Raw genomic sequence first — 288358 nt, 5'->3', positions numbered from 1 at the left:
ATTCAGTTTAGTATCAAAGACAACTACGATAATCAGAAAATATTCACAAATGAGGATCTGGAATTACGTGAATAATGGGTGTGTAGTCTTTCTAATTACGTGTTTTCACAGTCTGATACTTCAACAGTTTTATGACAAACTGAGACCTTCTTGACTTGTACAATTATGTTTTAAATTGACAAACATCATATGTGTGATTCATGGCGCAATTTAAACGGGATCAAAAAAATATTTGTCTCTCGCCGTTGACTACTGTTCATATTTTTTCGATTATGGTGGACCCCATGGGAACTTATTTCGGAAGAAAAATTAAAGGTAGTCAACGGAGAGAGATACATTTTTTTTCATCCCGTTTGCATATGATGTTTAATCAATTTAAAACATGCAATATGCCCTTAACCAGGTGATATAACCCATGAACATTTTTACTCAGTCTGCACCTGACTAGCTTGTAGCTTCACCCGGCGGTGTTACCTCTAGAAATTTGGAAACGAAATTGCGTTGCTAGGCAACAGCTTGGGTCCATTTTAACTTCCTGTTAGATATAGCCTAGATATACATGTTTTAGCCTATATATTCCTTGCAATGCAACAGGAAATAAACTGGGACACGTTTGGAATGTGTGTGGTCTAAACAATAAAAGAAATGTCTGTTATATTTAGCTTTTTAAGTGCATAGATAGAGAACAAACTATTCGAATTTCAATTGACTTCATTAAAACAAGAGTAAACATTTATCCTACTGTCTATGTTTTTAACAGTTTCTTGTTTTAAATCCACTACAAGTCATTTAAATTACCAAAATTAACTGGTTGTAATAAAACATTTTAAATGTGGAAGTTGTAAACCAAAGCATATGACAAATTAAGATGTAGATCTGATGATATAGCTAGTTTAAATTCATCCTCTGGGCACCATAAATAGGCTTATCTGCACAAAATGTTATGGCAATCCATCTAATAGTTGTCCTTGAGCCACACTGCTGGCATCAGTACAAATTATTGAAATGATTAATCAATTATCAATATTGTTGCAGATTACTATCCTGTCAATCGACTAATCAATAAGTCCACTAATAGTTTAAGCTTTAGGGCACAATACGTTTTGCCTAAGGCCATAGGATACTCTATCAAAAAGTAAGCACAACTACAAGCCAAGTATACCTTTCTGTAGGCCTATAGGGCAAGAATACTTAATTATACTTTTCTTAAGTATATCTCGATCAAAAGATTAAGTAGGCCTATAAGTCAAGTATACTTAGATTTTTCTGTATACTTGTCAGTGTGAGCCAAGTATACTTAGACTTCTCTTTATACGTGTCAGTGTGAGCCAAGTATACTTAGACTTCTCTGTATACTAGTCAGTGTGGGCCAAGTATACTTAGACTTCTCCGTATACTTGTCAGTATGAGCCAAGTATACTTAGACTTCTCTGTATACTTGTCAGTGTGAGCCAAGTATACTTAGACTTCTCTGTATACTTGTCAGTGTGAGCCAAGTATACTTAGACTTCTCTGTATACTTGTCAGTGTGAGCCAAGTATACTTAGATTTTTCTGTATACTTGTCAGTGTGGGCCAAGTATACTTAGACTTCTCTGTATACTTGTCAGTGTGAGCCAAGTATACTTAGACTTTTCTGTATACTTGTCAGTATGAGCCAAGTATACTTAGACTTCTCTGTATACTTGTCAGTGTGAGCCAAGTATACTTAGACTTCTCTGTATACTTGTCAGTGTGAGCCAAGTATACTTAGACTTCTCTGTATACTTGTCAGTGTGAGCCAAGTATACTTAGACTTCTCTGTATACTTGTCAGTGTGAGCCAAGTATACTTAGACTTCTCTGTATACTTGTCAGTGTGAGCCAAGTATACTTAGATTTTTCTGTATACTTGTCAGTGTGGGCCAAGTATACTTAGACTTCGCTGTATACTTGTCAGTGTGAGCCAAGTATACTTAGACTTTTCTGTATACTTGTCAGTATGAGCCAAGTATACTTAGACTTCTCTGTATACTTGTCAGTATGAGCCAAGTATACTTAGACTTCTCTGTATACTTGTCAGTGTGAGCCAAGTATACTTAGACTTCTCTGTATACTTGTCAGTGTGAGCCAAGTATACTTAGACTTCTCTGTATACTTGTCAGTATGAGCCAAGTACCCTTATGTATACTTTTGTTAAGTATATCTCTGATAAGTACATGAAAAGTAAACTGAAAGTATACATTCTTATTTTAAGTTTTAAAGAAGTATACTAAGAGTACACTTGAATCAACTTGTTTTTGGTAAAGGCTCGCTGAGATCTGTTGTATGGTCCCCTCCGTGCAGCACATCACATCACAATGAAAAGCTTCCCTGAATTTGTCAAGCTGTTGGCCTCCTCAATGAGTCCTCATGAGTGATGGTTTTATTAAGCTTCTACGCTGGCACATGGATAAGGAAAGGAATGGCAAGATGGAGAGAGAGGTAAGGAAAGGGAAAAGAGAGAGTGAGAGGGATCCCAATTTTCCTCATGAACAGCCGGAATGTGACACATTATTAAGGGCTATTAAAAGAGGTAAATCTGTCAAAGTCAAAACACACTTTTAGGGCAAGAGAACATGTTTTAAGCAGTGTAGCTATAAGCAAAGTATTTAAGAAGCCCATTCATACCCTGACCTTTTCTCCTCTCTTGTCATTCCCTCCCTCCTGTCGTTAACACAGAAAACAAATCCAAAATTATTCAGAGTGGGAAAACATAAATGGAGGCGTATGGAACTTTACTGCTGAATGGAGCACACAAAAGACAAAGTGTTGGCTTCTGCGCTCTCAGAGAAATCCTTGTTTTATAGGCAAGACTGAGTTTGTATTCATTTGGGTTTATTTAAAACTTTCCAATCTGCCCTGGTAAATGTTTTAGGAAAAATTAAATCTTGCTGTGAAGCTGCTAACTATTGAGGGTGGGAGTGGTGCAAAGGCCAGGAAGACCCAGCGTGAATGCTGCCTCTCTCTTTTGCACACAATGTTGACAGACAAATGGAAAGAGAGAAACAGACAGTACAGTACTCATGCATTTGCACTCATTCACAGGCAACATCTTTACTTCACACTGGTGCAGAGGTGATGGAGGAGTATCTGTTATCGCAACAGAGAGTTATTGGAAAGAAATGGACATCGATTGTGACAGACTTTAGTCTCTGGATGGATTAAAAATGTCTGAGAGTATTCTCAATCAGAATCAGGTTTTTTTGCCAAGTATATACATACTTGGAAAGAATGTGCATTAAAGACTGTAAATTAAAATCTAAAAATGTGCATTAAAAACTGTAAATTATAATCTAAAAAATGTGCAAAAATGTGCATTAAAAGCTGTAAATATAATCTAAAAATGTGCATTAAAGACTGTAAATTATAATCTAAAAATGTGCAATTATGTGCATTAAAGACTGTACATTTTTATCTAAAAATGTGCATTATAGATTGCAAATTATAATCTAAAAATGTGCAAAAATGTGCATTAAGACTGTTAATTATAATCTAAAAATGTGCGAAAATGTGCATAAAAGATTGTAAATTATAATCTGCAAATTTGCATTAAGACTGTAAATATAATCTAAAAATATGCATAAAAGATTGTAAATTATAATCTAAAAAAGTGCATTAAAGACTGTAAATTATAATCTAAAAATTTGCAAAAATTTGCATTAAAGACTGCAAATTAAAATCTAAAAATGTGCATACAAGATTGCAAATTATAATATAAAAATGTGCATAAAAGATTGTAAATTATAATATAAAAATGTGTGAAATTGTTTATTAATGACTGAAAATTATAATCTAAAAATGTGCAAAAATATGCATAAAAGATTGTAAATTATAATCTAAAGAATACATCAAAGACTGTAAAGTATAATCTAAAAATGTGCAAAAATGTGCATTAGAGACTGTAAGAATTATAATCTATAATAGCAGCAGTGGATATTTGGTGTTACAGGGTTATTGAGCACATGTATTCAGGAACTAACCCTCTCTGACCTACAGATGGCGCAAGATAACCAGCCATAAAGTGATGTCCCTGCTCTGATCCATGTGATTCTGTGTCTAACTGAGACTGAATGTGTGATTCCTGAGTGTGCGTGTGTGTGTGTGTGTGTGTGTGTGTGTGAGGAAGTGTGTTGCTCCCATTACAGCGTCTGTGAAGGAAGTTGACTCACACACAGAAGAACATTGACCCTATTTCTCCTGCCATATAAAATAGCCTTTCATACACTTTCATGCACATAGGCTTATTGATCCCAAGCACACATCCCTATTGTGTGGTAGAAAAAAAATTAACCACTTTTTTTAGTGGGTCCGTAGGGAAGAGTACCCAAAAAGTTGAGCTCAAACGATTAGTCAATGGACTGAAAATTGATTGGTAATTATTTTGTTGATCAATACATTTTTTGAGTCATTTTATCAACAAAAAATGCGAAAAAATTCCATCCCAAATATGAGTATTTGCTGGTTTTCTTAGTCTTCTGTAAACTGAATAGCTTCTAAGTCGGACAAAACATTTAAAGATGTCACCTCGGGCTCTGGAAAATTGCGTTTTGTAGACCAAACCATCAATTAATCAAGAAAACAATCAGCCGAATAATTGATAATGAAAAGAGTTGCAGCCCTACTGAAACGGTGATGAACTGAAAAGGTAAAGTGCAACGTGTTTCCATTATTTTGTCTACACCCTGAATATAATTATACGCTGATCTAACAGTAAACTAGACTGCACACATCTCTCTATACTGTGTCCATACAGCCTTCGGTGACTGCCAAATGATTTGTATCTACCCTGTGTAAACATATAAAAGCTATATCTGACTGTGGGACCTCTTCTCTGACTATTAGACTATACAGCAGCAGTGTTAGTGGAGGCCTGACTGGCTTCGCCGGGATCCACCTCCCGGTTCCTCCACAAACAAGAAGGAAACCTCGAGGAAGAGCAGCTGATTGATTCAGTTTCCACTCTTCCTTTTACTGGAGGGAGTCGGGGGGGGGAAATCGGGAGGTTCACGGGGAGCTGACTGGAAAACTAAACATGACAGCGCCAGAGGAAGGTATGGCACAATTAAAGGGTGGAGGGTTGGGAGTTGGCGAGCATTTTCAGACTCCTTAACGGTTGTACCCATGTAGAAATCCCTCACCCTCCCTGTCTCAAATCTCACCACTCAATGTCCTGAAAACACACCAGAACGCCCACAGGTCAGTATCAATATTTGCTGTACCAGTGCAGGCCTCCCTGCCTGTTATTGTGAACTGCCTTCCCTGTACCTGCCTGCCCTGCTATCTTTAAAACATGATGGATATTGGCTACCATGTGAGGTATGAGGCGACAGGTGAGCATGCCGCACGGGAATACTGAGCCGCACAATGTCAAAGCTCTTGGGAGGAAGATTTTTCTCCATTCTCCCATCATTTCTTTACTACTTTGAAGGTTTCCATGTGCATTGTGATGGGAAAGGGCTAGTTTAATGCATATAGACCATATATGGAGGGCGCTGGCTGCCCTCTAAAAAAATAAAATAAAAATAATAATAATAAAAATAGAAGAAGAAAGACGATAAAGAAAGAAAGAAACAAACAAAGAATGAAATACACTTTTCACCCCTGTAAGTCTCTTTCTCACACTTTTTCATCTGCCCGGCCACACTTATTTGTTAATAAAAGTGTAAATTGTAGTGAAACTGACTAAACACTTTTAAGCCAACAATATCAGGAACCAATTGTTTATTTATATTATAATAAATAAAAGTTATTTATGAAAGTAAAAATCTTATGTGTGTTGTGGTTTACGGGGCTAGGGTTAGGGTTCAGGGGGTTGAACGGGGCAAATCCGTTCTTTTGCGTCAAATACCGACCTTCTGTCACGGCCATCAGCGTTCGATACCAAGGTGGTAGGAGACAGTAGGATTAACTACAATGTCAACCCATTCGCGTCAACAGTAAACACTCAGGGAAAGTGCTGTGGTGGACGGGTCCAACAAACACAAGGCTTTCATCCAGAAGACCGCTGTGTCCCGTGCGTTACATTTCACTTTCACTTCACAATCAGCTGTTCGTTCATGCATGTGTTCACTGCAACCTAAAGGTGACGCTGAGGGGTCTGACAAAGCATCAGTATGTGACAAGTTGGGATGAGAACGTGTTGGAGAGCTAGAGAGGGATAACGTGCAATAAAGATCACCAGCCGGAGTCGAAGGCGGAAGTCTTAACAGGCCTCCCACCCAGGCTGGCCAAAGCCACGGGCTCTCGTCGGGTGTGTTTGTAGGTGGGATGCACCTGAGTCATAAAGCTTTGCTCTGTAACTAACAGCTCTTCAGCTGATGGCCCATTAGATCGGCTAGCTGACCCAACTGCACTGCCCAAGGGATCAGAAATAACAGGGCTGAAAGGAGCAATTGTAGACGAAAGAGAAAGAGGGAGGGCGGGTAGTCACAGCAGGGCATGCTTCAAAGTATTTATTCAGTATACCCTACCCTAGTGCCACCACCACCACATAGCCTCAGGGGGCTGCACATCGCACATGATGTCAGCTAAACACGGGAATTTTCCATGTATTAACAGTTAAAAAAAGACTATGTGGGCCAGCAGTTTCCTAGTTTATCATGAGAGTGCCACAGCTCTTGTAATCCAAACATGATCATGTGCCTGTTGGACAGATAACATCTGAATGAAAAGCTCTCCTGTAGAGGGGGTTAAATGCCAACACTAGATGAGCCCCGTGGCTTCGCGCCAAAATCCCAAGCCTATTGAAGTTTATTCAAGCTCTAATTCAACCCTGCCAACAAATATTTCTTTGAGAAAAAAAACAAACCGAGACGAAAAAGCCAGAGCAGCGAGGGCTTGCAAGCGGAGAGGCACTATGTACACAGAGGTGTAGTGCAGCCAGTAAGAGCAGAAGCATCAAAATGCCTCAATATTGGACGGTTCCCAAGAGGGAAATGCACACAGATATGTTTCTTCTTGTAGTTTGTTACGCAAGTGCCTGAAGTCGTCTTTAGCTGCTCTTCCCTCCTCTGTATGAAATTTGTTAAGGTTCAAAGAGGTCAGTGTTGAGAAGAACAAAACACACCTCCAGTGTAAGCCTCACGGACTGTAAAATGAATTTGTGTGCAAGAGTGTGCTGTCTCTGTTTCAGGTTTTTTTCAGGGTAAAAACAACTTTTCTTCAGACACAGTTCTGAAGGAACCAGAGCAGCAATGAGCTGAAGTAAGGGTTTCGTTTTCCCGCTGCCCGTTGATGTTCTCGTCTGTGCCTCATCTTTCATGTCAGACATGTCACTGGCGTCCCGCAGGGTCGAGTGTTGGGTCACGTCAGTGTGGTGCCAAGTGTCCTGGTGTCTCCATCGCTGTAAAGCCACACTAACACACACATGGATGTACAAGGAATTTACAGGCAGGCACATACACAAATGCCGGTGGTACACACACACACACACCCACATGTATGTGACATGCATACTGCACATGCATGCACAAATGTATGCATGCTCGCACAGACTGTGGACCTATAATGACTCTAGTCTCTTTGCCACCTGATCAATCATCCCAACTGCCATTAGATCTACAGGAGAGGCATTCCTTCCTAACAACTGGAGAAGGGGGTAGTGTGTGGGGGGAGAAAGAGGGGAGGTTGAGACATGGGGGGGGGAATGTCATGTCTTAAGTCCAGTAAATTTGCTATATATTCACTCTAAGCAAATGAGCAACATTGAGAATAACTAACATAATGAAAACGGTTTGTCTGTTGATTTTTCTGCAACAGTGGACAAGATTTTCCTCCTTTTTGTCTGTTCTCTCCCTCCTTGTCCCATCTCACTTCTCCCAGGCTCCATGAAACAGAGCTGGCACATGTAAGAAGGTGGAAAAGCTAAAGAGAGAGTACAAAAAAAAAGCTGCCTCCAGCTCAGGTCGTGTTGATGCATGTTTTGCATCACACTGGTGTAAAAGTAGTAGAGGAGGAGTGAAGAGTAAAGCCTCTGTGGATAAGGTACTTTATCTCCCCTGCTGTCTATATCTTTCACCCCGTCCCTCCTTCTCCTCGCCTCTCAGCTCTTTGATTTTTCTCTTTCTTCTGTTTCGCTGAAAGAGCTGACTGTGCTGCTCCCAGTGAGTGTGTGTGTGTGTGTGCTGCGCATTGTTCCCCCTTCTTCCTCGATATGATGAGAAAAGCTTGAAATAACAATGTCCGGGGGTGGAGCGGTGCGACCCCTCTGTTCTCTGTTTCATCTCCTCTCCCTCTCTGTTCTCGCTTCTCCAGATGACAGCGATGCTCTCTGCAGATCTCCTGCAGGTGTGGAGCCTTTTGACCCCCTCTGGGACAAATCGCACACTCGATTCCTGCGCGTGCGCACGCACATTCACACGCAAGATGTGAGTGTAAATGCATGCGCAGACATGTATTTACATAAAAGGCTCTTTGGCACGTGCACATACCGCACAAGCGTGGAGGTGAGATAGGAAGCCGTCTGCCAAATAAAGCATGCAGTGTGTTTTCCTCCAAGTGACCATCCATAACAGCACAAAAAAATAAAAAACTCAACGTACAAACACGCATGCAACTTGAACCTCTCCAGTTTGAGGAGAGGACAAACTTGTGCACGCCATGCTGCTATGCGGACAGGATTATCACGGGATCTGACCTGCTGACCTTGAGGAGGTCATGTGTGAGGCGCAGGCCGCAGCCGCTGGCCCCTCCAACACCAGAATGTCTGACGTCTCAGGAATCTGAGCAGCGCCGCTCTGCCTGACCACGCAGCACAACACAGAGCTCTACACAGCAGTTGGGTCCTCTGTGAGGCGAGCAGGAGCCCAGGGGACAAAAGCAAAAAAATGTCCGAAGATGACTCACTAACAACAGCTCATACAGTAATCCCACTGTTATCAGGCCATTAAAGGTGCTATTGATAACACTGATGAATATTTTTACCTGCCTTATTTTTTTTACATATTCATAACCTCATGTCATACTGTATATCAAAGCTATTAAAGATAGCCGGAGGGGCAGAGCTTACACACAGCTGGCCGGGTGGCAGGAACAACAGAAGCATGATTTATTGAAAGAATCTCCCGAAGAACATGGACAGCAGCTCCGCAACCATACCGAGCTATTTAGATCCTTCAATGAACAGCTCTGCATGGGCCTCTCCTTATGTTCTCTCATGTTCCACATAATTCGGCTGCAAGTGTAATGTGTGTAGCACATGCGTGCGATACATAGCGGCCACATGTGAGATCTGATGTGCAGATCGGGAGGAATGAGGAGAGTCGAACAGAAAAGGAGTGAAGGATTCACTCGGGAATCACTGCTCTCCTGACCCTCAAACACACACTTTATCCCGCATGGATCAGACTGTATTCTGCTTCTTTTTTTTGGCAGGATTGGTTAGAGAGATCTCAGGCTCTTTTTTCTAAATTACATCATCTGTCGGATCAATTCTATCTATTTGTGTCACTCCGCTCCGCGCCCGCGGTTTCTACAGGTGCTCGGCTTCTCAATTAGTCGCTTGCGCTCGTGAAAAAAAGGCAGTGTTTATATTGTCAGGTGACCTCACAAGCTGCAATTTAAAAGGCTCATGAAGGCTCTGCAGCGGTTCCGCACGGATCCCCCAGCCTCACTGTCTCCCCTTCGGACAACATCCCTTCACTGCCTTACCGTCAACGCCACAAAAAAAACTCTGCTCCGTGTGTGTGTGTGTGTGTGTGCGGGTGCATGCACGGGTATTAGTATGTGTTGCTATGTGTGCGAGATGTGTACATGGACATAATTGTGTGTATATATCTAACTGTGTTTTTGCAGGAGCTCGCACCAGCCGCAATCACTTTTGATGGATATCTACTCTGGCTTTGGAGAGCTGCACGTTTTCCAGTGTGACTCATGGGGCTTCTGACGGATGTCTGTACCAATTTACTGCTACTGCCACTGCCGCTGCTCTTGTTCCCCACCCCGAGTGTGTGTGTGTGTGTGTGTGTGTGTGTGTGTCGGTCTATGAATAAGTGTCCTGTGCATTGGCTGGTTGTGGTTGTAGTTTCCAACTTCTGCTTATGGACTTTCCACTCTTTTCTTGAACAGCAGAAGAGGAGAGTAAATGGAGAATCGGGCAGCTAGAGCTCTTTAATGACGCTGAATACAGACCTGAAGTCAGTCAGGTTATCCTGGTGACTCACTCCCATCTACTCCTGCTGTCAGACTCAGACACGACGATCACTTAAATGATTAATCTAATCAAACATAGCTGCATGCCATCATGTTACACGCCCTACAGACAAAAGTGCACCCCATTCTTTCGTAAAGGTCTGAACAGACCAATCTATGGCGTTAGATAGCAAGACATTTGCTGGTGAATCACCAAACAAAGCCGTGGCTCTGCGGGTCACCCAGTTCAGGGTGTCATGTGGTACTTGAACTTTTGAACTTGCAGAGCCCTGGAGTGATAGATTCTTTACCTGCAACGCCTTACCTGGAAAAGCTTGCTTCATTCATTTATTAGCTTGACAAACGGAGCGCCTCACGAGCTATTTCAACTCTTTGATATTCTCAGCCAAGACTTCAAAGGATCAGACAGATACCAATAATCTGTGTTACGTATACTTCCAGGATAATCATGAATAAATGATGTGTGGTATATCTTCACGTTCTCATCCCAACCCGTCATACACTGACGCTTTGTCAGACCCCTCTGTTACATCCCAGTCTCCTGATTAAGGTCATGTTTACATTGTTTCCAGTTTTGTTAGTATTTCCTGTTTTATTTTGGTATACTCTCCTTGTCTCTCGTTTCAGATCCTTCACTTCCTGCCCCTGTGTGTTTCCCGCCTTTTTGATTAACCTGCACCACCCCAATTAGTTCCACCTGGCCCTGATTAGCCCTCCTCCCGTTGTCTGTTGCCAGTTCGTCTGCTTTCCCAGTCAGTGTTCCAGCTCTTTGTTCCTCGTGTGTTCCTCTTGTGCTTAAAACCCTGCTTGTTTGTACCACGATTTTGCCCAGCGTTTTTGGATACCTTTGCCTGTTTTGGACTGATTACCTGTGTACCAAACCTTTTTGCAAGTAAAAAGGTTTTATTATACTTGCCTTGTGTTGGAGTTCTGCTTTCGAGTCCTTGATCGTTGGCCCAGTGTGATACCCGCGACGTCATTTTACCGTCGGAGTAAACACGTGGTTATCCTTGTGATTTCAAACAAAAACCCTTGCTTAGGTTTAGTCAACACAACCACTATAGTTAGGTTTAGGCAAAAAATACATAGTTGGACTTAAAACTACTATGTTTGTACAGTGAAAATGACACTGAACGATGTGAACACGGGACACGAACGAACAGCCGAATGTAACGTGACGCACGGGACTCAAACGCTGGTCTACTAGGTGAAAGCCTTGTGTTTGTTGGACCCATCCACCTTCTCTCCCACCCGCCTGTTGTGTCTCTTTCAGTCTTAAAACTACGTCACCTCACTCCCAGCGCACTTTATCAGAGCGTTTACTGTTACCGTTGAAAGAATGAGCTAAAATGGTTAAAAGGCAAGACAAACATGATGGATAAACAGTTACAAATTAAAAGTGATGGATAAATCGTTAAAATAGATAGGTAAAAAGAATGGATGAATAATAGATTTAACCTTGTAAGATGGAGGGGAAATCCCCTTCACTGCAGGTAAAACAGTATTTCTTTAGAAACTACAGGAACTCTGAAGGGATTGCATATCTTTGAGCTGAAGTAGTTCTTTGGCTAAAGGGACTTATTTCAGCCTTAATTACTTTGGTAGGCCCCAGTCTAATCTAACCCAACCCAGCCTGGCTGAGGTAGGAGTGAATAGCCTCATCTAGTCTAGAAGATTTCAGATCCCCGAAGACGACTTGGCTGTAATGCATCAAGCATATTTAGTAAGAACTGTGTGACTAATCGCTGACTGCGATTGAAACTCTTCTGGCCTGCCAGGAGGACATCCCACCTGGGAATCGTTCAGAGATCATGGAAATACAGCTCATCCTTTTAAACACAGCATATGTCTTCATGCTATTAAATAGCATGAAGAGAATCAGTAAAATCTTTTAGCTTTGACGCAGGTGTGAGTGACCCGACCACCCAGTCGGCTCCCAGGTTTCCCAGTTCGTTCTCCCCAGAAAAGAGACGCAGACGTGAAGCCTTTTATCGAGGATCATCCCCGGGGTTGGAAGGACTTACTTCTATTCATCCCTCCCATCCTCATCTGTGAGCAAAGGAGCCTAACACACCACTGTGATTCCTGTCTTCATCGCAGGCTATTCTGGGCTGAGGTTACCCAGGACACCATGTGGCTTCACCCAAATTTAGCTGCCCACAGCATGCCTGAGTTAAATCATCCGTGTTCGTAACGCAAATAATAAATATTCATTAATGGCTCTTCCACAGTTCCTCGGATCCTTCCTCATTATTTTGTGTCAGCTCTGTAATCTCTAAAAGGACTTCACCCTTCTGGACTTCTAGAAATAATCCTGAACTAATATTGACACGTGCTAAAGAAGTGCGCCTGCGGTGGTGGAGTTGGACCAGAGGGCTGTGAAGAGGGGTCGTGGAGCCAAGGCCAAACCGCGGGGCTACACAGAGAGGAGAGGGCGGCCAGCGGAACAACGGCGCATCAAAGACACCGAGCTGAACCACCGGCCTTGTCTCCGCTCCTCTCCGCCTCTCACACTCGCACCCTATTTTCAGAAAGACCAACATGAGGGCAAACAGCAAAGCCTCCATTATTGTTGTTATCATTTCCAAACAGCAATTTTCCAGAACAAATTTAGGGACGCCGGTGTGTGAAGTGCATGCATGGACATGCACGGGCACTTGCGTGTGTGTTATGTCGAGCACCTTTTCATAGATCTCCATGTGTTTACCCATGCTGGTCTGTCAGCTTTACTGTATCCAGCGGGCCCAGAGCCCCCTAGCTGCTCTGCCCAGTGCTGTGGCTCAGCTACAGGGATGGACTTGGCTGGGAACCGGCCACTCTGGGCTCTGGTCCCATCCTCACATTGAGGTGATGAAGGAGGACTCTGTCCCCCAACCCACCCCCCCCCAACCCCCACCCATGGCCACAGAGGTGAGGAGGCACCCAGGGGACACGCTGGCTGGCGTCTGAGGCCACATTCACACAGCTGACAAAATCGGGCTTGGCTCGCTCTCAAGGTGATGGTGCCAGGGTGTCTTGCCCGCTGCTGCCCACGGCTACCCTGCTCAGCTGAGAAGTGCTCCACAACCACTACAGTTTAGTCAGGTCAGCATTTCCCATCTTCATCTGTTCATGTTAGAACCATAGACTGTATTTAAGAAGTGGACGTAGTCACCGTGACGTCACCCGTTGGTTTGTGGACTGCTGTTTTGAAGCCTTGAGTTCGGCATTTTGTCCGTCGCCATCTTGGTTATTTGCAACCAGAAATGACACGAGAGGGTGGAGCTAAGTACAACCGAACGCTGAATAACGCTTTTTTTAGGTGACCAAAAAGGTTATAATTAACTTTCATGAACTGAAAACACACTGTGAAAAGTTGTAAGATGAAAAGACCTACATTGACCAGACGTCGGTTCGTCCGCGATTGTCCCGGTTTTAAGCTGGGTGTCCCGAGTAGAATATCTGTAAAACAGTCAAATATCCCGGTTTTCAACAGTCACTACCAAAGTGTCACGGTTTTCACCACAATTAAAATAAAAACAACAATATTATACTTACATAAACGTTTATCATGATCTGTCCCACTCATTATTACGGAGCACAGCGCACCCTGCTGCAGTCTAACTAGAGTGATGCTGTCAAGCCCCAATTACGTACAGGCACGGCAGATCTGCTGGTTACAGTCAGTGCCTCACACCGTGCTTATGTGCACATCAAACGTTAGACTGGTTATCCTACACAATTCATTCTGCGAATCAACAGGCATGTAGCTGAATAATTGTGAATCACTTAAAAACTTCTCACTTCACTTATAACTCCGTCAGGACCGTCCGTCCTGCCCGTCTTTCACCCGGTGTCTCCATCCTGGCCAAAATGTCGTCTGAGCTTCACATTTTTTTATTTTAATAGCCTATGGGTAGATGTGTGGCTGTGGTGAACAACATGATGAAATAGAGATTGTTCGATTTCGAAACTTACGTTTAAAAATAATTTCTGTCAAGAGCGTCATGATGGGGATACCCTGTGATTAAAGGGGGTGAAATAAGCCATGATTGTCTCAGTCTCTAATGCACACTCCTATAATAATGCCTTCTTTCTGATGCCACCATGTGCCCAAGTGTGCTACAGGTGTGCCAAATTAGCCATCCTGATGAAAACGCCAATGGTGTGTGCATATTAGCGCATACATGTGCGCGTGCATGAAAGTGCGGTACTTATGTGTCCTAGTTTGGGGGTTTAAAATATGGTCACCCTACCCCTAAAGCATCCCCTGCTTTATGGTCTATTTGACTCTAAATGGGACCATAATTTGCTAAATGAACATCATGCTGTATTGAAGAAGACTTGAAACTAGCGATTGAGACCATAAACTCATGTTTACAATGTTTACTGAGGTAATAAATTAAGTGAGAAGTAGGGTCATTTTCTCATAGACTTCTATACAATCAGACTTCTTTTTGCAACCAGAGGAGTCGCCCCCTGCTGGCTGTTAGAAAGAATGCAAGTTTAAGGCACTTTAGCTTCTCAGACCTCGGAGTTAGACCTGACTGGTCTCTGCAAATCTGGGTCCAACTTTGTAACATTGCTGTAGGAAAAGGGATTAAAACGTGATGACAGAGGTTACTCTGTGGTTTAGATGAGATTTAGTAAAATGTTATGCTGTCTGTCCTTGTGCAATTGCACATTTATTAGGAAATTGGCCTCCCCCGTCGTAACCCGATAATAGTTTGAGGATTTGACTCTGCACTCGCCCCCATCTTGTTGAGAGAGAGGGCATCTCTGTTCACGTTACTGCTCTCTGAAACACAGTCTCTCAACTCCAATCTCCAATCCAATCCTCTGAATAGGGTCACTCGTTTGTTTTGATAACACAGCAGAAAGGCTTAACCGTGCCAGCCTGCCCAGGTGCTGGTGAATAGGGAGCTGCGACAATGGGCCATCAACTGAACGGGGCATCAAAGCCGCCACCGATGATTTGATGATGATGGAGGGCCCCTGCATGAGGGTAGGGCCTCCTGCTTCAGAAAGCACCATCATACAGGTTCACCCAGCTCTTTGATTTGAGTCTTTCGTTAAGTGCCATAGTGGCGCCGACGTCAGCTGCATCTCACTGATCACTGGGCAGCGTGGGACAAAGGGTTGCGTTAACCAGGTGTATTGTCCAGATCTTAATGGCAAACACAGGCAAGAGCTGACTGGGGATTTTGGTTGAATTTTTACCGGAGAACAGAAGAGCTGTAGATAAAAGCAAAAATCTTCTTTTTTTTTTTTTTCCCCTTTCAGTCAGCGGGAACTAAACACTCAATCCAGGCACGACCCACATGACTAGCCTATACCGTAGCTCGCCACCTGTTTCGTGGGAAAGCAATGTTCAAGACAAGGGTTCTCAAATCCGAGGGGGGATAAAGAGAGAAAAGAAATAAAAAAAAAAAAAAAAGAATGGAAAAGCATTTAGTTTGAGCACGCCGGGCGCATACCGAGGCTCAGCTCGCAGATTCCAAAGACAAGCTGATGGAAGCGAGCCAGGCCGCCTCACACGGGAGGGGAGGAGATATGAAAGAGAGGACAGAAGAAGATGGAGTAAGAGGGGGAAGGAGGGGTTGCGAGGTGGAGGCATTAAAGAGATATTCTCTTTAATCAGGAACCTGCAGGACGCTGATGGACAAGGGACGGTGAGTGATGGAGGGAGATGGTGAGAGGGGAGGCAGGGGGTGACAAAGATAAAGAGCTCGAGGAACACTACAGCTGGAGTACCTCAACACCCCCCACCCCAATAACCCCTACCTGCCTTCTGTTTGCCCCCAGAAAAAAAAAAGAAATGACACCGTCTCCTGGCTAACACCCCAAAATGTACTGACGGAAAGAAAAAGATGAATGCAGCGGGGACGCTCGGTGAATTGTTGACCTCGGCCGTTCACTGCCAGAGAGGCTTTGAGAGAGAGGACGGCGGCCAAGCAGGGCCCTGCGAGGATTAATAGTTCAGGGAGATGCAATGAGACAACCATGCCACAAGTGGTTTGTCATGTTCTCTCTACAGTTTCTCCCACCATATCTTTATCCCACACACACATCACAGACCCGACTCCAGGATCCCAGACTCCGAGCTCTTAGAGACCAGACTCAAGTGAACAAGTGAGCCTCTTTGTTCGACATCCTTCACTGACAGGCTGTTCAGTCGCTAGAAGAGAGATGGATGAAGACACTTTGTACCTTGAAGAGAGACAGGGAAGGGGAAATGGATTGATATGACCGAGAGGTAGCAGATAGCAGAAGAGGATCAGTGCAAACGAACAAAGATAAGGGACGACACCCAGAGAGCAGAAAAAGACCCCGACACACATTTCTTTAAGTTCAGGCCAGAGCAACAGGAGCTGCATCCTCCTGAGACACGGCGGCATCACGGGCCAGATTACTGTCTCCACTGTCTCTCAGCTGGACCTCCGTGACAACCAATCCCCATCCGGGAAGCTTTGTAACCCAGGCCATGAGAGGGTGGGGCAGGGTCAGGGGTTGGGAGTTATAGGGCTGACAGACAAGAGAGATTGATGCCCGTTGACAAAACTTGAGCCCTACTCGGTCTCAGCAGCAGCCCTGCCTGCTCCCCAGGGGCCAGAGGTGGGGGGGGGGGATCAGAGATACAGATACAATCCCCCCATCCCCTTTTCATCCCCAGGGACACACACTCTGACTGCCCCCAACTCGCATACACTTAAATGCTATCCCGCTTTCCTGTTCTGTCTTGTTTGATCACGTCCTAAACTGTAAGAGGAAGCAGCGAAAGGCCTCAGTAAAAGGAGAGCCCTGACATATATTTTGTTTCATCCAGCCGTGAATTCCTGCAGGGGTTGCATGCGGCATTACTGTACTGTATGTATGCGAAGCTGGAGGAGAGCATGGTGTTACTGGGCAAGCTGGACTCACCGTGTGTAGCACTGTAATTCGTATATATCCCACGACCCCAACACAGTTTCACGGCAGTTTGTGAAATAGTCACAAAATTTAATTTATTTGATTCGAGTACATTGACACAAATTTCCCTTTTCTTTCGTGACTTTCAACAACATATTTTTTCGTACTACGAATGTCCACCAACACGTCAATTTCGGCTCCAGTCTTTTCAAAATAAAACTGCTTCGTTAGGTTTAGGAAAAGATTGCGGTTTGGGTTAATATAACACCGGATTTGGCATAAGTTAAGTATGGAAGTTACGCTTTCACACGGGGTACAAACACAGGCCTCCTGGCGGAAAATCCTGTATTTTTTCGACCCAAAATCCACCCCGACCTCATCCATATTCGGCGTTCGCCGCTTTTTATACTTCTCTGTTCACAATTATGTGGATTACATACAAATTGATTTCGTGCTGACCATCACAAATTTTGTTTTAATTTGTGTCTATGTACATGAATCAATACATTCAACTTCGTGACTATTTCACGAACTGCTGTGCGACTGGGCTGGTAATCCACCTGACCGTGAACCAGGAAGTATACAGAGCAACAAACGCTGCATAGGGAGGAGGTCGGGGTGGATGTGTAGGTCAAAATATACCAGACTTCCGCCCAGGAGACCGCTGTTTTGTCCCGTGTGAAACCAGAAGTCAGCGTTGATTTATTTGTCACGTAATTTACGTACTTAAGTAACGACACTTCCAGAGTTATTACAAGCCAATCCATGATCTTTTCCTAAACTTAACTAAGTAGTTTTGTTGTCTAAACCTAACCAAGTTGTTTCCTGTGTAGATGGAAGTTTATTTTGAAAAGACTATGTTATAAGTTGAAATTGACCCGTGTTGCTGGACATTCGTAGGAAAAAACAAACGAAAAAGGAGGAAGAACTTTTTTCATACGAACCGTTGTATGAGAATGTTCTGAGAGAAGGTGAAGAAGATGGAGCGAGTCTAGTGGGTGGAGGTACTGTAGAGGTAATGCAGCATTAACTGTCACAGATAGAGTTACATGGGGGACCGATTCCTTTCGACCAAAACAGGCTGTTAAACTCACAAATGGCCTTTCGCAGGTATTGTTACGCACAGCCAACTGGCTCAGTGAGGGAAGAGCGTTCCGTTGGAAATTGTTTTTTAAAAAAAGGAAGTAGATAGGTTAAGCTTTATTGATTGTTGTGACGTTAGATTGTTGTAGCACTTCCTCTTGTAGAAAACAAGAAGAGCAGAAATGAAACATGGACCCCGGCTGTGTGAGCGCAGATCATTTACTCTCCCGTCTCTCGTTACATGAAGTCATTCATGAGGAACGTGGGAGCGCTCTCCGACCCTCTATATGCTCTCATCTGCGGGGAGAATGTGAGATGCTGGATATATACTGTTTGCAGATTATGTACAAAGTTGTTAAATTTCATCTGCAGGGGTGACCAAATAAACAACGCTCTGACACATGGTGAAGATCTGACTGGAAGCTAGTCTTCAGGTCTGGCTATGCAGTCATAAAGGAAACCGGTATTATGTAACACCCATACTTTATTTACACAAACTGACAATCAGTGTCTGTGCAAGAGGGAATTTACCTTGCTTAATTTCCTCATCATACATTTATCACTGTCATAATTTAACAACAAATTAAGCTGTCATCAAATTTATTGCTTGGTGAAGCAAATTAGCTCAATAGCGCCCCCTAACAGTTTTCAAAGTCGAAGCCCCCTGCTTTAAATTTCACGTAAATGTATGAAATTCAGTAGGCATGTGTATCATGTGCAGACGTACAAAAAACCCTCTTGGAGCTATACCCTAAACCCCACAGGAAGTCAGCCATTTGTAATTAATATTATCAATTTATCTCATCCAACTGGCAGATTGTTTTGAGAGAAAGCTTCAATAAGATGGATGCTTTTGGTTGCAGCGTTGTCAGGGTTGAACTAGCTGACCTCCCTCCATCTCTGGCTGCGCTTCCCCGTTCAGAAGTACAAGGTGAGGATTAGGTGTAAACAGAGAATCGCTGGCCGTTTGAAGCCAACCAGGAGGTCATGTTCACGGCCCCGTCCACTTCCACCCTGTTTCCTCCATTGATTGGGAATGTTTATCACATTAGGGAGAGGTCAAGGAGGGGGTCAAGTCAGAGAGGGGCTAGTGCGCTTCCACCCAGCCGTCTGGCTGATGATACTGTCCAGAGCCTGACCACAGACACGGAAACCTGTTGAGTAGGATTTAGGTGATTTCACGGGTTGACGTTGAAGAAAGATGGAAGGAACGAGCAGATGAAGAAAAGCAACAAGAAGCTTCTTGAATTTCCAAGTTTACTCCTATTTACCTGTTAACATCCTGTGTCCATCTTTAAACCTACCCATGTTCAACTCCCTCGCTGTAATTTTGCATCACCAGCCTGGTCTCAGATCAGCCGGACACTCACATGAAGCTTTCATCTCCAGACAGAGGCCTAGTTCAGGGCCTTTCCCTGTGACCCGGGCCGTGCCTTGGCTTACCCTGGGGCACAAAGGCATCCCTCTCATGAATGACAGGGCTGGGACCTCCCCTGCCTCCCCATTTGACCCCCTTGTTGGCCTAATTGTGTGTAATGCCAGGGCCGTGCCCCACCCAACCCTAGCAGGCCCACGGGCTACAGAGGCCAATTATTTCCTTATTGTTGACACAGACAACCTGACAGTCTCCCTCCCACATAACTTCTGTCCTCCCATGTACCGCTGTGTCTCTCCGTCTCCCTCTCTTCCCATCTTTTCCAGGACCACCTAGGTGTCTGCAGGGCCTAATGCACACGAGGGCCCAGGTTTTTTTTTTTCACGCTGTGTTGGCAGGATCCTCTCTGTTCTGCTCACGCTCTCTGCATACCAGCGGAGAGAGCCATTAACAATGCCGCCTCGAGGCACGACCGTGACGGGAGGGTGTGAGGGGGTTAAAGGTCAGCTGCTGTAGAGCCAAAGTCATTTGTTTACTTCTTGACCCAAAAGTGTTTCACAGAAAAAAGCTGTTATTATCATTATTAGTATTATTATTATTATTATAATTATTATGATATATCCTAAATTAAACTTTTACCAGCAGTAGACAGATAAAACCCTGTCTACATTTAGAGAATGAAAGCTTTGCTATGTTATAATTTTTATCTTGTCTTCCATTATCCGTAAATGAGCAGAGAAATTCACCAACCACAAAGATACACACAACAACCACAAAGAGACTTTAAACGACCACAAGGAGACACAAAACAACCACAAAGAGACTTTAAACGACCACAAGGAGACACAAAACAACCACAAAGAGACGTTAAACGACCACAAGGAGACACAAAACGACCACAAAAGGACAGTAAATGACCACAAGAAGACATAAAACGACGACGAGGACACATTAAATGACCACAAGGAGACACAAAACAACCACAAAGAGACGTAAAACAACCACAAGGAGACACTAAATGACCACAAGGAGACACAAAACGACCACAAAAGGACAGTAAATGACCACAAGAAGACATAAAACGACCACGAGGAGACATTAAATGACCACAAGGAGACACAAAACAACCACAAAGAGACGTAAAACAACCACAAGGAGACACTAAACGACCACAAGGAGACACTAAATGACCACAAAAAGACGTAAAATGACAACAAGGAGACACTAAACGACCAAAAAGAGACATACAATGACCACAAGGACACATTAAACGACCACAAGGAGACACTAAATGACCACAGAGAGACACTAAATGACAAGGAGACACTAAATGACCACAGAGAGACACTAAATGACAAGGAGACACTAAACAACTACAAAGAGACATAAAATGACCACAAGAAGACACTAAACGACCACAAAAATACATAAAACGACCACAAGGAGACACTAAACAACTACAAAGACACGTAAAATGACCAGAAGGGGACGTAAAACAACCACAAAGAGACATAAAACAACCACAAAGAGACATAAAACGATTACAAAAAATGCTTCTGTCATTTGTAGTAAGTTTGTGTAGGAGGGATGTCTGTGTCCAGGGGTCTGTTGTCTCATGATCTGTCCATGGCTATCTGGAGTTACAAATAACAGCTACTGTATGTATTGATATTACTTCATATTAGAATATTTAAAGTTGTCTGATAATGTAAGTATTAATGTTGTAGAGTTTATTATTGCCAAGAATCAGGGCTTTATATGTGTTTTACTCCCCTCCGCCCCCATTCAAAAGATCTGTTTATGAAGACAATAGGAGTGAAAAAACAAGTCCTGCTGTGACAAAACACCATCGTGCGTTAAATAAACAGTGTGGAGTCAAGGACAGCAAACTGTAAATTGTAGCCCTTCTTCATCCTGAGCCCTGCAGGGACGCCGGCCAACGTGTAGGGAGAAGACAAGACTGTGAGTGACTGTATTTGTGTGTGTGAGAGTTATGACCTGCACCCTTCTGCTAGTTGCCAGGTATGGGCCGGCACTGGCGGACGGACAGAAACCGAAGAGAACTTGACGATCCCACTGTGATGAGAACGAGGAGGCTTGCCAAGCACCGAAGGCCCAGAGGGAGTGTTTCACTGTGTGTGTTTGCATGAGTGTGTACACAGAATGTGTAAATGTGAGTGCACGGCTCTTTAAATACCTGTTATAAACTTCCCTCCCAGGTAAGCAGCAGCTATGGCAAGCCCTTTTAACATTTAATAGCTACGCTTGACTAACCGGAATTAACATTAGAGATATCCACGACTGCGTTTTGACTCGTCAGAATTCTTATTCAAGATATCTATAACGTCATTCTGACGAGTCAAAACGATAGTTAGAGAAATCTGTAATTGAGTTTTGACTATCCTTAATAACAGTTACAGATATCTCAAACGTCATTCTGACTAGTCAGAATTATTGTGCATGAGAGACACTAAACGACCACAAGGAGACACAAAAAAACTCCAAAGAGATAAAATGACTACAAGGAGAAACTAAATGACCCCAAAGAGACGTAGAACGACCCCAAGGTGACAGTAAACCACCACAAGGAGACACTAAACGACCACAAGGAGACACTAAACGACCACAAAGAGACGTAAAACGACCACACGGAGACACTAAACAACCACAAAGAGACGTAAAACGACCACAAGGTGACAGTAAACCACCACAAGGAGACACTAAATGACCCGAAAGAGACGTAAAACGACCACAAAGAGACATAAAACGACCACAAGGTGACACTAAACCACCACAAGGAGACACAAAACGACCACAAGGAGACATAAAACGACCACAAAGAGACGTAAAACGACCACAAAGAGATGTAAAACGACCACACAAAGACATAAAACGATTACAAATAATGTGTCATTTGTAGTCACATGTAATAACAGTTACAGATATCTCTTAATATCTAAATAGAATGAGGGATATCTTGAATTAGAGTTTTGACTAGGCCAAATGACGTTGCAGATTTCTCTAATGAACATCCTGTCTAGCTATTAAATGTTAAATCGGCCATACAGCAGCAAGGTCCCACCATACAGTTAACAGCTGATCATACCTCCGTCCTCTCCCTCCTCGCCGTGTCGCTGGATGCTATTCGGTGCACAGTGCGTCTTAACAAAGCGGCCTTTATGTGGACCCACTCACTGTGGCTTTGACCCGTAACTACCTCTTGCTGTCAGACCAAGATGTGTGTGTGTGTGTGTGTGTGTGTGTGTGTGTGTGTGTCTGATTTGATCTCTCTCTGTTCTCCAGTCTAAAATGTTCACTCCACTTCTCAGTGTCCACACAATATCCCGTATGTGACAGTTATTGTTCTACCGGGATACAAGTCCCACCAGGTGTGTATGATGTGTGTGTGACAGACTGATGATTTAGCACCGCAGGTCTGTGCTGCTTTTTAACGAGTTAGAGGAGCCTGCGCAGACGGATGGATAAGTTGGACCCATGGGAGCCATACAGGGCTCCTATAGAGGGGGGGGGGGCCTGCCGCCTGACTCCGCCACCAGAGACAGCGCCGCCTGGACCGGGGTGTCGGTCCAGGCCGGTGCGAGCTGGGGCCGGTCTGTGGTGTGACGAATGGGACACCTGAGCCAAACTGTAACACCACCAGCGTGGTGGGTCCCCCTAATCACTCTGGCTGCCCAACTTCCAGCATCAGGTTTCAGATTCCACTGGAGGGAGGTGGGGGGGGGGGTGTGACGGTGGAGCTCCGGCCCGGTGGGAATGAGGTGTCTGGTTTGCTTTAACAACAAACATTTACTGACACTCCTGCACATACCACTCAGTGCCCCTTCAATGCTCATATACCCCCCAAAAAACACACAGATGAGCAAATTAACACATGCTTTAACACAACACATGCACCTCGCACCCAACGCCCCTGAGCCTTGTAACGTGTGATGAAGTTACAGGAACAACCAACCTGGGTCTCAGATCGGATCGGGATCACAGTTTACAAGTCCCACCCAGCAGATGCCAGACAACTGGAATTTTGTGAAATATGATCACTTATATGCCAGATAATGCCCCTCTAATAAAGTGGAATATATTGGAGAGAATATACCAGCTGTTCCTCTCCATTCAAATCTCTTTGCCAGGCCACTTTAAAGCCCCCCCACTCCCTCATGCAATAACAACTTTTAGGAAGTAGTATTATTAGTCCCTTACATATACAGCATTCTCATGATCAAATAAACCTTGGCAGAAAATTAAATGAGCCAGTGAATAAACACTTCTCTAAATTTGTCATTGACAGGCCTATTTTGTGGTTTCGGATACGGGGGGGACTTGATGCTTGGCGATACAGCACTCTGTTGACATGGCAAACTATCAGTTTACCATGTTAATTGAACATCTAATAGCTTGCACGGAGCAGATGGCCTGAGGTGAAACATGTCCTCCTGCCCCCTCCTCCTCCTCCTCTCTTTGGGTTTTATTTCTGGATCAGCTGGAGGAGGTGGGGTGAGAAGGAGGCAGAGGACGGTCTCTGTGCCCAGGACTAAAGCCTCCCTGTTTGGGCACATGAGACCCACTCCTCCCCTCATCTTCGCCGACATCCACCACGTCCAAATTTAGGTGAAGGGGGGGAACTATGCAGGGAGATATTTCAGTAAACTGTGTGTCAATAGCGATCGGTGCCAAACCAAACTCCATTTGCACTTGTTTCTCTCCTTAATCGCTCATCTAAACAAGCTTGAGGGTTGGTGGGAAAGGAGGAAGAAGAAGGGCAAAGGGGGGGTTGGAAAGGTGAGGAGGCAAGAAAGAGGGGGGGGGAGTGGACGGGGGTTTGCCAAAATAAATGCATGAATGCCGTCTTTGACTGACTGGCATCTTTGAAGTGAGCTATAATTGCAGGCCTCTTGTCCAGCAGTGGAGCCTGTGGCAAGCCAGGCCCTGGCCAAGCTGAGATGTCTGGCTGCAGCGCCGAGGAAACGTCATGGCTTAACAATAAACAAAGTCAAGAGGGCCTCGGTTCGGCGTGATACATGCTTTGGTGGCACCGCACAAAAGAAAATCAGTTATTGCTTCATTCATTTATAACCTTCCACTGCAGAACGGTTGCACCGACCGGCGGGTGCACCGCGCAGAAATCCCCCCTGACTCAGAGATGACGGCATGCGTAACGAGGTAAGCACTGCGAGAGCTGAAGAGGATCCTCACAAAGCTCCTTTCACATGCAGCAGCACATATCCAGCCATTAGGTAACACTTCAGCCCCCCCACCCCACCTCAGAACAGCACTACCTGTGTGTGTACTGTACGCTGCTGCTGCTCTCCAAGAACACACTAAATGTGTAAGCATGTGTTTATGTGTTCATGCATGTATGTGGGTATATATGCATCAGAGGGGTGGGGGGGCAAAGCGGGGGTCCTGAGACATGAGAGCCGGACGTGGCGGGGTAAAACTCTTTCTGACCACACTCTGATGTTTTTTCCACCGGGGGGGACAGGGTTACATGAGCCGTGATTAATACACGGCTCCTTGAAGTCTTATTTAGAAAATAAACCCACCAACCCTGTGATTATTAGACTCGAGTCCCTGAAGAATACCTTACACAATGCACCTTTCAGCTGCTCTTTTTAAACTGATTTTTTTTTTTTTTTTGCCAAGGGTGTGTTGTCTGGGCTTTTTTTTTTATAATGTTCCACTGCAGCACTTGTGAAAAGGGGAAAACCCAGCTTGCTATTGCCTTACAATACCTCTCGGTGTATGCATATGAAAATACTTTTTTTTTTTTTTTTTTAAACTGGAAAAGTAAACGGAGGAGGGATCAGTTAGGTGTCGCGGGGAGCAGAACTGTACTTGTCGGGGCAGGGCTCAAAATGGCTGTTAGGCTTTTCTTGTCCTTTGTTTCATTTAGTAATGATGAGGATCCTCGACAGCTTAGCTAGTGTGATGAGAAGATGGAGAGGCTGATCACCTTGAAGCAGCTATTTGATGTTTTCCTGAATTCAGGCACCGTGCCAGACGCACATTCCACGTCCTGCAGATGCAGTGGTCCCCTTTAACTAGCGGCTCTTTTCACAGCCCTAATCAGTTCCTATCAAACCTGCTTTATTGTTAGATTTTCTCCATGCAAACCACACAATTCCCTGATTTATGAAGCACATCTTCCACAGCACAAAAGTTTGTCATTCCCTAACCCTCAACTTAAAATACCACTGATGGTCATTGAATCAAACCTGGCCACCCATATCACCTGGTCTATTCTGCAACATGCATCTTCCCTCCTTGCATGCAAACCCTGCTGCTGCCTGGAGGAATCCAGGCCCAGGTGGGTGGGTTGGCGAGTGAACCTGGCAACCATCCAAAGGCTAACCACCACCACCACCACCAGTCACACACACACAGCCCCTTTCCTCAGAGTACACACACCTGTGCCTGGGTCTGGGCTTCTCTCAGCCGCCAGTCTGAACCCCAGGAACGCCAGAGCTGTTCTGCTGTTTGATCCGACGAAATCTGAGGTTTTTCTCTCATATTCAGGTGCTGCACTCAAAGCACACACCTGCAGTAATGGTTAAACACATGATGCACACATGCACCTTCGTGAAACTACTGTGCATTCATGTTGGGAATTCACTTACACCACAGACAGCAACTTGACTAAAGTTGCCTAAACGATGACGTTGACCTTGATTTGGACTCTGACAAAATGGCAGGGATGAACCCTCACCTCCGTAAGGACATCAAAACGATACATGATATGAAGTCATCGGCTACTAAAGCATTTAAAAGAAGTTGATCAAACATTCCTAGTGCAGCCCCTCCAATCGGGCTACCTCATTGTGCGTCACCGGAGTCTTCCACAAGCTGCTAGTTTGACAGCTGTGAGTACTAACAATAGCCAGGTTTGTTTTTACGTTCATTATGATAATTTTGGGGGAGTGGCTTTGGAGGGAGGCCTGAAGGGACGGACTGTCGGTGTTGCCAAATTGATGCACTATCTCAATAGATTGAGGGACTTTTGGAGCTAGTGCTGCGAGCTACATTCATCGGAAAAGTGTTGGCAACGCTGGGCTCTCGTTTGGATAATTTTTTAAGGCTGCAGTGGGTAGGTGTGGAGCAAATATGATTAAAAAAAGTATTTTTTTATAAAATGGTCATCCTGACAGTAGTGCACGAGACAGGTAATCTGAAAAAAATAATGGGCCTCTGTGTCCTCCGGTGTCCTCCGATGCTCCTAACGGCATCTGCAAGATTTCAAAGACTGGAGGAAAACAACCAATCAGAGCCAGAGCCTTGCCGTCTCCGAGCAGCTCTCAATCACTCGCCAACTCCGTTCAAACAGTCAAACTAGGCAGCGCTGATCAAATATGAATCAATATTATGTTACTGTAATGTCTATTTCTCTCCTCACATGTTTTCAGAAACATCTTGTAGTTTACTGTTTAGCGGTAAAATTAGAAAGTTTGTGACCCGGCAGCCATGTTGAGATCAAGTTGAGGAAATACCAAGCACCGCCTACCAGCCGGAGCACAGCCAATAGGAACGCTCGATAGGAACGCTCTCCGTGAAATGACCTGTGATTGGCCAATGTCTCCCGTCACGAGCTAGATTTTTGAAAAGCCTGAAAACAGAGCCATGAGGAGTTGCAGAAGACTAGTTTTCTCTCAGAACACTTGAATTACAATATGCTGAAAGGTTATCATGGAATTTTTGCCCAATGATGCCAAAAATATACTGCTTACTACCGCATTAAATCTGGCGTAGGCCTACTCTAGTTAGTTTCCCAAGATTACCAACCCAAGCTTTAAGTGGGGCTGTTGATTTTGGCTACACGCATCTGACATTATCTTTTGAAAAGTCTGGATTCAAGACCATCAGACATTAAAATATTAGTGGAAATCCTCTGCAAATTGCAGCGCATGCAGAGCAATATGAAAAACACTGGATCACTGCTTTAAAACTTTATTAAAAAAGTTAGAGTTAGAAACATGAACATGCAAGCATGGACAGAAACATGGACTCACACATGCTGCAGACATAAATATACCTGATGTGCTCTGCACTCTCAGCACCCATTATTCACGCCTTCGTCTGGCCAAATCACAGTCAGTGGGTGTCGGTTAGCGAGGTGGTCTGTAAGCAGAACAAAACGTTGTGAATGCCCCTTTTCACCTCTATCCCTCCCCTTATCATAGAACCAGGCTCACCTTCCCTCTCCCGCCGGCCGACTCAGATGGAAGGGCTGAAATTACAGCAGCGCCGGCTCCAAATCTCCATTCTCCACACATGCCAGACAGAGGGGAGGAAAGAATAACAGGCTTTACCGCCTCTACCCTGCCTTATTCTCTATCCAGGCCTATGGCAACAGATAATCATTATAGCAAAAGACATGGTGGAAAGGAGGCAAATATAGAGGAAGGAGGACAAAGACAGGAGGGAGAGAGAAAGAGAGAAGTGATAATACACTGAGTTGAAGGTGGGAGGACAGAAACAAGGAACTGTAAGCAGAAAAAAATGATGCAGGGCAGAAGTGGGAGTCTGAAAATCAAAACATGTCGAGGAGGAAATCAGAAGAAATTGGAGCATAAGTGTAGTTTATTTAAGGGAAAAGAAGAACACCCACGACTGATTGTGACCAGGAAAAAAGAGAAGAGTTAGAGAAGAAGGATGAGGAGAGACAGCCGCAGAGAGGAGAAAGAGATGGACCAATAAAAATAAGATATGAGAGACTAGCAGAGGAGATATGGGATAGAAATACAGGCTGACTAACATATCAAACACAGGAGGGAGAAAAAACACAGAAAATGATGACAGAAGACAGACCTGGATCATATCCAAGTCAAATGAAAAACACACACTTAAGCTGCATGCTGATCCCACACACCTCGTGGATCTCTTTCATCTGCAGCTCTGAAGCAACAGCCAGCACACATGAAAATTGTTCAGGTAATAAAAGTGTGGAGGGGTAGTTCCCCCAAGTCATCCTCAGCCCACAGACAACGTGCAGACAGATATAGAGCCTGCGTGTGCCGAGCGAGAAGATGTCATACCTGGATGGAAAGCGAGTGGAGACAGGATGAGGAGAAAAAAAAGTGAAGCAAAGGACCCGTGACAGCAGAACATATTGGGTTAGGAAAGCCTGTGGTTTATTCAAGATTAATGAGCGCATCAATCTGTCCTGATGTAGAAGAAAACAAATGGTTTAAAGTTGAAGATGAAAATGAGGGGCTCTAACGCAAAATGTGCAGAATATAACTCATAATAATGCATATAAACATTTAACTGTCAAATCACTCATCTTTTTGAAGTGTAGCTTTTCAGTTTTTGAAATTTTCACAACTAAATAATGATGTCCTCTGAAATACTTTGTAGTGGTATTCAGATCCTTCAGATCCAATACTGCAATATAAAAAATACTTCATTACTGTGAGGGGAACTTGCTTCTCACCAGGCGGGTTGGGTTAATTATCTCTGAGGAGGAGCAGCTGTGGATCCCTGATGAGTCCCTGATGAGGATCAGGTGTGTGAAGCCTCTATCTACCCCTGGTTCCCAGAGTTCAGATGCTCACTGTCTCATTGTGAGAGGTAGTGAGCGCTTCACTCTGTTGCTTGTAGAGGTGTGTGTATCGGCAGAAGTTACCACGTGAACCTATCTGCCGGTTTGCTCTTCAAGCTGAGTCTGTTAGAGGTGGAGTAGGTCTGTGAGGCCCGACTTCTCAGTTTTGACTTGGTATTGCTGCCAGTGTGCACCAATCTAAATATCTTAGTGAGGGATTTTTTAGTCTCATTTTTATTTGGCGTTTCCCCTCTCCCCTTCTGGGGCTAACTTTAACATTCCCCTGGTCTGCAATTGTGTCGCACTCCCTGTCCGAATGAGTCCGCCTCTGTTGGACGCAGTGGCCCCGCCAACCATCAATCATCAAGCTTCAGAGCTTAACACACAACTAGCCGCGCACGGGCAGGTTATCACTGTGCAGGGAGCCCTGTTAGACTCCCATGAGCGCATGCTCCAGAACAACAGGCTTCTCATGATAACATGCTAAAAGAAATACTTACCTGTTTACAGAAACCCGTACCGACGCCCCCTAAAGTCCAAGCACCAAACCTTGTAGTCCACCACGCATCCCCAGTTCCAACCCCACGGCCCTATTTCAACCCATGAACCAAAAATGCTGACATCTGCACGCTATGATGGGCATCTGGATTTATCACCCAGTGTAGTTTGGTGTTTGAGTTACAACCCTTCATGTTTAGCACAGAACGAGCCCGGGTAGCATATATATCTCTTCTCTAAGACAAGGCTCTTTCATGGGCTGGGGCATTGTGGGAGAAGCAGACTCCTGTCTGTTCTGATGCCGCTCTCTTTGTGGCCGAAATAAGGATTTTTTTAATCGTGACATATGTGGCCAGGAAGCGGATAAACGTCTTATTGGGTTACGTCAGGGCTCCACCAATTTAGCCAAGTTTTCCACTGAGTTTACCTTAGCTGCCAAATTGGGGTGGAACAGGGAAGCCCTGACGGTAACCTTTATCCATGCCTTATGAGAGAAGGTTAAAGACAAGTTTCCCTTCCGTGATGTTCCCGACTCACGATTACCAAATCTGTGAACACAACAGAGAGAGAAAGCAGTCCTGCCCCAAGTTGGGGGTGGAGTTTAGCATCTCTCAGGAAACGCCCAAACCGCTCCGTGGGCTGTCAAACAGTGATGAACCCAAGCAAATAGGGCGCACGTGGTTCTCTCTCGTAGAGAGGGAGTTAGCTTATGGGCAATGGGTCCTGTCTGTATTGTGGGAAGGCGGGCCACTTCATTCATACGTACCCAGTAATGCAGAAAGGACAAGTGCAGGGACACAAGTAGACTTGTCAGAACATGTAATGTACCTCTCAGTCTGGGACACCCATGGCTCTAGAAAAGGGTTCAGGGTGATGTTAAGTTGGGTGTGTAAGAATGCAAACATATTGGGTTAGGAAAGCCTGTGGTTTATTCAAGATTAATGAGCACATCAATCTGTCCTGATGTAGAAGAAAACAAATGGTTTAACGTTGAAGATGAAAAGAAGAAATCTGAAAAACAAAATGTAAATGAGGGGTTCTAACATAACCTTAATGCAGAATATACCTCATAATAATAAACATTTAACCATGAGCTCTCTCAAATGCCTCATCTTTTTTAAGTATAGCTGCACCTTTTTTTTGTCAGTTTTTTTAATTTTCACAACTAAATAATGATGTCCTCTGAAATACTTTGTAGAGGCATTCAGATCCTTTCCTTTAGTAAAAAAAAAAAAAAAATCACAATACTGCAATATAAAAAATCCTGCATTACTGTGAGGGGAACTTTGCCTCTCAGCAGGCGGGTTGGGTTAATTATCTCTGAGGAGGAGCAGCTGTGGATCCCTGATGAGTCCCTGATGAGGATCAGGTGTGTGAAGTCTATATCTAACCCTGGTTTCAGTGCTCAGATGCTGACTCACTGTGAGAGGTAGTGAGAGCTTCATTCTGTTGCTTGTAGAGGTGTGTATATCGGCAGAAGTTACCACGTGAAGCTATCTGCTGTTTTCTGTTTGCTCTTCAATCTTAGTCTGTTAGAGGTGGAGTAGGTCTTTGAGGCCCGGCTTCTCAGTTTTGACCTGGCATTGTGCATCAATCTAAATATCTTAGTGAGGGGAGCCTTTATTTTTTAGGCTAATTTTTATTCCCCTCTCCCCTTCAATCACTTTTTTTTATTATTTTTGTGGTTACCCTTCTGGGGCTAACTTTAAGATTACCCTGGTCTGCAATTTGCGTTCGACTCCCTGTTACCCTGACAGAATGAGTCCGCCTCTGTTGGACGCAGTGGCCCCGCCCACCATCGACCCCCAAGCTTCAGAACAACAGGCATGTCATGATAGCATGTTGAGAGAAATACTTACCCATTTATAGAAACCTGTACCGAAATAAATATATAATAAAATATAAATAAAAATTAATAAAATATATCCCCTCTTGATTTGTATGGGAGTAGAAGTATAAAGTAGCATAAAATGGAAATACTCAAGTATAAGTACCTCAAATTTGTGCTTAAGTATAGTACTTGCGTAGATGTACTTGGTTACATTCCAGGAGTGGAAATTCTTGATCATGTTTCAAAATATTTTTCCATCAACTCACACCAGAGACCTTTAGGCCTCCCATGTGCTGTCATCACAAAACAACATCAATCTCATATTTGAAGTATGATGCACTACCTGCAGTCATCTCCAACTGGCTTATGTAATGTCTACAGCAGCACTTTTGTACTTGTGTGATGACAGAGAGGCTGTAGCGTGAGTCCAGAGATGTGTTTTGCTGATGTTATCTCGACAGCTGTAAACAATTCTTACAATTCTCGGAACAGACTGGCCGAGACACTGCGACACGCTGATTGTGAACTAAAACGTAAAGTACTACAACCCTGAAAAAAACTGGCATGTGTTCTCTCCCTGCCTTTCATACTTGCATTTGTTTTGTTGATTTTGCCACTATGTTGTTATTATTTTTCATCTGCCCTCTATTCTCACTCTTCTTGCCTTCATCCCTTGTTCTCAATTTGTTACACACTGTCTGTTGTTGTGATGTTATCACACCTATCACATTCCCACTACTTCTTGTCTTTCTCCCTTTTTTCAGCTTGTCTTTCTGTGTTGGTCACAGCTCACTGCCACTCCGTCACACGCACTCCCATCATGCCTCTGTCCCTGCCGTCTTTTTGGTGAAAAGATACCAGCTTTTGCCCAATCTCATCCATTCCTAAATGTCAGCAAAAAACTTCAGTACAGAAACACAATGCACACGCTCTCATTCTCACATACCAAGGCTTGCATCCGCGGCAACAGTAAATGCTCCAAGAAAGTGCACCGGGAGTGTGGGGATGTAGTTTAAAGAGCGAAAGGGGAGGTGGACAGGTCCAACAAACACAGGGCTTTAAACGACCAGCAGTTTGTTTCCCATGCATCACATTACAATCAGATGTTCGTTCGTGTCCTGTGTTCACAACGTTTCATTTTCACTGTACAAACGTAGTAGTTTTAAGTCCAATCATGTAGTTATTTCCTAAACCTAACTATAGTGGTTTTGTTGCCTAATCCTAAAGTGACGTCAAAAAAGGGGCGGTATGAGACGAGTTGGGGATGAAAACATGTTGGTTTGTTTCATGTGTCTGTTTACTTTGAGTGCAGGGATAGTTCTGTAGGTGCATCGGAAACCATCAAAACCTTGTCATACACTATAGAGTGCTACAGGACTAAAACCCGGAGATGAGTTGGCATTTGAGCACTTCTGGTTCCCTCCTCTGGAAGTCAATGGGTTTTTTGAATGGGTTTTTAGTTAGATGCCTGAAATAAGGTCTGTGGTTAACACAAGCTTAAGAGATTTTAACGTTTTGTTCTGTGACATAAAATACATATATAAATACCCCACTCATAAATTTTGAAGTCTTTGTGTCTTAAAAACGGCGGTTGCTAACAAGCGGGTGAATGAGACGTCGTCACGCCGACTCATCCGCCTTCACTTCCTCGTTGTGTAAACTCGTGCTCATGCGACCGTAGTGTAGTTCGTTTATAGCCGTAACGTTAGCTTGCATTCACGCTTCAAAAAACAAGAAGTTGTGTTAATTTGTGAAGATTATCTTGTTGAACAAAACGTGTAAGCATCATAAACGTGTGTTTGCCACAGAGCTTATGTTCTGCAATGATCTAAAACCCAATAGAAAAATCCCATTGGCTTTTTGTCGAGGGAACCAGAGCAATGCTAACTTCCTGGTTGGCCTATAAAAAGAGCATCCACAGCAGTCACCAAACCCCAAAGTTTGGTTGCGTGAGCCTTGTGTTTCTTAGACTTCTGTTTCGAAAAGTCACAAAACTCACTTTTCTACTTATTATGAGACTATAATGATCTATAAAGTTTGTTAGATGATCTTCCAAACACTCTCACACACACACACACACACACACACACACACACACACACACACATAGGGGACAAACACGTTTCTTCTATTAGCTGAGCCCTCGGCATGCAAGTCACCATGTTTATGTCTGTTAGCAGACGGCTTAACCAACAACACGTCTGCCATCTGAACTCAATCAGTGATTCAGACACAACCGATATTTCCTCCGCAGAAGTTTCTAACGAGTAATTTATGGAAATGTCCTCTTCAACCTTCCCATCTGTACAGTATCTGTGTGCTCGCAAGGTGTTGACTAATATCTTGGAGCGGATTAGGATACGTTAGCAGGTTTCTGCACAGTAATGACATTCCTCACTGTGTCTGTTTTCCTCCTGTGTCTTTATAGCTTTGTTCGGAGCAGGTCAACGTGTTTGCCTCGCTGTAGGCCTCAGCTTTTTCCACTTCCTTTCCTTTCAAACTGGAGCGTAGGACGGGAGAGACTCCTGAATATCACATGCATTCCAAAAAGAAGGAAGAAAACACTTATTTGGGAACTTGGATAACAACGTCTGCAGTGTGGTGGATATATTATATTCACAAGAGTGCAAATTAAACCGACATTGGGTTTTGTTACAGAACAGTAGTTCCTGACTGGGAACATTTTCAATAATCATAACACATAGAAATGAATGGAGAAAAGTTGTATGAAAGTATCATAAGGCAAAGCAACAAAGAGCAAGCGAGGGAGGGAGAGAATATCATGTAATGGTGACTGGTAAAGTGATAAAAGGAGGGAGTGTGGGAGGAAGCCGGGGCATGAGAAGAGAAGAGAGGAGGGTGTGTGTGTGTGTGTGTGTATGGTTGTTCTGCTTGCGGATGTTGTAGATGGTAATGTTATACCTCCTCTGTGTTTTGACATTTGAAGACTAATGGAAGAGTTTCATACCAACAAAAAGCCAGACGATTATTAGGCCTCTCTTCTAGACATAAATAAACGCCGCAGAGGCATCGTTTTCCCATGATGACACTGGTGCCTTTGTACCCGATATCCCACGTCTATTTATTCAGATTATTACCACAAATATCTTTATAATTGGTTCATTTAAACTTTTGTTCCACTGTTGTATCCTTGTGGGGTATGAAAGTAAGAAAAACAATTCCGTTGTGCAGCAAAATGAGAGACAGACAGAAGTCGTTCCTTAGAGGAAACGCTGTCTGCATAATTTGGATGAGTAAACTAAAAGGGGGAAAGGGGGAGTTTGTGGGATGGGAATGAGAAAAACATATCCAACCATCCACATCATCAACAATGTGTTCTGCTGCGAGTGTGACCTTCATTGACCCTGAGATGGATCAAGTAATAACCCAGTTGTTTAAACTTATATAACGTCGGCATCTCTATCGTAAAACAGGTTCTCAGGGCCTTTAATCAAAGGTGATTGTCAATTTTTAACAAATCCTCCAAACTAAACAATATTATACATTGTTTTACATCCAAAATGAGTCATATGAGAATTTTCTGATCTGCCACCTCTTTGGTTACGGTTTGGTTAGACTTACGCATAAATATTACTTGATTTGAGGTTAGGGGGAGATCATGGTTTGTGTTACAAACTCTTTGATGGGAAAACAACCCCAAAAGGACATGTGTTTCTGTTCAAGCAGTGGGCAACCTCCGGGTCTGAAAACTGAAGCCAATGCTGAAGTGCCTTAAACTTGCATTCTCTCTAATATCCAGCAGGGGGCGACTCCTCTGGTTGCAAGAAGAAGTCTTATTGTACAAAATGAGCCTACTTCTCACTTGATTTATTACCTCAGTAAACATTGTAAACATGAATTTATGGTCTCAATCGCTAGTTTCAAGTCTTCTTCAATACAGCATGATGTTCATTCAGTAAGTTATGGTCCCATTTAGAGTCAAATAGACCATAAAGCAGGGGATGCTCTAGGGCGTGGCTACCTTGTGATTGACAGGTCACTACCACGGCGTTGTCCATTCTGGGAGTTGTCCGTGTTTTCGTCTTACAACTTTAACCCTTTCACAGTGTGTTTTCCGTTCATGAACTTTAATTATAACCTTTTTGGTCACCTAAAAATTTCTTATTCAGCGTTCGGTTGTACTTAGCTCCACCCTCTGGTGTCACTTCTGGTTGCAAAGAACCAAGATGGCGACGACCAAAATCCTGAACTCAAGGCTTCCAAACGGCAGTCCACAAACCAATGTGTGACATCATGGTAACTACATCCTCTTCTTATATACAATCTATGTGTTCAAGTGACAAAACCCTCTGTAGTAATTATAACGGGAGCAAAGGAGGAAGTCAGGTGACATTATTACTGAGCAACAAAGTCTGCACAGGGATGAGGTCAGGTCACGAAGCTCCCCTAACCCTACTGAAGTAGTCATTTAAACCCAAACCATGATGTTTCCCTAAACCTAACAAAGTTGTTTTGTGCCTACACTAAACCAAACCTTAACCATAGTGTTTTCACATCATAAAACTGATTTACTTTTCAACTGCGATTTGTTTTGAAAGGCACAGATCAGAAAAACGCTCCTATGTGTTGTTTTAGAGGGCAAACAATGTATTTAGTCTTTTACTTTGAGGGGAAAGAATGTGTTCACGGTCTTAAGGAACTAACGTTGATGGTTGTTAGGAAATGGGATGAGAAAAAGCAGTCTTCCGTTGGAAAAGTCACATGCTTTGTTGATCCATCCTCTACGTTTTGCTGCGTTATGACAATGTCACGCTTCTTCTTCTTCTTAATTGTCATGCTTCTTCCATTAATGCTTTTTGGCAGACAAGAGTCACAATTCACATGGCTGCTAGAGATCTTTGTCACGTAAATCTCTGTCAAGGCCACTGGCGTTTTGGTCGATCCAAGTTTGAACCCTAAAACAACTTTCCTAGTTTTGTGGCATTCATCTTTCCAAAATATTTTGCAGGGTTATTAAAGGTTGAGGAACTTTGTCTCGTCCTTAAAGCTTTTGTTATTGGACAGCATCATGTTCCCAATCTCTCCCAACTTTGTAGCACACAAAGATACCTTTTGTGCTCCTCCTTAAATGGGCTGTAACACCTTAACACTATCCACAAACCAGGCGGCTACAATCTCTCCTTCAAGTGTGATATCATTCATCTAGAGCTGATAATGTCTCCGAGTCCAGAGCCATCTCTCAGATACCGCTGCTGTGGTCGTTGCCTGACGACGTCTGTGTTGTGGCCATGTTTAGGAGATAAACCAGGTAGTATCTTGTTTGTATAGTCTTTGGGATAGGTGATGGAGTGTGACTTCATGGCTGAGCTGTCTTGTTATTTCGGGGTCTCGTTACAACTCACCCATCGCGCCGCCGCTTCTACGTAAGAGTAATGTGAAGAATGGTTTAGTTTCATGAAATTACATTTAACAGTTTGTTTATTTCATTCAGTCCCATCACCATAGTAGCGTCTACTCTTCCTGGCTGAACTCTAAACGCCAGAGTAGAAAGGTCTATCCTCAGATTTACCTCTCAATTAACCTCCACACTTTTCCAACCTCTTTTTTCCCCCGTCTCTCCGTGTGACCTTCTCACCCCTTCCTCTGTTTTTATATCCCCCCCCCCCCCCTCCCCCCCTCTTCCAAACACAGGAAACCTGTGCTGGAAAACCCAGCTTGTGTGTCACTCCACTTTAAAGTGAGAGTATCAAGCAGGAAAATAAATACGGGGATGGAGAAAGTAGCTGCAGAACAAAGTGAAATAAAATTGGCGTGGCCGCACAGCCGGGTTCTGGCTGATGTCCATGTTGATAGAGAGGCTTAGGCCCGGGCTGGCGTTTCATGAAAAAAGCCGCCTCTGATGCTATCACATGCTATCGCTCTGCTATTAGACTGCAAGGGTTATGATTGTTGCTTTGATTACGCTGCACAGGGTGTAAGGCAGCACTCTTGTGTTTCCTATCCCTCACTGAGTAATCGCTTGGAAAGCCCAAAAAGATTAGCGTGTGGCCACCGAGGCGACGATTGTGTGTTTGACTCCTGCTCTTGTTCATTCTCTGTGCTCTTTGATTTGCCTCCAACCGACCCAAGCATCCCAACATTAAGACATCAAAAATAGGGAGGAGGTTTTTAGATACTTTATTTCCTGTTTTCTGGTGACTTTAAAAGAAGGAAAATAACAAAATAATAAGTGCACTGCAACAGAGTTTTTATGTTAAATAAGCCAACTTTCAATTTGACTTAGTCTCCGGAAAAAAAAGAAGAATACTTTGCCACTCTTGCGTGAACTTTTGTGACTCTTTGGCATAAACTTACTACTATTCATCAGTTTTCATTGCTTCATTCATGTTTTGGCAACCTTCAGACCTTAAAAAAAGGACGATTTCAAAACCCAAGTGGGGGTCTGTTCAGAGTTTCAGAGACTTTGTTTCCTGCATTCTGGTGACTTGAAAACATTGAAAATAACAAAATGAGTACACTGCATCAGCATTTTTATGTTAAACTTTTAATTTTACCTTTAATTCTCAAGAAAGAAAACTGAATAATCCGCCTCTCTGGTGTGGCATAAACTGATATTCATCAGTTTTAATACAGTTTTTGCTCAATGAGCTCAAACTGCACTGTGTCGCGAGCATAGACTGCTCTCTTCTGCCGGGAAACAACTTTTGGTGTAGCTCTATTGTCGTCCGGGTGGAAACTGTAGGGATTATACGTGCTGTGCAGTGCCAGAAACAGGTTAAGATAACGAAAAGGAAAAAAATAAGTATGAAATTTTGCTATAAATCAGGAGAACCACAGGAGAATTGTGACCCCGGGAGGAAACCGAGAGAGGGCAATGAAAAACGGGTAACCGAGGAAAATCGGGAGGGTTGGGAAGTATGTTTTGCTCCTGCTTGAGTATTTCTTTCTCTTAGTACTCTCCATTTCTCTCTCCGTCTGTCACTCACTAAAAGCCCTTTCAGATGAAACGCGACAACGGGCACCACCGCGTCAAGCAAAGCGCAACTTGGGCGCTGCACGCTGTGATGTGCGGCAAGCGCAGCTCAAACCGTGTTGTGTCAGGCGAGGAAAAAAAGTTGTGAAAAACGTGAGAATTGTAAACCTGGAAGGGCAATGAGAAACGGGAAAATCAGGAGGAATGCTCTGTGTACGCTGGTCGCTGATCTCCCTCCTGACCAATCCTGCAAAGCTGACACAATAATTTGTCCGACAGAGATGCTCTCATCTGCCGAGCTCTGTAACAGTGTACAGTATCTTCATCGCCGGCCTACAAGGAGGGCACAAACGGATGATCAAAAAGCACAGGCAGGATAATAACAATGTTTTAAAATCCTCTCTCACAAGTGGTGCATTGTGGGATGCAGGCTGTCAAATGTTGGAGCTGATTACATAAAGGTGTACATCACTCCTTTAATCACACATCAAAGACTCGTCATTGTCACGGCGACAGGCCGGCCCGTCCCATCTTGTACACTTCAAAGCGGCGGAAAAAAATCTCACACACTGTCACACAACAAGTACCTCTCACTTTGTCTCTGCACATAAACCAACACAACGCAGACAAGTTAAGTGGCTCGCATCAACGGCGCAGATCTCCTCCAGTGGGTAAACTGATATCACTACGAACAACTTATAGGTGGGCATGCGTCGAGATGAAAGTGGGAGATTTCCCCAACAAGTCTTAACGTCTTTGTTCTAGAAAGATCCTGAGTTGTCTGCAGGAATGTGGGGGGAAATCGCAGCCTGCATATTAAGCAGCCTGGCAAGGGGAAAATACGATACAGAGGACAGATATGTTAAGGTGGTGGAGGTGGTGTGGGGGGGGGTGTTAAACATTCCTATAAAGTTGCTGTGGGGACAGGCGAGGCTGTGTTCCACGACCGTGTCCACACGTTGACAGCTTTACGCCTGTGGTCCTGTACTTTAACTGCTGCCTTGGATAAACCCAAAAGCCGTCGACGCTCACCGCTTTCTGTCTAAACTGAGAGAAAATCTGGCCCGGACTGACGCTCAGTTACAGGGCGAACACTGTAATAAGAAGATATACGTTTGTTTGAATAAAGTCAATACACGTCTCCACCCTCAACAGGTGCTCTGTCTGAAATCCAAACAACAACCCCCTAGAAGCAGACTTCAGATGGTCACGCTGGTGGAGTTCGTCGACCTATGAACCTCCCTCCTCACCCCTGTTAAAAAAGCACACAGCTTGTGTTTCCTCAGTCCACCTCTCAGCTCTCAATCACAGAGGAGGAAACACTGTTGGTTTGGGGTTCACAGAAAAACATCTCATGGAGTTTATAAGGTTAAAGGGTCAATTCACACAAATTACAATGAAACATATTTTCTCACTTACCCATAGAGGTATGAAGCCATGCATGTAGTTTGGTTTGGAGATATTGCTCTTTAATCTATTGAAAGTACTCTCTATCAAAATGAGAAACAGGGCTCTGTTCCTGGAGAGAAAGTTGCTGATTTTTCCCCATAGCAGCATGGCTCTACAGATGGGAATGTCAGTCCGTCTGTCCAACCCCTGACTGAAATATCTCAACTATTGGATCGATTGGCATTCAATTTTGTACAGCTACTAATTTTCTCCAAAGAATGAAGCTTAATGATTCTTGATTCCCTCATTTCTCCATTAATGCCACCTTGAACATTTTTGGTTTTAAGTCTTGACAACTATTGGATGGATTTCCATGAACCTTTCTACAGCGTATCCATGATGCCCAGAGGTAGTGGCTAGAAGGGAACCAGCAAACTGGGGAAACTCTCAAAAGATTAAGGTGAGGCATTGACCTTGAATGTTTAAGGTTAGGATAGGTCGTCGGGCAGCGAGTCTCGCAATTTTTAAAAAGTTTTTGCAGATCACACATCAGATTTTGCAATCTGCGGGCTCCCTTCTAGACACGACCGTGCTCAGGGATCAATCCTGATGACTGACCTGATCACTTTGGTGGTCCCTAATTTTTTCATCCTGCGCCATCGTCGAGTCAAAATTTTGCTACCACGGGGCTGTCCACGTTTTCGTCTTTGAACTTTAACCCTTTCACAGTGTTTTTTTTTAGTTCATGAAAGTTAATTATAACATTTTGGTCGCCTAAAAATGGTTTTATTCATCGTTCGGTTGTTCTTAGCTCCACCCTCTCTTGTGTCACTTCTGGCTGCAAATAATCAAGATGGCGACGGACAAAATGCCGAACTCGAGGCTTCAAAACGGCAGTCCACGAACCAATGGGTGACGTCACGGTGACTACATCCACTTCTTATATACAGTCTATGCTTAAAACCCGTAGGGGGTCACATGACGCATGGAATACATGGCGACATAATTGGTTCAGTTCCAGATGAAGACCTTCGTTGCATGTCGTCACACTGGTTCTCTCTCCCGATGTTTCCTATCACTCGTTACTGTCAACTAAAGGCAAAAATACCCCCAAAAATATATAGTATACAGCACGTACTGTATAGGATGTGCCTTTAGGAGGATCACTGTGTTGTAATGCAAATAAAGTCTACTATTATCCATGCAAGATAGGACTGTTGAAGATGACGGTAGTTGTTGCGTAAACGTGCAAATACACCGTGGACAGGCGTGCACAGGAGGCCGACCATCAAAACGCATGTTTGCTCACTTAAGAGGGGGTGGGGGGGAATGTTTCCCAACATGTGCTGAGCTTTCTGGTCCACAAAGTCCTCAACCAACCTCTCCACACCACTCCCTCTGTCCATTACCACCTCTCGTCCCACTCACACAGCGTCACGGTGAGACCATCCGACCCCAGCGCCGGCTTTGATGACAGTATTAAGTGTTTCCAAGTGTAGCTCCTTGTTTGCCTCCATCCTGTTGATACGCAGCAATAGTGGCGGCATTCTGCACCCCACAGGTGTTAATTTTATACATGTGAAGTAGTCGCTTTCAAACCCGATCATGGCCGTGAGGTATGGATTGAAAAGCAAGCATGCACAAACCAAAGACAAATATACAAGTGCGCTGAGTCTATGTTTTTCCAAAGGGCCAGCTGACGAACTAATATACATTTGGTTGGTGTGTATGAGCGCGCTACTTTTAGGCTGAGGAGAAAAACATTCTCGAGGTCCTCCTATATGGTGTGAATGATATTTAGTGAACACTTCATGAGGCCTGACTTAGCTCAAACCAGGCAAACAAATTGTCTTTCAGTCAGTTTGAACACAGTCTTCCCTCCCTCCCTTCCTCCCTCCCTTCCTCCCTCCGATCTTTTCACGAGTGCTTCTCGAAGCAGGAGAGCTGCACGGTTAGTGGATTTCAAAAGCGTCGGTCTGATGGGGCTCTTTTATATGAAAGAAATAGCTCCAGTGTTCCCTTAATGGATGCTTTTTTTCTTTCCTCAATGAGCACTTCTCAGAATAGCCTCCCTTGACTTTCCTCTCCATTTTGTGATAACGGTACATTGTGTCCTCACTACCCAGACGTGGTTCATTCCTCTTCTGTGGGAAGAATGTAGAGGTGTGTCTCGTCAACAAAATAATCAATAAAGTTAAACAAAGGATGATAAAGAAAATTCAGCGAGATTCTGTGTGCTTTTATCTGAATAAACCTAAATATTAAATGCACTAATGCATCGTGCAGAGAGCTTTCTATCATTCACTGACTTCCCGTAATGTGAGAAAAGTGTGTTTCCTTTTTATTTTCCCAATGGTTTTCTGGTTGCTTGATGTACGACTATCAGTGCAGGACTCAGATATTTCAGTATAAATAGCGTGAAAAAAGGAGTTGTGCCAGACAAGAATGTCCTCCTCAAGGGCATCCGTTGGACGATGCCCAGCATGCCATGATGGGTGTTAACGTTTGCTGGAGAGCAGCCAAAAGCAGGAGGGAGAAAAAAAAGAAAAGAAAAGAAGAGGGACTGAAAGAGAGAAATGGAGTGAGAGAAATTCCTCCGAGGAGACTCTGCTCGTTTCTTCTCCCTGCTCTATTTGCGAGCAAAAGAAAACAAGACAAAGAGAGGAAGGAATGATTGACAGATCTGTGAGGCAACAGGTTGATACAGAAAAACTCAAAAGAGCGGGAATGAAATGCGGAGATTGTGCGAGGAGGCCCTCGGAGGATATGAGGGAGGAAACTAGCAGAGAGGATATCTGATTGGCCGGAGGCGGAAGAGGACAGGAGAGGCGAGAGAAACAGAAGATGGAGAAGTTATTTCACACTTCTCGTTAGTGTGATACTCTTCCTTCACTGCGACCCATTAGTCCTCGGCGAGATACGATGACTATAACAGTATGCACAAAGCGGCGCTCACTTCCCTTTTCTCTCTCTCATTACCTCATCCTGAATGTTCCCTTTACTCTTTCTCTTCTTGAAAACACTTTTGTTTCACCCGATGAAACGCCAGGGCAACTGGCAAGCTATTCTGAGCGGCCATCACCTGGATATCGGAGACATAAAAACGCACCGCTCAGGAATGGAATCTGAGCGAAATGACCTTATAAAATAACATGCCAGACGAGCTTTCAGCAGCTCCTTCTCACTTCTCAAAGAGAAACCCCTGCGATGTCACGGCAGAGCATAAAGCGATTAAGAAGGTATGTCGGTTATTGTGGAGTGATTCCGTGTGTCAGTGAGGAAACCCCTGCACAGCTGTGTATCTGTATGAATGATAGCGAGCTGTACGCGGCCGCGGTCGCCTTGTTTGTAACAACAGGAGCTGCTGTCAGTCGCACAGTGACCCCTGCTATTTTGCAGGGGTCGGAGGTGAGAGGTCAATGAGGTGACACTAGGATTGTCGGGAGGCGTGGAGTGGACCGGCCCGGCTCCACGTCACAGCCCTGACATGACAACAAAAGGCTGCGACCTCGTACCCCCCCTGGGGAGTTTTCCGATGCGAGTAAAGTTGCTGATTTGGATTTTTTTACACCAAAAAAACACTTGAGCTCTAACTCATTAAGCTCCCGGGGAGATGAGAGAAACACCGAAGACATGCGGTCATTTCGCCACCTCGGTGAAAAAAGCCAGACCACAAAGCCGAGTCATCGGTGCATTCCCGTGCGACGGGATGTGAATCACACTGCTGACACGGCGGAGACACCCTGCAAGTACTGGCAATGATATCACAATGAAGAACAAGGCAGTTAATGGGGAAATTTTCACATTTTGTGACACCGGAGAGGTCACGGGCTGGTCGACAGCGGCGGTGCCGTCCGTGGCGCTTGAGATTTCACAGCAGCAGGGAATTCCTGGGCTTGTGACAGCGAGATTTGTTTCATATGGCAACACAAAGGCTGCACTGGCTGCACGCGGCCCCCCCTCCGGCACCAAACAGCCAGTCTCGCTGGAAGGGCACTCGCACAATGGCACCTCTGTGACTCTAGTGAGCCTGCACAAGTTTGCTTTTGATCTCTCATCACGCAAAGTCACACTCCAGAATAGAAATAAGAAAAAACTAACATCTTCATCGGACTATCTGGCGTCTGCTTCCTCTCTTGTTGTTGTTTTTGGTCTTGTTGTCAAGATCTATTTTAAGAAGGGGGGAAGCTTCAATTTTGATCTCCCCCCACTGAAAGCATCTCTTGACACTGGTGACTGAGTAAAGACAGACGGAGAGAGACAACGATCTGTTGCCCTCCCATGCTATTAGCGACAGAGCAGGTCAGGGAGGCCGTAATTTATAAAGCAGCATTCAACAGTGCTGCGACCTGCAACACAAACAGGTGTTCAACAACAGTACTTGACTCTCTGAATGTCTCTGCACCCAAAATTGTTGACCTTCTCTCCTTCAAGCCCCCCCCCCATCTGTTACCTCCTTAATCCTCCAGGCTCTTTTCACCACGCCGGTTATCCCTCTTTAGATGCACGTGAATCTTCATGAGGCAACATGATGTCTAACAAAGCCTCAGTAGTACTTCTTATTTGCATTTTGCATGAGAAAAGCTGTATGCAAACGGCACGATTCGATAAAACTTCCTCAATCGAGCAAAAAAAAAAACGTTTTTACGCTCGCTTGAGGTGGTTTTTGCCTTAATCGAAAGAGTTGATGCGCTAAATGAATTATGGAAACGCCTTTGCCAAATAAATTCTGAGGTATTGAACATTTAACTCACATGACTGATCAGCTATTCGGATGTTCTCGTAACGTGTGAATGCTCGTCTTCGTCTCCGGACAGCATGAAACATGTCCAATACTTGCTGACATGACAGAACCATTCAAACTTGCCCAATTGAAACACATGCCTGAAGTCCTCTCTCCATTTCTCTCATAGATGATTCGATGGCCAAATTAGGCGACTTGTTTTGTTTCCTGGCGGATACGGCCATGCGTAGCCTATAGCGCCAACTTCTGACCAAACTACGCTGTATTCTTTCTAACAGCCAGCAGGGGGCGACTCCTCTGGTTGCAAAAAGAAGTCTGATTGTATAAGTCTATGAGAAAATGAGCCTACTTCTAACTTGATTTATTACCTCAGTAAACATTGTAAACATGAGTTTATGGTCTCAATCGCTAGTTTCAAGTCTTCTTCAATACAGCATGATGTTCATTTAGTAAATTATGGTCCCATTTAGAGTCAAATAGACCATAAAGCAGGGGATGCTTTAGGGCGGGGCTACCTTGTGATTGAAAGGTCGCTACCACGGCGTTGTCCGGTCTGGGAGTTGTCTTTGTGTTCGTCTTAGAACTTTTCACTGTCTGTTCATGAAAGTTAATTATAACCTTTTTGGTGAAAATGTCTTATTCAGCGTTCTGTTGTACTTAGCTCCACCCTCTTGTGTCACTTCAAACCAAGATGATGACGGCCAAAATCTTTCAGTCTCAGTAAGTAATCAGTGCAGTGACCCCTGTGTGTAGAAACTGTGGGATTAACCAGAAGACTTGACGTGACTCCTCTGCACATTAGACCACACGATGCCACCTTGTAGCACCAACCGCAGTGTTAACACGGCAGCATGCCACCCGCACTTAAGCCTGGCAACCCACAACCAAGAGACTTGTGTCCTCACCAGAGCCTGATGAGACCGTTTGTTCTCAGTCTGGGAACAAGAGATGAAAAGAGACCGAAGAGCGGGGAAGAAAGGAAGAACAGAATGCCGCCGCTGCTGCTGCCAGTAATTCAAGGATTTGATTTCTCATCTTTGTGGTGTGTTATCGCGGGGCGGAGATCGACATGGAGAGAGAGAAGAAAAAAGAGTAAAGAGAGAAAGAGAGAGAGCAGTGTGGACATGCCCGCTGTTTGCTCGTCTATCTTTCTTCTCCATCAACTCTGCAGCAACTCACCCAACAACAGCTTCCCACTGAACCAAGGATAGGAACATCACACAACACATACATGCAGAAGGATCACCTTCCTCCCAGTTCTTTAACCCTCTGAGACCCACAATAGACCCGTTTTTGTCTTTTTTAGGGCGGTACAGGGGGTCTTTAGGGGGAGATAACAGGTCAACAGTAGATGTCACATAGAAGTGGTGTACATCATCTGAAAGCTGGGAACCTGAAGATTCATTTGAGCAGCAGCTCAGCGCTGTGTGTCAAGTTGTTCTAGTCATAAATCAGAAATAAACTTTAATTAATTAATTATTTAAAATGAATTGTGAAAGAGTATAAGGGTTTAGAACATTATGATCAAAGTATATGATGGTCATCCTCATGCTCTATTATGTTTCATATGTTGTTGCAGCAATTTTTGGGTTGATACACAGATTTGGTGCTAAATTTAACCTTATTTTACCACTCAAGAATTGATAAAAATGATCAATAATCCCTCCAAAATACCACATTAAGACACCAAGACCTTGAAGAACACCATAAAAAAGCCATGCTCTGATTTGGTTTCAAAACCTTTTGACATTTGGAGATTTCTGCAAGAATTGCATTTCTCGGCGATTGGATGGCGAGCACTTCTGTTCTGGAAACGGCTCAGAAACCCCCTTATTGTCAATCTACCTAGGAAAGCCATCCATCCTCTGAATGCTCTAGGTCTCTAGTTTGTGGTTGTAAAGTTTCATGAGGCTGTGATTATCCTAGAGGTCACCACAGGTCATTTTATACAGTAAGGTCAAGTTTAAAAAATGGTCTCACTACAATGAAAGAGTAAAGAGTCTCGATGATACCCAATTTATGTAATTCAAGACTGTTTAGGGATGTTTAGGGACCCCAGTATGCAGACAAATAACTGATTGTTTTTTGCCCCAAACTGCACGTGATTATCATAAAGTGGGCATGTCTGTAAAGGGGAGACTCGTGGGTACCCATAGAACCCATTTTCATCCACATATCTTGAGGTCAGAGGTCAAAGGACCCCTTTGAAAATGGCCATGCCAGTTTTTCCTCGCTAAAATATAGCCCAACTTTGGAGCGTTAGAGGTAAAAAAATCCTGCAAAAGCAAAATGCCTGATTTCTGATTGATCTGATTAAGTCTTATTAAATTGCATACCTGAAATACAGGGCATGCCAGTCGCCTGTATCTCAACGCCGAATCTCCTCCTGCTGCCCTCTTTTCTCTATCACCCTCTCCTCCACTTTCTCTCTCTCACGCTCTCTCACTTAACCTCCATCTCATCCTGCTCTCCTCTCTTCTTACATATCACTACACATTTACATAGGAGGCTCAGTGACATTAAAAAAGAAAAAAAAGAGCCATTGTCCCAGTTTGCTCTAAGACGAATGTCTCAAACCTGTAATGTCATCAAATTATCAGACACATTAGCATTTTCCTGTTGCGGTGTTGGTTTCCCCGGTGCAAACATACTATATCATTGTCATTCTCTGACTCTCATATACACACACACACACACACACACACGAGCCCTTCAGCAGTCAGTGTCTCGGATGAACGTAGAGCTGAAATGCACACTTGCGCCACTGGCATAAGAGCAACAAAGGTCCACACAGGCCCTGTTGTCCTGGGACAGTAAGGTAGTTATCCGTGCCACAGTGGGAACATAAAGCAGTCAATAGATGAATGCTATCTTTATATCTACTGCACCAGAGGTGATTTGAAACACTGCCACTGGACGTCATGGAGCCCCCTCTCTGAAACACGGCCTTTGAAGCACTGACAGCGCCGACAGAATTAGGCCAGCTCTTTGATAAGGGTGGCGGGGGGGAAAGGAAAACTTGAGCGTATTGAGCGTAAAGGGAGTATTATTTAGTTACAGCTCCATTAAAAATGTTGAGATTGATAGGAGGGATAAAACCACACGGTTTTTGGACTCACCTGGATATAATGTTCACTTAAAGAGGACTGAGTAACGCCTCGTTTCCACATCGCTCTGTGTACGTACGCGAGTCAATCGGAAGTTCATTCACTCCTCCTCCGGGAACCTCCGTGAAATCTGATGTGTTTGCGAAACCCTTCCTTCCGTTTTGTTTGTTTTTTTGGTTTGTAATTTGCTTCGAGTACGTTTAACTTTTGTGGCAGATAACGGACAGACCGTATGCACTGTATGCCACAGGAAGTTAGCAAATTAATAACTTAAAAATGCCATAAATTGATGAATGTAATGCAGCTCTAAGTGGAAAGTTCAGCGACATATTTAACAATTTGGTGAACCATTTTGTTAAAAGACGTATGAACCATTCTCTAAACGGACAGTAACTCATACATATAAAAACACTGCTTTGTATCTATGTAGTAACTTCTCTCCCATATCTGCGGTGGTGTTTCTATCCAATCCGTAAAGAGATCCTTGCGTTGAACACTAGGGGGCGTAATCCGAATACTATACTGTCTATACTATACTTTACGCCTCGCTAACACCGGGGTTTATTTGGTGTCTGTAAATCCGTATAGTAAAGTCCCATGTTTAAAAATAAATACTAGATGTCGCATTCTCCCTCCCCCGTTCCATCCCATTCACTTCACAACAAGTCGTTGCCAGACACTGACCGTCAATCTCAGACATTTATTAGTTTTTTCCGCACTAACTGACGACCCAGAGATGCCAACATTGTTTTACTATCGGCTCACTAATTGGCTCAGCCTTGTTAGAAGAGGGAACCAAACATCAGATATCCTCCACAGAGATAAACAAAACATTAATTCTGGACCCACCAACATTTTTTAAATGATTAATTCACAATCATAATATTTTTTTTTCAGGAAAAGCCATACTTTTATTCTGCACCTTTCTAAAAGATCTGTGTATTTTTTTTATTTTTTTTTATATTCATCTACATAATAATGTTCTCAATAAGACCTTTAAGTTCTTTTCAGGTATGTAAACATGTGTAATATATAATTACTTTGGTTCTGTTTCACATCCTACATTCACTTTTTGAGGTAATGGAGGTTAAATCTGTTAAATAAACACAATGACTGTATACCACACAGGCTCAGTAATCACTACAGTAATCCTAAATAGGGAACTTGCGGTGTTATTCTTTGTTTAATCAAAAGGCCTCGGCTACAAAGAGGTCCCTTGTTGGATCTGTTTGGGCTTGAGGGAATTTAGCTATCTACCCCAAAATTCTGTTTATTTGACTTCCAACTTCCTGTTTTCCTATCACACATCATCTAAATGCTCCTTCTCACTTCCTGCCCGCGGGACTGCAAGGTAAACCAAAACATTACGTCAGCGGGGAACTCGCGTCTCGCCGCTTTGAGCCCTGGAGGGCTTTTTTTTTTCTTTTTTTTTTAAAGGAGAACGATAAGCACAATGGCTGGCAGTGGGAGAGAGAGTTAATTACTAAAGCCGATTCACTCACTAATGACTGTTTTACTTCTGTGGGGTGTTTTTAATGGGATTCAGGAGTCAGGCTGAGCAACAGCACAATCTGTTTTTAATGGGACTTTGAGCGGGTATAGAGTTGACGCTGCCGCGCACACAGACACAAAGCCACTGCTCTTACTTGTGGTGCCGAGTGATCTCATTAGAGGCTTGGTAATAAACGAATACTGGAGAGATTAGATCAGGAGGAAAAAAAAAACTGAATCACACTATACTCAGAGCACACCCCGAGGCATGTCTTTCACCACAATCACACTTAATCCCTGTTGTTGTTGTCGTGTTATTCCAACATACACTTTCCCCGCTGCTCTGACTCAGTCTGATGAAACGGGGCACAAGAAAATATGTTGCTTGAGTCTGCAGATGCATCACATATATAAAGTAGAAAGCTTTTATAAGGATGCTTACTTCCTAATGTTTGCTGCTACATGATGGCTTGTGGAGGCCAGTGAGGGGGTGTTAAGGGTCCAGGTGAGGTCTTCTACATTGTGCATAAACTCCCAGAGACCACATTCATTTATTCAGCTTTTTTTTACACATTTATAAACAATACTCCACAAACTTTAGGATGCAGGAGCTTTATTTCAGTATGAAATAGCTATTATAATCAAGCTTTTTCAAACTTTATTGATAAATGTATGACATTTGAATATCTTGACCAAAGAGCACATTTATGTATTTATTTATTTATTTATTTATTCATTCATTTATTTATTTTAATGTCTGAGCACTCCAGATAATTTTCTTCTCAACATACAGTATGTGACAAGAGCAATATAGCATATAAATATACAAATACATTGCTAATACTAAGGCTATTAAACAACCAGCAATCAGTTGAGAAGAAGTATAGAGAGGTGATTATTGGTGTAACACAATAGAGAATGAAGACAAAGCATTGTGTGTGTGAGTGTCCACGGTTACGATGAGAGAATGGCCGAGAAAAGGATGAGTTATCTCCTCAGCCCCCTGCTGCACAGCCTGGGATTACTGAGCTCTTTATGGAGACCACTTCCCTCCTCCGCCGCTCACCACTTGTTCACATAATAACACATTCACGCAAATTCGTTTTAATGGCACTAATTTCTTTAACGCATTAACACAACCTTTTAGGGTGGAGCGGACTCAAATTTTAAGCTAGAGTGTAGATACTGACATCATATGAAACTACAAAACCTAAAGAACCCATTGTTATCAACCGTGTCATACTAGCTTGTCGTGAAGGAGGTTAAGTAACGCTTCAAACTTATGCTAAATTTTGGCAAGGAAAAACTGGCATGTCCATTTTCCAAGGGGTCCCTTGACCTCTGACCTCCAGATATGTGAATGTAAATGGGTTCTATGGGTACCCACGAGTCTCCCCTTTACAGACATGCCCACTTTATGATAATCACATGCAGTTTGAGGCAAGTCATAGTCAAGTCAGCACACTGACAGCTGTTGTTGCCTGTTGGGCTGCAGTTTGTCATGTTATGATTTGGGCACATTTTTTATGCTAAATGCAGTACCTCTGAGGGTTTCTGGACAATATCTATCATTGTTTTGTGTTGTTAATTGATTTCCAATAATAAATATATACATACATTTGCATAAAGCAGCAGATTTGTCTACTCCCATGTTGATGAGAGTATTTAAATACTTGACAAATCTCCTTTAAGGTTCATTTTGAAGAGATAGAAAATGTGCGATTAATTTGAGATCAATCACATTTAAATACATCAATCAATTGACAGCTCTAGACCAAATACCTGCAAAACTATTGACATTCCAGTGTACTTTGTGTTCAGTGCTTGGTGATCATGGTAGACATTACCTGGTGAACATCAACACGTTAGCATGCCGGCATTAGCTTTTCGCTCAAGGCTGCAGGCTCAACCCCGCTAACAGATCCAACAGCAGGACTCACACTTCAGCACCACAGCAAAGACACCGCGGAGCAGCTACCGAACAATCCACAAAGACTTTGATAGCTGCGTGTCTGCTGTTGTGCGGCGCTTAAATAAAGGAAGGGGGGGAGTGAAAGATGAATTCCTGGCCGCTGAGCACATGTTCTGTTTTGCCCTCCTCTCTCTCTCCGTTAGCGGGCTGGGGGTGTCAGTCATTCATGTTTCGGCTGCCTCGTGCTGTGGCCCTCAATGATTTACACCTCCGGCTCTGCACGACAATGAGTATGTCATTTAAAATAGCAGGTGTTCACATGCTGCTTAGCTCATGGAAAGCGAGTTAAAGAGAGAGAGAGAGGGGGAAAGACAGAGGGGTGTGTGTGAGGGGAAGGAGAAGAGGGGACGACCGAACCTGAATTAAACTCATAAACGGTGCAGTCAAACTGGCATGCAGGTCACTGAGTTTCCCGACCGCTGCCGGGCCTGTTTCTCATCCCGCGACAATAACTTTGCCAGGCGACTTCCAGCAGCACTGGTAGCAGTTATCCCGTTGCTGTTATTAGCTTTGGTGAAAGTCACGTCAGAGATATTCAGGTCAGGTCTAAAACCACCGAATATAAAGCATTGGGGTTGGTGGGGAACTGCTGCGCTCTCTGCAATGACATCATCTTATACCGAGCAGAGAGAAATGTGTGCAGATGAAAACTGTGAAGACGATAAAATGCGACAAAAGCAGGAGAATAAAAGGAGCGGGAGGAGGTTGAGAACAAGAGAGCAACATGAAGTCAGCTCAGAGAGAAAGAAAGATAAAAGGAACAGAGGATGGATGAGAGGGTTTATAGAGAAACTTCTTATTTATAGAGGACAAACGGGGCGCTGTGAACCCTGAGATGTTAACGGGCTGTCAGAGATCTCTCCGCAGTCTTTCCTCCTCTCCCCCGCCGTCCCTCCATCTTTCACTCCCTCCTCCGCCACCGCTGTCGTGACCTTCCCTCGGAAAGCCACTCCGTCAAACCGGCTTCCTCTCAGACTCCGGCCTCACCTCGCATCAAAGACGGTCGCGTGTGTGGGGGTGTTTCGTCAGTAAATACCTCACACACACACACACAGCCTTTAAGTGGATGAAACAGGAAGTCTGCAGCCAGCAGCCAGCAGCCAGCAGCAGTTCAAGAAGGGTTTTCACACCAAAATACAGATGCTGAGGTTGTCAGAGGGTTGACTCACTGATACAGTAGCCAGAGGAGGTCCTAGACCAGGGGTGTCAAACATACGGCCCGAGGGCCAGAACCGGCCCCCTGGATGACTTTGCAAAGTGTGCAGAGAAGTCATTAATTCCAATTTTTAATAAAATGCACTGTTATTCCTATCTATACACTGGGGGTGTCGCTGTCCTAATAAGAGTAGCATGCCCTATGCTGGATACGCTATAACAGATCCCCCACGTGCTTACGTATACAGGCACACTATCAAGCGTAAGCTACTGTTCGGTGGAAAATGTCTTTGTCAAAAAGGAGAAAAGTGGACACACAGAGTGTCGGGTTTTCCAAGAAAATGGACCAGTTCCTCTTTGTTCACAGAGGTAAATGGGAAGCCAGTGTGCTTGGTGTGTTCACAGCACCTTTTCAGTGCTCAAGAAATATAATATTTGGCGCCTCTCTTGGACTCATCATGGTGAAAAATACAAAAACATGCAAGGAGAACTGAGAACAGAGAAGATAAATTACTTTTTAAGTCGTAGCCGACCGTTCATCTCTTTTGTAAATGGATTTTGTTCTTTAATTGTGAACATTTCAGGAATTTACACTAAAAGAAAGCGAAAATTTTGGAGTTGTTGTTATTTTTTATGCAATGGTTTTACTGGTCCGGCCCACTTGAGATCAAATTGGGTTGTATGTGGCCCATGAACTAAAATGAGTTTGACACCCCTGTCCTAGACCATTTCAAATGTAAGGCTGGTATGGGTACTTTCACTTTACAATAAGCTGTTCGTTTGTGTCCTGTGTTCACTTCAAGTCACATTTGCACTGTAAAAACGTAGTCATTTTAAGCCCAACTTAAAGAAAACAAGAAATCGCGTGTGCATGTGCAGCTACACTTCAGAACCAGGTGTGTCTGCCACCTGCGAACAGGTGTCAACAGTGTGAAGCCTTTCCTGTGATGCTCTCATCGTGCCCCCATCACACAGATAGGTGTGTGGCTGCTTCCTCAGTCTTTCCCACACACTCAATGTAAACTGCATGAACACACACACACACACAGCGAGGTCCAGAGTCCTGTGTTAACGTAGCTCAAGTTTTTTTCTTTCTGTCAGCACAAGAAAGTCTTTGTGTGTGTGTGTGTGTGTGTGCCCTGTCTATTGACAATAGTTTTGCTTTAAAGATAAGAGTGCAGTGCATGTGTGTGTGTGTGTGTGTTTCCTCACAAATGTTACAGAAAGGTTGTAAAACTAGGTGGTCTTGTTGCACCGTTGAATTATGGGACGTGGGAGAGCCCTCTGTGTTTGGCTCACTTCAGAGAAAGTTCAACAGCTTTCATCCAAAAGAATCAGATGGTCTGTGTTGGACGCACACACACACACACACACACACACACACGCACACACGCACACACACACGGCTTAGTCAGCATGTTAATGAAGCCTCCTCTTAGCTCACCAGTCCTCCTCGCGCTGATAATAACGAGGTAAAGAACATCCTGAACATCATCACGATAAAGAGGAGAACCGCTGAAAGGGGCCGGGTTCAGCTGAGTCCATTACTCGTCTGATGGTGGTTGGATCAAAGTAAACACTGATAATGGCTCCACCACAGTTAATAATGCTGCTGCCCAAGAATGTTGGCTTGGCCCGGCTACTCCCGACCTCACACGTATAAACGCACACACAAACGTGAACACACACACACACACACACACTCCTCATTCCTCAATAGCAGTGACACATTCCTAGTTGCTTTCTTCCTCTCTTCCCACAAACCAAACACTGCTCACTCCTTCTTTCTCTAATTGTAGACTTTTGATTTATTTCGTGTGCAAAGGGAAACCGGCTTCCCATCGGAAAACATGCATGATCACACACACACACACACACACACACACACACACACACACACACACATACAGTGGAGGCATCTCCCTTTGTAATTACAACACATACAAACTTCAGCGCCCATTACAACCTGACTTATCTCCCTCCAGAGACCTCTACGCTCTCAGTAGTTCCTCCGCCGCACCCTCCTTTACTCCCTGCTTCTTCCCTCCCTCTGTTTGACAAGACCTGACAGAGGCCCCCGCCAGGATCACTCCAGTCACATAGTACAAGTTGAGTACAAGTTGGATCAGTCAGTGAGGATTTCCAGGTTCTTTCAAACCTCAACAGACACTGGCACAGTCAATTAAAGGAGATACAGACGGATTTGTCTAAGAGGAAGTGAAAACTAATTCCTACCAGTAAATGGTTGGGTGGATTAGTGCGGTTTGCTGTGTGTTTTTTGCCAACCTGCGGTGAATGAAGTTTTGCCACATGGGAGAATGTGATTCCTCGTCTTTTTGCTGAACTCAAAGGGTATTATCTACAGTAGATTACGGTCGGCACGCCTCCAGCTTGATGAAACAGACAGGAGTACTGACACAGGAGCAAAGCAATGTACTGCTGTGGACGGGGCCGGCAGCAAAACGTATTTTAGCCACCTAAAAAAATCAACATCAGTTAAGGTGTACGCTATATTAAAATATTTTCACGGCTTTACCTTGCCATGAGACAGCTATACATTCTATGTCTCTGTCGTTAAGTACGCTGTCGCCAAAGCAACCAGACTCCATCGAAAAAAACTGTAATTTTACCTCGCAGAACACGGGAGTTACTGGTCTACCGCTTCAGTGGTTAGTTCAGATTCACCACAGTCACACAATAGCACAAACAAACTAACTGATCGAGGCGGCGGTAGACCAGCAACCATAATTGCCAACCTTGAGACATCATAAATAGGGAGGATTTCAAAACCAAATCGGGGGTTTTAGGGTCATCCCTCAGGAAAATCTGAGTATCAGAGACTTTGTTTCCTGCATTCCTGTGACCTTTAAAGAATGAAAATAACAAAGTAATAAGTACACTGCAAAAGCATTTTTATGTTGGGCCTAAATACTTTCAGTTTTACTTTTTATTCTCTGGAAAGAATACAGAATAATATGCCCCGCGTGAACTTGCATGGATCTCTGGCATAAACTAATATTCATCAAGCAAAAGTCCAACTTCAGGTGCCGCCGCACTGAACCCAGTGGCGAACGCAACTCAAACCTCCTTGTGTCGCGAGCAGCTCTCCTCCGCCAGGAAACGACATTTGGTGTAGCTGTATTGTTGTCCAGGTGGAAACAGTAGGGCTTATACATGCTGCACAGAGCCAGAAACAGGTTGTGATCAGGAGAAATCGGGAGAAATATGGGAGAATTGTGACCCCGGGAAGATACCGGGAGATGGCAATGAAAAGTGGGAGTCTCCTGGGAAAATCAGGAGGGTTGGCAAGTAAGTCAGCAACTCCTGTGTTCTGCAAGGCAGTTTTTTTCAATGGAGACTGGTTGCTTTGGCGTAGATAATGTCCTCAGTTCCCCGTTGGAAACATCGCTGTCTGACGGCAAGATAAACTGGAGAAAATATTCTAAATATAGCGTACACTTAAAGGGATACAGATATAAAGATATAAAGGTTTGCCTTTCTTTTATGTGGCTAAAATACGTTTTGCTGCTGAACCCGTCCCCCGTTCCTTGCTGTAACTCCAGTCTGTTTCTCCAAACTGGAGACGTGCCGACCGTCATCTACTGTAGGTAATACGCTAACCATGGATGAGTACCTCATACAACCCCACTTCAAAACACCCGAACTATCCCTTTAAGTAAAATAATATCATATGTTATACAGTAATGCAGAAACAGAGTGCTGGTGCTGAAGTGGAGAGAGGGGTCCTGTGTCAGCATGAGAACCTGCTGAGAGGCCGAGCAGGCTGCTGTCCATCTCGGGTTTATCAAAAGCATCAGTCAGCCCCCTTCCCATGGGGGATCCAAAACGAAACGATCGGGTTTCAGAGCTGTTTCTTTTTTTTGGTGGTGCTCACGACGGGATGGCCCCATCCTTCTTTGTGGACCTGACACGTGACAGGACAGGTGACATTTTAACAAAGAGAGCGAAGAGGTGGCAGAAAGGAGGGATGGAAATCAGGGATGAATGAGCTCAGACTTTGAGCCACATCACATGGTGTCCAGTAGTTGGGGACTGCAGGTATGATGGTTACCAATGAGGAAGTAAAGGTTTCAAATTGAACCCAGAAAGTTTGGAAACAGGCGTTCACACTTGGGATTCATTTTCTAAGGAGAAAAGAACATCATAAAGAGAGGTGAATTTTTATGTGCTGTATCATCTCTCCTGTGTTGCTAATAAACCATTATCTGAGTGAGGTGAGATGTGTGTGCACATGAGAGAAAAGTTTCCGAGGGACTGCCACCCAGGGGTGAAACCAGAGACCAGAACTCCGAAGCGCAGGCGACCCGCTTACCTACCCCTTTGCCAAACCCCACCACCACCACCTCCTCCACGTCCACCTCCACCCCTCTCCTCAATCAACCCTCGCTGCCCTAATCCAGTGTTTACATTAAACGCTGGGCAGTAATGATAGCCATGAGAGCATGGACCACCCCACGTCCCTGCACAACCTCCCCCCCAGCCCCCAACCGCCTTCCACCGCTAACCCAAAGCTGTTTTCACAGGAGCCAAATACCTTAAATACATAATTAGCGGGGTCATTTGTGCAACGGGGGCCCCGGCGAGGGCACGAGCGTGTCCGTGTGAGTTTGTGGGGGGCAGAGGGAGGATGAGGTGAGTGTATCGGGGGCAGGATATGAAGACGTGAGAGAGAGAGAGAGAGAGAGAGAGAGGCGGACAAAGGCGTGCATTCATGGCTGTGGCCCCGGACAAACTTGGCTGTCGCCATCTTCAAAGGCGTCCTCTGCCTTTCCTCAAAACCCAGAGGCCACAGGTTGGGGCAGAGCGGAGAAACATAACAGGGCGACATGGAGGGAAAGAGGAAAAGGGGAGGATGGGAGAGGGGTGTAAGTAATGAAGCAAAGGTTACGAGATCTGTGATCTGGGAAGGAAGTAGTCGAAGGCTGCTTCTGAGGGGGTTGAAGCTGTAAACTAACAGCCGATCAGATCAAGATTTATATCCAATAATGTAGAAATTCACCAAAAAGTATTTGATTTGATGATTTATTTACAGTAAACACGGAAATGGAGGGAGATGATTAAAGCTTTGCACCAACAGCAACATCCCCCCATACGACCCCTGAACCCTGAACTCTGACCCTGTGCATTGTGGGTAGTCAAATCACAGTTTGCCCTCCGCAAGAGCCTAAAATTCCAGTGGTCCATGTTTCACACTGGGAGACCTCCTTTGTATTGTTCAACTGCACACACACACACACACACACACACACACACACACACACACACACACACACAGAGTCATGCACTTCTATCTTTGTGAGGACATTCATTGACATAATGCATTCCTTAGCCCCTTACCCTAAAGCCTAGAGCTGGGCATACACTGTACAATTTTAGCCCGTTTCTGGCCCGAATTTTGAGCCGCATGACTCATTTTACAGTCAAATTTCAGCTTTATCGGGCATAGTTTGCCGTGCAGCGTACAGGGGGGGACCGAGGACCGATTATCTCCTCCCGACCGGCCGTTGGACAGTTGGATGAATTTCTGACATGTCAGAAATTTTGCTCGTCCGTCCACAGGCTCTCGCACAGTTGGAGCAGAGCCACGAGCCGATTCTATTTTACTCATACAGTGTGAGCACATAAATCATGAGCTTTGGCTTTACATCGCAAACGATCTACTCGTACAGTAAGAGTAGGAAGTACACAACAACAATTCTAAAATTGTACAGTGTATGCCGGGCTTAACCCGTAAACATCACAACTAAATGCCTGACTCCAACCTAAACCTAATTCTAACCTGAACCTTAAAACCAAGTCTGACCGGCCAAAATGTCCTCACTCTGAAGATCTACAACTCATCTTGGTCCTCACAAAGATAGCTGTACGGACACACACACACACACACACACACACACACACACACACACACACACACACACACATACACACACACACAGAGCCCATTCAGCAGCCCTCTTCACACCTTGTCTGCCCCTTCATCCCCCTCTGGCATTGTTTATGAAAGCATGTCCACTTAGTGCTGCCCTGTCTGCCCCCTCTCGCTGTGGTGCCGATTACCCACATCCTGAGTCCACTTCATTCCCTCTTTTCTTCGTTTTCTCCCCCCTCTCTATACATCCCCTTGCACTCTCACTCCTCAGGGTATCCTCCTCTCTCCTGCGCTCCATCCTCCTCCTCCTCCTCCTCCTCCTCCCTCTTTCCCCACCGTGACATATTGCTCTCTCTTTTTTTCCTGAACACACTGCACACGCTATCCTCAATCCACACTTCAGCCCTCCCTCCCCGTCCTTTATGAATGAAGCTGTGAACGTCAGATAAAAACAATAAAATCAATCAAGCCTCTGCTCTTCCTTTTATCTTCACTTTATTCGCTTTATCCCCTGTTCCAGAGCTGTCTCTCTGATCCCGTCTCTCTTTCATGTTTCGCCTTTCTTCAGAGGAGGGAGACTTTCATGTCCCTCAGCCCCCGGGATTAGGGTGAGCTGCTCAGGGGAAAGTAATAAAGCCCCCAGCACCTACCGTCTGCTGCTGGAGTAAAGCCCAGCTCCTGCTCAGCCCTCAAGCCTGGAAAAGCTCACATTTCCTGTATACACCACCCTCACATCCAGCTTCTGTCCTGCCTCCTGCGGCAGCACCGACACATGTGGACTCTCTTAAACTCACATAATCTATGTATCTTTCACATTTTTTGCATATTATACAGTTATTTGGATAAAGTTTACTAGAGAAAGTAATGAGGGAGAAGGGTTTTTCTGGTGCAGGGTGGTCCCTCTAATATCTAGGTTTCGTTTCCTCTGCTATACTGTTCATTTTAAAGAGGACCTATTATGCTGATTTTCAGGTTAACACTTGTATTTTGGGTTTCTACTAGAACATGTTTACATGCTTTAATGTTAAAAAGAAACGCTTTATTTTTCTCATAGCGGCTGTACTGAAGCACCTCTTTTCACCCTCCGTCTGAAACGCTCTGGTTGACCTCCTGAAAAGCCCAGTCTGCTCTGATTTGTCAGCTGGCCCACTCTGTTGTGACTGGTCAACCGAACAAGCACTTCGGACTCCGCTCCAGCTCCACTCTAACTACATTTGTGTGAGGGCGTGCCAAACTAGCCGCCAGGCAGGTATTATGCAAATGTGTTACTCGGTGACATCACTATGTTACGGAAGAAAAGGCGGGACTTCAAGCGAGGTGTTTCAGACAGTTCAGGAGCAGTGTTACTGTGGGGAAGAGTAACTCCCTTTTGGCGTGGACATTGGGCTTTTGCAGACCTTTTACATGCATAACCAAATATATATCTGGACCATGTACGGTCAGTCTGTGAATCTGTGGCAAAATTGTTATACAAATAGTCAGTGATCATTTCTATAATGTTAAATCTAGCGGTACATGTCTACCAGGTCCAGCGAGGACACTAGTCGTTCAAGCGGTGACGTACACAATCATTGAATGCACCTGACTGGTCCCTGGTTTTCTGCTAGCCATTTCAAACAGGAAACAACATGGCGGACTGCTCATAAACTTTCTGTTATAACGTCTAAACAATCCACAAAAATGTACTTTTTTAAGTGAGAAATATTCTATGATTTTAGAACTAAATCACCTAGTTTTACGGGTTTGTCCAAGTTTTGTCAGCCGGATGCGTCGCGCCGGACGGGCTCATTTGCATAAAGGACTGTTCCCGCCTTTTTCATTTTGAAAGAGCAACGGCCATTGAGGAAATTCCAACCCTAGGCCGACCAATCGCGGAACTCAGTCAGTCAGTCACTCAGTGACAGACAGACAACTATAAAACACACTAAAGGAAAAGGGAAAAATCACTTAAGCATAATAAGTCCTCTTTAATATTGCTCATTTACTTAATTCTTACTTCACTGGCGCTGCTTGACGTCTCGTAATTCATCCTCAAATACCATCCTTCAGACACAACGCAAACAAATTATGGGACTCAACAATTCAGTGAACAATTTCATAAGCAGAAATATATTTATTGTTGAAAACATAAATATATAAATTATGATTATTGCTGTCTTTATCCAAATGGAAGCCCAAGAGAAAAAGTAATAAAGGCTTGGTGATAGCAGGTAATGGCATTTCCTTTAATCAGATAGCTCTAAGCGTGGTCCCTGGTTTACTGAGAACACTATCTTGACATTGAATGTGTGAACAGTGATGAAACATCAGCCTTATAAATATAGCACCAGTCAACCGATGGTTATTTAATTCACAGGTGGGCTGTGTGTGATATCTGCCATCAAACTTCTCTCACTTGACTTTCACTTCACAGTGCACGGTGACTCACTCTCTCGCCTTTGACTTCCTCATTGGGTGGAAGACGGACGTTGTTTTTGTACTGCGTTGGCCTGGTTACACATTCATCACTGTTTACAGGAACCGGTAAGGAAGTAGTTGTTTGTTCCGTCGGGGGCCGCACGGGTTCAGGCCAACGCTGCGTTGTTTTCAGGGCCACCTCCATCATCATCTGTCCTAAAGGCATGTGGCATGCATGAGGTGTGAGTACCTTCACAGGGTGGAGCGATCGGAGATTTATTCGGAGTAAAGCCTAACCAAACAAGGAGTCCATTCATGCACTTGTCGATTTGCTTTCATTCACTCTTTAAGGTGGACTTTGCTCGTTGCAGGCACACAACGTGTGTGCTTGTGAAGCGGAGAGCGGGCGGGCATCTTCCTTATCAATGTCAAGAGTGATATGGGTGGAAAAATAGCCTCATGTAGGAGAGAAATTAGAAACCCTGTCTATACCACCTCACTAGAGTTGTGTGATTGGCATGAACACACTTTAATGTGCATGTTTGTGTGACATAAAGGACTGGGCAGTGCTTATCATGGCTGACGTTGCCATGTTTGAGCCACTCCATCCCCCCGCACCTCCTGCCCCACATTATTTTTTTTGCATCTTCTCCAACGGATTAAATACCGGCATTCAACCACAAAACAAAAAGAAATAAACATAATTCCTGCTCGGATATAAGTAAGCTTAATATATTTCATAACAAAAATAAAGCATCTTCCTGTACTGACTCTCACATCTCCTCCTTGCACACATATATCCACACCATATACAAGACTTGACATCATTCAGATATACTGTAATATAATAAGAAACATGGATGACAACAATAACATCGACTAAAAAAAAAAAAAAATGAGATTGTGACGCTGATGGTTACAAAGAACCGGACCACACTTGCATGTTTCCAAAATCATTGTTTTTTTTTTGTTCTTTGTTTTGTACTGGAAGAGACTGGAAACAAACGTCCACACATATAAATAGTTTGTAAGTAGCGGCGCATCTTGCTTTCAGATTTAACAGTACATAGCGAGTGGGCAAAGTCACGGACCACCACGGGGTCTCGGAGAAGATTTCCTCAGAGCAAACATCCAAACACTCAAAATGTTTGATACTCCATAGAGTCTTTTGAAGAAGAGAAAAACACCTCCATTTGTCTCTCTCTTTCCATTGTTTTTCTCTCTTTCTTTCTTCCTGTGTATGTCTTTGAAACAGGGCAGGGCGCTTTTATGTCGCCCAGCTGGAGGTCATCCACTGCTGTTTTGGAGTCTGAGCACCACATTTCCACGAAAATCTCGATCCAACCGTTTCTGTTGTGCGTCTTATTCAAACAAAGTCTCCAAATGTTCAACACAAATCCCTTTCATCATCTCCCTTCGGCCTCTCTCTCCGCCGTGCCCGAGCTACAGCATCTTTCTCTTCTCAATCAGCGGCAGTTGTCTGGGTAGGTGGCGTACCAACACAGGAAGTCACTGTTTTTTTTTTGTTTTAAAAAAAAAACACCTTTGGCATCTTATTTATTTTTGTCTGTTGTCCATTTTCTCGTCTTAACGGAAAAGTTTGTCTTTTTAAAAACGAAGGTTGCATGGCAGTGGGGAAGAAGACAGAGCAGGTCTCCTGTTGGTGGCGTCCTCTATTTAGGTCCCTCCCACGCTGAAGTCCCTTGTTCTGATTGGTCTCACCTCACGTCCACTGTGGGACAGAGAGAGAGAAGAGATTAGTATCACCTTTTTACAAACACAACACGTGGGTTTCATCTAGGGCTGTCAAAGTTAACGCAATAATGACGCATTAACAACATTCGATCTTTCGTAGGTTGTAGCAAAAGTTGGTACCAACCGTGTCATACTAGCTTGTCGCAAAGGAGGTTAAATAACGCTCCAAACTTACGCTAAATTTTGGCAAGGGAAAACTGGCATAGCCATTTTCAAAGGGGTCCCTTGACCTCTGACCTCAAGATATGTGAATGAAAAAGGGTTCTATGGGTACCCACGAGTCTCCCCTTTACAGACATGCCCACTTTATGATAATCACATGCAGTTCGGTGCAAGTCATAGTCAAGTCAGCACACTGACACACTGACAGCTGTTGTTGCCTGTTGGGCTGCAGTTTGCCATGTTGTGATTTGAGCATATTTTTTATGCTAAATGCAGTACCTGTGAGGGTTTCTGGATCAATATCTGTCATTGTTTTGTGTTAATTGATTTCCAATAATAAATATATACATACATTTGCATAAAGCAGCATATTTGTCCACTCTCATGTTGATAAGAGTATTAAATACTTGGCAAATCTCCCTTTAAGGTACATGTTGAACAGATAAAAAATGTGCAATTAATTTGCAAATAAATATTTGAATGGATTGACAGCCCTAGGTTCATCACAACAAGAAAAAAGATAAAAAGATATTTTGCTTTTTGTGCACAATTGCATAATTTCTTCATGCATTTCAAACAAGCTGACACAACACACACACATGACCCACAATGTTCTGAATCACGTTTCTCCAGATTTCAAAAGACAGTGAGCAGACCAGACGTCATTATGTACGTTCAGTCAAAATATATGTGTCATTTTGTGTGCACTACAAAGAAAAAAACCCTCTCTCTTTTGGTTAGAGATGAGAGAGAATAAATACTGGTGATGACAAGATGATAAGGTGATGGAGAAAAGGGTGGCTTTTAAGCAGTGAAACAAACAGTGACTGTATAACACAACAACACAAAGCATGACACAAAGCATGACACAAAGCAGACGTGTGCGGTGGGCATGCTCAGCAGGCCACAAAATCAGCATGCAGCATTCGGGCACAGAGCGTGGTGCTCCTTGGCCCTCCCTCTCCTCACACTGATTGGCTGTGATGTGATTGGTGATGGTGATTGGCGAGAACTCCCCCTTTGTGCTCTGATTGGACCATTGCAGTGCCAAAAGGTGGGAGGTGGGAGGTGAGAGGACACCGCGGTGCTAAAGTCCTACCTGTTCCCTTCACAGCTCTCCAGTGGACTTTGGGTAATGAGTGCGACTTTATTATGTCGCCAATAAATCCTTGCTGGGCCTTAGCTTTTTAGGTTTCCTTTTTTTACCTTTAGCCCTACGGTGGCCTGAAAACACAAAGTCAGGGAAGGGTTGGATAGGAAGGAGGGTTAAAAAGCGAGAAGCAGGGGTTTATGATACAAAGAGAGAGAGAGAGAGAGAGAGAGAGACAACGGCCCTGGGACAGAAGCAGAGAGCGTGAAGATATGACACACTATAAATACTTCAGATGCCTTATCAGCGCACTTATCTGCTCCCATGGGAGAGAAAGGCTTCAGATCAAGGCACTGGCGGAGTTACCTGCTGTCATGCCAAGCAGCCTTTGGACACACTCCCTTAACACACATACACTTTCACACACATCCTCATCTACCGAGGCACAAACACACAAGCGTTACGGTTTTGCAATAAGCAAGCCACCTCGCAGGTGTGTCTGTCTGTTTGGAGGCAATCACAGGGAAGGGTCATGAAGTGCAAAGAGCCAGACAGACAGACCGAGAGAGAGAGAGCGAGAGACCATGAGACAGACATGAGGAGAAGCGTGGTGATGACGTAGGGATGAGGGTGGACCATCAAACTCAACCTCGGCGTGATTTTTCTGCAATTACGCAATGGGCTCGTTCGAGATGAGCCAGATCTGTATGGAATCGATCGCCTCACTATGCATGCCGGTTAGATTTGTGATCCCAACTTGCTCTGACGTCATGCAAACGTGGGCAACGATAACCCCACGAGATCGAGGCGGCCGCAGTTTTTAGAGCCAGTCGCCGTAGTTGCTCTCCACCGACTACAAACCCAGGGCATGATGGGAAACACCTGGTTGTCGCCTGATCAAAGAGCTGATTGGCTCTTTGTTTTGACAGCAAACTGAGTACCTTCTGTGTAATTGTAATATTTAACGCTAGATTATCAATTATACAATGCCAGATACACGCACATTTCCACATATATCTACAAAAAAATATAAATAAATCCCAACGTGGTTTGCAAACTACAAGCAGCCTACAGATCCGATCTAACAGGAAGTAACTTTTCCTGTAAATTCTTTACTGGAAACGGCTGGAAACTGTCCGACTTGACCGCAGCTTTTTGCTCTGCTGCTGCCGCCTGATATCGTCTACTTTCCAGGTGAGGCGCAGTTCATCTTGAACGAGCCTAACGCTGGGACACTGTTTGTGATTATGCAACAATTCTTGTGTAATAACTTCTCATTTACCTGTTTCTGCATCTGAGTGCTCCACCACATGATGCTGTGACGTGCACACGCACTCCAGGTGGTCTTCTAACCGCACAAAGACCTCTTTCAGCTTGGGTCTCCTCCTCACGTACTCCACCTTTGCTACCTGAAGAGAGAGGAAGAGATAAAGAGAGAAGGTTAGCCGTCATTATTCTTGTGTGTCGTCAATGAATGCACGCGCTCTTTGCCCGACCCGCTAACGTCGAGAAGGCGTAGCGCCGTGACTGATGACTCTTTCACAAACCGATTCATAAAAACAAGTTTGCTTCGACCTCGCCGCGTTTGAAGTGTAACGGCAGCATTCCTCAGAGGCTGATGCATCGGGATCCGGTCGCTGTGTACGCTGTATGGGCTGTTGATCAGGTGTGTAAATACTGAATGGAGTGTATGACCCTGTCCAAGCAAGCTCAAACAATGGGAGGGGAGAGATGGAGGGTACGTGGTGTACGCCCTAAGGCCCAGGGAAGGTTTACACTGGCAGGAGAAGAGAGGCTGATAGATCCCCCCCTCCTTCTCCAGGCCTGGAGCATCCACATCCAGACAGACACACACCTAAACTCCCTCGCCTTGTTCCGACACGTAGGCTGTTTTAAACCACATTAATTCTTCTTCATGGGTTAGCGGAAAGTGTTGCTTAACATGTGCATGCAAGAAACACAGCTGGTCTAATCCAAGCAGTAGACAGCAGCACTTCCAATCTAACAAACAAGAGCAATGCAGGAATTCCTCTCCTTCGGTCCGGCTAACACCCGCTCGGTTTAACACAACAGGGCTGACCTCCACTTCCCACCCAACAGCTCGTAATGAAAAAAGGGCCAATCCTCGGAGGGTTATGAATAGGCTATGTTGATTAAAGCTTAGATGAAAGCTGAATCGGGAAGGTTGCGTGGAGGTTATGATGATCTTGTTGTGTAACTCAGGGGAGGTGGCTACATGCTCTTTTCCCTCTCTGATGTGAGTGCCAAGGGCAGGTAACCTTCCCATCCACCATCGAGGACCCCGGGGGCCACATGGAAACAATATCCCCTGCTTCGCCCCATCTTCCTGGTCGGTGCACGAGAGAGGATATTGGCCGACAATCTCCCCAGCGCTCTCCGGTGTTATGAGCAACACCGGTCGCCATGAGTCTCGCAACAAACTGATGAGAGGCTTTCTTCTTCCCTCTATCCATGCTACGATGGCACACCGCCAAGGCATGGCTGAATTAGTCACGCAGACAAACGAACATACCAATCCCTGTCTGATAAAACAAAAAGTATGATGTTGACATTCGCACAGCCGGAGCTGCCTCATGTCAGTGCCGTTAACAATGGCTCGGAGGGTTCATCTGGGGAGGCTAGAAACTGAAATCGGGGGGTTTCGCCAGCCGCTCCTTTGAAACAGTTTCTTTCCACGGAGGGAAGAGAAAGAAGAGAGGGAGTGAGGAGAGGGTGAGCAAGCAGAGGAGGTATGCAGTGAGCAAACAGAGGACAATGGTGTCTGGGTTGCTGTTATCGGGACAGAGAGAGAGAGAGAGAGAGAGAGGGTGAAAGGGCCAGAGCAGGAAGGTGGACCATCACTCTCATTAGGGAACTGTGTGTGTGTGCAAACAGAGGGGTTATTTAAGGAAGAAGGGGGAGGAGGGACCGACCATGATCATGACTAGCATTAGATGACATTCATGTGTTACCTATTAACATTTAGTTTCTGGGTCACTTGCCGGGGAGCTTTATTACACTAAAGCTGACAGGACAGATAGAGAAGTTATCCAAGGTTTACTGTTATCTACCGGAAAAAAGCGGCGACAGTAACGACGAATTTCCCAGAAAACCGCTGCTGCCACTGCTAATATTTAATGAAACGATCCGAATGAGAGATGTGCAGCTGTCTCTGCGGATGGCTCGGTTACGGGAATCATTCAGGAGCACCTAGCGGGAAGCCAAAAGAGTCAGCAATGTCTGACACTTACTACTGGGGCTGATCTTAATGACTAACACACACACACACACACACACACACACACAACTTCTTCCTCTTCTTCTGGCCAAACAAACAGCTATTGACAGACAGATAAAGCGATGGGCTCCCTTGATGAGAGGCCCAGCGGTAGGCTGGTCTCCTTGCCCCCTCACTCAGCAGGGTTAAAAACACTCCCTGAATGGCACACACACACACAAAAGCACACACTTTCATATTTGTCTGTATAACTGTGCTATAATACTGCTCGGCCCACTTTGTCAACAGTCTCTCTTTCTGTTTTTTGTTTCTTGGGAAATCGTTGACACGTCTACAATTTTTCCATCCATATTTAATTCCTCCATTTTTAGCCACACAAAGGACACCGGCTTCCTATCCGGCGCAGAGTCAATGACTTCCCACATAAAACACACACATCAGAAAGAGGACCCCCATGCTACGACGAGGGGGCCCCCTCGTGCTCTCTTTGTATAAATCAAAACCGATCTAAACTCCCTAGAAATCCGGGGCCCTGAGAAAAAGAGTCCCCTGAGCGTCTGTGGAGTGATATCCGATCCAGAGGGGTTGGGGTGATGCAGGGGGGGGGGGGGGGGGGGGGGGCTCTCTGGGAAGTGCACCCCCTTTCGGGTTTGTCTCCGCTGCCCCTCCGTGTGGAGCCGATTGTCCCGGTCGGGCCTAATTGGGAATTCCCTGAGCACGGAGCGCTGATGAGAGCATGATGGAGGGGGGAAAGTTTTACTCCGGCTTTCCAAGGAAAACACAACAGGGTTGTGGATGTGCACCGCGGGCCATCGAGAGCTGGAACGGTGACAGAATGGAGCGAAAATAAACAAGAACGTTTGTGTGTGTGTGTTTGGAGAATGGAGGAGGCGGAAAGAGGCAGGGTGGCGATTCATTTATCAGGAGGCGGGAGACGCTCTGAGCTTGTTTCCCCCCCGGAAACAGAGAGCTCTTGTTGGGATGCTGCAACTGTGAGCAAGTGGAGGAAAAGGTGGGGAGGAGGAACGTTAAGAAACTTTCTGTATCTCTGCCTGTCTGAAATGACACCCAGAGGAAAGGCAAGACGATCTACAGAGGGAGAGAGAGCAAACCACAGAAGACCTCAGGACAACCTGCTGCTGCCCTCTGCTTCAACCCCCACAACACAACCACACACACTGGGCTGGAAAGGGTTATCACAGGCGGTGTGTGGAGAAGAGAGGAAGCAAGGAGAGCGTTAATCACATCACATCACAGGCCTCCAGTGCCAAAAAGACACTTCATGGCACACCACTCTCTCCCCACCTCCCCCTCTTTCACACACATTAATGTATCACCGGATGTGAGTATCTATCTGCCCCTGAACTCATCGTGGGCTTAAGGCCGCAGCCTTACACAAATGGCCAACACCGTTATGAGAATTTATGCTTGTGTGCTAGTGTGCCAAAACGCTCGTTGCCAGTGGGGTTTCTATGCCACGGTGTTGAGTTTCTTCCGGTTTCTTTGTGTAATGTTACTTTAAACAATAGAGTGGTGCAGGAATGAGTCCTAAAACCCGGAAATGAGTTAGCAGGAAGTTAGGGAACCAGGGCGATGCGAACTTCCTGGTTGGCCTACAAAAACACGTCATCCCTGCAGCACTCTATGGCGACTGAAAGTGAGCGACTCATGTCGGAGTTTGAGCTGATAAATGTTGCTACTTTTAGTAAAATCACTGCAACGCAGAAAAGAGCGTCGGAGGAGATGGTGGTGTGTACAACCGTGGAACCAATTGAGGCAGAAGGATGGAGAATTTTCTGTGCTTGTCCGGTCATTGAGAGACATGGACGAGGAAATGCATTTCAAATATTTTAGGATGTCGGCAGGTAAGCATCCCCTTCTCCTCAGAGACCGAAAGAACCGTCGAGCAATATCAAATATCAAAGAGTCCAGAGATGTGTAATCTTTCCATTCCCTCCTGTCGTTATAAAACAATTGCAGAGCAAATAAGATTTTAATGAAAGAGAGCATAAAACGATGCAGTAAATGGCAAAGACGCCGAGAGGGGTGAAATTAGAGAGTGGGAGATGTTGCAGCAGCGAGACAGAAAGAAGTGAGCAGGGAGTGAACAACTATTTCACATAACAGACAATCAGACTCCGAGTCTGAGCGGAGGAGAGAGGTGGTGGAGGAGGGGGGATGAAGTCAGAGGGGAAGAGCGAAAGGGAGGACAGGAGAGGAGGAGTGAAGGAAAATACAGAAACGAAGTAAAATATGATTAAAGTACGGCCGCTAACTTTTCCTGCTCGAGCTGATGCATTCCAGCCGGTGCGGCGGTAGCCAAACTCTCCGGCTTCTGGCTTAGTTGGGACGCTCCCATGGTCTCTGACCCGCCCCGCAACCCCCGCCACGCACACACAAACTCCCTCACCCTTCTTCATCTAGTAGAAGAGCTGAGTGAATCAAAGGGAAAATAATTCACAGCTGCAAGGGGACTTCAAACAGGGGGGCCCCTCATTCCCATCTAACCCCCCCCTTCACGTAATCCACAAGACCCCTCAGACGATCATAAATCATGCTCACTGTATCACCGTCACACTGTCTTTTATTTATGAAACACCCCGTAAGTCAGGGTCCCACACAACCGCAGGGCTACAGCTACCGCTTCCCCCAACACCCGGATCTGACCCACTGCCGCTGAGGTAACTGTCAGCGTGTGTGTGTGTGTGTGATGGGGTCGGGGCCGGGGCCAGCGCAGGGAGATGTGTGGACCCCCACACTCGGCACTGTGGTGGCTACATCCGCCTGGCCTCTGTCAGCCTCCGCTTTGATCCGGCAGCCATCAACACTTCATTACTCTGCGGCCCGTCTTCCTCTCGCTGCCGCTTCACACAAATGGCCTTGTCCCCTGCGCTGCGGTGGGCGGGTTCACGTATAGCGTAGAATAGAGCGCTCTCTCTCTCTCTCACACACACACACAAACAATCTCCTTCTTGGGTTTACACAGATGTGCACTGACGTCGACCTCTGACCTCCAAGGACCATCTAAAAAGTTTCCAGCTACTAAACCGAACCAAATGAGAGAAACTGTGAGTTTCATTGTTGGCAAATGATGCCGTACTGATTAGATTAAGGCAATGAAAAGGGTTAGCTCTCATGTTCGGCTTCTATTTTTGTTTAATAGTGATGGAGGGGTGGGGTGTAGCACAATGAACAATCCATTAGATGTTGGTGGCGATCCGGATTCAGGAATTTTTTTAAGAATTCCGATCAGCCAGAGCAATAAAACCACAGGGTATAACACATATAACAACCCGCCTCCTTCTGAGAGCAGAGAGATACGTGTGTGGATGTGTGGCGAAACATCGAGGTGCGGGAGCTGCTTGCCGTCCACGGTGAGAAAGAAAAAAGCGGTAGATGACGGGATGAGAGACAACGCAGTGTAACGTTACACAGTCATAACGAGGCTGCTGAATGAGAGGGGCATCCGCCGATACGTTACACGGAAACACACCGTGTTAATAATAAGCCGACCACCTCACGGTACCGCCAGCTGTGAGCTGTGATCTGTGATCTGTTTTTAAAGTCACGCACCTTGGCGGAGGTATGTGCTCTCCGAGTGCAATTCTAGTTTAACCTTATTTTATGGGAATCAAGGGTACAATTAGCAGCTCATTTATGCTTCCTCCCTATTTTTCTTTTCACTTTCCATAAGCACTCGGCGCTGTCCTTGACACAAGAAGACGACCTCACTTACTGTCAACTGTGTATTCGTGCAGAAAGGAAAACTTCAGGATTTCCTGGATTACCTCACTTGTAGGTAATTTCTGTATCTGCTCATGTGAATGAGGAAGAGGGCGATATAATGAACTTGAGACCAAATGTACTGCAGAGGCCTTAAGAGTTAATGAGTGAGCGGATGAGTGACACCTCCATTCTTTGCCTGTTGTCATGGGCTGTTTAATCAGCCCCACAGGAAGAGCAAACAGAGAGACTCGCACGCATTCATACACACAAAGACTAACGTGCACGTTGAGATCACTGCCAATAACTCTCTTTCTATCCCACACGCGCACACCTTGTATACTAGTCTCTCCTGTCCAAAACCACAAGTTGTTTTACGAGCGAGTTCGTCTAGCGAGCCCCGGAGCCAGAAGCACTGAGAAAACTATCAGAAGCTCTGGACGCAGCTGTCAGAGAGGAAGACGTGAGGAGGAAGAACAGAGGGAATACAGGAGAGAGCATGAGAGACTGGAGGTGAAAGATTAACAACCAGAGGAGACCGATAATATACTAATTCTGCTATTTATTTTCACGTCATATCTAGATCGTAACAACTCAGAGAACACTAAGAACCAAAAACACTGGCCAAAATGTACTGCCAGGCTTCAAAACACCAAAAGGAAAAGAGAAATCATAAGAGGAGGAATCACTCAGATGGAAATAAAGGGGGAGAGCCAAGATGCTGGGATAGGGGGAGTGAATGTGGTGTCATTGAAAGTGCAAAAGGAGGTGGGATGGGGGTGAAGGAGGAGTTAGAGGAATGCTGGGATGATGATAGTCTGAATACACAAAAACTCATTAAGAATTCTGTTTGCCCAACTCTCTTTCCATCTCTTGCCTCCCTCACTGAACCTGCTCTCATCTTTACACTACTGTGTCCTTCCTATACCAACGCACAACGACAAAAACCTCTTAATTCAACCAGTGATGGACCAAAAGAAGTTCAAGTGAAATGCAAAAGAGCTGAAAGAGGATGGAAGTCAGACAGAGAAAAAGAGTGACTTTAAGATGTGCCCCTTCTCCTCCCCTCGGGCCAGTCCTATTTAAAGTTTCCTTTTTTATTGCCCGCGCCACTGAACAGAACAGGCTTGTACAGTACGAGGCCTGCACAGACCCGTTCTCTTTTTTTAGAGGGAGAGAAACATAAGAGAGAGAGGGGGAATAAATAAATAAAGGTGCATTTGGACAAATGCATAGTGGCATGAGATGGAAAGAAACACAGCAGCGAATGTGTTCTTTTCCCATCCTTGGCCAGCAGAAGGAAAACAAGACCTGGGGGGTAGACGGGCGACATTTTTAGCTTTCTAATAAACGGAGCAAGAAGCACAAACTGAACTATTCAGGCTGACTGCTGAGAGGACAGACGGACGGAGAGAAAAAAAAAATACTTGGCATGAGACAATGTTTCTCACACACAATGCGGTGAATGTCTCCTGACTGGAGCGAGCCCTGACGGATGACCCTTCCAGGGATACGACGCCCCGCGGCTGGATCTGCACGGAAAAGAACCGCCCCGCGTGAATCCCTGACCGTCACGTCCATCTCCGGCTTCATTTTGTCCGCAGTGTCATGAAGGGGACACGGACAAAGTCGCATGGATCACTGCATTCCAGGAATAGCTGAATCTAGCCTTATAGTGTCTCGTCCGCCGTCGTCAGTGTCTCTCCATGTGTCCTCGTCGCTGTTATCACAGACAGAGCTCCTATTGAGGCACCTACTGTCTGGTAGACAGAGAGACAAGCTTGCATGCAGACACACAGGGTTGTGCTGTATATCAGAGCTCTTGCTGCTCTGTGAGTCAGCATCTCTGACCATAAACCCTTTGCCCTACAATGGCCGACTTGTCGGTGCAGGCTTACGTGTCCACAGGGGCGTTTATTATCGCGAGGGATCGCTTCGCTTCCCAGCGTTGGACGCTTGATGGGCTGCCACTAAACACAAGGCACCTGATTGGATGCACGCTCTCACTCGTGGGCTGCTGCTCCCAGCTTTCAAACCGGAACCAAACATGTCGGCTCGTTTGGAAACTTTATTCTCTTATATCATGAAATTAGTTCACCGAACTGTGTTTCTGAAAACATTTTATGCGAGAAATAAGCCATGCAGTGACTGAATCTGTCTTTATTTTGGATCAACGATGTTTAATCATTCTTCGGGTGTTTCCAGAGGTGGCAAGTTACGCCAGATGCACCTGGTTTGCATAAAGTAGCCAAGACCTCAACTTAATGCAAATGAGAAGCGACCAACGTGATGTGACGTCTCTCGGCTGTGGACATGTACCATAAGAGGAGAATGTCCTCGCATCCATATGGAAATCTCCCTGACCTGTACCAGTGTGCCAAAGGGGAAGGAGGCAGTCAGGGGTTGGCATTTGTTTTTCTGCTCTATTGAGGCGGTGTCTTTAAATCCCTGCATGATGTCCCAGTGCCCATGGTTGGGCAAGATCACAATGATTAAAGAGACAACAGAGATTCAACTCAAAGAGAGACACAAGTCAGAGTGTTCCAGAATATCCTGTTTATCCCCTGCTTGTCTCTTACTCTTAGAGAACAGAGCACATAACTCCCATACCTCCAAACAGAGCCGCGCACCGGCTAACAGTCTGTAGTGTAAATACGGCAGAAATACGACTCAGCTCCAGCCACGGTGTCTCCTCTGATCCTGAACAGAAGGACGTGTTTTCAAGCTCACCGATGCCAAAGAGCCTCTGACAACCCCCCACCCCCCTTCAATCCCTCTCTCTTTCTCCGTGTCGCCTCGTCTCCTCCGGGCTTCCAGAAAAGACCAAACAAACAGAGAGTGGAGGAATGGCTGTGCAGTAGCCGATGACACTCGGACATTCTCAAGGTACAGGAAGCTGTTTCTCTCCCCCCGCCCCCCCCCCCCTCTCTCTCTCTCTCTCTCTCTCTCTCTCTCTCTCTCTCTGTCTCTCTCTCTCTCTCTCTCTCTCTCTCTCTCTGTCTGTCTTATATCTGGCAGGAGCATCCCTCCCTGGTCAACCCTTCAACAGATGTCCTGACTGAAGGTGCCAACAACCCTCCCTCCCTGTCCTCTCCTTCTCTTCTTCCTCACTCCTGCTGTCCTGGCACAGCCTCCCCTGGCCTCCCGCCAAACATGGGATAGAGTGATGAGGAGAGAGGGTGGTGATCGACTGTAATGGAAGGAGAGAGGGGGGGATAGCGGAGGTAAGGTGGCCACTATTTGGGCACTGGCCAAGGAGGCTCAGAGGAGACTGGTAGATTGAAATGAAGAGTAGCCGTGGAGGAAAGACGGTGGACAGGAAGCACGAAGGAATGAGGGTTAAGCTTACATCTCCTTATCCATATGATTTATCAACCCGGTCTCACTCCCAACTCGTCAAATACCGCCGATTGGGCAGCGCCCCTCGGCATCGGAAACTGACGCACAGAGGTACACTTTAGCGACAGTATGTGACAAACCGGACTTTCAACTCCAATGTAAACCCACCAGCTCTGTTATTTGATGGTCGAAGCAGGTGACGTATTATTAATAGCGTGAGAGATGGGTCAAACAAACACAAGACTTTCAACCAGAAGACCGCAGGTCGTGTCCCCGTGTGAAACTAAAAGTAATGTTGACTTATTTTATCACGTCCAGTTGTTAGTCACGTGACTCGTCGGTATCGTGAGTCATTAGTCAGGGAAGTTAACGTCAACCACGACCGTTTCCTGAACCTTATCAAGGAGGTTGGAAAGGGGAGAGGTCACGCGTCATCAACGCGTCATATCTTTGGGGTACAACACATGCGCAGTAAATTCTGGTCGGCACGACCGCATCTCCAATTACACTGCGCATGTGTTATACCCCATACTCCAAGACCCGTGTCCCAGCATCTATCAATAGGCCTTGAACCTAACTAAGTTGTTGTGTTGCCTAAACCTTACTTCCTGTGAAAACGGAAGTTTATTTTGAAAGGACACTATGCATGTAACGAGCGTATATTGACAAGCCGTCCAGGTCAATCCTTTGGTAACGCAAGAGGGGTACCCCGTGCATCAGTCTCCGAAGAATGTGTTGGATTTGTTTGTGGAATAAATGAGGTGATATTGTGTGTTTAACCTTGCACTAATAGTGATCGTAAGGGTGCAGGCATGACTTTTCAACAAGCTGGCACACAATCTTGCCTCCTGTAGGCATGTGTGTGTGTGTGTGTGTGTGTGTGTGTGTGTCTTACCTTAACGGTGCGGTGGTGCTTGCGGGAGGGATGACAGCGCATGTTGCTGGTGTTGCAGCAGCCCGTGCAGCGCTTCACCTCCACACAGGGCGGCCATATCAGGAAGTTGGCCGACGTGGGATCCACCTGGCTCCTGGGGATCTCGTAGATCACCGTCCGCGTCTTACACACCGCCGGGACCGCCTCCTCCGCTGGAAGAAAAGAAGAAGAAGAAAAAGTAGGAGGAGTCCCGAGTTAATGGCCTGCTTAGTCAGAGTGCTCGGTGACACATTTTCCCGAATGCACGCTCGTGCTGATGTATTGTTGTAATCCGTCCCTTTTGCTTCCAGCTGCTTGCATGCATTCCTTCACTGCTCATTATGCGATGACTCACTCGACGTGGGAGCTGTTCGTCTTACCTCAGATCACACCCAGCTTCCTTTAAGACCGTTAAGGAGACGAGCTCTCCAAAAAAGCTGATCTCATATCAGCTAAGGAGCTTTGGGATCAAGACAGAAAGAGACGGCTCCTTTTGTTCAGAGGCCTCACTGGGGTTAATGCAGCGTGACTGGGCCAGAAAACCTTTATGTCCGCCGGTGGGAAATCTAATAATGGCCTTTGACCCTGTTGGTCATAGTGAAAAGAAGAAGGCAGTAAGCATTCATTTCAGATTTAATGCTCTGACAGGCACTCAAACCTAAAGACGTGACAGAGAGTGTACAGTAAGACGTCGTAAAGATGATATGTGCGTGTACAGAACGTGAGGGACAGCTGCCAAAACGGTATCATACACTTATGATGTGCCGCAACATACATGAAATGCAGCCAGCCGCTGCATAACTTCAAATGCTGCCCTCCTTGGAGGGACGCGAAGAAAAAAAGGAGTCTTAACACACACACATGGGTACACTACATGGTATTCTCCACGCCTCGATCAGATATCGTACCGCGTGGTGTTTTATGAAGAAATCTGACTGGGAGCCCAGGCGAGCTGCAACTTGAGCTCCTGAATGCCTGGAATTTCCACGCTGGAGGATATATTTCTCTCTTGACGCGTGTGTCTCAGATCTGCGAGCCTCTGGCCAATTAAAAGGCTTCATGTCAGACGTCCTCGTCAACCTCAGTCTCGTTTCTCATGATTCCTCGTTCGCCATAAACACTGGGTAGACGTCTTCATTAGGGTTCCTTTTATCCACAAAAGAGCCATATAAAAGCCACTAACTATTAGCTTTGTTTGAAATGAGTGTAAAGTGATCGGTTTCATCTCCTGGGAACATGTCAGGGAACTCGTATGTTAAAGTAGAGGTTATTTTTAGGGCATTATTGTGTAATTAGTTGTGCCAAGTTGTGATGCGCAGCATATAGTGCCAGACGTAACCAATGATGCAACCTCTGAGCGCATAACATTCATTCAGTCTTACCGATGCTCCTCTTGCGTCGGCTGTGGAGCTGGGAGTTCTTCAGGTCGTTGTAGTAACCATGGTGACGGGAGTAGTTCTTATGGTTGTTGTGGTGCTTGTGGTGTTTGGGCTCCTCGATAACATTGTTTCCCGTACCTCGTCAAAAACAGAAGGCAGCCACGTTAATGATGTCACACAGAGAGGAAGCACACACACAAATGAGTCTGCACGTTAATCAGCTTGTTGACTGTGGCGGGCGGCTCGCTACAGGCCTCGCCATGCAGCAGGCTGGGATGCGATCATACTATTGATGTTTTATATAGCCCCTTCCACAACTAACAATGTGTCGGTTAGTCACACGACCATAATGAGACGGTAACTTCCTGCTGGCTTCTGTAACACTTTGATTCCCTGAAGGGATTAGGGTTCCCTTCAATGTGCTGCTGGCTGGCTGGCTGGCTGGCTGGCTGGCAGTGCGACTGCTGATGACGTCACAAATTGAGGTCCAGAGTGCACACATGGTGCAGGCGCATATTACGCCGACCTCCGTGTAATTGCTCTATGTGTCAGCCTCATTTGGCTGAACTTTCCCAGCAGGAATCTAGACGCAGGTGAGTCAGCATGCTCCCTTCAACAACAACTACAGACACACATAGCGGACTAAAGCGATCATTTGACAGGTGGTGCCCAGCCGCCATTATCCCCGAGCCTAATTAGTGGTTTCGTGCCTCTCATTTACCTGAAAATGTTTGCTTTTTCAATCATTCAGCAGCTTGGAAAAGTACATGTTTTGTTGGTAGCTCCTCAAGGCTCCACTAACTCCAGTCTAATTTCGCCAGCTCAGCTTATTCGCAGTCACGGTCATCTGATAAAAGCCTGCTTGTTTTGGTCCCCACCCAGAATATGAGGTGGATTACAGAAGAGTGCCAGAGCAGCTATAAAGCGATAAAGCTTTCCCCAAAGAGCAGAGTCTGAGAGTGTTTGCTAAGTGGGTGGGTCCACCTGTCTGTAGGTACAGTACGGCCTATACCCAACCACCTGGCTTACACAACACTCAACATAAAGACACACTTACAACTACACAAGCTCCTCTCATTATCCTCCATAACATGCTAAAACCCAATGTACACCGGCACAACAAAGCTTAGCCACGGGCAAACACATTCCTCTCATGCAGCGCCTTTGTGCTCCGACCAGAGTCATCTGAAGGGATTTCCTCCACCTATACATGATCCACCTCTGGGGATTGGTTGTTTATTTGCTTTTGGATGCCTTCTTTTGCCCCCTCAGTGAGAGTGGAGGGAATTTCCTCCTGGCCCGTCGTGCCGTCAGTCAGACGGCCGGCGACCCAGAACCAAAGGTCTGCGGAAAGGAAGTGCTGGCTGCAGCTGAGGCCTGGTGTTAAAGAGGACCTGTTGTGCTTATTTTCAGGTGCAAACTTGTAGTTTGGGTTTCTACAAGAACATGTTTGCATGCTTTAATGTTCAAAAAACTGATCTGATTGGTCAGCTGACCGACTCTGTTGTCATTGGACAACCAAACCAAACTCTAAAGAAACGCTAAGACGCAAACGCTAAGAACAAAATTACACTATCCAGAATTACAAACGTGGCCAGTAAAATTTTTGGGAAAGAGCAAAAACAACTGGGATGTATAAATAAAACACGGGCAAAACAAAAAGCCTGACAAATTGCGTCTGATCCCGTTTATCCTCTTTTTAACAAATTTATAAAAACTGCTCTCGCTAAGACGCTACAGATCCGCCGCAGCAACCAAGAACATTTCCAAAAAGTCTTTAATTAACTAACTTAGTAACTAGCCGTTATGCAAAGGTGTTACTTGGTGACATCACCACGTTACAGAAGAAGAGGCGAGACTTCAAACGAGGCGTTTCAGGCAGTTCAGGAGCAGTGTTTCTGTGGGGGAGAGTAACTCCCTTTAGTGTGGACTTTGGGTCTTGTAACTTTGCAGACCTTTTACATGCACAAAAAGCTTTATAACACACTAAAGGAAAGGGGAAAAAGCACAAAAGCATAATAGAGTGCTACAGGAATGAGTCCAAAAACCCAGAAATGAGTTAGCATTTTGGCACTTCCGGTTCCCTCATCTCAAAGTCAATGGTTTTTTTTAATTGGTCTTTAATTAGATGCCTGAAATCAGGTCTGTGTTTAACATGAGCTTAAGAGATTTTAACGTTTTGTTCTACAACATAACAACAACTCGTGAATTTTGAAACTTTTATGTGTCTTAAAAAAGGAAGTTGCTAAATAAGACTACTAAACGTCATCACGCCGACTCGTTAGCCGTTACAGCCTTGCTGTGTATTCTCATGTTCATGCGACCTTTTTACTTCTGGTCGATTGCATACGTCATCCCCGCAGCACTCTATAGGTCCTCTTTTAGTAAAGGGCTGATCTATCTATATGTGTTGCTCACAGTCTCCATATGTGTGCAAACACACACCTACACTGTCTGCACTGTCAGGTGGACTCGTTGTGACAGCTGGCTGGTTTTCCTACCTGACAACCTTTTAACACTGCGGGTCACTGACAGAACTCCCACTGTGCCTCCTCTCTCTCTCTCTCTCTCTCTCTCCACCACACCTATCCCTCTCTTCATCCCCCCCCCCCTGTCAGAAGAAGAGGACGGGAGTGAGGGGAGGGCGTCACACCAGTGACCACCCGGAGACAGTTTGTGTCAGAGCTGACAGGAGAAAAAGGGCATAAAGAAGTCCTTTATAGACTACGTAGTCCTTTTTCTCAGCACAATAAAAGGACCTTTCTGTTGGTGTTTTCTTTACGCTAAAAGGAGGAACACGGGGGGGAAAAAGAGGGCAATCAGAGTGATCGGGCAGGACGAAATAAAGAGAGGCAGAAATAGAAAAGAGTGAGGGGTTTGCTCCTCTGTTGGTTCCAGGTGACTGAGAAGTAATAACACGCCCGGAGCGTCGTCCAACTGAGACAAGAGAAAAGAGGACAGGAGACAGTCTCTCGCCATGAATCAGGCTTTCATGACTCGCAAATTACTCCCTCCATTAGCTGAGGGCCTCGGCTCCCTCCCTTTACTCCTCCTCCTCTCTTTCTTTCTTCCTCTACTTGTACGACATGTTGTTGACTTCTTGTAATAATTCTCTCTCCATCTCTCCTCCTTGTCTCTCCAAATATCAACAGTTACATGGCTGAGTTGACAAAGTGTTCATAAAGGTGTGAAAGCAGGTAGGAAGCACACTTTGTAGGGTTCATAGGAAGTGCTGCCAACTGTACCGGAGGTAAACACCACTGCCAGCTTGTCAGAAAACAAAGCAGATTGCACAACAACTTGTTTCTGAGTGAAGTGTATAGCGGGAACACGACCTCCAGAATCCTCCATGCTCCCTCCTCCACCTCTGCCCCCACTGCCAAGAGTCAGGTTCCCTTTTCTGTCAAAGTCCTTCAGTGAGAGAGAGATAAGAGCCGGCCGGCTGGGGGCCGCCTGTAAGGAGGGAGACGGGGGGATAGAGAGGAGGAAAAGCGAGGAGAGGAGCACCCTCAGGGGCCAGACAGCCATCTGTAGACTCCGGCGGGGTCATCTCGTCTGTCAGTCAGACACTGTCCTCGTTGCACACCGAGCAAAAAGCAGCGCTAAATGAAACACCGCGAGATAAGCCCTGCAGGCCTTCCCAGAGAGCCTGACAGGTGTTACACGCTGAATTATAAAGCCATTCCTTCCAGATAATGACAAAATAATATGATAAAACTAAATAATTTCCTGGGTGTGACCTTCCAAACGCAACATCAGCCCGTCTTCCAGGTGCCAGTGTTCAAAGGTTTGAACCAACACCTCATATAAGCCTTTCCTCCCCCCCCCCCGGTTGACACGCTATACACCCTGTACAGTTCAGCCTATACTGGTAGCTTTACTGTCCCGGCCATCTGCAACAAAAGCTCTGAAAATACCCCTCTGGCTGGCGTCAAAGGTCTTTTAATGGGCTGGCCTGGGCCGCCGAGCTGGCCGTCAGACAGATTTATGTCCTCGTAATAATAATCAGCCTACTACTGTTACCCCGCCAAACATTCCTCTGTTTGAAGAAAGACATGTTAATTCAATTATAAACACCTCTTCTCATGCTAGAGGCACTCCGGGGGATCTATTCTGGGTCTCAGCGTATACAGCGGCCGTGATCACTGTTGTGGAGAACAGGTCGGTTTGTTCAATTAATAAACGAAACGCACTAATTGATACGTCCGTCAGAAAAGCGTGTGGTTATATGGGAGAATACTTGAGTGATGCTTTGCTTGAGGTTTGAGGCTACTAATGAGCAGTGACGTAGAGCTTAAAAGCAGATTTAGTAATTACCTATTTCCATCAACAAATCTTTAAGGGAGAGCCCTGAGTTTGATATATGGCCGGAGCCTGTGTAAATAGAGGCTCATGTGAAGGCAAACAGCTTCTTCCAGCAGCACCACTGTAACTTAATCTATTAAGACAGCCTGAGACAGACCGGTCCCCCCCCTATACTACCACCGCCACCACCACAGAAGAAGAAGCAGCACCTCCAAGAACCTGAACCTGAAGACCTGCGAGCCGCTGCTGTCTCTGTTTACAACTGTAAAGCCACTTTATTGCAGCAGCTGAAAGAATATGCACAACAGTGAAAGTCCATCTTAGTCACATGAGTACAGTAGACGCACCTATCGCGGCTTTATCACGCACGCCAGGGCTGCACTTGGCAGCAGATCCCTTCCTGTGTACAGACTGCTGTCATGAGGAGTCACCGATTCTCAGCTGATGAATGTGATTGCCAAAACAACAGGTTGTTCCTGTTTGCTCACTAAATCCACTACACCTGCAGGATTGGCTCCATTTAATCAATCGTCACTCAAACATCAGCTTCTACTCGTCAGTTATTGCTGCAGGCACAAGTGGATCCATGAATGATGACAACATACGTGTTATTCTTATGGCCCAAAAATATGAGTCATTAGACATGAACAACTCTCTCCCAAATCCAAAAACTAGAGCACTAAAACTCTTGTGATGTCATAGGGTGTAAAGTGTGGAGCTGCCCCATAGACAATGAATGGGAAGAGATGATCTAGATGACACTGAGAGCACTCAGCTCCAGTCTTTACACCCTATGACATCACAAGTTCGAGACTCTGGAGGAGCTCATGTTCATAAATATTGAATGAACTTTACTAGGTCATGGAAATAACATATTGGAATTCTTAATTTAGGTGGTGTTCCCCTTTAATATTATACAAAATTCGCCTATCCATCCAGCAAAAGGATGTTTAATGAAAAGGTGAAACACTGGCTGAAACTAAACCAAACCTGCGATCACTGATTATCAATTGGCAACATACATATATAAATTAATTGTGAAGTATGATGTGGTATTATGTATCTTTATTTTTTATTTTTTAAAAGCCTAACCAGGGACAAGGTCTGCAAAATTAGCTACGCCCTATATACATTGTATCGGTTGCACTTTGATTAAGTGTAACAATGCCTACATGTGTTGTCCTTGTCAAATAAATAAATGAACACATTGCAGTTTCAAAGACAGCTGAAGGCTTCCCAGGCATGATTATCTTAAATATGACCTTTATATTATAGCTATTTGGTTTGATCCCTAAGCCAGCACATGTGTCCTCACTATAGAAAAATACCAAGAGGGCTATCTTTAAAAGTGATTGAACAATAGAGCATAATACTAGAGCTAATAAAAGGCTGATGTAATCGTGGTGCAGCTGTTTTTAGCAGCACACCAACAATAGCAGAGTCACATGTTGTGAACAACATCAGGGTTAAAAATGTGGTCTGTTGATAGAAGTATCAAGAGGCAGAATTTACCTACGGAGTCAATGTCCAGTAGCCGCTGGAGGTCGCTGATGCTGTGGATTTCACTGTGGGACAGTCTGTCTATCAGCTCCTGGGGAAACTCCACTTCCTTTAGGGGATGGTGTGGGGGGGGCAAACAAAATAAACAAGAGATGAAGGTTAGAGATGTGTCGGGTCAGTGGCAAAACGTTTGAGTAATTGTTTGTCTGTATAAGTAAACGTGCTGAGTTTTTAAACAACCACCAGGAAGATCACTGCTGGAACAATGTTGCAACTATGTGCCAACTACAACTGTAGCAGATCCATGCATCACATGCAGAGGAGGTGGCGCCGAACCTCCTTGAGAAATTATGCAATTTAAGAAGGCTTTGCTCTGCAACGGAGCAAAGTTGCATGACTGGGGGATAATATACAACATCTTTTTTTATTAGGACCTTCTGGTTAGTTCGGCACACATATGAGTCTGGAATAAGCACTATAGGGAATAATATGAGTATAAATTGTATGCCGAATTGATAAATGGATGCCAATAAGCACCCAGATAACTTTAATAGTTGTTTTACTACTAATTTTTCTGGGAAAAGGTGAACAAACATTAAATTAGTCATTTTTCTAACGGAGTTTGGAACAGCAGCTCGCCACACTTTGCACTTGTTGCGGTCTTCTTCTTTACAAGCACCTCAAGTTGAGGAGAAATTATGCAATTTAAGAAGGCTTTGCTCTGCAAGGCAGCAAAGTTGCATGACTGGGGGACAATATACAACATCTTTTTTTGTTAGGACCTTCTGGTCAGTTCGGCACACATATGAGTCTGGAATAAGCACTATAGGGAAACATATGAAAATGTGTTATTATGAGTATTAATTGGATGCCGAATTAATAAATGGATGCCAATAAGCACCCGGGTGACTTTAATAGTTGTTTTACTAATCATTTCCTCAGCGGATAGGTGAACAAACATTAAAATAGTAATTTTTCTAACGGAGTTTGGAACGGCAGCTCGCCACACTTTGCACTTGTTGCGGTTTTCTTTGCAAGCACCTCAAGTTGAGCGCAGCCTTACAGGAACAGAGGCTATTTATATCACCCGGAGCGGTTCCCATGAAAGCGCTTAGCCAGCCCAACCAAACTGTTTGACCATGTTGGCTCAGACTGCAAAAACACATTTGGCACAAACGCCAAAAATAACTGCGATATGAGTGATATGTTGGTTCTCATAGTCACTGACCGTGTAACTGGAGCTGATATCTTTATATGTTTCAGTCTGGAAAAATGTATTCATAATTACCCTTTTTTGTTATTATCTTAGAATAATACAGTTTGGATGGTTTCATTCAAATGCTTTAAAGTCTCAAACTCTTATCATCAAGCTTTATTATAGGCTTTAAATGAAATCAAAACTTTTATTTCTTTTTAGTTTTCTTATGTGCATCAAGTTGTGTGGAGAAATGCATGCTCTGTGGGAACTTTGCACCCTCACAGGACCTCGCTGTGTGCATGACATGGCACCAGATGGACCCAGTCTCTATCCACCGAGTCCATGGTAACTTTACCTCAGAGGTGGCCAGCAGCAGGTACGTCGTCCACAGCAGGAAGTAATAAAGTGCGGCTCTCATCTCCCTTTAATTTCGATGTAACCCCGCACAAGAAAAAGGTGCTTTTCTGTAGGAGCCGCAGAATCGCTCCTGGCCCCGCAGGATCCACAACCATCCCCTCAGGGCGGGCTCACTCACACTCCGAGCGACGCCTGCTGCACTTGCTCTGCTTTTTCTTCTTCTTCTTCTTGCAACGTGTGTGAAAAAAATCTGAAGAGGCTTGTTATTCACATTGGACTGCAGCAGATCCTCAAGTGGGACAATCCCAAGAGACAAGTCTGAAGCGCATTGCACTTGTCCTTCACCCTCTTTACAAACTTCCTGCAGCTCACTGAAATATCAAACAAAGGAGCGCAGCTGTTAGAATTAGATTGTTAGAATTAGATTTATGTGATAGTATTTAATAGTCCTGGAGGAGGAATATAATCCAAACGAGCAAGATCCTCTTGGGTGGAAAGAAAAAAGGAAAAATCACAAGGTGTCCGTGTGGTGGTGGTGCTATCCAGAGAGAGCCCGTGTGTGTTGCAGCAGTGCGCTCAGGTCCTTGACTGTGTGGGACTCTGCAGTGAATGAGAGTCAAAGCGCCTCTGAGCTGCTGGATATAGAGAGAGCCAGCCTGCAGATCTGTGCATGTTGCGCCTCCCCTCGCGTTTCGGTGATCGTGCATCTATTCAACGAGGGGAGCTGGTTGGCTGGTTGGATGACTGGATGACTTAAGACTCAAGAGTATGTCCCCATCCCCCCCACCACCACCACCCTCAGACTGAGTGTGTGTATGTGTGTGTGTGCTCTTCTGCACAGTGCCCACTCAGAGATTCAGGCTGTAATTGATATTGATTATCAGTGATTGGAAAGGATGCACCAATGGAGACAAAAAAGGATGAGGATGCTGATGAGGATGTCCTCAGTGTTAACAAGTAGCTTTGATTGGATAATAAATTAGGTGACAGAAGGAAGTCAATAATTACATTTATATTAAAGGGACTATTTGTAACTTACAGAAATGCTTGTTAACAGCGACATCTGTGGCCGTTAAGTCAACGAAAGTCAGCGTCGGGCTCGCGCTTGCTCGCTCTACATAGACATGAACGAGCATCTCTAAACACAGTGAGGCGACACACGTCAACTAAAACCACAATATCACTATATTTCAGCTGTTTGGCAGTAATGTTAGCTGACCAGACGAAGGTCTCTCCATGAATCACTGCTGATCCTAGTGTTGGCTTTTCCTGAGACGGTGGAGCGAGAACGCACGCGGTGTGTGAGTGAAGGCAGGCAGGCAGAGGAGCGGTCTGAACAGCGTAGCTACACGCGAGCACGCATGGGATCCCGACCCGGTAGATTTATACCTGTAAAAAGCTACAAACAGTCCCTTTAAATCACTCAGGATGATTTTCAGGATCAAGTTTAAACAACAACAAGTTAAAGGATGATGATCAATATCATGGCAAGTGATGACTCATGATGATGTAACCCAAAGCTCTCTTTGTGCCTTTGAGGTTAAGGCAGAATTTATGCACCACGTCTGCACATTTATAGCACAACATGTCTGTGATGACGACATAATAGACGATGACCACGTTTGTGTGTGCATGGGCATGATGATTTTGGGACACGGGAAGTTAACAGCAGGTTAACAACAGTACTGGTCTTAACTTGTCGTGAGGAAAAGCTGGAGGCCGTGCGGTGCTGGGAGGTCTGGGAGGAGAGCCAGCCCGAGGGGCCTGCCTGCCGATAAACGAGACATACCGAGCAGGAGCACAGACGGAGGCGGTGTGCACACGCACATTATCAGCCAGAGGTGACTATCAGCGGGGAGCCATAGGTCAGCCAGCCAGCCAGCCAGCCAGGTGGTCTGGCCCTCCACCTTTGTCCATTCAACTGGATCGCAGAGCTCGCGAGGGCCAGCCTGAGGGCATGGAAACGCTGCATGGAGAGAGCACCTTCAGCAGCTGGTGGAGCAATTAATGTAACTATTTTAATAGGTCTGTGAAGTTCATTGTAGGATGGTACCAGGGCTGTAAAATGTTATATTTTTATAATAACCCTCTGCTAAAGCCATCTATGTGACACGTTGCTCCTATTGAAGTCTGCACTAATCCTTCATTCCTCAGCTGCATGAGTAACCGGTGTGCATTAAAGTATGGCATAATGACTAATACCGGCCGGTGACAGGCAGGTTCATCATGACCAGGAGTGTCGTCATGGTTACATCATCAGCCTCCCTGCCTGGATGTGCACCCTCACTGGCACGCATGACTCGTGTGTCTTGTAGGTGTTCACTTATTTGCATCGTGGTGGGAAATAAGAGTCAGAGGAAGAGGTGAGAGAGCAGACCACACAGTAGGAGAGAGGGATCGTTTTTTTCATGTAAGGTCAAGAAGTGAGTAAAACTAGTAGGTGAGGATGATGCGTCTCTTTCTTTCTGTGTCTTTTGATAATTGTGCTTTAGAGTGCACCTAGAGTCTAGGGCACTCTTCCAGTGGAGAAAACATGATGAAGTCCCCTCTAGGGTACCCTTCCAGTGGAGAACAGCCTGAGTCCGCTACTGCACGGAAGAGTGATGCACATACAGAGGATGGTAGAGGTGGATAGAAAGAAAACAAAAACACAAATGGGGGAAACAAACTGAAAAGAATTATTGGATTGACCTTTCAGGGGGAGAAGAAGAAACAAAAAAAAACCAACAAGACCAGAAAATCATTCTCTCTCTCTCTCTCTCTCTCTCTCTCCCTCCTGCTTTTCTGCGTAAACTATTAGGCAACATGTTTACTGGCAACTGAGGTCTGTGTACCTAACAACATTAACCCTGTTAAATGGTTTTATAGATGCTGGTGCACAGTAAATTAAGCCATAAAGACGCTGTGGAGAGGACGTTCTCCGAGTGAGGTGATGACTCCCGTTTCCCCCTAAGGCCACACATAGTTCCCAGTGAGAGAAGCGTAGGGAAATAAAAGGGAGGGAATTATTTAAGAATGTGGTGGATATGAGTTGCTTTGCCTTCGGGGGATTAGAGTCTTCCTCTTGGTCTGTCTGCTCTTATCATCTATTTCCACGGTGAGAAAGTAGTGAGGAGTTTTCTTTTGGGATAAATTGAACATAGTTTCAGATCAGTTTGATAGTCAGAATAAAGATGGAGCTCGAAGATGACTTTTTAATTAAAGGTATAATATGTAACATTTTACCTATACCTACACTACCTATTTATATATATATATATATTTTTTTTTAGTAGTGTACTAACATTACAAACACCGGATGATACATCAGGGAGCGAGGAAGGAATAAATAAAGTCCTTAAATATACCCTTCATCTTGCTCTGCCTTAATGTCTCTTTTCTGTGATAATCATATATTATCTATACAGTCGTGACACCTATGTGATCAAAGCAAAGGACCCGGTATCTCAGTACAGTAAGTGTTATAACCCAGATCTCAACTTGATCCCAGTGTGGCTGAACTCTGACCCTGCAACGAAAGCAAAGAATCTCACACTTCAGTGTGCCGGGGAACCATAAAAAAGATAGCTGAGCTGACAATAGAAACTCAATATACCAGATAGCCGCATATTCTCGGCAGTTATGATACCTGCAACTGTTATATATCACCCTTCCAACGAAGGCGATTACATATTTTCCACTGGGCATCCCCGTTCTATGATGCTTCGTGATACCAAAGGCCGAGTGGATTGCCCTGCAACGGATAAACAAACACAGATCTTAACGTGGTGTCTCCCCCCCCCGCAGCGCCACCCAGCCATATCATGAGTCACGGACACAAGGTAGCAGGTCCTTTCGAAACTACAGAGTGATCTCCTCCCTCCTCCTCAGGGTAGAATTAGGCCCCGCTAACTAAAGCCCTAACTGGCTCATCACTGTCTATGATGACAAAGTTGATTCCATTAGTGGGTTGTGTGTGTGGAGCTGTGTGTTATTTGACACGAGCTGGTGTCTTGTAATAGGCCCATTAGAAGCAGCGGTAACATTTATGGTTGAGTTACTCATGTACACACACACACACTAAGTAATTCAGGTGAAATTTCCCAGGAGCAAAGGTACATTCCGGAGGCTGGTAGCGATATAGATTGGACTTGGAAATTATCCAGAGCAGAGTGCATATCCAGGGCAACCTCTGCACGCATAAACAAGCAGCCGCACATGGACACATTCGCACGGAGGAAACTACTTGTTCACCTAAATATTAAGCAGTGGAGGGAGGCCAAGCACAGCAGCCATACTTACAACTGGACGCAGCTGCTCTTTTATAGGGACGATTACTGGCAGCCATTTACAGGCCTTCATCTCTCTAACAACCTGATGGCTCTGCGGGGCCTCCCGATCCAGCACCCCTCCGGACCCATTTTCCTTATAGGTGCATTCAGGGGGGCACAATGCCCAAACTGCTCTTATACAAGTCACAACTGTGCAGTCGAGTCCACCTCTGGGATAAAAAAAAAATTGCACATATAGAAACGCACAAAGCCGGCGGTACAAGGTATGCGAGGCAAGCTTCCAGCTGCAACGCATTACGGCAGCACACTTCAGTTGTTAAGGGACCGCCGGCATCCTCTCCGTGTGATCTCCAGATCTGTCAAACTGCGGTCTGCTCTTGTCATAACTCCTGCCTTGACTTTTTTTTCACTCCGTGCTCCTTCTATGAAAGCCGTCCTTTAGAGGGCCTTGAAATAGGTGTTCGGTGTGAAGGAGAAATGACACCGAAGAGAGAAAATACTGGGAAGGCGCTGGAGGAAATCCAGAAGAGTGTGTGTGTGTGTGTGTGTGTGTGTGTTTGCACGCTCCTTGCAACCTCAGCATCCAGTTGGTGCAGCGCTCCGAGGTCTGACCCCGTCATTGAGGTCAGGGATGGACTCCTGACCGCAGCCTCCGACCCACAACAGTACAGCAAACAGCACGCTCCAGATGTTGAAAGGCAATTAGAAATCAGACTTGCAGCTCAGGTGTGACACATGCATCCTCTCACACACTGTACTATTACTTACATGCGCTCACACACCTGCACTCTCTCATAAGCATTCTCCAATTTCCACAAACGGACAGACAGACAGACATGAAGCAATTCGGGCACAAGTCCTTACATGCAGTTCCCCCTGTTCCCAGCTCCTTTTCCCCCCTTAAAACACTGCCTCTTTATTCTCTATGAGCAAACTCTCCCTGCACACACACACTCGCACAAAAAAAAAAAAAACGGGGGACTTCCAGCCACTGAGAAATAGCAGCGTAATTGCCGGTGCTCTGTTGTCTATCAAGACCTGACCTTTTCAACATGTGTGTGCCGTGTCGGGAGCGGTGGGAACCGGCGAGGAGGAAGACAGGGGTCTCCCCGACTCTGTGGTGGTCTGACCCAAACCTCCCCCCCCTTCCCCTTTCTTTCCCCCAAAACACTGGGAACTCCCACCGCGTCCCCATGTTCTGTGGGTTCGGAGGCTATAGGAGGGGAGGACACGGCTAGCCCACAAATCAGACTCTTGGCAAAGGGGGGCATCAAAGGACGACGTGGAAAAGGACAGAGCTGCCCTGTCTCACCGCGGTCCCAAAAGGGGGATGGAGGAAAATCCGAGGTCCATGTGTAGAGCCCCAGACATTATGGTGGCACAAATGTACGCTTTCTGTTTGGTGCCAATGGGAAAATAGCTGAGTGGTGTTGCCTTACACGCATCTGGCCCCTGAAATAAGGACATTAAAGAATGAAACATATACAGGGACGTACTCATAATAAACATGTGAGAGTTTATAAGCATCAATGGCGAGCGGAAAGAAATGGCTTCAGAGAAAAGTCGTCCAAACAAATAGCAAGAAGAAGTAGATGTGGGGTCCACGAGAGAGAATTATAAAACATATCATAAGCAAAAATGGATCACTCGCAGGTCCAATGAAATGTTGCCTTTATGACATGACAGACGAGCTCAGCTCTCAGAGGGGGGCACACAAAGCTGTCCTCAGAAATGTATTAGGAGCCTTTAAGCCCATAATTACACCAATTGGCATGTCAGATGGGGCTTTCACTTCGTTATTTACCCCTTCCTGCTCCCCTTGTCTTTCACTAGCCATATAGGTGTAGGGACCATGAGATGGGGGCACTAGTGGTGATGGTGGTGGTGATGGGGGCAGGGTCCTGTATCAGGGTGGGGGGGATTAAGGGGGCTTGACTGGACGTTAGATATCTGTGACAGAGATGAAGACTTGGATGGAAGAAGAAGGAGAGAGGAGACGAGGAAGGCTTTGAAGGAAAAGATGCCACTAAAAGAAAACCCCCTGGATTAAAGGGTGATTACGAGAATCCACTTTGGTGCACCTGGCTACTCACCATTTTTTCGCCATGCGCTATCAGCCCCAGGGCCCGGTATACGGCTCGAAGTGTGCTATGACACAGAGCAGGGCCCTGAATTGTGTTTGAGCCATCCCTATGGCAACCACGCCTAGCTGAGCAAAGCACTTAACCTCCGGGAGAGAAGCCCTACCTGGTTTATGGGCCGTACCGCGATGCTAATTCGCACGCATGGTGGTAACCATTAACAGCGGTTAATGTGAGCCCCCCTACCCCAACGAGCTCTCAGCTAGCTCCTCTGGAAGTAACACCATGGCTGCTTTTAACAAATAATTACAGCAGGTTTTTGGCTCTTTTATTGTTATTATTGGAGGCTATAAAAGCAGTACCAGATCCAGCATTGAGGGATGTTTGTCAGCGAGTGAGAGAAAGAGGAAGAAAGAGAATGAAATCCTGGTGTTCTTGCCTTTATTTGACAGTTAAGAGTTGAAATTAACAAGAAAAAGATGATTCCAGAATTGAACCGGAGACGTCACCTCCCGTCATCCCAGTCTGCTGATCCTCAAAGAACCCCAGAGAGACCCATACGTGTGTGATGTCTATGCCCTGTATCAAAGAATGATGATGATGATGTTGCATGCATGCACGTGTGCGTGCGTTTGTGCATACACAGCGGTTTGTCGTAGGATCTAGGACTCAAATTGGAAAAATAACTTTTTTTGGTCCCCGAGCCTTTGATGCCAGCCCATACTGTCATTATGGTACACAGACCAGAACCATAATAACACCTCGCCTCCTCCTCCTCCTCCTCCTCCTCCTCTCCTAGGACTCAAGATGAAGTGTCAAAATCCCAAGGCAGAGGGAGATCACAACAAACTGATTATCAACAGGAAGTGGCTCCATTATGGGCTTAAAGATAGGAGAGAGTGCTCTCTGGTTTCAGCGCTCACTCAAATCCACACATTCCTGCAGGGTTTAGGGAGAGCCGGGTCACCCCCCCGGTGGACTCCGCTCCCCGGCCGCTGCCTCAGCCCAGGGGCATTGCTCGGGGTACAGCTGGGACGTTGAAGGGATTTTGGGGGGTCCTTCAGGGGGGGGCGGGGGCTGGAGGGTTGCGGATGTCGAGGGTGGCCTGGAAATCAGGAGACACTTGACAGCCTTGTGCCTTGTGACTTTGCACACCTGCGGTGATCGGCTGTGTTTTGGGGGGATGAGGTGAATCCTCTGGGATGCGAGGGCAGACTTAGTGAAGCACTCACATATAATAGACCCCGACAACTTGGTAAGTCCTGAAGAAGATGCCAAATCTTATCCAGATATTGAAGAACCAAAGCAAAGGTTTAGAAACATGAGATGCTTTAAGAGTCTAGAGCAAATCATCCATCTAAAATGTCTCAAAGCCAGAGACCATTTCCTAAACAGTCCAACGGGGACTTCTTTGCTCATTGCATTCCTTCACCTTCCTAATGTGATTAAAACAGAGTTCGACTACTTTTATGATCCGCACTCAAACCGCTAACGATTCCTCAGAGAGTAGGAGGCGCTGGAAAAAATGGGAACAATTGAGACAATTGCTGAGCTGCCTCCCCAGGGAGTCGAAGTGAAGAGATGGATTGTGCTGGGTCGGGATCGACGTGGGCAGGAGATTGCGGAGTCATGTGCACGATGGAATATCTCATCCAGAAAAAATGCTATTCTTTTCCCCCTGAGCACGCAGAATATCGGGAGAACATTTCAGTCTTTTGTTTGTTTTTTCTACACGTTGTTTGGAGGCGAGTCACCGAGGCTCCGTTCGCCGGGAGTAGCTTTGAAACTGAGGCCAAAAATCGAGTCAGGGAGGCCCGGGCTCAGTGTTGGTACATGTATACATGTGAATTATTTACTTGTCGTCCAGCAGGAAATGAGGAACGATAACAAGCTTGGGAAAGAAAAGCAGAAAAACAAACAGATTGTATCTCATCCCCCCTCGTTCATTTCTCCCTTTCTCCTTTCTTTTCTTTGAGGCAGTCGGCCGTGTCCTACTGAGGACGAATGCCAAAGGTATGGTCCCTTTAAAGACAGCGGCAGGAAGTAGAACAATCATTTCAATTACTTAGAGACTGGCTCATGACTGTTACTTTTATTAGGAAGGTGGTTTCCTTGTTAAAAGGAACTGTGTCGATTTTACACATCAAAGTCTGTTTCCAGATGTTAGGGAGTGCTACTGCATATGTGAAGGAAGTTGTGTAAAGCCTTTCTGATAATTTTCCTCAAGTGATGTCACGTGAGTCAGCGTCAGTTGGGGCTGAGGACTACAAGTTTGAAAATGAAAAAAATCTCATGGGTGTGGCGTTAGAAAGAAGTGATCCTACCAGACCTCTGTAACCTGCATATGTGTTTGGGCTACATTAGCTGGCATAACACACCCAAATCTCCGACCAAGCTGTTGGTGGTTGAGTTGCATTGTGGGTAATGTAGGCACCATGGATTTGACCATAGACTGTATATAAAGATGGACCACATGACAGCTCGCCTATATCAAGCCTCCAGGAAGAGCGCCAGCCTGTGAAGCAAATTTTCTTAGTGGCCAAACGGCGGTACTACAACTTCTGTGTCACGTCATGCCATTGGGCCCAAAAATTCGTACTCCCATAGTCTTACATTGGGGAAGAGACATCCATAAATCGGCAGGTGAATCAACTTCCCAGTATGAGCACTTGATTAGCCTTTATTTAAATGCTGCTGTCTAACTGAGCCGGACCTTGTGATGATCTCCTGACCCAATGTTTGACTCTCCTTCTCCCCCTGACCTCGGCCTCGACACCCCCTCTCATCCCCAACCTTTCAATCCCATCAGCCTCGCTATTGCTCAATCACCTGTGACCGGGCCTGGGTGGCTGACCTTTGACCCGAGAAGGTCGCGATTAGAGCTGAGAATCGAAGCAGCAGAATCGGGGGACCAGGCAGAGATGAGACTCCCCTGGCTGGACCAGGGGAGCTTCGATCCAGTCAGGCTGAGCTCTGGAAGAGTCGGGTCGCCACACCCAATATATCAAGAAAAGAGCTGCGTATCAAAGGCGGTGGTCATTAGCGCAGGCGGTTGGGGGTTGATTTTTTTTTTCCACCAGGGTGTAGGGATCATGGAGGAGGGAGAGAATCAATGGAGGATGTAGTAGCCTGGTGTTGGCAGGCATTTTAATTAGCCTGGATCTCCTCAGACAATGGATAGCAAAGATGGCAGCTATGGGAACACAGAAGAGGACAGGAAACAAAAGAGAGAGAATCAGGGAGAAAGAGAGAGAGAGGGTCGCACGCCCAGGGGCTACAGTCACGCTGCCAGATCTAAATATGCAGCACCAAATAAAACATCCTCTCATGAGATCACGGGTGGCTTTGTCTGGTTATGGGATGCAACAAATACAAACACGCACACACACACACACACACACACACACATACCAAATCACTCCCAGCCATCTTATCTTGTAAATTTTTGGCAGTCCTTATATAAAACTTGGAATTTGGAGGGATGCACTTAAAAAGCCGTCCTGTAAATGAGGAGGCAAAATGTTCCCATGCTGGGATAAATTCTTTAAAATGTATCCTCGGTGGACTTCACACCGCTCTGGAGTGCACTTTAAGAAAACCAGAGGAGAGCGTATTAGAGGTCAGTGAAGCTGGCGCAGCATTTCTTTGCATTCCTCCTCCTCTTTCTGCCTCCGTCTTTATCCTGCTCATCCTCCCCACCACCTCATTGAGTCTGGCCTCTTGTTTGTTTGGACAACAAAATGCAAAGGAGCCTCACACCAAACATACCCCGCTGTGGGAGTAGCTGGAAGTTGTAATAGAGCAAAGCTGCAGAAGCAAAAAAAAATAGAAAGGGATGGAGGGAGTGGAGGAGATGGCGGTGCAGTCGGGGGTCATTCATCCTCCAGAGTCCGTGCTACTGCTTCTGCTGCTTCCCTCCTCTCGTGGGACACTTCTGTATTGCGCTGAAAGAGATTGAAGAGGCTCAGAGCGAAGACTCTGAAATCATTTAGAGAGGACCTATTAGGCTTTTTGTGCTTTTCCCCTTTCCTTTAGTGTGTTATATCGTTTTTTGTGCATGTAAAAGGTCTGCAAAGTTACAACGTCAACGCCAATGGGAGTTATACTCCCCCACAGAAACACTGCTCCTGACCTGCCTCAAACACCTTTATTGAAGTCCCGCCTTTTCTTCCGTAAAGTGGTGATGTCACCAAGTAACACATTTACAGAATGGCTAGTTTGGCACGCCCTCAAACAAAGTAGCTCCAACAGAGCGTTTCAGACGGAGGGTGAAAAGAGGTGCTGCAGCACAGCCGGTATGAGAGAAGTAAAGCGTTTTTGAACATTAAAGCATGTAAACATGTTCTAGTAGAAACCGAAAATACAAGTATGCACCTGAAAATGAGCATAATAGGTCCTCTTTAATTAGTAACAAGCTTGCTGTGAAGAAAACCTATGTTTGCACTATACAATGTGTAGCCTTGAGGCATTTAATCTCAATCTCTAGCTACAACATTGGATGCTCACTAAGAAACAGTTTTGCAGTGCTTCATGTAAAAGTGACTAAAATAGAGAGGCTTCAAACCTTTCTGTCAGGTAGAATTACTACATATAAAAAGTCCTTTTTAATTGGCTGTTGTTGACCGTCTGAGTGTTGATGGCTGAGCCTCTCCTAACCCTGATGGGCTGTTACCTGAACTGACGTTAGCGTTAGCTGGCGAAATGTTTTTGGCCTCGGCGTTACGGAGTGCACGGTGGGACCACGGGAGCCGTATGACGGATTACGGGACTATGAAAGCATAAAGGACCCAAACACAGAGCTGACCATAATTAAAAGTTGGTAAAAGAGTGTGTGAAAGTGTGTGTGTGTGTGTGTGTGTGTGTGTGTGTGTGTGTGTGTGTGTGTGTGTGTGTGTGTTTGGTTGGCACAGTGCCATGATATCAAGGCTTCATCTTACTGCTCGTGCGACAGTGCCAAGTTTGGTCCTCAGCTGGCCCACCCAGGATAGCCCAGTAATGGCCCTGACTCATCAGGTGCTCTGGACACACACACACACACACACACACACACACACACACACACACACACACACACACACACACACACACACACACACACACACACACACACACACACACACACACACACAAAACCAGGTCAGCTCAGGTTGAGTTTTCATTCTGACGTTACTAGTGTTATCAAAATGGCTTTCTCTGTCCAAGGTCCACCTACTAGCTTTCTCTGTGAACGGAGTCAATCCATCCACACAAACTCCATCTGTTGATGACCCTCGGTTGTCATGGAGATGGTTTTGCTGACATGGGATCTCAGTACCTGTTATAATTGCATCCAAAACCCTTTTTTGACATCTTTATTGGACTAAAAGCAAATTCTGAAAGTTCTTTCTTGACTAAACAATCTCAAGGTCCACTTACTAGCTTTTTTTCTGGAACTTGCAGCCATATAAAATCATGTATCATTTTTAGCAATCCATCCTCCTTCTGGGTATCTAAATTACATACTATTTCTCAAGCTGTATGTTTAAGATGATTGAAAGATCAGCTGCATCCTCTTAAAAGATTTGAAAATCCACAAATTGCCAGAGGAGAACACTTTAAAGGGGATTTATCATGCTCATTTTCAAGTTCATATGTATTTTGGGTTTCTACTAGAACATGATTACATGCTTTAATGTTAAAAAATCATTAACATTTTTCCCATACCGTCTGTCTGAATATACCTGTAATCACTCAATGTCTGAAACGCTCTGTTTTACCGCCTGTCTCTTTAAGAACCCCTCCTGAAAAAGCCCAGTCTGCTCTGAAATATGGTGCACCTTTGCAAAGATAGTTGCCAAGCTGTGGGCAATATATTCTAATGAGTGACATAACAAAGGGGAGCCAAAATGCCAAACTTGAGGCTTCAAAACGGCAGTCCACAAACCAATGGGGTAGTCACGAAAGCACTGAAAAACTGAGTTTTTTATGATTTGTCTCCTTTAGTTCTTGTAAGAGTCAGCAGTGTTAAAATGTTAGCGTAGTCTGAAACTAGAGCCATGCACAAAATGCATGTGTATAAATCATGTTCTAATATGTTAATCATGGTTAACTGCCATGAGAGGACGCAATGCTGGAAATCAAACCCCAAATCCTGATGGCAGATTGCACAGCAATACTTGTTTCACTGAGCTGCAAACCCCAAACTAGTGAGTTTGTGTGTTTGTGTGTGTTGTCAAAGTGATGAAGTTGTGTGATTGTGTGTGTATGTGCGGAGAGGAGGGTACTAAACTTCGGCTAGTTGGGGGCGCATTCCTCAGTTGATTTAGTGGGCATTAAGATGAAGAGGAATGTGTCAGAGCTGTAGAGGCTTTAGTCCACTGTGGTGTAAACTGGCTGGGTGGAGCTCTGACAGCTCAGACTGACGGATGACTGACACTCGGCTTAATGTGAGAAGGATGGAGAGCAGAGAAAGAGAGGAGGGAGCCAGGCAGAGTGGAGGGAAGCCGGGATGGAGAGGAGGCAGCTGTAGGAAGAAACGTGAAGAGTGTGATTGAAGAAGACAATCTGCACTTTAGGGAAAGACAAAGGAGATTAATAGAGATTAGGGCTGTCAATCGATTGAAATATTTAATCGTGATTAATCGCAAATTAATCGCACATTTTTTATCTGTTCAAAATGTACCTTAAAGGAAGATTTGTCAAGTATTTAATACTCTTATCAACATGGGAGTGGACAAATATGCTGCTTTATGCAAATATATGTATATATTTATTATTGGAAATCGATTAACACAAAACAATGACAGATATTGTCCAGAAACCCTCACAGGTACTGCATTTATCATAACATGGCAAACTGCAGCCCAACAGGCAACAACAGCTGTCAGTGTGTCAGTGTGCTGACTTGACTATGACTTGCCCCAAACTGCATGTGATTATCCTAAAGTGGGCATGTCTGTAAAGGGGAGACTCGTGGGTACCCACAGAACCCATTTACATTCACATATCTGGAGGTCAGAGGTCAAGGAAGCCCTTTGAAAATGGCCATGACAGTTTTTCCTCGCCAAAGTTTGGAGCGTTATTTAACTTCCTTGTCTTCGACAATCTAGCACGACATGGTTGGTACCAATGGATTCCTTATTTCTAGTATAATCGCAAGTTGCGTTAATGCGTTAAAGAAATTAGTGGTGTTAAAATAACTTAACTTAACTTTGACAGCCCTAATAGAGATGCAGTATAATATTAAGGGGTGTGGGCATGAGATGAGATAAAGGGAAAGAGAGAGAACTAAGTCCAGTCAGGAGAGGAAGAGAGGATGCCAGAAGTTGGGATAAACGACGGGAAAGAAATGTAAAAAGAGTCCCATTTACAGGGACGAGGAGGGGCTGATGAAGAGAAAATAACGACTCAAATCAAGAGTATTTCAGAAGCGTATCTTTATTTGCTCAAGATGGTTCGACAGTTGAAACAAAGACATACAGAGACAGAGAGAATATAGAAAGATTCTTTTCATGAGGTCCCGTTTTATACAACATCAGTCGCTGGGTCAGTTGTGCAACTTTGACAAGATTACAGAGTAGATCAAAGGAAAGCCAACACAAGTATATCTTTTATTTTATATATTTATAACATACAAGTCATGTCTTTAAAAACGGCTAAATCAAACTTCTGTATTGACCCGACGTTACAAACTCTAAAGTGGTGCAAAAGCGTATCGTCTAGCAGTTTAAAGCAGAACAAAATCAGCTTAGAAATAAAGCATCAGGAAAGACCTGTGTGTGTGTTGAAGAGTCATATAGTCCTGAGACAGTGTAAGCATATATGGTTGTGTGTTTCATGTCAGTGTGTTTCAGTGTGTGTGTGTGTGTGTGGACCGGACTGATCCCACTACTGCTCCTTTGGAGTCCCACAGCTCACAGATCAAACTGAGCCGCTTCAGGGATTATTGAGACAGAGAGGATTTCTTGTTAATTTGGCTGACATAATATTAAAATCTTCAACGTATCACTGCCTTTAAAACCCCCCAACTGATAATAGCAGTAAAAGCAACAAAGCAGAAGCATTACAAAAATGAAACTTTATTTTTCTTCACACCTCTACAGCTACGTTTCAGGGGAACAGAGGTCGGTGTAGTGCGGGTCTGATTTGACCTAGAAATGGCACCACTCACACCCAGAACAAGTGAAAAAGAAAAAGGCCAGTGAAAAAACGTGTGCTCACTTCCTCCCGCTGCATGTAAACACGTCAACTTTACTTCCTCCTTATTTCCTGAATTCATCCGTACCCTTCATAAATTCACCAAAGTGCAAACGCCATTCTTTGTCAGTCTAGAAGCATGCATCGCATACAGTTGCCACGCTGTATATGTGACTCATTTACAGTATAGAATGAGTTGAATGATCTCCGTCCTCGCTCTGATTTTTACACTCCTTGCATGTTGGTGTTTTGGACATAAAGCTACGTGACAGCACAGGTCAAGTCAAAGTGCAACAAGATCGAAAGAAAAAAAAGAAACCAAATGTAAAAGAAAAGGCGCCCTGTAGTTGTGGATGTAAAACCCGTGTCCTTTACCCCCGTACTCCTCACCTCTTCCCACCCACAGAACCAAAACTCTGATGCTGATGCCGCCCACCCCTGCTGGTGGGGCCCAGAGAGGGGCCGACGTGTCACACGGTGAGGGAGATGAAGCTGTTGTATCTCTGGATGTTCCTCTTGAGGATCTCCGAGCACGGCCCCAGAACGCGCTCGAAGCGGGGCCGGTCCAGCTTCACGCACTTGAGCGGGCCGCGAGCGACCACGGTGGCCGCCCTGGGACGGTTCAACAGCAGGGCGATTTCACCTGGAGGAGGGAGAGGGAGAGAGGGAAATCAATGAATGACAATTAATGTTGTCTGATGCATTCAAATATAAAACGGACTTCTTTTTGTGAATGACAACTAAAGCTACGGTCATACTACACGACTTTCACAGTCGTCAGATCCCCGTAATGTTCATGCGACACAACTTGCTTTCTTGTTAGTCTTGAAGTCGTTGTGGTTTTCACACTACATGATACGTGACCAGAGACAGGGAGTCACACACAACAAGATCATTCACCAGGAGGGATCCCCGATGAGATCTCTAAACAACGTTTTGTCATGAAAACACACATGATATGACGTGACACCATACGCGAGACACATTGCTGATGTTGTTGTTGGTACGTGTTCACAAAATAGCCCGTGTCCACACTCTTTATTATTTGTTCCTCTAGGTGCAACAACAACTTTGCTCCGTGTTGCAAATACAACACATACAGTAAGTTGTTGTTTTACAACAAATTAACTGGATGGAAATGCAAAACTATCACAATATTAAGACAAAATATTCAATGCAATATAATCAACCTTTGACCTTTCCCAGCTCTGCAACATGCCAGAGTTGCTATTTTTGTGTTTCCACTTGCACAATTTATATTTCTAATGCTAAATATCAGCTATAATATAAAGCAGTTATTGTTTCGATGCATCGTTTTTTTTATGTGCGATGCCAAACTGGGGAGGGAAAAGGCTTCGTCGGCCCACTCACCAAAGTAGTCGGAGGGTCCGAGGCGTCCGACCTCCACGTACTCCTCGTTGTCAGACCTGCGCTGCAGAACAGAGGCTATTCCCTGGAGACGGAGAAGAAAAGGAGAGTCGGAGGAAAGACAAAGAGAAAGAACAGGATGAGAGGGAGAGAAATAAAAGGGGGGCGGGGGGGGGGGTGTTGGTGAAGAGGGGAGAGATGGAGGAAAAAGGAGGGGTGGGAGAGAAAGAAAAAAGGAGGAGTTATTTAGCGAGGGGCTGAAAATCGTCAGGAGGATTAAGGAGCCGAGGAGAAATTCCTTTGCTTCATAAGAACACAGGTGCACAGGATTTAGCCCACTTTCCTGTGGGACGGACACCTGTTCTGTGGGACAAGAAACACAAAACAACTCAGATATTCCATCGTACAAATTCTGATTTGGTTCTGCTTAACAGTGTAATAAATACAAACATCTAAACCCACGAGAGGCTGAACTGATCCCTCAGTGTCTCCATCACATAATCCCCCTTTATCAGCATTCACCCACAAAATGGAAACAACGGCATCGTCCAAGACTGATGGAGCTCCATTATAGTGTCCTTAAGTAACCCTAAAACACACTTTCATGTGCAAGCCCCGAATTGCTGTATGCTCCAATAGCATGTCGCTAAACCACACAGTCTACTCTGCAGGCGACGATAACAAGGAACCCAGATGGAGTCAGAGTGAAACACTAACTCGCACGCAAACACACACATGCAGTGAGAAAATCAACAGCTGATGTCTGCTGGAGCGACTGACTGGACTCTACCGCCGACCTCGCTACGCGTATTACCGTCGCCCGCTGGTTGCTGCTGTGTGAGTCATTGAAAAAGTATAACGCAGGAAATTTGATTTCCGTTGACTCTGCCCAACAGATGATAACAGCTCATGCTGTCGTGTCTTGCAGCTGCTTACAAACTTTGTGTGTGTGAATGAGCTCATGTTTGGATATTTATCGTTGCATATGAGCGACCACTTAGTGTTTGGAGTTATACTCGAAGCCCACATTAACACTTGACAATGCATCTCACTATAAAGCGAGGAATCTCTGTCTGTGTGTATGTGGGTGTGTCCTTTGCATATCTCGAGAACCGATCATCCGATCGACTTCACACTTGGCCGGTGTATTGCTGGGGACCCCACGGAGTGCTTTGTCGAATTTGGTGCAATTTGGATACGCAACACGCTCAACATTAATAAACTTTGAATACACAAGGAACCATCAGTGGTGGCAGGGCTTCAGGGCTCTGCAGACTGAATCCAGCATGTCGTCTGCAGTGGACAGACAGCGCCTAAGTTCACTGATCCTGGATATAGCCCTCTAACGCTGGATAACGTTACAACCAAACTTTTCTTCACTTCTGCAGTGAGCAGACTGCACTTATACTAACGTTACAGCCTACATTACATGGATGCTGGATAAAACGTTACAACCGAACTCTTCTCAACTTCTCACGACCCATCCAAAGAAGCGCAGTGTCGAGTGTGAAGTTGTTAGAACGAGCGGTTCTCTCTCTGCAAGCAGCAATACCACAGGTCAAGCATTCGGCCAGTTCTGAACGGGCATTTTTTCGAACGGGCACTGCACGAGTTTCTCGAAAGCATGGCTGTTTGGCACCCAATTCGACTGTTATCAGGCCAGTAAACAGACGTTATCAGTCGCTATAAACACCGTAGTGAGTCATTAGGGGCCTACTAAATTGTAAAAATGAAAGCGAAACTCAAAAGCAACACATTCTAACAGGTAAAACTGCTTGAAATGTTATGTTGTGAACACAGACAAAAAGGCTTCTTTAGGTTTAAGCAACACTTAGTTAAGTTAAGAAAACATCGGGTTTTGGCTTAAAATAACGAGGTTTCAAAAGTGAAAGCGAAACTTAAAAGCGTTACATTTTGAACACAAACAAAAAGGCTTCTTTAGGTTTAGGCAACAAAACGACAACTTTTTTAGGTTTAGGCAACAAAAACACTTCAGTTAAGTTAAGAAAACATTGTGTTTTGGCTTAAAATAACTACGTTTCAAAAGTGAAAGCGAAACTTCACGCTTGCCAACTGCAGTCTCCTGGGTGAAAACCGCGTTTTGTGTCACATCCGTTGCCTCCGACCTTCACATGGAGTTTCATACTGTCTGTAATACAGTACCTGACTTCTGCTTCTGCTCCTGTCATAATTACTACGGTCATTAGAGGTTGCTGTCGTGTTCTTTTATACCTTCTTTTGGTGATCTACCATGTGAATTGATGATAAAACTTACTAGTAGGTGTGGTAGGCCCCTATTGACCCACATCTATGGTGCTCATAGCGACCGATAACGCCTATTTATTGGCCTGACAACAGTTTAATCAGCTGGTTTGTGTGTGATGGAGCATACGTTTGGAGTGCATGTGTTTAAACAGAGGTAGAATTTGTGTTTTCAATGTCGACGTCGAGACATTAACACGTACCAAAGTTCAGCTGTAAATTGGTAGCTGGTAAGAAATCGGCAGGGGAATTTCCCAGCTTGTCTTGGACCGTGTCGCAAAACAGACTTGACCGTTCCAGAACTCCGTGCCTGTCTCTAATCCCTCTGTGCTCCCTCTGCTCCTTCTGCTGACCAGGCTAATAATGCTAAATATGAATATAATGAGCTTTAATGAGAACCCCCCCCAAAACCGCCAGCTCTTTACAGCGGCAACACAAAGGTGAGGCTGTGTTTCAGTGAAAGGGATACGTGTGTGACTTAGTGGGTTTGTGCTTTAAATGAACTGTGGAGAGAAGTGGGGGGATACTGTTCAAGTAAATGGGGCATAGCGTGTGTGAGAGGCGACCAAACTGTCCCGTAATGCCATGACCAGCACACACGCCATGCAGCAGGGTGAATTTAGCTATGTGGTGGGAAAGAGGGCGGTGATAATGTCGCTGAGCATGGCTGAAGGTGGTGTTAAGAGTTGTTGGGGGGCTGACTGACGTGTTCCCTCTCAGAGTCACACATGTATGCTTCTGTAAAAGTGACATTTATTCCCTGCACAACTGCATTTCTGTTCAGAGACAACTGCTGCAACTGTTGAGTGTCGAGGACGTTCCTGAACTTTTTATATTTTTTTATTTTGGCTAGACGATTCCCAATGACTTCTATTTTTAACAAGCAACTTCTAGCATAATAGTACTGAAAATAAACTGCACCTCAAATCTGGCTTGTGGAAGTACGCCACTGTGGGAAAATGTCTAGCACACAGATACTTTTTTTTTTCTGAAGTAATAGTGCACAAACAAGGAATATTTGTACGATATTAGTTATTGGACATGTCCAATCACTTGGCTACTGCATGAAATTTCTCTGATTAGGCCGACTGATTAAAGATTAGCCAGCCTCAGTAGCTGAACTGATCGCCCAGGACAGTTATCTGAACTTCCCTGAGCATGAGTCCTAATGGGTCCTAATGCTGCTGCCTAACTCCTTATGTGCATATTATCAGAGAGAAGGCTGGTGTTTCACAGTTTGCTTTTGTGGTGGACTGAAATGCTGCTAGGCTGACTAGTGAAGCCTTTTCATTTCCTACGGTATGGCATTTAAGCCACAATGTGAACACCGCAAGAGGAAGAAGGAGGCGCAGGGGGGGTGACTACTGGACTGCTACGTCTACGTCACACGGAGGAAGAGGGAAATTACGACACTTATACCCTCATTGGGCGGATTCAAAGACATGGGTTGAATTAGTGTTTATCTCTAAAGTTCTACTCGTTGGCCCTTTGTTGCATGTCATACCCGATCTCTCTCTCCCCTCATTTCCTTTCATCTCTCTGCCGTCCGCTATCTATTAAGGTATAAAAATGCTTCAAAATAGAATTATAAACTACAAACTGTATGCCTCGGCAAACCAATCAAGATGCAGTTTACATCCATGTCTGTCCAAAATGTCATCACTTCATCATTTTATCCTATTAGACATTTGTGTGAAATTGTCATAGCGTATGAACGTTTTGTGAGGTCACAGTGACCTTGACTTTTGACCACCTGAGTCCAAGTGGATGTTTGTGCCAAATTTGAAGAAATTCCCTCAAAGCGCTCCTGAGATATCGCGTTCATGAGAATGTGAGAAATACATAAAAACATTCTACTCTCACAAGACAGGTGTCCATCCACATGGAGCACAAATTTTAACGATAATTTCCAGGAAATTGGCAAAAGAAAGTTTCCATCCACTACAGATATGCACACATTAGGAGATGAGCACATAGCGATAAACAGCTGGTGGCGCTAATTCTCCAGTCCACACATATGTGATGTTTGCAGCGTTTGACAGATAAGTCACATGCTTCATGTCTGTCATGGTTTATTTGTTAGGTTCTCTATACGATATCCAGAGCATTAATAGAGCAGCAAACCACTATTTGTTATGTAAAATGTAAAGAAGAGGAGTCATGTCTACCTGAGCAGAGAATGAAGTCTCTCTCCCCTCTGTGTGTGTGTTGTAATCAGAACTTCTCCGTGCTTTGTTGACATAGCCGGGCCGGCCGCGCATGCTTTTTTACTGCATGTTCGTGCATGTATGCGGGCCCCACTGGATAGCTCACGGCCGCCGCTCTGCACTGCTCTCATACGGTGGTTACAGCTGATAACGTCGTCGTTGCAGAAGTGTAGCACCCACCTTCCGGTTCCTCCTCAGGTTAACGCTGTTAGCTCTGTCAGTTTTCACTCTTAGCATTTAGAAATGCTCCCAATCTCATATAGAGCACCTTTAAGTCTGTTTCCATCTCCACTTCAGCCAAGCATAAAACTTTTTTTGCAATATTTGGACTTTTTTTTTGATTTTCAGCTATTTTTATGCACAAATTGCAATTACAGATAGTTAGCTATGACTGTTGAGTGAAGGTTATTCATAAAGTGACTAGGGGGTGAATAGGGGGGAGGGCGCAGGCATCGAAGCTCCTGTGTTTACAACCAGTTGATTCCTCTCCTTTCCATTCATGTCCAAACAAAGAAAGTGAGACAGCGCAGCGCCGTCAAAGTACAGTTGTTCACTGGTGAGCAGGCCTCTACCGGTGTGGTCCAGATAACCATCGCGTACTGTACCACCCCAGGGGCAGCGCTCTGCTCCACAGATATTTCTTTTATAAACATTGAGGATCACCCCCCCCTCGCCACGCTGCCCGACGCAGGGAGCGAAGGACCGGCAAGATAGTGGAGGAGAAAAGGCAGAGAGAGAAAGCAAGACAAACAGAAAGCATGAATGAATGAGGTCACTGAGAAATAGAGTGAGGAGAAAGGAAACGGTGCGAGCCAACTTAAAGAGCAGAAGCAATAAATTATCACTACTACGTGATGTTGCTGTTGCTATAACACTCCTTAACCAAAACACACATACCACACGCAGAGCGTAGCGAGTCGGCTCGTGGCGACATGTCAAAATGTAACGTCTTGCATGGAGGAAGTAACAACTGTTGGATCAACAACAGGCACACAGAGAGAGAGAGAGATGGAGGAAGAAAGGTGATATCCTGAGTAGCCTGTTCACGAGGCCACCCAGCGCCGGCAGTGTCTGCACCTTCTCACTCAAACATCAACACACACACACAAAGATTGCACCCTTGCACGACCTAAAGGATGCTTTTCAAATTACTCAAAAAATGGTTTCGCCCAATTAAGACCTGTTAATCTTCACCTTTTGTTCCTGTGCTTGCACTCAAAAATGTCTTCATTCATTAGCTGCATTGATTTTCAGTCTATAACAGCGCCGTTAAGCTCCATTAGCTAAATTGCACTCCAGCGCACGCACACGTAGGTTACAGTAACAGCCAGGCGATATATTGTAGACCCACAGGGACCCTTTAGATCCCCTCAGTGGGATTACTTTTGTGTTGGGTCGAAGGACAAATCTGAGATAACACACTGAGTTGCTGTTTAGATTGATGATGGGAGGAGATGAGAGTGAATGCACTAGCAGAGAGGATGACACGAGGACGAACAGCCCTCGCTTGATTTTACTCAATTTTCAATCAATTGTCGGGGGCTCGTGCCTGTTCGGAGCGGGCCGACTGTTCAACCCCAAGGAAGTGCTGCTTGCAGCAGTGTCAAGAACCGAGTTTGATTGTAACGTTAGTAGGATATATCCAGGATCCAGCAGCAGCAAAAGTGAACTAACGAGCCCCGGTCTGCCCGCTGCAGACGACAGTCTGCAGAGCCCTGAAGCCCCGCCCCCGCAGCTGAACAGAGTGCTGTTCGCTTGTTTATTCAAAAATGATTAAAGGGGACTTATTATGCTTTTGCTGCTCTTGAACTGCCTGAAACTGCCACTATACAGTAGATGACAATAAAAAAGTAAAATAATGACATTTAGAATTTTTGACGGTTGGAATGAAGCACAACATTGAAGTGAAATCAGCTCTCGGTTTATTTATTTGTCCTACCCTGAATTGAGTGAGACTCGAGTCATGAGTGTGATTGACTTCCCTTCAAAATCAAAAAAGTCTAGTAACTCCACTTTGACATCATGACTTAAAGATTAAAAATAAGACCGCGTAGGTGAGCATGGTCGCGAATCAGCTGCAGCAGAGAGAGAGACAGGTGTGGGGGTAGCTCATGAGATCAGAGCCAGGTGAGCTGATTGGCACAGCTGCTGCTTGTTGAGTAATTAGGTTCCTCCTTTAAATGCAGCAGTGAGCGGCACCTCTGATGACTGCCACACACCACTGACACACGGCCGCACCGGCCTGGTAGAGATCTGTTTGTTGAGCTGTGTTGGAAACTGTGAGCGACTAGACCGTGCGTCGGGCAAATAGAGGCGCATGGAGTTAAGAGTTGTATAATTGCCATTACATTAGCGTAAAGAGAAGTCTGAAAGGGGGTTTATACTTGTGACAAAACAGCAACTTTGTCCCATTTTTCAAGTAAAGAAAACTGAAAAGAAAGCATGTGAAGCAGCATGTCCAACGCAGTTTCTTCATATTTCAAAACTCTCACTGATGTTCAACAAGTGTCCTTTATCCCTCCTCCCTCTTTTCATATGCACCATTTTAGTTGGCAGTGGAGAGAGCACGGACAACTTGAGTGTATGAGCATGAGGGAGAAAGAGCGTGCATGTTGGGTAGGTAGGGACATAAGAGAGGGAAGGTGAGGCTGAGTCTTCACGGCCCCCAGAGTTCTGTAAAGGATTGTTTGTACAGCGTGAGGGGAAAAAAAATGTAAACATGTCACTTTTCATTTGGGCTCCATTCCTCCCCAGGCAGGCAAAGAAAGTGATGCCTCTATACCTCCCCTTTTGTTCATCCTCCTCATCAGCAGCATGTAATTGTGGGGTTTGTCTTTGGCTTTGAAAACCACAGAAACAACAGAAGAGTGGTGGAGAGAGGAGACAGAGAAAGAGTTCTGTTGGAACAAAGCCCTGACATCTCGGTGTGCACGCGAAGAAGAGAGGATGGTGAGTGAGGAAAGTTGTCGCAAGACTGACAAAATCCTTCTCTCCTTTTCGAATGAACCTCTCTCTCCGTATATGTCCCTCCCTGCCCTCTTTGACTCATCCTTCCTCTCTCTCTCTCTCTCTCTCTGGTCTCCCTCCCAGGAGAGGCTGGATCTCCTGACCCCGTGTGAAACTCGGCAGCACACATTCCACCACAGTCCACCCTGCTCTGGGAAAGTCGGGCCATGCTGCACGAGAGACGGAGAGAGCGAGGAAGGGAGGGACCGAGAGAGAGAGAGCTTAGAGGAAAATGGAAGATAGACAGGAGAAAAGGAAAAAGGGGATTAAAGAAAGAGACAAAAACTAGTGTTGGGTGAGGCTCACAGTGTTTGGTGTGACATACTGGACTGAGCTGAGACTCCATCTCTGTCTCTCCTCCGTCTCCTCCATCCTCTAATCCCCCAGATTCCCCTGCATATTTCTCCTTTCTCCTCTCTGGGATGTACAAGTCTCAGTTTGATGAGTCATGCATTGCTACTGCTATATTTGTGCCCTAAACCCCAATTGGGTTCCTCTTTCTGCATACTCAAACTGGCTTTTAAAGGATTTATGCAGCTTCAGGAGGCTTCAAACTTACCAAAAAGAGACCAACTCTGGTCGGATAATGTGAGGTGAACACAAAATAAATGTATATATACAGTGCAGTCTATAAATGTTTGGACTGGGATACATTCCTTTGTTGTTTTGTACTTTGGCATATTAGATTTGATATGAAAAAATGGTCTACGAGAGACTTTTCAGCTTTAAAGCAAGACTGTTACTTTTGAAAGAATAAATAAAACATGCTTCTTCTTATATATAAAAAAAAGTTTAATTCATAAGCAATAAAACACAATATTTCTCAATTATTAACAAAAATCACTTCGTACTTTGCATATTTTATCTGTTCAAAATGCATCTTTCTCAAGTATTTAATACTCTTATCAACATGGGAGTGGGCAAATCTGCTGCTTTATGCAAATATATGTATATATTTATTATTGGAAATCCTATAACAATATAAAACAATGACAAATATTGTCCAGAAACCCTCACAGGTACTGCATTTAGCATTAAAAATATGCTCAAATCATAACATGGCAAACTGCAGCCCAACAGGCAACAACAGCTGTCAGTGTGTCAGTGTGCTGACTTGACTATGACTTGCCCCAAAACTGCATGTGATTATCATAAAGTGAGCATGTATGTAAAGGGGAGACTCGTGGGTACCCATACAACCCATTTTCATTCACATATCTTGAGGTCAGAGGTCAAGGGAGCCCTTTAAAACATACAACCTAAAAAATTGCAAGTTGCGCTAAAGCATAAGTGACGTTAAAGCAAATTAGCGTTAACTTTGACAGCCCTAGAAAATATATCACTGCCCAAATACTTCCAGACTGCGACGTGCATCTTTGAAGAGAGGCATAATTGGGAGAGCGAAGGAGAGGAGGAGTGTTGTGCTGGAGGGGCACAGGTGGATAGAGAGAACCAGAGCGAGCCAAAAGAGGGATAAAGAGCGAAACATCACTCCGCACCTTTGATAAAATCCTCCTCTGGCTTCACCTAACCACTCCCGTGCACTGTAACCGATGCACTGCTCACTCGCACTACTGTCAGATAGACAGAGCAACAGACAGAGAGAGACTAACCTTCAAGTAAGAAGAATGAGAGTAGGAAGGCAAGGACAAAAGGGACCCCCACTCCCCTCTAGATGGGGCCCTCTTGACTTGACCCTGGTGAAAGCTGTGTAAGTATGGAGTTAATCAAAAGTGTGTTGGGATGACAGGCAGGGGGGCCCTTCATGAAGCTGCGCTAGGGGCCCCAGCTCCACAAAGCCTGCAGTGTAGGGGGGGTGGTTGTGGGCCGGGGCTGGGGGACACCACCGGGCAGTCTGTCTGCTGGTGGCAATAAACAGAGCCCACCAACGTCTCTGCGTGATGACAACGTACATCAACCCGGGTGCCCACCTGATGACACACACACGGTCTCTAGCCTCATTATGTCAACACGTACAGCTTACAGGAAATGTGACAGTAAAAGAAAGTTACCGCACATCCTGTCTCACTCGGTGGGCGACTCCAGAGCCTGAAAAGTGAAGCCAGTGCTGAAGTGCCTTAAACTTGCATTCTCTCTAATAGCCAGCAGGGGGCGACTCCTCTGGTTGCTAAAAGAAGTCTGATTGTATAGAAGTCTATGAGAAAATGAGCCGACTTCTCTCATGATTTATTACCTCAGTAAACATTGTAAACACGAGTTTATGGTCTCAATTGCTAGTTTCAAGTCTTCAATACAGCATGATGTTCATTCAGTAAATTATGGTCCAATTTAGAGTCAAATAGACCATAAAGCAGGGGATGCTTTAAGGCGTGGCTACCTTCTGATTGGCAGGTTGCTACCACAGCGTTGTCCGTGTTTTCGTCTTACAACTTTAACTCTTTCACAGTGTGTTTTCAGTTCATGAAAGTTAATTATAACCGTTTGGTCACCTAAAAATGTCTTATTCAGCATTCGGTTGTACTTAGCTCACCCTCTTTTTCTACAAGACACACATTTCACACACACACACAGAGGCCCTCCTACAGATCTTACCTCTGTAATAATGAAGAAGTCATCGCCAGGTTCTCCTTGCACCACTATCTTCTCTCCGTCCTCGAACTGAACGGGCTCCAGAGCATCGGCCACAGTCAGACGTTCCCACTTATCCAAAGACTCTGCGAATGGAAAAATTACACACAGATCAGTAAGGACAATGTGTTATTTACCCTGTGAACAGTAGATACACAAACATGATCTATGTGCTCTGCGGTCTGAGAGGATGTCTCTCTCGTTCAAGTCCAATAAACTGGTGGGAACGATAATTCCCACCTCGGGCTAATCCAGTCATTCATCAGGGACCATCACATCTCAGATCCCCCTCACCACCTCCCTCCTCTCGTGGAGCTAAAACACCTTGAAACAAACTCCTAAATGAGACTGATTCTGTCCTGTGTCTGACCAAACAATAACAGGAAGATCTAAAGTTTTATCCCAAAGACAGTCAGGTATCGTTGAGAGAGACGCTAGCATCTGCTTGGTGCTTGTAAAAGTGGATATGCACAGGATGTACAGCTTGAACTGTAATCAAATACATATAAAGTGTAGTGTATACCGATATAAGAGGAATGTTTGTTGAGTGGTTGAGATGAATCTAAAGGGTTGGGAGGATCTAATGCTGCTGTATTCAAACTGAATATTCCCCTCTGTTATTGTACAATGTGTTCATTCAGTTACACTCCAGGGACAGGACTATAATTGTACGGGATTGTACTATTAAAGAGGACCTATCCTGCTCATTTTCAGGTTCATACTTGTATTTGGGGTTTATATTCGAACATGTTTACATGCTTTAATGTTAAAAAAAACGCTTTATTTTTCTCATACCGGCTGTGCTGCTTAACCTCTTTTCACCCTCTGTCTGAAACGCTCTGTTTGAGCTCCTGGCCCCGCCTCCCAAAACGCCCAGTTCGCTCTGATTGGTCAGCTGGCCCACTCTGTTGTGATTGATCAACCGAGCCAAACTCTTCGGACTCCACTCCAGCTCCGCTCTAACTAGCTTTGTTTGAGGGTGTGCCAAACTAGCTGCTAGGCAGGTATTATGCAAATGTGTTACTCGGTGACATCACCACATTTCGGGAAAAAAAGGCGGGACTTCAATCAAGGCGTTTCAGACAGTTCAGGAGCAGTGTTTCTGTGGGGGAGAGTAACTCCCTTTGGCGTGGACTTTGTAGCTTTGCAGACCTTTTACATGCACAAAAAGCTCTACAACACACTAAAGGAAATGGAAAAAGCACGATAGTTCCCCTTTTAAAATACCTTTAAATGTACAAGAAGAGAATTGACCCTTTGTGAACCAAGTCCAGCCAAAACCTGTAATGGGATCTATCTTTTTCAGTTTTTGTTGATCCTGAGAGCCGGCGGCGACAGCTGTCTTTCCGACTGCCCGACCACACGTACGGTGACGTGGTTAGGCCCGGGATATTTCTAGAAGCTGTTGGTTTTCACACAGAAACCAAAAAGACAGACGGTCACACATCTTCACTGGGAAAATTTTTTCCAACCAGAGGAGTTTTAAGCAACTCTGAACTATTGATATTTATAGTAAAGAGGACCCACTATTAACTAAATAGAAGATTCACCAAATGAGCTCATTCTTCTGTCACAATTTTGGTAGATTATTGTTTCCCTAACCTTAACAGTCCATACATCTACATGTGGAATGTGACTTATCTGCAGTGAAAACACTCCTCGTCTTTAGTTTTGTCTAGATAAAAAGGATGATTCAGTGTTTGGAGGCGTAAAACTACAGCCGAATGTCTTTGTCTGAGACTTTTGTCTCCTGATGGGCTCAGTAACTGATCCCAGTGTGTATGTATTTGTGTGTAAATGTGTATGTTCTTAGGATTAACTAAGGTGAAGTCTGATCGTTTGGAGGTGTCCAGTGTCCCGTCCGGTGGGGCCGTGGTGTCTGCCTGGCCCCAGATGGATGTCCTCTGTCTGGCTGCAAGCTAAAGGCAGCAGCTCCTATAGTAGTGATCCTTAACAGCTCGGCATGTAACGCGATACACGAATGTGCTGACTAAAGAACCTACATTTCACGCTTCGCAGAGCCTGCGCCCACTTGGATCACCTTTGCTGCTACACATAGGACGCACACGGGGAAACAGGCCATCGGGACGTGCGACAAAGAACATGTTGTTTTTACCCCCCTCCCTCCTTCCTCCTCCTTCGCCCCTCAACATCAAGGGCTTGTACCCAATTTCGTGGCTATCTCAAAAATCAAAGACAAACACAAACACTCCCGCCTCCTGCCCCTCCTCCGATTCAAAGAGGTGGAGCAGGGAAGCGGAGCGAGGAATGAAGAGAGGAAAAGCACTCGGAGAGAGGGGAGGCGGGCGTTTTGAATGCAGGCCTCGACAAGGCTGTCGAGAAAAAAAAAGGGAGACGCAGAAGAAAGGAGGTGAATGAAAAGAGAGTGGATCTCGCAGAGACGTTTCTCTTAAGACCTGAATTGAGTGTATGTGTTTACTCAGCCAGCTAATAACTCTGTACAGGGGGCATGGCCTCGCTCTATACACCGCACACACACCGTCGAGTGGACGGGGATGAGATGTCAGTTCCAATTGCGACTCGTTTTGAAAGTCTGAATGAATCTCATTTGCCGTTCCTCCTCCCAACGGCCTGCGCGGGGCCGGCGTTATCCAAATTCCAGCGGGGGTAAAAAGAGAGGCTTATCTTAACTCCCCATTCTTTAATTGTCCACACAGTGACATTGCAGAGTGTGACTGGCTTTAGTATGATTAGGACTGTACATACACACAGACCTCACTCAGCTGTGGGCTCTGTGTGACAACGTGCGCCTGTGTTTATGTGGGCTAATCTACAGTATATGTTGCACTCGGCAGATTTAACTGCCTGCCCTCTGGACTCTGTGACCCCCGGAGTTTAAAATGAACGCGAAACATGGCACACACGTGCAAACACAATCTACACTACACTACATTCGTAAAGGCAGAAATAAACAGTAAAACACAAGCCGACATATTCATTATCTGATATGTTATTGTACATATTCACAGACTTACCAAGGATGGAGACCTTGCTGAGGAACTCTTCATACATCTTCCTCTTCCTCAGCGTGCTGCCCTGTAAGACAAAGAGAGGAGAGACAAACACGATTAAGACACACTATCTTTGGCAGTGCTCCACAATTATCGTAAAAATGGGATTATTCTGCATTGTGATCATACGCTGCGTCCGAAATCGCATACTATGCGCTACATACTCAATACGTGTACTACCGTTCAACTTGATTTTTGTGTCAATAAACGGTAGTATGTAATTGCCACATCACTTCCTGAGATTTCTCTCCTTTCTTTTTCACTTGAACTCACAGATTTTGCATGTTGCTCATTCACTGGTCACATGTAATAGAAGCACTTTGGCCTATCTGGCACTGCCTTTAACTCAAAATCCAACAAATATCAGTTGTGCCACACAGGAAAAAAAAAACGTAACTAATAGATATCACCATGGAACTTCCCCAGTTGATTACTGACATTAAGGCAATTTCATTTTGTAGTACAAGTTTTCTGAAATGTTGTGTTTTAATTATGCAAATCATGTATTATCTTATGAAATATGTGCTAATTTGCATGCATTTCCAGAACAGAAATCTGAACATTGCATTAAGCCAGGTTCAAATTCTTGTTTCATTTTGTTGACATATTAGTCGTCTCTTTTTATCATTCCATAAATCAGAAAATACTGTCAACAGCCATAAAAAAAAAAAAATGTTTGCCATATTTTTAGGAATAAAATGTTCTATAAATCAGGCAAGGAATGATATATAAACAAATCCTTTGGTAGAAACCTTCAGAATATAGATAGGATTGAAACTGGAAAGTTTGGTGGATGTACTGAAGTGGAGATTTCTGGCTCAGCGTATGAGAGAAAACTAATTTTGAGAAAACGGCCTTTAAAGATATGTATTGTTAAAATTCACATTTTGAAGACACTACAGGTGAATAAGGTAAAAAAATAAATAAATAACTAGTAGATATCACCATGAAAAATCCTCAGTTGATTACTCATATTAGGACAATTAGTTTTTGTATTACAAATTTTCTGAAATTGTATGTTTAAATATGCAAATGAGTCATTATCTGATGATAACTTTTGGTGAATTTTGGAGAAATAGACAAATTGTAAATAGCAAATAGACAAATTGTAATAAAATAAACACCTAATGTGTGTTTTTGGATGTTTTCTTTCCACTAGTCTGGAAGAAGACATTGTTATGGAAGCAAAAATAGCCCAAAATCTCAAAATTGACCAGTGCATGAAAAATGATGCCGGGGTAATCTAGCACTAATAGACGCAGTTCATGGGGTCAAACTTACTGTACAGAGGTGTGTGTCTGTATGTATGTATGTGTGTGTGTGTGGCCCATCCCACCCACCACCACCAGGCATGGGGGACTTTCCCCTCTCTGCCTCTGCCATGAACATCAGGTGCTTCCTGACAAGTCTAGACCCAGAGGACCCCCTTCCCTCGCTGCATTTCTCCTTTTTTTTTTGCCCTCCTTCGTCGCACTCCGGGATGAAGGAGAGCGGGAACACAAAGAGAAACAGAGAGAGTGAGGAGAGACGATCTTGTCCGCCCTGCGTCTGCCTCTGCATATGGAAATGATATATTGAGGCTTGGGGTGTCTTTAGTGCATAAGTGCCTGAGTCCCGCTGCTGCCTCTAATTTCATATAATTTCACATTTTGTCTTAAAAGGGGAGAAAATGTTCCCAAGTGAGCCAACGTCAAGCTCAAAATCGTAAACAACTTGATTAAAGGAATTCTAGCCTGCATCGCCTCCCTGCTTGGTGAAGTGATTCGTGTGTGTATGTGTGTGTGCGTGTGTGTGCAGAGCGTACAGTCTGTTTTAAATTCTGCCGCTTATGTTTCGTTGCTGTCTCTGAAGAGACGAAACTTCATGCTCATTAAGCAAGCAAATACAAACACTCACACATGTATACTCTACCTCTAACACAATCTCACACACACACATGCACCTTCCACAAAAATGTTGAGCGATAGAGCTCCTCAGACAGGCTTGCCGGGCTTAAAGGCTTACCATGCGTACATAACATTACATTACACAGCAGGTCTGATTTATGCGCCTGGTGTAGGAAGGGCTGGGTGGGCCAACGTGAGGGGTTGACCCGGGCGGATGGAATGAAAATGATACTTTTCAAAATTTCGGATTCCTGATCATAATTTATTTTGTTGGTGCACATCTTTTTTTTTTTGTATCCGTCCTTATCCTTCCTGTCTACTTGGGAGGGCCAGAGCGCATGTTTCATGTACAAAACTCCCCTGTTGGCCCTAATGTGTTCGCTCCTCCTCGCGGTTAAAGATGAACCAGCCTCTGTGTCTGCTCGCCGTCTTTGAGGCAGAATCATCAAAGAGTTGAGGTGTGGAGTGAAGCCAGGCTAAACCAACCGTACCTTATGCCCCATCCCCATCACCTTCATCTCTGTCCAATACGAACCCCCCCCCGACACACACATCCCTCCTCATTTCTCAGTATCATTCCTCCTTTTGTCTTGTGTTCTGTTTGTTGACAGTGGTCTGTCAGTTTGTTAGTGGCTTTGTCTGTAGCTGTGCGTGTTTAAGATGACACAACAAAGTGGGTATTGTATGACCGGCAGCGACACAATGGAGAGAGTGTGTTAATCACAGGGGATGGTATCACAATGTTTACTAAATGTACTCCTGGATACGGAGGAGAGAGAAGGAGACGGGGGGGGTAAGGTGGTTTTTGAAAAGCCGCTTTGGCTCAGACTTTACAGGACCAGATAACTGACATGTTCATATTTTTATCAGCATGCTCAGTGGTGGAAAAAGACCGGTTTTGATAATGCCGACTATGGCATGTGTCATTTTTTCCATTGGGTGGTGGTACAGTATAAGATCCAGGGTGAAATCCATCTACAGGTGATGTCTTCAAGGGCACATGCAAACATGCACATGCTCTAAAATAGGGCTAGATTCTCACTATCTAATCTATTAATCTTGATTAGTCTTTAAAATATCAATAATGTAGTATATATAATAGCTCTCAACATGGCGACGAGAGGCTAAAAGCTAACGGTTCTAACTGCATAAACAGTGCAAACGATGGCAACCGTGCTGACAGAGCGTCATCAGTGGTAACCGCGTGGGAGCGCAGTGCAGAGTGGCACCGATTAGCTAGCCAGTGGGGCACACACACAGGGAACTTACTGTACATGCACTAACCACCCAAAAAGCATTTTCCCCATAGACCACCATTGTAAAAGAGACGTCTGTAGAACTGTTGACCGGACACCTCGAACTGCAAACAAGCTCAATTATGACTCTTTCTATCATGAATTTTTGATCCATGGAGGTTTTATATTTGTAAAACTTTTCTTCCGAGAAAAGCAATCTTTAAAATCGGTGACATCATCATAATGGAAAGTCTGCGGGCCGAGCCAGCGGCAGAAACCAGAAGTTAGAAAACTTTTTTGCCGTATGCGCCAGGTGAGAAATTCTCATTGGATTGGATCCGGTATTCGGTTCTTATCATACATCCATAGCATTAAAGTGCATGCATGGCCGGCCCGGCTACGTCAACAAAGCACGGAGATGGATTAAAACACACGCAAAGGGAGGGATACTTCATTCTCTGCTCAGGTAGCCATTACTCCTCTATATCTTCACATAGACAGTAGTTGTTTGCTGCTTTATTAATGCTCTGAATTTCAAATTAATTATCAAACTTGTTGGCAATTAATTATCTGGCGATCAACTAATTTATTAATCTACAAATTGATTCAGCTTTACTCTAGAGCAATTCAAAAAGACTTGTTTTATATTACAATGGACCTAGCTCAAATTAAAATTGGTACGATGGTTTGTGAACTTCACTTCGACAAAATGAAAATGTAGCTGAACCCTCATCATTGACGACCATCGAAATAAAGTGTTTTGCAACCAGCAGAATTTGATAACCTTTTGAGGAATATAATTGCTCGAGACGATGCAATCAATCAGAATATATCAACTTAACTACTTGGACTGTAAATGTAAAACCGTTCAGTCGCGTTGTTAATGAGTCTTATGTGGAGATCCAGCACAGAAGCAGATGTGCAAACTGGCGGTAGCTGCAGCAGCACACCTTCCCCGAGCTCCCGACTAACTGGCTGCAGACGCAAACACTCAGCATAATTTTACTGGGAAACACACACAAACACATACTGAGGCGCACAGAGAATGCTCATTGTGTTGGCCTAAGACGTTGCCAGAATACCACACTTTATAAAAACAGCTTTACAAATCATTGACAGCAATAATTAACTACAGGTTCCCATAACTGAAGTCTGCTTCACCCCGTCGTCTCTCCTCCTGCTGCTGCTGGAAGGAACGAAGGAGCGAGAATCCTCTCAAAAGAAAGGTTACCGGGGCAGACTGTGCCCTCGGTTCAACTATGTGCTTAAGAGGTGACATGAGTGCTGGGCAGCCCAGTGCCAACTTTACATTGAGCTGAAAGGTCCAAACACAGAACCTTCCTCCATCTCTGCGGGTTCAAAACTGTTTGACACAGAGCAGAAATGTTCACTGCCGATGAAGGCTTAGATGCACACGGGTTGTTGGGAAGGTTAATTGGAGGCTACATGTAATGTATTTGGAATAAGGTGTTAGGAACGTTTGAGGGAAGTATTTAGCTGGGCACGGAGACGGCAATTAGTCATTCTCGCAGCACCCAAAATGTGTGTGTGTGAATCGGTATGACAGCTAGGGCAGAGCACCTTGTGTTTCCAGTTTAAACATTTAGACATTCCTGCTAGATAAGCTCCTGGAGCTGGAAGTGTGTGTCGAGGCATTAGGGTTGACCCTCTCTCTCTCTCTCTCTCCTCCACAGTCCTCCCTTTTTCCCCCCGTTCTACATCCAGCAACAGATCTAGAGAGACATTAAAAGGGGAGTTTGTGTGTGTTTGTGAATACATGTGTGTGTATAAAAAACAGTTTTATAGTAAGTGTTTTAAGGAGTCTTAAGTGGTTGAGCGGCAGAAAATATTGCAAGTGAAGGAGCACAAATGATAAGAGTGTAGAGTCTATTACAGTACAGTTTTATTGTGTGTATAACACTTTTTCCACCAAAAATTCCACCAAAATTAGCACATATATGCAGGCTTTTTTAACAAATAAAAATAGGCGATAGACATTTCTGGGTTTTTTTCTGATGTGTCTCGTATATCTGTTAATTATTCAGTCTCTCTTTCAAACTCTCAAACCAGAGTTGTGGTGATTGTTGGAACAGTGGAAAGACGAACAAAGATGATTTTACTATGTTTCTGTTGAGTGTATTTTACAATCTGCGAAGTAAAATCACCTTTTTTGTCAAAGGAGTCTGGTGGCTTTGAGAAGGGCAGATAACGGCTGTTTCTTTTCACATCTATCTCGGTGTATTAAGGGTTTAATTCGACCAAACGTTGGCGATTGTTGGAGCAGTGGAAAGACCAACAAGGACGGTTTTGATGAGTTTTATTTTGCTTCTGTCGAGTTTGAATGAAGTGTGTTTTACACTGATCAGCAGGGCAAAAATTAGCGTTTCTGTCAAAGGAGTCTGGTGGCTTTGAGGAGTGCCTATAACGGCTGTTTCTTTTCACATCTAACACTGTGAATTTAGGGTTTATTTCAAACAAATGTTGGCGATTGCCCCAACCAGGTTGCACCAGAGCATTAGCCTGGGTATGTGCAGCAAGCTTGAACTTAACTCAAAGTGTATTCTGGAGTCGTATGAGTCAGTGTGTATTGGAGCACGTACCATGAGGATGCGCCGGTAGCTGTCTCGGTCAATGCCCCACAGTTTCAGATCAGTCTTGGCCTTGACGGTGGCGGCTCTGGGAGTCCCGTAGATCAGAGCCAGCTCCCCAAAACTGCCTCCTTCTCCAATACTGGTCACCCACTCCCCGTTCACATACACCTGCAGACAGAACAAGAAACAGAGTGATGGGGAGGGTGTGATATCTTAAGCTTAAATGCTTCTGAAGAATGAAATAATACATTTTTGTGATTTCAACTTCTCTACCCATCCTGAGACACCTTCCACTTATCCCTTTCCTCGCCCTCCTCCTCTCTCCTCTGTTTCCGGGCAGTTTGATATGCTCCCTAGGCTCGTCCCTAAGCATTTGATCCCCACTAAGCCCTCAAATGAGACCCTCTAAAAAGCCCTTCTATCTCTCCATCCGTCCCTTTTATTTGCTCTGTCCCGTCTTGTTAGGACCTTCCCTTTGATTTAGGAGTGATGGAGGACAGAAAGCCGTGGAAGACTGGTGTGTTTCTTCTCCGTATAGGCACTCTTGTTCACCTGCATGCACACACATACACACATACACATGCACAGCTCTATTTAGGCCAGCCACTATAGCTCTACAGACAATACAACCTCACTGAGACTCATTCAGGCTGTCTCTGGGGCCGTTACGGTTTCACCTGTCGACACACTATCCACTATCTTGTTGACTTAATAACACAGAGAGAAAGGAGAGGGAGGGAGGGAGGGAAGGAGGGTTTATCCCCCCGGTGGCTGTGAATTGCCAGAATTGTTGCGAGCCATTATCCAAGGCTCGGAGTGGACCACAGGGGACTCATCCTTCACTATAAACTGTGGTGGCTTCAAAGAGATGCGGAGTGCCGGTTACGGTTACGTCAATCTTAGAAGAACAATCATATGAGTGTTGCGAAAGTGTTACATCAGAGCATACAGTACAGGTAATAGTGTTTTTTGTCACTGCACAGTTTCCCGTTCGCGTCCTCAAGTATCTCCTGGTCTTTGTTCGGTTTCCATTGTTGTACATCTGATCCTATAAGGTTCCACACACACTTTCATGCAGCTCCAATCATCATCACGTCCTCACTGGATCAGGTACGGAAGTCGGAGCGAAAAACTCGCAGAAAAGGTGGTCCATAAGGACTGGAATTGGACTCGTACTGTATCTAGTCAGCACTGTGCGTTCGGTAATATGGAGTTCACAATGAAACAATTCAAGTCTTGAGCCGTGTACGCTGTCTCACAGCTGCCACTGAGTTCTCATAATGCAAACGTTTACTGCTAACTATGTGTGGCTGGGGGTAATTAAGAAGCAACAAATCAAAAGTGCTGGAAGGTGGATGAGCAGGCTGCGTTGCTGTGTATTTTATGTTTGTAGTTACTTTGGAGTGAGTTTCTCTGTAAGTATGTGAAAGGGAGGGCCTGTCTCTGTTTCACAGCAATTATATAGTTTCATTCCTTAATGCAACATCTACTCTAAATATAATGATAGTAAAATAAGCATAATTACTTACATTAAGGTAAAAATACATTTTAAAGGAACAGTGTGTAACATTTCAGGGGATCTTTTAGCAGAAATGGAATATATAATATTCACATTTTCATTAGTGTGTAATCACCTGAAACTAAGAATCGTTGTGTTTTAGTTAGCTTAGAATGAGTCCTTCATATCTACATAGGGAGCGGGTCCTCTTCACGGAGTCCGCATGTTGGTCCGCCATGTTTCTACAGTAGCCCAGAACGGACAAACCAAACACTGGCTCTAGAGATAGCCTCGAGCGTTTTTACGTTACCTGAAGTCCACCGTCCGACATGCTTGTGAAACTGCGATAACATGAGCCGCAGTGTAAAACCGTGGAGGGGTACTCAGTTGGTTGCAATCTGCAACCACACCACTACATACCGCAAAATCCTACACACTGTACCTTTAAGACCTTTGCTCACAAAATGTCAGATATAATCACCTGTGACTAAAAGATACTCTGCAACACTTTAAAGACAGAATGAGTAGGATTTGTCGGTTGCGGTTGTAAACTGAATATTCAAAGTTGGTCCCTCCTTCCCGGCTAAACGACACCAGAAGAACACGCCCCTGCTAACCGCAGATAGGGTTACGGTGCTCGCCAACCCCAGAGTCACTCTCGTTTTGGAACAAGCTTTTATCTGCTTGGCGTTTACTACTATACTATACTATCCTTACTATATTTGCGTTTTCGTAGCTTCCTCTTGGATGCGTGCTTACGATCTGGCACCTGGTCGCTATGTTTTTATAGAGGTTGATGCCCAGAAACGTCCTGAACACGGCAAAATGAGAGAATCCAGGCAAGGGGCTGCAGGGTCTCTGCAGATACAGACACCGCCACACACTTCTAGCGGGTCATAAGTGATGATTGAAAGGGATTATTTTGATACAAATCTATAATTTTTTTTTAGGAAAATCCTACTCATTGTGCCTTTAAGTAGTCTCCTATTTAGCATTTGTTTTGCAATATAGAAACATTTAATAAATGGTTTATAACACACTATAATGTAGTTGTAAGCAGATATAAGGATGTTTTTAAGTCTTATTAATGTACAGTATTTGTGTACAACTATAACTATTTCCCTGTGTTTTACTATATTGTCATTTATTATCTGTTTATACACCAGTCAACAGTTATGGGTGCCAACAGGAGGAGTTATAGTTGTTTACAAATACATTAATAAACACTTACATCGGCTCCCAACTACAGTCACAAATTATTAAGTGGGTTATTAAATGTTTGTTTACTGCTCATAAATAAGGTAACTTAAGTGTAACCAGATACTCAATATCTAATTACAATTTTTTTCCGATAAGATCATCTCCCATTTTGGAGTGAAAGCTTTAATTTCCTTCGTGGTGCGCCCATATAAATACAGGCCGATGTCTGTACGCGAACACATTTGTGTGCAGACATGGAGGGGTGTTTACATCAGTGGCAGTAGCTTTCAGGCAGTTTATGGGATGCCAGCAGATTTACACCCCTGTCTAATGAGAGACATCTCCACACTTTAATAACCTCGGCACTGAAGCTTGAAGTAGTTTAGTGCCTGAGCTGTGGCTGGGAGGCAGCAGCTGTCTGTGTGGAGAGAAAGAGAGAGAGAGAGGGGTGGATCGTAGGGAGAGGTGAAGGAGACGCAGATGAGCACGGGGACGAGGCCAAGGATCGGGGTCTTCCCCCAGCTTGGGTGCACAATGAGAGGATCCTGGCTGTGGGAGCACATGCCTAAAGATTCACTGTTGGCAGACCGAAAGAGGGTTGAAGTCCCAGCTCGGAGAAGGCCAGACGATAAAGACACAGAGTGATGCTGCAGCTGCTGGTCCGAAGCTCCAGACCAACTGTGAATTTTGTATTTATTCAGAGGATGTTCACTGAGAGTAATGCTCTCTTTTTCAAGAACGCCCTGATCACATTCACACAGTTACATATTCACACCTTGAAGCTGCCCAGTACAACCACAATCTGCTCTGTTGGCCACTGAGCAGCCCCACTGGAGCAGTTGGGGTTAAGGGCTTTGCTCAAGGGCACCTCAGTGGTGGTAATGAGGGAGGGGCAAGCTCTGCTTCTGCAGTTTCCCCCACCCAGATTTATCATGCCGGTCCAGGGGATTGAACCGACGACCTGCCAGTCACAAGCTCGCTTCTCTAACCTTTAGTTTACCACTGCCCCAACTGAATCTAATATTAATAATATAAAGAAATAACAGCCCGCTACGACGGCGTATTAGGGACATTGTAGATAAAAAAAATCAATAAAAATATGGAGCCAGGGGAGAGGGGTAATATTCAGAGATTAAAGTCACAAGTTTATGAGAAAAAAAACTACTCTGAGATTATAATATTGTAAATTTACAAGGAAAAAACTTGTATAATAGTGGAGTACAAAACCGTTTGTTTAGGAACCACATCACTTCACTTTGCAAGGCTGGACGACATCATCACACTTATGCCAGCATTAAACACTGCAGTAACCTGAGCCACAAAGTGCAAAATATATTATCATTATTATTATTATTAGGCTATATATAGACCTACATTATACTGTATATTGTAGCGGACTCTCCATTCATCCATTCTCATCTGTTTATCTGGCAGCTTAGAGAGAGCTGTACAGACCAACTTGTGGTAAAAGGAAAAGCTGTTTCACCGTTTAAAAGAGACAAACCACAGACTGAAAGATTAGCGGCGAAAACAAAAACAATGTTTTCAACTAAAAATTCCTCTATTGTGAAAGTAAGATTATCACACACTGAATGTCAGATCTCACACAAGATTACCTAACACTGAAGTTAGCTGAGGGAAAAACACTCATGGAAGGAAAAAGAAGAGGCACATATTTGGGAACAAAAAACTCAATTAGACTAAACAGGCAACGTTTCATTGGGCCTTTTCATTTCAAGATTTAAACTGTCCAGTCTAATAATCTAATCCTTTATTAAATTCCCTATTTTAAGCCTAGCCTAAATATGACAATAGATGTGCACACAGCTACTTATCTAATCATATTTGACAAGACATCAACTGAAACAATGGAAGTCAGTGAAACAACTTTAGCTGTTCTTTAGTCTCTCTATCAAAGTACCATCTCAGTATTTATACACTTCCTCCTCTCCGTCTCTCAGGTGGGCCGGCTGTATGGGCACGCTCGGCCGAGCTCGCCAACCCTCTCCCCCACCGTGTCAGTGCTCTCCGCTGTAAGCCGATAAGGTCACTTCCTGTTTAACTTTCAGCTCCTGTTTTATCTCTCCACTTAACTCTATCGCTCTGCGTCAGGCTCGCTAAGACAAAAGACGTTCTCAGTTCGGCTGCCTTCGCAGTGCGTTGGACTCGACAGCGCCGTGTTCAGATTGCCATCGGAGTGGAACCGAACTTTGGAGAGAACAAAACATGAGGGCAATCCAACACAACCTGTCCATTGTTGGAGGGAAACATTGTCTCAACATGAGTGGAGAAGGCTGGGGTTTCCCACTCAACTCAAAATCCTTCTTATGGCTTAGCCTTGAAGAAAGCTGCATACTGGAATCCCCTTTATTTATAATAATTTGTCAATTTAACTTATAATGAAGAGAAACAAGTGTTTTCGTGTGTGTGCTTGTGTCTCCACTTACGTCCACTTCACCTTGGTCGATCACATAGAAGTTGTCTCCTTCATCGCCTGGAGGGGAGAGACAAGGAGAAACACGGGAGTTTGTGAGAGAGCAGGAAAGAAAAGCAGGAAAAGTACCAGAGCCAACAGGAAAGCTTCCACTTCCTATTACCTCCACCTCCTGCTTAACTTCTCAAAGGAGGAGTTTTAAACCATTAAACCTAAATGGGTGCATTTAGAGATTAAAATCATTTGTCAAACACTTGGAATGCCACAAAAACACACACAGGCACACATTTTCACACTCTCAACCTCCATCTCTTCTCCTTAATAAAAGTACTGTTGAATTTCTTGTTATTTTCTTTGGGTCTTTATAAATTGCGGGCCGTTAAAATCTTCAGGGCGGACCCAGAGTCAAAGATGCCGCTGCCTCCTCCAGAATGCATATTTCACTGGGCCTGCCAATATCTCTGTGAAATAGGGCTCTCGCCAGCAAACAGCGGTGGCTCATTACAGCTGCTGCTGTAGCTTAATAGTGGAAACTGTGAAACGAAAGTGACTGAGCATGCAGAGCGACAACACCTCAGTACGCATACGGACGTTAGCTTAATTTATTCTGTTCGAGGCATTGCTTCGCTACACAGAAAATGGACAGATACCCATTTACTATTAGTTATCATCAAACAGTCCCAGTGAGATCTGTGTTTGTTTTTCTACAGAAACAGAAATTTGAAACAAAAAAAAATTGACATGAATTTTGATGGGTGAAAACTTGCGATAATAATGCATTAATGCGAATTGGTTTTAATGCCATTTCTTTAACGCTTTAACACAACTTGCGATATCAATCTTCAGGCTCCGTTTTAAAGCCAGAGTGAAGATAATGGCTTCATATGAAACTAGAAAACCTAAGGAATCCATTGTCATCATGTCATACTAGCTTGTAGTGAAGGAGGCTAAATAACGCTCCAAACTTGATGCATGGCCAGTTTCAAAGGGGTCCGTTGACCTCTGACCTCAAGATATGTGAATGTAAATGGGTTCTATGGGTACCCACGAGTCTCCCCTTTACAGACATGCCCACTTTATGATAATCACATGCAGTTTGGGGTAAGTCATAGTCAAGTCAGCACACTGACACATTGACAGCTGTTGAGTTTGCCATGTTATGATTTGAGCATATGTTTTATACTAAATGCAGTACCTGTGAGGGTTTCTGGACCATATTTGTCATTGTTTTGTGTTGGTAACTGATTTACAATAATAAATATATACATACATTTGCATAGAGCAGCATATTTGCCCACTCCCTTGTTGATAAGAGTATTAAATACTTGACAAATCTGGATTTTGATATAAAAATACAAAGAAATTGACTTTTTTGTAATTTAATTTTTTTGCATATTATTGTTAAATATGTGCACAATATGACTGGGGATGTGATCTAAAAGAGTAAAAAGGGCTTTAAGGTTGTCCCAAGTGTTGCACCAGCAGAGGAGACATGTTGTTGCCTAATGTCGGTGTGCCAAAAAGAAAAAACAAATGCAGCAACTGTCGCTACAATTTATGCTTCCTCGGCTCCGGCCAACATTATGTTCATTTGTTTGTTGTTTTATGTTTCCTCCATCTCCCACTGGCCCGCTGCAGCTAATAGCTGAGCAGATATCACATGTTCATGGCTGGAAACTCAAACTGTTGTCCGGTTTGCTGACCGATTCCCTGTTGTGTCACTGACGGGGGGGGGGGGTACGCTGTGCTCTCAAAGCGAACTCTAACCCTTGAAGTGAGCCATGGTGATCTGGTTGGTTGATGTCCACTAAAAGCATCCAGTCTGGAGATAAGGCTGAAAAATGGCGAAGTGTTCCTTTAATTATGGTATCCGTTACACGGGGCTCAGGGAGGAAATTATGAAGTTACTGACAGCCACATACGAGAGTGAAGCTCTCCCTGCAGCTACGTACCTCTCACAATGACACACAAATACAACTCCATTCAGAGGCACAAGTGGGTGATGATGCATGAGTATACATGACACAAGTATGCATTTTGTGAGAGTGTGTGTAGGACTGTGTGTGTGTACCTGAAGAGTTGAAAGGCTGAGAGCAGCCCTGTGTGTAAAGTTCACAGGAGTTCACACGGCTAATTAATACTGAGTGGAGAGAGCTCGTTAATCATACAGCTCTATTTGTCTCACAAAACGCTCCTTGTCTGTATGACGGTCTGTCCCAGCGGAGACCTCGGACACACACACACACACACACACACACACACACACACACACACACACACACACACACAACCTGCTGCAACCTGGCCCTCTTCTATCTCCCTCTCTCTCTCTCTCTCTTTCATCTCATCTATCTCTCTTTCAATTCCCTCTCGCTCTGTCTTTCTTTTCTTCGACTCTTCCTGTCTTTTATCACTTCAGCGCTCAAGTCTTTGTCCGATCCCCCCTGTGCCTGAGAGTGCAGGCAAATATTTGACCAGAGCGTGCACACACACACACACACACACACACACACACACACACACACAGACAGAGAGAGGCAGGCTGGCTGGTGTGCTCAGTGTGGCCTCGTTTCAACACAAGCTAATTGGCGTTAACACTGTTAAGGTTCTTTGGCTTTGCTCAAAAGGGAAACATGGTGGGTTACATCCTCGGCCTCAGAGGTGCTTTGTACCCACAATGCTGCACGGTGCACCGTGAAGCTAAACATGTCCATCTTTCAAATTCAATGTTGGGATTTAATGTTTCAACTTTGGAATCATATATAAAATGTTCCTTTTACCAAAGAATCAATTGCTTACAACTGCAAAATTGTATATATAGTATGTCAGAAACGGCAGATGAATTTAACTTGATAATTATCCGACGTCATCACCCAGGAAAGATTACAAATCCACGAAAAGAAAATCCTCAATTTGGATAAAGTGATTCAACGTATTAAATGAGTCTTTTTTTTATTAAATAAACTTTTAATAATAAATAGAACTCATCAGCTTTGTCAACATAAATAAAGTGATGATGTCTTCACGGATTTGCCAAATGAATGCAGACACATCATATGAATTTTTTTTGTAACGACTTAATTAATTTACTCTATTATATATTATATATATTATACTATATTCAATAAATGTAATTTATGGTGTTCTTAGATTGCTGCTGGACCGCCCCGTTAATAAAGGTGTATGCCTTGCTTTGTGTCCGTCAGGCGGGAGAATAAATAGGTTTTTGACGCAGTGAAAATGTTATTTTTGAAAGGCTAAACGCCAACAAATATGGATGGAAGCTGAATATTTTGGTAGATTTTGCCACTAAACAGCAAAAAATATATATCTTTTTAAATAGTTTTATATACAGACTTTTGTATAAATTATCCAGTAAGTTTTTTTCATGAACATATCTAATTTTGACAACCTCAGAGCAGACAAATCCTGGTGCACCCCGTGTGGTCTTTGACGCCCCCCTTATAGACCCTGACACACAAAGTCGACGGTCTGCAGTTTGGGGCCGTCGGTGAGCGTCCGTCGGTCTAGTTTTTTCAGTGTGGCCCGTGACGGAGGCTTTCTGGCCGATTCAGCATGTTGAAGTGGTGTGGAAATGGTCGGCAAACGGCGGTTTCTTGTACGTATCATAACAACGGCTTGTATTTCCGCAGTCCTCGGTCTTCCGGTTTCCCTTTAGAATGACGTACAGACTACCGCGACCTGCTGGTAGTTATTTCCTCTCATGCAGGTGCAGAACGTACGTGGTAGTTGGCCGTCAGCTGTAATCTTTGCGGTGTGTTCGAATGCAACTTTTTGGCCAAAACAAAGGTGACATGAGGCGACGCAACTGGCAGCCTTCGTCGCTGCTAGTTCTTTGATGTCGGCTTGGTGTGTCCCCAGCTTAAGGGGGACGCGGACCCAAGGTTGGGAACCACTTAACCACTGCACTAGGACTATAGATTACGAGGAAAATACCTCTATACTCCATTTTGCATGTTATGATAGAGTAAATTCTCCCTCTGTTTAAATACCATAACTCCTAGCTGTGTCTAAATAGTGTGTGATGGACCAGTAGCAGGGGTGTTCAGCTGTACAGTAGTCCAGACATTAGCAATGACCTCAGCGCCGTATATACTGAATACCATATAGTGTATATAACAATGGGCTGTCTGGGACTGGGGGCCCTGCAAAGTCAGCTAGACTTATTATCACCAAATTAGGACTGATACGCTCCTGGATGCTGTCTTAGAGGAGGTGGGAGTGACAGAGCCAGTGTGTTTGTATGGCATACTCCACAAGTGTAACCTATGTGATCTGATGCAGGTGTGAACACAGTATTATCTGAAAGTGTGTGAGAAAGTGTGTTTTCAATATGTGATTAAACGTGTCTGTGTTTGATAGAGGGGGGTTTACTGGAAAAATACAGTCTGGCCCTGCTGAGCTCTGTGTTCCTTCAAAGTCTGGGGATGTCTAGAGTGAAGGCTTTGACATGACTGTGGTTAGGCAGAAGAGAGGGACCTGACATCTGGTGCAGACCGAGGGAATGTGTGAGCGGGGCAAAGAGAAGGAAAAGGGAGGGAAAAGGGGCCTGTTTTCATGGCAATGCAACGACCAGCGCAGGCAACGCTCTCGTTTTTTCCTGATCTTAGAATTCACTTTGCCCGTCTGCATGGTGTTTTGGTGGCCGCGTGGAATTTGTTTAAATTGGGCAAGTTTTAATTGTTCTTTCATGTCAGCTAGTATTGCTCATGTGTCATGTTGTAGACGAAGACAAGCATTCACACGCGGAAACAGCTGATCAGTCATGTGAGTTAAATGATCGCCACATTATAATTTATTCGGCAAAGGCCTTTCCATCTCCCGTTTAGAGCATCAACTCTTTTTCGACGAAGATAAAAACCACCTCAAGTGAGCGTAAAAACTTTTTTTTTCATAATTGAGGAAGTTTTATTGATTTTAGCGTCTCCATACAGCCCTTCTAATGTGATACTTCAAAATGCAATGCATGTGAATGGAAACACGGCTGCTGAGTTGTTGGTATTTTGGCACAAAACGTCACTCCGCTGCCACTTAGCTGGTTTTGTCAATAACAGCAAACAAAATACTGGGAGCAAATGTGCAGAAATTGAAACACAGACAGTTTTACTGACATCCCAGTTGTCTACTGTGATAGACTCCACAGTTTACACATGATCGGGTCCATAAATTCACCTAAACACAACAGACACACATACCTTGCTGGATGACCGTTTCTCCCGCGATGTGGGTGACTGGGAACATGGCGTCGAATATGTCACTGAGGGAGAAATAGACAGAGAGAGAGAGAGGGAGAGCGGGAGAACACAGTTATTACCGACATACCAGAAATTACGGTGAATTACCCAACAGTTCTTCTAAATTATTTACTCACACACACACACAGACCCAGGAGTTTGTTCCATGGTAGAGCGGCATGATGGGAAAAACAGGGTCATCACCATTGTATCAACTCTATCAACCGGTAGCACAGCCAAAGAGACACGCCTGAGAACTCTGGATGACCCCAACACACATACATACACACACACACGCACACACACACACTCAAACATGCACAAAATACACCCACCAGATTGTGTTCACAACTGATTTCTTCATCATCATCATCCACATCCAAACAAACGCCCACTATTTTCAGTTAATACGATATTATCACGATTTTAAACATTTTGCGATATGATGAGTATTGCGATAAGATTTATCGCGATTTATTACCTTTTTTCAACATTTGTTTTATCTAATAAGACACAGTTTTCTCTCTGTTCATCTCAGAGTTTTCAGTCACATATCTTGAGGTCAGAGGTCAAGGGACCCCTTTGAAACCATGCCAGTTTTTCCACGCCAAAATTTAGCATAACTTTGGAGCATTATTTAGCCTTCTTCACAACAAGCTAACATGACATGGTTGGTAGCAATGGATTCCTTAGGTTGTGTAGTTTCATATGATACCAGCATCTTCACTCTAGCTTTAAACCTGAGCCCGCTACAGGGTACAGGTTAATAGTATGTATAACAAAAGATCGATACTTGACATCCAATACAATATTGCGATACTATGCTGGATCGATTTTTTCCCTTACCCATAGTAAATACCAAACATAAGAGACACCATTATCATCAGATAAATCAGCATTGCAAAGCCTCAGCCACTCTCTCCGCATCTTTACATCGTATTAGTGCTGCACACGGCTTAAACATGACTCTGTGTTGTTTCAGCACATGATCAAAGCTCCTTATCTCTGAGGGTATCTTTTTGAAAGAGGCGCTGAGAAAACAAACAAGATGTCGGCTGCGCCTAAGCACTTAATTTGTGTTTCAGCCCGGCAGGGAAAAAGCGTCTGTTAGGCTGCTCCTAATCGGGCCGTTTAAATGCATGAAGCCTCGGCAGATTAAAGCTCCACTGCTTGAGATGTGTTGGGACAAGAGGGAAAAAAAACTCGGTATCCTTCCTCTCCTCCTCCTCCTCCTCCTCTCTGCCCGTCTCTCACCTTCGGGGTGTATTTATCTATCTAATCAGTTGCATACCACCCCGTCTCATAGAGAAATATAGAAAAAACAATAAGAGGGTCAGGCATATCAAAGACGTACGAGACCTGCCGAGTGAATGTGGGGGCAGGTTTGAGCCCGTTCCGTGTATGTCACTGAATGTGTGCATTGCCTATGAAAACACACAGGTTTGTACAAAATAATGTGTGGGTGTTGAATATGTCTATGCTCATACACAGCGCTTGGAATTGAAAAGGCTTACACAGACACACCTTGCCGCACATTAAAGTGTTGCTGTACATGGTCCTCCCCGGTGAAAAACAAAAAACTGCAGGTCAACAGATGTTGGGGAGAGATCTGAGGATGTTATTGAGTGGTTTGGAAGTGAACGGACCCTGCTGGTATTTGTTTATGTGACACTGAATAAAAAGCAGACTTAAGAAGGTGGACTTGGGCCAACTACACCCACAGGTAGGCCCTGTGCGATGCAGCTGGTCACTGACTCACACACACACACACACACACACACTAGTGTACAAAAAAACTCTCTCTTTGAAGTGCAAAAGTTAAAAAATGCATGGACACACTTACTCTAATATTCAATACAGCCTCCATATTTGCACGTGGTACCATGCATGCAACCAGTGCAACACACACACACACACACAGACAGCATATTTAAGCACAGGCATTCCCGACGAAATCACGCATACTGGCACTCTCATATGACACGCAAGCTCGCTCGCTTTGATGGTGATTAGTCAGAGCAACATCTGCAAGTGCCCTCAACCCTTCTCACATCTGCGACCACCTGCGCTCGGCATGGAGTCTGTTTATCCAGGGAGCTGGTCACGTAATAACTAATAATGTGTAGTCTATGAAAATAATTAGCTCAGCAAAAGAGGAAAGTCAACAGGGAAGACCAAGTAAAACATGAAAACAGAGTAAAAGTACTGAGGGAAAATCAGCACATACGTGAATTCTGTAGGGATGCCAGAAATGTAGTAGTTGATATCAATACAAGTGAAATTCCACGATTCTCGATACTCAATTCGATATCACGGTAAAAACCAAACAAAAACCAAACAACAAATCCCATGTACTTCAACATACACTCCTTTATTACCGTTTGCATACTGTTTTTTGCAAATTAATTATTAATTAAAACCAAAAACTACATTTGACAAGACTACATTTCAATATATCATGTTATAATTTACCGTCGCCCAATTTTTTGCGCTTCGCCCTCATTTTACTGAATTGAGCTTAAATGCATCATGATGTAACTCAATGCACCCTCCGTACGTTAGCTGTTAGCTCTGTTATTCAGCCAAGCAGGACTGTGCTGCCCACCGGCTGCTAACAGGTGATGTTACCTAGCTCTCCTACTGCCGAGTTCAACCATAGACTGTATATAAAGATGGAAAGACTTCCTTCTTCTGTACAGAAGTGAAGCAAAAATATCCTGGATACGGGAGCTGACGTCTTGAGATTTTTACGTCATTTGGAGCCAGAGTCTGCGCCCACACAACCGCCTTAACCAATTGCAAGCCGAGCACGGCCGCAGCTATCAGAAAAATTAACACTTGAACATAAATCAGTGTGATAAGAACTACCTTAAATGACAGAAACCATCTTTGGGAAAAATTTATTTGACGTGTACTTTGACTTTTTAGTTTGGCTCATACGCTAACATGGAGGAGGCGGGCTTTATGACCTATACTGCAGCCAGCCACCAGGGGGCGATCAAGATGTTTTGGCTTCACTTTTGGGGAGCTGTCATGTCGTCAATTTTTATATACAGTCTATGGTATGAACACAAATTTGTTGTTCCCGGAATGCCGTTAGTCTGGAGCCCCGATCCCCGGTACCTACAGTGCTGTAGAATAACAAGTTCGGTTACGTTTTCAGAATTTTTGGCATCAGCTTGCGCCGTAGTATCGGCTCTTGTGATATCTCTAAAATTATGTTAAAATCGTACCAAAATATATTCCAATCCCATCTAACTATATAGGTTGTACTTTGGTATGAGCCCTTTCGTAGTGGTGATGATGATGCTGTTGATGATGATGCATCACGCACACGGTCATAGCGAGAGGATCAAAGGCGAGCAAACCTGCGCTCACGTAATTACCCATGACCACCTCTTTCTCTCTCTCTCTCTCTCTCCATGCCCGGCCTCTCGCTGAATGCATCGGTGAGCCCAACAAAGACACTTACGCAGGTAATTACTTCCCCTCGTCTCTACCTGTCTCTCTTTCCCTTTCTTCGTCCCCGACTTCCTCCCTGTCTGTTCTCCATCACTTTTTCTCTTCCTCTCCCCTCTCAATTACCCCTTTCTTCCCTCTAATTCTCTCGCCGCACCGCCTATTTCCCCTCATCTCTCGGTCTATCGCCCCCCCCCTCCCTGGCTGTCCCAGATGAAGCGATTAATCTTGTCCTTTCCGCTACCTGTAGCCCCTCTGACCTTATATAAAGGCAAAGCAGCAACCCCCTAACAATGGATGTGCTGTTCTGACAGAGACAGACAGAAAGAGAGAGACAGACAGAGGGACCCTGCGGACTCTGAGGGGGCTTAGGAAGTTCACCTCCACCCTCGGGAGGGAGACGAGGCTTGTGTCATGGTTCAGATATGTGGAGATACTTCCCTGCTACACATGTGCACACGCATGTAAGAACATATACTAAAAAAAAAATGCATCCATGTAAATGCCCAACTGGTAATTATTGTCACACAATCCTCGCTGACATCATTCCGACCTTATTTGAAATTCTTACAATCCATCCCCCTGTGCATACACACGGATGACATCACATAGATGTGTAGTGCTTGTAGGGAGTTGCAGCTATAGAGATAATGGCACTTCTGTAATAATGCTTTGCTGTCACAGCAGCGAAGCAGCAGTTTTAAGTTCTAGGGAAAAAGACCGACGACGCCAAAAGATGCAGTCATGGGGTGGAATTGACATCAAAATGGACACAATTAGAGAGAAGAGACACCTTTATGTGACGCCCTGCATTGCTTTGTGTTGTGCTCATCGTCAAACTACGGTTCTTCTAGTCAGAAGCTGCCACGTCAGGCTGTACAACACATTGAGTATCTGTATGTGTGTTTGTCTGAGAATGAATGGAAAAAGCTTATGTGCGCCTTCACTCTCTCTTACAAACACGCACACAAACAACAGCCTATTATTGCTCTAAAACACCCATAAAAATGTGGTTAGCTCGGGGGATTTTGGTCTTTAATGAAATAAAATCAGGCCTGCTTGTTGTTCTTCCTAGCTGGCGTTGACTGCCTCTCTCTCTCTCGCTGCCCTCTTCCCTCCTTCCTCTTAATCTCTCCTACAACACAGCTGTTTATTTGTTCAGCAGCAGACGTCTTATCTCTTACAATACCACCTCAACACACAGCACTGCCATTACACCGTTAACACCAGCGCAGCGTGCCGCCGTTTCTTTGTGTTACTTAATGGGCCGCAGAATGTTGGGTTACACAAGCTCTTAATGGGGAACCTATCCACTCGTCTGCGTGGAACCAAAACAGTCAACAAACTACCGCCGCGTACGGGAACTTCCCAGCTCTCCAAGCTGCGTCTCGGGCTTGGCAGCGAAGTGGCCGCTGGTTTGGCTCAGCGGCACAAGTGCTTGAATGATTAATTTTCACTACCACAGTTGATAGTAATTCAGATTGCTGATTCTGGCAAATCAGAACAATAGTCTTTGTTTTGTAAGTCTACACAATCCCGTGATATAAGTGCGGGCCTGAGGACGCCAAGTGTACACTTGATTTGTATAATGTGTGTAAGATTTGTAAGGGCAGCAGGGTGACATGGTGATCCTTCACCTGGAAAGACAAAGTTCAACAACAGCTGCCTGACTCTGATCTCCATGTAGATGCAGTAGAACAAAACCAATCAACCATACAAGGTTACAATGATCTGTCTACAAATATACACCTGTAAAAGGTTTCATCCCTTACTTACATGGTCATATTCTGGAGCAGCGTAACCACTTCCAGTGTGACGTAACTTAAACACAATCTTTTCCTAAACCTAACTAAGTAGTTATGTTGCCTAAACCTAACTAAGTTGTTTCCTGTGAAGACGGAAGTTTATTTTGAAAAGACTGGAAGGGAAATGCTGGACATTCGTAGGAAAACACATGAAAAAATAGGAACCGTTGTACGAGAATACGTTGCTTGCGGCCACTAAGAGGCCGATATTATAATGAGTAATCTATGAGATGGACATTATGTTTTAGGAGTTCTGCCAGCTGGGACTCCCCAACACCTGAATGAATGGTTAAACAGAATCTATGCTGCGTACTTACTGATGTCCATCTACAAAGCTCTTGTGCACATTCCCAACAACTTGAACTAGAGCGGCAGGTTGCTATATAAAGAACACAGTACTGCTGTTTGTTTGGCTTCCAGGTGAAGAGTTGTGATTAGTCAGCACAATGTGACCGACTCACTCAAAATAAAAGCATGAAAACATATTCACTGATGATGGAGGCTAACAGAATTGTTTACTAGCTTGTGGTGTGACTCATTCCGGGTATATCACAGTAAGATGGAAAATATCTTTATGAGGCTGACTAAGTGGTGTACAGTTTAAAGTTTAAAGTTGAGCACCGCCAGCCAAAGTTACTCACACGGAACAACCAACTGAGCTCTGGTAGTGTGGCCATAATGACATTTGTTTTTTAAAACCATCTCATTACATAAGCACATACACCCACTGGTGCACTCACACACCGCTGACAATAGTATGACAGTGAGTGAGAGAGAGAAAGGAGAGAGATGAAGGAGGTGTAATTATACGGCACTGAAGCATTCAGGGAGGATATTTATGACATGAAAGCTCTTGGCGCGTGCCCCGTCTCTCCCTGGAGGCCCAGCGAAAAATGGAGGGGCCGGGCCGTCGTGCCAGCTGCTGCCCATTTCTGCACATCGGCCTCCAAACTCCAAGAGAAGTGTGGAAGTGTTGTGTCTCACTTAATCAAGACACGTGGCAAAGATCCCCTCCGACCACCAAATCACAACCGGCGACCAACTTTTAAAACTACGGCGGTGATGTTGAACAACAGAAGCGGGCAAGATACTTCATAAAAAAAACAGCTATAGAATGATTTCATTTTGTAGAACTGTTATTCTTAAACTCCTGTTAATGTGCATTCATATATCTTGTGATTAACACAAGTTGATTATGGTTTGTTTCTGCTAAAAGAAGTTTTTCTTGCACATTGCAAAGTCTTATCAACAGAGACAATGAAAAGTGTAGGAAAAGCATACTCCAGATAGCAGAGAATTTTAATCTTTACATTTTAATCATCATTTTATCGAAGTAGATGTTTGTGCAAGATTTGAAGAAATTCCCTCAAGGCGTTCCTGAGATATCGCTTTCATGAGAATGGTACGGACGTAAGGTGACCTTTTTCTGGTGACTTTGGTCAAGGCGCTCCAGAGATATCACAAAAAATGGGATGGACGTGAGGCCACAGTGACCTTTCACCACCAAAAATCTAATCAGTTCATCCTTGAGTCCAACTGGACGTGTGACAAATTTGCGCGCTCACGAAAATGGGACGGACGGACGGACGGACGGACGGACGGACGGACGGACAGACAGACGGACGCACAGACAAACATAATGCCTCCACGCCTGCGACAGAAAACAAATACCAAAGCTAAATACTGTTATTTTTATCCATACTGACATAAGGTGACCTTGACATTTGACCTTTTTGCACCAAATTCGAATCAGTTCCTACTTGAGTCCAAGTGGAAGTTCGTTCCAAATTTGAAGAAATTTGCTTGTGTTTCCGAGATATCGTGAGGTCACAGTGACTTTTGACCACCAAGTTTTAATCAGTTCATCCCTGAGTCCAGGTGGATGTTTGTGCCAAATGTGCACAGAATATTTGAAAACATAATGCCTCCAGAGGCGACAGAGAACAAATACCGAAGATACATGCAGTTATTTTTATCCACACTGTTGAATATTTCCCCTCTGGTGCTCGGGGTCCTATTATTTGTCTGAGCTGAACTGGCCCATACTGTGAGTGTACAGACAGCACAAAGGTGGTCCTGGAGGTTTACAGGTGGACATAAGACTTTACGGCTGGTGGCAATGACCACTTAGAGACGGTCAACAATGTGGGAGGAGAGACGAGAAAGAGAACCTTCTCTTTTCTAAAGCTCAACTGGCCGTTTCCCAATCTGCCCTTGGCTTCGGTCCTGGGGGCTCTGATAAACATCATAAGCTCCAAAACACACTTAGTGTTCTTTTACTTTGCAATGGCCCATTGCACACTGAAAACTTTTGAAAATCTTTAACAGAATTTAAAAAGGCTTCGGACTTATATTTCTGTCTCTAATCTGAGATCTAATGGGGGCTAACGTTTGCATACTTGGAGGTCTAATAAAGAGGTCTAGTTAGAGTAAGCTGTGTGATTAAAAGTTGTATTTAAAACCAACAGAAGGCAGCGAGCACACTGTGTTAAACCCACACACCTGGCCCCGGTGGGTTTATAAGGGGTGTAAACCTGGATGCATCCTGTTGCCTCAAAGTGTAGACTTGTGTCTATATATGTGTGCAGTGCAGTAGCAGAGCACCTGAGGGCCGGGGCTGGTGATCTGTGTGACCTGTACACTAAACCTGCTGAAGGAAACTGTTGTTTATATGTACTGCAATGATTAGACCACCTGAGAGAAAGACAAGAAGAAGTCTAATCTCTTACTTCAAGTGCAGTGGTGAGGTGCATATTTTTCTTAGTTTGTACAATTTCTGTCTGACATGTTACACGTGGATAATAAAAAGAAAAGTACAACATCTACTTGTCTAATCTGTATTTTTAAGCATTAATACAGTGCCTTTTAGAAGCCAGACTACTAGGGCTGGAACAATACAACTATCTCCCGATTCGATACTATCACGATACCTTGGTGCCCATTCGATATGTATTGTGATTTTTAAGTATTGCGATTGGATATTACGATTTATTGCAATTTTTGTTAACTTTTTAAACACTAGACCATGGGGAAAAGTTAAATCATAAACTTCTAGGGACTTTTACTTTGAAAATATCTAAATTAATACGGTAAGAATGTTTGATTTTCAGCATGTCAGAAGTTATTACATTATTTACAGCAACCCAAAAATCAAAGAGTAAAGACATTTCCCTCATAAATTGGTGGTATTTTCTTTTTAATTTATAAAAGACGTGATGTTTTATACTTCTGGTAAATATAATTAAATCAATCTTATTTATTTAACGTTGCCTGTCCATGACAGAGTTAGCATGCAGCTTTAGTCGTGATGTCTAGCTCTGCTTTTCCTGGCAATGTGTGAAACCCAAAGTGTTTCCATACTTTACTGGATGTGTAGTGTTTACCACGCTGGATTGATCAAGTTTGTTTTGGTTGACGGATACGGAACGAATATGACGTCACGTTACTCAGACTGTAACAATAAAAGCGGTAACTTCCTTCTACCTCCGCATAGACTCAAATGAAGCAAATATATCGATTCTGGCATTAAAAAGTCTATTTCAAAATCCTAAAAAAAAAATTGCGATACATATTTGAATCGATTATTTTCCCACCCCTACTGACTACACCCCGCAAGCTTGTTTATTGTGCTTATAGATGTCTGGAGAACTGATTCAGCCTGGCTAAATACATACTGGACCAGTCAGCAAACTATGTGGAGTGTTTAGCTGGTGATGTGATACACCACCTCTATGAACTCCCACGCCTCATTAAAATCTACAGTAGCTGTTACTGATATAAAATGAAACACAGTTCTGCAGCTCCACGGCCCGTTTCTCGCCTCAAATTTATTCAGAAACTGATTTTGGAGAACAGTCAAGACATTCCCGAAACAGCTGCCCTCTTTTTGCACTTTGAAAATCAGACTCAAAAGGGTCATTGACAGATGAGCAAGTGGTGCATTCTTCCAATTAAATTGCAGGAGGATGAAGTATGAGACATCACTCCTCTGAATTTTGCCAACATCCGACCAGCAGTGTCTGAGATGTGAGATGACTGTATTAACTAATAAATCCAGGAGCCTGTGTTACTATGGTGACTGCTCCGTGGTAAACACTTCACACACTAATAATGTTGTAAATGCTGACAATGATTCAAACAAACACAAGCGATACCTTGCATAACAGAGAAGGAGGGAGAGACTAACTGACACAGTAGCTTTCCTGAAACCTTTGAGCCTAATTGAAGCAGTAGTCCTCAGATAAAATACCAGACTGAACTACCACTGTGGCACCTTGGACTCTGCTAGCCTGCCAATGCCAACTTCATGAGAGGGCAAATCCGGCCTTATCACGTCCTCACCATGCCCAGTGCCTACAGTGGAGCTCTGACACTTTCCTCACACTGTTGTGTCGCTGGCATGGCAACAGGAAGGCCTGGAAGTGCTGCTTTAGAGGTAGAGGAGAGAGAGGTTTGATTGAGAAGAGCACACAGTGCTGTTGAGAAGCAGCCAGCTGATACCAGACAGCTTAGGCCTTCTACCAGACTGAGCTTAATGAACACCTTGTTCACACTCACTTGGACATAAACAAACATTACTCATATACACAAGCTTAAATAAAGCTATTTTACCACAATTTCCAACAGTTTTAACTAGAGCTATTGAAGTTTAATTTGTTTTAACGCCACTAATTTCTTTAACGCAATAACACAACTTGCTGTAGGTTGTAGTGGGCTCAGTTTTAAAGTTAGGGTGAAGATTATATGAAACTAGAAAAACTAATGAATCAATTGGTATCAACCATGTCATACTAACTTGTCAAGAAGGAGGCTAAATAACGCTCCAAACGAACGCTAAACTTTGGCGAGGAAAAACTGTCATGGCCATTTTCAAAGGGGTCCCTTGACCTCTGACCTCCAGATATGTGAATGAAAATGGGTTCTATGGGTACCCACGAGTCTCCCCTTTACAGACATGCCCACTTTATGATTATCACATGCAGTTTGGGGCAAGTCATAGTCAAGTCAGCACACTGACACACTGACAGCTGTTGTTGCCTGTTGGGCTGCAGTTTGCCATGTTATGATTTGAGCATATTGTTTATGCTAAATGCAGTACCTGAGAGGGTTTCTGGACAATATTGTAATTGTTTTGTGTTGATAATTGATTTACAATAATAAATATATACATACATTTGCATAAAGCAAGCATATTTGCCCACTCCCATGTGATTAAGTGTATTAAATACTTAATAAATCTCCTATTTAAAGGTCACATATTATGCAAAATGCACTTTTCCATGTCTTTTAAACATCAATATCTGTCCCCAGTGTGTCTACAGGCCACCATAGTATCATAAAAGACCATCCTCTCTCTTTTTCTCCTCCTCCGTTTGTCCGGAAATGGGTGCAGAAAAAAAAATCGCTTTTTTTCCTTCTCTTCTGACGTCATTAGAGAAATGCAAGCCATGTAAGGGTTTCCTGGTCGAACCAGAGAGAACCTTCAGTAGCTGACCCCGCCCCACAGCGCGTCACTGTCTCTCCTCCTCAACCGAACTTGAGCAAAGTCTGCAAGAACCAGCAGAACAGGCTTCATGTACTCCCATCATCTAAATATAACATGTTCTTTCACAAAGGCTTTATGTAATTACACTGTTTAAACAGATGATATTTATATATTATATATATTTGATGTCATGCATGTAGCAGAGTACAGGTAGTAAATAGTGACTTGTAAGCAACACAACACATTTCTGTTTCACAGTCAAACTTTATTTGAGTTGACAATATTAATTATTCACAGCATTTGTAATCATCTCACCTGTTAGTTAGTTATGTGACATGGTACAGGAGAAAGTCTTCAGCTCTGGTAAACTATGGTAAGCTAAGCTCCGGTGGTCTGTAGTCATGGTAACACAGAGACAGCTACTACTGTAAATAATATACCATTACTCTGATCTTCCATACATTTATCTTTTAGCAGAAATAATGAACTGACTACTGTTTCACATCTTCTATTTTCCACCCTGATGGTCGCTGTGTTTACACACCGTGTCATAGCGGTAGCATGTAGCTAACCCGTTAGCATGTAGCTACATGCTAACGGGTTAGCTCTGTATCTCCCATCTGCTTTCAGCTATCTGCTCTCCTCTGGGATGATTCTGTCGGTCATTTCTCACAGATGGATCTGTAAAGACAGACGTAAAACAGAGTGTATGTTTACGGTTTACAGAGTTGATGCATGAGGTAAACACTGAGTTAACTAACAGAGCTATAAATAGTATTATTTACCTGAGAGAAACCGTCAGGAAAACCTGGAATCTGGACCGCAGATGTTCATCATGTGTCGCCGATTTCTGATCAGATTCCTCCGGTAACGTGCGCTGGGTGAAGTTTCTGGTTTATAAACTTTAAAGTGGTTTATAAGCTCTATTCTAGCTGCTATCTCTCCACTCGTCTCTCTCTCTCGAGAGAGCTTCTCCGGGAGGGAGGGGGAGTGTGACGCTGTTGTTGTTGAGGAAGTTTGATTGACAGAAAACGCTGACCAATCAGAGCAGAGTGGGAGGAGACAGGCTGTGAATCAGTGGTTTTCAGACAGAGGCTGAATTAGGCTCTGAGGCAGGCAGACTCAGGCTGCAGTATGAGAAGAATAAAGGGTTTTTTGAACATTGCAGCATGTAAACATGTTCTAGTGCAACATTAAAATACATCTATGAACCTGGAAATGAGCATAATATGTGACCTTTAAGGTACATTTTGAACAGATAAATCATGTGCGATTAATCGTGATTACTATGGACAATCATCCGATTAAATATTTGAATCGGTTCACAGCCTTAATTTTAACAGTCTCATACAATCTCATTCTTCTGCTGTGAATACTGCTTGCAACACACCCATTCACAAGTTTAGACATTCAGGTTGGCATCAGGGAGGTGAGTTGCGTGGCAGCAGAAGAAAGGAAGAGGAAAAGAGCAAAGGAGCGGTTGATGGGAGGATGTGAGGAGAAATGAGGATGTGTTATAGGGCGTAGAACAAACACCGAATACTTTGACGGGATCTCGATTGTAAATAAACGCCTCATCATCGGAGTCTTTGATGTTTGGAATCACAGGATTATTGCACGCTACTGCAGAGAATAGCTGAATCATTTTCCAGGGAAAGTGCTGGTGATACAGTAGCTAAGGTTACTTGTAGGTCACATGTATTTCCTCCTTCTCTCCTGTGTCGTGTCTATAAATAATTTTAACGATTTTAGCAGGATTAAGAAAAGACATAAAAACACGTCTGACTCACACGTTTCAGGTGCGATGGATAGAGGTTCCTTGCTTCCCTCTGTGTGTGTGTGTGTGTGTGTGTGTGTGACAGGGCTGTTTAACAGACCTACCTGATGATCTAACAACACACCACCTGCTGATGCAGCCATGATGTCAGCCTCAAAACATCACAAACATGTCCAACCCTGCAATCACTCCCATTCTTTCCTCTCCCTTTCTTTCCTTTTCCCTCCAGACATTTGCTCAGTGGAGAGATTACAACATGATTAACTGGACTAAAACGTGTTTATTCCTCCGCTCACCTTAAAGCTGCAGCGGGTAGAAATGGAGCAAATATGATTAAAACAAGTTTGTCACTTTATCCTGACAGTAGAGCGTGAGACAGGTAATCTGAAAAAATCATGTGCCTCTGTGTCCTACGGTGCTCCAAATGGTATCTGCAGGATTTCACAGACTGGAGGAAAACAACCAGTCAGAGCCGATCTGGAGCCTGCCGTCTCTGAGCAGCTGTCAATCACTTGTGAACTCCAATCAAACGATCAAACTAGGCAGCGCTGATCAAATATGAATCAATATTCTGTTACTGTAATGCCTATTTCTCGCCTCAAATGTGTTCAGAAACATCTTGTAGTGTACTGCTTAGCTGTAAAATGAGAATGTTTGTGACCCGGCAGCCATGTTGAGATCATGGATGTGTAAAGAGAACGGGATACAGCGTTGGAGGCGGGGCCTCGTTCATTCCTAGGAAAGTTGCTCAGTGGCGCATGAAGCCAAAATGGCTCGACTTCCGACTAGAAAAGTACCCGTATCTTCCGACGATCTTCCGCATCCATTGGGCCCATGGAGCAGGCGCAGTAGCGTCCTCTCGGTCAACAACCGTCACGCTGTCGTCACGGCTTGCTAACTCCGCCTCCCAGCCCTCGCTCCAGCCTCGGTCTGGGTCTCACTCACATGAACGAAGGAAAGGAAATAACTCTGGATTCGGCTATTAGTGCATTTTACAACTTTTAGGACAATCAATTTAGTTACAGACGTCTCTTTCCTAATGTAAGTCTATGGGAAAAAAACGTTTTGGGCCCAATGGCATCACGTGACGGAAAGGGAAGTTGTAATACCGCCGTTTGACCACTATGAAAATTGGCATCAACGACCGGCGCACTTCCTGGGGGCCAATGGGAACGCCCTCTCTGAAATATGACCTGTGATTGATCGAAGTCTTCCGTCACGGCCTAGATTTTTTAAAGCCTGAAAACAGAGCCATGAGGAGGTGTAGAAATCTAGTTTTCTCTCAGAACACTTGATTTACAATATGCTGAAAGGTTATTATGGAATTTTTGCCCAATGATGCCAAAAACGTTCTTCCTACTGCAGCTTTAACTCGTTTTCCTCGTGCTCATCTCCGTCCACTTCAGTACTAGCGTTTTCACACTTTCCTAAAGCTGCCCTCCGTCTCCGGCGTTTGTTGCCCCAGGACAGGAAAAAGCGAGCGCTTCCTCCACTTAGAGAGAAAAAAGGGGTCAGGCTGAATCAGGCGCTGACAGGACTAAGCCTCTATACCTCTCTGATGTGTCTACAGGGGACGTGTCACTGCATAGAGAGAGAGAGAGAGACATATTCTCTTCCTCACCAGAGATAGAAATGCACACACAGACGTACACATATCCTGACACGTCGCTAAACATCACAAGACATGCCACTGTCCCCGCGGGCATGTCTTTTCCTCCCCTCCGCTCCCTCCCTCATTCCCATGCGCTGGAACAAGATAAGCATTTGAAGAGGAGATCGGTACACAAATTGTCTTTTGTTGGGGGTTTAAACCTGAGAGGTGTTTACACAACACGGCGCATTACACATGCACGCTCAAACACATACAGTGGTTGTATACACTGAAATTGAGACAAACTATGAAAATGTCCCTGTAGGGCTGACTAATTAATGGAATATTAATCACAATTTTGGCTTCCCACAATTCCACCAGCCAGTGATCGAGATGTTTTGGCTTCTCTTTTGGGTATAGATATTATCTATACAACCAATGTGATTAAATTAAGAGCATAAAATATTTTATCTAGCTCTTATTGGTGCTAATTTTGCTCTCAAAATGCACCAGATTGAAGCATTTACCTTTTAAAATGTAGGTAACAAAAGGGTAGGGTGAATATTCCTGCATTTTTTCATATTGCAATATATATATATATAGCAGAAAAAAAAGTTTTTTCCAATATCGTGCAGCCCTGATTTGTACATCAACAGGGATGTACACAGCATGGAAGTGAAAACAGTGCTCTGCTTCGTGCTTCTCTGATCGTGATTATCATTTTGGCCGTAACCATGCAGCCCTTTGCCCCAAGAGGCCTGAGGAAGAGAGAGTGGATGACTAGATGGAGAGAAGTGAAGGACGAGGTATCCACCGTGGAAACGCTTAAGGCTCAAACTCTCCACTGTACTCGTATGTGTGTGTAAACCTTATCTAGTAGAGCTGTGGGCAGTGAGGTAAGAAGTGCACTGAGAAATAGTTGACATTCAATAGCTGACATCTGACTGACGTAAGGCCTCCGCTGCTATAAACAGACGGCTTCATCAGACACACAGCCTGCGGACCTGGACAGTGTTGAGCAACCAACGAGCACCTCGTATATAATGCGCTAACACCGTGGAATGTGCTAAAGTTAGCAGCTTGCTAACTGGAAACAACGACAACTTGCTGGAACAACAACAATTTTCTCATTGATTGTAATATACAAATACTTGTTGTGCTCCTGTTCTGGATGCTGGAACTACTTGATCACTTCAATGGCTGACGATTTAGATAAAGAACCGAGGTCTGAAGCTTGTTCCTACGCAGATCAGGCATGAAAGGTCCTTTTATTACCGCAGCAAGTTTCATTCAAACAAGTGAGACCGTTTCCTCGCTGATGGAAGATCTTAAGAAGCGAGAAATTCAACTTGTATGACCCGCCGTCACGCTATCACAGCACAGAAGTCAAAACAAAAAAAACACAAACAAAGAACAAGGCTCCTTCCTTTGGCTTTTTAACACAACACTGAATTCATGAAATAGTGTAAATTGTAAAGCAAAAATGACAGAAGAGATATTGAAATCAATACAAGATGTGGAGTACATTTGTACAGTCCATTAGCTGCAAATAAAACCACTGAAAACGATCAACACACGCAGGGACTTTTTACCTTTTTACCATCTTTGAAGTGCCGCCTTTTTTCCTGGATTTCTTTCTCTGAATGGTATTCGTTCACCGTTTTACTCCTTCATTTCTCTCGCTTTCTCTCGTGCACATTAAAGTAGTTTTTGTTTCTGCTTTTGAGAAGTCGTGCAAGGTGTTGCATCAAAATTACAAAGAAATTAGGAGTGCTTGGTGAGATGCAAGAGCAGGATCACTGTCATGTCTGAAGTTTTATAGGGCTGTCCCCCTCTGAGTCGATAAGTCGACTAATCGGTCATTTCGGTCCGAGTCGACTAAGATTTCTTTCGTCGATTGGTCGTTTTTTCTGCTTTTTTCATGCTAAATGACTTATTTCCAAGACACTTATGAGCACATCTCTGGTAAACACAAGATTTAAAGTGGTGCTCTGTGATTCTTTGTGGAGCAACTCAGTTTTACAGACGTGTCGATTAAATCAACTAATTAATTAGTCGACAAAATCGTATGAGTGTTAGTCGACTGACAAAGTCATGCAGCCCTGAAGCTGAGAGCCCACTTAACAGCTGAGTCACTGTACGTACTGTATAGAAAACTAGAGAAGGGCAGCAGTCTAATAACCTGAAAAGCCACATTGCTCCACGATGGCCTAAATTCTCAAACACAAGCTCTCTGAGACATCACACATTCAAACTCGTCATGCATGGAAACGGTGCTGAGCACCTCTAATCTAAATGAAACTCGACCAGAGTGACACCCACAAACCAGCGAGGAGGTCATGGGAGAATTAACACGCTATAACAAGACTGTTGTCTGTGCCTGTACACTGGAACCTATCACGGTAGCATAGACAAAGCAGACGGCATGTATACAATAGGAGGCCATGGGCCAAGCCGGGCTATTCTGTAGGGCTGCTCCGTCCCCGGCTAATGTGTGCCGGTCAGTGTGTGGCTTGTGCTTTTTTGTGGGTCTGGCTGAGCTATAAAGGCACTGGAGGGTAGCAGGAACATCATGTTCTCACAGCGGGGGCTAACACTGGCTAGGAAGTCACTGTCAAGCACACTCGCACGTTTACCCTACATGTTCATTCACAGGAGATGAAGTCTACTACTACTACTAGTCTACTACTAGTCTACTACTACTACACACACAGGTCTCAGCTTAAAAGTGGTCATTTTTGACAGGCTTTAACTCGTTTCTCTTGACTTTCACTCTCTCAAAGCATGTTGGAGGGCCGTTTTGTTAAGAGAGTTATCGAGGTGAGATCGAGGCGATTCACTAGTTCTCCTCATTTGATCTGAACTGCTGCTCAGATCCAAAACAGAGGCCAGTTTATCCCCCCTTCCCTGTTTACTGCAAGACAAACATGCACATTTCACATTCAAACATTATAGGTGTAAGAAAACATTGATACACATGAGTATCTCCAAAACACTGTATTGACTTTGATTTAACCTCTTTAAAAATCTGTCGGCCCAGCCGAGAGTGAAGGTACTGGCATCATGTGAAACTAGAAAACCTAAAGAATCCATCGGTACCAACTATGTCATACTAGCTTGTCGGGAAGGAGGTTAAATAACGCTCCAAAGTTGCGCTCAATTTTGGCCATTTTCGAGGGGTCCCTTGACCTCTAACCTCAAGATATGTGAATGTAAATGGGTTCTATGGGTACACACGAGTCTCTCCTTTACAGACATGTCCACTTTATGAGAATCACATGCAGTTTGGGGCAAGTCATAGTCAAGTCAGCACACTGACACACTGACAGCTGTTGTTGTCTGTTGGGCTGCAGTTTGCCATGTTATGATTTGAGCATATCTTTTATGCTAAATGCAGTACCTGTGAGGGTTTCTGGACAATATTTGTCATTGTTTTGTGTTGTTAATTGATTTATAATAATAAATATTAACATACATTTGCATAAAGCAGCATATTTGTCCACTCCCATGTTGATAAGAGTATTAAATACTTGACAAATCTCCCTTTAAGGTTCATTTTGAACAGATAAAAAATGTGTGATTAATTTGCGATTAATCACGATTAAATATTTTAATCATTTGACAGCCATACTAAAAATATTTCTCACTGCTTATTTCCGTTTTAGTGTCAGTTTAAGTTTACTTTAATAACCCTGGTCTACACACGTGTACACGCACACACTGATGGTATAAGCAGCTGAGAAGGCAGGGATGAATCATGGCTATAGCTGGAAAACTGTCCTGCGTAGACTCTGGGGTACATTTTTGGAGGGAATACGGCGTTCTTAAAAGGACTCCAGACACTAACACTACTACATGACTCACTACTTTATTAAGACCTGGATGGAGAACAGGATGGAGTGAAGGATGGAGAGAGATGACAGGGGGCGGAAGAGGCGGCAGGGGACAGGTTGAAACCCAGCAGAGGGTATGAGAGAGGACAAAAGTTTCCAGCAATCTGTGCAGTAGTGTGTGTGTGTGTGTGTGTGTGTGTGTGTGTGCACTTATTAATGTGCATGTGTTTATCTGCACGAGAAGCCTGGATAAGAACTTCCTGCAAATGACATGATTGCGTGCGTGCCGCGCGGTTTGCGCGGGCGTAAAGGTGAAGTGGTCTGAGCCGAGGGGAAGATGTATGTGCGCTGGGGGAGGTGAGACGTGTTAGTCCTCTGTGCGCTGGATGGCGGCGGTGATGGTCGAGGTTCAGTCAGGCCTGCAGCTCTCCTGTGGAGAGTGACCTCATCGCCTGGCCCCTGGCATTGTGGCAGCAGCACAAAGCCACGCAGGGGACGGAGAGAGAAGACTAGTGGGGGGAGGGAGTGTGGATGTAGATGTGAATGACTGAGAGAGGAAGAGAGAGAGAAAGTAGTGAATTCTAAAAAAGAGGGGGGAAAGAAGTGGACCACCACGCTCTCAGGAAGAACGGGGGACGAGAACACACAGCGAGTCAACGAGGGAATCGGTAAAGACGGGAAACACAAACAAACGGACAAAACAACACACAACAGAAACCTGCTAATTTGTCCGTGCCGTTATTGCACGGCCTGCCGTAAAATACAAATCCTCACAAGTCCTCCACCTGAACACGCAGAGAAGCAGGTCCTCTCAATGACGTGAAAAGACAAACAACTACAGAGACTGCTTCCTCAATAGTCACTCCAAAAGAGAAAGAGATTTTGGTGGGAGAAGACGGACAAACATCCATCCATTCAGTGCCACTACATCCTGTTTCCACTGCACTGCCAGGAAGGACTGTCTGCAGGGGGTCACGTGAGACAAGGAGTTGTAGCGGGCTCGGGTTTTAAATCTAGAGTGAAGATACTGGCATCATATGAAACTATGAAACCTAAGGAATCCATTGGTACCAACCATGTCATACTAGCTTGCAGCAAAGGAGGTTAAATAACGCTCCAAACTTACGCTAAATTTTGGCGAGGAAAAAACTGGCATGGCCATTTCCAAAGGGGTCCCTTGACCTCTGACCTCAAGATATGTGAATGAAAATGGGTTCTATGGGTACCCACGAGTCTCCCCTTTACAGACATGCCCACTTTATGATAATCACATGCAGTTTGGGGCAAGTCATAGTGAAGTCAGCACACTGACACACTGACAGCTGTTGTTGCCTGTTGGGCTGCAGTTTGACATGTTATGATTGGAGCATATTGTTTTATGCTAAATGCAGTACCTGTGAGGGTTTCTGGACAATATATGTCATTGTTTTGTGTTGTTAATTGATTTCCAATAATAAATATATACATACATTTGTATAAAGCAGCATATTTGTCCACTCCCATGTTGATAAGAGTATTAAATACTTGACAAATCTCCCTTTAAGGTACATGTTGAACAGATAAAACGTGATTAATCACGATTAACAATCGATTGACAGTTCCCAGTAGAATCTCTGACTAGCAGAATGACTCAAGAGATGGTTAATATCTGTGTGTGGCAAAAACACCCCCTAGGGGCTGCTACATGGTAACAGCACACTATATGTGTCACTGTGTACATGTGGATGTTGATGTTGATGGTGTATAGTCTGTGTCACAGCTTAACGAAAAAAACAAAACATTTTGCCTGAATCAGCGCGTCTGCGTTTCCAACATGAACCCGTTCACCGGAGCACGGAGCTCAAGTTCCACGTCTCCTGATACGGAGCCTGATTGAAATGAGAGCAGATATGATGATGATGATGGGAGCCGAGTTCATCTGATATTTCGATCTCACATTGCAACCTCTTTGTTGTTTTGTCCCTTCTTCACACAGGCCCTTAAATTAACTTCCGCTGCTGGAACACGAGGCGAGGCGAGGCGGATGATCTCTCTCTCTCGGGCGGTGTTTCAGCGTCTTTCACTTCGCTGTTGTTTGTTTATTTGAGGTTTCTGTCTCTCGCTGATTTATTTATTGTTGTTTTTACACCTCTTCAAGCACACACACACACACACACCCACACACACACACAGACAAAGAGCGCCAGTACACTAAAGATGTTCCCCGTCCGTCGGCAGGGGTTAGTGGGGAAGGTGCAGAGGTCAGGGTTTAGGGGTCAGAGGTCAACTAATCGGTCACTTCATCAACTCATTACTCTGCTTGTTAATTAGAGGATTAAAGCAGGCAGGATGAGGTAAGCGCCACCTCTTTCCAACCCTTTCCCCCCCCATTGTATACTCTGATATAACTTTTTAACTACAAAATGTGGAACGTTGTATTGATCGTAGGGCTGCAACTAACAACTATTTTCATTGTCGATTAATCTGTCGAAGTTGTTTGGTCTATAAAATGTCAGAAAATTGTGAAAAATGTTGTTTCCCAAAGCCCAAGATGACGTCCTCAAATGTCTTGTTTTGTCCACAACTCAAAGATATTCAGTTTACTGTCACAGAGGAGTAAAGACACCAGAAAATATTCACTTTTAAGAAGCTGGAATGGAGAATTTTTTGTGTTTTCCTTAAAAAAAATTACTCAAACCGATTAATCGATTATGAAAATAGTTGGCGAGTAATTTAATAGTTGACAGCTTGGGTGTCAACCCAAGCTGGTGTTTAACCCGGGTGTTAACCCACTATGGGTTAACATATTTATAATATTTTTTAGGGCAGTCCTGGACCAAAAGAATCATAGTCGACTAACACAATTAAAACTTTGTTTCTCCACAAAGAATTACACAAAAGCACCACTTTAAATCTTGTGTTTACCAGAGATGTGCTCATAAATTTCTTGGAAATAAATCATCCAGCATGAAAAAAGCATAAAAAAAACAACTAATCGACTCAAGAAATCTCAGTCAAATAAGACCAAAACAACCGACTAATGGACTAATGGACTAATGGACTAATGGACTAATGGACTAATGGACTACGAGGGGGCAGCCCTAACACTTTTAGAGGTTCTGGTTCGCTACATATCAAAGATTAAGTGCTGCATTTCCTTGACTTTACAACCGGGTCCTGACCTGAAAAGATTTAACAACTCCTGTTACCAGATGGCAATATTATTTTAGAATATTTCAAACTCTGCCAAGGCAGTTTTAGGGAATGGGATAAACAGGGTTTCCTCGTTCCTGCCAGACTATTTATGTGGTTACACTCAGACAGCAGGGCTTTCTCGTGCCTGTGCCGTCCCCAGGGGAGCGTTTTGCGGCACGAGGGCATTATTAGACTAATGCATGCGGACGGGAGAAGACAACTTGATGAGCATTTATATATGTGTCTATTTGAGTGTGTTTTGTTTGCGTTGAGGGAAAAATAAAAATAAAAATGCATCTCTGACAGATTTCCCAGAGGCCTCTTCCTCTGTAATTAATCTCTCTCTCTCAATGTGACCTCAAAGAACCGCTCCAGTCTCCACCTCTCCATCGTTGCACTCACACAAAGTTGGAGATCATCGAGGTCATTTATCCGGGTGTGCAAAAAATTAAAAATATAAACACGCACAGTACTACTGCTATCAGACATCTCAGTTCATATCACTCCAGTAGGAAGTCAGATAAGAAACACTATTACAGTAGGAACTGAAAGACTGTGTGTTCAAACAGGCGATAGCGCTATTGACCATATTAAAAGACTCTCAAAAGGCATTTAACAAGAGGAAGTGGTGGTGGAAATCTCATCTGATCTGAGGGTGCACCTGGACAAACAGGCTGTGTGCGCACACACACACACACACACACACACACACACACACACACACACACACAAGCCTGTAAACTTGACATCCATATCCAAATTTGTGCAAAACACTGTGACCTGATTCCTTCTGTTATCGCCGCTTTCTTATCCAAACTGTTAAACTTTAAACTATCATCTAAGAGCTGTTAGTGAGCTGAAACCAAAGCAGAATAATCAGACATCCAGATGGTAAGATGAGATAATAGTTTCAGTCGATATGATAACAACTAGGGTTATGTTATATTACAGTGTTGAGACAGGTGGTTGCAGGCTGATTTGGGTGTTAGTACAGTGGAGCGGGCTCAGCACAATGTGAAATTAAACACCTGTTGCCGGCTTATCTTGTGGGTCTGTTTGCGTGGGCATATCATAATGAGGTCATTACGGCAGCTAATGGGAAGCAAATAAGCGGTCCACCCCAGTGGCCCGCTGGGAGTCGCACCGTGGCGGAGATTCAGTTTAGAGAGCAGCCAAGGTCAAAGAGATAAACAGACGGAGACACTGTCCCCTGATGGTACACTGTATGTTCATTAGGGATTATCGATAAAGCATAGTATCGTGATATTTTGCGTGGCAACTAGGGATGTGACGGTGAGGAAATTACACCAGACATTTTACGAGAAAAGATGACGCTCAATATATGTAGAGCGTTTACTTTGATCTCTAACGTCGGGTGGCTGTGTGTTTGGCCTCTCCGGTGGAGCTTTCACTACGGGGTCGCAGGTTTCCACCCGGCGTGCACACCGGCTCATTAACGTTATGGTTCTCTAATAGCATTGGGTTTAAATTTGAGGTGCTTTTGCTTTTCGCTTCGACACCGAATCCTTCGCCATCACCTTGTCTGTCAACTCTCTCTCATCCCGTGTGTGGCGAATGACTCCTGCTACTCTGTGCAGACTCCTTATGGAGAAGATGTATTCACTTTCAGTTTGTAGCATCCATCGTCCGACTATGAATTGACAACACGGCACAGATACGCCAACATGAACTAAATGGGATTTATTTCTGTAAAAAAAGAAAAAGCAAAACGACGGTGAGGGCGGTGGGTACGTAATGTAATCGGTGTGTGCCCGACGACCGTGTAACACAGACTACTGTGGCCAGCCTGGTGGCAATATTGTATCGATACACGGACGTCAAGTATCAATCACTTATATTATTTAACTATTAACCTCTTAATCATCCAACGGCAGACGGCCGCTATTGTGTCTTTCAGAGATTGTAGCAGTCTTAAAGCTTGAGTGAAGATACCATGTCATGTTATCTTGTCGGGAAGAACGCTAAATAAAGCTCCAATTTTACGCTTAATGCACACACACACACACACACACACACACACACACACATACACACACACACACACACGGCTGGTGGAACTCAGAAACGTTGAGGCTATAAAGTTTGACATATGGAATGGTGTGTTAATCAAAGACTCCACGCTCCCAGCTGGAGCGGCCTCCTCACTGGGAACACAGGCTGACATGCATACTGGAGAATGTCCTTGTGTGTGTGTGTTTCTCATGATAATGTAATCCCCGTCGTCCTTTGTAGTGATGGTGGTATTTGTGTGCCTGGTTATGCATGTGTGTGTGTGTGTGTGTATAAAGCATGCTTGCTTCACCCTTGTACCAGTACAAAGGTTTTGCACTCAGGGTGGGAATCACCAGAGGCCTCACGATGCAATCTTATTGTGATTTTAAACATTTTGCGATAAGATATATTGCGATTTATTACCTTTTTTTCAACTGCAAATTATGCAGTTTGTCAACATCTGTTTTATCTAATAAGATATCGTTTTCAGTTTGTTCATCTCGTGAGTTTTCATTCACATATCTTGAGGTCAGAGGTCAAGGGACCCCTTTGAAAATGGACATGCCAGTTTTTCCTTGCCAAAATTTAGTGTAACTTTGCAGCATTATTTAGCGTTCTTCCCGACAAGCTACCGTGACATGGTTGGCACCAATCGATTCCTTAAGTGTTCTAGTTTCATATGATACCAGATATGGTATTGCTCAGGTGGAACAGCACGTAAGCAGTAAAAGAAAGAAGCTAATCTGTTTAGTTTGTAGGGAAAACAAACTCCTTTTCTCTTTCCTCTTGTTCTAAATGCCCCTCTATATTCTCTGTTTTCATTCTCTCACCACACACACACATAAACCCTGACATCTTTACATTGCTGACAATGGAGGATGGGGAAGCAAACATCAAAAAACAGGATATGATCAAAGCGCAGACGACGCTGGATCTGTTTTAGTTTAAGTAGTAATATCCTGCTTGTCCTAAGATGCCCTCCTGGATCATTTTTCTGCAGCCCGCTAACCCATTCCTGTAATTATACACTCAGTCATCTCATCTCAGCCCCACCAGAAGACTGATGTATGCCTCACTGCTGAAAGATTTCCTCTGGAAAGACACTGTATATATACTGTATACATGTATATAGCTGTTTATGGATGTTTGGGGGAGTGGAATCTAATCTAATGACATACGAATACGCGGTTGATTATAGAATAATATACAAAGTTGAAAATGAAAATTTGAAAATAGAAAGAAGAACCTCATCAACTAGTGTCTGTTATTAATGTGCTGCTTACAGAACCAGTAAACCGTCTTCCCTGGATTCCTAGAAAGGCAGATAAGTAACTTCAGACAGGATGAGAGAGGCAAGACGAAAAGGAAAACAGAGAGAGCTTCAAAGGAAAGAGGAAGTGATGAGAGGAAAAAGAGAGCAGAGAGACAAAGAGGGCTTCATTGTTTTCGATCTTGCTCTCATTACCGAAGGGGACGATAGCATAATATAGCGCTAATAGGGGAACAAATTGTGGTGTTCAGCTTACATAACTGCTGAGTGACTAATCACACAAGATGTTTCCTTGACACAGCTTTAGGCCCTCCATTTCTCTCTCTCTCGCTCTCTCTGTCTCTCTCTCTCTCGCTCTCTCTGTCTCTCTCTCTCTCTCTCTCTCTCTCTCTCTCTCTCGCTCTCTGTGTCACACACACACAGCCCTCAAACTAAAATAGCCATTTTCAAGCCATTTTTTGAACAAAGTACAAACCATATTGCCGATGCCAACCAGCAGTCGAGAGAAAGAAGTCTCTTTGCATGTAACCATCCATCATCCAGCGATGCATGCGCTGACCCATCCCCCCCCTTAATGTTAGGAGCAATCATCAACTGTCACTACCTTCTCACCCAATGAGACCACATGTGCAAGAACATCTGACAACCCAAATGGCCAGCTGTTTGCAGAGCGAGGGAGGAGCGAGAGACAGAGAGAGACAGAGAGAGTGAGAGAGAGAGGACTGTGCAGTCAGACTCCATCTGCTGATGTGCGTCAGTCCCTGACAGTTCTGGCACATCTAAAGAAGCCAACGCACTCCGTGACTTCATCAATGCCACGACAGAAGGCATCAACACGCAAAAATGATTACTAGATTGGCCTCATTTTTTTCTGTTTTGTCTCCTGTAGCAACCGGGATATACACTGCTGTAGGAGTTTACCGATACTTACCGATCATTTAGGACGATCTAAACGCACCTTCTCGGGCAAAGTTTGGTGCCGAATTTTACCAATGAGTGTGCTCTACGGCAACTAAGCAATGTGCCTGCTGGTTGCTGGGTGCAGTTTTTCATTGAGGACCACATTGGCCGAACATCAATACACTTCTGTCGACGGGGGCTCCGGGTGCGACAACCGCAACATAACCGCAGTGTGGCCAAGCCACCAGCCAGACCAGCCAGCCAGCCAGCCGTCCAGCATCATCAGCTGGAAGTGAAGAGTGAGGAAGAACAGAAGAGAGTGAGGGAGACTGTAAGAGCGACAGAGAGAGAGAGAGTTAGACGAAGGCATAGCCAACTAACTGCCATGTCGCTGTGCAATCTAGCAAATCAGACAAGGTTTTCACTAGCTGGGAGCATTCAGCGCCGCTCGCTGCATGCTCACCCACAAATGACACAACAACGAATTCCTGTGTGCACGGCATTAATGCTTGATGCAAGCCGCGTGTAGCGAGACAGCGAACATGACAGCCAGTCGAATAAATTCTACATCATGCACGGTTTCACGGGGCCGACGACGACGCCATCGCGTAGCTCGGCATGCCAACAGGCCTTGAGTGCATTAAAACCTGATGCTTTTAGGGGTCTGCCGCCGCATATTTCTTTTGTGGTGTAACTCCAATCTGCCACATCAGCCACCCAAGTACGTGGTTTTTCAGACTGTCCGGATCCATCACATGTTGCGCTCCGCTCGGGGCTGCCTCAGAAGCACTGACGTGCAATCAGAGGCCATGGCGTGCCTGTGCCAAGGAAGCACGGCAAATTGTCAGCTGACGAAAGGCTGGAAAGAAGTGTGTTTTGGGTTTTGGTCCGCGGAGGCTTTAGCCAACAGGAAAGCTCCGGTGTTTTCCTCTCCATGGGGCGTAATGGATTCTCCCCGCCAATGAAACACTATTCCGGCTGGCGGGCGGGCGGGACCGCCAGCCACCTGAGAGCCTTTTTCCCACACCACCCCCCTCCCCCTTGTCGGAGCCCAAACCCCGCCATCAGTGGAGATCTGGGACAGATGGAAGGATGGTGGAAGAGAGGAGGAATGTGAAAGAACAACGAATAGGAGCAGATGGTAAGAAAGAGGGAAAGGATGGAGGGAAATTGGCATCCCTCTCTCTCTCTCTCTGAGACGACTACGGAGAATCGTTGATTTCTGAGCACCGCCGCCCATATCTGAATACACAACATGATACTAACATACAGACAGGTTACCATAACAACCAACAACACAATGCAACACACAGAGACACATCCATTTGCCCCCTTTACCCACCCTTCGCTGCATACCCCTCCTCTTCTTCATGTCTCCGCAGACTTGAGATGCTCCCAGAGCAGGCAACACTGGCACACAGTGGCCACGAGGGCAATACACTCTGGAACAATGGGCTGTTCTTGATTTTATCAGCTTACAAACATGCACTCATAGTCCACACACACACATTTAGGATTGCTGACATCACACTGGATGTTGTGCAAACCCATTAAAGAAGTTTCTGTACCTTCTCTCGTTATCGTCCAGGTGAGCAAACAGCACATTCTTGGAGATGGCCTTGGCCAAGGCGGTCATGGTCTTGTAGTCCTTCGGGATCACCTGTGTGTGGACGAAGCAGTGATATCCATTACGGCGAAGCACACTGCAACAACACTACGCAGGTGGACACATGAAACAGACCAGCGCAAACACATAATGGGCCCGACTTCAAAAGCAGACCAAATTGAGTAATTAAAGAGCAGCGTATTGGCAAACTCTGAAAGGAATATCCCACACGTGTGTCTGAGTATTTTTGGGAAAGCCCATCTGTTCAGGGATTACACTCAAAATGTCACACGGCCCTTAAAAATTCAGCAGAGGCCTGAACTCATTCATAAAACATGCATTTTCATGTCCCAAACTCTGCGGTGTGTGTGTGTGTGTGTGTGTGCATGGAAAGGGAACGGCAAAGTCTGTAGCCACAACAAAGCCACAAAAATCCGTATTTATAAATCCCAGAAGCTCCTTTTTTTTTTACCGTCGGATGAGAAAAGTCAAAAGTAAGAGAAAGAAAGAGAAAGAGTGAGAAGACTAAATTAAACCCTTCTCATTGCAGAGGAACTGGAGGACGGAGAGGAGTGTGTGCATGTGTTTTGTCTCTGGTGGTGAAGGAGAGGAGGGGGGGGGTAGGCTGTAATTACGTTAAAGCAACAGATGTCTCCACATGAAGACGACCACGCAGCGCTGTGCATGTGCATGCACACAAATACACACACGACCACATCACATATGAAATAAGAAAGTACCAAATTTTGTATCTATCTGCAGCACTCGGGCCTGTGCAGTGGACAGAAAGAGAAAGAGGCTGGCCTGGAGTTAGAAACCCAGAGAGGCTCAGTGATCAGATTCAGATTTTAGGTCAGATACTTTATCATCCTCCACAAGATCCAGCTCCAGTACTGTCACCCAGGGGATCATTAAATGTCACTCAGCTTGTTACCAGCGTTTGAATCACTGTCCTTTTTACAGTAACTTGTCAGGGTGAGGTTTGGATGTTCTGTTGTAGCCAGTTGTGGGGGAGGAAAGTTGAGGTAAAGCCACATGGGAAAAGATGGATTTCTAATGATTTACCAGCTACACCTAAAAGCAGTCAAATTCTGTTACCCGTGTACCAGTTATGCTTTCAGGACGGACGATTACTTGGACACGAGCTGATGCGGACACACGGTCACAAAGTGGTGTGACACCACTTTGGACATGCAGACACTCGCGAATGTGTCAAGCGTAAAGCTTAAAGGCCTTTGCACACTGAGTCTGTATTTATGTTACTTCATCATGAAAGAATGTTTCGGACTAGCGCTATTCATTATACCCACGTAATTACACATCGGACTCAGTGTGCGATGTTTCAGTGCACAACGATTTTTATCAGATGACGGATTAAAAAAAGCGCACACGAGTAATACGGACTTGGTGTGCGAAGACCTTAAGAAGTGTACAATTTTCTACTTTAACCTTTACTTTCCATATAACGTTACTTTGACAGCGATATCTCAGAGTTCAGGAAGAACCTGTGCAGTTCTGAGCTGATCCAACATTAGTGGCGAACTTCAACTTGCTGGCTTAGCGTAGCTAACGTTAGCTGGCGAAGACACTGTTTAGGGGCTCTCAGCTGAGCCAAATGCGTTGTGGTTGCTCGTAGTGACGGCAGCTGTGTTCTCGTAAAAGCCTTCGATTTTACTTTGATCAATATTAAATACATACTCATCTGTGTTTATTATCTACGCCAACCATTTACCTGAGTTACTACAAGCAACCACTGATGCATTCGGCTGAACGTCACCAGTTAACACGGCTAGCAGACACTGAGTCACTACGACTTGCCGACTTCGCGGAACACATAAAAGCGGTCGCCGGATTCGTCGATAGTAAAGTAAGAAAAGTAAAAAGTGAAGTTAGGCTTGTGACAAGATAAGTATTTGCCTCTATCTGCAAAATCCACATTATTTTTCTTTCTGATAGTAGCTGAGATACATGCTTGTAAAGTTCCTCATTTAAAGCCACAAGAAGCCTTTAAAGTCGGAGGAAACATCTGACTTAATACCCATTTTGTTCCCACCTCGTCAAGAGGGTGTCCACACCAGTTCCCATCAATCTGATGCCAGCAGTTCATTCTGTCAGTGTGATCTCTGACAGGCCTCACACAATTTGTTAAGACTCGCGGCGCTTAACGGCAAAGCTCTTTTTAATCAGACGAGCCGGGTGAGCTAATTGATTGTGTTCTGTTTAACAGCTGCTGATTTTCACAGCGGAGACATTAATGGAATCGATGATGTCGGAAGATGATGGCGCAGAGAGTGCATGTGTGTGTGTGTGTGTGTGTTACCTCGCTGTACAACAATGGCCAGATGAAATACTCTCTCATACTGAAGCAATAATGCGCTTTCATCTTTTAATTCAATTTTAATTCACTTTTCTCTGATATCCTGCTGTTTCGAGTGAGCATATGAATTCATTTCTCTTTCACGTGCGGCTGACGTGGCTGTCTCAGTCGTTGCATGTGTGTGTGTCAGTCCGTGAGACAGTGAGGAGACAGTGAGGAGACAGTGAGGGGACAGTGAGGAGACAGTGAGGGGACAGTGAGGAGACAGTGAGGGGACAGTGAGGAGACAGTCAGGAGACAGTGAGGAGACAGTGAGGAGACAGTGAGGGGACAGTGAGGAGACAGTGAGGGGACAGTGAGGAGACAGTCAGGAGACAGTGAGGGGACAGTGAGGAGACAGTCAGGAGACAGTGAGGAGACAGTGAGGGGACAGTGAGGAGACAGTCAGGGGACAGTGAGGGGACAGTGAGGAGACAGTGAGGAGACAGTGAGGAGACAGTGAGGGGACAGTGAGGAGACAGTCAGGAGACAGTGAGGGGACAGTGAGGAGACAGTCAGGAGACAGTGAGGAGACAGTGAGGGGACAGTGAGGAGACAGTCAGGGGACAGTGAGGGGACAGTGAGGAGACAGTGAGGGGACAGTGAGGAGACAGTGAGGAGACAGTGAGGGGACAGTGAGGAGACAGTCAGGAGACAGTGAGGGGACAGTGAGGAGACAGTGAGGAGACAGTCAGGAGACAGTGAGGGGACAGTGAGGAGACAGTCAGGAGACAGTGAGGAGACAGTGAGGGGACAGTGAGGAGACAGTCAGGAGACAGTGAGGGGACAGTGAGGAGACAGTGAGGAGACAGTGAGGAGACAGTGAGGGGACAGTGAGGAGACAGTCAGGAGACAGTGAGGGGACAGTGAGGAGACAGTGAGGAGACAGTCAGGAGACAGTGAGGGGACAGTGAGGAGAATGAGGCTGGAGACCAGGCCTGGCTTGTTGCCACGACACATAACTACAGCGTCTGGTGGAGATCTCAGAGCCATAAACACAGATGCACGTGGGTGTGTGCGCACACCTGACACACACACACACACACACACACACACACACACACACACACTGCATGCTCCAGTGGCCATGCGATTACAGCGTGGTGACGGGGGTCCATGCAGTTTTGTCATTACCCAGCAATTAATGGCGTGTCAAGTTAATTACAAATGAACAAGCACGGCAATGATACAATGACTAAGGGGCTGTATGTATGTACAGTGTGTGAGAGCGTGTGTGTGTAAAGGTGAGTTATAGTTTCTGGCGAAGGAGCAACCTTTCCAATAGGTCCATTAAGTTGTGGAATGGACACATGACAGGTTGAGAGATGATAGATAACTCTAACAGCCGCCTTTCTGTCCAGAGTGAGAAAACACTTTTATTTGTACTTTACTTTACAAAAGAAATTATTTTATCTTCCTCTTATATTCATACTGTCTGACAAACAAGAGACACAAAGTAAATCCAAGCATAAATAAAACAAAAAAAAGATTTGGTAACACTTTATAATAACCATCATATATAAATAGTAAATTGATAGTTAATTAAAACGTATTTAATAGTTATTTTTCTGTGAACAAACCATGAAATTATAATTAATAATGTTTACTAATTATTAGTAATGCTATAATCTATGTTATTTTAACAGTTGCTGCACACATTATACCATTGTATATACTATAAGTATTTGTTAATGATTACAAAATGATTTGTAAACCTTTAAGAAATTGTTTGCAAAACATCTATAAACATTACATAGATATTTACATTGTACTATAGATATTTTTAACACTTTGTTAATGATTAATAATTGGTTTGTAAACCATCTATAAATATTATTTGGATGGCTATCATAAAGCTGCAACTGATGATTATAATATCTTGTTAAATAGTTAATAAATACTCTATAAACATTATGTAGATATACAGTTAATACTTTGTTAATTTTTAATTCTAATCCATCTATCTATGTAATATTATATTTATAGAACAATTTAGTAATCATTAACAAATACTTAACATAGTATATAAAATGCTATAATTTGTACAACAATAAACTGTTAATAAATATTTATAATGTAATCAGAATGTAATTGTTATCGTCTCTTATCAGCTATGATACAATAAATAATGTATAAAGTAATTATTTCATATTAAACAAACTAATGATAAAATAACAGAAATTATAGCATTACTAATAGTTAGTAAACATTATTAATTATCATTTCATTGTCTCTTTTTCATTCATTTCATTTTGTTTATTAATGATGGTTATTATGAAGTGTCACCAAAGTGTTAATTTATTCTCACATTTTGTGTCAAGCTGTGTATTTATGTGCGCAGCTTTCTGCAATAACCTGATTTCTTAAAGGTCACATATTATGCTCATTTCCAGGTTCATAGATGTATTTTAATGTTGCACTAGAACATGTTTACATGCTGCAATGTTCAAAAAACCCTTTATTCTTCTCATACTGCAGCCTGAGTCTGCCTGCCTCAGAGCCTAATTCAGCCTCTGTCTGAAAACCACTGATTCACAGCCTGTCTCCTCCCACTCTGCTCTGATTGGTCAGCGTTTTCTGTCAATCAAACTTCCTCAACAACAACAGCGTCACCCTCCCCCTCCCTCCCGGAGCAGCTCTGGAGAGAGAGACGAGTGGAGAGAGAGGAGTGGAGGGAGAGGCAGCTAGAATAGAGCTTATAAACCACTTTAAAGTTTATAAACCAGAAACTTCACCCAGCGCACGTTAACGGAGGAATCTGATCAGAAATCGGCGACACATGATGAACATCTGCGGTCCAGATTCCAGGTTTTCCTGACGGTTTCTCTCAGGTAAATAATACTATTTATATCTCTGTTAGTTAACTCAGTGTTTACCTCATGCATCAACTCTGTAAACCGTAAACATACACTCTGTTTTACGTCTGTCTTTACAGATCCATCTGTGAGAAATGACCGACAGAATCATCCCAGAGGAGAGCAGATAGCTGAAAGCAGATGGGAGATACAGAGCTAACCCGTTAGCATGTAGCTACATGCTAACGGGTTAGCTACATGCTACCGCTATGACACGGTGTGTAAACACAGCGACCATCAGGGTGGAAAATAGAAGATGTGAAACAGTAGTCAGTTCATTATTTCTGCTAAAAGATAAATGTATGGAAGATCAGAGTAATGGTATATTATTTACAATAGTAGCTGTCTCTGTGTTACCATGACTACAGACCACCGGAGCTTAGCTTACCATAGTTTACCAGAGCTGAAGACTTTCTCCTGTACCATGTCACATAACTAACTAACAGGTGAGATGATTACAAATGCTGTGAATAATTAATATTGTCATCTGTCAACTCAAATAAAGTTTGACTGTGAAACAGAAATGTGTTGTGTTGCTTACAAGTCACTATTTACTACCTGTACTCTGCTACATGCATGACATCAAATATATATAATATATAAATATCATCTGTTTAAACAGTGTAATTACATAAAGCCTTTGTGAAAGAACATGTTATATTTAGATGATGGGAGTACATGAAGCCTGTTCTGCTGGTTCTTGCAGACTTTGCTCAAGTTAGGTTGAGGAGGAGAGACAGTGACGCGCTGTGGGGCGGGGTCAGCTACTGAAGGTTCTCTCTGGTTCGACCAGGAAACCCTTACATGGCTTGCATTTCTCTAATGACGTCAGAAGAGAAGGAAAAAAAGCGATTTTTTTTTCTGCACCCATTTCCGGACAAACGGAGCAGGAGAAAAAGAGAGAGGATGGTCTTTTATGATACTATGGTGGCCTGTAGACACACTGGGGACAGATATTGATGTTTAAAAGACATGGAAAAGTGCATTTTGCATAATAGGTGACCTTTAAACAGCACGAGGAACCCAGTTTCTGTAATCAGGGCAGGGGGGATTAGAATATTTATTTCAGCTAGAGGTCTCCTGGAGAAAGCTGATTTCTTGGCAATGTATACATGTAACCGGGTTTCCTATCAGCTTTTTACATGTACAAATTAGGATATGGAAAAGCACCGCATGGACGCAAAATATCTGATTATATGTAGAGTCAGCGATGCATCTTCTTATTCAAAATAACTTAATTCAAAGACTAAAACTGAAACAAAGTAGCCTCTAGAAGTCTAAATAAGTCAGATTCCACAGACTGACCTGGTTTCTTGTGTGCATGTAAATGTGCTGAAATGTGGGGGTCAATCTAACGTATGAATGCAAATAAAACTGGCATTAATTAAAACAGTCGCTCTGTTCAGCATCATCTATAAATTTCATGATTAAGATGTGAAATATCAGTGAAACCCTGAGTGGGAGTCTATCACAGTCGATTTAATATCAAAGGGTCGAATAACAGCATCTGTGCTGAACATCAGTCTAGCAGCTGACTCACAAACTGTGTATTTTCGCTGCAAATAAAAAGTCCAGATCTGTTGATTAATTGCTGTCATAAATGTAAACAGCTTTATCTCCCTTCACACTGTCACCGTGTTTCGATGAATGCGTCCGTGCTCTTGAGTGGGTGTGAACAGAACGACCGCTCCGAGTCCAACAAATAAACAACATCAACCTCGATGTCTGCACAGCAGCGTTGAGTTATTGCATCTGTATGTAGGCATTGGCTGCTTGTATGTGTGTGAAAACATGATGATGAATTTGTACAAAACAAGCACTTGCGTGCAGGAAGCTGCAGTGTGCCAGTATAATGCGTCTGTTGCGTGGACGTTTGCATCCATCTTTCTGAGGCTGACCTTGCGTACGTAGCTGACAGCGTCCTCTTCGGTGTAGACCTCGGCGCTGACCCCTCCTCTGCGGCGCCGGGCCTTGACAACGGGGTTGGGTGGCGGGGGAGAAACCTCATCATCGTGCGAGTCCGACTGGCTGTTAGATTTCTGACGTGCCATGATCTGCTTGCATTCTTCCTGCAAACAACAAGAGGAGAGACGCGATTGTTAGAGGATGGAGAGACAGCGATAAAAAGGGTGGTTAAAATACAATTAAGCAGATGGTCCATCAAAACTAGTGCCATGTTGACAGGAAAATAGATGCAACTACTAATATAGCTTCCTGCAAGACAAACAAGATAATCTGATCTGATCTGTTATTCTCACAAAGATCACGTGAAGACAGGCTCTGAACACCCCGTCCAACATCATGTGGATTCTTAACCAGGTCAGATAACAGAACAGGTTTGTATAAAGCTCAGAGAAAGTACAGTGGACACGTCCCACTCCTGAGTGCACGCTGTCTGGACATCTGGCTGCTGTGCTATGAAGTAAAAGGCATCAAATATTAATATCTGCACAGGCCTGAACATGCAGAGTGAAGAAGGCTCAGCCAGGTACCCTCCTCCTCCTCCTCCTCCTCCTCCTCTTCTCAGATAATGAACAACAAGGAATAAAGACATCAAAGGGACGGCGGCGTGCCTCCGGCTGGCTGTTGTTTCGACTCCTGAACACTCCGCAGGTGTTGAATTATTGATTGCACACTTGATTAACACATTAGCATAAGTACACAATAAAACCACCGTAGGCTCGTTAATGTGCTGCGAGACAAGAGCCAATGGGATAACAGTTTGTGCGACGGTACTGCTTTGTGTATTTCAGTAACGATGACTGGTGTGCATCTGTGTGTTTACGCCTTTATTTGAGAGCATTAGCGCGTCTAATAGCACGGTGGGGACTGAGTTGGCAGCAGCAGTGTTATCCACCAGCGCGTGTTTTTTGGTACAGTAACATTTTCATCTGTTAGCTGGTTCACTGCATTGCTGCTGCTGCTGCTGTGCAGTCAGAAATAAACAAAGGTGTCTCAAAGGGACAGGAGTCCTCCAGACAGGAGAGCAGTAAGAGGTGGCACTCTCACACTGCAGTACAGAGAACACCACACACACACCAGACAGAAATAACCAGAGAGAGAGATGATGATGTAAAGGTGGAGGAAGGCAGGCAGCTGGGTGTCCTGCTCCACGAGCAAGCAAGATTATAACAACGCTAAGTAAACTTTCTTCTCTGACAGTAAACTGAATGTCTTTGAATGTCTTTGACTGCTGGTCGAACAAAACAAGCAACTTCAAGATATCACCTTGGGCTTACACAAAATGTGACGGGCATTTTCACTATTTTATAGACCTCAGCAGATTACTCTATAATGTAAATAATCACTACTGTAGTTGCAGTCCTGGTTCAGTGTTTTTGACAATGACGTTATAAAGCCCAGCCTCACAGAGCCGACATCAAAGAACTAGCAGCGATGAAGGCCGACTGTTGCGTTGCCTCACACCGCCTTTGTCTTAGCCAACAAGTTGCATTTGAACACACCGCAAAGACTACAGCCGACAGCCAGTTAGAACAAACCTTCTGCGCCTGCGTGAGAGGAAATAACTCTCCCTACCGGCAGGTGGAGGTACAGTAGTCTGTATTCGTCATTCAAAAAGCGAAACGGAAGACCGAGGACGGCGGATATACAAGCCGTTGTTATGATACGTACATGAAACAAAGTGGCTCTGACTCCCCACTAAGCTTCATTACAGAGACCTTCTGTGTACGCCCTCTTGACTTTACTCGTTGGCTTGCTTTCCTCACTTTTGTTTCTCTTCTTGTGCACTGATTAGTTTAAGCTGAACAGCCAATCAGAGCAATTTCTCTCACCGACGGTCTACACCGGCGATTCAACAGGCTGAATCGACCAATAAGCCTCCGACACGAGCGGACTAGAGCTGACGGTGCGGGACACACCACAAAAACTAGGCCGACGGATCATTTGAAATAAAACAATTTACTTGTGGTTTATTAATTTATGATTCAAGTTTATTTTGGTCGTGCTAAGATAATAAATCAGTGCAAATTGTTTAAAGCATGTATTATATAACCTTTTAATATCTAATGGATTATTGCTCTTTACCAAGGACAGCAATCAATTAAGGAAATTGCTTGTTCACATCAAGAGCAAATGCAGACTAATATAGCGTCTGAGTTCATACCACCTCTACATTTTGGAGTGCATTGTATGACATAAGAACCACCATTTTCTGTGCAACACAGACAGTGAAGCAACTTTTTTCTCTGCAAAACTGGAGAGAGGAGAGGGAGAAGGAGAAAAGACCATGAGGAGCAGCTGGGAGCAGAGTGATTACTGAGTGCCTTGAGCAAGGAGCACAAATTGCTGCTGCTGCTTCACTCTGCTCATATACTGACAGACAGAGAGAGAGAGAGAGAGAGAGAGAGAGAGACAACCTGTGACAGAGGGATCACTAAGGCAACAGAGACTCAGAGAGAGACGGGAGGTGACAGTGAGGAGGAGACCGGAAAACTGAGAGCAACCAAACTGTCAAAGCCAGACCTCACGACTCAGCACTTCCCTGCACATTCCTCCTCAACTCTTTGTTTTGATCATCTCAGCGGTAACACAGTAGGGATGGGGGACAAAAACGATTCACATATATACCGCAAATTATTTTTTTGCGATTTTGAAATTTTCTAGCCAGAATTGATATATTTGCTTCATCTGATTCTATGCAGAGGTAGAAAGAAGTTACCGCTTTTATTGTTGTAGTCTGAGTAACGTGACGTCACATCCGTTCCGTATCCGTCAACCCAAACAAACCGCAGCCACAACGAGGAAGTACAAAACAGCGGAAGGTCTGCGTGGATACGACCTGCACCCTCACATATTAAATCCAAATTGGTAAACACTACACAACCAGTAAAGTATGGAAACACTTTGGGTTTTTGCAGGAAAAGCAGAGGTAGACATCACGGCTAACGCTGCATGCTAACTCTGTCATGGACAAGAAACGTTATCGTATTGCGGTAACGTGCGGTGGTCAAATGGGCTGACGCTACAACTGTAGAGCACCCATATACTGACATTTATGCTAAATGCATTCAAACGGCCCCGATGGAGCTGACCATGGATGTATAAAGAGAACGGAGCTGACGGGAGAGCTAGAGACCACCTTGGAGAATTTAGAGGAAGTATACACATGTGACTACGTCCGGTTTCCAAAATAAGGTGTTACCAAAGAGAACTGTATATACAAAATACATCTATGGAAATTATATTGATTGGATGCACAAGAAGCATAAAACATTTAATGTCCCTTATAAATAAAAAATAAAATACCACTAATATGTGAAGGAAATGTCTTTATTCTTTGATTTTTGGGTTGCCGGAAAACATTTAATAATAATAATGCCTGAGAATGACTGATGTATTTGTCTTCAGGACATCGTTGACTACATACATGCTGAAAATCAAACATTTTACTGTATTAATTTAGATATTTTTCAAAGTAAAAGTCCCTAGAAGTGTATGAATCTGAACTTTTTCCCATGGTCTAGTGTTAAAAAAGTACAAAAAAAACCCGCAATAAATCCTAATATCGGATCGCAATACTTGAAAATCGCAATACATATCGAATCAGCAACAAAGTATCGTAATAGCATCGAATCTGGAGATAGTATATCGTAACACAGCGATGCTATAATGATGTGAAACAGCAGCCAGTTAGTTCAGCTCATTCTTTGACTTGGCATCCTTTCATCTAACGTCTCTCGCAACGTTCTCTGTTTGACTTTGTGTCTCTCATGACTAATTACATCCTGAGGTTACTGTGACACTTTGCTCGCTGTCTGCGTAAAACAGTGTGATAACGCAGATCACACACACACACGCACGCACTTGCTTACGCAGAGTCACTGCCTGAGGGAAAACAGCCAGCAGCAGGAAGAGGAGAAGAAGAAAAAGAAGAGGGGAGGTATAGAGCCAGAGAGCAGCATCAAAACACACACACACATAATCTCACAAACACACATGCATAGGCAGATTGCAGGGGGAGAGGAGAGCTCACACACACTCCGGCTTAATCAAGGTGGAAAGGGTCTGCAATCAGGTAACACACTATACGCTCTCTACAGACAGCGAAGGCAACACACCGCTGCAAATACACGCTCCCGGAAAAAACACACAAACTAGGTATAGCATCTTCACCTTGCAACCAAACTTGACATTATACGACACGGCGTGCTTGTTCCCGCCTTTTATGAGATTACACAGGTTAGCTCCAGGGGGCTAAGTTTGTTAGCAGAGGTATTTACCATGGCATGGAGGGGCCCCTGGCCAGGCGTGCTGTACGTCCCTCAGCCTGTCAGAGGCGCCGGGCATCAAGTCAAAGTGACAGTGTGTCACAGTGTGCATGGGAATCGACAAACCAGGCGCTCATACACACCTGACACACATGTCACACCTCAGCAGCAGCAACAGCAGCAGCAGCATCTCGCCATATTCAAGCACGGCGACCGCTGTGTGTGTGCCAGTAATCAGAGAATCCAAGTTTGTGTGTGTGTGTGTGTGTGTGAGGGAGAGAGAGAGAGAGAGAGCGCGATAAATGCAATAAATGTCCGCGATCCCACCGCTACACAGCAGCTGAAAAACAAGACTACTGATGAAAACACTGATCGCAGCAAAAAGCCTGTCTCTCCATCGCTCCTGCGCAACTCTCTGTCCTCTCTCCTCTCTCTCTCGTCCTCTCTCTCTCTCTATCGCACACACTCACAATCAGCTGGCGCAATGAGCTGCTCCCCTCCTCTCTCTCTCTTTCCCCCCACCCCACCCTCACCGTCCCCCGTCACTATGACAACAGGGTACTGTGAGCATCCTGAATAGTTGGCGGTGTGTCTGAGCAGGAAGCAACGGTGGCTCGCACACCTACATTCACCAGTTCTGACGCCTGTCGACAGATCTCTCGCTCGCACATCCACAGTGATTCAGATCGCAGACGGGGGAAAACGTCAGTTCTCCCCTCACTTCTGCTCTGACCAAATGGCGTGTGAATGGCTCCAAACATTCCCATAGGGATGCATCATCGTCCCCATATATTCCCTGTGTGTGTGCCAGACGCTGTTCTGTGCCATGCAGTGTCTTCCTCACTTAGGTCAGAGGGTCAAGGCTGCATCAAGTGAGGACTTTGTGTGTCTGGCTCCAACAAGTCCTCGTACTGTTCTTGTTCTGGCCCCGTGTGCTCAAACACAGAGACACAGAAAACAGTTTTTGATGTTTCATAAACGCATCGACAGAGGAGGCTTCGTTAGACCGAGGAGAGCCGAGAACAGCGGCGGCGGAGGCGGAGGCAAACTTTCTCTCGCTTTAGCTCTTCTGTAACAACACAACAGTTTGAGGCCATTTATCATTTCCAGGCCTATGCACAGTAGCTGAGCAAAACACATCCGCAGTTGCAACTGTTTTACCTTTTTGCTATCTCAAACTAAGGTAGTGTAATTTATTTTAAACTAGGGCTGTCGAAATGAACCCGATAATAATGCGTTACTCGTTTTAACGCCACTTATTTCTATAACGCAATAACGTAACTTGCTATTTTTAGGTTGTAGCAGCCTCAGTTTTAAAGCTAGAAAACGAGAAAACCTAATGAATCCATCGTTACTAACCATGTCAAACTAGCTTGTCGCGAAGGAGGTTAAATAACGCTCTAAACTCATGCTCAATTTTGGTGAGGAAAAACTGTCATGTCCATTTTCAAAGGGGTCCCTTGACCTCTGACCTCAAGACATGTGAATGAAAATGGGTTCTATGGGTACCCACGAGTCTCCCCTTTACAGACATGCCCACTTTATGATAATCACATGCAGTTTGGGGGCAAGTCATAGTCAAGTCAGCACACTGGGTTAGGGTTATATTTGCATAAAGCAACATATTTATCCACTCCCATGTTGATAAGAGTGTTAAATACTTGACAAATCTCTCTTTAAGGTACTTTTTGAACAGATAAAAATGTGTGATTAATCATGATTAAATATTTTAAGCCCTATTTTTTAAACATGTAATATCTTTCCAAAAGCGCAGCGCTCCTCTTTTAAAACCATCTACTCTATTTTATTTACCAATATATTTTCTACTCTATTATAAGTGCCATAAGCCTATGTCAGACTCCCCCTCCCTCCTTCTCTCCTTTCCTCTGCTCTCCCTGCGTCATCATCGGCGGCTGGATGCCAGCGAGAGAGGACAGGACAGGAGAGGAGGGAGAGGACACGGGGCGAAACAGAAGCTCTGTGAAAAAAAAAGTGAGCTTTCCATTAGAGACACAGCGGCGTGTGGGTCAGAGTCTAAAACCAAAGAATGGAGACGCAAACAATAGATGACACATGCAATCCCCGAACCGCGCGCTCTCCATCGCAAGTCATCACCAATTTCAACTCGTTTATGGTTGTCATATTTAAATGGGCCTCTTCTGTTTTGTTCATTCCCTGAAACCAATTTGCACCGAGCAGATATGAACAAAACTTATGACTAACTCGCCCTAATAGCTATGACTAACCAATAATAATCCGCCCATCATGCTCAGCACAAAAGCTTTGAACCCATCAGAGGGGCTCGCAGCGCACACACATCAACATATCTTCAATTAAGTTCATTTCTGATATAAGTTATGAAAAACAAGGGAAGCATCCATAAGAGGTTACCTTGGGTAGCCCTAATCCAGAGACGATTTCACTCTCCGCTGCCAGAGCTGAAAGCATGATGCGAGTGAACCAAAAACAACAAGGTGCCGCACAAACACACACACATACACACACACAGGTAATGAAGCATGCAGAGCTGATCCACCAGCGGAGCTAACAGTCCACTCATCACTCTGTTCCACACCATTACAGCACCACAATGGACCGAAAGTTCGCTGCTGTATCAGGATTGTGTGTGTGTGTGTGTGTGTGCAGCGCTGACCTGCTGGCTATGAAAAATGATGTTCACGATGGTAACTCTCCATCTAACTGCTCAAACTTAACCACTGACAAAGAGTAATTCTAAAACTTACACTCCACCCAAGTCTTAACTCTGAAATAAACTTGCAGACACCAGCAAGTAATCATGAGTAGACTGTTGCTGCACCATGACAGCAGCAGCTACGGGGAGCTGACAGACTCATAACCTGCTCCTCACATCTCAAGTGCAGTTTTCTCGTGCTTGCAGGATGTTAGTGGGAGTTCTTTCAGTATTGAGGGTTCGCTGTTGTTCAGTCCTTTGAGTACTTTCAGTAAATCTATAAGATAAGTCTCACATCTATCTAAGACTGCACCGTGCAGCCTATAAATCAGAACTGAAAAGGGAATTCTTTAGAGCTGAACTTGACAGAAAATGAATCGTAACAATTTCGCCAATCAATGAATCCTTTAAAGGAGCAGTGTGTAAGGATCTGGCGGTGAGGCTGCAGATTATAACTCCTCCCGTGTGCCAAGCGTGTAGGATTGCTACGGTGGCCGACTTGAATATGCGAATGTCCCTCTCTAGAGTCAGTTGTTGTAAGAGTAGAGAGCTTAGAGTGTGGGAAGTGAGTGGTGAGGCAAGAGAGAGAGAGCGGCGGGGACAGGAGCGAGTAACATTATCTATTATCTGTATTTTTAATTAACCTCTTAAAAATCCGGCGGGGCCGCTATTCCGCTAATACTGGCATCATATGAAACTATAAAACCTAATGAATCCAGTGGTACCAACCATGTCATACTAGCTTACCGGGAAGAACGCTTATTAACGCCCCAAAGCTAGGCTAAATTTTGGCAAGGGAAATCTGGCATAGACATTTACAAAAGGGGTCCCTTGACCTATGACCTCATGATATGTGAATGAAAATGGGTTCTATGGGTACCCACGAGTCTCCCCTTTACAGACATGCCCACTTTATGATAATCACATGCAGTTTGAGGCAAAAACCATGCCGTTTTTTGCATGCAGTATAAATGCGTTATTTTGCCTATTGTGTGTGTGTTCTTTACACTATGACAGTTTTCCTAAAATTGACACGTATTGTATCGCCAGATTCTTGCCAATACACAACCCTACAATCATCCCTACAAACAAACATCCTTAGCTTGATGTTGCAGTTCCTGTACTCATCTCTTTTTTCTCTGTTGCTTAACATCTTAGAGCTGTACACCTGACACCTTTTCTCTCAGATTAGCTGGGGAGGGATGCAACGGGCAGATGAGAGAGGACAAAGAAGGACCACCGGGGAAACAGGGGCCGATTTACCTGTAGGGGCCCCAGGGTGGGCCGGGGAGGAGGTTTAGGCCCGGGTCACTGCGTGCACCCCGGGCTGATTTGACAGAATACCCCAGCAACGTGGTGATGAGTGAACACAGAGGCTGGAGACACTAATTACACTGTGCTACAAAACTTGTGTATGTGACATTTTCTATACCTGTGCTGCTAATATGCTAATATTGTAATATGTATCTCTGGCACACACATATGAAGAGTGAACTAAATAGTCATAGAGCAGAACAAGAGGAAAATAAGAACATAGGGGGAGATAATCCAAAGCTAATTCTCTTCTAAATGCTCTCAGCGGTCTCAACAAACAACCAAACCCTGCTGACAAATTGTCAATCAGAGGCCTTTGAAGGGACTGGCGGATTTGTTATGATAGGTCCTGGTGACAGCTGAATGGCTGGCAGCGCAGAGAGGCTTCTCATCTTACAGGGGATGGCGAGACAGCGGCTGACTGACTGAGAGACTGACAGACGGAGAGCGAGGAACTCTCCCATAATGCGATGTGATGGGATCTTTCACAAGCAGAGCTGATGCAGCACGGTTTACATTCGTTTTGCTCGTCACGCTTTATGATGTTGAGGGAAGCGAGACACCGATGTATAATCAATGCAACTCTGGCCTACATACAGTAGAGATGTAGAGACACAAAGAAAGAAGTCTGTCTTAGGGTTACAGAGGTTTTGGATACTAATGGAAACCATAAAAGACGGGATACTAGTGGATGAAACACAACTTGAATGGGCATGGCTGCTGAGGAAGGAGAAGGGGAATGAAAAGATGAGGGACTAAAGGGATCAGGTAGAAACTGTAAAAAGCCAGGAGCGAAGCATGAGACCCAAACTTATGACAACCCTGTGAGCGTGAGGAACACAGAGAGCATTGATAACACAAACACAACCACAAACAGATATACGCATACACAGAGGAAGCACAAACTGTTCAGCATCTGCTCTACGGCAAAGGCCTTCGTCAGCAAAGCCGCGATGTTTTGATGGTTCTAAAGATTATCTGTCCAGATATTCTTGTGGTGTGTTAACGCTGAATTCACACCAGAGCAGCGGCAAAGTACGGCCTGCTGCGAGCTGCCATGCAACGTCTGTGAAAAGCTGCGGCGGCCACTCCCCAGCTCAGCAAGCTGCGGACGTTTGATTCTGCAGCGAAGTGCGGCCAAACAAAATTTGGGGAAAGTTTAACTTTTAGTGCCGAAGTGCGGCCAGAGAGGACCAGCAGCCAATCTGTAAACAGATCCTGTGACTCTTGTTACATATTGACGTATTTCTTCCCACCTGAAACCCTTGAATGCACCTCCCGGCCACAGAAAAATTTAATTATTGCGGCACTTCGCCGCTGCCTGGCGTGAATTCGGCATAAGTTTTATAAATCCCCCGATCATCCCCAAATCCATCCTGGCCACACCGATTTCAAAACGTAAATATTAAACATGTTCAATATTTACAATCGGATCTCCTGTTGTGTGTGGGGAACCCCGAGGACAGCCGATCACATGGTACGATAGCCAATTGTGAACCAAGCTGACTGAAGCGGAAGGACAACAACTGCCGTCATGGCGGCCGTGGCTATTGCATGAGCTAATGCAAAACACGAAGCATAAAGTAGTAGTATGGAGTTCAGAAATGGAGGACCAACTTGTTGATTTGTAGCAACAACACAAGTGTTTATTTAACATGTCTTCATCATCATTCATGTTCATGAATGCCATCTGTTAGTGTGTGGTGTGCTGTTTTGGCCAAGTCGTTACTCACCACATTATAGGAACATAACTATTACATTTATCACAACATGTTGTGTGGGGTCTCTCACATTTTCAAAATCTGTTAAGATTTGAAAAATCTTTTAGTGTGGGCCGGCCTTAAGTTTTGATTTGAGATCACAGAACAGTGCCAAGGCATGTAATCGCCCACGTACAGATGGAGTTGAGGAGTGACGGCTGTCACGCGCTGAACATTTGGTTGCCAGCGCAGGTGGTATGTTGGTATGTGATCAAAGTGTTGGTGGAGACGCAGTCATCAGATATGTTCTCACGGAAAGAAAGAGAAAGAGGAGAGGGGAAAGTGAAGGATCGCTGCAAAAGGAACTTTCAAATTTCAAGTCTTTGCATAAATGTGGCCAGACAGAGCCGGCGATGGCGGTCCACACTGTTGAGCCTTGTGAAGATGCAATGGGCCTGATTCAATAAAACATCTGCCGTGGCAGCTGCCCACTTCATGTACTGAGTGACATATCCACACTCACGCATTCAGTCCTGGCACTTTTAGCTGGCGCTGCCTGTTGGACAGATCCGTAATGATGATGACTGATTAGAACAATTTGCATAATTTCTTATTATGCATGTCATCGTGGCCAAAAGGACTGCAACAATAAACCCTGTGTATTACAAATTCATTCTCTGTTTATCAGTGTTTCAATATCTCTTCTGTTCCTGAGAGACAACAAGCGTTTGTATTAATAACAAACAAACTTGCAGCCTAATTACAGATAGTCCACTGTAAACTGAACTTACAGTAAATATCAGATCGGTTCAGACCGTAGTGTGCCAAAAATGAAGGTTCATGACGCACTGAGCTGCGCTGATGGAGGCGGGGAGATGAGAACACCCATCTGAAGCTACTGTTGTAGGGATCAAAGGCATCATTACCATGCATAAATAGTCAGGATGAAAGAGAGCGAGACGCCTGTTATTTTCCCCCAAATCACAATGTCAGCTGAGCACCAAAGACGTGTTATTATATCCAAACAAAAGTTAAAGACAAACTAGTCAGACTGATGATTTAGTGAAGTCTGCGTGTGTACGAGTAGAGAAAGAAAGAAAGAAAGAAAGAAAGAAAGAAAGAAAGAAAGAAAGAAAGAAAGAAAATCAAGCATGTATGTGGAGGAAGACAGCGGAAAAAAAACATAGCATCAAAGAACAAAACTGTGAGAGCGGCCGATGGAGAAACCGAGAACAGAGATTTTCCAGATAAGATTGTGAACGCCGTATGAAATGGATCCTGTGCAGATCTGAAATGAGGTTATGTTAGTCAGGTCTGGGGAATGGGGAGAAAGAAAGAAAGAATACCCCCGGTGATCTAATTGATAGACACACAAAAAAAAAAACCTGAACACATGAGAGGAGAGATGGAATAAACTTTGTGAATAAAGGGGCTCATTCAGCACAGGATAGACTACAGTCTATCCAGCCTCTACTGTTGCCTAGGTTACCGCCTCTAGTGGGCGACGAGTGCTGATGAAAGCGGCGGAGAGAGAAGAAAGAAAAACACAGACAAACACGGAGGGTGAAGTGCAGGAGAACACGTGATGACAAAAGTGTATTTTCTGTTGTCTCTTAGTGTTGAGAACAAGAGCTGCCAGAACGACTGCCAGAAACGCCGTGATTCAACAGAACTCTTAACATTTTAGATCTTAAGACACTGAGATATAAATATTTTGAGCACTAGAACACTGATAAATCTTAATAACAATACAGGGTAGAAAATGAAATCCAGATTAAATGGACATGAACCAAATATTGTCCCCAAAGTTACCCATGCGCAGGGAGGAAAGGAGCGCAATAAGCCTCTTAAATAACTGGGACACCACAAAAACATAAAACATGGCCTGTTCCAATTCCACGAATGACTGACCTCACAACACAAGCACAGATTTGGAATGCTGTACTGGAAACTGGTGTTGGGCAACTGTGGACCTTAGAGGGCTGAAAGCCTGCTGCTTTTCTTTTTTTTTCATTCTAACCACTTGTATATACCAGGTGATTTCACTGACCGCCATTCAACAATATAACTGTTCAGGCCCTGCTCCTTGAGCAATACAGTAGATCCTTACTACCTTAAAATAAGCTGAGTTTGACCTACACACAGGGACACAAGCATCAGTGATAACTTATTATCTAGACCGTTTGCTTGGTTTTAAAGTGCGTCTTGGGTAAACGGATCAGAAGTGGACAGCGCTAAATACAAACGTCCGATCACTCAGACCACTTGCCGAGGTAGTCTGGGACGCATTTGACCACATATCTTTTGTAGTGTGAACACTAATGCATCCCCGACACAAATAGGTCTATCCAGTGGCAGACTCAGGATGTCTGAGGGGCAGGGGCAAAAAAATAAAAAGGCCACTAGCTGCACGCGATGGGGAACCAGCACGCAGAAGGTTTTCTAGCATGTAGGGCAGCCTATGGCACTGCATCATGCTTTCTCAATTTTAAGGCCACCCTAGAGGGCACTTTATCATGTGTTTATCAGTACTACATGACACGCCCTCAAAACTGTCTCGGTTTGGTTAGGTTCAGGCACCAAAACTTAGGTTTAGGAAAAGATCATGTTTTGGGGTTAAAATAAGTATGTTAATCCCGGAAGTTATCTCAGGGGGCGTGTCTTGTAGTAAGGTGCATGTGTTGTGTCACCTGCGCCACATATATTGGCTTTTTTAAAGTTTCTAAAAGCCCACAAAGATATATTACGAGTGCCTCAAACATCTTGGGTGACTTTGCCTGGAGTACGGCAAGGAATAGACCCAGTCCGTATTGTTTTGATTTCTTCTTCTTCTTCTAATTTCCAGCAGACAAGGCACAGGAAGTGCATCGCTGCCTCCCGCCACTTAAAAAACAAAGCATTTGGTCTTTGCAAACGTAAATGATGTACGTGTTTATTTGCATATAGAGCGGGGAAGTGAGACAGTCGAGACGAATGTGGAGATGCATTCCAAAAGCAACGTTCACACTACGAGCGACAGAAGCAACAAAACGGCCCAGTGTGGCCAGCTACATTGTTGGTCAAACGCTCGTTGACGTAGTTATGTTGTTAAATAACACGGGTAACTGGCTAACAGCATTTTTTTAGATGGAATTGGATTGGTTGACACTTCACCGCGTCACTGGAGCGCTGAAAAAAGTGTCTTGAGAAAGTGTGAAAAGTGACTTGTAGCCTGTTGCTGTGTCAATCGTAGTGTGAACACAGCAGAAGTCTGTGTATGCATACGTTCAAAAATATAAACGAAGCTTGATGTGAGCTGACGTACTTAGAGCTGTCCACTTATAATCAGATCACGCAAGACGCATGTTAATGCCAGGTGTAAACAGAGCCATAGTGTCATTATGTATAGTACATGAGCACACACACATTCAAAGTGCAAGATGACGGCCTCACGGCATGAACCAAGTGTCACTTTTGGCAGAGGTGGAGATGATGGGGCTGATGAAATGCTCCATGCAAGCAGTGAGGATGAAAAGTGTAGCTGCAGCAGCACAGGCGGTAAGACGGAGCCGGGCCGCGGCGGCTCAAATACATCAACTTATTGCACAGGGTGTGACGGATATGTGATGCAGAGAGTGGAGCATGTCACATGCAATACTGTTTTCCACCAATAACAATGCTTCACCAGCCACACACCAGAGCCCGTGTCTACTATCGCTTATTTATCTATGCTAGCTCTTTCTCTCTCTCTCTCATATTCCCTTCTCAAAGTAAATACAAAATATTCTGCATGGTTTTAAGATAAACAACAAGCTTTGCCGCTCATTTGTTATCGAGCGGGAATACACACAGTAGTGTGCAGTATTGCTACTGTATGCTTCTGCTGAGCTCTATCGCAACCATTAGTATTCATGCTGCCTCTCAGACTATGCAGCATTACAGTCCCTGCTAACAGCAGCAGGAGCTCCACTATCAACGCTGTCTCTGTGACTCCGAGGCCACAGAGCCCTGTGAGGACCACTGCTCCACATTCTGACAGCAGACAGATGCAAACACTTTGTGTGTAGGACAGTCTGACCGTGACCTTAAACTCGTAGTACGTTCTGTCCTGAAAAGTGAATATGTTGTTGGTGCAGTTTAATCGGTCTGTCTGCATAAATAAATACCAAGGTTGTAAATATAATTCACTATACAGGCAAAGCTTTACTCGTATAAAAGAGTGTGATCAAATCAGATGACTCTCACATGCTTACACACATCACGGCAGCGAGGATGGAGACCCTCCTCCAGCTATATCTAAGGTCACTTCACAATCACTTCTCTTGTTTGGAGACTTCTTTAAAAGGCCTAAACTCTCCTCAGGCCAACATCAAAGCCTATACAGCTCCATCTCATGCACCTTTATGACTTATTTATAACAGAAGTGAAAGAGCCCTTTGTTTAAACAAAGAAATCATATGAGCAAACTACTATCATGTGTCTCTGCTTGATCAAAGCCAAGCTAGGCTAGATTCTGGGTCTGGGACACCCTAGTTTGGAGACAACTTAACTTGCATATAAGGCACAATAACAATTTTTACCTGTATATTCTTTGATACTTCATAAAAACACCAGATTTAACTGTTCTACTCTACTACATCTACTACGTTGTAAAAGTGAAAGTGAAACTTAAAAACAACACGTTCTAAATATGTTTTAAAACTGAATGAACACAAACAAAAGGCTTCTTTAGGTTTACGCAAACAAAACTACAACTTCTTTAGATTTATGCAACAAAACTACAACTTCTTTAGATTTAGGCAACAAAACTACAACTTCTTGAAGTTTAGGCAACAAAACTACAACTTCTTTAGGTTTAAGCAACAAAACTACAACATCTTTGGGTTTAGGCAATAAAACTACAACTTCTTGAAGTTTAGGCAACAAAACTACAACTTCTTTAGGTTTAAGCAACAAAACTACAACTTCTTTAGATTTAGGCAACAAAACTACAACTTCTTGAAGTTTAGGCAACAAAACTACAACTTCTTTAGGTTTAAGCAACAAAACTACAACTTCTTTAGATTTAGGCAACAAAACTACAACTTCTTGAAGTTTAGGCAACAAAACTACAACTTCTTTAGGTTTAAGCAACAAAACTACAACATCTTTGGGTTTAGGCAACAAAACTACAACTTCTTTATGTTTAGTCAACAAAACTACAACTTCTTGAAGTTTAGGCAACAAAACTACAACTTCTTTATGTTTAGTCAACAAAACTACAACTTCTTGAAGTTTAGGCAACAAAACTACAACTTCTTTAGGTTTAGGCAACAAAACTACAACTTCTTTAGATTTATGCAACAAAACTACAACTTATTTAGGTTTAGGCAGCAAAACTACAACTTCTTTAGATTTATGCAACAAAACTACAACCTCATTAGATTTAGGCAACAAAACTACAACTTCTTTAGGTTTAGGCAAAAAAAACTACAACTTTATTAGGTTTAGGCAACAAAACTACAACTACTTTAAATTTAGGCAACAAAAACTACAACCTCTTTAGGTTTAGGCAACAAAACTACAACTTCTTTAGGTTTAGGCAAACAAAACTACAACTTCTTTAGGTTTAGGCAACAAAACTACAACTTCTTTAGGTTTAGGCAAACAAAACTACAACTTCTTTAGGTTTAGGCAACAAAACTACAACCTCTTTAGGTTTAGGCAACAAAACTACAACTACTTTAGATTTAGGCAACAAAAACTACAACCTCTTTAGGTTTAGGCAAACAAACCTACAACTTCCTTAGGTTAAGCCAACATAAACACCTACAGCAGGAGTCAGTGAAGCAGCTCTTGTGAAAAGCATCTCACTACTGTAGAGGTGCCAGTCGGAGCCGACACATTGGCTGAAAACACACTGAGCACTCACATCGTTTGCCACAGGGAATGTGCTACAGAGGCTGCCTCTGTTTTAGCATTTTTTCTAGTTAAGATCCATCTTTTCTCTCTTCCCGCAAAAGCCTACTCTCCTTTCTGTAGCTATTATCTTTATTAAATGAATGTGTCCCCTCTTTTGTCTCTCTGCTCACAGACAGACAGGTACAAACAGGACACTGGCCTTTTATGGGTGCTCCTCTCTCATTCCCTAATGGATTTTCCTATTATAGGATGAAAAATGAAAGCTCTATTATAACAGTTTGAGGGCAGTCTGTTTTGTTTTCAACACATTAGCTAGCTGGGATGTTGTCTGTTTGCTCCTATGTGATGGTGTTACAAATATCAGTTGAAGAGATGCAGCACAACAAACAAATAAAACAGTACGGTGCACATGAAATGCCAGTACACAAATCAGACAAGAAAATCTCTACTTGGTGACTGGCAGGTATCATATTCAGGTTTAAAGCACATTATAATTAACAACTTCAAGCTCACCACACAAGATTTCAGGCAACGCAGAGCCCCCACGTTACAAAATAAGACACCTAAATCATACAAAACTTTGTTATTATCACCAACCTTCTCCAGCTTTTCAAAATGTTCCCGCAGGAACTTCATAGGACGCTCAGGCTTAGCGATGCAGAGGTTCACAATGCACTCTTTGAGGATCTGCTGGATGTTGTGCTTCTGCACAAAAATCTCACAGCCCTTCAAACTCTCGTCTTCTTCCAGAGTGGAGGAGGAGGTGGCCATCTTATCTTTTATCTCTGTGGCAGTGGGAGAAAACAGGGTGGACCATGAGAGGAGGGGTAAAACAGGGGGCAAAGGAGGGGCAAAAAGCAGCGCATACAGTATGATAAGAGGGAAATAGAGGAGCAATGGATCGTGGGAAGGAGGTGAGTGGACGTTTCACACCTTGCTGCTTATGCTTCCTGTCAAGGACCCTTATGACATGAGCTGTTGTCAGGTGGCAATACCCTAAGCACGACATGGCAGTGCATGATGAAGGTAATTGTTGTGTGTAAAGTGTATGTTAACTTGCTGAAGAAGATGGTTGGTACTGCACTTATAAGGTTTTTGAGATATGACGCCATGAGACAATATAATCTGATCAACTGTAATCTGAGATTTTGCCATTCTGTTTATACCATGGTAGTTATCCATTTAATATTGTGGGCAATGCTGCATATAAATGAGCAGGTCTGCTTTATATATATATATATATATATATATTAGGGCTGCAACTAACGATTATTTTCATTGTCGATTAATCTGTTGATAATTTTCTCGATTAATCGATTAGTTGTTCGGTCAATAAAATGGTGAAAAATGTCGGTCGGTGTTTCTCAAAGCCAAAGATGACGTCCTCAAATGTCTTGTTTTGTCCTCGACTCAAAGACATTCAGTTTACTGTCATAGAGGAGTAAAGAAACCAGAAAATATTCACATTTAAGAAGCTGGAATCAGAGAATCTTTCTTAAAAAATGACTCAAACCGATTAATCTATTATCAAAATAGTTTGGCGATTAATTTAATAGTTAACAACTTATCGATTAATCGTTGCAGCTCTAATATATACATTGAGTTTTTATGATTTTTTTGCATCAATGTGATGAAGTACCGTGCTTTGTGGGGTATTTAACCAGCCAAAAATAGATAATTCTGTCTGGTTATTTTATCTATTAACATTTTCTCAGGTAATTAAAACAAATACTATATAATAATATTTATATCAATATTACAATATTAAATTACATACCCCAGGATAGATGATTTGCCCACTCGTATTATTAGTAAAAGTGTGTCCCTGGCCAAAAGTGCATTCATTTGACCTGTCTTTGATTGTGTGCAGGTGACATAAGGAGCTCAAACAAATGGCATACCACTTACATTTAAGTACACACACCATGCACAATACATGTATTACTAATGCATGACCATTTTATGCCCTTAGTATGATTATTTGTGGATGAAGTTGACTGAACTGCATATAATGTTATTTGTGAAAGTAAACACTTCAGCAGGAGGCAAAGCAAATGATATAAAACATGCATGATAACTGATAATAGCTATGATTATGTCAGACTATGTCACTGTATGTCTCATACAGCAAGCAGGAAGCTGAGCAGGTGTAGCTAACTGTTAACTACCACTTCCTCATATGGAAATCACGTCTACAGTATGTTTTATTTAATGCATAATAAATATAAATCTGTCTGCATGACATATGCCAAGTTTTCTACACAGGAAATACCAAAAAACAAGTGCCCACATACATAATAACAATCTAGCCATGCATGCATAGTGTGGAGAGCTAGTGATGAAGCTGAGCACCTGTTCAGTTGCATGCACTAGACTGCTAGAGCTGCTAGCTTCGCTAACCTGACAATGACAACCACCAAACCACAACGAAGGGGGGAATTACTGCGACGTGACGCTGTGAAGGGCCTGATATTAACCACTATATGGTGTTAAAGACACGGTCCGGTCGGTGCTGTCGCTGGTGTCCCTACCGTGATTAGTGGAGGATGCTCAGTGAGAAAGCACCTCTCTGGTGGTGGTGGATTGGTGATGTGCTGTTGGTTTAGCCGGGATGCTGCTGCTGCTGCTGCTGCTCTGCCTCTCTGATGCCTCCTCTCTGCTCGCTCTGCGTCAGTCCCGATGACGTCAATCTGTCATCCTCTCGACCCGCAGCGGCTCCTCTCTCGAGGCCAGCGGCGGCGTGCACGCGCAACATCATTTGCAGGTGAAAAATATTTAAAGGAAACATCCATCCTGAAAAAGATTGATTTTTTTTTTTGTAATAATGAGCAGGTTTTATAGGTAAATATGAAGAAAGACTGTATGCACATTTACCCTCATCCTACTACTTTGTGTCTTATCTCAGAGGTGATTTATTTGTTTGTTTATTTGTTTATTTGTTTTGCACAATTTAAGACTATACAACATAACAAAACATAAATCAATAATATACAGTGCAGGAAGAGGCAAAAAACCCACTGGGCTTATCTGAAGCCTCCACCTAGAGACAAGATTAATATAAAGAAATAATATGACTACATAATAGTGATAACAAACAATTAGGACAACATATATATAACAACAATAACAATACAGTAAATATATCAAAAAAGATAAGGGTGTGTGTGTGTGTGTGTGTGTGTGTGTGTGTGTGTGTGTGTGTTGCGTGGAAGTATATGGTTAGTGTTTGTGAGGAGGATATTGATTTAAATCTATAATCTATAATGATTTCTGGGCAATCGTAACCAAACAACATTATGAGTGGGAAAAAATAAAAAACATAAAAACAGATACATGGACAACATGGGGAAAGCAATGACAAGACAGCAATTAAATTAATTTATTCAATTTGTCTATCACAGGGGTCACCAACCTTTACTATCAAAAGAGCCATTTTAGGCAAAAAAAAAAATTTTAAAAAATCTGTCTGGAGCCGCAAAACATTTGAGCATTGTGATGAAGGTAACACAGTTTAAAGTCTAAGTATATAGTATATAAGTCTAATGCAGTGAGGGCCAAAGTGCAAATGTACTACGGAGTATTAGGGCCACATTGAGGGAAAAAAAATTGGAGATTTCCAGAATAAAGTCATAATATTACGAGAATAAAGTCACAACTTAACGTGAAAAAAGTTGTAATATTACGAGAATAAAGTCATTACTTTACGAGAAAAAAAGAAAATAACACGTAAAATTACTACTTTATAATATTCTGACTTTATTCTCATAATATAACGACTTTTTTTTACGAGCCAGACCCGTTGCTTGTGTGAGATCATCCCAGTGGTTTTGTTTCATGTCTGTTGTCCTTTTATGTTTGGCACAGCTCTTTGTCTGTTTTCGCTATGCTTCTTTTGTATGTAAATATTCTTAATGTTTTCTGCTGTTACTATGGATACTGTCATTTTGAAATAATAAAAAATAAATAAAAAATCTGAACTACATAGGGCAGGGCTGCCCAAAGTGGGGCCCGTGGGCCAAAGTTGGCCCACCATCAGGTTTGATTTGGCCCACCAGATGGAAATTCTTTTTTTTTATTAAAAGACCCAACCGACTTTACTGTCTTTTGGAGGCCGTACCAGGCTCGGGTTTATGGTTAGAAGATAGTGGCATCATATGAAACTAGAAAACCGAAGGACTCCATTATACCAACCATGTCATGTTAACTTATCAGGAAGGAAGCTAACACTCTAAAGTTGGGCTAAATTTTGGTGAGGAAAAACTGACATGTCCATTTGTCAAGGGGTCCCTTGACCTCTGACCTCCAGATATGTGACTGAAAATGGGTTCTATGGGTACCCACGAGTCTCCCCTTTACAGACATGCCTACTTTATAATAATCCTATGCAGTTTTTTGAATGCAGTATACATGGGAACTTGGGATCCTAGCACCATTTTGCATCTTAACAATACAATAGGTGTTTAATTTTGCATTTTCCATTCAGTTCCAGTTTTGGCCCTCCAAGGGAAAAGTTTGGGCACCCTTGACATAGGGGAAAGAGGAAACGTTGTCAATGCTAATAAAGTTTGAGATTTTGAACCGGAAGCTATCGTAAAGCAGCCGTTTGTTTTGTCGTGCAGCTCTCAGGTTGCCATAACGACATTACAAGATGGCAGCGATGGCAGCTGGAGACGAGCATGCAGCTTCTGAAGTGTTGAGAGGACTCGCTCGACACTTAAACTGTCTCAACGAGGACAACAAGGCGACCAGAAAGAGAGCTCTGGAGTTGATAAAGAGGGAGACTGTGGATAAAGGACTCTCCAGCAGCGTGTTACAGGAGCTTTTCTCTGCTCTCCTCAAGCCTCTCCTCACCTGTCTGTCAGACCCGACGGAGAGATGCAGAGAAACCGCCATAACGACCATAACAGAGTTCACCCGCTGTGTCCCCAAACCGGAGGAGTCTCTGCCGTATCTCATGCCGTGTCTGGCTCAGAGGCTCGGGGAGAAGGAGCTCCAGGAGCCGGCGGAGGAGCTGCGGCTGTCGGCCGTGGAGCTGCTGAGTCTGACTGTGGAGGTGTGTGGGAAACATTTAGCTCCGTTTCTCACCGACGTGATCAACATACTGCAGAGAACCATCGTAGACCCGTTCCCGGAGGTCAGGAGAGAGAGCTGTAGATGCACCGTGAAGTTTGCAAAGTGTTTGCCAGGTGGGTGACAAGTTTACTGTTGTGTTGCTATGAGAGCCTGTTGCCATGGTTTTGAGCTTCGAGACGTGTTTGCGACAGAAAAGCTCGCTTTCTTGTAATGTTACTGCTCAGCTGTCTGGCCCACTTATAGGACCCACCTGCACAAATACATGATGAGGTTGGTTGGTTCATTTCAGGTAAACATCAGGGTGTTGTTTTGGTGCAGAATTACTAGAATTGCTTCTCATCAATTATCTAAAAGTTGCAGTGTTTTAATTCCAGTTACTTGCCTCCACTATTTTTATTTATTTATTTAACCTTTATTTAGCCAGGTAGTACTCATTGAGATTAATAATCTCTTTTGCAAGAGAGACCTGGCCATTTTGTGTTTACTTGTTGTATCTGAATCATTTTTATATGCTTATAATACGGAAAAGCCACGTGTGTTTTGATTGGTCAGTTGGCCCACTGTTGTGATTGGTCAGCCAAACCAAACTTTTCGGACACCGCTCCAACTGTTCGTTCCATTGCAACATCAGCGCCCAGCAGCAAAGCTAAACTTCTGTCATTTTGGATTGAAAGCGACTACCGGACGCCAGTAAAACATCCGCCTAAAAAGTGCCATACAAAAGTAAAACAAAATTATTTCTAATCTGTTGTCTTGTTCTACTGAAATGGCCAGTGTTGAACAATAAAATATCATAAATATAATAAGTATTACTATCCATTATGCAAATGTGTTACTTGGTGACATCACCACGTTACAGGAGAAAAGGAGGGACTTCAATCGAGGCGTTTCAGGTGCAGTGTTTCTGTGGGAGAGAGTAAATCCCTTTGGCGTTGACTTTGTAACTTTGCAGACCTTTTAAATGCACAAACAAACTATATAACACTCTAAAGGAAAGGGGGAAAAGCACAAAAGCAATAGGTCCCCTTTTAAAAAAAAAAAAAAAAGTCTTAGTTGCAACCCCTCAGATGGACTGAACCACTGTTTTTAGTAATTAATTTCTATCAGCATGTACAGTCAGATTAATTCACATACGTGTGTGTCACTTAGGATGAATTCCTTATTTCATTCAGATTTTTTGTCTTGTCAATCAAAAATTCAGAGTGATCAGTGCCAGACTGTAATTCAGCCTTTCAAACCACAAAAACTACGTAAGATCATAATGTTATGGAATCAAACATCCCAGGATATATCCAGTCTCATATCTCAATATTGATATTATATATCAGTGTATCACCCGGCTCTACAGTAATTTAATTGAATGTTTCGTCTGTTTCTCTTCAGAGCACTTTCACATGCAGGCCGAGAGTCTCGTCAAGCCTCTCATGCAGACCATTTCTCACCAACACTCGCGGGTACGAGTGTCTGTCATCGAAGCCACCGGCGCTGTCATTCAGCACGGCACTGGGAAAAACGTGGACGACGTGCTCTCTCACCTGGCGCAGAGACTGTTTGACGACTCGCCACAGGTTCAGTTTAAAGCAACCAAGCAATGTTAGAAGTCCCACTGTGTGCTGCTTATCAAGTTATTCTTATTCTTTCTCTCGTTTTTTCCAGGTGAGGAAAGCTGTGACTGCGGTCGTTGGGGATTGGCTACTTCACATGAGAGACCGATACTCTTATTTCCACAAACTCATCCCACTCCTGCTGAGCGGTGTCGACGATGAGATCCCAGAAATAAGGTAAAAGTCGACACTGTCATACTTTTTGTCTTTGCTTCATGATGCAATGTATCTGTCATATGCTACGGTATATATTCTTCTGGTTCGAATACTAACATTTTACAAACATCTCACGGAAGGATTCTAATGTTAAAAGGAAACATCACATAAAATCTACAACATAAATGTAAAATACAGTGCATAATATTGACAGACGGACAGTGACACGATGATCTGTGTTTCCACATTCTCTCCCTGCAGACTTTTAGCAGCTGATTTATGGAAGCAGGTCGGCGCCCAGTGGGAGACGGAGAATGAGGACGAAATCAAGGACAAGATGGACTTTCTCCTCGCTCCACCTCCCTTCTACCCGCCAGGAGGTCAGTCCCAGTCGCCATGGTTTATTTGATCTTTTTCTCACACTATCAGCCCTGTCCCAAAGAAAAGTCGTATTAATATATTGTGTGAGTTACTTCTGCATCAGCCATGTTCATGTTCCTATTTAATTAAGCTAATAACTAGCTGATTTCAAGATGCATAGATTTAAATACCATTAGATACCATTACTACCGCCACCCAAAGCTCTTATTAGCATCCATTGTTGCTATTTTTCAACAAAGCAGTAAGGAAGAAACTGTATGTTGAACCTGGGTGATGGAAGGACCAGACTGTCTAGGCCATTGGCTCCCAACTTGGGGGTCCCGACCCCCATTAGGGTTCGCCAAAGCTTCACGGGGGGTCGTGAGGCCTTTTTAAGGGGTGTAAGACAACTTTTTTGAATATAGAAAAGCATCAGGGAGAAGAAAAAAGAAGCCTATTAAGTATGTATGATTGTTAAAAAAAACATTTTACAGATAGTGAGTAGTATTAAAAGTTCCCCCAAATAACAGGAAAACTCCTCATCTCTGATGCAATATTCAAATAATCTGCTCAAAATTCATTCAAATCACTAATTTTACATAAACGTCCTGCAGTTACTGTGTTTACTATTTGGGTTAATTGTAAAGTGTATCAGTTGTTCTTTACTGTTATTGTTGTGCAATGAATATAATGAGGGCGGCACGGCTCACAGCAAGAGGGTCGCAGGTTCAAACCCGACTTGTGACCCCTGGTTAGCGTGGGTTTTCCCCGGGTTCTCCGGCTTCCTCCCACAGTCCAAAGACATGCGGGTTAGGTTAATTGTTGACTCTAAATTTGCCCGTAGGTGTGAATGTGAGCGTGAATGGTTGTCTGTCACTGTGTGTCAGCCCTGTGATACTCTGGCGACTTGTCCAGCGTGTACCCCGCCTTCACACAAGGTCAGCTGGGATCGGCTCCAGCGACCCTGAATAGGATAAGCTGTTACAGATAATGGATGGATGGATGAATATACTGAAATATCCATAAAATGTGTCCATAGTCAGGGGTCATCAGTTTACTCAATGAAAAGGGGTCCATTAAGGAAAAAGGTTGGGAACCACCGGGCTAGACGGACCTGATGTGTTCCCAGTGAAGTAAACTCGGCAGGAAAATCCTCTGGATCCAGCTTAAGCTCAGGCTATCAGCTCAGCCTTCCGTACATCCTGTGAGATTATCTCATTGGCTTATCTTATTGGAGGATTGATTTAGGGGCAGTCTAACGAATAGTGTCTGAATCCCAGTGTTACAACAGAGCAAAGCTTCCTGCTGGTGCGTCGGCTTCACTGGTCTCTCACCATGCATACAATGAAATCCCTAAAACACCAGTCGAATACATACTGTAGGTACATTTTGAATGTAAATGTAATCTCTCTACACATTTTGGCTGCATTAAATCATCTCTCTTTACGACAGGTGTCCAAATTTATAACGTACAGTAAAAATGATGTTGTGTATGACATCTTAGTTTGCAGGGCAGGCAGCGGCTTGGAAAGATAAGTGTCAGCCTCGGGGGCCGGGAATGAGTGTGAACCTGAACATGGTCACCGTGACTTGCCTATAGGGGCAGGCTCAGTGTGTGTGTTTGCAGTTCCTAGGCTTTGAGTCTTGGTTAAAGACCCTATACGTGTCCCACAGCTACACATGGATGAATACGGGCTCTGCCTGGGGAAAGGAAAGGAAAGGAAAGGAAAGGAAAGGAAAGGAAGAGGGTCTCTCTCTCTCTCTCTCTCTCTCTCTCTCTCTCTCTCTCTCTCTCTCTCTCTCTCTCTCTCTCTCTCTCTCTCTCTCTCTCTCTCTCTCTCTCTCTCTCTCTCTCTCTCTCTCTCTCCCCCTCCCTCCCTTTCTCTGCCTTTGCATCATAAATCTGCCGGGCCTCCCAGTGTGAAGAGGTCACTGTCAGACAGTGAGAGACGACCAGAAAGGGGCTTGTTTTGTCTTGTCCTGGTGTGTTTCTCTGATTTATCTCTGTCTTCCTTTAGTCCTCTCTTCCTCTCTCATTAGTAGAAGGAGAATAAGGTGGGGCAGAGGAGGAGGGAGCGTGGGTTTCAAATGTAGAGGGCTATTTGAGAATGTCTTTCACTTGCTCTGACAAGTCCCTCGTGGGGAAAATCTCAATCGTAAAAAGTTATAGGTAAAAGACGTGATAAGTCGGAGGCCAGTCGGCAGACATTTGGAAACCTGTGAATCAGTGATATTTATTGTTCCGTAAATGCTGTTTCTTAGAATTTGTGGAATTTTGTAATCTATATTGTCGTAAACTATCTGAACACTCATAAAAGTTAGATAAATAGATCACACACAGACGATGTAATGGAGCCAGAAAATGTGTTTCAGTGAGCCATCATAAACAAGGTGCCGGCTTTATTTATATGTCATTCAGATACTTTTAAAGAGGACCTCTTATGCTTTTTTCTGTTTCCTTTAGTGTGTTATGTAGTTTTTTATGCATGTAAAAGGTCTGCAAAGTTACAAAGTCCACGCCAAAGGGAGTTACTCTCCCCCACAGAAACACTGCTCCTGAACTGCCTGAAACGCCTCTCTTGAAGTCCCGCCTTTTCATTCGTAACGTGGTGATCTCACCAAGTAACACATTTGCATAATGGCTAGTTTGGCACGCCCTCAAACAAAGCTAGTTAGAGCGGAGCTGGAGCGGAGTCCGAAGAGTTACGTTCGGTTGACCAATCACAACAGAGTGGGCCAGCTGACCAATCAGAGAACACTAGGCTTTTCAGGAGGGGGGGGCAGGAGCTAAAACAGAGCATTTCCGATAGAGGGTGTAAAGAGGTGCTTCAGCACAGCTGGTACGAGAAAAATAAAGCTGTTTTTTTACATTAAAGCATGCAAACTTGTTCTAGTAGAAACCCAGAATACAAGTATGAACTTGAAAATGAGCACAATAGTTCCTCTTTAATGAAAATCAACAACTTGTCCATCTAGAGGAGATTGTGGAAAGCGAAGTACTTCACTGACTGAAGGAGAGAAAATGAGCTCTTCAAAAACTGATATGAAAAGGTGAGTGTTCTTCATTTTCTCCTCCAGTGGAGCGTCCAGGGCTTGGCTGCAGAGAGCTCGTGGTGAGGAACCTGGGCAGGCTTGTGCCGGCCATTACACACGACATAACCGACTGGCTGGTGCCCACGCGGGTCAGGACCTCTCAGCTGCTCTCCGTGCTGCTGCTGCACGCCGAGGACCACAACACCCAGCATCTGCAGCTTCTCCTCGCTACCCTCTACCGGGCCTGCACCGACGCAGAGAGAGACGTGGTCCGCAATGTGAGTCCCAGAGAGCTCGTCATCTGATCAGCAGGATGCTATACATCATACTGTACTATCCTTTTTTTAGATCAGGTGTGGTGTTTAGTAACGCTCGACCTCTGCACAGAATTGTTTTGTGATCAATTATCACCGGACAGAATCCTTTCAGGACGCATCTGTTGAGCTTTAGACTGGGCCGAGCAGCGCTCAAGGATGCACCTGTTTACATCTGTAGATCTTTGATGTGTGGCAGATTTAAAAAGGACTTCCTGTTGTCCTTCTTTACACTCCCTAATGCCTCTGTATCTCTTTTCCTCTCTCTCTGTACCCACATCTAGTGCCTGGCAGCTGCTAAACTGTTGGGGACCTTTGTCCCTCCTGTCGTCTTCCTGAAGCTGCAGCTGAATCATGTGACAACCCCCTCCTCTTCCTCTCACCCCTGGACCCCCCTCATGGTGCTGGCTGCGGTGCTGGGAGGCTGCTCCAAAACCCTCCTTAAACCGCACCTTGAACAGATCGCCAACACGCTGGCCCAACCCGACGTCTGCCAGGAATATCAACAGGTCAGCAGAGGGTTTGTGTGTGTCTCTAGTAACGCCATCTACCCTATTCACATGCAGTACAACCACATCATCTTCTACTGTTGTTAACTGAGTAGTTTCAATGAAGTAGGCAGAGATCAGAAGTTCACTGTGGGAGGGGAAGTGTTGCTGTTAAACATATTGAAACATTAAAGGGATAGTTCGGGTGTTTTGAAGTGGGGCTGTATGACGTACTTATCCATAGTCAGTGTATTACCAACAGTATATGACCCCCAGTTTGGAGAAGCAATGCAATGTACTGCTGTGGACGGGACCGGCAGCAAAACGTATTTTAGTCACCTAAAAGAAAGACCCACTTAAAAAAAAACAGTTGAAGTGTACACTATATTTAGAATATTTTCGCTGCTTTACCTTGCCTTGAGACATCTATACAGTGTATGTTTTCAACGGGGAACTGAAGCTGTTATTTACACTCTCGCCAAAGCATCCAGACTAAGTTACACAATAGCACAAAAAATTAAACGATCAAGGCATCGGTAGAGCAGCAACCCCCGTGTTCTTCAAGGTAAAATTGCAAGGTTTTTCAGTCTGGTGGCTTTGGTGAGAGAATAGATGGATACAGCGGCTTCTGTTCCACTTCGTAAAGGGCTGTCTCATTGTAAGGTAAACCGGTGAAAATATTGTAAATATAACGTACACTTAAACTGATATTGATTTTTTTTTGGGTGAGTCTTTTAGGTGGCTAAAATACGTTTTGCTGGCGGCCCCATCCACAGCAGTACATTACTTTGCTTCCGTGCGGTGACTCCTGCCTTTTTCTCCAAACTGGGGGCGTGCCGATCGTCATCTACTGTCGATAATAGATAATAGATTATTACCTCATACAACCCCACTTCAAAATACCCAAACTATCCCTTTAAAGTCAGACTTGTTTTGACAGGTTTTCTCTGCCCTCATGGGTTGCCATGTCTTGATTTCCCCCCCTGATCTGAGTGCATCAGCTGTTTTTCTTTCCCAGTCTTGTTATGTGATCTTGGCAGTGTCAGTAGGTCATTTTCTCCCTGTGTACCATAACACGCTTATTATTGGCAGTGACAGTGCAGCAGTCATACTGTATACGTCTTGCCTAATTTGTCCGTTATTGAAATATGTTTCGTGATAAGATGCCACATCTCTTGAAAGGGCTTCAGTTGAAGAGCCTTTAAGAGTTTTCAATAGCACTACTGTACACGGCGAGTTCAGCGGGTCCACTGTTGAGTAATTCTCTAAAGTGCCGACCTTGCTAAAGTGACAGTCCGGCCACATGGTGTTTTTCTAATCTAACATTACATGTGTCTGATCAAAACGACTCCGCTCACACAATGTTGCACGTGTCTTTTTTTTTTTTTTTTACATAGCAGCAATGATTAAAAATGCCTTTTGATTTTCTCTGCAAACAGTCTTGCCAGTGGAAAAATCCCATCGAGGTCGGAGCAGACTATTCCCCGCTTCCTTTTCTCTTGCACTAAATATGTTTCCCTTTCAGAATCAAAATAACAGTTGTCTGGCCGAGAGCTATTTTCTGATCCTGCCGCGCTACAGACTCACCTATACCCATGACCCCACCCCCCCACCCCTCCCAGCGAGGCCTGCAAGAATTTCCTCCCTGGGATAATAATAACAAAAATCCACTAATTTCACGTGACCCCTGCGTGGCTGCTCTGACCCCTCTGAGCAGACAAGGCCTTTGTTTTTTTTATAGCCATGTGTAAGGTCTCCGCGCCGGATTGGAGTTCATCCGCGGCATTAAAGGAATCCCTGAAATTTCAAAGCCTGCCTGGTCAAGGCCGGTGATAAACGGCAGGGAAGTTGACCCCCTTCTGTCCTCCCTCGTCGCAATCCGGCGGGGTCAACCGGAGAGAGAGCTAACAGGACGGGACGGTCACACGTTGTCGCACAGATGGAGGCAGACCTCTGCTTCCTCTCTGTCTGTTTCTCCATCTATCTCCCTCTGTCCGTCTCCGTTTCTGACGGCAAAGCACACAGCGCTGTGATTCAAGGGCTCACCCAGACAAAGCACCTGCAGCATTCTTCGACAACAGGCAGGGTTCATCGCGGGGAGCAGGGCCAGATCACTGTGTAGCTGTAAATAACACCCCTGGAGACAGGAGCACCTGCATCCCTCTCTTTCTCTCTCTCCTTCTCTCTGTGCTGAAATGCTGACCCAGAATATTGTGCACTCCCTTACCGCACTGTTGCTCAATCCAAAGTGTTGGTTTGCCCTCAGATGCTTCATATGGGACTGAATTATGGTTTAATTACCTGCAGACACACAAACAAAGACGTGGAAATAGCAGACTCAGTGCCCTTTTTTTTTAAATAAGGCATCTTACAAGACGTGCGTTTGGATCTGACTTGACAGAGTTATGTGCCACTTGAACCAAAGGCAGGGAAGATGAAAAAGTGAAGTTTGACTTGGACAAAATGAGGCCTGTTAAGAAATGAAATATAAATAATCTTCAAAGTGAACGGAGGCAGGGGGAACTGCAGGGCTCTGCGGGGAGTTTGGGGAACAAGATGAAGATTTGGTAACTGATATACGACGCTTCTGTGCCGACTCTTTCAAGTCCCTGTTTTCTTTTCTTTATTTCAGTAGGGGGAAAAAGGCAGCTTGCAAAAATAAACGGCAGATGCTCGGCGAAAAAATTAAAATATCGGTCGTAAATTGGAGATGATGTCAAGGGTTTGAGGGGAAAATCAAAGGCGGTTAGAGAAGCCGTCGCATTCTGAGGTGCACTCTGTAGTTTATATATGGTGGTGTTTGCTTATGGCTTTCTTTTTAAAAGGGGTATTCCACAGAGGATTAACAACACACACACACACACACTTTACACAGCTGAGTGTCGCTGTGTTGTGGTTTGCCATGGTGACGGGGGCATCACAATATCTGCAGGGCTGGAATGAATTGGAGTACCAAGAGAGAGGAAGAAAGACAGTGAATTAGCAGGAATATTTACTACCAGGCTTGTTAACAGTGAATATGCTGTCTTGGTGAAACTGTAAAAAAAAAAAAAGGTGGCCTGACCTACAGTAGCCTAGAGGAACAGATCAGCAGGAGAGACTGTGTCTTTTCATCTTGGAGAAACTTCTGCACTGGTGTCACGACGACCTGCAGTACTCTGCTGAACACACATACGTGCTGCCCCATACATCTCCAGCATGCCTGCCCTTTGTCATGAATGACAGCAGAGAGGTGAAGAAAGGCAGCACAGCAAACTTTACCTGACTACGAGAAGGGGGTCGGCATCCCATGCACCGCCCCGGTGTTTGTTTTCCTGTTGCCGTAGCAACATCAGTAGCTGTGGGGGGGACGTGGGCTCCCCACTGGATAGGAATCCATCGCCTGGTACGGCTCCTTAAAGTGGAGTCGTATGTGTGTGTATGTAATTGATGTATCCAGTGGTGGACAGATGCACAAACACGCTGTGTAACGAGGCCCCTGGAGCGTGCCCAGGCCAATGAAACCAGGTGTATCTCGCCTGGCTCCAGGTGGTGTCCACCTTGTCATTACATCGCACCACTTTTTCCGCTCTCACCTCTTTCTCTCTCTCTCTCTCTCTCTCTCTCTCTCTCTCTCTGTCTCTGTCTCTGTCTCTGTCTCTGTCTCTGTCTCTCTCTCTCTCTGTCTCTCTCTCTCTCAGCCCTAATGGTTGTTTTCTGCACATGTATAATATGTCCGTCTAATGTGTGTGTCTGCCACTGTTTTGTCACGTTATTTCCACTACTGCCTCCCCGGAGCTCCCGCCGTGTTTATGTGCCAGCGAATGGTTTGGCCGTAGGCAGGGATTTCCCCCTCCTCCCCATCAATGGCTGCGCGAACACATTCAAACAAGAGCGCACTCAAGTCGCTGCTGCTGCAGCTGAAGTCGTGGCTGTTCAGGGAAGTTTAGCTTCAGGAAAAATGTGTTTACACACTTAACTGACACCCTGGACTTAAGATACGCATAACAGGCTTTTTCCAGTGTGTGTGTGTGCTCAACACTCCGTTGCAAAATGAAAACATTTGCACATGTAGCCTCGCAGACTGGAAGTCCCTTAGCTCTCTTTCCTCTTTTTTTAACGCTCTGAGCATCTTTACTTGGCTTAACACTTGTTTCCTTCCACATTAATGCCAAGCCGTGCTGTTCAAGAGCTACTTACAACATTTGTGAAAAGACAGTGCGCCCCCTAGTGACGGAGCTCTGGGATTTGTCAGGCGAGCTCAGTGAGTGGAGTGAGGGAGATTATGTGGAGGTTGCATTGAGTATTTCTCGCTCACACACACACTTGAGTCCCCCTCGCCGGCCAACTCCTCATCACCAGACCAAAGTAAACACCTGGAGGGCGCTTTACCGGCTCTCAACATACAAAAACACACTCTCTCTCTCTCTCTCACACACACACACTTACCTTACCTTCCATCCCCTCCCCCCCTTCCCATCCAGCCCTAATGACAGGCTGCGAGAAAACAGGAAAAGAGGCCACGATCCCAGTGATGGCATAGAAATTAGCCTGAGCCGCAGGTCTTTGTCTAAACATGAGCTCACCGCAACACTGGCTGACAAGTGACAGCAATCTCACACACACACACGCACACACACACACACTCATGTCCGGAGATGGAAAGTTCTCACTCTGAGTTATTGTATCTTGTCGATCACTCACAGTTATTTCTTGTGTAAAACTAGAGGCGGGGGGGGCTGTGTTTTGTGGGAGAGAAAGTAGAGCAGGACTGAGAGAAAGGAGATTGTGAATCGTTGATAGACAGGGCCAACATTCAAGGCAAATACTTCTCACAGCACTCTGTTATAAACCAGACTATCTTATAATGCTTCTCCCTCATTCCCAGGTGGTGTACTTGGAGCAGTTGTTGGCCTGCGTGGATGCGCTGCTGCGTCAGTGCGAGTCGGACCACGGCTCCGTCAGCCTGCAGCTGCTGCAGGTGCTGGTTGCCATCCAGAGCCTCTCCACCGAGCCACGTCTCAGCGAACAGGTGAGAACGCTCCAGCTCCAACAGTTTGGGAGACGCAATCCCAGATACATCCTCGCTGTGTAATTCGTCAATTCTGCTTCGACATTGCACTTTTTTTTTTCACCCCCCCCCCCCCTTCAATTTTAGTTTCCATCCTTTTTTTTTATTAGAAAGGTAAGCAGGTTTTATGAAGCAAGAGAGTTATTTGAGGAATGTCAGCATTTTGTGCAAGTTCAAAGTGGGCATGGCCAACTGTATGATTACCCACTTAGCCAGGGGAGCTGAAATTGCACCTTTGGAGTGGAACTTTAAATCCAGCCCAGGGTGAAAGGAGGCGGGGGAAAGGTGGAGAAAGACAGACAGACAGAAATAGAGGGAAAAAACAGACATGGAGAGATGAGTTGTGTTTCTTAGCAGGTGTGTGTCATCTGCCCAGTCCCCATTTGTGGCTCCATAACGCCTCCTCGGGCCACAACAACCGAGCCATATGCAAGTAACAAGCTTTCCTGTTGTGGTCGGCCTCTAAATTCAAACAGGAACAGTGACAAGTGAAGCCAAACAGTGTCTGAGGCCGGCGTGTCGCCGAACTGCTCGTCGCCGTAGGAGGCTAATGACAGAGCGGAGAGGATAGCGGGAAGGGATTGGCAGCGATGCTTACCAGACACCACATGGGCCACCAGTGTGTGTGTGTGTGTGTTTATGTCTATGTGTATGCTCAGACAGGGCAGCAGTGTGTTGGAGAAGAGATGAGAAGGAATGGATTAAGAGAAAGAGAGGGGAGGGTGAGAATGGCCTTGGGCATTCCCGGACCCAGAGGAAGAGCGGAACTTGTTTTCCCAGAAAAGGGGCACGTCTTTCCCATCAGGGTTGTCTAGCTCTCTTCTGAAGGGGCCGTTCTGTGATTCAGACATTGTCTCTGTCCCTGTCCGTCCCTGAGGGACTATGACGGGAACTATGAAGTGCCCTAAAGGTCAGTTCCCCTGCCCTAAAGACTCAGCTAATTATTTACTCTCCTATCTCTTCATCCCTGCCCTTTCCTCCCAGCTCAGCTTTATTGGTATGTGTGTCTGTCGGTTCCCTGTGCCTTTGTGACATCCTGTGTATCTGTCGGGGTTTTTCGTTTCTTAGTGGTTTTATGTGTAAGACCTTGTCATGTCTGCAGTGTTGTTCTTCCCATGGTTTCACATGATGGTTTTGTGCCTCCCGTGTGAGCGTGACCCGAAGAATTCCTGAAATTACGAGAAAAACAGCTGTAATTGTTTGAACTTGAACACAATACCCCCAGCTCTTCTCACATTCCCTCCGTCTCTTTGTCCTTTTCTTCGACTAACTTCTATAATATTTTACGTAAAAATTGCAAGTTTAAAAATGTGCTGTTGATAGGGCCGTCAAAGATAACGCAATATAACGCAAATTTGTTTTAATGCCACTAATTTCTTTAATGCAATTGATCTTTCGCAGGTCGTAGCGGGCTCAGTTTTAAAGCTAGAGTGAAGATACTGGCATCATAGGAAACTAGAAAACCATGTCATACTAGCTTGTCGGGAAGGAGGTTAAATAACGCTCCAAACCTACGCAAAATGTTGGCGAGGAAAACCTGTCACAGCCATTTTCAAAGGGGTCCCTTGACCTCTGACCTCAAGATATGTGAATGAAAATGGGTTCTCTGGGTACCCACGAGTCTCCCCTTTACAGACATGCCCACTTTATGATAATCACATGCAGTTTGGGGCAAGCCATAGTCAAGTCGGCACACTGACACACTGACAGCTGTTGTTGCCTGTTGGGCTGCAGTTTGCCCTGTTATGATTAGAGCATATTTCTTTAATGCTAAATGCAGTACCTGTGAGGGTTTCTGGACAATATGTGTCGTTGTTTTGTGAAGTTAATTGATTTCCAATAATCAATTTATACATATATTTACATGAAGCAAGCATGTTGTCCATTCCCATGTTGATAAGAGTATTAAATACTTGACAAATCTCCCTCTAAGGTACATTTTGAACAGATGAAAAATGTGATTAATCACAATTAACTATGGACAATCATGTAATTAATCACGATTGAGTATTTTAATCGATTTGCAGCCCTAGTATTTGACATCCTTTTCGCCTACTCTTCTCCCCCGCAGGCCGTGGAGAGTGTACAGTTCTTGTGTAAGGTGCAGGGCCTGGACTCAGCGATGGAGCTCTATGGACAACATATGGCCCAGCTGCTGGACTGGCTGTCCGCCTCTGTCAACACCTGGTCCAGTTACTCCCCACAGAGACTCCAACTGCATATCATAGTCATACAATCAGGTGAGAAGTGAAGCCTGAATGTGCACAAGACGTTGCCAAAGTTATACTGCAGGTGCTGAAGTTTGCACGTATGGAGACACAATAACGGTCAAAGATGTACAGTAAGGTTTTTGACAAACCGGCCCGTCAAATTACCTGCTAATGACGGGAAAATCACCACATCTGTCATCAGTCCGAACATGCTCTTTGGGTCCATTTCACATCAGCACGTTGGTTTGACTTTATAATCTAGATCATGTTTTATTAAACATTACTTCATGGTGTGGCTTGTGAAGCCGTTCTTTCCTCCTCGACTTGTTCACACACACACACACACACGCACGTTACATCATATTTGAAGCGGCAAGCTGTTCGTCCTGTTCACACGTGATCCGTCATCGAGGCCGCACATCAAAACCTGCAGCTGTCAAAGCAGCAGCAGCACAGGTTCTCCCTCGTACAAAGGAGTCAGATAGTTTCTTGAAATAGTTTGCAATGGGTCCGGATGTGTAATTCTTTAGTACCTGCACTCATAGAAGCATCAAAAAGCAGCATGTTTTCATATATATGTTTTCTCCTGAGAGGTATGTAGGCATCAAATGTGTCGATGGTGGTCGGAGTGATTGTCAGCACCACTTGATGGATATGAGGGCTGACAAATGACCCAATATTGAAGGTTGAAATCTGTATGATTTATGGCTTGACGCCCCGATGGATGCGTGCTGTTCCATTGTTGTTGCCCAAGATGGATGCCCATCAATGAGACACGGTGGAAGATTTTTTATTTTTTTTTCTGTTACCTCATGGTCAAATCCACCCACACAGGAAAAAAGAAAAAGCAGGGCTGTGATTAGCACCAGTTGGCTTTCTGACTTTTGTAAATCCCCGTCTCTCCCTCTGTTTGTCAGTCAGTGTGTCTCCGACTTAAAAAGCGGTGACCCCCGTCTTTGGCGCTGAGACTTGCCGTTACGTCCCTCTATATACCATATAATCCTCCCTCATCAGCACCTCCATGTGCCGCACTTTCATCTCCATCTCTTTCTCCCTCCCGCCTCTCTCTTTCTAATTGACTGGGCAGCTGGGTACCCCTCTAATCCCCTCCCCCCCCACACACACACAGACTCTCACACACACACTCCCACGGCCAACTGACCAGTCCAGTCTAAGTCCACTCAGTGATCCCCGTGCAGGTCACTACATCAAACAGCACCACGGCCGCCTGCTTTTGACCTTCCCCCCCTGGATCAAGGCCACTTTGAAGCTGTGTTTTATTTGTTCATGTTGAATGCGGCTCTAAGCTTCCCAAAGATGTGATCTTTGGTCTATGATCAGGACCCGAGGACTTCATTACGGGCAGCCCGGACAGACAGCGTGTGGCTGCTCCGTTTGATGTGCACATGATTCGGGGAAATCGGCCCTCTTCGCTGAACAATTGACGGTAGTTAATTTGACAACTGAGCATTGGTCATTTCGCTTGCTCATCACACTCCCATCTGTGTTTGTAGGAATAATTATTGCCCTCTCATATCCTCTTCAGAGTCTTTTGTCCTTCAGCTGGTGTGAGAATGGCTGATCCATTGTGTGCAGACTCTCTTTCTCTATGCTAGGGGGGCGGTTTAGTGCCTTGCTCAAGGACAGGATACATGCTGATAGGCTCTCTAAGCAGTAATGAGCCTCTATTAGTGTAGTGAAATTTCCTGTCATGCCGTGTGTGGCGTCCCGCAGACGTCTCCCCTAACACCTCTGGTTAGATGACACACCCGTTGATTCACACATTCCCATCGGACAAAATAGCTCTCTCTCTGTTTTCCCATATCTCTTTATAACACTGGCCACCGCCCTCGGGCAGCCTCAGGATTTCCTGTGTCTCCTCTCATGTCTGAACAATTCAGGAGTCCAAACAGGGCATGGACGCTGTTATCACTCATTACACACATTACTATATATAGCTCTGTAAACATGCAGTCAGACTGATGGTGTGTGTGTGTGGGCATGAGTGTAACTGGGAATACTTGCACTGTGAGTTTCTCATTTTTCCTGTAATCGAGCGTTTCTACAGACGCGTCTGTCGCACAAAGACCTTTTCTATGTCTCATTTCCTCGGAGCTCTGTGTCACTGTCTAACCAGTCCATTGAGGTCTCAATAACTAAAGCCCTCTGGTCAGTGCTAAATATAAAAACAGTCTGAAGTCTGTCTGGGTCTTGTCTAGCATTTGACAGTTGGTCTGGATAAAGAAGAGTTAATGGTCTTATTGATAACATATTTTATGTAGACGAATATTTAAAAAAAAAAAAATAATACATCCACAGAACCTTTAGGAAGTTGCTGAATAAAAGTATGACTTTAAAAAGATTTGGTGGGTCCAAAATGAATGTTTTGTTTATCTCTGTGGAAGATATCTGACGTTCGGTTCCCACTTCTAACAAGGCTTGTGAGCCAACAGTAAAACAACGTTGGTATCACGTGGTATCTCTGAGTCGTCAGTTAGTGTGGAAAAAACGGATAAATGGCTGAGATTGACGGTAAATGCCTGGCAACGACTAGTTGTGAAGTAAATGCAATGGAATGGGGGAGGGAGAATGTGACATCTAGTGTCTGAATTTTATCAATAACACCTTTTAATGACCAGTGTGTATGTTTTCTTTAGTGTATAATCACCCGATGATAAGAAACGTTGTGTTTTCGTTAGCTTAGAATGAGCCGTTTATATCTACATAGGGAGCAGGTCAACTTCATGATGCATCGCCATGTTTCAACAGTAGCCCGGAACGAACAAACCTGTTAACGTTTCCTGCTTGAGCCGGAGTCGATAACTCGCTCCCGTCGCCGCCGCTCTTTCTCTCTCTTGCTTCACCACTCATTTCCCACGTACACACACACTATAGTTGTAATCTGCAACCTCACCGCTCGATATCGCCAGATTCTACACACTGTTCCTTTAAGAAAGTGCCTAAATGAAAGTGTCTTCTTCGCTCTGGAAAGGGAACACTAGAGTTTTTAAGGATAGGTTTAGTGTTTAGTGGTTAGACTGAAAATGAGTGGTTACTGAATGACTTTAAGTCATTTGACTGTTGACACAGTAAGTAGACTTCAAACATAGAATTCAGATTTAAGGTCTCCTGAGGTGACACTGAAGGTACCTTTGAACACATTCGCTTCAATCACAACATTATCATATTGTAGGGGCATCCGGTGACCTAGTGTTTAAGACGCATGCCATGTAACTACAACATTCCTGGTTATTCTATGTACTGTAAAATTAAAGGCACACAATGCAAAAAAAATAAACTCTTGTAATAGTAATGCAAAACCGTGTGTGTGTGTGTGTGTGTGTGTGTGTGTGTTGTAGGTCCAGTGATCGGGGAGTTTGTGAGCCAGTTGATGCCCCTGCTGTACAGCTGCCTTCATCCGGACAGAGACGTAGAGATGAGGATGAGCATCTTCACAATGCTTGCTAAGTTGCTACTGGATGCAACCAACACACTGGATTCCCAGGGGTGAGCGGGGCTCATGCACACATTAACATCTCAATTCTCACACACACACACACACACACACACACACACACACACAGAGAGCAAGTTATCTTATGAAACAAAGACACACACAAACACCCATTTCGTCACTGCATGATGTTACATTGAGCTTTAGTTGTTTGGGTTTGTCTAGTCTATTAACACAGCTCTTATTTTTAGACTTCACCTCACATTAACCGGCAAATTAGTACCGCACCCACCAGGGACCATAATTAGAAACACACACACACACACACACAAAAACACAGCAGTGTAATCTTCATGAGGTCATCGTAACCCCATCAGCTTCTTGAGGACTTGCAGTTGATTCAGACAGAGTCATGTGATAGATGACGGGGGTATATTTCAGGCGTGATGCAGTTTGATGATAAAGCCCATTATAAACTTGAAGGAGTACCATTTGGTTTCTTTGGGAGAATCAGTTAGACTAACTCACATTAATGAATCGCTTCCCACTGCATGCCTGAAGAAGACAAAAGGCAAATAAAATATCAACGGTAGTGAACGGCAAGAGACAAATATTTTTTTGATCCCGTTTGAATTGCGCCACGATTCACGCATATGATGTTTGTCAATCTAAAACAGAATTTTGCAAGTAAAGAAAGTCGCAGTTTGTTGAAGTATAAGACTGTGAAAATACATAATTAAAAAGACGACACATCCAAACGTCGCGTAACTGACGTCTCTCTCTCTTTGAAGCTACGATGTCTGTGTGTTTCCTACTGGGGTGTACTCACACCAGCAACGGGTCTCGCTCGTTCTTTAGCTTCCCAGCTGATAAAAAGACCAGGAGACACTGGATAAAACACATTACGTGAGATAACATTTCATTTGTGCATGGAACATAGCTAAGTTAGCTCAGTGGGTAGAGCGGGTCATCCTTTAACCGCAAGGTTGGCGGTTCGATCCCCGGCTCCTACAGACTACATGTCGAAGTGTCCTTTAGCGAGACACTAAAACCCCAAGATGCTCCCCGGGCGCTCTCGCCGTGGACTAGATATTTTTTCCAAAGTAAGGTCCCATGGGGTCCGCCGGAAGGGGAGGGACTTCACCTCTCTATACAGTCAGACTTCTCATTGCAACCAGAGGAGTCGCCCCCTGCTGGCTATTAGAAAGAATGCAAGTTTAAGGCACTTCAGAATTGGCTTCACTTTTCAGACCCCGGAGTTGTTATTGACTGATGAGTAAAGAAGGGTAAGAGGGGTGTCTGACACTCAGAGAGGAGCTCCCGTTTGTGGGTTCTTCCTCTCTGCTTCCCCCCTCCTCACCCTCCAGGGTCCCGTCCTCACCCTCAGCTGTGCAGCCTTCAGGCCGAGCTCAGAGCTCTAATCTGAGGGAATGCATTAAGCCCGAGGCCCTCACAGCAGCTGCTGCTGTCCATCAGAAAAGACATGGAGTTGCCATGGAGACATCTGTGCAGCGTGTAACTAACCCTACAGCCAAAAAGGTCCATAATGGTGTTTCCATTGGTTAATATGAGGGATAGCTTTTGGCAGGAGTCTGGCAGCGGTGTAAAGAATATAAGACCAAAATAATATCCTTGTCAGTGAATAATGTTGCGTAAATAACAGGATGTGTTCTCAAGCCAAAACATTATGCCACCTTTTGCCAAAAAAACGTTGGAAATTGGAACTTTGCTTTCAGCTTTCATCAGATTATTTTATCCATAAATGTGCATATTAGACAAAAGGAGCCTCTGTCTCGTCCCCCACTCCCAGCGTGGCCACCTGTGCTGCTAACTGCTTCTCTCTTTCCTCGGCTATATCTCCGGTAATCACAGAACCATCAGGAGACAGAAATCATGTTACACCTTCAAAAGGTTTCAAACAAATGCTTAACTTACTGTACAGCATGAGGGGCTGTGCGGCGCGGTCTGCCATAATATTTCCATTCATACGCATCTCATCCTTCCATTCATGATTTATGGCCCAAGCTTTGCTCAGCAGATTGTAGCCCACACACACACACACACACACACACACACTCACACAGACACGCTATATGTCATCAAGAGGACAATGATAGTGATAGAGAAAACCTCTACTCTTTGTTCTATAACCAAAATGACATAATGACAGCTCCGCTATAGAACAAGCAGAAAGGAAAAGTAAGCGTGTGTACATGCGAGTTCCTTTCATCGACACACACACATAATGTCTTTGTTTCATGTGGATTCGTGTGCTGTGATTAAAAAGCTGGATGTGAAATTTAAGTAGAAGGTGATGTGTGAGAAATGAAAGTTCATCCTCTCTCCCCTTCGATGTGGCAGGCAAATATCTTGTGCCACTTACAAGGAGGATAAGAGTGTGTGAACTTTCTTTAGTCTTAATTTCAACCTTCAAGACATAAAACAAGGAAAAAAAACTGCTATTGGGACGAGATCTTTCTCTTATTCCAAATGTGGTTTCCCTTACAACGTCTATTAAGCCTGTCGGTAACATGAAACAAGACAAAAAGAAGCAGATCCTATTGTGCATGAATCTGAAATGACCCTGTGTTCCTGAAACAACCTTAATCTTTTCCACTCCACCCCTCTTTTTCATAGACCCATTTTTGTCTTTTTTAGGGAGGTACAGGGGGTCTTTAGAGGGAGATAGCAGGTCAGCTGTAAATGTCACATAGAAGTGGTGTACATCATCTGAAAGCTGGGAACCTGTAGATTAAGTTGGGATGCAGCTCAGCACTGTGTGTCAAGTTGTTCTGGTCACAAAACAGAAATAAAAACAAATTAATTAATACAAAAAAGTGTCTAAGGGTTTAGAACATTGTGATGGAAGTATATGATGGCCATTCCCATGCTCACTTATGACTCAGCAATTTTTGGGTTGATACCACTTTTCACACAGATTTGGTGCCGTTTTTACCGCTCAAGAATTCATCAAAATGATCAAAAATCCCTCCAAAATACCACATTAAGACACTAAGACCTTGGGGAACACCATAGAAAAAGCCATGCCGTGGTTTGGGATCAGAAACTTTTGACATTTGGAGATTTGAGGAAGGAATGGACAATTTAGTTTTAAACAGTATCACAATAATAATATGGATATTTTCCAACATCAGTATATATCAGGATATGGCAAATGTATGCATAATCATCCATAAAGTGTTCCAGTGTTACGGAACACATAGGAACACATTATTTACATGTGTCAAACACAAACTTAAATATCGAATAATCGATATTATTGAATTACTGCCCAGTCCTACTTGATGACAATTACTTGTTAAGCTGTAAATGTTCTGCTGTGTTAGAAAGAGAGTTGTTTGCAGACATACAGAAGCACAGACAGCTCCAGTGTGTAGAGACCCATGAGGTGTACAGACAAAATCCCCTCTAAAGTCCCACTCTTCTTTTCCTTTGGACATCATCCCTGCTATGTGGAAAAATGTCTTTCCATCTCCTGGCGTCATTCGTGATGAGCTTTCAACACCTGTCAAGATGAAGAGACTGAGCTTACCCAGCGCTGCTCAGTCCCGGCTGGATTTAGTGGCACACAGTCTCCCCCTACTGGCACTGAAACACTACAGCACCTTTTATCAAATGGCCAAAACAAGTTTTGTCGTGACACCGGCCAGAGGTTGGAGGCATCTGCGAGAGCTGGTGGAGTTGGTTCGGAGCAAAAGAGCAGTGCAGATTGTGGTAGTGTGTGAGAGGATGTCAGAGGGGCCTAAGCCAGTGTGGAAAAGAGGGAGAGAAGGGAAAGGAGGACACCCAGATGTTGCACTCCTCTCCTCCCCACCGCTCCCCCCTTTCTGCCTCACATCAAGTGTGGGAAAATGACTGCTGTATTTTGTTGAAGTTCCCAACAGACATTCACTTGTCCTCAGAAAGGGGCACCACTGCTTGCTTGCTAGTTGTTAAAAAATCTCCATATTTCTACTCTCTGCCCTCCTTCCAGGCGTTTCCGTGACGAGTCCGAGAAGTTCCTGTGTGGCGTCTTGCTTCCTAACCTGGTGTGGCGTGCAGGCCGTACTGCCGCCGCCGTCCGCACCTCAGCCCTCAGCTGTCTGCTGGCCCTGCTGCATGGTGGGGCCCTCACACCTGGACAGGTACACACACACATAAGTGCTGCACATATGACACATCTATTTCCACCTGTGCAAAGGGGCCCATGATGCATTGGAAGCGAACACTGGATGTGAAAGGGCCTCCAGTAGTACGTACTCCTGATCTCCAATCTGCAGTTTTTATTGACTCGGCCGTAAAGGAAAAGATGTGGTAGTTGCGTTCTTTTAACCCGCCAGGAGTTGACGTTTACTCCAAATTCTCTGTTTTGTCCATCTCGCGTCAAAATAGACGGTCCCACTTGGCCATTTAGGAAAATATATCATCCCAGCCATCTTTCTCCGCTTGGCTGAAAAGAGTTGGCCGCAGCAGGTAGCAGGTGTACGCGGGGGCAAGCGGGTTCACATACCTTTGTCCCCGGGGCACAATGCTTCCACTGTTCTGGGCCCTTGTTGTACGTAGGAACTATCACCGGGACATGCCCTTGCACCTGCCTGTCAGAGCATGTGCCCAGTTACAGTATGCATGCTCACACACACACACACACACACACATCTGGTTGTGCAAAGTGACCAGTCGAAACCGGCTCGCACACGTCTCCTATTCACACGTCTTTAACTACAAGGCAAAGCAAACAGCTGGGGGGACAATGTGAGCATAGGTGTAGTTAATCTAACGGCACCCTAACGTCCTCACAAGAATAGAAAATCTGTAAAAGTGACTAAACAGAGTTCAAAATGAGGTTACAGTAGAGAAGAAATAAACATGTCCTGATGGGTGTAACAACAGAAGGTTATGTGTTGTTTCCATGGGGCAGATCAAGCAGCGTTTCATTAAGAGGGACATTGTTTCCTCACTACTCCCTGTGAAAACAATTAGAAGCTCTAGTTACACTTGGCAGGTCGTCACTGATGTAATGCCGGATCACTCCTCTGCCAAATGTTCCTCCTCTTTCTGTCTCCCTCCCTCTCTCCCCTCGCTCCCTTTTTTTACTGTTTCGCCTGCATGGTTTCGATAGCAAACAGACGGGATGACAGAGGTTTTAGCCATTACCTCTTGGCCTGTGGTTCTGCGTGCTCAGCCTCACCTTGTTTGTCCATTTCCTCTGTTTTTCCCATCTGTTGGTGTGATGAAAACATCGGTCGTCACTGTACTTCTGAAGTTGGGCTCCGTGCCCCCCCCCCCCCCCCCCCCCCCCGTGTCTGAATAAACTGATCCAGACCTGATGTGAAGCTGTCATGCTTCAGGTGATATTTCACTTTGGTACAAAAACACACACAAATCAACTCAAATTATTGAAGGAAAGTATGGAAACAGTTCTTGAAGCTTTCTTGGAGATTTGTCGTCACTTTCACTAGGAAGCCTTGTCTTTCTGAATTCAAGTGTTGATAACTGAGGGGTGTAAACCGTAGACCGTATATGAGAAGTGGATGTAGTCACCGTGACGTCACCCGTTGGTTTGTGGACTGCCGTTTTGAAGCCTCCTGTTTGGCATTTTGGTCGTCGCCATCTTGGTTTGTTGCAACCAGAAGTGACACGAGAGGGTGGAGCTAAGTACAACCGAACGCTGAATAATTTTTAGGTGACCAAAGACGTTATAATTAACTTTCATGAACTGAAAACACACTGTGAAAGGGTTAAAGTTGTAAGACGAAAACACAGACAACTCCCAGACCGGACAACACCGTGGTAGCGACCTGTCAATCACAAGGTAATCCCGCCCTAAAGCATCCCCTGCTTTATGGTCTATTTGTCTCTAAATGGGACCATAATTTACTAAATGAACATCATGCTGTATTGAAGAAGACTTGAAACTAGCGATTGAGACCATAAACTCATGTTTACAATGTTTACTGAGGTAATAAATCAAGAGAGAAGTAGGCTCATTTTCTCATAGACTTCTATACATTCAGACTTCTTTTTGCAACCAGAGGAGTCGCCCCCTGCTGGCTGTTAGAGAGAATGCAGGTTTAAGGCACTTCAGCATTGGCTTCACTTTTCAGACCTAGAGATTGCCCACTTAGATAGGGTTTGGGAAATTAAAGTAAGTGATGCTGACTGTGCAACCTCAAAGCAGTCACCCCAGTAAGTTGCAAGTTCATAACCTCTAATAGAGGAGTAGATTTTTTTTTTACGATTTAAAGAAATCTACTTGAGAAAATGAGAAATTTTATTACACAAAAACACCTTTTTGCAAACTGTGTCTCCTCTAGTGAGTTTGAATCGTATTATGGTCAGACCTTTAATAGATTTGTATGCTGGCCTTTGCCTTTCCTGTGTGCAGCTGCTGTGTCTGGAGGAGAAACTGAGTCCCCAGGTGTTGTCAGCCCTGGAAGAGGACTCTCAGATGGGCAGACTGTTGGCTTGTCGTTCCCTGTCCGCCATACTCCGACTCATAGGAACCAGTCTGCACCCTGAGGCCCTCAACAAGATCTACCCCGGTAGGTGGAGAACGCATGGCTGTCCTTGAGCAAAGAAATTCTTAGTCTACTCACACTTGTCGACTAATCGATTAGTTGATTTAATCGACAGTTTCAGTTTCTCCACAAAGAATTGCACAAAAGCACCACTTTAAATCTTGTGTCTACCAGAAATGTGCTCGTTAGTTTATTGGAAACACGTCAATCAGCATGAAAAAGCATAAAAAATGAATAAAGAGATCTTTGTCGACTAAGACCAAAACAACCAATTAGACGACTAGTCGACTAAGAGTGGGAAGCCCTTTAACGCACACATAGAAATGAATGCACATTTTGTCACACTGCATGCTGAAATCCACAAGTACATTATCACATAATCACAATTAATGATTGGGGAAATATTTTAATTAATTTATAATGTCTGCTCTCCTTTAAAATAACTGTTGATATCAGATGCCAAAAATATGGCCATAGAAAACTGATCCTCAAATTGGCAAACTTATTACAAAGAGGATGATGAGGATAAAAACTAAAAGCAGCTGACCCACTCAACAGCTGAAATTGTTGAGGATTTGAATCAAATTTTTTTGTGTGTGGGTGTCTTTTCTCCGCAGCGTTGCTGAAGCGACTAGACGACAGCAGCGAGGAGGTGCGCAGCGTCGCCCTGCAGGCCCTCGGGTGTTGGCTGTCCAGCCTCACCAAAGACTACCACCCTGAGCTCTTTGCTCCTCATCTGCAGCTCCTCTTCCAGCAGCTCCTCCTGCACCTGGATGACCCCGACACCTCGGTCCAGGACAAAGTGCTCGGTAAGATTGGAAGGGGTGTTTTGAACTGGTGTTGAATACAGCCAATGAGTTCCTCAAAATGTTCTTGCGGTGGAAACGAGGCTTTTGTGACAGTTTCATAAAGATAACTCTTTATCCTATTTTCTCAAAGTTACCGACTGCAGCTTTAAAGCATTGTCGATGATACCAGGACTGATAAGAATGAGGAGGGATTGTGAAGATAACATTATGGGATACATAATATGAAACATCCTCACGTGCATATATATGACTTGAAATGATTATGTGATATGGACCTATGACCGTGATTATCTGATAAACATATTCGGCTTATCCAGATAGTAAAGATGATGACGGTGAATATGAGGTGACGATGAAAGCTTAGAGAGTTTTACCCATGAGGATCTGCAGACCGGCCCGCTGCGTCCGAGACACCCACAGAAGGATGAGAGGAATTAGGGGTATCCTCTATCAGACACTACATTATTGCCTGGCCCGCTGCCAGCAGATTCTCCCTCGTCCTTTATTTAAAAAAGCTCTCTGGTTTACTTCTTTTCCACACAATTTATCACCAAAAGCAGCTCGAGTAATTCCTAGGGGCTGAGCGGGGAGGTGGCCCTCGGGAGTGAAACAAGATGCAGATATAGATAAGCACCCGAGAGAGACGTTTCACAGGTCAATATGTGAGTCCTAATATGTGTGTAACTCCCCTGCCGGTACACCTGGGATAGACTGGGCTGTCTGTGTGGCAAATCTCCACTTCTCCACCCAGGATCTCCCTCCAACGCAGAACAGCTAACGACAACCACATGGGCTCCTTCGCCACCTTTCCACATCTGCCCTCACACACCTATCCCGCTTAATCCCTCCGTCTTCTATCCGTCTGTCGACCTTCCTCCTCTCATACCCGGCGTTTTCAGACGCACCCCGTAGCTTCACGGCTGTTTTTATTGACGTATCAGTGGAAAGTCTGAGTGTGTGTGTGTGTGATCGAGGCTCAGCTCCTCTGGACTTTCACTCTCTCCCACTCTCATGGATGTTAGCTGTCATTACTCCTGACAGGACGCAGGTGAGCGCTGATGCCAGAGGCCTCGCTACGGGATCTCTCATCTTCATACGGCTATACGTAAAGAGGAAAAAAAAGGCATTCACACACTCGCCAGATGCAGCAATAGCTTCCATACCATGAATTCTAGCGCTGCCAGACAGATTTTGAAAGGCCTCCAAGGACAATAAGCATTTTTTTTGTCGATGCCATTGGTTATCAAAGTGTCTGTAACCTTGACTGCAGAAGGCAGAATAACACATGTAAATCAACTTTATGAGCCGGCCTTCGCCCACATACTGTACGTCTGTATTTTTTTGTCGTTGAGTGATTTCGCATGTTGTGTGCTTGTGTATTTTCAGGCTTTGCTTTGAAAAGCGATACCGTGATTCTGTATGTTCCACTTTAAACATGAAAGGGATAATTTTTTTGAGAATTTCTATACTGTCTCAACCTATTCTGAATATGATTTATCTTCATCTCGTGCTCTGGCAATTAGTTACTCACCAAAACTGGTGATATTTTATATTTTTTCTTTCCCATGAAAAGACCAAAACCATTCTTGAATTGATCCTCCGAACAAGTATTGTGTTGGATCTCATTCCTACGTGCCATAGAGCTCATTGTGGTCCAAAAATACATTAATGAGCCACGCTGTTTCACTGGGCGTTATGTCTCTGTATTACGATGAACATGACTGCTGTAGTTTATTTTGATTTGATCCCACATACGCCGTCCTGCTGCTGTAAATACTCAATAGAGCACCAAATCCACAGCTGAAAATAGTCCCCAACAAATACAGTTTACTCCTGTTTGAGTAATATTTGCTAAAAACTACAGTGACCAGCTGTTTTAGGAAATTCTGTTGCCTTTGGTTATAGTAAAGATAGTCCATAGTAGCCATTTCATTGTAGTGAGACCATTTTTTGAAACCTTATCTCACTGTATAAAATGACCTGTGGTGACCTCTAGGATAATCACAGCCTCATGAAACTTTACAACCACAAACTAGAGACCTAGAGCATTCAGAGGATGGATGGCTTTTATAGCTAGATTGACAATAAGGGGGTTTCTGAGCAGTTTACACAACAGAAGTGCTCGCCATCCAATCGCCGAAAAATGCAATTCTTCCAGAAATATCAAAATCTCAAACGTTTTTGATCTCAAATCACAGCATGGCTTTTTCTATGGTGTTCCTCAAGGTCTTGGTGTCTTAATGTGGTATTTTGGAGGGATTATTGATCAAAAAATGGTTAAAATCTATGTAACAAATGGTATCAACCCAAACATTGCTGCAACGACTTATGAGACATAATAGAGCATGGGGATGGCCATCATATACTTCCGTTATAATGTTCTAAACCCTTATACACTTGACACAAAGTTCTGAGCTGCATCTCAAATTCATCTTCGGGTTCCCAGCTTTCAGATGATGTACACCACTTCTATGTGACATCTACTGTTGACCTGCTATCTCCCCCTAAAGACCTCCTGTACCCCCCTAACAAAGACAAAAACGGGTCTATTGTGGGTCTCAGAGGGTTAACCATAATTGGTTGTTACCAGGTGAAACTGCACCATAGTCATCCAGTTATTTGTCAGGTTTAACAGTTCTCAAGTCAAGTTCATCACTAATATAATGACCAAAGTTTCTCAGCCTCAGAGAGAGTGTGTCAGCATATCCGGCCCGTTCAGTGTAAAGATACAAATATGAGCCGCTGTGTGTAGCCCAGTTCTGCAAGCTGTGATCTCCATGAAGAACAGTAGATTCGTAGACAGCTCGGAGTCTCTTTGTGAAACGAGATGACCTCTCATCTTGCTGAGTGATCGTCTGTATCTGACAGCACCCGTAACCGCCTGCGCCGCAAATGTGGAAGCATTCCTCGCTCTCATGCACGGCTCCGTTTGAAGCTTTCTTTTTCTTCTTCCTCCCCATCTTCCTTTGTTCCTTTTAATAGTTGATCCCATTCTTATGCTTCTTGGATTTCAAACGCATATCTGTGAGGCGGCTTGATGCGTGCAGCATGTCCTGACAGCATGACGGACAGCACCCCCACCTCCCTCTCATCCCTCCCTTCTCTCACCCTTCCAGCCCTCCACCCTGATAATCCCAGCGTCCTGGCAGCACGGCTGCTACCTGCTCAATCACGCAGACTGTTGGCTCGGGTATAACTCACTTCTCACAAGTCATCATTGTTCTCCTTTTAATTCAAAGTCCCACCACCCTCCACCTCCATCCCATCTGAGTGCAGTATACACAAAAGCTAAAAATCCCCCTCCATCTCCTTGAAGAACAAAGGCGGGTATCAGATGAAGAGTTTACATGAGCTAACTCATCCAGAGTGACGGCGTGTCACCACCGGAGCACCACTTTTGCATTGTGGTTTCCGAAGCATTTAGCCATTGACAGCAATTTAAGAAATTCAATATACTTCTGCAAATCAGGAGAAGATGTGGGAACAGCGGGGAGGAGAAGATCTGAGCAGAGGATTATTGCCTCCCAGTGGAAGGAAAGGGCATCTGCACAGTTTCAGATTTGATGTATATGTAGTTCATCACTGCCATCTGCTGGCATCTTTTGATTTTATTTCTATAGCCCGATATCACAAATCACAAATTTGCCTCAGGAGGCTTTACAATCTGTACAGCATATCACACCCTCTGTCTTTTATGACCCTCGCATTGGATAAGGAAAAAATTTTTAACAGGGAAAAATGGAAGAACCCTCAGGAAGAGCAACAGATAGAGGATCTATCAAACTCTTCCATATTTATATGTTTCATAGAGAGGAATTGACCGGATTGATTGTCAAAACCAGCATGGAAGAAGAATAAAAATAGGCATCAGAGCAGGACAATTATAACCACCAACTGCTTTGATACACTGAAGATCACAAGCTTCAATACTTAGACTTACAGTAGGTCTTAAGTCTCAACCGAAGAATTAAGCTTAACCCTCTGAGACCCAAAATAGATCAGTTTTTGTCTTTGTTAGGGGGGTACAGGAGGTCTTTAGGGGGAGATAGCAGGTCAACAGTAGATGTCACATAGAAGTGGTGTACATCATCTGAAAGCTGAGAACCTGAAGATTAAATGAGTTGTAGTATGACATGGTTGGTACCAATGGATTTATTAGGTTTCATATAATATCTGTAGCTTCATTATAGCTCTAAAACTGAACCTACTACAGCCTCTGATAGACAGTAAAGTCGGTCGGGATCGCGGGTCTCAGAGGGTTAAAGGAATAGTTTGACATTTTGGGAAATGGGCTTTAAAGTTAGACGAGAAGATCAATACCATTTTGTGTGCTTTTAATGTCAAAACTTCAGTTACTACAGTTTTTTTTTTATGGAGGATATTTATTTTTGGTACAGAACATTGAGTCTTTCTGCTTTTATTAGAGTTTGTCCTCTTTCATCTCCTATCCTGAGAGCTGACTCCTGTCTGGTTTATGTTTGTGTGTGTCCAGAGATCCTGCAGAAAGGCAGCTCGGTCCACCCGGCTCTTCTGAAGACGGAGACGGAGGCAGTGAGAGACAAACAGCGGAGTCCTCTCTACTGCGACCAGCTGCTGCAGCACATCAGCTCGCTGCCCACAGGGACCACAGCAGAGTGTCCCGAGTGACACGAAGTTTGTGCCTTAATTCAAAGAACTCTCTCACTTTTAATTGTACAACATTGATGAACAACATGCCGATAAAAACACAAAGTGTTTTTCACTTAAGGACTCACCCTGAATTCATTAACCCTCATGTGGGTGAGTAGATGACGGACTTTTAGATGAACTTTTCAATGTGCCTTTTAATGCAGAATTTCTCCGTCACCATTTGTTCAAGAAAAGTATTCATTCCTGTTATTGTAAACCTTTGGTTCTGGTGTTTGGTTTTAATTAAAACAAACCGTTTTTTTGATGCACTGTGGTTGTGTTTAAATGATTTAATGATACACTCAGAAGATCTTATTGTACCCAAACTCTCAGCACCCCTGCCTGCAGATGGTGTTGAGCATCGACTGTGTATATAAAGATAGACGACGCTTCTCCACGTCCTCCCGCTGTACAGAAGTGAAGCCAAAATATCTCGGTTACAGGAGCTGCCATCTTGAGATTTTGACGTCATTTGGAGCCAGAGTCTGCGCAGTAGTGATCAGGCGGTGGAGCCGCGGTATCGAGGTCACCCGCCCAAACCAGCCGCAGCTTGTCAGCAAGAGAGACTCACAGCTGTCAATCATGACGTCTCACCCCCTTTTTATAGCATCAAATAACTAATTAAAACAAAACGTATCAGAAAAATGAACACTTGAACATTCATTAGCGTGATAAGAATTACGTTAACTGACAGAAAACATCTTTAGGAAAAATTTATTTGACGTGTATTTTACTTTTTAGTTTGGCTCATGCCCCATCCACTAACATGGAGGCGGCGGGCTTTATGAACTATACTGCAGCCAGCCACCAGGGGGCGATCCAGATGTTTTGGGGAGCTGTCATGTCGTCCATCATTCTATGGTGCTGAGCACGGATGTAAGAGAGCAGTGCTGAATCTGAGAGAAGCTGGGTCATGTGATTGCTGCCTTCAAAAATATTTTTAATTTTTTTATTTTCCTAAAAAAAAAAAAAAAAAAAGACTTAAAGCAGCAGTAAGCAGAATGTTTTTCGCATCATTGGGCAAAAATTCCATAATAACCTTTCAGCATATTGTAATTCAAATGTTCTGAGAGAAAACTAGACTTCTGCACCTCCTCATGGCTCTGTTTTCAGGCTTTAAAAAATCTAGCCATGACGGGAGACTTTGGCCAATCACAGGTCATTTCAGAGAGAGAGCGTTCCTATTGGCTGTGCTCCGGCTGGTAGGCGGTGCTTAGTATCTCCTCAACTTGATCTCAACATGGCTTCCGGGTAACAAACTTTCTCATTTTACAGCTAAACAGTACACTACAAGATGATTCTGAAAACATTTGAGGTGAGAAATAGGCATTACAGAAACAGAATAATGATTTATATTTGATCAGCGCTGCCTAGTTTGACCGTTTGATCGCGAGTGATTGACAGCTGCTCAGAGATGGCAAGGCTACAGCTCGGCTCTGATTGGTTGTTTTCCTCCGCTCTGTGAAATCTTACAGATGCCATTAGGAGCACCAGAGGACACAGAGGCACATGATTTTTTTTTTTTCAGATTACCTGTCTCATGCACTAATGTCAGGATATAGTGACCGTTTTATAATTATATTAGCTCCATTTCTACCCACTGCAGCTTTAAATATTGAGATATGTAACTACAAATTACATTCAAATAAATCTGAATATTTTAATTATAGAATGACATCATCATAAACAGTAATAATCATGGGTAGATGCTGTAAAAAAAAAGTGAAAGTCACATCTATAAGTTGTATTTAAACACATGCCAATGGGCTAATTGTCCTTTTTATTTTGAATTATTTAATTTAATTTATTTTTATTTTTATTTTGAATTATTTGAATATTTCTTACCGGATGTTTCTAAATATATAACCTTTTTTTTTTTTTTTTTTAGAGATAGCAGCCAGAGACTCTCCCTCTTTTCCTTCCTCCCTCCCATCCATCCTCCATCCATCCTCTGCACATCAAGAAGTGAAACTGCTGATTCTGCTGTCATGTGTGTGTGTTCTGCTCTCTGACCCTCCACTATGTAGTCACCTGAGTGCTGACTGCAGAGATTCCTCCATATGGCATCCCTCTAAAACACCGACTCTTTCCGGTCCTGTCCTCCTCATCCTCCTGGTTCAAGATGCTGCAGATCGGAGACGAGGTGGTGTATTTCTCGGCGCTGTTTCTGCTGGTGTTGTTGGGTACTCGCAGCGCCACGGGAGCTTCTCTCCTCACCGTATTTCTCTACGTCTTCATGGTGATGTTCCGGTTCCCTCAAGTGCCAGCGGACCAGGCCGGACGCGTCCTTCGGCCCGGAGCTTCGGCTCCATCAGGCGGCGTCTCGGTGGTGGCGCACCGCGGAGGCAGCCACGACGCTCCGGAGAACACCTTGGCAGCCATCAGAGAGGTGTGCATGAAAATATGGAGCTGTGCATGTGTAATATTATAGCTAAAGTACCAGGCAATAGAAATATAGGCTATTGAACAACCATATTAATATGCTATGTTTAGTTTCTGCAGGAATCCAGAGCACTGCAGGTGCAAAGGAGTCCCAAAAGATTATTTGGGCAATTTCATGATGCATTTTGTGTAATAATGATAATCATATTGAGAGCTTAGGATGCTCAGGTTTTGCATGTCGTGACTTCCCATGTTGCAGTGAAAGCACCATATCTGCTTTTCTGCATGGACAGGGAGGCTACTAGCAGTCACTGGCTCATTATGCTCTTTGTATTCTAAAAATGTTTATAAAGTGATGCCATCTTCATGGTGAAGTCTACAATCACTCACACACATGAATCATTTCTTTCTTCCCTCACTCTTTCTGATTTATTTGTACACACTGTGCATGTATACTATTATAGCTAAAGTACTAGACTATAGAAATAGAGGCTATTTAACACCCATATTAATATGCTATGTTTAGTTTCTGTAGGAATCCAGAGTACTGCAGCTGCAAAGGAGTCCCCCAAAGGAATATTTTGGGCAATTTCATGAGGGATTTTGTGTAATAATAATAATTATATTAAGAGCTTAGGCTGCTCAGGCTTTGCATGTCGTGACTTCCCATGTTGCAGTGGAAAGCAGAGCACCATATCTGATTTATTTTTACACACTGAAGGTGCTGAGTCAGCTGTGCTTCTTGTGTCCTACATGCTTCCTATATGCTCTACTCTTTACTCATCATACCTCTCATCTGTCCAGCTCCTTCACCTCTGGATGAGTTTCTTTTTATTCTAACAAGCTATTTGTTCAGCCTCCTTCCACAATTTGATCCATTAGCTTATTTAAACTCCCCTTTGTAGGCAGCTATTGAATGTGGAAAAGATGACATTTAATAAATTAATGTAAATGATGCTGTGGACGTGCAGAGGATGTCAGAGGGGCGGGGGCTCAAATTCATAAAAAAGGGCAATTTTTGCAAGTAATAAAATAAATATACGCCTGGATTAACTAGTTTTGCAGGTTATTAAAATGTATGTATTTAAAACAAACCCATCAAGGACATTTTTATTGTCATTCCAGAGCATGTTTGTACATGAAAGGGAACGAAATAAAGTACTCAGGTTCCAGAATAAGAAAGCACTAATATACAATAATAATTTAAAAAGCATAAAATAAAACAAATAAAACACATAATAAATAGTCAAAAATACATAACAAATAGTAAAAGTGACGTAAGTGTGAGGGGAGAACATTTAGCCAAATGGCCTCAATTGCAAAAAGCATCATTGTGCCTTAAGTGGCAGTATAATAACAACAGTACATCACTAGTACCATGACCAAGAGCGTAGGTTTCATTTTAACATTAAGGGGGTACACATGAAGTGGGGGTCTGGGGGTCCTTCTCCTGGAATATTTGAGCTTTTTGTATGCACTAATTTGTGCCTTTTTGATATTAATGACCTTGGACAAGTATCTCTGGGTCGTACCTACATTTGTTGGCACCAAAAGTACCAAAAAAGAATATTAATTCTCTGGTGACAATTATGTTCATCCTTCATGACATGCAGAGTACCCAGGGAGTCTGTTCTTCAATCTATTTTTCACTGAAAGTGATTTGAAATTGAGACTGCAGGATGTTTTTTTTAATGGTGTCAAGTACAGAGTCCTCCACTAGGTGTCGCTTTTGACTAATGATTTTAATTTTGAGTAACATGGTCTCTCAGTCTTTGTTATCAAGCTATGAAGCCATCCTATAATTCATGAATTCAGTGGTTTCATCTGATGTAACCTGGCATTTTAGACTTGATCTTGATAAAAACTAGTCACAGCTCCTATAATATGCCAACGCTGGTCCTCTACCATTGACTACCAGTCAAACACGGAAATAAAGGAAACAAACTTCTGATCATTTAGAGAGCTAGAGAGAGAGAGGCTTAAACATACTGCACATTACTGAGGTGTTTTGTCCTCATGAGACTGAAGTCAAACAATCCTTTGCTGTCTTTGCTTAAAACTGGAGCAGCCACTCTTTAGATGTGAAATCTGTTAACTCTGCTATGTGTCATAGGGACCATTTAAAATCAACATGCTCCATTTGAATGCACTGATTGTCTCTACCCTCTACATCTTTTATGTTACGCATTCAGTTCACATCTACTGTACTTTACATGTGTCTGTAGCACTGGAGAACATGCACACTTACTAGTAAATGAAAGTACAGACTCATTTCTCCCATTGTCTCCCCAAAAACAGTTTTCCACTTGTTATTAAATTTCCATTTCGCGAATAAATCCGTCTTCTTGTCCCCTGTGATCTCCTGCTTTAGGCCAGTAGGAACGGGGCAACTGGCGTGGAGCTGGACCTGAGTTTCACAGCCGACGGAGTGCCCGTACTGATGCATGATGAGACTGTGGACCGCACCACCAACGGCTCTGGACTGGTCAGCAATCTGCAACTGGTCCAGCTTATGAGACTAGAGGCGGCTGCACGTCACAGGCTGAAGTATGCTGCTTGTTAAACTTGTTCATTATTGCTTAGATAAAACAAAGGACAGTGTGTCCATGAAATAAGGTGTACTTGATTGGAAATCCGTGATATAGTTTTCATTTGATGGATCCCTTCCCCTTCACGAATATGTCACCATTTAAAGGATCTCGTCTCACTTGTTTTGTCACAAATTTTAAAGACTTAAAGGTGACATATCATGAAAAACTCACTTTTCCAGTGCTTGTGCACATACATTTGGATATCTGGAGTGCCTACCAACCCACACACTGTGAAATAAAACAACCCAGTCAGTTTTTTTGTGGGCTGCCAAGATCAGAAAACACGATTCAACAAGCCATTCAGATTTGGCTCCCCTTCCTATGTCACATGCAGGCTCATTAGAATATATCGCCCAGAGCTTGAGGCTTACTGTGCGTTCCAATACCCATACTACCATACTGTTATGGTATTATTAGAACCAGAAAAATTATTAAAGAAAAAGATTTAGCATGTCCCAATACATAGTGTGTCACATGCGGTTTGCCAAAAATACCAGGATGTCCTACTACATCCGGACACATTTTGCAGAATGCAAGCCAGCTTTTCTGGCAACGCTACCTCAGTTTTGCCCTAAAATAACTGCTTTCATCTCCAGGGACAAGTTCAGTGGTGAGAAGGTCCCGACTCTGCTGGAGGCAGTAGAGGAATGCATCAGACACCAACTGACCATTTTCTTTGATGTCAAAGATCAACCTGATAAGGTACTGAATATAAAAGACTATATGAATACATGCATATTTGGAAGAATGATGTTAGCCGGCTGTAGCCTGCAGACATGCTCAATGCAGAGAAGTTACAGCAATTTCAATATACTTTCCTCTTTTCCAGGCTGCATCAGTGCTTCATGAGATGTATAAGAAGTTCCCTGTGCTTTACAATTCCAGCATTGTTTCTTCCTTTGAACCCAAAGTCATCTACAAGGTAACAACAAATATGACTGATTGAAATCTATTTCGATGTTTAGAATTTGTCTGATGTATTTAAAAGAAGGTTTTTCTTTTCCTTCATATATTTACATGCGTACTTACTGCCTTGTTTATTTACTAAATTGTTTATTCATTGTCTTTCAATGGAGCACTGGCACAAGCACCAAACGGTTATATATCTTTTTTACCTAAAACCTAACATGATGGCTTTGTTTGTTGCTGCTTTAAACTAAACCACCACTCATAAAAGTAAACTATGATGAGACTTCTGACAGTATTGTGTTGACCTCCGACCTCTTGCGGCCCACAGATGCGTCAGACTGACCCCAACGTGGTCACGGCTCTCATCCACCGCCCCTGGAGACTGAGCCGCTTCGGCGATGGCACTTTACGGTCCCTGTCAGCATCGGGTCAGCTGTGGATGGGGGTTCTGGACGTGTTGTTGGACTGGGCCCACCACCACATACTGTGGAAACTCTGCGGCGTCTCTGCCATCCTCGTACAGAAAGACTTCATCTCACTGTAATAATAATATGTCATGTATTGTTTGCAACCAAAACATATCTGTCCGGCTGTGGGATGTTCTATATTTACTGAGCTGTATTTTATGTTCTTCCTTCTGTCACTTAGGGATTACGTTCAGTACTGGGCAGACCGAGGTGTGGAGGTGGTGGGCTGGACCGTGAACACCGCTGTGGAGAAAGACTACTACCAAAACCTGCTGAAGATCGGCTACGTCACTGACAGCCTGCTGGAAGACTGTGATCCGCATTACTGAATGATCACACACACACACACACACATACACACACACACACACACACACACACACACACACACACACACACATACAGGGATTAATAAAATCTCAAGTGTTTCCAACAAGATTTTACAGCTTCTTAATGAGCAAACTAGAAGTTGGAAACTCCTTAGTTAGACATAAGACTACATAATTACTACATTTCCTAGTTTCTTGTCCTTTCGAAGAACATAAAATATTGAAATCTATGTAAAATATAGATATATATGTAGATGAAGTTAATTATAAAGTGGAAGGAAGCTAGACATTTGGTGCTAAGGCCAATCTTTATAGGAATACATATATGATTTACTGTAGAGGTAAGAACACGTCGTTACCTGTAGCTGGCATACAGGTAATTCCCCTTTAAATCTACAGACACATTAAAGCATAAAGACTTTACCCTACGACCAGCAGCAATGCCTCTAACTCTAATGGACCAGGGATTAGGATTAGGCTACCTTAAAAGATCTTTTCTACCTTATGTGCAGATCGTTCAGAGGCTTTAAAGAGACATCAGTGTATATAGCTGTAACATTAGACATGCTGGCATCATATCAATGCCTGCTATCGTGATATTTATTTACTGATAGACTCTAGAAGAGCTTAATATTCTGACATGATGATACTTGATTGTTCAGAAACTTGCCTTCTGTCATTAAGTGCCACAGATGCACAAGTGAATTAAAGTAATATCTGATTGTATGTGCTAAAGGGAAGTAAATGCACCATTGGATCCTGATACACATGTGGTGGGTGTGAGTGCTGATTAGACTGTTGTCAGGCTATTAAATAGGTGTTATCAGTCGCTATAAGCCCCATAGATGTGGGTCAGTAGGGGCCTACTACACCCGCTAGTAGGTTTTATCATCTATTCACATGGCAGATCACCAAAAGAAGGTGCAAAAGAATATGAAAGCGACCTCTAGCGACCATAGTAATTATGACAGGAGCAGAAGCAGAAGTCAGGCGCTGTAGGATAGACAGTAAGAAACTCCATAAAGGGGTGGAGGTTGTGAAACCAACAATGTGTAGTTGTCTTTGTGTTAGTAACTGTTTTTGTTTTTTTGCTTAAACCTAAAGAAGTTGTAGTTTTGTTGCTTAAACCTAAATAAGTTTTAGTTTTGTTGCTTAAACCTAAAGAAGTTGTAGTTTTGTTGCCTAAACCTAAAGAAGTTGTAGTTTTATTGCCTAAACCTAACTGTTTATTTGCCTATGCCTAAAGAAGTTGTAGTTTTGTTGCCTAAACCTAACGAAGTTGTAGTTTTATTGCCTAAACCTAACTGTTTATTTGCCTATGCCTAAAGAAGTTGTAGTTTTGTTGCCTAAACCTAACGAAGTTGTAGTTTTATTGCCTATGCCTAAAGAAGTTGTAGTTTTGTTGCCTAAACCTAAAGAAGTTGTATTTGTATTGCCTAAACCTAAAGAAGTTGTAGTTTTGTTGCCTAAACCTAAAGAAGCCTTTTTGTTTGTGTTCAAAACGTGACGTTTCATTGAGTTTTACAACGTGTTGGAACGTGTTGCTTTTAAGTTTAACTTTCACTTTTACAACGTAGTAGGCGTAGTAGGCCCCTACTGATCCACATCTATGGTGCTTATAGCGGCTGATGACGCCTATTTAATGGCCTGATAACAGTCGAATCGGGGTAAAGACGGAGACGAATCCACATAAACTCCAAAATATTTGTATGATGTGTCTTCTTTAATGCCATCGTTATGAATCATCAGGGAAGGAGAACTCTTTTTGTGATCATGGCTGTAGCCAGAATTGTAAAAAAAGATAAATATATTGAGGTTCAAATTCCCATCACATCCTCCAAAGAAATGTTTGACTAGATACCATAAAAACCTGTAATTTATTGATTAAACTTTTCAGTCATATTTGTTTCTGTGAATTTGATCTCCTCACATAATGGCCCATTGCTGCTTTAAAGAATTATCCACAGTGCAGTATATAACTTCGCGTGAGAAATACTTCATTTTGTTTTAATTTAACTTCATTATTTTGCCTGAAAATAGTCACATTTAAAGATATTGACTGTAAAGCATATCAGAATGTTTTTTTTTTTAGATAAAAGGCTAACAAACTCATCTTGGTGACTTGTTAGTAACAACTTGTTTTCTCATATATAATAATAATAATTATATTATTATTATTATTATTATTATCATTTCCTGCAGCATTAAGAATGTCTTATATTCTAATAAGAGAGTCAATCATCAGCATCTTATGTTCCTTTTAGGCTGAAATAAATCTTTAGAGTGAAATTATTATTATTATTATTAATGATAATAATAATAATAATAATAATAAATAATAATCCAGTTTGGAATTTAATAATGCCTTTAAGTGAAATCTTAAATCCTGAATGATCCTAAATTATTATTATTGTTATTATTATTATTTTATTTATTATTTTTTAAAGTATTAGTATGAGAGTTTTTTGTATTAAATTCTGTTAATGGCCAGCTGGGTGTCTTTTTGTCAATGCATCTTTTTTAATTGAATTGAATTGAATTGAATTGAATTTACCACCCTCTCAGTCAGTATAAACTGTAGTGGTTGTAAACATGGTTGTGTGAATGTGATTGCTGATTGCATTGTGCAGCAGACCTCACCTGTGTGTACTGTAAACACTAAACACAGAGCCGTTGGGCACCTGGGGGCCACATGGAGAAGCAGACAAACAACCCCCTATTGAATAAATATTTATTCTACAAGTTTAACTCCTCATTACTTCACTGGACATTTAATTTACTTGGATTTGGGGAAATTAGGGAAGACAATAGCCTCCTGGGAAAAAAGTGTCTTCCAATTACTTTTTTTTGTGATTTCCTTCCTATTCAGGGTTAAAAGGAAATCTTAACAATTTAGGCTTGTTAAACTTTATTTTTATTGTACACTGTAGTGGACTACAGGACTATTTCAGTGTGAAAAGACAAAAAAAATGGCTGTAGAGTGATATCAAACCAAGAATACATTCAAATTGATTAAAAAAAGAAATCACATGCCATATCAGTGGAAAGCCTAGGATGTCCTCTTTACAATACACCAGGGGTTGATAGAGTAGGTCAAACGAGTAAAAGGATATGCATGTGGACAAAATCTCCACTACAGAGGACACATATCAATGGGCTGAGTCTCAGGAGGATAGTGGACCTTGTGGGAGTTTACAGATTTTGGACACTGTCTCTTTAAGTCTCTGCAGGAGGCGTGGAGCAGTGAGTGGTGCGCTTCACATTGTGCGTCCAATGTCTTATGAATGACAGCCACCGTTTCAACCAGGTTATGTGACATTGTGGGACACCAAAGTTGAGTTTTACGTTCAGTGTCTGAACCAGGAGGAAGAAAGGTGAGAGAGGAAGAGGAGGAGGGTCTCTGGATGAGATGCGCCACCAGCTGCTGCTTTTACGCGCAGAGGACGCACGGTTCTGTTCTGTTTGCTGCAGGAGCATGTTTAGTCTCTGCTTTGGCTTCAAACTGTGAGTGAAATCCAACCTGAGGAGAGGACTGACACTTCTCACATTAGGATAGTTTCTTTTATACATCGATAAACTGTGGAGGAACGTCTTCAACTTGCTCCACCTGGACTTCTTTTTCTCACTTCAACGTGCAGAACTTTAAAAAAGTTTCCAGGTGTACATACATGATGTATACAATTACAAAAGGCCCCAGCAAACTGGTCACCCAGCGACGGACAGGTGAGACACTCAACTTATAGATCCAGCAGATAATACATCCAGGTGTTGTTGTTTTTAATTAAAATGTGAACTTTCTGTTATTTATTAGGACCTACGCAGCAGCTTGACAACAAAATAAACGACTTCAAGCACAAGCAGACGTCCTGGAGTATGCCAGAGTAAGTGTGCAACATTTGGAGAGACACCTGGTAATGAAAACCCACCACAATGCTCTCAGTAGTGTGTGTGTCTGTGATGCATTTCCACGTGTATCCTTGTGAAAATCTCTAAAGTTGTGCAGCTGTTGTGTTGGTTGAAGCCTGTGTAAGTTAGTGTGTCCTGGCAGCAGTGGACGTCATCAGCTTGAGACAGGCAGCAGTTTGTTCATCAGCCTGAATGATTTATAACACCCCCCTTCACACACAGTCTCACTCTGCCTGCTGGGCTGTTTTCATGCCTTTTAAACCACCCAGTGTGTGTGTGTGTGTATGTGTGTGTGTGTGTGTGTGTGTGTGTGTGACCTTGGGAAGTCAAGGTGGCACATGGTCCTTCATTCAGCTGCTGCAATCTCTGACTCCTGCATAACCAACCATGCTTGAATTTGACACTTTGAGGAATGAGAGTTATCAGATATATATAAAATATATATATTTATATATATATATATATATTATATTATAATATATATATTATAATATTTATAATATATATATATATTATAATATTATATATAATATTATATATATATATTATAATATTATATATAATATTATATATATTATATATATATATTATATTATATATATATTATATTTTTATTTATATATATTATATTCATATATATATAGATATAGATATAGATATAAATATATGCATGCATGCAACATTTGCAGAAAGCCAAAGAAAATTCCTCGTGTATACCCCTTACACCTGGCAATAAACACCTTTCTGATTCTGATTCTGATTCTGAAAACGGACTACTTTTGTGACATTGTTGTTTTTCCTTCTTCAGCCTTCCTGCACCCAAGATAGTTTTCAACCGTCCGAACGGTAAGAAGTACCATCAGCCTGCTCCGGCTCTCCCAGCGGACACCCAGCAGGAAGAACGTTTCACGCCCGCGCACGAGGAAAACGTCAAATTTGTCTATGATGGTAAGGAAATGAATGAACAGTTGGACTGGAAATACGAGAATACGAGACAATGCTTTTTATTAACTCACTGTGTCCACACACACACACACACACACACACACACACACACACACACACACACTGACTGTTGTTTTGTGAATGACATTGTTTTACTATCAAGTGTTTAGTGCTAACCTCCCCCCCCACACTCCCGTCCCAGGCCTCACCCACACACAGCTGCTCTGACACTGATAGGCACCTAGTAGAAACATGCTCTCACACCCACATGTCGCGCCCACATGACCCACGCTGGCACATGTACTGAAGGAAACAGCATTTTTGGCTTTAACTACCAGCCACTCTGGGGAGAAAAACTCTTGTTGTCTGCTTCGAGGAAAGTGGTCTGACAGGATGACGGTTGTGTTGGGTCTGGGTGAAACTCTACACACACACAGTGTGACCCAGTTCTGAAGTGGGCGCTTCTTCTTTTTAACATTCACAGGCTCATTCAGTCTCCGGCAGACTTCATTTGGCTCGGCTGTTCTTACTTGTTAGTTGCTGGTGTTGAAGCTCAGCTGCAGCGGCTCATAAACAACTCCAGTAACCTTGTCGTTGAGTGGACAAGGACACAAAGAAGGCCCGACCCCCACTCCAACTGTTAAGAGAGAGGTCGCTGTTCAGGGCTGATTCACTCTCTCTTACTCCTTGAAATACCTCAATACATGATCTAAACATAACCATTTGAGTTTTCTGAAAGTCATGACCTGAACTCCCAGAGGTAAAATCAATCACTCAGACTACATGTGACCAAGTCCACATGCTGCGTTATTTGAAATAGAAACGTGTGCCAGGAGTGGCAGCCAGGCCTTTGGAGCAGTTGCCCTTGTGGACTTTATTTGTTTGACGCTATGGGTGTGACACTGGGGAGCAGAAGATTTTAGCTTTGTAGATAAGGACTTTTGCTTTTGCCCACTTAATCACATTCTTAAAACCACATATGAACACAGATTATCAGTATTTATGATAGTGTTGATTTAACTGTGTCAACTATGTTAAATGCTGGCTCGTGCACACAGGCTCTGTTGTTGATCAGAGGTGTAGTTAAACAAATTATGGACATACTTTTAAGGCTGCAGCTATAGCTGTAATAATCATTGCATTATTGATTCGTCTGATTCTTTAGATTTATGATTAATAGATTAACTAAAAAAAAATGTGCATGAGACATTGTAATCTGAAAAAAATCATGTGCCTCTGTGTCCTCTGGTGCTCCTAATGGCATCTGCAAGATTTCACAGACCGGAGGAAAACAACCAATCAGGCAAACATCAGGTAATGCCTATTTCTCGCACAAAATTATGTTTTCAGAAACATCTTGTAGTGTACCATTTCGCTGTAAAATGAGAAAGTTTGTGACCCGGCAGCCACGTCGAGATCAGTTGAGGAAATGCCAAGCACCGCCCACCAGCCAGAGCACACTTTCTCATTTTTCGAGGCGAGAAATAGTCATTACAGTAGCAGAATATTGATTCATATTTGATCAGCGCTGCCTAGTTTGACCGTTTTGATCCGAGTTCGCGAGTGATTGACAGCTGCCTCTGTTGAATTAACAGCTAATAGGAACTCTCTCTCTCTCTGAAATGACCTGTGAGTGGCCGAAGTCTCCCGTCACAGGCTTTTTTTGAAGTCTGAAAACAGAGCCATGAGGAGGTGCAGAAGTCTAGTTTTCTCTCAGAGCACTTGAATTACAATATGCGGAAAGGTTATTGTGGATTTTTTGTCCAATGATGCCAAAAACGTTCTGCCCACTGCAGCTATAATGTATGTTACCGTAACATAATGCATAGAAGTATTAGTAGTAGTAGATGTACTGAGTGAGTCATTGTGTTTTCAGCCTGGCAGGAGGTGATGCAGCAGCAGAGGCCCGTCCAGAGGCCAGAGGAGGCCCAGGGAGCAGTCCACTATAAAGAAACCAGTCCCAGCCCACACATGGACAGTGAGTACAGCTTCTCCTCCTCTTCAGTCACCCACAGGTGTTCTTGAGAGTTTTGTTTGAAGTAGTGCCCGACTTCTTTATATTTTAGTTGTTCAGTGTCTTATGATAACAGCCCACAGGCCGACTGTACTACTGTAACCTGGACTGTAGGTTGTATTGGTTCATGACAGCCAGCCAGCCAAGGATTAGTGGACCTGCTTGTGATCCTTCCAGCTGGAAGGAAGCCAGCAGAAGTCACAGGCCGGTCTCTCCTCATAGTCCAAATGAGATGGGCCAACTCTGTTGACACATTTAGAAATATTCATTTAGGTTTTATTATCATACAAACCAAGCTGATATGGATTTGTCATCTCAGGTTAAAAAACAAAATACAATACATGCAATGCATGGGGGGAAGATCATGAGGGAATTTCCGTGTGGACTGTAGTGTTAAGTTTTGGATTGTTCATTTTTTAATATGCAGATAAGAAATCAAAATTGTGCAAAAGCAGCACTAAAATCAAACGTTTTTATGACATACTATAACATTTATTTGTGAAAATTGTGTTATACTACACTATGATGTTTTTATAAATTTATTTTATGACATATTATATTATGACTTTTTTATGAGACACTATAATATGACAGTTTTGTGATGTACTATACTGTGACATTATGTTGAAAAAAAGTTATATAGTATGTCGAAAAAAATTCATAATATAATATGTCAAAAATGTCATTAAAAAAAGTCATAGTGTAGTATGTAGAAAAATGTTATGAAAAAAGTCATAATATAATATGTCGACTTATTTCATTGGCAAAAAAAGTCATAGTATAATATGTTGAAATATTTAATAGAAAAAGTCATAGTATAGTATGTCGATTAACTTCCTGGAAAAAAAAAGTTAGGGTTTATTATGTAGAAAAATTTCATAGAAAAAAGTCACAGTATAGTATGCTGATTAATTTCATGAAAAAAGTAATATTGTAGTATGTTGAAAAATGTAATGAAAAAATGTCAGTTTATTATGTCGAAAAATTTCATGAAAGAAAAGTCATAGTATATTATGTCGAGAAATTTCATTAAAAAAGTAATATTGTATGTCGAAAAATGTAATGGAAAAATGTCAGTTTATTATGTCAAAAAATTTCATGAAAAAAGTCATAGTATAGTATGATGAAAGATTTCATGAAAAAAGTCATAGTATAGTATGATGAAAGATTTCATGAAAAAAGTCATAGTATAGTATGATGAAAGATTTCATGAAAAGTCATAGTATAGTATGATGAAAGATTTCATGAAAAAAGTCATAGTATAGTATGATGAAAGATTTCATGAAAAAAGTCATAGTATAGTATGATGAAAGATTTCATGAAAAAAGTCATAGTATAGTATGATGAAAGATTTCATGAAAAAAGTCATAGTATAGTATGATGAAAGATTTCATGAAAAAAGTCATAGTATAGTATGATGAAAGATTTCATGAAAAAAGTCAGTATAGTATGTCTAAAAAAATTTCATAAAAAAGTCAGTGTAGTATGGCAATTAATTTCATGAAAAGTCATAGTACAGTATGTCGATTTATTTCATCGAAAAAAAGTGAGTTTATTATGTTTGCAAAATTTCATAAAAAGTCATACTATGGTATGTTGAAAAATTTAATGAAAAAATGTCACTGTATAGTGTTTAATTTCATGAAAAAATATCATTGTACAGTGGGTCGATTAATTTCGTAGAAAAAGTCAGTTTATTATGTAGAAAAATGTCATAGAAAAAAAAGTCACTGTATAGTATGTCGATTAATTTCATGAAGTCAGTTTATGATGTGGAAAAATTACATGAAAAAAGTCACAGTATAATGTTGATTCATTTCATAGAAAAAAAGTCATATTATAGTATGTCAAAAAATGTCTTAAAAGTCAGTTTATTATGTTTGCAAAATGTCATGAAAAAAAAGTCATAGTATGTCAAAAAAAATTCAAAGGAAAAAAATCATAGTTTATGATGTCGAAAAAGCTAATGGAAAAAAGTTATAGTAGAGTATGTAGAAAATGTATATCAATTAAGATAATAACTCAAATATGATATTAACACGTTTGTTAGCCATAAAGTTCACAGTGTTGCAGTTCCTCACTCTGACTACTGGAGGGCGGTAAACACTAATGATTGAACTCCTTTTTTTTGTTTCAGACTTTGTGCCCATAGATCTGGATGAATGGTGGGCCCAGCGTTTCCTAGACAATATTGACAAGCTATCCTGACACTCTTCTGGGACTTGTGGATCTTGAGAGATGATCAGGAGGTGAGACCTGAAGCAGGATGACTCACAAAAGAAGAGGAGGCCTGGGGAGGAGGTTAAAAATGCCCCGATGTGGTTCAAATGGATGGACAGCGCTGGGACGCTTACATAGAAACCACAGAGAATCACTTCACTTGAACTCTCGCCTTTTAACTACAAACCATCGGCCTCTAAATATTCAGTCTGCGACAGACTGCACGCTGGAGGACGACATCTTGGGGTTGAGGTTTCTCTCGTCTTTCTACCCTCACAACAGAGATGCCATGTTACTTTGAAATGCAGTAAAATTGTATTTTCAAGAAGCTCTGTATTGGAATATCTTTGTTTACTCCCCTTATTGGTAATGCACACTGGATACCAACAACTCTGTACAGTATTTTAAATCAGTTTTATTCATTTAACACCAATGACACATGTTGGGAATCTGTTTGACCACTGACTGTTGACAAGTCACATTAGCAGCTCATACACCATCTAGTTTGAACCAGTTCAAAAATATTTAAATTACATGATACATTCCCACATTTCAGGTATTAAGCTTCTTATAAACCGCAAAAGTGAACATTAAATAATGTGAAACTATTCTGGAGGGCTCATAAACAAGGAAGAACAAAGTGTTTAACGTAAAAGCTCTGTCCAGCTGCGAGGACGTCTTAGCATTTCATGAGTCTAGAAATCAGATTTACTTACGCTTTAATGCATCTCACTTAGTTTTGTGTGCTTTTCCGCTTCCTCTGCACAGTTTGTGTCTGGTTTGCATCCAGATTATTGAGGATGTGGACGACATTGAGCCTGATAAAATAGTGCTGAACATAACATGATTACGGAGTTCATCTTCAAGCCAGCTGCGCTTCTTACGTCCTTTACGTGCTCTCCATAAGGGGGAATGAAGTACTCCAGAGGGGGGGGGGAGAGATGGTATTTTTTCAGTTCCAGATGAACAAAGGCCTGAAGTTGTCTTCAGAAACTTCACTTCTTCAGCTTTGTGCTGCCCTTCAGCTGCTGTAAAGGCTTCAGTCTACAGGCCGCCAAGTCAGTCTGCACTGTTCATGTCTGTGAGCGGCTCTCAGTGCTTCTCCAGAGCTTTAGTCAGCAGGTCGTTAAGGCGGGAAATCATCGGTCGGGGATCGTCGTTCAGGCCTGCTGTGATCATGGCGTTGTCGTAGATCTGAGAAATATAGATAGAGACAAATGTGTAAAACTGGACTGATGAGGCTTAATGACAATTAGCAAAATCACTTTAAGAGACAAAAGTATCACTCAAAAAGTTGCTGCCAGAACAGAGAAACTATTTCATTATCTATCAGACATTTTGAAAGAATATTCATGATACGAGTCCTATATTTCACAGAATGGTTTCTCATGAAAGAAATCATTCACTTCCAGTGGTGGAAGTATTCAGATCGTTTACTTGAGTAAAACTACAGTTTAAAAATACTCTGTTAAAAGTAAAAGTCCTGCATTCAAAATCTTAAAAGTACAAAAGTATCAGCATCAAAATATACTTAAAGTACCAAAAGTAAAAGTACTCATTATGCAGAATAGCCCATTTCAGAAACACATATTATTGAATTATAATTATTGATGCATTTGTGTGTTCATCACTTTAATGTTGTAGCTCGTAAAGGTGGAGCTCATTTTAATTAGGGCTGCAAAATTCATCTGTAATTTTCACAGTATTTGTTAAAAAAAATAATTCGCGTGCTGCTGAGATGTCCTGGCCTAAACATCATATTCTACAGACTTAAGAAAACATCTTTGTTTGTTTCAGATCTCCGCAAAAATCCCACAACCATTTTCATTTTTTTCAATAATTCCCACAGTACCTGCTCCAGTAGCAGTCCTGCCAGTTCAGAGTTCGTGTCCTTCAGTGCCTGCATCTTCTTGATCAGATCATGTCTGTGGGATGGTAACAAAAGAAGTAAAGGATAGATTAGCTATCAACTATTTTGATAATTGATCGGTTTGACTGATTTAAGAAAAAAAAGTCATAATTCTCAGTTTCCAGCTTCTTAAATGTGAATATTATCTGATTTCTTTACCCCTCTGTGACAGTAAGCTCAATATCTTTGAGTTGGAGACAAAACAAGACATTTGATGACGTCATCTTGGGCTTTTTGAAACACTGATCAACATTTTTCATCATTTTATAGACTAAACAACTAATCAAGAAAATAATTGAGAGATTCATCAACAATGAAAATAATCATTAGTTGTCCTAAACACAACTGTGCTGTCTGGTCACATGACCTTCTCCAGTCACCTGACCTCATGCTCTCTGTGTAGTCGTTCTGGGACAATCAATGGAAGAAGTGATGCTGATATTGGTTCATGGTTTTCTTTCATGTTTACACTGAATGCAGGACACTGCTGTGACCGGCACAGACCACTCTGTAGCCCAAACCGTCTTCAAGAGAAATAAATATTATATTATATTATATATATATATATATATATATATATATATATATATATATATATATATATATATATATATATATATATATATATATATATATATATATATATATATTATATTATATATATATTATATTATATATATATTATATTATATATATATATATTATATTATATATATTATATATATATATTATATTATATATATTAAATATTTTGTCCCAAAACTCGATGAATAACTAATCAAATTATTGATAAAAAATTGTGATTATCATTTTGGCCATAATTGTGTAGCCCTACTGTACTACCACTTTTTATGACATACTATACTATGACTTTTTTATTTAATACTATACTATTATTTTTTTAATGAGATAGTATATGACTTTATTATGGCAATATACTATGAATATTTTTAGGCATACTATACTATGACTTTTTTATTTAATACTATACAATTATTTTTTATGAAAACCATATGACTTTATTATGACTTTTTACAGCATACTATACTATGACTTATGAAACATTACTATAACGACAACCCTGATATTTTATGACATTTTTTATTTAATACTATGACATTCTTTTTATTTAATACTATACTATTTTTTATTTAATTACTATACTATTATTTTTTATGACATACTATAATATTATTTTTATGAAATACTATGACAATATTATGACAAAATACTATGACTTTTTTTTATTTAATACTATAATATGACTTTTATGAAACATTATACTATGAGATTTTATGAGATTTTTTATGACTATACTCATGACTCTTTTTAATGAACTATGATTTTATGACTTTGTTTTTGTTTACAACATACTGTACTATACCTTTTTTGCTGTAATCTAAAGTAGTGCTACCTGTGTTTTCTTTCATTCCATCTAGTAAAATCCATCCCACCACACCCTCTCTCTCTCACTCTCTCTCTCACCCTGCATTGATCTCCAGTGTGGGCTGCAGTATCTGAGCTCTCTCTTCGGGGGTGCGAGCCAGCTGCTGGGTGCGGAGGAAGTGGCGTGCGGCGCCCATTTCCAGCACTGTGATCATAGCTGGGTGGGTGTCCAGCCGAGGAGTGAGCTGAGGGACAGATGAGAAAAAAATGAATTATGCAACGTGACATTTTTCAGGCCAGATAAACTGAAATATGAAACAAACATGAAGAAACCAGACGTGAAAAAACAATAGCACAACGATCTGAATTCAACACACTTGAGGCGTTGACATACATTAGTGTTCACTTTACCTTTATGTTGGTGACTCGGGGGCCCAAAGCATTCTTCATCCAGGACAGCAGGTCGTCGGCCTGCTCCTGCGTCAGACGCTCAGAGGCTGCAGGAGAGAAAAGACAGTAAAACGTGAGTCAGGACTGCGGCCATGACAGGAAGAGTTGTCCTGCTACGCTGCTCAGCTTGAACTGGAGGTACTGTATGAGAGGGGAACGGACCGGGCTTGCTGTCTTCAAACTTCTCCTCTTTGTAGTGATCCACCACGATGTCGGTCTCCACTGAGATCATCTTCTTCTTGTCGAACTCCCTGAGGTGGAGCAGGGTCAGCTCGTCGAACTGCTCGTAGCAGAACAGCACCTGAACGTTAAAGAAAGAAAGACGTGTGAAATTCCCACAGTAGTTTTCATCCATATTGACTAGTCTTTTTATCTGCTTTTCAGCAGCAGGCCAAAGTCTTTTTTATCCTCATCTGACAAGGACAACAGACTATTAATGAATAATCTAATGTCTTATGAATTAATGAAAGTCAGAGCCTACACTGGTATTTTTGGTTATTGTGATGTCATTCCTTGGAGTGTCTTCAAATGCTTCATATCCTTAAAATCTGACGTCATCATGAGCGGACAACGTAATGACGCGAAAGACAGAATCTTTAGCTTTCTGCTGCAAAAAGAATGACTCCTCTAGCTATTATGTTTTTTATTTTAAATAGATTTAAATTGAATGAAAACAGAAATCCGAAACAAGTAAACCAAACTACAAGTGTGAAAGTGAAACTGGACTGAATCGGACTTATAAGAGAATATGGTCTAAAGTACAACGGGGAAATAAGAGACAACTGACTTCCGTTAACAGCTCAGTTGGTTTGGAGGATCATGTGATAAGCTGCTCTCTGTGAGGTGTTAGAGAAGATATGTTTTCTAGACTTTTTCGCCTTCAACGTCACACATTAGTTTTGATCACCACCACCCTCTCACCTCCATGTCTTTCTGCTTCATGGCCTCGAAGTAGGGGGAGTGCTCTGCCAGATGGCGGTTGGGGGCGCACAGGTAGTAGATGTTGCGTGAGCCAGCCTTCATGCGGGAGGAGTACTCCATCAGGTTGGTGTGCTGCCCCACTGGCAGAGCAGAAGACTCAAACCTCAACAGCTTTGCAATATCCTCCTGTAAGGAGACAGCATGGAGGGTCAAACAGTGTCATATTATATTCATATCATATTCAAGATATCATATTCTGCCACTTTTAATACAAAATGTGTACAAAATACAACATTTTTATAGTTTCCCCCCCAAACAAAGTCACCTTGACGTCTTGTTCCTGGGTGGTGACGATGCCCTCCCTCATGAAGAGGCCGTAGTCCTCAAAGAACTTGCTGTACTTCTCTGGCTCCTTCTTGCTCTGGTCCAGCAGGAAGCGGATCACTCTCTGCTGCAAAACGTCACGCAGCTTCCTGGAACCAGAGGTGATGGTGCAAAAGTTAATCAGTGGAAATGCATTGTGGATATATGAGTAAATATTCCTATAAAACTAAATTTAGATAATAAAGAGTAAGAGCAAGTCAGCATGGTGAAACAGCAGTGATTATAACTAGGGCTGTCAATCGATTAAAATAGTTAATCATGATGAATCGCATGATTGTCCATAGTTAATCGCGATTCATCACAAATTAATTAAACATGAACTAATGTTCAAAATGGAACTTAAAGGGAGATTTGTCACTGCATGTGATTATCATAAAGTGGGCATGTCTGTAAAGAGACTCGTGGGTACCCATAGAACCCATTTTCATTCACATATCTTGAGGTCAGAGGTCAAGGGAGCCCTTTGAAAATGGCCGTGAGGGTTTTTCCTTGCCAAAATTTAGCGCAAGTTTGGAGCGTTATTAAGCCTCCTTCGAGAAAAGACATGATTGTTAACAGTGCATAACTGGTGTTGTACCTGATTAGGTTGCTCTCCTGCAGCAGCTCTCTGCTCAGATTCAGCGGGATGTCCTCACTGTCCACCACACCTGCACACACACACAATGTTTAGCTCAGAACTGAAAAAAGAAAAGAGAATAACTCTTTATAAAATGATGTGTTTAAAAACAGAGTAGAGTAAAAACAAGCCGCATTCAGACCTCGGAGGAAGCGCAGCCACTTGGGCAAGATGTCAGTGGCTTTGGTCTGGATCAGGACCTTCCTGCTGAACAGCGCCACGCTGGAGCCCATCTCCCTGCTCACGTCAAACATGCTCGGCTTCTGTTCACAAATACATTATTCTTAATAAACAAGTTCATTTGTACTCACTTCCAACGGAAAAAAAATATTCTGTTAGGTGACAGAATTGCATAAAATGATCTTTAATACAGGAGGGCATTATTTTAGGGGTTTAAAGTTGTCCGTTTGAATCCCAGATTAGCGGAGTGGGGAAATGTAAAAGAGAAACATTCCCTTTAAACTAGCTGGTGAGATTTTCGCTCAACTAGGCAGTGAAACAAAAATGAGTTAAAATAAAGTTTGACGTGTTGGCACCGTGCCAGTTGTGAGCTGCTCACCGCGTCAGGGACATAGAAGATGCTTCGGATGTTGAGTGGTGCGTCGGCGCGGTAGTGCAGCGTGTAGCGGGGCTTGTCGTAGGCCTGGGCGACGTAACGGTAGAACTCCTCGTGCTGCCAGTCACTGATCTCCTTCGGCTCCATCATCCACAAGGCCTGATGGGAGACGGAGGCCAAACAACAATTAATACTATTCCGTCTACAGCAGTACATTGCTTTGCTCCTGTGCAGTAACTCCTGTCTGCTTCTCCAAACTGGAGGCGTGCCGACCGTCATCTACTGTAGGTAACACACTGACTATGGATAAGCACCTCATACAACCCCACTTCAAAACACCCGAACTATCCCTTTAAGTTAGATTGAACAACTGAATCAGAGAGGCTCACCTGCAGAGTGTTGAGCCTCCGTCCGTTCAGGAAGATGGGGAAGCTGACAAAGTTGCTGTACTTTGTTACAACCTCTGAAAGAGACACAACAGCTTGTAAGTGATGCTGCACTAATGTGTTTTATCCCTGCAGATATATAAGCAGCTCCAGCAGATATACCTTTAACTCTGTCCTCAGCGGAAAACTCCTTGCAGTCGTCTTTGAGGTACAGCACGATCTTTGTTCCCTGTTGAACACCACTGGCTTCAGCGACCTCGAATACTCCAGAACTGAAGAAGACGATGACAGAGGATCACATCTGGTTATAGTTACACCCTTTGCTCTGCTGCAGAACAGAGTCACACTGAGGAAATGTCCTTTTCCTGCTCTTGATGTTGATATATAAGACTTTCATCCCCATCCCTTCTCACCCGTCTGAGGACCACTTGTATCCAGGTGCGTCAGGCTCGGCGGACCGCGAGTAGACGTCTACGCGGTCGGCCACCATGAAGGCAGAGTAGAATCCCACCCCGAACTGACCAATGATGGTGCTGCTGGCCTCCGCCTGGTTCTGCAGGGCGTCCAAAAACGCCTGCAGTGCCAGAAAGAGTTGATTGTAATGTGAGAAAGAGGAGGATACGTGACATTCATAGATATAAACTGAGGGATTTATTGGATTGTTGATTGTACATCGACACACTAGTTGAGTCTGTGGAAGATTATCACCTTTGAACCGGAGCGGGCGATCGTCCCCAGGTTGGCCACCAGCTCCTCTTGGTTCATCCCCACTCCGGTGTCCTGTTAGAGTACAGAGCATCCCAGTCACTCATAGAAGTAATCATAGCTGGTTATATGATATTCAGCCACCAGGTGGCATCTAACTCATAAAACAGACCAGGAACTATGTGTTCTTCTGATGTGTTGTTATGAAACTATGTGTTATGTACTTTTATTTAAGCTATGTGTTGTTATGAAGATCTGTAGGGCCTATACTATGACTTTTTTAAATTTAATATCATACTACACCTTTTATGACATACTATACTATGACTTTTTTATGTAATATTAGACTAGACTAGACTTTTTCACGACTTTATGACATTTTTTTTATCTCTCCAAATTTAGGGGAGAGTTGGTTGATACAGAGGTAATAGTAAAAAGTTGCTTATTGTTGTTGTATTTTTTGTAGTCGTTCATGTTGTGATGTGGTGACACATCTTCTTGGAACTTGTATTTAGTATTACCTCCTGAGCAGTGCCAAAATGTACCTCCAAAAACAGGCAGAAAACGACGGAAACAGCAAAAAACATTTTAACAGACGAACAAATGAATGACTAATTTCTGTGGACAATGCAGTTTCCAAGCTTGTAGAATATTTACTTTTCTTCTAAATACTTGTTATATTTTGCTTCTATTGCAATTAATACACTCCATTTCATATAAATCACCATGTATTAAAACAGGAGGTGCATTATTGTTTTACGTTTCTTTCTTTGTTTTGTGTCAATGCAGCAATATTATGTTCTTTTACAGTATATATTATATGAATGTAAAAGGCTGAATTTCATGGTGTTAAAAATGTAAATAAAAATATTGTAGGGAAAAAAGCAGAACCGGTGACAAAAGGTTACACATTACATTTTATTCCTGCTGAGGAAAAAGGCTATAATGTTTTATGTTTATCCGAACTTCAACATGAAGCTGAAAGACCAACAACGCACACACATAATGGTAAAAAATAATAATACCACTCAACCATAGTTCATGCAGACTGCACATCTTGCACAGTCATGGGTTTACCTGAATGGTGAATGTGCCCTTGGCTCCATCGGTCTGCAGGTGGATCTCCATCTGAGCTGCTTCACCACTCACTGTCATCAGTTTGTGGCGCAGTTTTTCCAGAGCATCACTGCCGTTGGAGATCAGCTCCCTGATGAACACCTGGTGGGATGTGGAAGAGAAGAACATTTAGAGTTAATATACGTAAATATCAGTCTAGCTAAGTCGTAGATTCTCTTTCTCTTTCTCTCTCACACACAAACCCTCTCACCTCTTTCTCTGAGTACAAGGACCTGGCCACAATGTCCAGCAGTTTTTTCGTCTCAGCCTTAAATTCATGTTCGGACAAGCTACCTGCACGGATCAGGAGTAGAGCAACATTCAGATTATCTTAAATCTAACAAATGTTCCCAGACATTAAAGGAGAAGTACGTCTGCAGCTTTTACAGCACCTTGTACAGACTCTGTGTCACTGATGATGGTGTGCAGAGGCTCCTCTTCAGGCTCTTTTTCAGGCTCTTTCTCTGCCTCCTGGGTGCTGTAGTAAGACTGCTGGCCGAAGCCGAGGCAGGACCGCTGGGAGCTCCACACTCCGGGCCGACTGCTCCACCTCTGCTGCTGTCCAACCTGCAGGCCTGATGACAAAAGGAGTCAGCTTTGTCTTTCTGGATGCCTTAAGGTGACTTTACTAACCAAGAAACTTTATTCTTCAAAAGTCTGGTAAATACACTTAAGAATAATCTAAAGAGCCAGTAAAAAAGTTCTTTGTTTACTCTCTCTAACTCTCTCTATAGTATTGCAAAGAGGGATTGGAGTTATATCAACAATGGATCTCTTCACGGACAGTAGAAAATTACAGCATCCCTCTCTCAACAAACATATGGTCATGATGAGTAGTGTTACAGACAGACTCAAATTTAATTAAATCATAAATGTATCTATTTTATGCCATAAAATGACTATTAAACTCACTAAATATATAAACCACATACATATAATATGTACAAACATAAACTCACTTGACATTAACAGTCAGTAAAGACTACAGAGGCTAGGATTCAGGCTGATGTAACAATGATGTAATAACTTGTAGGAAACCCCTCCATTTAAATTCATATGTAACAGTTATGCAGTTTCTTAGTGAGATATCGGGCTAACACACTACCAGCTAGTGGTGTTAGATTACAGGCTGGTAAATTAAGCATCTATCTGCAGCAGAGTTTACATCACTAACTAACCGGCTAGGTTAACTCGGCCAGCTAACAAACAAACACAAGTCAGGCAGCTTTATCTGTAGAGCACATTACAGCAACAGGGCAATTCAAAGTGCTTTACATAAACATTCAAGAACATTGCTACAAAGTGCAAAAGAACATTAAGACATAATTAAAACAGTTATAAAAACATTAAAGATTAGAAAATAGAAACAAGCTAAAAATAAAAGCTAAAATAGAATATAACACACAAGAGTAAAAGCTCTAGTGCAGTATATAAGATCATTATCTGGTTTAATAAAAGGCAGCAGCAGCAAACAGAAGAGTTTTAAGTGGAGGTCCTGCAGGTTTCTGGGAGCTTGTTCCAATATTTGGTGCATAAAAACTGAACTTCTGCATGTTTAGTTGTGACTCTGGGGACACTAAGCAGACCTGATCCAGATAACCTGAGAGGTCTGGATGGTTCATAAGAGTTTTTTTACAAAGCACTAAATGGTTTAGGGCCAAAATACATTTCTGATCTTCTGCTATGTTATGAACCATCCAGACCTCTCAGGTTGTCTGGATCAGGTCTGCTTAGTGTCCCCAGAGTCACAACTAAATATGCAGAATCAGTTTTTATGCACCAAATATCTGGAACAAGCTCCCAGAAACCTGCAGGACCTTCAACTCTGAGTTCTTCTAAACCAAAACTTAAAACTCTTCTGTTTGCTGCCTTTTATTAAACCAGAGAATGATCTTATATACTGCACTAGAGCTTTTACTCTTGTGTTATATTCTATCCTAGCTTTTATTTTTAGCTTGTTTCTATTTTCTAATCTTTAATTTTTTTATAACTGTTTTAATTTTGTCTTAATGTTCTTTTGCACTTTGTCACAATGTTCTTGAATGTTTATATAAAGCACTTTGATTGCCCTGTTGCTGAAATGTGCTCTACAGATGAAGCAGCCTTGCTTTGTGTTATAGGTTCTCTGGAAGGTTAAGGTCCTCAACCAACATAGAAAGCTTCATAGCATTATTATTATTTTGTCAATGTTCATAACATCATAGCAGAAGATCAGAAATGTATTTTGGCTCCTAAACCATTTATTGCTTTGTAAACCAGCAGCAGTATTTAGAAATCAGTTCTCAGAGAGAGGGAGCCATGAAACAAACACAGCTGTCACTATGCTCTTATAGCTAACAGCTAACTAGGCTAACAGCTATCTTACCTCCTGTGAGGGAGCGCGAGGTGATTCTGCTGCTCAGTCCTCGCGCACAGACCGTTAACCGGCCGTTGGTCCTCTGAGCGGACCCGAGGACGAACCGAGCCAGAGAGAGACAGCGGGACATGATGACAGACCAGAGGGACAAGAAGACAAGAAGACAACAGACAGGTCTGTTGGTTTGACCGAGGGGACACACGCCGGACGACTCTAGCACAGGCAGGACCCACACAACGACGCCTTGTCTCGACGTAAGCAGGGCGTCCATCACGCTGCCTGATGAGAAGTAGAAATAATTGTCAATCATCTCAGGTATAAATGTATTTAATTGGACTTTTTGTTATCGTTGATATGAATTAGAATCCTACTAAATAGCATATGTATTAATTTATACTTTTTATTTGGTACCCTCCTTTATTGTTTGATGTAGATTTATATTCTTAATTTGCCCTTCAAGGTCAAACAGTGGTCATCTTAATTAAAATAAAATAAAAATATAAAAAAATTTCGTTAATTTGTTTGTCAAATTGAAGCTGATTAGTGCTGAATTGATTATTTGATTAGTTGATAATTGCAGATTCATTTTCTGTCTATTTTGATATTTATATTAAAGGGACTGTTTGTAAGAATCAGAAATGCTTGTTAACAGCGACACCTGTGTCCGTTAAGTCAACGAAAGTCAGCGTCGGGTTCGCGCTTGTGCTCGCTCTACATAGACATGAACGAGCATCGCTCAAAACAGTGAGGCGACACACGTCAGCTAAAACCACAATATCACTCTATATTTCAGCTGCTTGGCAGTAATGTTGGCTGACCAGACAAAGGTCTCTCCATGAATCAATGCTGATCCTAGTGTTGGCTTTTCCTGCTTCAGCCTCCGGGGCTGAAGCAGGAAGAGAAACGTTATCGTCTCCGACTGTGCACGCAGGGAGACACCGGCACCCGGTCGGAGACGATAACGTTTCTCGCTGCAGAGCCCCGTCACTTCACAAGACACGGGAAACCTCTGTTGGTTTGGAGGAGCTGCAGCAGTTATTTCTGCACAAACGTCCACTAGATATTCTCAGAGCTACTAACTCTTCTGCAGTGTGTAGTGTGCACGCATGAACGTGAGGTGGAGCGAGAACGCGCGCGTTGTGTGAGTGAAGACAAGCAGATAGAGGAGCGGTCTGAACAGCGTAGCCACACATGCGAGCGCGCATGGGACACCGACCCGGTAGATTTATACGTGTAAAAAGTTACAAACAGTCCCTTTAATTGTTGGGAGTCATTTTTCCAAGCAAAAAATGTGAAACATTTGATGGTTCCAGCTTCTCAAATGTGAGAAGTTTGAGCTTTTCCTTGCTTTAAATTATAGTGAACACAATTGCTTGGGGTCTAGGCTGTCCCGAATACAATTTTTTGGGCTTCGAAGCTTCGGTGAGAAATATTCGAAGGTATTTGAAGCTTCGCGGAGCAGCGCCGTCTGAGAATAATTAAGGTTGAATATGAATAATGAATAATGTTGTAGGATTATTCCTTATTTCATGGGCTATTTGGGGATTTATACATTATTATTACATACTTCTATATATATAAAAAAATAAAAAACGAAGCATTCAAATAGTGATTTGAAGGTCGAATACCATCATAACGGTCGATGCTTTGGCCATTCAGGTCAGCCTCAGGTTTTAGACAGTTTGTCAGACAAAAAACAAAGCAAAAAGAAATGTACGATTTTTACAAAGTAATCTGCAGATTGATAATTAAAGCAATCATTAGTTGCAATCCTAATGCCGACCACAGCAGAGCTCTCTCCAAACAGAAACATTAGAAGCAGAGTCTGTGGCACACAGGTTTATTTAACAATATGGTATATAAGTACGAAATGAGCCATTTGAACCAGTTTGTACAGTGATTTCATTCTTATTTTCTGCATATTTACAGTACTGCCTAGCTGCATGATTTACATTAGAGAACAGTTCATCATCAATTCAAGTTTAATGCAAGAGAGAAAATGATGCACAAAACTCTCTCTGAACACAAATCAGCAGTCAAACAAGTTAATTTCCCACCACAGGCAAAAGAGGTTCAGGACTTAATGAGAATTTCTTTTGACTGAGGGAGAGACAAAGCATTTTTTTTTTTAAACATTTGCAAGACAACTACTGGGCCCAGGCCAGTAAAAAGAACATTCCGGCACCTGTGAACATTAACAAGCTTCAACGCAGGTTTCTCTTACACCTGCCTTTTTGTGTTTGGGTGTGTGCAATAGTTCCTAAATCTATACAAATACGTGTATCTCCCATAGACTCTGCAAACAGGAAAGAAATTAAGGCTTTCCCAAAGGCAGTCCTTTTGAAAAATGGCATATTAGAATAAATTAGCCAGGAACAGAGAAACTGAGCAAGAGGTGAAACCTGGCAAAAAATTCCCAGACAAATAATTTTACAGTCTTCTCAACACAAATACGATATTAATTTGCAAAGGTACAAAATAAAAAAAAAAAATTTGAATAATAAAATGAAATATTTTTTGTTTTGAGAAGTTTTGTTAAAAAAGTCAATACCAGAGCATAACAAATGAAAAACAAATTAAAACAACACAAAGACCAGGGCAAATATTTGCATTGGCTGGTCAGAACCAAAAATATATTCTTTGTGTCTTTGTTGTCTTCTTTTCAACAGCAATTATTAAATCACTCTCTGTGTTGGAAGAAAAAGCAGTCCCTTGGTTTAAGGAAAGTTCACAGTCTGTAGGCCTCGTATGACTCATTTGTTTGTATTTCTTTTAGCTTTTTACATCAGCAAGTACAAAAAATTCTCAGCTGAAAACAGAACAAGGCCTTTCTTCTGTCCCAAAATGCTACAATCCTTCAACAAATTTCTCCAGCGTGTCTCCCGTCGTGTCACCCACCATACCCATGTCATTACTCAACCCCCCTCTGTTTGGTGTGTTAAGTTGCGGGAGCATGGCGCTCTGCTCCGATGTTCCCATGTGTCCCTGCTCCATGGAGCCTGACATCGGACCTCCAAGGCCGGGGTGGGGAGAGCTGGAGTGGAGGCCGCCGTGCTGAGGCGAGGGCTGGGGCTGTATCCTGGGGGAGGGACTGGAATGCGGGGTCTGCTGCGAAGGCGGACGGGGCGATTGCACTGGGGCTGGTGAGCGTACTTGGTTTCCCAGGGTGTTTGCCATTGTCTGGCCAGGTAAGTGAGCTCCTCCCTGGGCTTGGCCTTGGAGCATGTGAGGTTGTGGACTCATCGAGTTAGCCTGCACCGGAGAGCCCATCTGCTGCTTTAACATCTGCTGCTGCTGTTGCTGCTGAAGCATCCGCTGCTGGAGGAGGTTCTGGGTCCCGTCCATGCCCATGCCAGGTTGACCCATTTGAGATGTGGGAGGGAGCTGTCCCATGGGCCCCCCTCCGCCTTGCATAGCCATTTGCTGCTGCATACGGAGCTGGGAGTAGCTCGCTGGCCCCGGCTGCTGCTGGGGGAACTGGCCATGGCCCTGAGGCATGCCTCCCTGCTGCTGCTGCTGCTGCTGCGCCTGCTGCTGCGCCTGCTGCTGCTGCATCTGCTGCAACCTGAGCAGCTGCTGTCTGCGGTACAGTTGCTGATTGCCGTTTTGAGCAGCATTCATCATCTGGCCTTGGGGGCCCATGGTTGCCATGCCCTGGGGCCCTGCCTGCTGAGGGGGCTGCTGAGATGCCATCACTGGTCTCTGCACCTGGTTTGCCATGGCTGCCATGGCCTGCATTCCTGCCTGGGACCCCAGCATGGCCTGAGCGTTCTGCTGCTGCGCCTGCTGCTGTTGCTGCGGCTGGCCGGCCTGGTACTTGGCTGTCCTCTGTTTAATGAAAGCGGCCATGAGGTGGGGGTTGGACTTGAGGATGTTGAGGACCTGCTGTTGCTGCTGTGGGGAGCTGGGAGATTTGAGGGTGCGCAGTAATTCCTGCAGGGCACTCGGAGCGATGTTGCCAGGTATTCCCCGTGGCATGTTTTGCTGCTGTGGTGTCATGCCCTGCTGTGAAGGCCCCTGGGGAGGCATGACCCCGGGCATTTGGAGAGCCTGTTGCTGGGGCATCATGGGTCTCTGCATGAGCTGGGTCTGCTGGGGCATAGGGGGTCCCTGAGCCTGCTGAGAGGCCATGGAGCCCGGCTGAGGGGGGCCCTGTGGCGGATGACCCTGGGGATTCTGCATGGGATTCTGCATCCCTGGACCCCACTGGCCCTGCTGCATAGGCTGCATCACCTGGGGGCCCCGTGGCCCCTGCATCATCTGCATCTGACCCTGCATGGGCCCCATCATTCTCGGGTGGTTCATGGGCATCCCGTTCATGGCATAACTCTGCTGCTGCTGCTGCTGCTGTTGCTGCTGCTGCTTCGCCTTGGCTACCATCTCGATCTGTCTGGCCACCTTCAGGGCTGCCAGCAGCGGCTGCTGCTGCTGCTGCTGCTGCTGCTGCTGCTGCTGCTGCTGCTGCTGCTGCTGCTGTTGTTGCTGTGGTTGCTGAGGCTGAGGCTGCTGTTGGTGGGGCATGTTAGGCAGAGGTGACTGCTGCTGATGGAGAGGGGATGACTGAGGCCCCGGTTTGCCCTGCGGCACTGGTGTTGGTGGCTGGCTGCTGCGGCCGTTGTTGGGGAAGCCTTGGGCGATATTGGCAGGGTTTGGTTGCTGCTGTTGTTGTTGTTGTTGTTGTTGTTGTTGTTGTTGTTGGGGCTGGTTGGGCATGGGCTGGGGGGTCTGGGGTGTGTTAGGCTGCTGCACAGAGTTGGGGGTGTCGGGGGCAGCTGAGGTAGGTGGAGATGGTATGGGCATACCCCTTCCGGCCATGGTGGCCATCCTGCGGCGCATCATCTGAGCCTGCTGGAGCCGGTGCTGCAGCTGCTGCTGACGGAGTTTGTGCTTGATGTTGAGACAGAAGGGAACAGGACACTTGTTCTCCTGACAGTGCTTGGCGTGATAACAACATAGAGCGATGAGTTGCTTGCACACAGGGCAGCCACCGTTGGTCTTGCGCTTGCAGCCTTTGGTGTGTTGAACCACCCTCTTCATCTTCTGGCACGAAGGAAGAGAGCAGTTGGCATTGCGGCACTGGCAGGCGTGGACCAGGGACTGGATGCAGCGCTGGATGCTGAGACGACGGCTCTCCTGAGGGCTCTTGGAGGCCTCTCCGCCCTGACCGTTGCTGTCGTCGTCTAGACCTAGGCCCCACTTCACCATCTGGTGCTCGTGGCCCTTAGCGTTGTAGCAGTTAATGCATAGGTCGTAATCCTGAGAAAAGGTAAGGAAGACATTAAGATTGTGTTAAGATCTACATTTAATTCAAAACTGATACAGATTTCAAAACACATCGGTAAAGTGTCATTATTCCCTACCTCGCAGACGGTGCAGTGCCAGCGAGTCTCCACGTGGTGCTTGCACTCATTACAAGTGTACACAAAGCGGTCCTGGCCTTGGTTGTGTAGCTCCACCAACATACACATCGTGCTCCATTTGCATCGTCTCAGTGAGCTGAACTCCCAGTGCTTGTCCCTGGCCAAAGTCAGAAAGGCATCACGGCCGTCCATCAGGTCACAGGTCAACAGAGGGTCGGGGTCCATAATGGGAGGCAGGGTGTTAATGACTGGCCCGGCATGGAGGTGGATAACAAAGAACACCTGGAGGAGAAACGTGTCGGTTAGTTGTAAGGACAGTCAAAAGCCACGTTTCCACCGCAGGAACTTTCTCCCGGAACTAAGAACCTTTTGAGGAACATTGCGTTTCGACTACAGGGACCAGGGTCTGAATTTAGTTCTGGGGACATTTTAGGCCCTGGTGTAGTACTTTCTGAAAGTACCAGAACTTTCGGGGTGGAGTTTGCATGGATGACTGTCACTGATTGGTCAAACATGCAGAGAAAAAAAGAGAGAGATCACGAGGGCGAGCGGTAACGTTAGAAGAGGGAGACATTGCGATAGTGCTGTGAATGAGAAAAAAAATTATATTTCTGTTTCACGGCGTTAACATCAGTAAATATATGCAGCAGTGAATATTGTCGCAGTGAGAAAAAACCTAACGTTTATTTTTTTCCAACATGTTTTTTTATATGAAATAGATGGGCACACTGAACTGAAGGCTGCAGAGTGCGTTTAGCTCTGCGACCACCAGCAGTCCTCGTCCCATGTCAAACGTTTTCATACATTACGTATTATTATTTCATACGTCAGTGGACCAATTTGCCTAATTTTTGCAGGACCACAGTGGAAACGCAGACAACAGTGAGCTGAAGGAACCTTTTAGTTCCTTGAAAAGTAGTTCCAGGGACTAAAAATCCTGGGAACTTTTGGTGGAAACCCAGCTAAAGTGTGCTGCAACAAATTCCCAACTCTCAGTCCATCCCATGTAGGAGTATCTGCATTGCTCTCTAAAGACAATGCGTCCTGTTGTGTGCTGGTGTACTTACGTGCATAGACGTACCGATAAGATGTACGGTAACAAGAAAGAACTTGTTCTGTCCAGTTACCACCGATGTCCGTGTTAAAAACAACATAGTTGTTGCAATGGTGCATGAAATGTCATTTTTAATGATGACGAATGAACTGCAAAAAGCGTGTTATAGTTGTTAGGGTTCCCCCACCTCCTTATGTTTCTCCATCGTGGCGTAGAGCTTCTGAGACAGGTCATTGGCTACATTCGGCATCCCAGGCTTCTTCTTATTGGCTCGGCTGACGCTGCTCTTGTTTTTGTTGGTTTTCTTGTTATTCTTCTTTTTGGCATTCTTGGTGTCAGCTTGGGCCCCCTTGAAAAAGATTGACATGGAGGTTCAGAGAGATTGCACAACAGACAAGATGAGGTTATGCAATTAAGCGGAGTGGTTATACAATGCCTGAATGACTGCTGAAAGCTTTTATATAATGAGCACTTGAGGATGATAAAAATCTGGGGTGAAACGGAGGCCTAAGCACCGGGCTGTTGATTTTGGCACAACAAGAGCGTTCCTTTCGTAAAAACCCATTTCAAAATGCTCAATCCACCTATCCATCTAGCTCACCTCTGGCGTCTCAGTGGAGGCCGTGTTCTCCTCCTTCTTCCTCTCCTCCTCCTCCTGCTCCAGCTCCTTGATGCTCTCCTCCAGCACATTAGGCCAAAAGTCACCCTCGAAATACGGCAGCTCGTTGGCGCTGGTCAGCCGGTCTTCTGTTGCCTGCTTGAAAATGTCCTGAAGAGAGACACACAAGACTTCCATCAGGCAAGATAGTAACACAGCTTTTAAAGAGAAGTTTCATTAAGTTGAATTTAAAACTTTCAACAGCCTTTTAACAGCCTCTATTGTCTTAGAATTTAAGTTTTTGTTCTCATACTTTTTTTTGCAATAATCCATACCAAACACAAGGGGGAACCCCCCGTACTGCACACTACTGGACTGGACACAGTGACAGGCTGATAACTAAAAGCATGTTAATACTCTGGGTCAGAAAAGGGCCTTATAGACAATATTAATATTGGAATACTTTACACGGTCGATATCAGTATGTCTAGTAACGTAGTTTCAACTTTAATTTAAATACCTTAAATTTACAAGTTCATCCCACTAGACTTTTTTGTGTGTTTAGTTAGGGCTGTATAACGTAAATTTGTTTTAACGCCACTAATTTCTTTAAGGAATTACCGCAACTTTTGGCGAGGAAAAACTGTCATGGCCATCTTCATAGGGGTCCCTTGACCTCTGACCTCCAGATATGTGAATGAAAATGGGTTCTATGGGTACCCACGAGTCTCCCCTTTACAGACATGCCCACTTTATGATAATCACATGCAGTTTGGGGCAAGTCATAGTCAAGTCAGCACACTGACACACTGACAGCTGTTGTTGCCTGTTGGGCTGCAGTTTGCCATGTTATGATTTGAGCATATATATGCTAAATGCAGTACCTGTGAGGGTTTATGGACAATATCTGTCATTGTTTTGTGTTGTTAATTGATTTCCAATAATAAATATATCCACACATTTCTCCCATGATGATAAGAGTATTAATACTTGACAAATCTCCCTTTAAGTTACATTTCAAACAGATAAAAATGTGTAATTAATCATGATTAATCATGGACAGTCATGTGATTAATCATGATTAAATATTCTAATCAATTGATAGCCCTTTTATATACGTAATATCAAAACAAAATAATTTGATAATCAGTGTGAAAGTTTCAACCTACTGTAAAGTAGTACTTAAAATAATAAAATAAATCAAATCTATACGGTAATATGGTATGACATCTGACTGATGTGTAATTACAACCAAGACTTACTCACTCTATAGTTATAACTGGTGGCAAAATTGTTAACTATAACTGAGAAATTATTGAGAGTCAGAGCCTCCCGCTGTAGTCACAAAGATGCAACGATGTGATCATTCTCTGACCTTGTAGTCGTGGAGGATCCTCTCAGCGAACGCCTTGTCCAGCATCTTCCTGTACCACTCTTGGAGCCTCTTGGGTTTGGGGATCTTCTGGTCGGGAGGGTGGCAGTGAAAAATGTAGTCATCTCCTTCGCTGGGTGGGCAGGCCCAGATGTGACCCATCACATACCTGCCAGCAACGAGAGTTATCAGCCACTTTGCAGGATTGATACACACAGTATTAGCTGGAATTGTGTGTGAAACACTGTGCTGTGTAAATGTACTCTTAACCCACCCCAGTTTCTTCACATACTCCAGGTAGCCTATTAAGATCTCATGGTACACTGCAGTCCTTAGCGCACGTGGTCTGAAGAAGTGAATACTGTCGAGGTATGATATGTAAACCCGCCTGCAAAGCAAATATGGATGATTTAATCAAAGAGTAGTACACACAAAATAACAAACAAAACTGAGAAAAACTGCATGCATCGTTCCTATTTCTTTCTGTAGTGTTACCTGGTATTTGGAAAGGCGCACTCTGAGCCGTACTCCTGAACATGCATGCCGAAGAAACAAACGTCCACCCCGTCTATTTCCTCAAATGCAAAAAGTGCTTTGGTTCTGTAAGGGAAGCTCTCCTCCATCTCGCCTGCGTCCACAAACCTGTGGGAACAGAGAAGCAGAAGTAACGTTACAGGTTTTTGTAGAACTTAACTTGAACAATTTGATTATTTTTTTTATAGAAGACAGGAGAAGGGATCATTCCCATGCATGTCGCCGGACTGTAAGAAACCCGTCCAATCGTTTCATTCAGCCCGAATGAATCGGCGCCAGCGATGTCAACAAATCCCAGAGAAGCTCAGATTTCAACACACACAGAAGAAGAGTGACTTCATTCTCTGCTCAGGTAGACATTACTCCTCTATATCTTCACATTGCAAATAGCTGTTTGCTGCTCTATTAATGCTCTGAATATCAAATTTCACACCTTTAAGCGGAGTAGTTTCCGGCTGGGCTTACATTAAGAAAGCAGTCACACAATGAAAACTACCATTTTATTCCACATTTAACATGTGTTTTTTTGCAGATCAGGATGGACACACTTTACCAGAAGGTGAGAACCTTACTTAGACTTCATGCCAGGCTTAATCTCCACATTTTTGTCAGAGCTGGCCACCACTCGCACAAACACCTCGCCGGCCTCTGGGTGGTTCTGCCTTTTCAAGTACTTGTTCACTCTGTCCTCGATGTACGTCCCGAGCCTGGTCGACTGCAGCCCTTTACACAGACCAGCGCGAACACAAAAACAAAACGTATTTAATATCAACTCAAGGTGTAAACATTGAAAGTTTTATGTGATCAAATAAAGAAAAATTCAAAAAATGTAATGTTACTAATAAACGCAACTCACTTCTGGCTGAAAACTTGTTCTCCTTTCTTGTTTTGCCAGATTTCTTCAGACAGTTGTCACAGATAAAGCTAAAGGAAGAAGGATCAAACTGCAGTTTAGAGTCATCATACAGCAACGCTGGCAAATACATATTCCTAGTAAAAAGTAAGAGTTCTGTTACGGACTGTGTATGCTTAAACAGCCATAGCGAGACTTACCCTGATGGCCAAATGACATCGTAGTGCAGCACGCAGATCTGATGCATCTTTCGTCCACAGTCTTTACATTCAACAAACCTGGCAAGGACAAATATTTGCTTTTTTTTCTGCTTTCCTTTCGAAAAGTAGTAAAGAATCACCGCCATAACATAAATGAGAGTCAAACTGTCCAGACAATACTCACGGTTCAGGGTCCAACATGTCATTTTTCTTCTTCTCAAACTGCTCTTTCGATATCATGCTGCATGGAAAAAGAGATAAAGAGACAACCAAGTTCATGTTGGCTCCTGCGATTAAAACTCCTTTCCACAGAATAAAGTCGAGAGAAAAAAAAAACAGCCTGATTATCTCGCAACGTGATCATCAGGTGGTGTTCAGCCGCCCGGGCCTGGTTTAACTTACGTCTGTGGCTGGGCCGGGTCGTCCCCCAGGGTCACACTGTTGCCCTGGATCTCGTTGAAGCACTTCTCACAGAAGTGATACCTGTCGGCAATAAGGCCATATTTGGGTGAACTGCAGCCAGCACACACAGTAGCAGCACAGGCAAACCGGCGTACGGGTGGCAGAATGCAGAGTAAACGGAGCACACGGCGATAACCGAGGACCGAGAGTGGACAGCGGACAGACGGAGGGACACACATACACATACACATACACATACACATACACATACACATACACATACAGAGGAACATGTTAGTGACAGTTGAAATGGTCATGATCCAGCCACTCTCATTCAAACTGGAACAGAAATGGGGGAGACTAACAGAAAAGTGCTTAAATGTTAAATGAATGTCAACAACAAATGAATGTTCAGAAAGTACTGTATGTCGACATAGGGCTGGGCGATATGTTTCTTGATATTTTAGGCTATATCACAATACATATCAGACCTATAAACAAAAAATGATTGAGAATTATTAACCGGCTTTGTCGAATACTCGATTCCGATTGGTCAATCATGGCGTTCTAGGGTCTGTTATTTCTTTATAGCAGACCGTTGCTATGTATAACAGACCGTTGCTATGGACGCAGTTTTGACATTGGACTCTGGAGGACCGTTTTTGTGTCAAATTATTGATTTCTAAGTAAGTAGCCGTGTTATAAGCGGGATAATGTACAGCTAGCGGGTCATTGTTGTGAAATAAACCCTTTCAGGGCGATGCTTAGCACCAGGGTGCCGCATCGGTGTCGCGGTTTATTTCACAACAATGACCCGACTTTTTATCCCTTACTTATTAGATGTTGACAGAGCATTTCTATTTTAACCGCCGCAGCTTTTCTAGCCTTTACAGCACTGGTTTAACCAAAAAACTCACAGATCAATTGCATGTATTGTAAATCATCTCACGTGATGCTATTCAGCCAATCAAATATGTGCATTCCCATAAGCACTGCGACTCGCGTCAGTGAGTGAGATACTGTACACACGAGAGAGACGAGACAACAGTCTGAGAAATATGTGACGTGCTCTAAAAAGAGAAACAGTGAAACCAGAGCTTTTTATCCAGAATGAACAGACTCATAAATGGTCATTCTTCCCACAGGCAGTTCAAAATCCGTATGTCTCATATGTTCAGAGACCGCGGCGATTATTAAAAGCAGTAACGTCTTTTTCTGTATTGGATGCACGGAAAAAGAGATGTGCATGGATGTGGTGCACATCCATGCTCATACGCCACACACACTCGGCCAGGAGAGTGCGTCTGTTGGAGGGAGAAAGTCGCAGGAGAAGCGAAACGCCAAAGCGAGTCTCATGCCGGCGGCTTAAAATAAAATGACAATATTTATACTCCATGCCGACGTAGAACAAGCCGCAATACATTGAGTATATCTGATATATCGTCCACCCCTATGTCGACATGACAATATCTAACTGCATGCTGGAATATGAAAATAACAATAAAAAAAAACACAGTTTCACTGCAATCATTTATAACACAAGCAACATGCATTATGAGCGGATGAAGGAATGATATGGTCATGCCGGGGAGACAGGATGAGTGATGACGCAAATACACATGTGTGGGTCTTGTAGGAAAACTGTGACTAAATGAATTTCACTGAAGGGTATTTCAGTCTTAATACTTTAGGAATTTAGATCAAGATACAGTCAAGTGATAAAACCTTGCTTAGAACTTCTTAAACAATATAAGAAATCCATTAAATTCTCATAAACAGACTTTTTGTTGGGAGTTGGTAAGCCTCATAGCAAGTATCTGCAATAATTAAATGGTGTTGCATAAAAATGATAAGAGGTGCAGCAGCAGATTCTGACCAGCAGGGGGAGCTTTGGTGCTGGTTCTTGGTCATAGCAGACATATGAGGACAACACAGGGCCAGATAATGCACGGTCTGCTTGGCCACAATATACAACTCTCAGTGGCGTCTGTGACACCCCTATAAAGGAAAGGTCATGTGATCAAGGTCCTTGCAGCGTTGCTGGCTGGTGCGGCTGTATGTGAAGCGATATCTTTGTCCGTGTTTTATCTTTGCGGATGAAGCTGCACGCTTTCGCTTTATAACCCCTCCTTCACCTTTTTACCGCCTCAGCAGAGTGTGAATACGATTTTACCTGTTCTGGTAGCTGTAGTAGGTGCCGTCCCTGGAAATGGTGCACAACTGTTTGCCGTAGCAACACAGCGTCTGGGGTGAGAACTCGTACTGTGGAAACATCAGAGAAACATGTTAATAATCCACGTTTTTGTTACAAACTGGTTGCACTCTAGTCAACACCCACATACACGTAGAAATAATGACAACGGATGAGATAAATGTAGTAAAAAGTACAGTTTTTGTTAGAGATGCACCGATTGCAATTTTCTTGGCCGATTCCAATTTCGGATTTTTTAAAAGTCTGACCTGCCGATTCAGGTTTTCTTTTTAAAAACTATAATTGACAGCAAGGCTCCAGACTAACTCTTCTTCACTAGAACATTATACAATTACAGAGAAAAACAATATACGACTAAAATTACAATATATTAACTTATTATGTACCGAAAAATGAACTTCCATGGCCTCCGCCATTTCTGACAACGTCAACAAACACACCATAAGCCGAGAACTCGGAGCTTTCAGAAACTTTCCACTTATGAGGTTGGTTCATATGGATTCTTCTCATGAACACAGTAAACACGATCCCATTTGAAGGCACCAAAAGTCAAACCGTCAAAAACTGTTAATGTTATCCCTTTACTTTGTTATTATCATCTATAGTGATTATTTGCATAAAAACACAATTCAAATGATAGCTAGTGTTAGAGAGTTAAACAGGTCAGAATTTCCTCTCTAATATCTATTTTATGTTGCTGTGACAACATCTCCACCAAACAACTGGATTTATTCAAGTTTCTCACCAAAAACTACATTTTTACAAGATTATATTTGAACACATCACGACAGCGTTATAATTTAAGCTCAATACTAATTTTTACTGAATAGAGCTTGAACACATCATAATGCAGTCAATGCAACCTCCGTTAACCTTCGGCGTTAGCTCCGTTATAAGCAGGACTGTGCGAGGAAGAGACCGCGTGCTCTTGGCAGACGAGCCGCTCACTGCAATTACTCTGAGCGGCAGCATCATGGGAATGAATTACCATTTAATAAGTGTCTGATAAGTTAGTTGTTCCAAATGTTTTTAAGGTTGTTTCTCCGAGGCTTATTTTGTAGTTGCAGTTGTGACAAATTGCGAGCTTTATGTCTTCTTCATGCTGAAGAATCCAACGTAAAGCTATCATGCAGCGGCGCAACACGTGTGTAAACGTGAGCGGTAAAAAAAACGGAAATATGAGACCGATAGGCCGGTCACACGTCATGGTCTATCAGCTGAATACAGGCCGGTTTCAATCTCTATATCTCTAGTTTTTGTGTTAAACTCCCATCCCGTACTGTCTCACCTTCCTGCCGCAGCAGTAGCCCAGGCCCTGCATGACGGGATCAATCTCTGCTTCAAACACTTCTGCCAGTTTGCTGCAGTACTTGTAGACGCGGGATGTTTTACGGTTGTACAACCAGGCGTTGTTGAACATCATCCACACGTCGTCCACGTACTGCCACGGCTCCTGGTACTGACCCGTGTCCAGCTTGCGCTTGATGGTGGATAAGTCGATGGGAGTCTTCACAATGTCAAAGTAGTCCTGTGCAGCATGAGAGACACGTGCAGGAATGAGCAACAGTATTTTCTGTGGGTCTTGAAACATCAAAATTGCATGTGTGTGTATTATTGTGGACACTCACGGGGATGCCTAGTAGCATGGGGTCTACAGGTTGTCTGAAGGGCAGTGACTCTGGGTCTTGCCTGTAGAGGGCCTCGAGTGTCGGCATTAGGGCTTGTCTCAGCTCCTCTGGCTTGAAAACTGGACAGACAGTAATAATGTTATAAGGAACCAAACACAGACAGCATATCACAATCTGCAAATACAAGATTTCACTTCAAAGTTAACTGTACAAATGCATTGTGCCCTATCTGACTGCACACCCTGATGAAAGCATCAACAAAACTGCGGTACAGGTATAATGGAAAGTAGGAGACAACTCTCAAAAATCATACCGTAATATATTGCTACACACTTAATGCATACAAATGAGACCTGCGTTCTCACTTTTTTTGCGGTTCTGAGTGGCGGAGGTGGTTGATGTGCCGTTGGCCCCACTTTCCTCCTCTTCTTTGGGTTCTGTCTTCATCTCCGGCTTCTTCACCTCAGTTTCCATTGGTTCCTGCTTTGGCTCTTTTGCGTCTGGCTCCTCCTTCTTCACCAGCGGGGGTTTGGTTTCATCGTCCTGCTACATGAACACAACCAGGGTTAACCAGCTATCTTACGGTGCAGAGTCAGGGAAACAATTAAGTATGTAATTTATTCTTTCTTTTCATCTTTGGGAGTCGCTCCCACATGTCAAATGAATTTTTTTGGACATGAAATGTGAGCAGATGTGGTTGGTTGTGGAGGACTGAGTTTGTAATACCAGGGGATCAAACAGCAAATGGTTTCCAGTCTGACCTATAGTACTATAATCTTTCTAGAGATGTTCCCGACGACTAATTTCTCGAACATTTAAACGGAAGTTAGTTGAAGTCGACTAGTCTAAAAGTAAGAAAGCACTCCGTAAACATTCAAAATAGATCACAATTTAATCTATAATCGTGTACAAGAGCCATATGAAAACGTTAACCACATTTTTCAATAACCGAGTACCAACCAGCGATGGTAGTAACGTTTCATCAACTAGTTGACTAATCAAGCACATCCCTTATTCTTTCTGTTAGTAAATGATCTAATAAATCATGAACATACCTCCATTTTTATATCTGGCTGCTTCTTGCCAGAGATGCTGTCTTCTTCTTCTTCTTCTTCTTCTTTTACTTCAGGTTTGGCTTCAGTGCTGCTCATGTCCGGCAGGGCCTGCTGGGAGCTCAGCTCAGCCACAGAGGCTGGGGTGGGCACTCGGTTATCTATACTCGCTGCCGCCTGGGACAACTTTAAGGAGAGGAGGAAGAGACAGTCTGATTACAACGCTGATCATTTATAAACAAAGTCATACGGATTTATAAGCAAATTAAGGATTGACTTGTCAGTGATCCTCTCTCATTTGTCTTTCAAATTGACAGCTTTAACAGGAGCCGTCAAAGAAGGAAGGGATATAAAAGCTCTAGTTAGTTTTCAGTAAGAACCAGTGTCTCACCGGGGTGCTGGGGTGCTGGGCCTGCACTGAGGTGGGCTGCTGCATCTGGCTGGGGGGATCTGTCTGCGGCTGCAGGGGTGTAAGCGGCTGGGAGGGGTCAGGTGTGCCCTTGGCTGAGGGGGGGCCAGGGAGGCTAGGTATGTGGGTTGGGGTGGAGGAGGGCCCGCCCGTGGAGGCAGGGGTAGAGGGCTGCGGTAACACCTGGGCCTGTGCAGAAGCATGGTGCTGCTGCTGCTGCTGCTGCTGCAGCAGCTGTTGCTGCTGCTGCTGCTGCTGCTGCTGCTGCTGCTGCTGCTGCTGCTGCTGCTGCTGCTGCAGGCTGGCGGAGGGATTGGGTGGAGGGGTGGCGCCCAGGGTGGGCTGGGATGCGGGACCACAGGGCAGCTGGGAGCTGAGGGATCCCAGTGCATTCAGGGGGAGGTTAGAGTTCTGTGGCTGCTGGGACAAAGAGGGATGCACAGTTAGCGTACCAATACACACCATTCATACAGCAGCCAACATGCTGACACACACACTGAAAAACGCTAGGAGCACGAGCCTCCTTACCTGTGTGACAGCAGCCTGTGTTATGGGCTGTCCCAAGCCTACATTCACATTCATTGCTCCACCTGCAGCGGCAGTGAACTGGCTCTGTGGCAGGAACTGGCCCTGGTTGGCTGGCTGAGATACCATGTTATTAGCATGACTACCCATCATTCCTTGAGTCTGAGGCATCCTTGACGGGGACATACCCATCTGAAAAGAAGAAGAGAAGAGTTGTTAAATAGATCAAATCATTACGACAGCAGGCCTGTAGTATACGACGCCTGCCAAGTAAAATAAAGTGAATGGAATGCAGCATGCATGCTACCACTACAATAGTCCTCTAAAGGCCCTGTGGTGTAACACAGAATAAACAATGTGCCGAACCAAAACACAGCATGGCAACAGATCTAAAGCCTGGGAGGAACATTAAATAGCTGTAAGCCAGACCTGAGGCTCTGCCACGGTTTCATTACAGATTACTCACTGAAAGCCAGGCAGCTGGTTAATAAATTGATCAGGACCGGTGTCAACCACAGGCAGCAAATTCCATATTGATGCTTTAGGATACATCCACACTATTACGTTTTGCTACGTTAATGCCCTGCGTCCACACTACTCCGGCGTTTTCGAGCCCTTAAAACGGAGACGTTTGGAAAAGCTGCTGACCCCGTTTCTGTTTTAAAACTCCGGTAGTCTGTTAGGTAGTTGTAGTTTGGACGGTCAGAAACGGAGACCTTTGGAAACGATGACGCAGACACTCACGTTCGCTTCTTGATTGGGTCTCTTCTAGGAATGTTAATTATTAAGCCTTTAACCGTTAACCGACATTAAGAATTTTAACCGACTAATGTTATCGGTTAAAAGAAATATTAAAAACTTATTTCAAAGCTGAACAAAACTCAGAGGAGTGGCGACCTTAACAGCCCACCTTAAGAGAGTCGGAGCCAGAGTTGCTAGATACAGGAAGTTGGCTCCCGTCTTGAGTTGAGGAGTTGTAGCATTTATTCACCGACAAACTGTACACGCACTGCTACTGCTACGTTCACAGCTATAACGCCACCGACAACCCCACACTCACCGCCGCCACACACACGCGCGCGCGGTCTGTCGGACACTACCATTACGCCTGGCAGACTCACAGCTGACAACCTCACAGCTAAACTAAATGCCGTGTCCACGACAATACACGCAGCACCGTGGCTGCTACAGTAACGCTCCCGGACGGGTGAACTGGCGACTTGTCTATTTTACACTGCAGTTGGCGCACCGCTGCATGCGACGCACTAATCTTGTCATTTAACAGTTAATAATTGGTTAACGAAGGTCGGTTATCGGTTAAATTTTTTTTTCAAAATTAGCATCCCTAGTCTCATCAGTCATGAAGCGTCCTTCCCTGATTCGTCATGCCGGGATGGCATGCATGGATAACGACTTACAAGCATTGATGACCTTGTTGTTTATGCAACTGAACAGCCAACCACGCTGCTTCCCGTTTACACCGGCATGCGCATGCCCAGTGTACGTGCATGGTCATATGACATGCGTTTTCAGGCGTGGTAGTATGGATGGAAATTAATTCTGAAACAGCCCTAAAACGCACGTCTTGACACCGTTCAGTGGACAGAGATCTCTTTCGTTTTAAAATGCCATTTCAAAATGAAAACATATTAATGTGGATGTAGCCTTCGTGTCAAATGAACAATCAGTGAAACAGCATGGGGCATTTCACAGCCAAGAGGAGCGAAAAAGTGGAGGAAACAGCCAAAGAACTGAACAACTGGGAACAAAAAAAGAAAAACTGGAAAATGGTTCCAAGAAGAGCAGGTTTAAGGGAGAAACTGACAAAGAAATGACTGTTCAAAAGAGAGAGCAGAGACAAAAATTGAAAAGCAGGGAGACGGAGGAGAAAGATCTAACCGCTGGGACGGAGCTCATGTTCATCTGCTGTGGATGGTTCATGGGGGAGGGGGCACGTGCTCCCATGGGTGCCTGAGACATCTGCGCATTCTGCATTGCCATTGGGTTAAACTGATTGATTCCTGTGGGAACAGATACACGCACACAATTACATACTTGTTTATCATACTTGGGAGTCGTTGTAATTTAATATTCCGTGTCCTGCTGGGCTGCAAGAAGCAATGAACCAGCTCACTTTAGCATCACAGTTCTGACAAATATGATATTCAGCTTTAACTGCTGAAACAATCAGGAAACTAAAAGTCACTTTGACGTTGAAATGCCAATTTTCTGTGTGACATTTAAACATCAATACGTTAGCAAACTTAATAACTAGGAAGGTTAGCCAAAAAAATGACATACGGGGTGTTTTTCTCTGGAAAACGACTGCTAAGAAAGCAAAGAGCAAACACATACCTTGGGGCACCTGCATACGGCTCATTATCTGATTTGGCATGTTGGGCATAGGCACAGGTCCATCTGAGAGAAGACAGGATGAAGAGTTAATTTATCAGTTGCAAAAATACTTATATTTGTAGTACAATCGATTAAAATATTTAATCACGCTTAATCGCAAATTAATCTCACATTTTTCTCCTGTTCAAAATGTAACTTAAAGGGAGATTTGTCAAGTATTTAACACTCTTATCAACATGGGCGTGGGCAAATATGCTTGCTATATGTAAATGTATGTATATATATACTATTGGAAATCAATTAACACAAAACAATGACACATATTGTCCAGAAACCCTCACAGGTACTGCATTTAGCATAAAAAATATCCTCAAATCATAAAATGGCAAACTGCAGCCCAACAGGCAACAACTTTGGGCAACTTGCCCCAAACTGCATGTGATTATCATAGTGGGCATGTCTGTAAAGGGGAGACTCGTGGGTACCCATAGAAGCCATTTACATTCACATATCTTGAGGTCAGAGGTCAAGGGACCTTGTAGAAAATGTCCATGACAGTTTTTTCCTCGCCAAAATTTAGCGCAAGTTTGGAGCGTTATTTAGCGACAAACTAGAATGACATGGTCGGTACCAATGGATTCATTGTTTTGTAGTTTCATATGATACCAATATCTTCACTTTAGCTTTAAAGTAAGTAGCATTAATGCGTTAAAGAAATTAGTGACGTTAAAACGAATTTGCGTTAATTATCGCGTTAACTTTGACAGCCATGATTTGTATCAACTGATAACTTCAGAATAGTCATAAGAAGCCAGTATTCTTGTCTTTCCCCTTCAGAACTTTGTCACCCAGAGTGAAGAGAGTTTGGCTACTAACTGGGAGATCGGACTGCCTGTCCGGGGCCCATGGCGTTGGGCTGAGCCATTCCAGGTTGCTGAGGCCCAGCTGTGCCCACCATGCCAGGCTGTTTCTGGAGCCGTGAGCGCCTCTTCTCCTCCAGCTCCTTCTGGATTTTGTAGATTTTCTCAGCCAGGAAGTGGTAATACTCGTCCTAGTGAGAGACATTTTTAAAAGAACAATAAATTCTTGGTATCTGGTGCAAATTCTCTGCTCTCATAGTTTCAAGAGAAACGTTATTGTTATAGAAGTATGTATGATATTAGTTACCCTGCTGTTAGCTGACTCGTACATGTCACCCTCAACCTTGCGTGCGTACGCCACCAGGTTCTCCATTCGCCGGTCCTTCAGTGCTGCGGGGTCTGGGGTGGGGAATATGGCTTGTACACTGAAGAGAGACAGCAGAGAAACACAAAACCTCAGCAACAACTTCTACTCTGTTTTCATATGACAGGACGTGAGTATTTAGAATATATCCGTTTCATTTTTTTGGACTTACAGTTTGTGCACCAGGTGGGTGCGCAGGTCCTGAGTGACGTGTTCATGCCAGGCCTTCCTGATCCCCGAAGAAGAGAGAGGGGTGGCGGTGGGCAGGTTTCCCATGCCTCCCACTACTGACCCATCTGGCATCAGCTGACTATAAGACAGAGAGAGAAAGAAAATAAGGATTATTGATAATTACAGACATGGTTTCATTAATAATACAATGTGAACACAATTTGTAATTTACAGTGTCTGTCTTCCAAATACATTTTAAAATTATAATTCAAAAGAACACAAGAGACGGAGAACACATTGAGATCATGGATGCAGTGTTCAAAGTGGGCATGTCTGTAAAGAGGAGACTCGTGGGTACCCATAGAACCCATTTTCAGTAACATATCTTGAGGTCAGAGGTCAAGGGACCCCTTTCCTCGCCAACATTTAGCGTAAATTCGTAGTGTTAGTTATCCTCCTTCCGGACAAGCTACTATGACGTGGTTGATACCAATGGATTCTTTAGGTTTTCTAGTTTCATATGAAACCATATGATACATGATGCCTTCACTCTAGCTCTAAAACTGAGCCTCTGAAAAAAGTAAAGTCGTCTGAGGGCACCGCCGCCCTCGAGGAGTGGAAGAGGTTAAGACTAAATCTAAAATAGCTGCCAAAATGAATACTGCATGGATGTTTACTTGTCAACAGCAGATGACCAAATGAGAAGCCGTAGAGCTCATTACCCTAACCTGTAAATGAATTAAATGGCAGCTACATCACATAAGATGTCAGCGAGGGCCTTGTTTTGTGTCACATATTAAGGAGGAGAATGCTCACTTGTTGAGTGTGGATGGTAGTGAGGAGTCGGAGTGCATGCCAGCCGGGTCTGAAGAGGGGACACCCATGCCTCCGGCCATCTGGTTCATCTGATTAGTGCCTGATCAACACACATACGAGGGTTTACAAGAAAATGGCTTAGCACCAGATTTATGGCATCGCTGTTGTACATAATCCTCTAAAATGGCAGTGAAGTCTTTTTTTCTATCCCGTACCTAGTGGGTTCAGACTTCGCAGCTGCTGGTGCTGGGGGCTTTGCTGAGCGGGACCCTGTCCCTGCCCCTGGGCGGGGGACTGGTTCCCATACGGCAGACCGAGGGCAGCGTAGGCCCTCTGCATGGAGCTCGGGTCGATGTGTGTGGCAGCGCTGTTGATGGCCGTGGCGCTGGGCTGGCCGGACCCCACTGTACTGATGGCGTTCTGCAGGCTGGCACCAGGAGAACTCAGCATGGCTGGAGGGAGGAGACGGGGAAATAAATATATATATATATATATATATATATATATATATATATATATATATATATTAAATAAAGCATTTAATTAATACACTGTGATGAATCAAAGGTAACTTCTGGATTTCTAAACATCCAAACATATATGAATATAAGTCATGAAACAAATAATTAACATTAGTATAGGAGGTTTAGTCGTCTCATTTAGCCACTTGTTAGCAGCCGCCCTTTTAAAGACACATTAAGGCTTCAAAATTCACGAGTGGGATATTTATTGACGTATTTTATGTCGTTGAATAAAACGTTTAAATCTCTTCAGCTTGCGTTAACCACAGACCTTATTTCAGGCATCTCACTAAAAAAACACTGACTTCCATACGAGGGAACCGGTAGTGCTAAAATGCTAACTCATTTCTGGGTTTTACGACTCATTCTTGTAGCACTCTATATAAGCTGTCCCAAACCATTAAGAGCCTTATTGAACAAGTAAAATAACTTAAAATCAATCCGAAAAGTTAAAGTTAAAACGTCTTCTCCTGGCAGCAGAGTTCTGAATTAATTGTAGTTTATGTATACATACTCTCTGTATAATCATCACTGTAAAATAAAACATTATTAAATATTACAATTGGGGTTTTTTCTGTGAAAAGAAAAAAAATCTCTATGCAAAAGAATGTGTCCCCGATCTAAAATCCACCGCTCCCCTGCTGTGTTGATTGCTGACAGGGAGCACGCTGCCTCTGTGGGGATTTAAATCTGTCATAGGGCCTTTCAACCAATCAGAGAGCATGCCGTCCCGAGACCCTGCCCCCACTGATAGCAGAGCCACGGAGCCCCTCCCCTGGGTGTCAGATTACAGGTCCAGCCTTTCTAGAGGAATCCTCTCACTGTTTCAGCGAGCCAGTACAGAGCTTTGATAAGAGACGCAACCTGCAGGTGGCAGCACTTCATATACACTCACACACACACACTGGCCTGAGGCTCGCTGCTCGCTGACTACTGCCTTGATGAACAGTTAACAAGGGGAAGATTTTTTTTTTTTTTTTTTTATATAAAATTAAAATATTAAGCACTGATCAGAAATTCTTCGTGTTTTTGTCTTTTTAGGGGAGATAGCAGGTCAACAGTAGATGTTACATAGAAGTGGTGTACATCATCTGAGGTGCAGCTCAGCACTTTGTGTCAAGTTGTTCTAGTCATAAATCAGAAAGAAACACTAATCAATTATTACTTTATTATTTAAAATAAATTGTAAAAGTGTATAAGAGCGTAGAACATTATGATAGAAGTTTATGATGGTCAATTTTTGGGTTGATACCATTTGTTACAAAGATTTGGTGCTAAATTTAACCATTTTCCTCGAGAATTGATAAAAAAATGATCAATAATCCCTCTAAAATACCACATTAAGACACCAAGACCTTGAGGAACACCGTAGAAAAAGCCATACTGTGATTTGGGATCAAAAACTTTTGACATTGGGAGATTTCTGCAAGAATTGCATTTTTCAGCAATCGGATGGCGAGCACTTCTGTTGTGTAAACTGCTCAGAAACCCCCTTATTGTCAATCTAGCTAGGAAAGCCATCCATCCTCTGAATGCTCTAGGTCTGTAGTTTGTGGTTGTAAAGTTTCATGAGGCTGTGATTATCCTAGAGGTCACCACAGGTCATTTTATACAGTGAGGTCAACTTTAAAAAAATTGTCTCAATCCAATGAAATGGCTGCTATGAGGACTAACATCATCACACATGAATACAGTTGGGCTCATTGGATCCACAAGACTCAGCTTTACGGTGAAACCCAATTTATGTAATCCTAAAACTGTTTAGGGACCCCAGTATGCAGAAATATTCAAATACATCATTTTTAGAATTTATAATGCGTGAAAAAAACTACACGTGATTATCATAAAGTGGGCACATCTGTAAAGAGGAGACTTGTGGGTACCCATAGAACCCATTCTCATATCGTGAGGTCAGAGGTCAAGGGACCCCTTTGAAAATGGCCATGACAGTTTTTCCTTGCCAACTTTAGCCTAGCTTTGTTATTTATCCTCCTACCCGCTAAGCTAGCACTCCATCTCTACAACTGAACCTGCTACAGCCTCTGAAAGACGCCCACGATCCTGCAGGTCTCAGAGGGTTAACTGTTAACTTAACCCTGATGCATTTTCATGGGGATTTATAAATAAATAAAAAGGCAAATGGGGAGCTGCTGGAGTTACTCACGCTGCTGGTTCCTCTTGTCACTAGCGTTCTTCAAAGGCAGGCAGACCGGACAGTCGTGCCGCGTGCAGTTCTTCCAGTGGGAGATGATCTGTCTGGATGATGCACAGTGAGCCACTGGGGAGGAATAAGAGTGAAACAGAGATAATAATTCAGTACCTCAGCAGTATCTGACAATTTAAAAGCAAAGGATTAAAAACAGACTGAGAAAACACACTGAATGCACACAGTTTCACCCAGAGAAGATAGATATACCTAAAAAAAAAATAGATAAAGTGGTGAAACCCAGCACCACGTCAACTTCAAAACACAGTCAAAAAGAAAACTGCTACAGTGCAATGTGCAAATAGCAATGTAAAAGCGATTATACATGTTGTAAAACAATAAAAATTAAGTGTATAAACAGTATAAATATCAGAGTTCAAAGTTCATCAACTCTCGATGACCTCTTTACTACTACTACACACAGCTGGCAGAGGGAAGCTGCTCGCCGCCAGCGCAGATAGGAAATGGACTACAACCATCGTGACAGACGTTTTAAAAAAAAGATTAAATTCGTGTTTGCTGATGTTGTCGGTCACTGGGGCATTTTGGGGCTTAGCGAGTCAAGAGGGTAGAGTGGCTCTATTTAAGCAATAAAACACAAAAGCTTACTGCTTTACATTGTGTGAAACAATGCAACTCAAGTGATTAAAAAGCACTTCATCATCGTACTGCTCTCATTAAATAGTAGTTAAACATAATCTTTTTTTAATCAAGGCCCTTTAATCCTCTTGCACTGTCTGTTGAACAACAAAGCTATTTTGTTGTTGTTTAGTGTCATATAGGGATGCAAATGTCATGAAACTTCCTGAACCGATCGCCAGCCACGTGTAGATCGATAACCAATTTTGCTAAGGACAATATTGGCGAGCGGTTATACAAAGGAGCTGACGGCGACAGGCGCTTTTGGCAGCTTGGGGGAACTCAAAACTACAACAAGCCATCAACACCTTTTGCTGACTTGTTCCTGGTGGTATGTAAAGCACCAGGCTCTGATTATGGCTGCTCTCACAACACACACAGTGCCGTTAACTCACCTGTATAGAAATTCTAACTAGGTAAATTTTCTTGATCAGATTCTTGTTTGATTAATAGACAAAAGATTAACCCTTAAAGGGGTAGTTTGGGTGTTTTGAAGTAGGGTTGTGTGAGGTTCTTCTCCATAGTCAGTGTATTATCTACAGTAGATGACGGTCAGCACGCCCCCAGTTTGGGGAAGCAGACAGGAGTTAATGGACGGAGGCAAAGCAATGTACTGCTGTGGTCGGGGCCGGCAGCAAAACGTATTCTAGCTACCTAAAGAAAGACTCACCTAAAAAAAATCAATATCAGTTTAAGTGTACGCTATATTCAGAATTATTTTTCCTTTCCAACGGGGAACTGAAGCTGTTGTATCCATCTATTCTCTCGCCAAAGCCACCAGACTCCATTTAAAAAAACAGTAATTTCACATTAATATATCCATACAACACCTTGCGGTCACACAGGTGAACACATTCCAGCAGGAGTCAGCTATAAATGTAATATTTGGACTCAAGCTTAATTTTTCATCATATCACTTTCACTCACCCTGGCAGGATTTGCCAGCCTGGCAGTGGGTCATGTGGTTGAGGACGTTCTTCATGGTGCGGCAATGGGGCAGAGTGCAGGCCCTCACCTCCCCGTTGGCCTGCTCCCGCCGCTGGCACTTGTGTGCGTGAAGCAACAGGACCAGCTGCTGCTGAATGAGTTTGCGCTTCTCGGGGTCGGCCGTTGGGCCCGTTGACACACCGCCAGCCCCGGGGACCATGCCCACCGACGCTACCTGCTGCAGCTGCGACTGCAAAAGAGCGTCAATACAAACACAGGTTAGGCACAGATCAGAATATCAGACTTTCCTCATTTTAGACTTTTAGGTTTAAAATAAAAACAGAAAAGAATCTGAGACTATCTTGATGTATCGCAGGGGCTTAGATAATTAAAATAAAGACACCAGAGAAGAAAAAGCAGGCAGGATGGGAAGTAAAAACTCAAGAAGTAAAAGAAAATGTGCGTAAGAATCTGAGGGAACTGGTAAACAAGGAAAATCTATAAAATCAAAATATGAACTTTCTCAAAAATTGAGGGGCTGACATTTCCTGCCACGATTTAAGTCCATTTCCTGTTCTTCAAACAGATTTACGTAGCTCCGAGCTCTGTTGACTTTGTGCCTTGAAAGAGTCTCACTCTGTTCTCGACAGTTAAGACTAAATGTTCCAACAACATCAGATCGGGCGGCCTTTCACAAATATTTTGCCCTAAATGCAATTTTAATTTTCAGATTTGTTTTTCAAAGCAAAGAAGCAATGTACATAAATCGCTGTAGCGCTATCGTGCAGCCGGTGTAGACAAAGTGTCAGGTTCAAGTTTGGGCAGAAACCATCGTACACCTTACGGACCAAAGGATGACACACAGAGAATAGAATACAATACAACATATTTTATTGTCTAGTTTTTGTGTAGAAAAGACAGAAATGTGTCTTTGTTTTGCATGTGCAAACACTGCTATTACTGCCAAATTAAAATCTATACTACTACTGTATTTACCAAGACCGGGTGGCAGTCTGTTTTAAACTGTTTGTGTGCAATGTGTTTTCTTTGTTTCCAACACTTAACACTGTACGAAAGGAAACAAAGGGTCCTTTATTGCAGCGTGCCGATGTGACTTTAAGATTTCGATGACAACTCTCTTTATGAGAGGCTAAGAGTGAAGCTAGGATGCATACTTCAACGGTTGCAACAGATGAAGCATAAAGCAAGTCTAAACAACAGCACATCCATTTCTAAGAATAATTGAACAGATTTATGCCGGGTGTGCACAAGAGGATTTTCAAATATTTACTGATCTGAGTAGGCAACGTCCCGTTGGTGATGCAGCTCGCTCTCATTGGCTATTGCGGATTCCTGCTTAATATTCCTTCGCTGTTCCTTTCCAGGCGGCTGAAGCGCCTTAAACCTGCATTCTTTCTAATATCCAGCAGGGCGGCGACTCCTCTGGTTGCAAAAAGAAGTCTGATTGTATAGAAGTCTATGAGAAAATGAGCCTACTTCTCACTTGATGTATGACCTCAGTAAACATTATAAACATGAGTTTATGGTCTCAATCTCTAGTTTCAAGTCTTCTTCAATACAGCATGATGTTCATTTAGTAAATTATGGTCCCATTTAGAGTCAAATAGACCATAAAGCAGGGGATGCTTTAGGGCGGGGCTACCTTGTGATTGACAGGTCGCTACCACGGCTTCTAGGAGTGGTCTGTTTTTTGTCTTTTACTTCAACTTTAACCCTTTCACAGTGTGTTTTCAGTTTTTGAAAGTTAATTTTAACATTTTGGTCACCTAAAAATGTCTTATTCAGCATTCGGTTGTACTTAGCTCCACCCTCTCTGGTCACTTCTGGGTGCAAAAAAACAACATGGCGAAGGCCAAAAACCAAGATGGCAACGGCCAAAATGCAGAACTTGAGGCTTCAAAACCGGAGTCTGCACCCATTCAATGGGTGACGTCACGGTGACTATGTCCACTTCTTATATACATTTACATATCTATGGTCCTTTCACACTACAAGATTTTGATTCAAAATTGGGGAGACTCCGATCATTTGGGCAGATAAACTCCTCAGACCTGCCTTGAATCGGAAACACCCTCGAGATTGTCAGGAGGAGCGAATCGGACCCAATATCTGCCCAATTAACCTCTAGTGTGGGGCCAACATTAGTGGAAAACAGAACAGAAATATAGATTTTCCTCTAATTAACCTAAAACAAAAAAAGGGACTGGGACAGATATAAGATTCAAGTGGCTCTCACCAAGTTTGGCACACTCCCAGCTCCCTTCAGCTCAGCAGGGAATTGGGGCAGGTTGTTGGAAAGGGCCGTCTTGTTCTGGAGTTGTTGGGCGTTGACCCCCGCTGCCCCCATCTGCTGCACCCCGGCCTGGCCATACTGCTGGCCAAATGGAGCTCCTGACATCCCCATCTATAGGAGACAATCAGGACAGAGGGAGGTCAATGGGAGATAATTTGCATATCATGCAGAATACCATCACAGTAGATACATGTTTTACCTGCACTGAGAGTCTTTGTGTCAATGCATATGGTACCATACAGGTCAATCAAAATTAAACATCTCGCACAACTGTATGTCCACAAACTACGTTTTATTCCTTGTGCCTTAGTCGGAGTGATTTTGTGCCTCAAGTTCACGCCGTAAGCAACAACTTGAAGGACTGCTGTTAAAACAGCTAGTTCTGGAGATACTACGTCATACTTTAAAGATGGTATTTGGGTCATGTCTCCAGATCCCACAACCAGCGGAGGAGTTGGGAAAAATCTTGAAGGTTTTTGGTGAAGAACATGAGGTATCCAAATTAGGGCTCTCACAAATATATCACACACTTTTTATCTGTTCAAAATGTACCTTTAAATGGAGATTTGTCAAGTATTCAATACTCTTATCATCAAGGGAGTGGGAAATATGCTGCTTTATGCAAATGTATGTATATCTTTATTATTGGAAACAATTAACAACACAAAACAATGACAAATATTGTCCAGAAACCCTCATATGTACTGCATTTAGCACAACAAATATGTTCAAATCATAACATGGCAAACGGCAGCCCAACAGGCAACAGCAGCTGTCTATGACTTGACCATGACCAAATATAATATAACCAATAATGCATGGGATAAGTGGGCATGTCTGTAAAGGGGAGACTTGTGGGTACCCATAGAACCCATTTTCATTCACATATCTTGATGTCAGAAGTCAAGGGAGCCCTTTGAAAATTACCATTTCCTCAGCAAAATTTAACGTAAGATTGGACCATTATTTAGCCTCTTTCGCAACAAATGGATTCCTTAGGTTTTCTAAGATTTCATCTATGATGCCAATATCTTCACTCTAGCTTTAAGACTGAGCCCGCTAACGTCCGAAAGATCAAATAGCGTAGTTGCGTTAACGTGTTAAAGAAATTAGTGGCGTTATTATTGAGTTAACTTTGACAGCCCTAATTCAAATATTATAAAATGTTGTCTGTGAAAGCTCTGAAAAGTCTTTGGGAAAGGAATTTGGGTTTTCATTTGTTTAAGATAAATGGGCTCAAATTTATGGCAAATCTCGTACAATGTCGAGAGATTTGAGGATAAGACTGAGAAAGGTTTAAAATTCGACATCGTTACTATTAGACCCCAAGCAGGTTACATAGACTTGGCTTAAAGGATTCTACGACATGTTGGAAATGTAAGAGCCATGTTGTAGATTTTGTAGATTCACATTTTGCATTCTGTCCAAAACTTTGTCTTGGGATCCGCCGACATGTACGGTCGTGTCTAGAAGGTAACCCTCAAGTTGCAAAAACTTGCAAAAACACAAGACTCACAAGACTCGCTGCCCGACGATCAATCCCAACCTTAACCATTTGAGGTCAATGCCTAACCTTATCCATCTCGCCAGAGTTTTGCAACTTGGAGGTTACCTTCTAGACATGACCTCGATGTATGGAGAAATGGACCAAGACACCAATAACGATAGGGTGGCAAAATATTTCCAGGAGCTGCAACACCTGCTTTTCAGGACTCGGTAGAAATGGGAAAGGTCGCTGCGTTTGAAAGAATGTCATGCAGGAATTGTGATAGGGCAGAAAAATATTGGCATAAGTTGGGAAGGAATATTACTTTTATAAGTGCATAAGAATAAGAATAAGGTGGAAGTAACTGAATCACAAGTACGGTCAGGTGTATTTTATGTTTTTATGTTCTTAAAAGTCTTCATCTGTACTGAGGATCAATGTATTTATTTGTTATTTTATTTTATTATTTTTCTATACATTTTATTTATACAAAGCCAAATTATTGATTTATTAAATTGTTGTTTATGCCTCTTGTTCTTGGGGTTACACAGCATGGGAAGGGAGTAATGGGGAAGGAAATAACATGCATCTGTACACTGATTGTTTTGCATACTGAACAACAAGTCTTAAAAAAACAAACCGCTTAAATAGACTCAATGTTTGCTCCGACGTCTCTTGAAGCTTAATTATTTACTAAAAGTAAAGTGAATTGTCAAGTCTACAAACATCTGTAGAAAAGCATTTATTTTTTATTTCATAATTGGCCTCGGACAGGGAAGAGTTAGCTTTCTTGTTATGTCCTCAAAAGTAATTTATTCCGATGGCCCTTAGCATGCATCTGTCTGCTGCTCTCGCCTGCCTTTCTCCACGGTGGCCGAAGCGGCAACCTGCTTTGCTTCGCGGAGGTTCCCCACTGCCAGCAGTGCTCAGGCAGATAGAGCCGGCCCAGCCCAGCGGAGAAAGAGAAACGGGAGGAGACACACACACAGAGAGAGAGAGCGAGAGAGAAAGACCAGCTTGCTCAACAGCTGAGTAGAGCGCTGCACTGCCGCCTGCCCCTCCCCCCTCCGCTGCACAGAAACACACAGATGCTCGCCTGCTGCCTCCCTCCCATTCACACATGAGCACGGCCTCATCCTCCTCCTCGCTCACACGGGTTCTCCCACTTGATGATCCACGCTTACTACGAAGGAATGTCACCAAGCAAGAGGACAGCGCCGTTACACAGGAAGGCCTCCAGCGTTTGCCCTCTTCTTAGCATGTCTTTTTCAGTTCCTCCCTCTCTACTTCTGCCTCCCCGACTCCGACAACAACAACAACATATAAACCGGCTGCTCTAAACGTGATTTAGAGCTCCATTATCAAAGGCCATAGCCCCAGAGTGAGATGTCATATGCCAGAGAGAGAGAGAGAGAGGAAAAAGGAGTTGGCAGGAAAAGAGTGAATACTAGCAAATAAAGACCAAGGAGCATCAACAAAAACATTTAAACCAGAAAAAAACATATATATAATATATATATATAATAGAAAAACACGCCTCTAGGCTGAAACTCAACCGTAGTGTTGTTCTGTCAGGAGATGCAGTGACTTTATGATAAACCAAGTAAGAGTAGGAGAGCTATGATGAGTAAGGAAACTGAACTAACTAGCGAAAGTCCGCTAGTTGCTAGGCTAAATCATGCTACACCGACTGTCGTTTCCCAGCGGAAGAGAGCAGTCTATGCTTGCAACACAGCACAGTTTGAGCTCATGCTTAAGCTGCGCTAGCTGCTGGGTTCAGCGCACATCACAGCGTGCAGCGCCCAAAGGCGGGCTTTCCTCGACGTAGTGAAAAGCCATTGGAAATAACAGGTTTCAGAGCGCAGCGTTGATGCGTTGTGTCTGAAAGGGCCTTTAGTGAGTGAGAGACGGAGAGAGCTAACTGAAAGAAATACTCAAGCAGGAGCAAAAATTAATATAAACTGATGAATATTAGTTTATGCCAGAGATTCACACGCCAAGTTCACACCAGAGGGGCGAATTATTCAGTTTTCTTTCCTGAGAATTAAAGGTAAAAATCAAAAGTTTGACATAAAAATGCTGTTGCAATGTATTTATTATTTTGTTATTTCCACTCACATTTTTCTGGGGCAGGAAACCCCTGCTTTGGTTTTGAAATCCTATATTTTTTTTTAAGGTTCCAAGGTTGGCAAGTATGTTTCTGCATCGGGTTACCGTTGCAGCTGGGCAGTTTGTTAGGCACTACAACCACAGCCTCCCTGCAAGCTAAGCACTAATCTGGTTGGTTACGATTAATTGTCGGTAACGAGGGTCGGCTATCGGTCATAAAAAAAATTCGAAATTGGCATCCCTATTATAAATGCAGCGCATTTACATTACAAATACAATCCTGCTGAAAAAGAGTGATGAAGTCAAACTGAAATAAGCAATTTGTCCACATGAATGAAGAGCAGGTAAGAAAGAATTGGCAATTAAAACGACCACAAAAAAAGAGAATAGAGATAGAGAATAATGGAAAGCATCAGATTTCTTTGCCATATCAAACATTATCAAACGGAAGCCAAATTAATACTTGTCCTATAATTTGTGCATTAACGTATATGCTCTTTCTTTCAAAGTGATAGTGAAGCCAGCTACATTTCTCCAGCTCTGAACATGAAAGCCAACACATCGTCACTCTCTCCGTCATCGCAGCATGTTTCTCTGATGGCAGAGATGCAAGGTAAATATGACATGTGCCCGACTGTCGTTTTATCTTCAAACCGCAGGCTAAAGACGAACGTCACAACCAGGTTCAAATCTGTGGCTTCTCAGTGTGACGTAACGGCATTTGTTGCAGTATTTTATGGAATAAAAAATATCTCATCAATAAACAGGCACACACACACCAAGCGATTAGTTTTTGTACCATAATGTAAGAAAGTAAAAGGCAGGCATTAAGCTTTATATATGTCTGTACGGGAAAGGAGGGGCTTGTTTCATGTGGCAATGTCTGTTGAAATATTCTGAGTGAAAACTAGGGCGCTGGTTTAACCCTGGTTTCCTGTCAAACCACAAAGCCCCGAGAATCTTTGACATGGGGAAATATCTTCTCACACTGAGCACTTCAAAGTCCTCAAAGAGATTTACATAGAAAAACAACCAGCAGCTCATCATTCACAAACAAAAATAATGCGTCATTGTGTAGTACTACTATGACAGTTGTTGTTGCATCATTTTAAGTCATTCTCAGATTAGTAATAAATACATCATCAGCACTGGGACTATCCGATTGGTCAAGTTAGACCCACGGAGACTGATGCACTTGACTACAGGATTCAACCCCCTCAACTGGGTGACTGTGTCCTCCAGCAGACCCAGGAAGAAGAACAAATCAATACATAGTGAGGGCGAGATAACTGACGACAAGCCAGCAATAGGAATAATACATGGTAGTTGACTGCTTTGGGGCGGAGGATGGGCCTCATTCTACCACCAAACCAAATACCGTTTGAAACACTTTCAATATTTATTAGTTCCTTTTCCAAATAATTTCTAAATCCACATGAATCACTCATCACCGGCATAAATTAGATCCACCACACAGCACGTATTTAAGATGAAAATACATCACTTTTAGAGCTGGTTCGCCTGTTACTCTCGTTATTTCCTTCTTCCAAAACAGTGGTGAAGAACACCAGGAGTACTTACTGGTGCCAAATTAATCAGAGCACACAAGGCCAAATTGCCTCCTACAGTAAGTTACCATATGACCGGTTGCTGACAAGCAATGAAAAATTTAAAAGGCCATTTTTTCTTAACGGAGTCCGGCACAATGCTAAATCCACATAAAACACACTGGGGCTATAATACAAACAATGAAGAGAAAACAGCATCACTGATCTGTTTTAACTGAATATTCTCTGGTCTAATTCAGCCAAGAACACAAAAACACCAAAATCATCAGCATGTTAGCGTGTTGTTCACTACTGAGCCTGTTAGTAACCGCTACCGAAAACGTTTTCTTCACCCGCCAAAAATCTGAATCGACAGGTCAAACTCGAAACGGCCAAGAAAATTGCAATCGGTGCATCTCTAATAGAGATAACAAGCTCTTCTAAAGAAGATATCTCAAGTGTTTGGCAAATAAAGTGACAACGACAGCAACTTTAAATGTAAAGCATTGCTGTGGATAAATAAGGTAAAAATATGTTGGTGGTGCGGCAATACTTCGGCTGTTAAACGTCCTACACGAAACCGATTGGTGGTGATATATTTTGTTATTACATGCCTTTGTTGAATACTCGATTCTGATTGGACAATCACAGCGTTTTACGGTTTGTTATTACTTTATAGCAGACAGTTGCTATGTATAACAGACCGTTGCTATGGATGCAGTTGTGATTTTCAGACCATTTTTGTGTCAAATTATTGATTTTTTAAAGTAAGCAGCCGTGTAGTAAGCGGGATAATGTACAGCTATTGGCTGCTAGCTAGCTTAGCGTATCTAGCTTTGTGCCGCATCACCCTGTCAGGGTTTATTTCACAACAATGACCGGCTCGCTGCACATTATCCCTTGCATATAAACTGCCAACAAACGCAGAAAATACTACAAACATTGTTTATTACCTGAAGAAATTGCCATCCAACTAACGCTGCACCTATAAACAGATTTTAAACAACTGGGATAAAATACAAACAGACAAACTAACTTTGATTCATCATTTGTCTGCATGAGTGTTTTGAGGAGAGAGAACTGACCAAGCGAGCAAGCACACACTCCATGAAAATGACATTTACGTTTCTATGTTCGCAACAAGAAAAGGTCATTATAAGCACAAGGTAAATAGGGCTGTTTACTATCTGCTGCTAGGCTTAATTACTGTGAATGCCTTTGTTGAATACTCGATTCAAAGTGAAATTGGACAAAAGTGAAACTGAAATCTGGACATGTGAGAATTTGCAAATGTAGCATGACTGTGCTGTTTTCTGAAGTACAGTGGTTAGTAGTTGATGTGCTCAACAGATGATTCTGATCTTCCATGCTCTGTGCCCGTCTTGTATTTTGCTGAGCAAACATTTTGTAACTTGTGGGACTAATTAAGCAGAATTTTGAACCTCACCTTATTCATGTTTCCAGCTTGCTGAGCACTCATCGTGTTGTGTGCACCCAACTGTGGTCCTCCTTGGGTGAGTGTCTCTGCCAACACACTGCCTCCAGCACCCACTTGTGCCCCCTGCATGCCTTGGCCCTGGTACTGCATGCCAGGTCTACCCCGGCCTGCAGGTCCCAGAGCCCCATTCATCACTTGTCCTGTCTGGCCCATGACCCCGTGGCCCTGCCCGCTGTTCAACATGGCCTGGTTGAAGCCCATGCCCCCATTGCCTTGTCCGGGAGCTCCTTTCTGGATCTGCGGAGACTGGTGGTTGGGAGAACCCTGCCCGAGAGGGTTTTTACCAAGCACGGCACCTAGCTGGCTTCCCACCATGCCTCCCTGTTGGGGGCCGGCCGAGTTGAGACTACCTCCCAAGATGGAGGAGCTTCCTGGCCGCAGGAGCTCAGACAGCTGCTTGTGTTTGGCGGCCGCATCGGGGACGATGGAGTTGAGACCGGGACCCCCTCCACCTGGACCGCCGTTAGAGGACATTCCCATTCCCAAATCTCCATTGGGGATGAGCTCATCTGGAAGGTCGTTTTCCAGGTCAAAGAGAGACACAAGATCTAAAAAAAAAAAGAGAGAAAGGGAAATAAGAATTAGAACTAGTAACAACAGAACAAGCTGCTCACCGCTAAGCACAGAGAAACCAAGGTATTTGTTTTAAGGGAGAATTAGAAGATATATTCATCAAAATAATCCCATGTGGGATTAATTACACTTTGCTTTAAAGGTAAAGAAATGCTGTTACATGAAATTGCCCTCGTGCACACTGAGGCAACATAATGCAGAGAGCATCCAGGATACATTCAGTTTCCTGTTCATCAAGGTTAGGCAACAGGAACAGAAAGAAGGCGGAAAAGTCTTGACTGACAATCTTCCACCACTGAGCCAAACATCGTGATTGTCATTTAAAAGCAATTACATTTTGAATTCCAACACATCACAGTTCAATCAGTTCCAATTATAGTACATTATATAACACAAAAAAACGCACTAAGGGGCAAACGTACAAAAGTTATTTTAAACCGAACCAAACATGTAATGTGTGAAAGCGCCCCAAATTTCCAAATGCACCAATTGTGTACGACAGTTTAGTGACGTATCAAACCACTGTCAACCACAAACATTAACAGATTTTGTGGTGGTTTAATGAAGAGGCGATATCTGACTAGTTATTAAATCCAAACAAAACAAAACCAGACCTGATCCCTGTACGAAGACGGAGATAAAAAAGTAAGTAAATGTTTGCATTTTAGGAGAAAATAATAAAAATGCTCCGAGAACGTTTTTTTTTGCCACAGATACGATTGCCGATCATCGATGAGCGGCCAATAGCAATATTTTTTTTTTTAGTTTTGTTTACAAGGATACAAGTATACAAGGCTCCAGACTAAAGTTTTTCACCACCATAATTTCAATAGAATAGAACAGAATTCCTTTAAGATGATGCACTGCACAGCACGAGTGTAGATCTGTAAGAATTGGTATAACATTTATAACTAAAATCATGTGTAGAAGAACACAATGTGACTTTGCAGTGTGCATTTTGGAAACTTAAAATGCAACTTGTTAGTAGAAATGTGCATGTGCATACGTGGGCGAAGGTGCATGTACTCTAAAACAGCTCAGTCCCTGGGACAAGAAAAAAAAAGGTGCTGTAACTGAGAGCACTCTTGTGGCTCTGCAGAAAAAGCAAACAAGAACACTAAACACATACAGAGCATTAATAGAACATTAATGAGGGTTGCAGTCCAAATCACACGTCTATGCCAAGGTCCTTCACGTGAGGGTGCGAGTATGTCAGCCAATAAAGAAGACAGCACAACAGCCACACCCCCCACACACACGCCTCGCTCAGTGTATCTGGGGCCACAGGGTTATTAAGGTTGGAGAGAAATCCAACCTGTTTATCAATGAAATATAGTGGCAATTAATGGGTGCGTAAAATATTAGAGCCACGTGCTTTAAATGGAGTGGCCGACCTTTTGAGGTTAAAGCAACAAGTCTCAGAGTGACCAGTGCGTAGCTGAGAGCAAGCACCTGTGCCTCGCCCGAGGCCTATTCAGCAGCAAGATTGTAACCCCGCTAATTTAAGAGGGTTAAGAGTGGAGCCAAAAAAACTAGCTGAGCTCCTTTCAAAAGGCTGAGAGTACAATTTGAATTTGCTCCTTGTACAACGAGGATATGATGAGCAGGAAGCAATCACATGCCAAGTGGTGACAACGGTAGCATCCACTAAACGCAGAATCCCAACACTTGAGTCACACCATTCTCACCTGAAGAGGACATGGCTGCTGCTGCTGCTGCCGGTTGTAATTCATCCAAAAGCTTTTCAGCAGCAGCCACATGAAAATCTTCAATTAGACTCTTCAGTCTGGGAGATAATAACAGGCTGTGTGCAGCAGGCTGTTGCTGCTTTAGCAGAGTCACAGAGAGAGATGGGATGGAGATGGAGATCGAGATGGTAAGGGTAAGCTGCAAGTTGCTATTTTTTTTTAATACGTTACGATGCGTTCAAGCTGTATTCAGTAAAAAAAAAAAAATAGTATTGGGCCGAGGGAAATTATACTGCTATCGTGATGCGTTCAAATGTAATCTTGTAAAATTTAGCTTTTGGCGCGAAACTTTAATAAATAGTTGTTTGAAGGAGATGTTGTCATAGCATAATAAAATAGATATTAGAAAGGGAATTATGACCTGTTTATCTTCCTAAAGGCCCCGACACACCAAGCCGACGGTCGGCCGTCGGACAGTTTGGGGCCGTCGGTGAGCGTCTGTCGGCCTAGTTTTTGTGGTGTTTTTTTTTTTTTAAGTGAATATACTTCCCAGTATAAACACTTGAACAGCCCTTATTTAAATCATTAGGTCCTAAAAGTTGTAAAATGAACTAATATCCAAATCAAGAGTTATTTCCCTTCCTCTGTTCATGTGAATGAGAACCAGACTGAGGCTGGAGCGAGGGCTGGGAGGCGGAGTTAGCAAGCCCTGGCAACAGTGTGACATTGTGACCCCGTGACCGAGCCATGTGACCGAGCAGACGCTAATACGCCAGCTCTATGGGCCCAATGGATGCGGAAGATCATCGAATTAGCATCATGTGCCACTGAGCAGCTTTCATAGGAATGAACAGGGCCCGCCTCCAACGCTGTATCCAGTTCTCTTAATACATCCATGATTCCAACAAACGGATATTTTCACGACATGGTCATCTGGAATGAAGCTAAGTGCTGAGTAAGAGTGGTGTGAAAATGGTCGGCAAACACTGCTTTGTTTCATGTACGTATCATAACAGCGGCTTATATATCCGCCGTCCTCGGTCTTCCGGTTTCCCTTTTTGAATGACGAATACAGACTACCGCCGCCTGCTGGTGTGGAGAGTTATTTCCTCTCACGCAGGCGCAGAACGTACATGCTAACTGGCCGTCGGCTGTATTCTTTGCGGTGTATTCGAGTGCAACTTTTTAGCCAAGACAAAAGCAACGCAACTGGTGGCCTTCGTCGCCGCTAGTTCTTTGATGTCGGGTTGGTGTGTCTGGGCCTTAAGCAGCTTATAATATATAATTAAAACTACTAATGCCAAGATCTTTTTAATCAAAGTATTTAAATAAAAAAAAAAAAAATGCATTTCCCAATCATTGAATTGTGTTTTTATGTAAATAAAGATGACAATGAAAGGATAACATTTAGAATTTTTGACACCGACTTTGAAACTTATTTTTTAGGACCGTGGTGAAAATAGTTAGTCTGGAGCCTAGTTGTCAGTAATAGTTCTTGGAAAGCGAATTAAAATCGGCAAAAATCGGTTCAACACAGCTACAGGAAGTGCCGAGTTTTGCATCAAAACTTGGTCGAATCTGCTCTCCCACTCCTTACTAGGAAGAGGAAGGGGGAGACAGACGATATTTTGCTGTTTTTCTATAGTTTTTCTGTGTTTGAATTGAAGTTTATTCTAAGATCACAATCTGCTTTTCAAAATGATCTGCCACAGCATAGACATGGCCTCATTGTTAAGTGCTTTGTCCCCATTCCCCAAAAAAAACCCAACAGGTTGTTCAGGAGGTTAAAAACACAACATGTAGATGGGACACCTTAATGGATACATTCTTTTTTCATCAGACTGGTAGAATAAGCAGGAAAGAAATAAGAAAATTTCATGGCACATTTAAAAACTGAGGGAGCACGGTGCTGGGCTGTTTCCCTCACATTTGATTGGCGGTACATTTGTAAAACTTTTAATATGGCGCTTTATAAGAAGAGCTGTGATGACTTCAAGATGTGCAAAATTAGTGGCACTTGTAAAGCCGGGGTAGCAGTGATTTGCTGCACAGTGTTTATGAAGACCACAGCTATTCAGAGAAAATGACAAGAAAAAAAAAGTCTACATGATCTGAGAGGGCTCTCGCAGACAGACAGACAGACACTGAGATCTGAAATACAGTCTCTTTGAAGAGGATATGAGCATCTTCTGGATGTGTGTGATACTACGGTTGAGAGCAGAGGGGGGAAAAGGGTAGAGGTAAAGAGGGCTGCGGGGCAGGACTGTTTGGGCTGGCTGATTGGATGCCACCAACCACTCACCTCATCTCAATCAGGTACACCTCAGCTGACACGTTAGCCAGATCCAGAGTATCGACAGTAGGGTGGCTGCCCATTTCTCACCACTGGCGCTGACACGCCCACTCAGCCATACAAATGAAAACAAGCCTGGCACTGGCCTGTGGCCACTGGCGCAAACACATACTGACACGAGACCAGAGCACCATAAAAAAAACTGTCACACATTAACATAAACATCAAAGACGGGCTGCTAATCTGTGGCTGTGAGCGACAGCTCAGTGTGGGCTGGATGTAGACGTCTTTGCTATCTGTCAGACTACCAATAATGGAAAGGCTTTACCAATAACAAACGTGACTCCGTAAGCCAAACCCGTTAAGGTATATTGTGAGAATACTCCTTTGTAACACATTTATGGAAGCAAATAATTCCCATAATTAGGGCTGCCAAAGTTAACGCGTTAACGCAAATTTGTTTTTGCACCAATAATTTCTTTAACGCATTGACCCAACATGCGATTTCTAGGTTGTAGCAGGCTCGGTCCTAAAGCTAGAGTGAATGTACTGGCATCATATGAAACTAGAAAACCTAATGAATCCATTGGTACCAACCATGTCATACTAGCTTGTCGCGAAGGAGGCTAAATAATACTCCAAACTTGACATGTTATGATTTGAGCATATTTTTTTCATTGTTTTGTGTTGTTAACAGCTCGTTTGAGCGGAGGAATTGTAGCCTCGTAGCATTTATTCGACAAATAAAGTGTACAAACACTGTCTGCTACACCTACGTTCACAGCTATAACGTCACACACACGGTCTGTCGGAAACTAGCTGAAGTTACGCCGCGCTGACAAAGCGTATGTGTGTGAGAATGGTGAGCACGAAGTTACCAGCAGAGCTACAGCTTTTATCGGACAATCGCCATCGTTAATCCTGACAACCTGCTAAACTAAACTAAATGTGCGGTGGAGACTTTTAATGGGAAAGTGGCTGCATGTTCGTGACACTACACGCAACATCGTGGCTGCTAAGTTAACGCTCACGGACGGTGAACTGGAGACAGTGAACGCAGCATTGTGGCTGCTAAGTTAACGCACCCAGACGAGTGAACTGGGGACTCAGTTGTCTGTTGTGCTCATACACTGCAGCTGGCGCACCGCTGCATGCGACGCACAAATCTTGTTGGTTAACGATTAATAATCGGTTAACAAGGGTCGGTTATCGGTTAAGAAACTTTTCAAAATTAGCATCCCTAAATCATGATTCAATATGTTAATTGACTGACAGCCCTAACCATAATTAATTGAATCTTTAAAGCAACTGAATACCTAATTTAAACCCCACACAACATCCATGTGCTACCCAAAAATCAATCAAAACACTTCATCTGTATTCACTTCCTTTGTAAATTTATGTTCAACACACATTCGCTGATTCACTTCATCCACTGAGCACACTTCCAGATTCAAAGAAACCAAGTAAATGTAACTGTACAGTATGAAAGGGGCGAGGGAGGAGCAAGGCTGCAAGCTACAGGTTCCTCACAGATCTGCCTCAAATCCTCTCAGAATTAGGGCTTTTTCAACTCACTGTACTTATCCTCCCATCTGCAGCCTGGCACTTAAAATCTTCTCAATGTACCGAAGACCCTGATCTGCATCCAGGACTTCAAAGAGAGCAGGTCTACAGGAGACGCTGTGCAACGTCTTGCTGAATACATGTGTTTGTGTGTGTGTGTGTGTACGTCAACTGAGACAGAAAGGGCTTCTGGCAGCAGTGGGGGAGGAGTCGGTCTCGGCGTCGGGCTGCTTTTATTGCCCAGCGAAAGCTCCTGTCACCCCTCTGAGAAGACGAGCCACCTCGGCTGAAGGCTGCGGACTGTCGGCTAGATAATGCAGCCGCCCACAGGGGACGAGACGGGCCGAACAAAGCAACTTCAACATTTCTCAGCTGTTTGTAACTGGCAGACAGATGTTTCCGATCTCCACCGCAGTTTAAATTAAGCAGCAACTGCGCCAGTCTTTATCCTCTCAAGAAGATGAGAGTTGAGAGGTGGCTGCAGTGGTGCAATCACAAAACTTCACTGGAATGAGACGGTCCGTGTGTTTTCAATGTTTGGAGCTAGCTACTGCACAAAGAATACCAACAAAGCTGTGTTCAGTATGAGGGGTGTGTATCTTTCCCTCTCAAGACGATTCAATATATATCTCGTTACATGGTGTGCGATATGATATAGATAACCACGCAACGATTTGACACAGTTCGATATAGCACTACTTCAATATGATCCGATTCAGGTTAACTTAATACATAGTATTCTCGTGACGTCATATATTTCCTATACCGTTATGGCGCAATGCAGCTCATTCATCATGGTTGTAATTTAATAATAATAACCTTTAATTTCAACTGTTGTTTGCCTTCTATCTGTAATGATGATGTGATGGAATACTATGGATTAGTGACATGGTGTCCCACGTCGTGAAACCAATAAGGCAACAACATCCATAGAAATAGAATATAGAAGTAGAATGGACATTCCCATTCAAATCAACATAGCAGGATGGTCAGAGCGGAGGCCATTTGTATGTGCACCGCTGCCATAGCGACCGTTGTAGCAGGCTGACTTCCGCATAAACTAAACCGACTTGCACCAAGTCGTGGACTCACTGAGGTGAGGATTTGGAGTAACATTTAAAGTTGCGCCCAGGGCACACAGAAAAAGTAATGGATGTTATTTTCATTTTATAGATAGAAACAATATCAGCAGCTTAAACGACATTGAAACAGTCTGTTGCAGCTAGGGGTGGGCGATACATCGGATATAGTCAATGTATCGCGGCTTGTCCCACGCACGGTGTTTAAAATGACTATATCGCGAACATCGACTACAAATTGTCACGTAATGTTTTTAAGCCACCATGCCGGCATGAGACTCGCTTTGGCATTTCCTTCTCTCCCTCTCCTACGGCCTACGGCTCCCTCTCAGACACACACGTCACAGGCTCCGCCCCCCTCCAGACTCTCTCCTGGACGAGTGAGTGTGACGTATTTGGCCTGCGTGTTTTTGTATTTGGAGGGAAGCAACGGAGAGAGAAGGAGCCCCGAGAAAGCGAAAGAACAGAAGCGGCAAAGCGAGTACGGTAGCGAGAACACGACCAAAGCAACCAGAACCAGCCCAGAGGCAAATGACTCTGGCTTCCCTGCTTTCCAAAGCAATCCAACATGACAAAAAAGAGTACAAAATGGAAAGAAATCACGGCTGCTGTAAACTAAATCGCAACGTCAGTAAGCGTAGTTGAAAAACCCGGATTCAAAAGACTCATTAAGAAGTCTTAAGAAGAAAATATGAACTGCCTGGTCGCACATTTTTTTGCGGAGAAAGCTCTACCGGAGTTCTGCATTTCAGTGAGAGAAAGATTGGCCAACCAGCTAACAGAGGTGACCCACCTCTCCACAACTACCGATCTGAACGTCCAGCTAACAGAACCAAAGCTGTCAGCCTGAATAAGTGGACCCGACTGCTTTGGCCACAGGCTACACCTCGCGATTGGTGAGTCTTTCTACACTGCTGGGAAAATAATATTTTTTATTATCAGCAATGTTATAACAGCTTACTGGTAAACATAATAAGTTACTTTACACGCCATTAAAAACGGTGTGTGTGTGTGTGTGTGTGTGTGTGTGTGTTATGTATTTATCAAAATATATGAAGCATTTATTGCCAGATAACTATTTGGTTAAAGTGAATACTGTTGGATACTGTTTTGTTAAGTTTAACTTGGGATTTCCCCCTTTTTGCATGCAAGATTAAAATTGTTCCAATAGAAACCGCTAATGAATATAAACAAGGTTTTAATGCAGACATATACTGCAGGGACTACAAGAATCATCATATTGGTGTGATTGTATGCATCAAAGGGTTAAATCAAGCATTTATGAAGTGTCTAGAGGATATTTTAAAATATTGCGATATATATCGTGTATCGCGATATTGCCTAAAAATATTGCAATATTATTTTTAGGCCGTATCGCCCAGCCCTACTCTTAAGACATTGTCCTGTCATATTGTCTTGCATGTTAATATTACACACTGACAGCTAGTGCTGAGACACTTAACGCTCCTCCTTTCTCTATTTTCTACTGAGCGATACATTAAATCCTATGTCTCATGGAGAACCGTGTAGAATGTGATTTCCCTCTTCAAAGTCACTATCCATATAACGCCCATGTACAATAAGTTCATAAATGATAGAATTGGTCCTGGTGGGACAAACAGATGTCAAACGTTCCGGTTAAAGTTTGAAGAAGACACTTGTTAGGTTTGGAGAAACTGCAAATGTGGAGGTCTGGTGCCAAGTTTAGCAAATTACCATTACTCAGTCCGTCCATATTTAATTAATCTTGTCCATTTGTTAGTGACGGTCTGTCAAACCTCAGACATCTACGAAAACATAATATCTTAAGGTTTTAAGGGGTTGAAACTTTTAGCTCTCTACTCCAATCAAATGACTGAGAGTGTCACTTAATATCAACTTCATTCACAGATATATAACAATTTTCTGAAAAGTCAGCGCATGTATGTGGGAGTTTATATTACAGTTCAAGTCTTCCAAAAATGCACCGGTTACACAATAGTTGATAACCAGAAAAAAATAAAGACCACTGTAAAAAAAAATTCCCTGGGGCCATGGGGCTGGGGATGTTTAAGACTATATCCTGAAGAATAATTCTATTATAAATAAAACCCAACTACCTCACATCAAACAAACACTCCTGTACATGCTCATATTTCTGTATCAACCACATACACCAACATAAATAACAACAGGAGACCATTTACCAGTGTGTGTGTGCTGAAAACATATAACTTCTATGTGAGAGGGGTTGCATACCATCAGCTGCTATTTTTTTGTAATTACGCAATGTGCTGGCCACAAAATATGTATTTTTAAAAAGGTCAACAGTCCAACTTTCTAAAGTTGCTGTGCAGGTTGGACTGGTGAAGACGCAGACCCTAGGACTTGAGCTGCAACAATTAATTGATTAGTAATCAACTATTAAATTAAACACCAACTATTTTGATAATCGATTAATCGGTTTGAGTCATTTTTAATGGATAATGAAATCCTCAAATGTCTTGTTTTGTCCGCAACTCAAAGATATTCAGTTTACTGTCATAGAGGAGTAAAGAAACCAGAGTTTTTTGTTTTTTTCTTTAAAAATGACTCAAACCGATTAATCGATTATCAAAATAGTTGACGATTAAGAATTGATAACTAATCGATTAATCGTTGCAGCTTTAGTCCTAGGGTCTCGTTTAGAGATGTACCGATATCGATAATGAAAATAATCGTTAGTTGCAGCCCTACCTAGGACTAGGGATGCACCAATCCGACTTTTTCAGTCCCGACACCGATACCTGGGCTTTGGGTATCGGCCAATACCGACTACCGATCCGATACCGGTGTCAGGCTTGATTTAAACACCGCTTTCCTAACTTTGTAAAACAAAATGTAACAAATAAATACATATATATAAATTCACTGAATTGTTATTTATTATTAAAATTACTGAATTTTTATTTACAATGAAAATAATAAATCGTACACCAACAACTTGGCAAAAAAAATCTTCAAAATGAACAGAAATTACAATTAAAGTGTAAACCTTTTCAATGCAGCAACAAATTGGTCAAAAATTAAACAGGAAATAAAATTCTAGTATTTAATGTATATAGTATATAAACATAGAACTGAATTGAATAGATCGGCCCCATTGTGACTGATTTCCGATCCATCTATTTGAGTCAGTATTAGTCCAATCTCTGATCCGGTATCGGTACATCCCTAGACAAGACCCAAGGACTAAAGCTGCAACGATTAATCAATTAGTTATCAACTCTTAATCGTCAACTATTTAGATAATCGATCAATCGGTTTGAATCATTTTTAAAGAAAAAAAACAAAAACTCTGGTTTCTTTACTCCTCTATGACAGTAAACTGAATATCTTTGAGTTGCGGACAAAACGAGACATTTGAGGACGTCATCTTGGGTTTTGGGAAACACTGATCGACATTTTTCCCCATTTTCTGACTTTTTATAGACCAAACAGCTAATCGATTAATCTAAAAAATAATCAACAAATAATCATTAAGCGATCGATAAGCTATATCATGCCCATTTGCTATATAGCCAAATATACTGGCAGCAGAAAAGTTGGAATGTAGGTACAAAATAGGCGAAATGAAATCTTCCAAGATACATTTTTATGGATGGACGAAATACCGAATCGGATATCGGGCCGATACTGACTCAAATAGCTGGATCAGATATCGGTCACAATGGGGCCGATCTATTCAATTCAATTCTATGTTTATATACTATATACATTATTTTAATTCCTGTTTAAGTTTTGACCAATTTGTTGCTGCATTAAAAAGGTTTACATTTGAATGGTAATTCCTGTTCATTTTGAAGTTGCTGTTGCACATTTTATTATATTAATAATAAATAACAATTCACTAAATCTAAATCAATGTATTTATTTGTTAGATTTTCTTTTACAAAGTTAGGAAAGCAATGTTTAAGTCCAGCCTGATGTTTCCTTAGACATAAAAGAATGATCCCAGTTACTTCTACACAGCGAGGCATACAACTTGGTAACAAACACTGATATCGGCCGATACCCAAAGCCTTATATCAGTAACGCTATCGGGACTGAAAAAGTCGGATCGGTGCATCCCTCTACATCTGAACCCAGACCATTCAAGCATTTTGTTGAATGAAAGCAGGGATGACTTCAGTGGCAGTCTGACCTAGCAGTGGTGAGATTAACTTAACCATCAGGTTCAAGAGGGAATGAGGAGGACAACCCAGATACAGCATGTTCCTCTCTGAGCTTGTTGATAAGAAGCAAAAGAAGTTTTCTAACAATTTTTTTTTTTTTTTAAATCATGTCCGGCAAATAAAAGTCCAAGAGCCACAAAACCACTCAGGACAGCATCTGTCCAAAAAGCTGTCAAAGGGAACCAACTCCTGCAGATGTGCTGTCAAAATTTGACTCACCTGTATCTCACATGGCATGATGGGTAAGCAGCACTTTTATGTTTTTAACCCTTTAAGACTGAAAAGTTGGGAGCATACTCTCCCTGTTGAGTGATTCTCATGAGATGAAGAGGCAGTGAGTTTGCACTTTTTACACTATTACTGTAATTCATGGCATTTTTTTTTTTTTAAAACAGCTGTAAATTTAAATTAAAAATCCTACAGGACAGGGACTTGGTGTCACAGTTTTCCTGTGATATTTGCACACCTGGGTTTGTTTCTCCATAGCTCTTATAGATAGATAGATAGATAGATAGATAGATAGATACATAGATACATAGATAGATGTACTTCATTGATCCCAAATTGGGGAAATTATTGTGTTACAGTAGCAGGTTATCCAAGAATGCACAGGAAAAGTATATTGAATGTACATGTCAACACTAATTTACTATTATTTGTAATTTGTAAATTGTACATTTTTATTATTTTATTCTAACGTTTTTATCTATTCTTTTATCTATTCTTTTGTTTTTATCCATTCTTTTGTTATTATATTGTACTGTTTGTCTCGCACCAAAAATGCCAAAGAAAATTCCTAGTGTATACCTCTTACACCTGGCAATAAACACCATTCTGATTCTGATTCTGATTCTGATTCTGATTCTAAAGAAATATATCCATTGAATATAAAATATGAAGAATATTGGAATATAAATATACCTGACTACTACAACTAGCATAAAAATTGAACTTATAAACATAGAATAACCCCTATATACATTAGCAAGGTGTGCAAGATATATACATTAGCAAAGTGTGCAAGTTGCAATGTTTTGTTCTTTAATAAAGAAAAATAATTGATGTAGCAAATGTAGCTGTGCAAAATTGTGCAAGATTATTACAGACCAAAACAGACAGAAACTACAGAGCTGAGAGACTTCTCTGTTATGATATTTGCACAGCACAAGTGGGTTTGCTTCACCATAGCTCTTATAGATAGATAGATAGATAGATAGATAGATAGATAGATAGATGTACTTTACTGATCCCAAATTGGGAAATTATTGTGTTACAGTAGCAGGTTATCCAAGAATGCACAGGAAAAGTACATTAAATGTACATGTCAACACTATAAATATACCTGACTACTACAACTAGCATTAAAAAAATCTAAATTATAAACATAGAATAACCCACTATATACATTAGAAAGGTGTGCACAATATATACTGTACATTAGCAAAGTGTGCAATGATTTGTTCTTTAATAAAATAAAAAAAAATGTAGTAAATGTGCAAATGTAGCTGTGCAAAATTGTGCAAGTAACAATGTTTTATTCTTTAATAAAAAAAATAATAATTGAGATAGTAAATGTGCAAAATTGTGCAGGATTATTATTACAGACAGAAACTACAGAGCTGAGAGACTTCTCTGTTAGACAGAGAGATAAGGTGTTGGAAGAGAGTTAAACTACACTAAATGCATGGAGGCTGTACAGTGTGCAATGTGTTTAATACATATAACTCTTATTGAACATCCATAGATCTTATAGCTAGATAGATGTACTTTACTGATGCCAAATTGGGAAATTATTGTGTTACAGTAGCATGTTATCCAAGAATGCACAGGAAAAGTACATAAAACGTACATGTCAACACTATAAATATACCTGACTACTACTACAAGTAGCATAACAAATCATAATTATAAACATAGAATAACCCACTAATTTTTTGTTCTTTGATAAAAAAGAATAATTGATGTAGTAAATGTGCAAATGTAGCTGTGCAAAATTGTGCAAGTTACAATGTTTTGTTCTTTAATAAAAAAAAAGATTGAGGTAGTAAATGTGCAAAATTATTACAGACTATAACAGACAGAACCTACAGAGATGAGGTGTTGAAGAGAGTTAAACTACACTATAAATGCATGGAGGCTGTACAATGTGCAAGGTTTAACACACATAACTCTTAATGCACATCCTTGTGAGTGAGTTGCATGTGTGTTAACCGTGTCTGGTCCTTGTGGTCCTTACCTGGGCCATCTGATACCGAGAGAGGTGAGTTGAGCTTGGGTCTCTTTGCTGTGGGGGGTCCGACTTCCAGCAGATTGTCAGCCATCCTGCTGCTGCTTGTTTTATGAATGGTTGATGATGATGATGATGATGCAGGAAAATAAAGAGCTGTCTCGTAATAAAACCGGTAACTTTTCCTTTTCCTATCGTTTGCTTGTAAAAAAAAAAAAAAGCAAATGTAAGTGTTTTTTTTTTTTCTTGCAGACCGGCTGAGATGCTGCCTGGAGAAAAAAGGTTTCAAAAGAAAGGCAACAGCGCCACGCTTCGCCGCCGAAGATCACCCCATGATAATCCAACACCCAACACCCACATAATTATCCTCAATAATTAACGTCCCGAAAAATTATTTCACTCGGAGAAAAATAAATAAAAAATCAATCATAAAATATCAGCGATGATGTAAGAGAATCCCTTTCCTCCGCAGATCGCCGGTTTCACGTCTGCACACAATCATTTTTTTTCGCAGTCAAAACGAGCAGCCATAAAATCTACATAGGGGATAAATAAAAAGAGAAAAATTCAACAAATATTTTCTATGAGGTGGTTTTTTTTTGTCGTCGCTGTCTGCCGGTGAAATACAGCCGTCTTCAGCTGGGGGGACGGAGATAAACGGCGTTGAAACGGGCGCTCTCTAAAAGGGAAATCAAATATACAGTGGGCTTTCCAGACGATAAAAAGACACGTAATCCTCACATGTTTGCATTAATTCTCTTCGGAAGGAGTAACACTTCGGTTTTATGCACGAAAAAGCCCGTTTGAGCCCGTTTCTGAGTAGCTCCGGTCGGTTTTTAAAATTAATGCTCCCCCCGAAATCCCGATTCTGAGCCGCGTCAAGATGGCGGCTGTTGATTCCTCCGATACAAAAAAAAAAAAGTTTTTTTTTTCTTCCCAGCGAGACTGGTGGGGGGAGGGGGGGGACGGGGGACGGGGGGGACGTCGCGCTATGACGTCGTGACGTTAAACCTGTGAGTGCCACCGTGCGTCATGTGGACGTACGTCAAGTTGCCTCTAGGGGAGGAATAACTATAACCCCCACACACACACAAAAAAACATGAATTTACTATGTTTTACCTGCTTTAAACTTTACAAACACGCAGCAGTCAATACTACACTTAGAAAAACACAATGTACTGTAGATAAACAGACAATTTATTCCTATCATACTACCAGAGGTGGTGGAAAGTAACTAAGTAGACCTATATTATAGGATACTGTATTGTACTTTGGTACAATTTTGAGGTACTTTATACTCCATCACACTCCTTTTTATTTATATAAATTTACAAGATTCAAAGTAGGCTTACATTTAAGTATTACTGTACTAAGGTACAATTTTGAGGTACTTTATACTCTATTACACTCCTTTTTATTTATATAAATTTACAAATTCAATTTCATAATCAAAAATATGATCAACTTGTAAAACGTGAGTCACTGCTATACATTAAAAATACCAAGTAATTGTATATAAAGTAGTTTAAATTATCTCCATGTTGTACAAATACACCATTAAAATGCTGCTTTCTTGTTAATGCATCAATAACAATAACGCTAAAATATAAAATGATCACTTTAGGAAAAACACAATGTACTGTCGATAAACAGAAATACTTAAATCAGAATGTATTCCTATCATGTTACCAGTGGAGGTGGAAAGTAACTAAGTAGACCTATATTATAGGATACTGTATTGTACTTTGGTACAATTTTGAGGTACTTTATACTCCATTACACTCCTTTTTATTTATATAAATTTACAAATTCAATTTCATAATCAAAAATATGATCAACTTGTAAAACGTGAGTCACTGCTATACATTAAAAATAACAAGTAATTGTATATAAAGTACTTTAAATTATCTCCATCTTGTACAAATACACCATTAAAATGCTGCTTTCTTGTTAATGCATCAATAATAATAATGC

At 43.5% G+C, this 288358-nt stretch overlaps 7 protein-coding genes and 4 long non-coding RNA genes across 24 annotated transcripts; 7 read left to right on the top strand and 4 right to left on the bottom strand.

Annotated features, from left to right (window-relative positions):
- Positions 1-60173: 60173 nt before the first annotated feature.
- Positions 60174-84048, bottom strand: pdgfab (platelet-derived growth factor alpha polypeptide b). Of its 2 annotated transcripts, XR_012596788.1 has the most exons (7): positions 83436-84048; positions 81895-81991; positions 76081-76215; positions 74681-74871; positions 64768-64894; positions 63495-63619; positions 60174-62210 (listed from the first exon to the last, which is right to left on the bottom strand). XR_012596788.1 is itself a non-coding variant. In XM_074656702.1 (6 exons), the coding sequence occupies exons 1-6, from the start codon at positions 83496-83498 to the stop codon at positions 62197-62199; spliced, it is 627 nt and encodes a 208-aa protein (XP_074512803.1). In that variant the 5' UTR covers positions 83499-84048; the 3' UTR covers positions 60174-62196. The 2 variants fall into 2 exon arrangements, 1 of the variants encoding a protein (XP_074512803.1); XM_074656702.1 differs by lacking the exon at positions 63495-63619.
- A 13138-nt stretch (positions 84049-97186) lies between these two features.
- prkar1b (protein kinase, cAMP-dependent, regulatory, type I, beta) lies at positions 97187-181158 on the bottom strand. Of its 3 annotated transcripts, XM_074656686.1 has the most exons (11): positions 180999-181158; positions 179065-179252; positions 162550-162720; positions 155403-155494; positions 128489-128550; positions 123286-123332; positions 118150-118308; positions 112393-112453; positions 109361-109482; positions 99336-99417; positions 97187-98607 (listed from the first exon to the last, which is right to left on the bottom strand). In XM_074656686.1, the coding sequence occupies exons 2-11, from the start codon at positions 179236-179238 to the stop codon at positions 98435-98437; spliced, it is 1143 nt and encodes a 380-aa protein (XP_074512787.1). In that variant the 5' UTR covers positions 179239-179252; positions 180999-181158; the 3' UTR covers positions 97187-98434. The 3 variants fall into 3 exon arrangements, with proteins under 3 accessions (XP_074512787.1, XP_074512789.1, XP_074512788.1); XM_074656688.1 differs by lacking the exons at positions 179065-179252; positions 180999-181158 and adding an exon at positions 167025-167328; XM_074656687.1 differs by lacking the exons at positions 179065-179252; positions 180999-181158 and adding an exon at positions 166894-167033.
- LOC141781156 (uncharacterized) lies at positions 100649-178274 on the top strand. The gene is made up of 2 exons (XR_012596787.1): positions 100649-101332; positions 178020-178274. It is a non-coding gene; the product is annotated as an uncharacterized LOC141781156 (long non-coding RNA).
- LOC141781154 (uncharacterized) lies at positions 103924-108140 on the top strand. Its single transcript, XR_012596785.1, has 3 exons — positions 103924-106417; positions 106656-106750; positions 106892-108140. It is a non-coding gene; the product is annotated as an uncharacterized LOC141781154 (long non-coding RNA).
- A 1807-nt stretch (positions 181159-182965) lies between the features above and the next one.
- Positions 182966-212470, top strand: dnaaf5 (dynein axonemal assembly factor 5). Its single transcript, XM_074656680.1, has 13 exons — positions 182966-183653; positions 184924-185108; positions 185197-185321; positions 185562-185680; positions 188739-188971; positions 189292-189516; positions 194363-194506; positions 196617-196785; positions 200115-200262; positions 204204-204354; positions 206595-206751; positions 207345-207536; positions 212029-212470. Exons 1-13 carry the CDS (start codon positions 183116-183118, stop codon positions 212181-212183), a joined length of 2541 nt encoding a protein of 846 aa, XP_074512781.1. The 5' UTR covers positions 182966-183115; the 3' UTR covers positions 212184-212470.
- A 1610-nt stretch (positions 212471-214080) lies between these two features.
- LOC141781137 (glycerophosphodiester phosphodiesterase 1-like) lies at positions 214081-219949 on the top strand. The gene is made up of 6 exons (XM_074656663.1): positions 214081-214593; positions 216958-217133; positions 217774-217879; positions 218007-218099; positions 218415-218626; positions 218735-219949. Exons 1-6 carry the CDS (start codon positions 214327-214329, stop codon positions 218880-218882), a joined length of 1002 nt encoding a protein of 333 aa, XP_074512764.1. The 5' UTR covers positions 214081-214326; the 3' UTR covers positions 218883-219949.
- Positions 219950-222019: 2070 nt separating this feature from the next.
- LOC141781151 (MAPK regulated corepressor interacting protein 2-like) lies at positions 222020-228295 on the top strand. The gene is made up of 5 exons (XM_074656691.1): positions 222020-222605; positions 222694-222763; positions 223597-223736; positions 225610-225711; positions 227885-228295. Exons 1-5 carry the CDS (start codon positions 222551-222553, stop codon positions 227953-227955), a joined length of 438 nt encoding a protein of 145 aa, XP_074512792.1. The 5' UTR covers positions 222020-222550; the 3' UTR covers positions 227956-228295.
- Positions 228296-228362: 67 nt separating this feature from the next.
- trap1 (TNF receptor-associated protein 1) lies at positions 228363-239051 on the bottom strand. Its single transcript, XM_074656681.1, has 18 exons — positions 238762-239051; positions 236789-236971; positions 236608-236690; positions 236358-236498; positions 235284-235355; positions 234989-235149; positions 234738-234847; positions 234579-234652; positions 234193-234348; positions 233776-233896; positions 233595-233664; positions 232959-233106; positions 232634-232819; positions 231875-232013; positions 231674-231759; positions 231362-231507; positions 229820-229892; positions 228363-229161 (listed from the first exon to the last, which is right to left on the bottom strand). Exons 1-18 carry the CDS (start codon positions 239021-239023, stop codon positions 229060-229062), a joined length of 2313 nt encoding a protein of 770 aa, XP_074512782.1. The 5' UTR covers positions 239024-239051; the 3' UTR covers positions 228363-229059.
- On the top strand, positions 238875-258426 carry LOC141781153 (uncharacterized). 2 transcript variants are annotated; one of them, XR_012596783.1, is made up of 4 exons: positions 238875-239006; positions 247859-248022; positions 248203-248229; positions 258144-258421. It is a non-coding gene; the product is annotated as an uncharacterized LOC141781153 (long non-coding RNA). The 2 variants fall into 2 exon arrangements; XR_012596784.1 differs by having other exon boundaries at positions 238931-239067; positions 258144-258426.
- On the bottom strand, positions 240577-287308 carry crebbpb (CREB binding lysine acetyltransferase b). 10 transcript variants are annotated; one of them, XM_074656672.1, is made up of 31 exons: positions 286393-287308; positions 272714-273312; positions 266068-266235; positions 263811-264060; positions 262203-262316; positions 259733-259969; positions 259518-259617; positions 258703-258840; positions 258474-258591; positions 258183-258357; positions 257307-257369; positions 256851-256972; positions 254955-255143; positions 254409-254846; positions 254021-254203; positions 253331-253511; positions 252966-253084; positions 252626-252865; positions 251299-251387; positions 249126-249236; positions 248908-248964; positions 248724-248801; positions 248527-248594; positions 248243-248393; positions 247632-247778; positions 247411-247524; positions 247140-247305; positions 245768-245935; positions 245354-245515; positions 244113-244394; positions 240577-244008 (listed from the first exon to the last, which is right to left on the bottom strand). In XM_074656672.1, exons 1-31 carry the CDS (start codon positions 286475-286477, stop codon positions 241600-241602), a joined length of 7521 nt encoding a protein of 2506 aa, XP_074512773.1. In that variant the 5' UTR covers positions 286478-287308; the 3' UTR covers positions 240577-241599. The 10 variants fall into 10 exon arrangements, with proteins under 10 accessions (XP_074512773.1, XP_074512772.1, XP_074512776.1 ...); XM_074656671.1 differs by having other exon boundaries at positions 248243-248405; positions 253331-253508; XM_074656675.1 differs by having other exon boundaries at positions 248243-248405; positions 249126-249206; positions 253331-253508.
- Positions 279891-286817, top strand: LOC141781155 (uncharacterized). The gene is made up of 4 exons (XR_012596786.1): positions 279891-279980; positions 280716-280859; positions 284282-284398; positions 286636-286817. It is a non-coding gene; the product is annotated as an uncharacterized LOC141781155 (long non-coding RNA).
- Positions 287309-288358: the final 1050 nt, after the last annotated feature.

The sequence above is a fragment of the Sebastes fasciatus genome, chromosome 13, assembly GCF_043250625.1.
Source record: "Sebastes fasciatus isolate fSebFas1 chromosome 13, fSebFas1.pri, whole genome shotgun sequence".
In the NCBI taxonomy this organism is placed as follows: Eukaryota; Metazoa; Chordata; class Actinopteri; order Perciformes; family Sebastidae; genus Sebastes; species Sebastes fasciatus.
Note: the sequence above shows the minus strand (reverse complement) of the source record. Positions and strands in the feature narration are given on the sequence as shown.

What these genes read in the sequence shown, in the direction of transcription:
- pdgfab (XM_074656702.1), bottom strand. Translation starts at nt 83,498, where the DNA reads ATGAGAGCCGCACTTTATTACTTCCTGCTGTGGACGACGTACCTGCTG. An exon ending in ACTGGACATTGACTCCGTAG is followed by an intron (nt 76,216 to 81,894) that starts GTAAATTCTGCC and finishes GTTTTTGACGAG; the next exon opens with GTACGGGAAACAATGTTATC. An exon ending in AGCACCACCGCACCGTTAAG is followed by an intron (nt 64,895 to 74,680) that starts GTAAGACACACA and finishes CTCTCTCTTCAG; the next exon opens with GTAGCAAAGGTGGAGTACGT.
- prkar1b (XM_074656686.1), bottom strand. Translation starts at nt 179,238, where the DNA reads ATGGCCACCTCCTCCTCCACTCTGGAAGAAGACGAGAGTTTGAAGGGC. An exon ending in CTGTCAGCTACGTACGCAAG is followed by an intron (nt 155,495 to 162,549) that starts GTCAGCCTCAGA and finishes GTCCACACACAG; the next exon opens with GTGATCCCGAAGGACTACAA. An exon ending in ACTTCTTCATTATTACAGAG is followed by an intron (nt 99,418 to 109,360) that starts GTAAGATCTGTA and finishes CTCCGTCTCCAG; the next exon opens with GGAATAGCCTCTGTTCTGCA.
- dnaaf5 (XM_074656680.1), top strand. Translation starts at nt 183,116, where the DNA reads ATGGCAGCGATGGCAGCTGGAGACGAGCATGCAGCTTCTGAAGTGTTG. An exon ending in GATGAGATCCCAGAAATAAG is followed by an intron (nt 185,322 to 185,561) that starts GTAAAAGTCGAC and finishes CTCTCCCTGCAG; the next exon opens with ACTTTTAGCAGCTGATTTAT. An exon ending in GGGCCCTCACACCTGGACAG is followed by an intron (nt 204,355 to 206,594) that starts GTACACACACAC and finishes TCCTGTGTGCAG; the next exon opens with CTGCTGTGTCTGGAGGAGAA.
- LOC141781137 (XM_074656663.1), top strand. Translation starts at nt 214,327, where the DNA reads ATGCTGCAGATCGGAGACGAGGTGGTGTATTTCTCGGCGCTGTTTCTG. An exon ending in CCTTGGCAGCCATCAGAGAG is followed by an intron (nt 214,594 to 216,957) that starts GTGTGCATGAAA and finishes CTCCTGCTTTAG; the next exon opens with GCCAGTAGGAACGGGGCAAC. An exon ending in AACCCAAAGTCATCTACAAG is followed by an intron (nt 218,100 to 218,414) that starts GTAACAACAAAT and finishes TGCGGCCCACAG; the next exon opens with ATGCGTCAGACTGACCCCAA.
- LOC141781151 (XM_074656691.1), top strand. Translation starts at nt 222,551, where the DNA reads ATGATGTATACAATTACAAAAGGCCCCAGCAAACTGGTCACCCAGCGA. An exon ending in ACGTCCTGGAGTATGCCAGA is followed by an intron (nt 222,764 to 223,596) that starts GTAAGTGTGCAA and finishes TTCCTTCTTCAG; the next exon opens with CCTTCCTGCACCCAAGATAG. An exon ending in TCCCAGCCCACACATGGACA is followed by an intron (nt 225,712 to 227,884) that starts GTGAGTACAGCT and finishes TTTTTGTTTCAG; the next exon opens with ACTTTGTGCCCATAGATCTG.
- trap1 (XM_074656681.1), bottom strand. Translation starts at nt 239,023, where the DNA reads ATGGACGCCCTGCTTACGTCGAGACAAGGCGTCGTTGTGTGGGTCCTG. An exon ending in GGAGGCTCAACACTCTGCAG is followed by an intron (nt 234,349 to 234,578) that starts GTGAGCCTCTCT and finishes GTCTCCCATCAG; the next exon opens with GCCTTGTGGATGATGGAGCC. An exon ending in GTTTGAAGACAGCAAGCCCG is followed by an intron (nt 231,760 to 231,874) that starts GTCCGTTCCCCT and finishes TCTCTCCTGCAG; the next exon opens with CCTCTGAGCGTCTGACGCAG.
- crebbpb (XM_074656669.1), bottom strand. Translation starts at nt 286,477, where the DNA reads ATGGCTGACAATCTGCTGGAAGTCGGACCCCCCACAGCAAAGAGACCC. An exon ending in CTACCATCCACACTCAACAA is followed by an intron (nt 258,841 to 259,517) that starts GTGAGCATTCTC and finishes TCTGTCTTATAG; the next exon opens with TCAGCTGATGCCAGATGGGT. An exon ending in GACATGTTGGACCCTGAACC is followed by an intron (nt 248,802 to 248,907) that starts GTGAGTATTGTC and finishes TGTCCTTGCCAG; the next exon opens with GTTTGTTGAATGTAAAGACT.